The 288,358-nt window shown below is 39.0% G+C and overlaps 2 protein-coding genes and 1 pseudogene across 4 annotated transcripts; 2 read left to right on the top strand and 1 right to left on the bottom strand.

Annotated features, from left to right (window-relative positions):
* The first annotated feature begins 74,824 nt into the window (after positions 1–74,824).
* On the top strand, positions 74,825–111,613 carry PHYHIPL (phytanoyl-CoA 2-hydroxylase interacting protein like). Its single transcript, XM_081104473.1, has 5 exons — positions 74,825–75,195; positions 102,834–103,030; positions 104,159–104,333; positions 108,404–108,521; positions 110,541–111,613. The coding sequence occupies exons 1-5, from the start codon at positions 75,090–75,092 to the stop codon at positions 111,073–111,075; spliced, it is 1,131 nt and encodes a 376-aa protein (XP_080960599.1). The 5' UTR covers positions 74,825–75,089; the 3' UTR covers positions 111,076–111,613.
* On the top strand, positions 100,117–100,699 carry LOC308528715 (securin-like; annotated as a pseudogene). The gene has a single exon. The product of its transcript is annotated as a securin-like (transcript).
* Positions 111,614–111,960: 347 nt separating the features above from the next.
* Positions 111,961–239,030, bottom strand: FAM13C (family with sequence similarity 13 member C). 2 transcript variants are annotated; one of them, XM_081104472.1, is made up of 15 exons: positions 238,792–239,030; positions 238,615–238,653; positions 231,536–231,592; positions 225,525–225,720; positions 189,543–189,661; positions 168,198–168,261; positions 151,038–151,122; positions 132,945–133,155; positions 131,700–131,838; positions 126,322–126,403; positions 124,652–124,857; positions 119,780–119,875; positions 118,055–118,251; positions 116,235–116,336; positions 111,961–113,111 (listed from the first exon to the last, which is right to left on the bottom strand). In XM_081104472.1, exons 4-15 carry the CDS (start codon positions 225,597–225,599, stop codon positions 112,988–112,990), a joined length of 1,500 nt encoding a protein of 499 aa, XP_080960598.1. In that variant the 5' UTR covers positions 225,600–225,720; positions 231,536–231,592; positions 238,615–238,653; positions 238,792–239,030; the 3' UTR covers positions 111,961–112,987. The 2 variants fall into 2 exon arrangements, with proteins under 2 accessions (XP_080960598.1, XP_080960597.1); XM_081104471.1 differs by lacking the exon at positions 238,792–239,030 and having other exon boundaries at positions 238,615–238,777.
* Between the last annotated feature and the right edge of the window lie 49,328 nt (positions 239,031–288,358).

Below are 288,358 nucleotides of genomic sequence, written 5' to 3'. Positions count from 1 at the left end.
ACTAGACTATGGTCTACTTGAGTATAAAGTTAACATTTTATTTATCTTTATATCACCAGTGCCTTGCACAATGGCTTGCCCATAGGAGAGAATAGATATTTGTGGAGTTGATTTACAAAATTCACAGAATGATTAAATAGTTTAAGTGAGTGGGGAATGGGGAATGGGAACATGCCAGGGGATGTTAGTGAATTATATCTGGCACTAAGGCACCTCTTTGTAATTGTTCTTTATTAATAATTGCCCTCCTGTTCGCATCATAGGGAGGAAGGAAGTTTATCTGATTCCTTAACCATAATGGTGTATAATAAAAACTGACAAGTGGGTTCTTTTTATGCTGATCATTTCCACCTTCCCCCTAATTTGGCTAAGAGTCGTGGTTAACAAACAATGGATTTGTTCTCCCTACTCCTTCCTCTATGACTTTTCTTCTGAGCTTCCATGTCCTTTTCTAATGGTTCACTTAACTTGGCTTTTCCTTTCACTTAACTTAGCTTTTATACATCTGTCTATCACTGACTCTCTACCAGCTAGGATGGCTGGGCATTTTTTAAAGAAAAATTTTCAAAGGAAGCTGCCTGTCCTGAATGTGTGATGCTAGAGAGTGGGTTTTGGTAAGTCCTTAAGAACAGTTGTTTATGTTCTTTCAAAGGTTGCCAAGTAATAAGTAGTTGTTTGAAAGTGAAGGGTGAAGTGGTATTTCATCACGCTGTTCTCTGTGGTTCTTGTGATGGCTCAAATCGTAAAACAGTCTGTTTCAACCTTCATAGGGAGAGCTCGTCAGCCTAGCATTACTGAGTGGGCAGAGACACTCGCTTCCCTACTCAGTGCCCAGGGCACTACTCAATCCCAGCCCAGCTGGAACTCTGTGGGTAGGACCTTTGAAACTCTGAGGCTGACTGAAGCTTGTGAGCCAACAAAAGAGTCAAAGGGCCTTTGTACTTCGGCAAGGAAATGTTCCAGTGCTTTTGCACTTTCCTAATGAAGGCTGGCCCAGCAGCCCTGGTGTCCCTGGCACACAGAGGGGGGTTGTAAGAAATAAAGACAACTTGACTCTTTGGGGTCACTCCTCTCTTCCCAGGGACTTTCACGGCAGGCCTTCCAGCTGTTGCTGGGTTTGCTACTCATTTGGACTTCACAGCTTTGGATCCGAGTGGGGGGTGGCGGGGAAGAGCTATCTTGTGTATGCTGCATTTCATCAAACATAACAATGTGTGAACTCTCGCACATGACTTGTCTCATTTCCATTAGTCCCCACCTAGCTTCATCCATTTAGGTCACCTGACCAACGTGCAGGGATTTCAGTTTGCCATTCTGAATTTAATTTGTAAATTACAGGCCTATGGAGGTATCAATTATTTACTGCTGTCGCTATTGCTGGATTAAATTAAAGTACTCCACAGTACGGATTCAGGTCTTAACCCCAGCACCACATAATGCCTCCAGTGGGCTGAGTGAAGGGAGTCTTCCCTCCTGACACAATTCTAGAAAATGTGAGATTTTAGAAAGCTGAGGACCCAAATTCCAAATTCCATTGTGACCTGTTGTGTTATATAGCTGGATATGGAAATTAAGGAAGCAGAATTGCAAACAGCAGGCCTGAACAGAGCTTCAGAATTGGATCCGCAATCCTTGACTTTATAAATAAGCTATTTGAGACCCAGAGTGATTATTGGATGTGAGTTACTGTGTAGGATGATAACGGTGTTCTACTGCTCATCAATCAGAAATCTTCAACTTTGCAGAACCCGTTAGATTAATTATGACATAGCATCTGAACTTACAATGAAAGAATACAATGTAAAAGGTGGTTCCAATACCACTTAGAAACGTTTGCCCTAATCAGATTCCAATTTTAGATCTAGTCCTACCTAAAGTTTCCTATAATTTCTTACATCGGAAGACTCAAAGAGTTATTTTTTATGCAGAGAAAATTGGACTCAAGTAAAAGTTATTTTCATCACTTCATCTAATTATAAAGCTGAGCACAGAACTATGACTACTCAAACATGTTGCAATATAACAAAGACAGTGAAATAACAATGAAGGATGATTCTGACTAGCTGCCAGGGTAAGAAAAGGCGGGAGACATGACTCTCATGACTGGAGGGAAAAAGTAAGGAATTTCTTTTCAGAATGTTTATACACTCTGTTTTGTTAGGTATTTAAAGGTTTTTGTGCTAAATACGACAGTGATTATTCCTTAGCAGCATGTAGCTTATCCAAGCAATAAAGGGTGTTTTTATTGCAACTGATTTCAAGTACTATGGTCTTCCATTGAGAAAAAGAGATAGACTTCCGGCCTGGCCAGGGAATGTGAATTTGAACAAACATTGTCTAGATTCGGGATAACACAAAACCACATCGACATTAAGGAGAGAAAATTTAGGCAAAAACAATACCTTGAGTTTAAAAGTGAAGCAAAAGAGAACTTAGCATGAGTTAGAAGAGCTCTTAAGTCAGTCAACTATTTTGAATTCTTTAAAAAAAGCAAAGAACCCTATTTGGCCTAGAAAAAACAACAACTTGTAACTGCCTCTCAACTTTCAATTACCTCTGGGGAGATTAACTACATTAACTTACCTAGTTTCCTTCTAATACACTGCTGCTGAGAAACTGTTGGTGTACAAGTTCGAGAAACCCGGAAGTAATTTCAAACCACGTATGCAGTTTACAAAACCAAATCATAATCTCTCTAAACCTCAACTTCCTTATCTGTTAAATAGTATAAATAGCAGCAATTTTTAGGGTGGGCCTGAGAGGTAAGTGCAAAAAGATAAACCTCAATCAATAGTTTTTAATTTCTGATGAACAGATTGTTGTCTAAGACACAGCACTGTCAGTATATTTCCATTGTCTCTGGAAGTGACAATAAGTTATTCTCTTATTCATTTAGTTATTCTTGCTGCCCAGAAACCAAACAATTTAGAAAAAAAGGGTATTTCTACTCAAGGTGAGAGTTGGTATTGGTCAAAGATATATTACCTCCCAGAAAATGGAAGAGGTTGAAAAGAGGTGGAGAGAGTCATTTTCAGGCTCCTGTGAGCTAAAATGTGTTGTGCTTGCAGCTAGGCAAATTCCCAGGATTTCAGAAGCAGGCACATATATCAATATATTGTAATGCAAACATAAATGCCAGTGTGTGAGAAGTGAAAGGAATCATTTCAAGAGCATGGACATTTTTTTTTTTTATTGATTTCAGAGAAGAAGGGAGAGGCAGAGAGAGATAGAAACACGAATGATGAGAGAGAATCATTGGATAGCTGCCTCCTGCACACCCCCCACTGGGGATCGAGCCCACAACCTGGGCATGTGCCCTTGACTGGAATCGAACCTGGGACCCTTCAGTCCACAGGCTGTTGCTCTATCCACTGAGCCAAACCAGCTAGGCTGGACATTTTGTTTTAAATTCTTATCTATTGAGCATCCACTATGTATTCAACACACATAGTGTTTAGGTACTGTATATATGCCATTTCACTTTATTCTCACCATTATCCTATGGAAACATATTATCCTCATCCTGTACTTGAGGAAACTAACAGAGAGGTTAACCCGGATGAGTAATGTGTATATTGTAAAGCACAAGTAGGAAGGACAGTTAGGATTCTTTTGCAGTAATCTAGTTGAAAGGAATTGTTGGTTGGTGAGAATAGAGAGAAGTAAATCTTTTGAACAGATTTTATGATGTTGTTTTTGCCCCAATGGCTTATTAAAGAAATCAATTACAGTTGACCTTTGAACAACACAGGGGCTAGGGCACTTCCTCTGAGTAGTTGAATATCCACATATAATTTTTGAATCCTACAAAACTAACTACTAAGAGCCTACTGTTGAATGGAAGCCTTACCAAAAATAGTCGATTAAACACGTATTTTGTATGTTATCTGTATTATATACTGTGTTCCTACAATAAAGTAAGCTAGAGAAAATAAAATGTTATTAAGAATTATAAGGAAAATAAAATACATTTACAGGATTTATCGAAAAAAAATCCCTGTATAAGTGGACTCATGTAATTCAATCCCAGGTAGTTCAAGGGTCATCTGTAATTCAGTTATAGCAACTAAGTGTTCAAACATGTTCTTATGACTCTTCTGGATCATATCTTATACTTTCTCTTTAATAAATGTGATTTATAAATAAATTAAACGCACTTGAATTTAGAGACAATGTCCAGATCCCCATCTAGTCTCTATTTTAAAGATCTTTAGATAGTAATGTTGAGAAATCACCCTTGTGAAGTGTTCACAGTCATGATGGCCAGGACCTACTTTCGGGAATCTGACCAATAAAACAGCCTATGGTTTCAAGCATTATGTTGGCCCTGAAAGAATTCCTGTATTCTCAATAATTTACCCTTTATCATGAACCTATCAAATGAAAATGGCCAATATAGTTTTGTTTTATTTAGCTGTTACTTTCATGCTGCCTCTTTCTTCTCCATGATGAACCATATATACACACAGCTATAAATAAAAACTACCTTTAAAAATATTTTTTTGAACTGCACTTTGAATAAATGCATGACTTATCTGTGACCAGGTAAGTCGTATGTTTGGTGACTGAAAACATTTTCTCCACTAACTGGATGCTAAAGTCTTACATTTTATCATCAGAGAAACTTTGTACATCAAAATGCTCATTACTTTAGATCAGGGTTTCTCAAACTTGACATTCGAATTGACATTTTGGAACAGATAATTATTTGCTGTGGGGTGCTGTCCTGTGCACTGTAGGATGTCTAGCAATATCTCTGGTCTCTCCCCACTAAATGCCACTGGCAATGCCCTCTTCCTTTTTCCAAAATTGTGATAATCAAAATGTCTCCAGACACTGTCAAATGAGGAGGCAAAAATTGCCTCCAATTGAGAATCACAGCCCCAAAGACAAGAGATTATGTTACTCTACTTCCAGTCATAGACAAAATGATTTTGTTTGCTTTTCTATGTGGACAATCTATAAGAATAAGCCTCAATAGATATTTTGTCATCAACATTATTAAAAATAAATTTATCATTTTTAAAGAAAATAATATATGTTCAATTGTAGATAAAAGCAGAAAATACAGAAAAAAATAATAGAAAATAATATGTAATCACTCTTATTTTATATTTCAGGGACAACTTATATTAATTTATGTATTAACCTTGATCACACTCTTTAAAATGAGATTACACTGTACATACTGCTTAGTAACCTGATTATTTTTAAATAATTATCTATCTATAGCATTAATTTTAAATAGCATACCATCATATGGTTTTATGGCTTTACAGTTGTGAATCATTCACTCATTTAATAAACATAGTACACTAAGTGCTAGGGATAAAATAGTGAAGAAGACAAATGGGCAAGACACTGCTCTCATGAAGTTGAAAAGACCAACAAAGAAAATAAATGCAGCAAGAAAGAATAGGCAATGGCCTAAAATCCTCTAGAAAGACAGGTCTTGGCAGCCAGGGGAGGTTGGTCAAGATAGATGAGGATAGAAAAATAAAGAATACCTAGTGTTGAAGACAAGCTGCTATCCTATTGAGCTATGTTTCCCTCCACACATTTATCACTATAATGCTTAATAAATGATTGAATAATTTAAATTTTTACATTAACTTGAACAATCTTCAATCATTTCTCCTCCTTATTGGTAACCTGTTATTCTTTCTCTCTCTATAATTCCCCAAGATGTGAGGCAAATGTTTGATGTCTTATGGCTGTGTTCTTAACAGGTATGGAAACTCTGACCCTAGTGGAATCATTCAATATGTGAAAATGATGATTTTTTTTTAAAGTATTAGAACTCAAATAGATATGATTTCCTAGACTAAAAGCCTTTTTTTTTTTTTACAGTGTTTCTTCTAAGTGTAACAATAGCCCTATCCCTCCTGATTCATATAAATATCCCTACCAGGATAGTCATTTCTCCTCTTGCCAGGTTGTCCCTTGATAGAAGGAACCTTGGAAGAAGAAGCCTGATGGGACTTTTGCCATTCCCCCTGTAAACCTGCAGAAACCAGAGTTGTGGGAATGGTAAGTAAAACTTGCCTGAGTAGGTCACTAAAAGTGACCTGTTTCCCATCTTTTCCCTATTTCTTGGTTCCTGAACCCATGTATTTTACCACTTGAAGATACAGCACTGTATAGTAGTCATTGACTTAGAGCTGGGGTGGGGAACGTCCAGCCTGTGGGCCATAGAAGGCACGCAAAATCATTTGTTCTGGCCTTGCCGAGGCATTAGGGGTGAGCTAATTAAATGTTTGATCAAATATAGCAGGCTAATTTTTAAGCTGATAATTTTGTATGGCCTGCAAATAATGTTATAAATATATCATAATAGTCCTTGGCAGAAAAAAGGTTCACCACCCCTGCTTAAGACTATCTACTGAGTTATTGAAGATAGTGTCCCATCCTTGTTGGGTATCATTTCCAAGCTGATATCATAACAGCTATTCATCACTCTTTCAGGCTGGCAGAGGTGTTACAGTATGAAACAGGACCAGTAATGTGCCTACTGCTGCACTTCCTTTGCTTTAAATAGTCTCTTGCTCTGTGCAATGTTATGTGGTCAATAGATCAAACAATCGTAAGCCTCTAGCTGTCTGAGGAACTAAAGACAAGAAAAGAAAAACTTATACCAAGAAAAATAGTCAACTCTATCAAAATGAAACACATCACTCATATTCAACATTGTACTGTAGATTCCAGTCAATGCAATATGACAAGAAAATGAAATAAAGACATTCAAATTAAGTTGGAAGAATTAAACCACTTGCAGAAGACATTCTTGTCTATGTAAAAAATGCTAAAGAATCTACAAAAATCTCTATCAGAAACAAGAAGTAAGTTTAAAGAACATAGAATGTGCATATAAACATTTACAAATTAAATAAAAACAAATTATAATAAAAATCAACAGCACCATTTTATTTTATTTTTAATATATTTTTATTGATTTCAGGGAGGAAGGGAGAGGAAGAGAGAAATAGAAACATCAATGATAGAGAATCACTGATCCCCTACTGGGGATTGAGCCCACAACCTAGGCATGTGCCCTGAACGGGAACTGAACTGTGACTTCCTAGTTCATAAGTTGACGCTCAACCACTGAGCAACACTGGTTGGGCAACAGCATCATTTTAGTGTAGTGAGTTCTTTTCTCTGTTTTAACATAAATATGAGATCCACTATAACAATCTACATTGTTTTGGATGAGCATGCCTAACATGATCTTATTTCATGGAATAACTCAAATTCTTCTTCCACTCTTTCTATTTCAACTATTTTTACAGTCTTCTAAAATCAATTTGTTCTTTAATTGGCTTGAATGCTTTATTTATTTGTTAGCTCTTGATAAGTAAGCACAAATAAAAGTGATACAACTTGGACTTCACACAATCATAATCACAACTACCAATATAAACTTTAACACTGAACTATTGTGGCAATACTCAGTTATATGTTATTACCAAAATCATATAGAAAAATAATTTTTAAGTATTTTTACAAAAATTATATAGGGATCCTCCATAATAATACATCTGTGGGCTATAATGAGATTTATGGAACTCAGTTCTGAGAAATATTGATGAACACCACTCTTTTGTCAATAAGCCCTATAAAGTCTGGTATGTCTTGTATTGTGTCCTATACATGAAGGCCAAGAATTTTTCAAGCTTTTATAATACAGGGAGTATACTCAGTGAGGACTTAGATCTTTACTAACACAAAGTGGGTACTCATCTGATATTTATGGATTAAATTACACCCAAACTCCTCTTCAGTGGACAGAATGCCTTTGAGGTATATAAAATTCTAAGCTTCAAATTTTCTTTCTGGTTGTAGAAATGGGGACATTTCATATGTGCCATCTAGTTTAAGGAGATACTCAAATTAATATTCTTTAAATACAGTACAAAGCACTGAATGGTTCTGTCTCACTGGAATACAAGTTTTATCTCATTAGATCCTTCGGTAGCCCTATACAGAAGATTGTTGTTATTCCCACTTACAATACTTAGGAAAGCACAGAACCCTGAGGCGTAGAGAGGGTCAGCAATTTGCCTAACATCTCCTGTTTGCTAAGCATCAGAGCTGAGGTTTAAACTCAGGCAGATTTGATTTTTAACCAGAGTGCTAGACCCCCATGATCTATGCTCAGTGATTCCTGAAAACTTCTTGGATATCCTTGATCACATTTGCCTCCTGAGTTCTACAGTTCACCCTCCAGCTGATTAAGTTGCTTGGAATGCTGGTTACACTAAATGAAGAAACTTCATCTTTGGTACATGAAAATCCATAAGGAAATTATCTTATTTCTCAATGGAGGTTTAGTAGGTTTATTTAAATTCTGGAGTTTCATGCATCTATTTTTTAATGATTTGAGTGGGCAGCTGTGGCATACTAGTGATGTGCTAAGAGCACTAACATACTTATGTTAGGAACCTGGCATTTTTAGTAAAGAAAGAGATGATTTTGATTTTTTTTTTTTTAATAATCAAAACTTATCCCTCCCCATTCAAATACCCATTTGGATATAATTTAAGAGTGCACTGTGTGAATATGTTGGTGGTTGCATTGCTAAGGGGAATTCGTTTTAATGGAGAGAACAATAGATTTGGAGTCAGGAATTCTGGTTTCTTTCTGGCTTCTGTCACTAATTAGCTTCTCACTCTGTTTTTCTTTTAGCAAAAGAAAAGAACATCTCTTCTGCTACTTCACTGGGTTTGTGATTAAAATACTAAGTCATTTAGAAATCACTGAAGAATGCAGAAGAATCATTCAAAAAGCAGAAATCACTAAAGAATGCAGAAGATTCTTTTGTTTTATTATAGTACAGAATTTAAACAATGATTGTGTGTGTGTGTGTGTGTGTGTGTGTGTGTTTACAACTTTTAAGATCATACAATAACTAACACTCTTTCTCACTTGTGACTCCTTGATTGGACCAAAGATGGGGAGCATGGCATTGTAAAGCTCTAATTTGGAGTCTAGTATTCCTATATCATTTTCCTCAGACATAGATGATCTCTATAATGCAATTAGAGATTGCCTTTATTTTCAAACTTCCCCTACACTTCTGATTTCCTTCAGGTTTCAGAAGTTGAAATATTCATGCATGTTTGCAGGAATTCAAAATTATTATTGATTCTATACTGGGCTGAGGATTACAAAACAGTCTGAATGAGAGAGAAATAATATCCATAGAGCTTGCGATTAGCCAGTTGTGGCGGGGGGGCGGGGGGGGGGGCGTTTTTCTTAGAGGGAACTTCATCTGGATTAAATAATAGCAGTGTGCAGTTCCCTGAGTCTGGCCCCAGTTTGGAAGTACAGTAACTCTGCACAGAGTTTACATTTAATAAAGATGTTTGTGGCCATTCTTATTTCATGGCCAAATATTTGGATATTTGGGATTAGGAGTGTGTACTTAAAAAATGTCAACTGTTCATTAAGCAGCCCTCAGTAGGAGGTGTAAAAAGATTTTGTTTTTCTACTTATATTAGACCAGTCTTGCTCCTTTGGGAAGTCAGAGGAAAACAGACTAAAGCAAAACAAATAAAGAACAAGTGTAAAAACACCAGCACATGAGCACTGAAAAACCAGAAGCATCAATTTTTTTCCCCCCCTAAACCCACTCTTCCAGGAAACAATCTGATTAAATAGCCGGAAAGCATATTTTCATTAGTTTTCTTTCCCAGCATCAAACTAATTTTATATTTGAAAATTTCTTATAAAAAGATTTAAAGTATTATTACAAAGATAATATGTATTCTCTGTAGAAAAGCTTTATATCTATTGAGAAACAAAAAAAAAATGAAATGGGAAAAAAAAGCAATCAACTTGGTCAACTCATGGGGTTAATTACTATCCTTGCTGAATCAATGAAAATTCAATCAGGTAAGTAATGTGACTGCCCTTCAAAAGTGTCCAGTTGAATACAGAATAGTGAGAGAGAGCCCTCACTGAGAGCTTACTGTGTGCCAGACACTATTCTGACCCCTGTGCCAGTGCCCTCTCAACAATCCCAGGAAGGTACTTTTACCCCCATTATAGAGATTAAAAAACAAACAAACTAATAAAACAAAAACTAGATTCTACAGGCCAGTGATTAATCAGATCAACATCAACATGTGTTTATTAAGCCCTGCTTTGGGAGCTATAAAGCAGATATGAGAAAGATAACGTCTCAATTTTTAAGAAGCATACAACCTTGCTGTATGAAAGTTTATTCTCTTCACCCACAGGGTTTCTGGAAAGTACATAATGCACTGTTTAAAGCAGACCCTTCCCAGTTATTCCACTCCATGGGGACTTGAGTCTTTCATTACTTTTGAACTATTTTACAACCCTGTAAATTATAGGTAACTTAACAGCAGTACAAAAGAATTCTTGTCTATAGATATGCAAATAAATTATGTCCAGTGGAAGTCCAAGACTTCCCTCCTCCATTGTGGAAGCAGCCAGTTTTGGGTCCACTTGCAAATTCATTTAGACATTCCTGACCTATAATCATGTCTGCTCTTTGGATATTCTTTTGAACTGGTTATAACATCTTACCAGTTCTCTCATTATTCAATGAGCTGAATAAAATTGCTGACGTGTTCATTTTATGTTTGTTAAAAAATTATCCTTTAGCATGACCTTAGGCTCTAGAGCAGTGGTTCTCAACCTTGGCTGCACATTAGAATCACCTGGGAATCTTTTTAAAGGCCTCTGAGGATGAGGCTCAGAAATCAGGATTTTAAAAAGATTCCCAGGTGATTCTAATGTGCAGCCAAGGTTGATAACCACTGCTCTAGAGTCAGCCAGGCATAGATCCCAATCCTAGCTTGGCGATTTACCAGCTGTGTAATATCAGGTAAAATCTTAGCCTCTCTATTCATAGTACCTTCCTCATTGAATTTTTGTGGGATATGTGACATGATACTTCTATTCTGAAACTTAGAAGCACTCTACACTTTTTTCCTTTTATTTAAGAACCAGCAGAAACAATGTATAGAAGTACAATCAATGTGACTTTTTTTTTTACACCTCTAAAGTTCTCGATTTAAGTCTTATGATTCAACTACCTATAATAGGTCAAAATATTTTTCAAAGCCATGTAAGTGAAACAGACTCATGACTTTCAAATTCCAGTTAGGCATATTTAATATGCAAAGGTTAATCAGTGAGTAATCTTTGCAATCATGTTTGTAGAGGAAGACACCCATAATAATCAATTTCATACATTTTCTCTCTAAATACGTTTTCATGAATTTCTTCCTTTCAAATGCAATTCTTATCTAGTGCACTACACAGGCTGTCCTCAAAAGATTAGTAATCCTTAATTTTAATTCCACCTAAATCATGAATATTATCAATTCATTCTAAAATTATACTTTGCCTTTTACATTTAAAAATATTTTTAAAAGTCCCCTTTTCTGAAACTGGAATAAATCATTAAATACTTTTTTAAATGGTGAAGTACCAGTTGACAAATGCCATTTATGTAAATAGCCATTAACTGCATTTTGAAATCCCTTTCAAAATCCTTCAGAGATTAAGATCTCTAGATTTTAGAAGCTTTATTACCAATCTTCTTAATTTCTGGAACAAACTTATTCCACCCACCCCTTTTGAACATTCCCCATGGACCTAGTGATTTCTATACTTACATATATACAAGTAGTATTTCCTACATAAGAAATATGAGAGTCTCAATAAGCTCTTGGTAAAAGTAACTTTGGAATGTTGTATACGATATACTTCTCAGAGGTTCATGAAATTAGATTGTTAAAGAGCAAAGAAACCTGTTTCATTTTTTTAAATCCAGTGTTTCCAAAATCCCAGGGCTCACTGCACACAATGCTCCTCTTTCCCATCTCCTTCTGACCACATTCACCATCTTTTATTCATATATATACTAGAGGCCCAGTGCATGAATTTGTGCACCAGTGGGGTCCCTCAGCCTGGCCTGCAGGATCGGGCCAAAACTGGCTCTCTGACATCCCCCAAGGGGTCCGGGATTGCAAGAGGGCACAGGCCAGGCCGAGGGACCCCCACCGGTGCATGATCAGAGCTGGGGAGGGATCGAGGGAGGGCTCCAGGGTGTGTCTGGCCTGTCTCACTCAGTCCCAATTGGCCAGGCCCCAGCAGCAAGCTAACCTACCAGTCAGAGTGTCTGCCCCCTGGTGGTCAGTGCACATCATAGCGACTGGTCAACCAGCTGACTGTCTGCCTCCTGGTGGTCAGTGCATGTCACAGCAAGCAGTTGAGTGGCCTTAGCATATCATTAGTATATTACGCTTTGATTGGTTGAACAGCTGACTGGACGACCAGACACTTTGCATATTAGGCTTTTATTATATAGGATATTACCACAGAGCCCATACAAATGCTGTTTTCCCACTAGACCCACACTAGATCTCAATTCTGGTGCACAATAGAATCCCAATCCCCAGTGTAAAGTGCATCAAGTACCAATATTTAGTTTAAACGCCTCAGGTAATTCATGTTTAGCCAGTGTGAGAACCACTACCCTGACCTCCAAGCTCTACGAAGGTGGGGCCTACATCTGATTTTGCTCACCCTTATTATTCACATAGTAAATTGAAAAATTGTCAAATAAAGACTAAATAAGTGAATTTTTGAAATAAAGGGATAAATGAATGAAAGGGGCAAATAGTGCTCCTTGGGAAACACTGCCTTAGGAAAACATTTGCTGAGCAACCATATTGCTTGGTACACATTATTTTGTAGGTAGGGAGGGCAAGTCCAATTTTGGCATTTTATGAAGAACTCAACCCTTTGGACTTCTTCCTGCTGAGCAGTTCTAGATTAAGCCACTCAGATTTCAGCTCGAAGTCCAGAGCAAAGTATGATTCTATTTATACTCTGTGGTTGTGGGTTGCTGTCAGAGGAGACCTTGGGTGTTTTCTGCAGCCACTGTTGATCTCATTTCTTTAGGGGCTTCCAAACCATGAAGACTCATGTGATGAGTTTCCCCACACCTAAACCCCTTATTTATATTTGAAATTCTTCCCAGGGCCAGCTGAAATCACACCACCACTGGTGTGACTGCTTTCTTTGCTCATTACATCCACACTGCTCTCTTTGAAATAGAATAAATGCAAAACCTTTGTAAATACTATTTGTTATTTCTCTAAAGTTTCCATTCTCAGACCAGTTCCTGAAGGTAATGCTATTATTTTCAGTTTAAGACACTGACACTTGGAAGAGGTGACAGCTTTAAGGAAGTGTGGTATATCTGCAAGGGCACACTGGACTTGAGAACAGGCAGGTAACCTCTGAGAAACTCATATTCAGACCACTTGCCAACGTTGCTCAGAAAAGTCACTCTTCCTTTTGCCTTTTTGGAGTCTTCCTAGTCACTCAGAAGGGACAAACTTCCCCATAAGTAGCTGGGCAAAGCTCTAGTGACCAGGTCCCCTGTCTAGCAGCCTGCAGCCTCCTCTTATTTATTGGCAGGTAGCACTGAAACTAGTCCTTGTGCCGATCTTGGTAAGAACCAGTATAATGTCATCTCTACTCATTTCAACACAGTTTCTTTGCTATTGGACCTAAGAGTTTTATGCAGAAAAAAACCCAACCATTGAAATTAATGTACATTTTTGTCTCCTTTCAGGAGTATCTTTTTAATACAGGGAGTTTGAGATAGCTGGACTTTCATTTCTGAGAATCACACTTTCGTTACACTTTAGTCAAAAGAAACTCATTAATTTTCCCTAGTGGAAAAGTTAGAGGACTGACATACTTATTAGAAGCCAAAGTTTTATTCTAACAGAGGACCCTGTACATCATATGCTGTTTGACTTGACATCCTTTTGTGGGGGGGGTCTGACCCCAATTACTGGCATTTTTGTGTGCTTCAGTGCTGGTGTTTCAGAATAAAAACCAATAATATAGCCCTACGGAGAAGCTTTATGATCTCCCCCAGTGAGTCTGCAGCTCATTTTCTCTTTTTTTCATGGTCACTGAATTGATTTTTCCTTGTTGGTTGTACATGGCATTCAATTACAGTGAATTGCCAGAAACAGATGACAATCAGGTATCAGAGAAACTTTAGAGCTTGAGGGGAAAACACACATTTTTAAACCTTCTTCCTTGAAAACATCCCAACCTTTGGCTTTCTCATCAGGAGAACTTGCCAACAATTTTAGGTTGCTCTATCAAGTAGTTTTGACTTTACCTTTTATGAGAGCATATCAGTTGCCAACATTAAGGGTAATGTATAAGTTGGTTTAATTTTCTATTTAGGGGTACCTCTACAATATAAATGGAGTAATTATTTTTTTCAGGGGTCCTCTGAAATTTATCTTAAAATCACACCCTTAAAAATGAGTTAGCCTTCACCACCACCACCACCAACATAATAATAATAACACAAAAAGAAGCATGGGCCCTGGTTACAGGATCCAACACAAGGGAATGGCAAAGGTTATCCTCTCCCATTCCCCTGCATGGGATCCTGTAACCTTCTTGAAAACCAGTTCAAACTGAAAGAAGAGCCCCAAATTAACTCTAGAAAGAAAGTTGCTAGAAAAAATGGAAATGAAAAATTATCTGACCATTTCTATTTGTGAGCAATTGAAATGCTGGCTGCCAAAGGATACAGAAAGACATAAGTGTAAATAGAGAAAAAGCCAAATCAATTCTTTAAAAAGTTGCAATGGCCCTAACCGGTTTGGTTCAGTAGATAGAGCCTGTGGACTCAAGGGTCCCAGGTTCGATTCCAGTCAAGGGCATGTACCTTGGTTTCGGGCACATCCCCAGTAGGGGGTATGCAGGAGGCAGCTGATCGATGTTTCTCTCTCATTGATGTTTCTAGCTCTTTATCCCTCTCCCTTCCTCTCTGCAAAAAATATTTTTTTAAAAACGTTGCAATGAATAACTCTTGGAAAAAAACAAACAAAAAAACAACTATGTTCAGCGACAGAAATGAAATTATGTGCATTACCTGGCCCAGTAGTGAATTAGATTTACATAGTTAAATAAATTTAATCCTTGAAAACATGGAGATAAATACCGGAAGAACAGATATTTGAAAGTAGTTGCTTTTGGAGAATGGGATTAATGTGGCTGGGGTGGGGAGAAGCTGTCTTTCTTAATATGAGCTACTTAGCACTATTTGACTTCTAAAACATTATACTTGTAAAATTTTAATAAAAATAAATTTTAAACACTTAAAAACACAAGTTTGTATTTCTAGCTAATTTTAGCATAAGCACAAGCTTGACATGCCTTTCCCAATGTTTTTGTGGAGCAATGCTACAGGGGAGATGGCTTCGGTGGGCTTGATGGGATGGAGGGAGAGCCTTAGGATTGGGGTCTGTCTGAAAGGGCTCTGGTCAAATCTTGTTTAATGACCCCTATGGGCACTGATCCAGCCGTAATGAATCAGTAGAGGGAGTTTGATAAATCTCAAGAGATTGAGCTCTGTGTGCTCATCTGGGCTGCTGATTTCTCCTTACCATTACTGACTATTGTCCCAAACATATTTTTCCTTTTAGAAGATGTTCCTCTGGTCTGCTTTGGGCTTGTATTTAAATCCTTGATATATCCTTTCCATGAATATGAAAACAAGAGACTGAGGACTCAGAACACATGTTGAAAAAATGGTCAAGGATTTACCTTGCACAGAAATGCTCTGTCCATCTTACTCATTTTCAGAGCAAAATTTAAAAATAAGTCTGGGTTAATAATTATGTTTTTTTTTATTTGAATAAGTTTCAAAACCTTACATCAGCTGGCTTTTGTAACATGGCTGATTATATGCAGGAATAAATGTTCTGTCATGCCTTACTCATTCAAATATAGCAAAAATGTTTCTGAGACTAGCACCTGGTCATTTGAACTGAGGTATGTGATTTTTTCCAATTTTAAAAATGTGGAATTGTTTACACTCAGGTTAAGAATTAAGAGGGAAACATATTCTAGTTTAGGCTTAGATTAAGAAGGAACATAGTATGTTTGGGGAAGGAAACTAACATTAGTTAAGCATCTACTACGTACTAGGCACTTTACAATACATTTGTTCATTAATCCCTACCAGAAACCCTGCATTATTCTTATTTTATAGATGAGATACAGCTGTCATATGACTTTTTAAAGGACTTTTAGCCAGTAAGTTGTAAAACTGGAATTTTCAATTATAGTTTACATATGAGTTTTAAATGTATAACTCAGTGATGAGACGTCATTAACCTACTTAGTGATCATCCCAATAAAACTCATATCCATCTGACACCATACATAGTTAATAGAACATTATTGACTATGCTGTATTTTACATTGCCATGACTATTTTGTAACTACCAGTTTGTAGTTCTTAATCCCTTCACCTTTTTCAAACCAACCCTCAAATCTGGAAACTGTCAAAATATTCTCTGAATCTATGAGTCTGTTTCTGTTCTGCTTGTTCATTTATTTTGTTTTTTAGATTCAATTGTTGATAGATAAGTATTTATTGCCATTTTATCTTTCTTTTTCTTACTGGTGTGGTGGTGATGAACTCCTTTAGCTTTTTCTTGTTTGGAAAGCTCTTTTTATGTCCTTCAAGGAGTTTGCCAGGCTCTGCTTATGTTTCTCCTCAGTGGAGAGGCCTAGAAACTCTCAAAAGTAACAAGTTTTGACAATCACAGGGTTTCCTCATTTGTTTGCCATCTCTTAGAGATCACTGTCCTCCATTGCCTGATATCCAATATCCTGAAAATTGTTTCCTCATTTTTTTGTTGTTGTTTCAGCCAAGAGGATAAATTCAATTCCTGTTACATTTTCTTAAACAAAATCAGAAGTCTTCTTCATTTTTTTAACCTGAAAATGCTAAATACAAGTGAGGGTAAGAGCACAGAAACTACTTGGGGAAAAACTTCTATAGCGTTTTGGGAAAATAACCCTAATGAGCCTAATTGAACAAATGTTTGTTTCAATGTATTAATAAAAGAAGTTATTATAGGCTTTTAATCCATTATGCAAAAAGGTTCAAGAGTATCTTCAAGAAACATATCATTTACAATCATACTTTATAAGTTCCTTCTCAATGTCATTATTTTTATATATTTTCAATGCAAAATATCATTCCAGTCATAAAACTGTGCAGTTTTAAAATATGTGACTATTTCTCTGCCTCAACTTGGCTGTGCTGATTTATTTACTATGCTTTGGGTAACTTGTATCTAAGGACAATGCAGAAGGCAATCAGGTTTTGAATGCATATATATATATATATATATATATATATATATATATATGATACTCAAGTCTCATCTTTGTAGTATGACGCAAGTGATCATTACTTCTGATGAACTTTAAATAGAATAATCATTTTGATTGCTCTATAACACAGCACAAACATTTTCCCTATCATCCAGACTCCCCAACAAATATCAAATTTCTGCCATTTTAATGAAGAAAATATGAAAAATGTCCAGGGTTTTACATAGTACTGCCAGGTCAATGTGAACCATTTTTCTTTGTCTATGGGCATTAAATGGAAAGAGAAAATAGAGTACTAAAGAATAAAGTTAAGGTGATTAAAATAAAACCTCAAATTTCAGAGTTGACTCATACTTACTCTTTTTTTTTACATTTTACTCTTGTTTTCCTATCTCTTTTGTGCTTTTTTTTTTTTTTTTTTTAGCTTTTAAAAGTTATTTTTTGTGCATCAAATTCTTTTGGAAAGGAATGGGCAATAATGCATTTCATACATGTAACCAGCATCTAATTGGTTATGGTAGGTGGCTGATCTGCTTGGAGGGCAAACACTTCACATCTTCAGTAAGTAGAGAATCAACTAGAGTCTGATGTGATGCTAGAACTGGAAAGACCTCAGCAATTGTCTGGTCCAGGGATGGCAAGCAGCTGTCATGAGGGGAATCATTCCTCTATCCCAAACATACAGCTAATTTATTACAAAATACTCTCCCATTGGGTCAAGTTTCAGTTCACCTATCTCAACTCAATACCCCAGGCAGCCACTACCAATCACTCAAAGTAGGACTGTAAGACCAATCCTATTTGCAATTCAACATCTAGTCCATTCCCTTATTTTTGCAGAAATGGGAACTAATCAGTGGCAGGGCTCAAATTGGGACTCGGCTCCTAAATGAGTACAGTCATTCCAGAATGTTTCCATAGCCCTAGAGAACCAAACATTTTTGTGTGAATACATGATGATAAAGCCGATGTCGTAACATTGCTGACTTGGAAATAAAGATTAAAATAAAGAGACTTTCAACCTGTTCGGCTTATTGTCAGACTGAGCCCAGGTAGGAAATGGAAACTTTTACCCAAAGAACAAAAATATTTCCCACTGATTTAGAAACTAATCCTGTTTGTCAAGCAACCCCAGAGGTCAATGGGGAAAAAAGGAGACATATGTAAGACTTTCAATATAGAATTTTTTTAAAGAATAGCATGAGATTTTTGTTTGTTTGTTATTTGCTTTTGCCTATTCAGCTTATATAGAGCCAGAGAAGAAGAAACTACACGAATAAAAGAGAAACATGCAAATTGGTGTCACCCCACTACGCCCACCAGCCAATCAGGATGAGTATGCAAGTTAACCCAACAAAGATGGCAGTTAATTTGCATATGCAGGCGTGGAGTGAAGACTGAAGGCTCCACCTGAACGAAGACTGAAGACAACTGAAGACTGAAGACAACTGAATACTGAATACTGAAGAGGGTTGGTTTCTCCACTGCGGCCAGAGTGGAGAAGCCTCCAGGCTTGGCTTCTCTGCTGCGGCCAGAGCAAAGGCCTGGGTCCTGGGTGCCAGAGGAAAACTGATTCTGGCAGCCAGGGGAAGAAAGGCCTATTACATGAATCTCTTCGTGCAACAGGCCTCTAGTATCCTATAAAGTAATTTCAGAGTCATTACTTCAAAACCCATCTCCCATATCAGTTTCTGATAGTGTGAAGTTCCTTTAGTAAATATATAGCCAGCCTATCAGTACCCACTGAATGATTATACTAAAAAATGAATTCCTGTAGAGAGAAAGAAATCTTGATTAAGGTGTCAACAGTATCAACAGATGATTTTTTAAGGGCAGTTTGTAATAAAGAGAGGGGAAAAAAGAAAGCACAGAGCAAGAGAAAGGATGTGGAAAAAGGAGGCTGGGGCAACAACTGGTATTTTATTTTTTAACAATATTGAGGATAAGTAAGAATTAATTGAATTGCTCAAGGTCTTCCAGGTGAAATCAAATTTTGATCCTAAATCCCCTGACCTAATTTATATTATATTCTACTGCACTGCACCCATCTCTGGTCATTCCTCAGAGGCCCTGTCCATAACCAAAATTTACCTGATAAAGTTCTAGAGAATTGCTAATGTGACCACCCTGCATCACGTAAGGCTGTCAGTGCCATTTTTCCAACAGCATTATGTCTCTGTGTCACGTTGTTGTAATTCTCCAATATTTCAAACATTTTCATTATTATATTTGTTATAGAGATCTATGATTCATGATCTTTGATGTTATCATTATAATTGTTTTAGAGTGCCATGAACTACACCCATATGACATCAAATTTAATCAATAAATATGTGTGTTCTAACTGCTCCACTGACTGTTTGTTCCTCCATCTGTCTCCCTTTCCTTAGGCCTCCCTATTTCCTGAGAAACTGGAATATTAACATTAGGCCAATTGCCTGGCTGGTGTGGCTCAGTAGTTGAGCTTCGACCCATGAACCAAGAGGTCGCTGGTTCGATTCCCGATTCCCAGTCAGGGCATATGCCTGGGTTGCAGGCTTGATCCCCAATATGAGGTGTGCAGGAGGCAGCCAATCAATGATGTTTCGTTCTCATCAATGTTTTGATCTCCCTATCCCTCTTCCTTCCTCTGTCTAAAAATCAATAAAAACATACTTTAAAAAATTAGGCCAATTAAAAACCCTCTATAATCTCTAAGCGTTCAAGTGAAAGGAAGAGTCTCATATCTCTTACTTTAAACCAAAAACTAGAAATGATCAAGCTTAGTGAGGAAGGCAAGTCAGAAGGTGAGACAGGCTGAAAACTAGGTCTCTTATACTAAACAGTTAGCCAAGTTGTAAATGCAAATGAAAATTTCTTGAGGAAATGAAAAATGCTACTCCAGTGAACACATGAATGATAAGAAATCAAAACACCCTTATTGCTGATATGGAGAGATTTTTAGTGGCCTGGATAGAAGATCACATCAACTACAATATTCCTTGGAGCCAAAGCCTAATTCAGAGCAAGACCCTAACTCTCCTTAGTTCTCTGAAGACTGAGAGAGGTGAGGAAGCTGCAGAAGAAAAGTTGGAAGCTAGCAGAGATCAGTTCGTGAGGTTAAGGAAAGAAGCCATCGCCACAGCATAAAAGTGCAAGGTGAAGCAAGTGCTTATAAAAAAGTTGCAGCACGTTACACAGAAGATCTAGCCAGAATAACTAATGAAGGTGGCGACACTAAACAACAGATGCTCAATGTAGACCCCCAAAAAAGCCTTATATTAGAAGAGGATGCCATCTAGGACTTTCATAGCTAGAAAGAAGTCAATTCCTGGCTTCAAAGGACAGGCTAATTCTCTTGTTGGAGGCTAATGCAGTTGGGGACTTTGAGTTGAAGCCAATGCTCATTTGCCATTCTGAAAAGCCTAGGGCTCTTTAGAATTATGCTGAGTCTACCCTGGCTGTGCTCTATAAATGGAACAACACAGCCTGTATGACAGCACACCTGTTTACAACAAGGTTTACTGAATATTTTAAGCCCACCGTTGAGACATACTGCTCAGAAAAAAACAAGAAAAAAACAAAACAAAACACAAAAACACCAAAAACCGATTCCTTTCAAAATACTGACAATATACCTGGTCACCCAAGAGCTCTGGTGGAGATATACAATGAGATTAACGTTTTCATGCCTGTTAACACAACATCCATTCCGCAGCCCATGGATCAAGGGGCAATTCCCACTTTCAAGTCTTATTATTTAAGAAATACATTTCATAAGGCTATAGTTGTCATTGACAGTGATTCTTCTGATGGATCTGGGCAAAGGACTGAAAACCTCCAGATACAGAAAACCTTCCTATAAAGAAAGGATTCACCATTCTAGTTGTCATCAAGAACATTCATGATTCATGGGAAGAGGACAAAATATCAACATTAACAGGAGTTTGGAGAAAGTTGATTCCAATCCTCCTGGATGACTTTGAAGGGTTTGAAACTTCAGTGGAGAAAGTAACTGCAAATTTGGTAAAAATAGCAAAAGAAGTATAATTAGTAGTGGAGCCTGAAGATGTGACTTAATTGCTGTAATCTCATGATAAAACTATCATGGATGAGGAGTTGCTCTTTACAGAGGAGCAAAGAAAGTGGTTTCTTGAGATGGGATTTACTCCTGGTAAAGATGCTGTGAAGGCTTGAAATGACAACAAAGGATTTAGAATATTAAATGAACTTAGCTGATAAAGTAGCTGCAGGGTCTGAGAGGACTGACTCCAAGTTCCACTGTGAATAAAATGCCATCAAACAGCATTGCATGATACAGAGAAATTGTTTGTGAAAGGAAGAGTCAGTTGATGTGTCAAACTTCAATGTTGTCATATTTTAAGAAATTGCCACAGCCACCAACCTTCAGCAATCACCCTGATCAGTCGGTAGCAGGACCCACCACCAGCAAAAAAGTTAATGACTTGCTGAAGTTTCAGATGATGATTATGGGTGTGTTTTTTTTAACCGATAAAATATTTTTAATTACAGTATGTACGTTGATTTTTAGACATAATACTATTGCACATTTAACCGACTACAGTGCAGTGTAAACATAACTCTTATATGCACTGGGAAACCAAAAAAATATGACTCGCTTTACTACAATATTCCCTTGATTACAGTGGTCTGGAACCAAATCCACAATATTTCTGAGGTATGCCTGTATATTTATTGCTTCTCATATGTATTAACCTTACTTAGTTCTCATAAAAAACTGGAAAAGTCAACTCTTTCATTATGTTCACTTTATGCATAAGAAAAATGAGTCTTACAGAAAGTAAGCAATTTGCCTAAGGACTATTGGCTAGAAAGTGACAGAGAAGAGATTTAAAGCAAAGTCTATCTGATTGCTAGTCAAACTTCTAATCACTACACTAATGTACTCCCAGTTTTACTAGAACCTAATAGAAAAATCTTAGCCTTGTTTTGTATGTTCCTAAGAATTAAGAATGCAATTATGGAACAATCCTATATAATAAAAGGCCATTAACCATAATGGTGTAATGACCAGAATGATCGAGTGACCAGTAACTATGAGGTGCATTGACCACCCCTCGGTCCCTCCCCCCAGCCCACAGGCTCCGATCACCAGATGGCAAACGGAGAACCATGGGGAACCAGGGTGGGTGTTGGCAGCAGGGCAGGACTGGGGACTGGCAAGCGGGTGGAATGGCCGACCTCTTGGTCTCTCCTCCTGGCCTGCAGGCTCTGATAGATCGCCAGATGGCAAACAAGGAACAGGGGAGGGTGCTGGTGGCGGGGCGGGACTGGAGACTGGTGAATGGGCAGAAGATGGCCCTGATCACAGGCTAGGCCTAGGGACCCTGCATGCATGATTTTGTGCGCTGGGCCTCTAGTATATTACAATTCTAAGGAGTTTAAAAAATTTAAAAGGCCATCTTATGTAAGACTGTGAGACACCTAACTGTAGAACTAATGTCCTTGATTAAAATCATGACTTTTTATACTTAATTCTCTGCTCAATGATACAGTTTATTGTTAAATATATTTGTTATAAATCTCAACCTCATATCTGTTTACACACATATCTATTCACACACATAAGTGTAGTTCCAAAAATAGCCCAAAGGTCTCCTCACGGAATTGCTGGGAGCCTCTTTCTGGCTAGTTGAATGGGCAGAGTTCAGCCTGGGAGCTTTTAAAAGGCTGAGGAAAACATGCACCTAAATGTTTCATTGAGGCTAAAGTCTTTTGAATACTGGTGGTGATTTTCTCTAAATGGAAATTCTCAGCAGGTCAGTTGTTAGAAGCCAGAGGAAGTTGGAAGAACCTAAGTGAAATGAAAAGCAGTATTTGGAAATGAAGAGCTGGAATCTGGGGCTCTACTGTTACAAGAATTACTTATCTGAAGGAAATGTCAACAATTTCTTAATCTGAGTAACTATCAATAAAGGAAAGCTTTTGAGAAATGTGCCATTTCTCTGCTCTCATGGACTTAATCACGTCCTACAGGCTCTAGCTTCAAACCATCACATTGGGGATCAGGATTTCAAAATTTGAACTTTAGGGGGATAGAATATTCAGTCTATAGCAGTCCTACCAGTGGTTCTCAACCTTCCTAATGCCACGACCCTTTAATACAGTTCCTCATGTTGTGGTGACCCCCAACCATAAAATTATTTTCATTGCTACTTCATAACTGTAATTTCGCTACTGTTATGAATCATAAATATCTGATATACAGAATGTATCCCCAGGGGTCGCGACCCACAGGTTGAGAACCGCTGCAAGCCTTCCAGCACTGCACTGTCTGGGAAGGCAAGAGAGAATATCCATCGAAGGTTTAGGCAGAGGACATGGCTGTTCCTCTGTTCTGGGCAGTGCTCTGAGGAGGATAAGTCACATGGGAAGGGGAGTGAAGTTACCACCTGGTAAGGCATTACAACCTCTGAAAGTTTGTAAGGGCTATTCCTGTGTCTGGGAGAAATATTAAAACCCTAAATTTCTACTTTAACAGAAATATAAACAGGTAAGTTGAATGATCCAAGTCTCTGTTAATTAAAATAAAATAATTTAATATTAATATCTTGATCATTTGTCCCAAGATACTGATATAGGACTTCAGGTTCCTTGCAAGATTATTCAAAACAGTGATGGAAATGTGTGAAATTAGATAGTGGTGATAATGAATATACTAAAAGCCACAAGTATACACTTTAAAATAATTAAAATGGTAAATTTTATCTTGAAAAAAAATTCCCTCAAAATATTTTCAGAATCCCTAAAACTATGTTTCACAAATGCTTACAAAATCAGTCCAAGACTCCTACTCACTTCTGGCTTCTACTGCATGCCACTGCTTTTTAATTTTTTAAATATATATATATATATATATATATATATATATATATATAATATTTTAAACATGCATAAAAAATGCACAGAATACAATATCCACAATTCAAAATTACATCATTACCAAGAATCAACAAATATTAACAATTTGCCATATTCAGATTTTCATGAGATTTTTTTTCATTATAAATGAAATGTAACACACAGTTAAAGACTTTTTCAATCTCAATTGTCTCTCTCTCCAAGGACAGCAACTCTTCAGAAGCTGTTTTGCTTCCTTTCTGTTAACACATTTAACAATATTTATCGCTCATATTTTTTTCATATATTGTACACAATTTTTACAAGTTTAAATGATAAATGGTATCTTATAGTACACAAAATTTTATTCCATACTGTTTCCAAGATTTTTATTGAAACATGTAAATGTGTTTAATTCACTTTAACTACTGTGTACTATTCTATCATATGTGTATACTACAATTATTTCTCCATCCCTTATTAATGGACATGTAGAGTGTTTCCAGATATTTGTTGTTTCAAACAAGATAGCACTCATCATCATTGTTCATATCACCATATACACATTTCTATGAGTTTCTCAAAGATATATAAATATGAAATAAAATTTACATATTACCAAATTCCTCTCCAAAGAGGTTGTTGCTATTTTCTCACATTCCTCCCCGCCCCTACATTTGGTACATTTGCACTCATTTTGTTTCCCACGTGGATAAGAAATAGCATACATTTCATTAATTATTAGTGAGTTCGGCCATTTTTGTCTTAAGGTCTTTGGCCATTTGTGTTTCTTGCTCTGCAAATTTGTAGTTCATAACTTTTGCCAGTTTTCTGTCTGCTGTCTCTCTTATTAATTTGTGAAAGTTCTTTATATAGCCTGAATTCCACTTCACTGTTGATTATACATCTCTAAGTTTGAGATTACATAAAAAGATTAAATGTACATAATCAAGTTTATCAATCTCTTCTTTATCGTTTCAACCTTTCCATCTGTTTGAAATTCTTTCCTACCTTGTCACAGACACTATTCTACATTTTATTAAGAATTTTAATTTTTTACTTTTAACATTTAGGCATTTGTTCCTCATGATATTTTTTTTGGCAATCGACCTAGTGTTTTTCTCATGTAAACAGACAATTTTCAGAGCAAGTGTTACAAAATAGTGCATTTTTTTCAATTTAACATGTCATTTCTCACATACATCAAGTTCTGTTTCTGCACACTTTTTCTGCTTCATGTGTCTATTCATTTATCCTGAAATCAGTACTGCATTATCTTAAGTACTATAGCTTTATTATTAATAGGTTTTGATATCTGAAAGAGAAAGTCCTCAGTCATAGGTTGGATTCTCAAGGGGGAAGTAAACCCTGAGATAGACATTAGCATGCATGGAGGTTCATTGGGGATTCCTCTTGGGATTAAAATATGTGGAAGAGAAAAGAAGTGGAATTGGGCAGAAGGAGAAGTTGATGCAGTCCCTGTGAAGGTCGCAGCCAACTTCACTGGGACCTCTGGAACTGAGATCATCCAAAAGGGGATGAAGGGCTGGGCCTTGAACCCCAACACTGATCAGTAAACTACTCTGGACAAGGGACATAATCTTGGGTTGGATGGCTCTTTAAACTTCGCTATCCCAAGGCAGTTGACAACTAAATGTCTATCAGCAGCCCTCTCAGCATTTGGGGGCATTGATTCCTTCATTCCCAGAGAGGGACCTGTATGGCACCTCATATCCTCTGATTTTTTTTTTCTAATTCAAAATTATTTCAACCATTCCTGGTTGTTCACTGTCAATATAAATTTTACAATCTTATCATAAAGTTACACAAAAATAAAATAACACCTGTTGGGGTATGTTTAGAATTCAGAATGCTTAAATTATTTGTGAGATGACGTTTATGATACTGAGTTTACCCATTCATTGACCCATAATCTTTCTATTTATTTGTCTTCTTTTCTGTCCTACAAGAGTATTTCATAATATTTTTATAATGGTTGTGTGTATAATTTATTAAATGTATTCCTAGGTATATCAATGTTTTTGTTGTTGTTTCAAATGTGATTTTTATTTTTATTACATTTTTAAAACTGTTTGAAGTGGTGCATAAGAATTCAACTAATTCTTCTATCTTGAACTCATAGCCTGGCAACCTGAATAACCCGTTATTATTTCTGTTTGTCTGTAAATATTCCCTTGGAATTTTTATGTAGAAAAAATACCATCAGTGCTATTTCTTTTTTCTTAGCTAGCTATTGAAAGGAATTTTAGAGATAAAATAGGCAGGTTTAGGGAATAAAGAAGGAATGCATATTGTGAAGGACAGAGGTATCTCTGGCCTGAGTAATTAAAGCAATTATAAGGTAGATCAAAGCAGTCCTGACCTGAGCAGCTTGGAGATGCCAAAATGCTTATCTTACTTGTACAAAGGATAGAGGAACATTTAAAGATAAGGGGAGAGAAACAGAGGGCACCATGTGGGTTTTGGCCTTTGAAACTGATACTATGCAACAAAATAACCCATGAGGAGAGCACGGGGGCCCTAAATTAATGAAAGGTTCAATTAGGAATGGTCAGGTTCAAACAAAGAACTGCGGCATGTATAAACCGGAGACAAAGGGACATGAGGCAGGATTTTTTAATTTATTTTTTCCACAAGAGAGAGTGAGCAGGTTTTTCCCACTTGGGGGTCCTTCCCCAGGAGGTCCCCTGTGGGGACACCTCTTCCCAGATGAAGTTTGTATATGCTTCCAATAAACTTCTACATTTTTATTAAAGAAATCCATTAGTCCATGAATTTACTCTTCATCTTCATTGGACAAGAACCCACGAGAAGTCTATACCCCAAACCTGGCGGTTCACTATGACAATCAAGTGCAACCCTGAATGAATGCAGTAATACTTGTCATTCTTATTCTGTTCTTGACTTTAAAGAGAATGCTAAGTAATGTTAATGAGGTTAAGTTCCCCTTAAATCCTAACTGCTTTCCTAAAATGATTTTTAAAATCAATATGCTAAACATTGTAGAGATATTAGTAAGTTAATACTGATGATGCAGGCACTATTATCTAATTTTACCAATGAGAAAATTGAAGTAAATAACTTGTCCAAGATCACACAGCTAGTAAATGGGAGAGCTGGGATTTGAACACCGATGTCTGTTTTCAGAGTACATGTTCTTAAATGGGACACTTACTGCCTCTCTCGTGTTCTCTAGCAAGCTCACCCAACTTCCTTGACATTATTTCATAGTACTTATTTCTACCTTAATGTTCTTCCCCAACTTTTTTTTTACCCAGAGTCCCAAACCAATGATAAGATGCCTTGCCACTTCCAGACTCAGTTTGATAGAGGGGGCAACCATTTTGACGTCCTACCTGTGAGATTCATGAAAGAATCTCTGTTCCAGCTCTCAGCCTTTGACAGGGGCAGGATGCATTTATGGCCTTTGCCTGGGTATTAAAACCCAACTTCCCAGCCATGAGGATTATATTTGGGAAAAATACCTCATTGGTCAGTAGTCATGGCACTAGCTCATGTTTACTATCCTGTTTTCATGTGTTTTTCCTTTCATTTTTAACTTGTAATATTTTTCTTTTTTATTGCATTTCACATACTTTTTTGTTTTACCCAGAATTTCTATGTATTTGAAACCATGGAGCTGGGAGGGTCTCTCTCAGTGTCATCCCGGTCTCAATGTTACTGGGATTCCCACTGCCTTTTTAAAAATATATATATTTGAGGTTGTTGTTGTTAATACTCATCCAAGGATATTTTCCACTGATTTTCAGGGAGAATGGAAGAGAAGGAAAGACAGAAATATCGATGTGACAGGAACACACCAAACGGTTGCCTCCTGCACGAGCCCAGACCAGGGTCCGGGCTGGGGAGGAGCCTGCAACCTAAGTACATACCCTTGACTGGAATTGAACCTGGGACCCTTCAGTCTGCAGACTGATGCTCTATCCACTGCGCCAAACTGGCTAGGCTAGGGCATGAATTTCGTATCCCAGGACTCTAGTAAGTATTTAAGTTCTTTGGTTTATCTCTTATCTTCCCCCACTGCTTCTTTAGTCTCTTCTAAGCTCTTAGCATTTCCTGGGGCTCTACCTCCAGTCACTTTGTTAACCTGGCTCAGCCACTCCCATTTACTTAATGATACTCAGTTTTGCAGTTACTTGTGAAGCCAGAGGGAGATTCTCTCCTCTGTGTGACACTTAGGTGCTGGTAGAAGGACAAAGCAGGTCCCTAGGCCTAGATGTGGCTCTTTCAGGGTGTTCCTCATTGGAGTAGGCTTTAGCTACTACTCTGTACTCCAACCCACTGCTCCTCTCTTACCAGATTTTTCCTATCTAATGATGAATTGGATATCAGTGGTACTGTCATCTCTTCCACCCATGCTTCTGCTGGCACCTCACCCTCCCACATCCAGAAGACTCAATAGATGCTAATAGGTACTTGAACAGGGACAGGGGTAGGATGGAGAGGACTGCCATTTCACTTTGCATTGTGGACTTGTGCAATTTCATCTCTGGCCCACCAAGGTCTGCTACATACTAAAAACAAAACAATCAAACATGCGATGTGAATTTTAATTTAAGAGAATAAGTTAAAAGTTTTGTTTCATATGAAGCTGCTTTCTTTGCAGCAATGAGATTTCCCATCAGTTCTTCCTTCAGAAAAGAGAAGTAGAATGACTACAAAAATGCTGATTCTAGGTCCTAACTTTATAAGTCTTTAAGTCAGCATTTCAAGACAGAAAGGGTAAGCCTAAATAAGATGTGAATATCCACAATTAAGGAGCTTATCTGAGTGGGGACCAGTTCTACTGATTTGGTAAAGACAAACTTCTTTAATACTTATTTATTTATTTATTTATAATTTGCATTCCTTAAACTCACCTATTTTTGAGGAGGATATGGTTCTGAGTTTTAATACCAGTCTAGATTCATGTAACCATGATCACACGCAGGACAGTTCTACCACTCCCCAATGTCCCTTGTGCTGCCTCTTGCAATCATACCCTTCCCTGAACTATAATCCCCAGCAACCACTGATCTGTTTTATTTCTTGTCACTATAGTTTTGCCTTTTCCAGAATGTCATATAAAACAATCATACAGTAAGTAATTTTTTGAGGCTAGTTTGTTTCACTTAGCAGACTTCATCTGAAATCCATCCATGGGTCAATAGCTTGTTCCTGTTTAATGCTGAGTAATATTTCATTGTATGGGTTTACTATGGTTTGTTTAGCATTCACCTATTGAAGGAAGTTTGTTTTTCTGTGTGTGTATAAATGTAAGGGTTCATTTCTCCAGGGAAAATCCAGGAGTGGGATTGCTGGGTCATGTAGTAAGTGTATGTTTAACTTCAAAAGAAACTGTCAAATCATATATTAGAGTAGCTATGCAAAAAACACTATATGAAAGTTCCTTTGACTCCACATTTTTTTGCCAGAAGTATTAATATTTGTGGGTTTTGTTATTATTTTTAAAACTTAGACATTCCATAATAGGCATGTAGCAGTATGGATAGCAAATAAGCACACAAAAAGATGCTGAACATAGTTAATCATGAATAAAATGCAAATGAAGCTCTTTAAAACTGTTATGAAAGGGGTATTAGGTTTCATAATAAAGAGATAAAAAATATTTCCTTTTGGGAGGTATACAGTGTAGCAATGTTAGCAATAAGACTCTCAATTAGATATAGCCTATGGGTGGAGGAAGAAAGAAAAAAAGAGTCTCAATAAAGATTCTAGAAGAATGCCTGGTCCCAAAATACGAAAAGTCCACAGTGTCCTGAAAGTACACCGGGTATCTCTAATCTGTTGGAAATTGGTTGTAGAATTGATTTTCTAATAATGGATTTTTGACAGTTGTTTTTCTTTTTAATAAAAGGTATTACATTTGCAGTTGGAAAGTGCAATTCTTCTGTGCTGTCTGTAAACTCAATGGTCCCTTCCGTACAGAAACAATATATTACAACAGATAGAGGGAAACTGAGTTATTGGGCATCAGTCCCACCAATGGATTTCATAAAATTGAGACCCTTCAGTGGTTTGCATAGTGTTAGAAACTTGAGGTGAAATTACAGCCATAGACTTAAACTCTTGCTAGAAGCCCTTCCCCCCATAAGTTACCTTCTCTAGAAAGTTCCAAGAGCCTCTGTTCTCTTGGCCTTCTCTAGTTTCCCCTCAGCACTATGGAATTCTGGACCTTTCTTTCCTACTTCCTTCTTCCTAAGACTTGAAGGACTCCCAACTCCAGGCCTCCTGGTCTTTGGGTCTCATCTTGCCCCCTACTCTCCCTAAACTCAGCCCCAGGCTTCTAGCCAGAGACATCTCACTCTTTTAGCCAGGCAGGCTTCCCAGGGTTGCAGGGGCATTTTCTCTGTGGTTCCTCTGAAGGCTCCCAGAGTCCTCCGATTTTGCCTTGCTACACTGATGATCTCTTCTCCTTTTTTTTTTTTTTTGTCAGCCCAAATGACATGTTTATCTATTCTGAGCTTTGGCCTCACTGTTTGCTAAACTCCACAACATATTTGAGTCTTGAGTTACTTTTCTTTTATTTCAGACTGCAGTTAAGTTTTCAGTTAGTTTCTTTCTAACCTATTTTAACCTTCTCATCAGCTCTTTGACCACCTTGGTGCCCATACACACTGTCGATTAATTATTTAAAGGTATTTAAGTCCAATCCTAACTCATGGACGCCACTGTTGAATGAATGATTAGCGCTTTAAGAATGCTTATGTTTTTCATTTGCTTTGTTATAGGGCCATTTCTATGGTACACAGGAAGGTACTTTGGAGTCAATTATTTTTATCTATTCATTCTGGAAATAAGAGATAATATTCTTTGAGAGGAAGTATGGCCTGAGAGAATTTATGACAAGAGCTTGGCACTTCAGGCACAAATTCTAGTCCTTATTCTATTTTGACCCATGACAGGCCCTCAAGAAAGCCATTTAGAAGCATACTTATCTGTTAAGTGAGGATAAACCACCTCACAGGTTTCAGATGAGGAAAACGTTGCTAAATTACTTTCCTAACACATAGTGTTCTGCAGCTCATCCATTGCCAGGGACCTGAGCCAAGAAGTGGGAAAATGGCTCTCCAGATATCATCACATATCCGTCCCTCATAGGTGAGTCAATTCTTTTAGTCAACAGAACTCACGTACAGAACCTAGAAAAAAAATTTTACCAAAAACACAAATGAGTCAATACTTTCAAGCAACTATCAATTGGTGTGTGCAGACAGATTTTTAGATGAGTTTAATCTAATTTTTAGTGAGATGGAAGTTTCCTTTTCCGTGTGTGTGTGTGTGTATGTGTGTGTGTGTGTGTTTAAGTCTTCTAAGTGGAATTTATATAATGGCCTACAAATGTTGGACCTGAGCCCTAAAAACATAAAAGGCTATATTTACATGGGAAAATTACATTGGAGGTCTAAATTGGGTTAGGTCCACAGAATTAATCAACAGTGAAAAATGCCTATTTCTATCAACTTGGCCGCTCCCCTCAGTCATGTTTGTGGAAGCACCTAACTTTTTCTAACGTGTACTTGAGTGTATGCAATAAGTACAATCTCTGCCTACCTCCAGGGTTTTCTTGTTATGTGCCACTGGAACTACAAAGGATTCCAACTCTATCTGTTTAGCACCTCTGGGCACAGCTGAGGCTCTGCTGGAGGTTGATCATTAAGCCCTAGGATCAGACTGCACTTGTTTTAATCTCATTGCTATAGTAGTCACTGACTTGGCAGGTCAGGGAATAACCTCTTTGGTGGTAATCTGCCACGGAAATCCCATATCTCCCATATCAAAGCAAAATCCTCACTTTGTTATGCACTGGTCTCCAGGACACTCTCTTGCCTTCCTCAAATGCCGTTAGCAAGTTGCTATTTGTCCTTCTGCCAGCCATCATCCCTTTCATCTTCCTAATAAGTTTTAATAACTCTTTCAACTCTCTAGTCTAAATGTAATCCATAATTTAAAGATAAAAAATACTCAACACTGCTTCAGATCATAACCTCAAACTCTTGTACATGAGAAAGTGTCATTCATGTTGAGATGGAAGACATGAGTAAAATTAGAGAGGCAAAAGGAAGAGCTGAGAGAGAGGAATACAACTGTCTAAAGGACCAATAATTAGTGAAAGAGAGTCTAGTTCTTTTAAGGAGCTGAAAGACATGCAACATAGCAGGGTAAAGATGACGGAGTAGAATCAAGAGTTTAAAGAGGTAGATAGTGAAGGGAATTGGGAACCTTGGAAGCCACAATAAGGAGTTTGGACTTTATTTCAAAGCTATTGAAGGATTTCCAGCAGGGTTGTAACAAGATAAAAATTTTTATTTTGGGACCATCAAGCTGACTCACATGCAGAATAGCGATTTGAGGGGGATAAAATATGTAGTCAAAGGACCTGTAGGTGTATGTTGTAGAAATCTGGAAAGGACATGATGTTGGCCAGAAGAGAAATGGATGAATTGGGTAGAATTTCAGGAGAGAGAATTGGCAAGTTTGGGTGATAAGTAGAATCACAGGGTGAAAAGAGAAGAATTTGATAAGATTGCTTCCCAAATATGTAGGTTTAGGCAACTGGATGGTGGAGAAATGTGGTTACTTTTATTTTAGAGAAGTTTGAGGCACTGTCAGAAATCCAGGTAGAAATACTCATTTAAAGAGCTATATCTGCCTATTATAGAAGAATGGTTTAGGTTAGAGATGTAGATCCAGAATGTCTCTGTAAATAGATAATATCTGAAATGAGGGGAGTAGATGAGATTACTAATAGAAGGAAGGAGAAGTTGCAAAGGAGGGAGGAAGGGAGAGAAGAAAAAAGAAAGGGAAGGAAGGAGAGAGAGGAAGGGAACAGAGGAAGAGGAGGAGGAGGAGGGAGGGGGGAGAGGTAGGAGGAGGAGGAAGTGGATAAGGAAGAGGGAGAAGGGGGAGGAGGATGAGGAGGAGGTTGCTTATATCTTAGCCTCAGGCAGGAACTTGCAGGAGTTGAAAAGGAAATGAGGCAAGGATGAAAGAAGGTCAAATAGGAGTTTGCTTTACTCAGCAGGCTCCTGCTTAGTATCAATGGGACTACTTTTCCAGAGACCTTAGCTCAGCACTGTATGGGAGAGGGATCATAAAGGAAGAAGAATATATAAATCATGGTTCCTATTTCCCATGAGTTGGTTTGCCCAGTTAACTTTCATGGATTTCCTTCACTTCTGGGTTGCTCCTTGGATAGGTGACCAGTAAGATCTTCATGATATCTTGTGATTCATTGGCCATCAGAAAGCCCCACATTGGAAGGCAAGAGGCACATAGTGGGCATAAGGCAAGGCACTGCAGGTTGGACCCATGTTCAGTAGGGCAGCAATTGGTAAAGTCCAACCAGGGTTGGTTACCATAGCTGTGTCAGGGCTGAAAAAAAGTGGGCAAGAACTTCAGACAAAGGTGAAGCCAAGAAGGCTTAAGTTGGTTCATATAAAGTGTCGATTCACTCTAGAACAGAATGTAGACAACACTAATACTTAGAGGATAGGCAGAGGAAACAAAGTGATAAAGGAGACTGAAAAGATTGAAATGAACTGCTAGAAAGATGAATGTGGGAGGGGCTGAAAGTGGGGAGTGGCAAGTAGTAGGTATGCTACATTCCAGCAAAATGAATGATTCTGCAAGTTCTTCTCTCTTTGTACCATTGCTAATGACGGTCCCTCCTTTTAATGTATCTTTTAATGTATTTCCCCCCCTCAATCTCACTGCTGTCCAGTCTAATCTTGTGATTTAACCCATCTGGCAAGTAATGAATTACTTCTGCACTAAAAAGTATTTTATTATCTTTCTCCATCTAAACCAGAGGTCATTTCCCTGCCTCAGCCCACTTATGGCCCTTACCATACCTTCCTTTTTGGCCCTAGCCTGTTTTGCTCAGAGGATAGAGCATTGGCCTGCAGACTGAAGGGTCCCAAGTTTGATTCCAGTCAAGGGCATATGGTTGGGTTGTGGGCTCGATCCCCAGTGGGGGTTGTGCAGGAGGCAGCCAATCTCTCTCTCTCCTTCTCCCTTCCTCTCTGAAATCAATAAATATATATATATATATATATTTTTAAAAAACACCCACCTTCCTTTTTGGACTATTGCTACTTGTGTATATGTTGTAACCTCCTGGTTATCTTCTCCTTGCTTTGTCAGTCATAGAGAACCTAGGATACTTGTCGATTGTAAATGATCTAAAGGATAAAATCATTATTGAAAAGCTATACTCAGAAGTGAATAATGCAGTTAATATTTCAACTGAATTAAAAAATGAAAATTCTGCCCTAACCAGTTTTGCTCAGTGGATAGAGCGTGGCCTGCGGACTGAAGAGTCCCTGGTTCGATTCCGGTCAAGGGATCGATGTACCTTGGTTGAGGGCACATCCCCAGTTGGGGACTGTGCAGGAGGCAGCTGATTGATGTTTCTCTCTTATCAATGTTTCTGACTCTATCCCTCTCCCTTCCTCTCTGTAAAAAATCAATAAAATATATTTTTTTAAAAAAATGAAAATTCTCAGAAGCCCAGATTCTGAGTAGTTTCTGGGCCAGGAAATGAGAATCAACTGGGCTTCATCCCTTCATCTTCCTCTAACTCATTTTTATCTTTCTCCTTTTGCTTCCTTGTCTACACTTTTCCCACATGCTTACTCATTTCCCATCATTCTTTTTCTTCATTCTTCTTGACTATTTCTCATTCTCTTCATTTCCTTTTTAGCCCATCTGTCATTTCTCCTTCCCCCTTATGCTCCACCTTTTTAAAGGTTATTAAACACGGATTATATAAAAGGCACTTAAAAGGAATCAAATTACTGACCTCAAAGAAAAGAAAAGAAAATCTGAGTAAGTAAATGGAACACACACATCTTAATACAATCGTTTAGTCTGGAATGTGTCTTCCTATTCTTACTATTTTTGCTTCTCCTTCTCACTCCCATTGCTACCCTTATTCTTTTTGTTTTTTAAATCCCCACTCAAGGTTATGTTTTTATTGCTTTATGAGAGAAAGAGAGGGGGAAAAAAACCACGTCGATGTGAGAGAGAAACATCAACTGTTTGCCTCCCATACAAGCCCTGACTGGGGATCAAACCTGAAACCTAGGTATGTGCCCTGACTGGGAATAAAACCCACAACCTTTTTGTGTACAGGAGGACATTCCAACCAACTGAACTACCTGGCCAGGCTCCACCTTATTCTTGCATGAAATACCTAACAACAGCAGCTCGTTTTCAACTAGTCATTTAAGTGTACTATAGCTTTGGGTCTGTGACTTTGGACTTTCATTCATTTGTAGAAGACCAGCTGTACCACTTGCCACTTGGTTAACTGTGGACCAATTAATTACGCCTCAGAATCCTCATCAGAAAACTGAGAATAATAATAGTGTTTCTTTCTTAGCATTATGGTTAGACTTAGAGATAATGTATGTAAAGCACATAGAGTATCTGATACAGAGATACTGCTCAAAAAGAACTATGGTAATAATAATAATCATAATATATTAAGTATTATTGAATCACATTCTGCATTTTATGTTTAAAAACTGAATTTGAAATTAACCCTTTATAGCTATTGAAATAATACACAAGTAAACGAAGTTGCTTATATATCAAATGGCTTTTGATAGGGACAACAGTATGTAGAAGGGTTATCTCATTCTGTGGGAACCAGCATAGAAGCATTTTGCCTGAATATTAAGTGAAAGGCAATATTCCATCTTTCATCCCCTAACCTCACACCTCTCCCTCCCAATGACTAGATAAAGTATGCCTTCTCAATTGAAAAGAAATAATATTTTCTTTATGTTTAAATTTAGTTCCATGTTTTAAAGTTCTTACTCTACACAGGGAAATGGGCTGCTTTCTATTAAGGAATGGGGAACATCCATCCCATAGGTCATATAGGCTGGGGAAATCATTTGGTCTGGCCCTGTCAAGGCATTAGGGGTGAGTTAATTAAGTGTTTGACCAAATGTGGCAGTCTAATATTTAAGTTGATAATTTTGTATGGCCCATGAATGATGATATAAATATCCAAATGACCCTTCATAGAAAAAAAGGTTCCCCACTCCTGTTAAGAAGATCCCATGAAAGGGTCAAGCTAATGTGTGTGTGTGTGTGTGGTTTTTTTTCCAGAATTGCGATCTTAGTATGCTGTTGGCACCAACAGTCCCTATGGTTACACACTCTGTTAGCTAGAGCACTTCCCGCAAGCACGCAGAGGAGTAGGGACCAGAATGGAGGAGGCAGCAGGCAAATGCTCAGCAAGCAATTTTGTCAAGGGAAAGTAATAGGGTAGGAATGATAGATGAAAAAGAATGGTTTGTGAAACAGAGGCAAGCGAAGGCAGGAGGAATAATAACTAGGCTGAAAAGGATTCTGGATATAAAGAAAAAAAATTTACAGCAAAAGAACATAGGGATAATAAGACAGTAATTATTACTAGAAAGATAGATCAAAATGAACTTTTAAGTTCCTAAATTATTATGTGGAGAAGAAAGAATCTTTATTTTGTGAATTTAAAGCATTTAGAATTATTTTACAGCTTCAAATAATTTTTGCATTAAACTTCAGAAGTCAAACTTATTTAATGATACCAACCTTCCCCCTCCCCCCACCCCTACCACCCCAGATCCAGAGAAATATTTCTTCAGCTTTTTGAAATCAAGGGATACTTTTATAAAAATACTAGAGGCCCAGTGCATGGATTCATGCATCGATGGGGTCCCTTGGCCTGGCCTGTGGACATCCCCTGAGGGGTCCCGGATTGCAAGACTGCGGTTCTTAGGTGACAACCCCAGAATCGGGCTCCCTCCTCTCTAGTTCCAGGTGCATCACCCAAGAACCACAGCTGCCAAGTCACTGCAGCTTGGCAGCTCCTGCATTGAGCATCTGCCCCATGGTGGTCAGTGTGTGTCATAGCTACCGGTCAGATGGTTGTAGGGTTGGATGGTCACTTAGGCTTTTATATATATAAATTGCACGCATAATTCTATTAATGCAGAGACATGCTAAAGCCTTAATGTTATTAAGTCACGGGCTCCACTATTCTCTGATAAAATGACTGACATAAAATCTTTTGCCCTCATTTGAATAATGCCTTAATTAAATGAAATCATAGTTTCAGAAAAGAATCATGAGATTCTCAAATGGTAAACAATGAGAAGGACAAAAAGTTATTATTTGGTCCTAAATTCTAAGAAAATATCAAAACCTTCACCCTGCTTATGTTACAATACAAATTAAATATAACATTAACAAAGCTGTCAGATTGATTTGACAACATCTGCCCATGTGTTTTCTCTAAGGGCCAGAATTATGTAAAAGAAAGTGAAAACTGTACATTTCAGCTGACTTACTTTAGTATATTGCCTGTCCAGTCAGAGGCAAGGGGTCTTCAGAAATAAAAAGAGGCAGGGCAGAGAGTAAGGGGGCCAAAGAGTAACTGTGTACTGGGGAGAGATTTACAAACCTATTCTGTATGGGGAAACGAATGATGAATGCAACAGGATCAGAGAATTAAAATCAGGAAATGGCCAAAACATACAATAGACATGATATAAGGGCTCTGTACAGCATAAATATTAAGACTCAAAAGTGAAATTTAAGAAACTGTGAATTGCTAAATGGATGTAGAATCTTAGGTTGGAACCTAGAATAAAAATAGTTCATCAGTGGAAAAGCTGGGGAGATCTGAATAATGTCTATGGTTTATTGGCTAGTGTTGCAGTAATGTTAATTTCTTAATTTCCATAAATATTATGGTTATGCATAAGATTGAGATTGGGAGAAGTTGAGTACTATCTTTGCAACAATTGTATAAATCTAAAAATATTCCAAAATAAAAAAGTTAAAACAATTTTTAAAGAATCCTGAACAGAGGAAATGAAACACCTTGAAAACATCAAATGTGATTTTAGAAAAGTGCTGAGCCATCCTACTTTGAAAGAAAGATTCCACCCAGATTCTCAGTAAATTTACCCTCTTATTTCAACTCCCATACTATCAGTCCTACTTTATATTTAACTTGGTCCCTTTAACCAGGCTTCTTTTCATTCACAAGGAAAGGAAAATGCCAGTTGACCACGCTTAGCCTTTCATATTCTTTAATTAGCTCTTCCATTTCCTGGAGCAAAAGGATTCCTCTTTAGCCTTTCCCATAGACAAAAGTAACCCAGCAATTAATCATTTCCATACTGTTCAAATTTGCTTGAAAATTCAGGTCCTCTTAAGATCCTATCTAATGCGTATTCGGTTTAATTAGGTGGGAAAATATCTATTGTGTTCTATTAAGTGGATGCCTTGGAGTGTGAGCAACAGGGGAAGAAAATACTGCTTTTCCAATGTTTAAGCAATATTAGCTGGCTTAATAAAAACAGATCCGCTGAACATTTTTTATGTAATCCAATACAACAAATGTTAATTGAGAGCCTTTTATGAGCCATGTGCTGTGCTAAATGATGGAAAAAGAAGGCTAAGATTAAATCCCTGACTTTAAATTCCATTTCTGGAAGGACACAAACAGGGAAAGAGGTAATTTCTGTGCATTAAGTGGTATTAGAGGAGTATGTATAAGGTCTTATAGGATTGTATGAGAAAGGCATTGGGACTAGGGCCAAATGCATATTTAATCATTCTTTTGCCCAATGTTTAACACCTATAAAACTGACTAAAATGGTGTTTTTCCCATGGCTTAAAAACCCAAACCAGATGCTTTTCCCCTTCACACAAAGGATCTTTAGATTGTCCTACTCTAGACACAATACATCTATGCCATGACATTTTCTATGAAACACACTTGCATTTTGTTTAACACGCTATTTTCCCAATGGCTCTATTTATCATCTGCTCTATGTTTGTCTAATGAACAAAAAGTGTGAGGCGACAAAATAAACTTCAGTGTAACAATGAAAAGGCAACCATGCATCATCGATTTAGCAGGGGTAAAAAAGGAACAAATGAAAAGAGCATAGAGACTCAGTTGCTTCTGAATACCAGGAAAAGGCATCTGTGTTTCTGAACAAGCTAATAGCACCAACTGTGCCAACTAGCTGGAATCACTGAGAAAAAAGTCATAGACAAAGCTAGCCAGGATTTTAATACCAAAATAAACCCAACAACTATTCAGCTGTAATGAGGTATTTCAACAGAATCCAGTCAAGCAAAAAGCCAACAAAGCAGCTATAAAATTTCACGTGTCCACACACAGTAATTTCTCTTACCACTACCACTAATTCAACCAAGAGAAATATACCAACATCTAGAACTGCTCATGCACCCAAAGTATGTTGTTACGGCCACTTGGCTCCCATAACAAAATAGCACAGACTAGGAGGCTTAAACAGAAATTTATTTCTCACAGTTATAGAGGCTGGGAAGTCCAAGATCAAAGTACCAGCAAGGGGGGTTTCGTTCTGAGGCCTCTTCTCTTGGCTTGCAGGTGGCTGCCATCTTACTGTGTACTCACATGGCCCCTTTGTGAATTGGGGTGGGGAGGCAGCCTCTCTGGTATCTCTTCTTATAATGACACTAATCCTATCAGAGCAGGGCCCTACCCTTAACAACTCATTTAACTTTAGTTATTTCGTTATAGGCTCATCTCCAAATAGAGCAGTGGTTCTCAACCTTCCTAATGCCGTGACCCTTTAATACAGTTCCTCATGTTGTGGTGACCCCCAACCATAACATTATTTTCGTTGCTACTTCATAACTGTAATTTTGCTACTGTTATGAATCATAATGTAAATATCTGATATGCAGGATGTATTTTCATTGTTACAAACTGAACATAATTAAAGCATAGTGATTAATCACAAAAACAATGTGTAATTATATACGTATTTTCCGATGGTCATAGGCGACCCCTATGAAAGGGTCGTTCAACCCCCAAAGGGGTCGCGACCCACAGGTTGAGAACGGCTGAAATAGAGACACACTGGAGGTTAGGGTTTCAACATGTGAATTTTGGGGGAACAAACATTCAGTCTATAACAACTCACAAAAGAAAAGAGAGGTGGGCTGGGGAGTGAAGAATGCAAACCATCAGTTGAAAACTATAAAATTACAGGTTAAAAAGTTAGTCCACGGATACACATCTTCTGAAAGCAATGTCAACTTTAGGAGCATTTTTAGAGATATCAGAGTCTTAGGCATACCTTTCCTGATTGTCAGCATGAATGGAATGTCCTTGGAAACTAGCATATCCCCCATGATAGGAAGTGATATAGTGGTTGGATTAGGGCTAGAAAACAGGCAGTGGATGAAAAGAAGGCACCTCGTAGTAATATTCTGCAGGAAAGTATATTTAAAAATTTGAGAAACAGTAACTTTCTAAACTTGTATTTGAATTACAATAATATGTTGATGACTTTCTGAAAGTAGCTCAGAAAGTATGTTTAAATGTTTTGGAAGCATCAGAAGAGAGACTATGGGGGTGGTGTGTGTGTGTGTGTGTTTGTGTGTGTGTTTGTGTGTGTGTGTGTGCGCGCGCTAGTTCCCCAGTTCTATCCTCAATGTGTCGAGTGCCCTAAGGTAGAACATTTTACCTTCTCTGTGTCTAAGTCTCCATATTTATTCTATAGAATATTACTGCCAAATATTTTCTCATAACTTACCATAGTAAGACAGAGTAACTTTTTTTTTTTTTTTTAATTTGGGGAAAGGAATTCTTAGCACACACACAAACAGATACAGCGCATACATTTGACCAATGCACTGAGCGTCACTAGTCATTAGATTCCTCAATTATAAAACAAGGACATTAAAATAAAATCTGATCTAAGATCCCTGTGAATTTTAAGAGTATGTTTTTTATATGATCTAACTTACAAGTGTAAAAACATACTAGGAGATCTTTATTCTTTTTTTTTTTAATATATTTTATTGATTTTTTACAGAGAGGAAGGGAGAGAGATAGTTAGAAACATCGATGAGAGAGAAACATCGATCAGCTGCCTCCTGCACATCTCCTACTGGGGATATGCCCGCAACCCAGGTACATGCCCTTGACCGGAATCGAACTTGGGACCTTTCAGTCCGCAGGCCGCCGCTCTATCCACTGAGCCAAACCGGTTTTGGCAGATCTTTATTCTTAGATAAAACTTTACACCTATTTTCTTATGATTTTACTTAAAAATACCATTTTTCCTTTGTGTATATTATAGGCTTTATAAATAATTTCCTCTAATTTTATATTTTTCCTCACTATACTCTGTGAGAAGGAATTCAATCTTCATTTTTCAAACAATAGTCCAGAGACATGAAATGAGTTGCTAAAAGTTATATCCCTAGTAAACAGCAGAGACTCAATTCATCCTTTTGACTCTAAATCCTGTATGCTTTCTACTCTCCCTGTTTGTAATACACTTTACTTTACAAGCAACATAAATAACATTTTTCAAGTGGAAAATGAAAAATTGTTCTTCTATCAACCATATTATCACATAAATATTCCATTTATTAAATGCTTATCATATACCTGTGCTGGGCTTTGCGGATATATAACAATTAAATCAGAGCCCTTGCAGGATCCTTCTCAACAAAGCAAATATGAATCTAGAGACATGTTTGTAAAATGAAGTTTCCACCAGTTTAATATTCTCCACGTACCCATCTCACTAATTTTTAGTCTTCCTAAATTCTACCCCTTCCATGTGCTATATAAGATATCATCTTGACATTATTTAGAATACAAATGTGCCTTGACTTAAAGATATGGCAAGAGGTAAATACAAAAGGGGAGGGGTAGTGTTACACACTTATTTTCTGTGTGGGTGCATCTTGGCTCTTAAACATGGGAACTGGCTACTTTGTGCTATTGGACTAATGTAAAATGATGGAGGATAAAGATAAACTCTTTGTTGCATTGGCAGCCATTCAAATAAGAGTTCTAATGATGGTGGGAATTAGAATTCTGATGAAATGGAGCACTTTCATAAATAAGAATAATTCACTGAAGAAAATTCCATACATTACACCGTCTTGAGGTGATGGAAAGATTCCCTGATCTTTGCATGCTAGAGACCTCAAGGTTGAACATGCAGTGTGCTAGTATACTTACTGTACAGGATTTCTGTTGTCTAAGCTACCAGCAGCTGGGAAAATTTAGAAAGGCAGATCTTAAATGATATTTCTCTATATTATTAATAGACAACTGAAAACATAGGAACTTTGAGAAAACAGCTTGGTAGTTAAGAGCTCTAATAATAGACACAAAGATATTCTGAATGATGGGCTGAGAGTGGAGTTGGATTTGGAAGTGGAGGACTTGTTAAACTGTAGGGAAAGTTAACAAGCTGAGGTGTATGGACACTCTCTAAGGTCTGGACTAGGCTGTGACCGTGGCTGTAGGGTTGAAAGGAAGGAATAGCCTAGACTTGAGATAGAGGTCACCAATTAGGCTAGATTACTGGGAAATCTCATACCTCCTCAATTAAATATAACTGGGAATTCTCATACCTCCTCAATTAATAACTCATTAACATGTACTAAGATGGGCCACATTCTGTTCAAATATCTCCACATATCCAAAAGAAGCTTTCTAGGAGGACTTCAGGTAAGACAATTACATTCTTATGTTAAATTGGCAAAAGAAGTCAGAGGAATTGTTGCTTGGGTTTTCTTGAGGTCAAGGCATATTTCAAAAGAAGTATTTCACTTTTGGCCCATGGGATCCTTAACATTAAAATGAACTACTTGGTTTCATTTGTACATAAAGATCACATTTACATTGCTGAACCAGAGCAGAGAAGCATTTCTGTCAAATAATTCTTTCTTTCTTTCTTTCTTTCTTTCTTTCTTTCTTTCTTTCTTTCTTTCTTTCTTTCTTCTTTTTTAGTAAATCTTTATTCTTCAGATTATTACATTTGTTCCTCTTTTCCCCCCCATAACTCCCCTCCACCCAGTTCCCACCCCACCCTCTGCCCTTACCCCCCCCACTGTCCTCATCCCTAGGTGCACAAATTTTGTCTAGTCTCTTCCCGCATCTCCCACACCCCTATCCCCACCAAGAATAGTCAGTCCATTCCCTTTCTATGTCCCTGATTCTATTATAATCACCAGTTCATTCTGTTCATCAGATTATTTATTCACTTGATTCTTAGTTTCACTTGTTGATAGATGCATATTTGTTGTTCATAATTAGTATCTTTACCTTTTTCTTCTTCTTCCTCGTCTTAAAGGATACCTTTCAGTATTTCATATAATACTAGTTTGGTGGTGGTGAACTCCTTTAGCTTTTCCTTATCTGTGAAGCTCTTTATCTGACCTTCAATTCTGAATGATAGCTTTGGTGGATAAAGTACTCTTGGTTGTAGGTTCTTGGTATTCATCACTTTGAATATTTCTTGCCACTCCCTTCTGGCCTGCAAAGTTTCTGTTGAGAAATCAGCTGACAGTCGTATGGGTGCTCCCTTGTAGGTAACTGAGTTTCTTCCTCTTGCTGCTTTTAAGATTCTCTCTTTGTCTTTTGCTCTTGGCATTTTAATTATGATGTGTCTTGGTGTGGTCCTCTTTGGATTCCTTTTGTTTGGGGTTCTCTGTGCTTCCTGGACTTGTAAATCTATTTCTTTCACCAGGTAGGGGAAGTTTTCTGTCATTATTTCTTCAAATAGGTTTTCAATATCTTGGTCTCTCTCTTCTTCTAGCACCCCTATAATTCGAATGTTGGTGCGCTTGAAGCTGTCCCAGAGGCTCCTTACACTATCTTCGTATTTTCGGATTCTTTTTTCATTTTGTTTTTCTGGTTGGGTGTTTTTTGCTTCTTTGCATTTCAAATCTTTGCCTTGATTCTTGCGCTCCTCTGGTCTGCTGTTGGGAGTCTGTATAATATTCGTTATTTCAGTCCGTGTATGCTTAATTTCTAGTTGGTTCTTTATCATAACATCAAGGGTCTCATTAGATTTCTTGAGGATCTCAATAACTTTATCGGCGGCTTCTAGACAGTTCTTGAGAGACCTTAAAAGTGTGGTTCTGAACTCAATATCCTCCATTGACAGTTTTGTCCTGTTTCTTTGTCCCCGCATTTTTTATGCTTTCTTGGTGCACCCCCTACTGGTCTTTGTGCGCAGTCTTGTTGTAGTTAAGCCTTGATTGTTGTAGTTAATACTAGGGGGATTTGACCTCCAGGCCAACTGGCTGTGAGAATCAGCTGTGTCTGCAGTGGGAAAACTTCTGTCCTCTGGGGAGGTGCTAATCTAGCCTTTGCCTGAGGCTATCTGGCAAATGGCTCTGTGCAGGGCTTGGGCGGGGCGGGTCGAACCGGATCAACAGAGCGGGTGGAGGGAGCAGTTATGGCTGCTCTCAGTCCTGTCCCCAGAGGCTCTGCCTCTCAGAGTCCCAGCAACCGCTGCAAACCTCGGAGAGAAAGCTGCCCTCGCGTTCCGACCGATGCCAGACAGTCCCGCTTCTCCTGTTTGAGTCTGAGTCCCCAGAGACTCACCCAGAACTGGAGCTTAGGGCCTGAGCCTCCCTCCCGATTGAAAACGACAACCGCGCCCTCAGCTACCAGCCCGCTCAGAGCGCACCTCCGCACCTTTGTATTTTCCGCACTGCGCCTCCTCTGAGTCTCGTATGCTGTTCTCTTTCCTTCTAGTTGAAGAATTTCCCCTCAGCCAGTCTTCCTGTGGTTCTGGGCAATGTCTGTTCCGTCTTTTAGTTGTATTTGTGAAGTGGTTGTTCAAGGCAGCTAATTCCGGTGTTTACCTATGCCGCCATCTTGGTTTTCTCCCCTAGCCTCTCTGTCAAATAATTCTTAGGTATGAAAGAAAATATATGAAAAGTGCCCTCAATGAAAGGTAAGGGTTACTTTATTAGTATTCACTCTTTGTAATCATTGGTTCATGGCAAAACTAGAAAAAAAAAATGAGGCAGGGGAAAAGAAACTGCTAGTGGCTATTGTGTTTGTTTTGTGTTTTTATAACACATACTACATATCCCTAACTATACTTACACTAGTGGCCCGGTGCACGAAATTTTTGCATGGAGGGGGGTTCCCTCAGCCCAGCCACAGGGATTAGGCCTAAACCAGCAGTCAGACATCCCTCTCTCAATCTGGGACCACTGGCTCATAACCGCTCACCTGCCTGCCTGCCTGATCGCCTCTAACTGCCTCTGTCTGCCTGCCTGATTGCCCCTAACCCCTCTGCCTGCCTGCCTGACCACCCCTAAACTCTCTGACTGCCTGCCTGATGGCCCCTAACTGCCTCTGCCTGCCTGATAGCCCCTAACTGCCCTCCCCTGCTGGCCTGGTCTTGCCCCCAATAGCCCTCCCCTGATGGCCTGATCCCACCCCCAACTACTCTCCCCTGCTGGCCTGATGGCCCCTAACTGCCTCTGCCTGCCTGGTCGCCCCTAATTGCCCTCCCCTGATGGCCTGATCTCACCCCCAACAGCCCTCCCCTGCTGGCCTGATCTATCCCCCTACTGTCCTCCCCTGCCAGCCAATTTGGTTCTGATTGATTGGTTTCTACGCTAGTCAGCATCAAAAGCTCCGCCTTCTAGGCAGCCATTGGCTCCTCACAGTTCACCCAGATTTGGTTCTGATTGGTCGGTTTTTATGCCAGTCAGCATCTCTGGGCCTATCTCCAGGCCTGATCAGAGAGGCAGGGCTGATCAGCACCCCCACAGATGCCTGGAGAGAAACAGAGGTGCAGCTGCTGGCAAAGCTCAGAGAGAAAGAGAGAGGCAACGGCTGATCAACAGGTGCCACAGAGGCTGCGGATCAGGTCCTGCCTCTCTCTCTCTACAGGCCTCTCTCCGGGCCTGATCCGCAGCCCCCTCGGCAGTCAGTGCTGGGTCGCTGCACCCACACGGGGGCAGTCAGTGCTGGGTCGCAACGGCAACAACCCAGCACTGACTGCAGGACTGACTTCTGGTGTTCAGTCGAGCCTTCAGGTGGTCATTACGGACCTTGGGTTTTTATATATATTAGGATAATAAAGACCTTATGTAATTTTTAGCCAGGTTATATAGTCTTATGTTTACCATGGAAATATCTATATTCTGTTCTTAAGGCTATGAAATGCTATTTTATGCCTTGAAGGAGGCAAGTAATGAACAGGCTAGAAATAAATTTTAATTTTCTTAGAATTCATAATTGATGATTTGTTGGATGTCCTCAAACTTCTTTGATAAAAGAAACAGTCTGATTAAGGCAACTCCACCCACATAAAAGACATATGTTTCCTCTCTAAAGAAACATTTAAATTTTTTTCTAGTGTGATTAGCATAAATATAAATAACCCTATTATTTTTAATTTCAGTACATTTATAATTAAACTTTTTGGTTATTAATTGGATTTATCAGAAATTTAAGATTTCTTTGTGCTTATTTGGATTTCTTTTACTGTTTGGACTTACATTTGAAAATATTAAAAGCAAAATGTATTTTGATTTTGCTCTTTACTGTATGTACTTTACTTTGTAAATGTTGAGGTCTTATTTTAGAAACTTGGTAAAATAACCAAGAGTGATATCAATATTTACCATAATTAAGCCATTCTTAGAGAAAGATCCTAAGAATTAGTTACTTAAGTAAATTCTGGAGCAGCCCCTGGAAATAATAAACTAAACTGTTAATGCCATGACCCAGGGAATCTAGCCAAACCTGTGAAGGTGAGCTGTGACCATAGCTTAGTCAGATATTAACTCTTCAGAAGGGTGAATAGGCTCTAGCTTTTATAGGATTCTAGAGGCCCGATGCACAAAATTCATGCAAGGGGCTCAGCCCTCACTGCCTCGACCAGTCCTCGCAGCCCCTTGCAGCCTCGGGCAGCCCTCACAGCCCCAGCTTCAACTGGAAGGTCGTCTGGATGGTCGTTCTGCTGTTTGGTCTAATTAGCAAATTAGCTCTTTATTATATAGGATTTTCTAGACATGAAAAGCAAAATACATGGGTGAATCTCATATAATATTTTAGTTCAACTAATGGAACTTGGGTCTTTCAGTGTTAAAAGTGAGAAGGTCCTAAGCAAACCAGGTGGAGTTGGAAGCCCCACCAATTGTCCTTGCCTTTTCTCCTACCTGGAAAATGAATATACTGGTAATGGACAGAGGTATAACTCTCATTTTAAGACTATACGGACAAAAGCTTTATGCAGATAAAAGTGCAAATAGGTAGGGAAAAACCTAGGTCCCTAATGCCCTATCTGAGCTGCTATATCAGTTTTGAATTGCTCTACATTTCATATTAGATAAGAAAACTTACAGTGGTTTTGTTCAAGTCACTGTAGTAGTATTTCCTGCTGAATGCAGCCAAATGCATTCTGAACTCATGGACACATGCAGTTGAATAGAGATTCAGAGATGCTTTTTAGAAAATATAATGACGAAGTTGAGTCATGATCAATATGTAAAAATTAACAAGGTAAAAAAAAAAAGAAAAAAGCTTTTAGCTTGAAGTAAAGCCACAGCATACACTTTATGGCCTAAATAAAATTCCAGTAGGAAACCAGTAGTCTCTCTGACATGAAGACCAGAGGACAAAGTTCAGGACAGCTACAGCCATTGGACCGTAACCATGTGTGTGAGGTGAGGGAGGAGGAGTACATAATTCAACAAAAGAGAAAGCCAGAAAACATTAAAGTCAGCCAGAGGAAAATGACCTATCAGCACAGGGAAGCAATGATCAAATGACTACTCACTCCTCCTCAGAAACAGTGGAGACTAGAAGATAGTGGAACAAAATTTTTAAAGTGCTGAAAGGAAAAAAACCACTAACCCAAATGCTATATCAAGTGAAAATATCCTTCAAAAATAAAGGTAAAATAATGAAATTTTCAGATAAGGGAAGATAATTCACTCTCAGAAGATCTATATTACAAGAAATTCTCAAGGAAGCTCTCAGAGTGATAAAAAATGGTATTAGATGGAAGCTCAGAACTTGAAGAAATAGAATCTAAAATTGTAAATATATTGGTAAATACAAAAGACTATATCCTCTCTTATTTATTAAAATAAGTGACTGTTTTAAAAATATAATACCATTGTGTTGTAGGGCTTAATTCTGTATATGTAATAGTCAGAGAAAGATAAATATCATATGATCTCACTCATTTGTGGAACATAATGAACAACATAAACTGATGAATAAAAAACAGATTCAGAGACAGAGAAGCATCGATCAGACCATCAAACCTCAGAGGGAGGGCAGGAGAGGGATGGGAAGAGATCAACCAAAGGACTTGTATGCATGCATAGAAGCATAACCAATGGACACAGACACTAGGGGGGGTGAGGACATGAGTGGGGGGGCAGGAGGCAATGGGGGGATAAGGACACATATGTAATACCTTAATCAATAAAGAAAAAAAATAATAAAAAGAATGACCATAGTATAAATCATGGCGAGTTGCAATATATGGGTCTCGACAGGTACAAGGTTTTTACATTTTATATTAAATAATGCTAACTCTAAGCATGCTGTTGTGTACTGTGTTTATTTAGAGATATAGCTAAAAAGTCAATAGATACACTAAAATGGAATTCTAAAAAATTTCAAGCAATCCAAAAGAAAATAGTAAAGGAGGAACAAAGAGAAATAGAACAGAGGGGGGAAGCAAAAGTCAAATAAAATATGAAATCTAAATCTAACCATATAAACAATTATAATAAACTAGAGGCCCAGTGCATGAAATTCATGCATTCGGGGGCGGGGGGTTCCTCAGCCTGGCCTGTGCCCCCTCGCAGTCTGGGACCCCTCAGGGGATGTCCACCTGCCAACTTCGGCCCAATCCCCATTGGGCCTAAGCCAGCAGTCAGACATCCCTCTCGCAGTCTGGGGCTCTCACAGTCCTGGATCCCTCGCTCCTTACCACCTGCCTGCAGCGGAGGCAGGAGAGGCTCCCGCCACCACCGCTGCACTCGCCAGCTGTGAGCCCAGCTTCTGGCTGAGCAGTGCTCCGCCTGTGGGAGAACACTGACTACCAGGGGGCATCTCCTGCGTTGAGTGTCTGCCCCCTGGTGGTCAGTGCACATCATAGCAACTGGTCATTCTGCGGTTCGGTTGATTTGCATATTAGGGTTTTATTATATAGGATGTTAGTCAACTAAATGCTCCAATTAAAATTAGAAATCATCATAAAGGGTTGACCAAAAAAGACCCAAATATATGCTATCTACAAGAATAACCTTTAAAATACAGATACAAATAGGTTGAAAGTAAATTGACAGAAAAGATATATTATGCAAACAATAAATATAAGAAAGTGGGGGACTTGATAACAGATAAAATAAGACTCAAGACAACCAGAGATAAAAAGGAATATTTCATAAAGTTTAACTCATAAGAGAGAAATAAGTCATAAATATGTATATGCCTAATAATCTGGTTTCAAAATATATGAAACACAAATTGAAAGATTTAAAGGAAGACATAGACAATTTCATTATCATAGTTTGAGATATCAACACCTATGTCTCAGCATTTGATAGATGATATAGACCAGTGGTCGGCAAACTGCGGCTCGCGAGCCACATGTGGCTCTTTGGCCCCTTGAGTGTGGCCACGAAGTTTCAATCACACTGTATGTGCATGCCCACACGTGGTATTTTGTGGAAGAGCCACACTCAAGGGGCCGCAGTTTGCCGACCACTGATATAGGCAAAATTCAGTAAAGGCAAATGATGTGAATGGCACTATACATGATCTGGCCTTAAATGATATTCCCAATAACTATAGAATACACATTATTTTCAAGTGTACATGGCATGTTCACCAACAAAGGACATTATTCATACAAAGTATGTTTTCTCACCACAGTGCAACTAAAAAAAAAATCAGTAACCATAAGATATCTAAGGATTTTCTAAACAGAGATAGTAAAGATATAACACAAGCAATATGGACTGAAAAGATAGCAGTATTGAAATGTATGATTAAACACTGTCACATAGAATTATTTTTATCAAAAGAATATAAAACAAAATAATTATTTTAAAAGCCCAAACTCCAAGTTTGGAGTAATAATCAAAGCCTGCAAAGGATATCTAAGACTTTAAAATTAAAAGTGGAAGGAAAAGAAACAAACTATTAAACAGGCTAAATAGCACTTAGGATTAAAATAAACATTTCTAGGACAGGTCAACAGTGGCCATTTCATTCAGAAACCCTTGTAGAGTGTCTACATTGAGTAAAAGGAGCTTTACAACTCTGGTTCCTGTTCAATTTGGGGAACCCGGAGTGCATCAATTCAACTCTTTGTATTTTAGTTTCCTGTTTATTCTTATCAAACTTGGCCACAGCTCTTAGGAGAATTAATGAATTAACAATCTGAAACCATTTCGGGTTATTTGAGAAGATGGTGTTCATTTAGGTTTAATGTCCTTAGAGTAGAAGTGCTACTGGATGTTTAGCGGTTACTGTATGCTTTTCTTCTAGAGCAGAAGTTTGAGAATACAATCTGATCACAGACCCTTCTATTTGGTGGTGCATAAAGCTAACATTTATTTTGAGAAGTCTACCAGTACAAGGGGAAACCCTAAGGATTAAAAAGGCACAGACTTTAATTTTCTCCTGGCTTATAACTTAAAGACTAAGTTATATTTTTGTAGCTGGGCAAGTGGTAGTTCAATTCTCATGTCTACAATGGGTTCCATCCTACCCTGGCCCTATATCTCTTCAAGAATCCTTGTTAGCCAGTCCTTGACCAAAGGCTAGAGAGCATAGAATCCTGATCCAATAAATAATGACATTATAGAGACACACAGTGCTGTGCATAGAAATTAAGCCAAGTTTCCATTTCTCCCTTGGAAAACTTATTTAATTACAAAATTGTAAGTGTGGTTTGAAAATGCTTATTGATTCCTTAATGTACAACCATATTTGGGTGAAATAAATTCATAAGACAGATTTAAGCAAGGTAACTGTGCAGTTTGTCTAAAAACCTGTAATCAGAATTACCTGACTAGATCAAATCTTTCTTTCAATGTTTTCATAGTACCATATTCCTTGAATTTGTTGCAGTTTTTCAGTTGCTTTTATGATTCTTTTAATAATATTTTTCTCCTCTACCAGACTATAAGTTATAAGGGCAGATAATATGTTTGTTTTGTGAACAATTATATTTCTAGCACTTAGCATAGTGACATTCAGTAACTATTCAGTAACTATTTTTTCAGTGTACATTCAGTAACTATTTTTCATAGAAAAATAATGAACAAGTTACAATCTTTCAGCCCCATCCATATTTCCTCATCCATATAATGTAGATAATAAAATACCATTAGCTGGTGTTAAAAAGATTAGATAACATATATTATTGTTCCTTATAAACAGCAAATTGATTTGCAAATCTTATATTTTATTGTTTTTGTGATCCTTAGTCGCCATACCCCTTTGTCTTACCAAGAGTTCTTATCATTTCATTCCTTTCTCTATCTCTCCTTCCTTTGCTATGTCCTCCTCTCTGTATCTCTTTTCACTTACTCTAAAGTAGTAATTCCTAAAAACATGAAGATATTTATGGGTAAAAAATTAAGGTAACAAATTACATTAGAACTTGATACATAGACATATTAATTATAAAATAGAATTGCCAATATAATTATGAAATATCTTTTACTTTTCTTTTTTTTCTTTCTATCTTAAGGCTCTAACTCCTTGGAATGTACATCCAAATTACTGAGTTTTATAGATACTTGAAAGATTTATTTTTTGTGTGACTAAGCTACCAACCTGATATCTAGTTAGTCTTATTTGTTTTGAATTTTTAAGAGAAACTTGTTTTTCAGATTACTTTGATCAAGGTTGATTATATACACACTGTTTATGTGGTTATCTTTTTAAAACAACTTTGAGATATAACTCACATAACATACGATTCACCTATCTAAAGTGTACAATACAATGCATCTTAGTGTATTCAGTGTTGTCCAACCACCACCACAATTTAAATTTACCTAGAAGTGAAATATACATCTTTAAAAAGTACCTTTTTATTATCATCAAAGAAAATAGTAGTGATGCTATCATTTGCCATGCTATACAAGACCTAATACTAAGGAAAAAGTATCTTACGGAAGTTGTACCCTCTCTCATATTTAGTAGGTGTCCACATCTACCTCAACTCAGATTTTTTACATGATTTAGCTTTTTACCCACAGCCCAGAAACACTTTTCATGGATAATCATTTGTATATCTTCCTCCTGATTGACCCAAAGTATCAAAGGGTATTTACTTAAGTATGTAGACAAAATGAAGAATCACATTGTGGAAAAGGTATGTGGCTGAAAATCAAAGATCTGGGTTCGCATCATAATTCTGCAACTCAGTAACAATGTTACCAAGAGTAAATTACTGAACTCTGTGCCTGAGTTCCTTCTCTAAAAAAGGAAGACGAATTAACAACACAGGCCTTGTTAATCTTGTAAAGGTTAAATTTAAATGTTATAAAGTGTATAACAGGATACTTCGCAACATATATTCTACGTACCTGAAAAATACTAGTCATAATTATTTTTATTGCATAATTTCAGTTTGAAAGTAATATAAAGATTTTGTGAAAGGAGTTTAGTAACTGCATTGAATTCTTAATCTCTAGGCTACATAATTTATTATCACCAATTCAACAGAGGTTTAGAACTGGCACGGTAGTGGGTTGTAACACTGGCTGCCTTGACAAGTTATTGTGGGAAACTTGTAAATATTCTGCTTTCAGTGATTTGTTTTCCTTCCTTTCACATACCATTAATAAAAAACTTGGAAGATTTGAGGGGACAGATGAGAAGAAGGTGTCCTTAAAAATGACTATAGATAAGACGCAAGGAACTTGGCTGCTGCCCAGTGTTTCCTATTAGTTAAATGTAAATACCTCCATTTAGCTTTCTCCACTGAGACTTAAATCTCTCTAGTAATAGCGTCTTCTATGCCTATTATCTTTAGGAGAAAAAAAAAATAATTTCTCTCTGTTAAGTTCCTATTAACAGCATAATAGGTCCAGGTATCCAATCACTGAATCTAAGTCAGTGTGTCATGACCTAGCCCCATTTGTTTCAAATTATAATTATGTTTGCCAAGTTTATTCATAAATCTTCCAGGTGTCCAAAGGTCTACACGATGCTCCTGTAAATTTGTTAAGAATTAAAATGCGAATTTAAGCATAGCATCCTTTTAGATTTTATTTTCATTTATTTCATATAACATTGTGCACTGCAGAACTGGCAATAAGCCAAAGTATCTTCCATAATTCTTACAAAATCATTATGTTTTACAAATTTGCTCTCTAGCTGGATTTCCTTGTTTGATAATGGAATAAAAAATTTTAAATAAAATTTATTCTATAGCAATAAACTTTTCAGAGACCTTATCATTGTTTTCATAATAAAAAATATAAAACAATCTGTAATGCCTTGTAACTGGTCCATTGACAGAATTATTGCTTATCTCTTACAATAAAATTTCTCATGTAAGAAAATAACATTTGGCAAAGTCAAAATGCATAATTTTAGGTTTTTTGAGGTATAATCAAAATTTTATACATTTTGACATATATATGTAGCCCATGAAACCATCAACACAATACAAATAATAATAATTGTTTCCAATAGTTTTCTCATGCTCCTCCCTTCCACTCCTCTCCCCACTCTCCCACTGCTGCCTCGTCCCTTGGCCATCACTGATTTGCTTTCTGTCCCTATAAATTTGTTCATAATATAAATGTACTATAAAAATGAAATTAAAAAGTACTCTTTTTCGTCTATTTTCTGTTACTTCGCATAATTATTTTGAAATTCACCTATGTTATTATATATCACAGTTTCTTTATCTTTTAGCCTATTCATAAATACTTGGATTACTTTCAGTTCAGACTATTACAAATAATGTTGCTATGAACATTTGTCATAGGTCTTTGTAGGATCACACCCTATTTTTCCCCCTTAGGAGGAGTAGAGTGGCTGAATCATATGGTATGTGAATGCTTAACTTAAAAAAAAACAATCAGCTGTTTCTCACAATGGTTGTACCATTTTACATTCCCATTGGCCGTGTATCAGAGTTCTAGTATATCCATATACTTTAAAAAAACACACAATTAGTTTTTTAAAAAAATTTTAGCCATTCTCACAGTGGTTTGAATGTGAATTTCCCTAATTCATACTGTTGAGCATCTTTTTAAGTGCTTATTTGACATCTGTATATCATTATTATGTTTTTGGTTTCCCCAGTATTGAGTTTTGAGAGTTATTTATATGTGCTGGATACAAGTCGTGCATTTTAAGTCTTTTCCCCTAGTCTGTGGCTTTCTTTTCATTTGCCTAACAGTGCCTTTTGAAGAGCTGCTGTTTTCTCATTTTGTTAAAGCTCAATTTTTATGGATTGTGTCTTTGGTGTCATGTTGAAGAAATATTTGCCTAACATGAGATCACAAAGATTTTCTCTATTTTCTTTTATAAGTTTTATAGTTTAGGTCTTATATTTAAATTTACGACCCTTTTAAAATTTTTATTGAATTTAGAGAGGGAGGGAGGGAAGAGAGAGAGAGAGAGAGAAAAAAAAACCATTTACTTGTTGTTCCACTTATTTATGCATTCATTGGTTGCTTCTTGTATGTGTCCTGACTGGAGATTGAACCCACAATTTTGGCATACTGGGAAGATAGTCTAATCAACTCAGCTACCTTGGCAGGGCCTGACTTGATTTTTGTATATAGTGCAAGGTACAGATTGAAGTTCCTTTGGAGGAATGGATATAAACTTCTAATTGTCCAGTACCATTTGTTAAAAAGACTTTCTCCACTGAATTACCTTTGAACCATAATCTAAAATCAGTTTTCCCAATGCATGTGTCCCACTTTCTGTTGGAAAAATGAGATAATTGCTTCCAGTCAATCCTTTAGCTCATACATTTTCTGATTTCCCACTTGGTCCTCTTTTCCCTAGGTAAACACAGAAGTTTATTTTGATTGCTGTCCCTTATCACGATACAACAATGGATATGTATTTTTTCCTGGCTGGGAGTGAGAAGAATGAGAAAGAAACAGCAATTTATTTATTGTGGACTCTAATTCTGTCCCCCTTAGGTATTGGTTGTTATTTTATTTAATTATTTGTCTGTATGCAACAATTTGGTGTTTCTTGCCCTTATGTGTATGATTATAGCTGGATGCATCATTCCGTGTCAGTGAGATACAAACTGAGCCATCAAACGCCCTCTTGCACACAGATGACATTTCTTCAGAAAAATAAGACTGATATGGCAGGAGGGCACACATTCCACACACTTTTTTACATGTCTGCTTCCTGAACCAGCCATGGAGGTAAGTCCTCCCATATCAGGACAGGACAAACACATGCACAGAACTGAAAGTCTGCAGACAGAGAAATAGGAAAGGAGGTGCAAAAACTAAGACAAAGGCATAGAGAGGAAGGGGGCTTAGTTAGTAATGTGCCTATTCCCAGAGCAGGTGGCTTTATAGACTGTCTCCTAGAGAATCAGCAGCCCCTGATATATTACTAGTAATACAGTCAACCTTTCACAGGACAATGACAAGATCACGGGTTATTGTAAGACACCACTCAGAGTACTCCTGTGGGTATGTGCACATGTGTGCACGCATGTGCACACACACCCCTGAGTTTCTGAAACAAACATTTAGCTGTAACTCACAAGAAAGCTGCTGAGTCACCTAAGATTAAAATTGTAATATGTAATGACATTAAATTGATAGCGCTGTGTTTTTTTTTTCAGGGCCTTTGCCATATCCCTATACAGTATTCATATTTGAAAAATATTTCTCCCTATATTTAAGTGCCTAGTTGATGAAGAATAAAGAAATAAAGAGAGAACCCTACAGGTGAAACAAATTAAATAATTTATTTAATTCTGATTATATCTCCAAAATGCCTGGTGGAAGGGAAGAGCCTCCATATAAATAATATAACTAACACCTCCTAAGTCATCCACATGTGCACATGAGTCATACTGGCTGTACTTATAAATCAGCCCCCAAATCATTGACTAAGTGTGTTTTCCTTATCTATGTTTTTCATTATCCAAGGTATTTTTGCTCCTTACCACAAAAAGTTGAGAGTTGGTATCAGAATAAAAAATCTTGTATTATCATTACAAAACAATAATGATAATGAGTTTGCCCACTATTTTCATATCTAAACTTGGTCAGGTGATAGTTATATGATTGGAATAACAATGTATGAGATTTGTGTTTAGTACAACTTAGTGCAAAAGGTCTATAATTTTCCTCATATGGAAACATATCACCTAGGAAGCCAGATATACTCAAGACAAGCTAATAATCATAATCTCTAAATAAGAAGAGTATAAAAACAAATCTTAGTTGCAGCTAATGGGTTTCTTAATAGCCTAGAACAAAAGTAAATAGTACATTTGCCATTGTCATTAGTATTTCATGAAACACTACTAAATTGTCCTTTGCTTTATGTTTTGGTTACATATAAAACCTCAAATCAAATTATTCTCACCCATAATTACTTCTCAGTCACTAGATAGTAGAGAAATGTGAAAGAATAGGGACAACTCTATTGGGATCTTGTATACTTAATTATATAGTAAGTATTAAATAAGGATTCACAGTTCTTTAATCATATTTTTAAATATTAGCATTATATGCTTTAGGACAAGTCAATTGTCTCTTTTGGGTCATCCCAAGGGCTTTGTCTACATATGGCCAAATAACCACCTGCTCACACCAGGATGTCATTTAGTTGGCTCTCTTAAACGACCCAAGTAGGTCACTGCACAACTGATTTGTAGGCAGCACATTCAGATAGATTATATATATTGGCCAGTTCCATTATGCTTGCCCATTTTCCAACTGCAACAACTTATGTAATGTGTGAGTAATTAAACCTTGAGGAATAGTAGTTTGGGACACACTTGATCCAAAGTTTAAATTTTTCTATAGAATAAATATATGAACTACCTTAGATATTATTAACTAAACAGAGTCTTGACTGAAAGTGTGTAAGAAATGACAGGCCCACCTTCCTGTTGTTTTGGGGGGTAGAAAAAACACCCTTTGTATATAAAGAGAAAATAGCTATAAATACTTACATTATACCTATCATGTACCAGGTAATTATCTGCATGTTTACATTCATTACATTTATTATTGCACATCTATAAGAAATGGATTCAATTATTATCCTCATTTTATAGAGATGAAAACTAAATCACAGAGAGGTATGTAACTTGTCAAAGTCTCACAGAAGTAATTGGCTGAGATGTAACTGGGATTCTAGGAGTATGACTTCAGAGCCTGTGCCCTGAACCATTAGGCGACAATGCCCCTCCTTTCTTTTGACTCCTTCATATAGTTTTCCTTTTGGAAAGTTTAAACTTCCCTCTGATTTCCAGAGAGACTTTTCACCACTGTTATCCTTTTATCAATGCGGCCTCTTGCACAAAGGTTGGGGTGGGGGGTAGACTAGAAAATAGTTGAGTTGAAAAGAAATGAGTTCAGTGATCAAAAACAATTTTTATGAATTAATGTAGAGAGATAAATTCAGAGTAGGAATAATAAGTTTTGGTAAGTCATAACTGAAAGTTGATGATTAGTTTCTCCAAAGAAAAGGAAACATTATCTTTCTGGATTTGAAAGAAAATAAAATGGGGCAAATTAATGACCTATCTGAGATGGCACAGAAGGCCTAATTAAGCAATGTGGATCTCTAATAACGTCAACTGCTGGCAAATCATGTTTTAAATATAATTCTGAAATGCTACAAATGGCAATTCAAGTGATAGCATTAAGGTAAGGATCAACATTGTGGTAGTCTGTTAAGTTTGCAGTGATGTGCTGATAAAGGTTGAAAAGCCAGCTAGGAGGGAGAAGATGTGTTAACTGATATGTGGAATAAATGCTCCCACTTCAACCAATTTCAACTAGCCACTCAATGTTACTGAACACAAAATTTAGAAGAGATGTTTAACAGCTTTCTGTTCTTCGGTGTTTCCTCAATATAAATACAATAAATGTCAATAACCTCAAGAACATAGATAATAGTAAAGATGTAGCAAAATGATGTTTTCATAACCTTTATATATATTTTCATGTTTATATAATTTAATTTTTGTTGTTAATTAAATTTATTGGGGTGATACTGGTTAATAAAATTATATAGGTTTCAAGTGTACAATTCTATGATACATCATCTGTATATTGTATTGTGTGTTCCAAGTGTCCCTTCCATCCTCACCCCTCTTTTCCTCTTGTGAGCTGATATGAACTAACTACAATAATCTGCCACCAAAAAATGTTTAAATTACTTTGTAGGCTATACTGTCAAAAAACAAAAAGTCCAAATTTCTCAGGCCTGATATAAAGTAACTAAATATAGGACATATAACCCTTCTACTTGAGTTCTAAATCCATCTGTGTTCCCCTTAGTCTTCCAGTTTTCCTCCTCAAACCCCCAAGTCACTCAAACTATGTTCTAGGTTTCTTCTGGTTCCCTCAATCCTGCTATATAAATCTGTCTCTGAGGAGAACAGTTGGTAGCTTCACTGTATCTTGGCAAGTTTACTGATACATTTTAGGTGCTTAAGCCTGGAAGGGAACACACATTCCAAATGACAATTCAATTTTACGCCCATAGATTCATACCATACTCCACATTTCATTAAATAGTTATATACTACTCTATTTTTCTCTTCCTCCAAGAAGTGGCAACTTGAGTCCAAACACCTATTATTGACCATGTCCCCCCACCACCACCCTTGTCTCTGAAGCAAGGAATATCAAGCCATCTTCAGAATGTATGAATTCACAATGAACTATACTAAATTTCTACTTTCTATTTTGTGGAAGATTCTGCCCCATGGTAACCTCTTGAAACTGGTTTTTATTGCCTTCTATCTCCTGTAATCTTTTTTCTTTCTGACTTGCTGATTTTTCCCCCCAACAATCTGAGAAGCTTTATCCTGACTCATAAACCAGAGTCATGCATTCCTCAAGTCCCTCAGTTTCCTCCTTAGCAAGAAAGCTAGTTCCCATGAATACGCTAGAGAGGAAAGCAAAAGCATCACATCCCTGCTAGCAATTTAAACAGAACCCCTAAATTTATGCTAGTGGGTCCCAAGTTGAATTTTCTCCTGAGAAACTATTAGAGTAGTGATTTGATAGGCCTGTTTTCTGGAGATTGAAGGGACTCCTACAAACATTGCCTTAATCTGGCTTGGCCACTTTGCTCCCCTCTCAATAATCTGTGCTAACATTAAAAAATAAATAATTATTATAACTAATTTTACCAGAATATCAACCTCATTTTTCCTTAATAAACAAACAGCTATGTTACATGATACTTACCATTTAATGAATATCTATTAAGTGCCAGGTGCTTTATTTCATTTATCAAATTCTAGTGTAGATCTTATACTAGAGGCCTGATGCATGAAATTCGTGCAAGAGTAGGCCTTCCTTCCCCTGGTTGCCGTCACCATCTTCCCTCTGGCCCTGGCTTCATCTGGAAGGACATCTGGAATTACATGCGGAAGGATATCTGGTCTAATTAGCATATTACCCTTTTATTATTATAGATGCTGTACGTGAAAACTTTATAATTCTAAGTGCTTTCCAATATTAAAATGATACAGCTAGGAATCAACCCCAGGCAGTCAGATTCTAGACATGTTCCCTTAATCCCTTAACTGCTCCATATCACTAGAACAATTCATCATAAAGAAAATAAAACCTTATTTTCCAATAGCATCAACATAAGTAGTTTTTAACTTTTGCATTCTGCTTTTTGTGCCAAAGTCACAATCTTCCACTCGAGATATAAATCTATCTGTATTTATATATACTGATAAAAACACATGTATCTATATATATATAAAAGCCTAAGCAACCAGCCGACCGGCTGACCAGCCAATAGCTCTGACATGCAATGACCACCAGGGGGCAGACGCTCAATACACAGGCATGGAAACATGGGACAGATTGATGAATCTCAGAGGGAAGGAGTAAGGGGAAAAGGTGAGAAGAGGTTAACCAAAGATCTTATATGCATACTAGAGGCCTGGTGCATGTCTCTGGGCCTGGCCTGCAGGGATCTGGCCAAAACTGGCCCAGTGCATGGATTCATGCACCAGTGGGGTCCCTTGGCCTGGCCTGTGGGGACTGGGCCAAAACCGGCTCTCCAACATCCCCGAGGGTGCTGGATTGTGAGAGGGCACAGGCCAGGCCAAGGGACCCCACCAGAGCATGACTCCATGCACCGAGCCTCTAGTATATAAATATAATTACATTATAAATATATATATACACTAATATATTTAACTTTCACAATAATCCTGCAGGGCTAATTTCCCACACTTTAAAAATGAGAAAACTTAGGCAGAGAGTGGTTAAATAAGTTTCTTAGGGCTATCCACCTATAAGTGGTAAATTTCAGATCCAAAACTAAGCTTCACTGATCTCTTTTCACAAAGCACACTGCCTCCTGTGTAAATTCTCATCATCCTAATTAAAGCTTGACAAATAATAGTATCATTGTATCAGTTATCTATTGACAAAATAATCCTACATAACAAACCACCACAAAACCTCAATGAACACCTTTTTTAAAAATACATATTTTTATTGATTTCAGAGAGGGTGGGAGAGAGAGATAGAAACATCAATGATGAGAGAGAATCATTGATGGCTGCCTCCTACACGCCCCCTACTGGGGATTGAGCCCACAACTCAGGCATGTGTCCTTGACCAGAATCGAACCCAGGACCCTTCAGTCCACAGGCTGACACTCTATCCACTGAGCCAAAACAGCTAGGGCTGGACACATTTTTAAAATGTATTTATTTCACATTTCCATGTGGCTCTACTTGGGCTGAGCTTGCTCATGCATCTGTACTTAGCAGTAAGTCAGATAATCCTGACTGGGCTCACTCACATATCTTGGGATTGGCTGACTGTCAAATGATTTAGGATAATATTTGTTGTAATGACAAAAACAATGTTCTAAAGGCAATGGTAGAAATCCAACAGATTGGGGAAAACATGAAGGTCTTTTTCAAGCTTTTACTTGTGTCATGTCTGCTAACAATCCATTGTCAAAGAAAGTCACTTGGCTGGGTCCAGATTCTCAGTGATAGAACGCTACTAGTATAAGGTTGCACAGCAAAGGGTGTGGATATATGAGGGGTGAAGCATTGGGGCCATAATACAACCAATCTCCTGCAGGCATTATCACTGGGGCTCAGTGAAAAAGTCATGGCACTATTCATTTAGTTGTATGTGAGAACTGATTACTAAACTTTCAGGAATTTTGCAAGCCAGTTGTTAAAAACCATGGCTAGCTTCAAATAAGTCCATAGTGAGAGTATTTCTATTACAAAAACTAGTCAAACACTGCAAAATCAGGGCTATCTCTAGTCCGTTTATCAGCACACTGCTGTATGTATCTCAGAACTTTCAATCTAATGTTTCTTCTACATACAGAAACTATCAAATTACTATGTCAAGTTACTTTTCTATTATGCATCACAGAAACAGTAAAGACATTATGATCAGGTTGTTATTTTGTTTTCCTTATTTGCCTTTTATGTCTGCAAAGAGCCTAAAATTAATTGTTCTGAAGATAGATGGCTCATCATTTCTTGAACAGGTACATAAGAACATTAATTAGAATCAAAGAAATTACTTATGAGTCTAATATTCCAATTTTCTTTCTTTTTTTTTTGCATGTTTGTCTTTTATTAGTGTAGATGATTAAGTAGCATAAATTGAACGTATATGAACATGATCCAGCAATTTCACTTTTAGGTATTTGTCCTTCAGAAACAGTTATAGGAGCTTACAAGGTTAAACATTCAAGGATATTTAGTGTATTATTATTATTTTTTATTGCTTAAAGTATTACAAAGAGTATTACATATGTCTCTTTTTTTTCCCCCGCCCTTGACAATCTTCTATTTTTAAGGGTATTTTAATTCTCATTCATTTTGTGTTTCCAGTAAATCTGCTATAGATAATCTCAGAGGCAGCATCAGGTTACAGAATCTATGAATTTTTGTCTGTAGATAGTTGAAGCTATAATTTATGTTGACCTAGAATCAAAAATCATATATGGAGTTCCTTCTATCACTGAAAGGATTTGAGCATAGCTGTGTCTTTTTTCATAAAAATAAAATAAAAATTCATTCTATTTCAAATATAAGCAAGTGTTTCACAAACTCTGACTGATGAAACTGAGGATGCAGGAAATGCAAATCTTTCTATCCTTTTAGTCATTTACCAAGTCTCTAGTATCTCATCACCATCACCATTAAAAAAGAAGAATAACAGGAAAGAAAAGAAAAAAATAGTTGCCTTGTTTCAAGAAATTATATAATACTGGAAAGTGTTGAAAATGACTTGTATTTGTGTTTTTCTTTCCTCAGAAAAGGTAAAGAAAAAGAAAAAAAAAGGCCAAGAAAAGTATGAAGTGATTCTTCCTTTTGTGAGAATTGTAACTATAGTAGTAAATTTTGAAATTGTACCCAATATTTCTTTCTTATTAAGAAATGAAAACACTGAATTTGAGCACATACACATATCTTCTCTCTCTCTCTTTCTCTCCTTATAGTATATAATTTCTTTGTTGTTGTTATAAAATGTAAAAGATTATGCCTTAAGCCAAAGTGTTTTAGTTCAAATATAAGCTACAAGCTCTGTGACTTTATTTCACTTCTCTGTGTTGATTTTCTCCAATCTACAAAATGTGGATACAAATAGCTTCTATCTCATAGGGTTGTTATAAGTATTAAAAGAATTAATGTATGTAAGGAACACAGAACTGCCTATAAATTATTTTAAATGCTGCCTGCTATTATTACATGAATCCAAAATCATTTTCACCCGAAGTAACTTTTTAAAAACTAATCAGTTAGCCCTCACCGGTTTGGCTCAGTGGATAGAGCGTCGGCCTGCAGACTGAAGGGTCCCAGGTTCGATTCTGGTCAAGGGTATGTACCTTGGTTGCAGGCACATCCCCAGTAGGGGGTGTGCAGGAGGCAGCTGATCGATGTTTCTCTCTCATCGATGTTTCTAACTCTCTATCCTTGTCCCTTCCTCTCTGTAAAAAAAAATCAATAAAATATATTTTTTAAAAAACCTAATCAGTTAACTCAGAAAGTATAATAGTATTAGTTGTAATTATTTCAGATATTGCTTTACTTCTCAAGGACTTGTGTGCTACACTCATATAGTTTAGGAATGTGCAGACACCGTCTGAGGAGGGCATCAGCAGCACAGGCTCAGGATAAAGAAAAGGACCTCCCACTTCAGCTTTAAAGGCCAAGTATATTGATATATATATGGAAGTGTACATAATAAAGGCCTTATGAAATCATGTGATATCTGTATCACTTATAATTCCATAATCTCTGAAATTATCCTTATCTCAGATATCTTTTAAAAAATTATATGTATTAGAAATATTTACTTGTATTTTTATCTTTTAATAACTCTAACTTCATATTTCACACTGGGGTGAAGGTTAAAGTGAGAATTGTTATCGCTTGATGGTATATGCCTAGCAAAAGCCCAGGAGACATATGGAAAAAGAGAAGAGTGTATGGTCCTGATATGAATTACTATAAAAGATGACTTCACAATTTTATAATGTACTAAGCTGAGAATCAAAAATGGTTTTATATTCTGCAAGTGTGGAGCTTAATTATACAGAATAGGTAATTGGAAATTTCATGTGTATAAAGACAAGCATCTCTCAACAAAAACACAGAGGTAAAAATTGAAAAGTTATATTCTATAAAATGACTTTATTATGCAGTACTTATAGGACATCAAAAATAGGTATAGACTATTAATGCTATTTACAAATCTGGGAAATCATATGCTGTTATAATATTAGGTAGCATCAATAAAACAGGTCCAGTTTGTTTTTCTAGGCTTTATCTGAATAAGTATATATATATACACATATATATAGTTATATAATGTATTTATATATTGGTACAGAATATAATTTATTCTTATATTTATATTTTAATTATCAGAAATATAACTCATATTTATAGATTAAATAGCTTCAATTTCAACATAATAGTCATAAAATATATTGTAAGAAAACAATAGTCTATCATTTTAATTTAAAAACTAAAATCTATGGTGTGATAGCTCCTCATTCAAAATCAACCAGAGTTAAGTCAATATTTAGAAGCTTAGATTTTCAAATAGCACTGACAGACCAACTTGAGTGATCTTTACAGACAAAAATCAGAAACTAAAGAATACTTTAAATATTAGCCTTTATAATAGTAGGGAGGTGTTCCTTCTATCACTGAAAGGATTTGAGCATAGCTGTATACACAAGTACTTCCAGCATATTAAATGAAATTAAAGTTGTCTATAGAACTGGTCTTATTATTCATTATTGTTAAATGGCCTCTGCACACAAAGCGCTCATCCTCCCTGCTCATCATTAAAAGGACCCAATCTAAAGAGCATATCATGTATGTTAACACTGGGCCATTTAATCAAACAACCTTTTTGCTGAAATATCTATCAAAAAAGGGGGGGGGGATGCTTTTAGGGGTAAGGTAAAGGCTTTTGTGGATCCCTTCACAAGTTAAAACAGTCACTCAGCAGCACTCTGAGTGCAATGCAGGGCCTACAGAAGCAATCGATCCAATGGCACTTTAGTCTACTGTACTTCACAGCACTCAGAACAAGTGTTATTTTCACATGGATTTCCCCGAGCTGAAATGCATGTATCCCTTCTTTGTGCTTACACAGCACATGATTTCTTCTCTCCTACATTGACACATGTTGCCTTACTCTAAGTTCTACTTTTTTTGTGTAAAAAGGTAAAATTCTAATCTTACAAATGTCTTCATAAAATAAATTTTTTTTCCATTTTCCCCTCCTCTACATACCCTTCTTCTAAATCAGTAATTTTCAACTGTTATGCTGCAAGAATTTTTAAAACATGCAATACCTGATTATTTAGCCGGGGCACAGACCTCATTTCCCTTACATTGTCAAAAAAACACAAAAAAAAACACAGCAATAGTCGTTCAGTATGAATGCATCAAAATTATACCTATTTCTTTTGTCAGATCGGCAGAAACTACATTTTTGGTGTGCTGCATAATTTTAGTAATTAGTTTATGTGTGCCATGAGATGAAAAAGGTTGAAAATTACTGTTCTCAATCAATACTGTAAAGCACATGCTTGCTACACAAAATGCTAAGCTGTAAATCAATTGATATCACTATTTAAAAAACAAGTAACATGGAAAAGGAAAGAAGAGTGAATTCTAGAGAACTAGAATAAAGGCACAATGTCATATTTTATATACTTTTAGTCTGTACACTGGCATAGAAAACTACCAGTGTTTCTTTCTTTCTGACCAAAAAATGTTGGTAGAATATACCATGCCATGAAAAGTAAATTATTTGTGTGAATTTGAGGTCTACTCAATGGCCGTAGACTGCTATCTTCTCATGGGTAAATTCAATCGCAGAATAAAGTCTTATACTTCTCTGCTCCTAGTACCACATGGGAAGTACTAAAAATCTTTAAGTTGCATTAATGAAACCAATGGAGTTTACATTTGTTGGAAAAACTTCCCGTTAAAGAAGTCAGTATCCACAGGCCACTATCACCCGCCCCCCCACCCCCCAAAAAAAGAAAAGGTTTTAATTGACCTAGCTTTAGTTTTTTTGTTTTTTTGGTGTGTTTTTTTTTAAGCCTGGAGAGTTGAGGAACAGAGAGCAGACAGTTCTAGTTAAGAGGTCATGGATGAAACTTGAGAGCTTTAAATTATTTTACAATTCAGCTGTATAAACAATTCTACAAGTTTACTCTTTCAATCATTTAGAAGCTATCCTATATAAAAATCATTTAGAAGTTATATATATCCTATATCCTAAAGCCTAAAATGCAAATACACAACGACCAGTCGCTACGACACACACTGACCACCAGGGGGCAGATGCTCAATGCAGGAGCTTCTCCTAGCCCGCAGGCCCTAGGCCAGCCAAGGCAGGTGCCAGCAGGGGCCCCCTGATCAACCCACCAGTCTCCTCCCACAGATCAGCCCTGATCACTGGCCAGGCCTAGGGACCCTACCCATGTATGAATTTCATGCACTGGGCCTCTAGTTTATTATAATAAAAGGCTAATATGCAAATTTCCCCCTTGACTGGGAATCCAACCAGGAGTTCAACTGGGAGTTTGACCAGGGGATGTGGCCAGCTGGCCAACCGCCCATGGCCCCTCCCCCTGGCCAGCCCTGCCCAATCAGACCTGATCGGGTTGGGTCAGCTGGACCCCACCCATGCATGAATTCGTGCACCAGGCCTCTAATTATCTCAATAAAGGCCCTGAAACCTTAGGAGTGAAAAAAAAAAATAGGAGCTTTGAAAAAGAAATTCATATATCCAAATTAAGTCTGCATGTGAGGTGATGGGAAAAACAATCAATCACAGGTTTTGACGCATGAGTATTTTGCTGCTCATCCATAAGAAGGTGAGACCATTAAGTATCATGTGTTCCATTTACTACTACATATTTGCATCCTCTTATGAAGACATGGGATACAGTCATTAAGAGCTGTGCTTTAAGAAACTCTTAGCATGGTTTCAATAAGACACTCAAAAAAAGTACTTTAAAAGTATAAAACAAATTAGATGCTGGGTTTGTTCATGTGACACCACCAGACAAATTACTCAAACTAACTACATACTGATATATTTCCAGAAGTAAAGAGTTGTTTGGTGTTACATATAAAGACATCCTTAAGAGAAATAAGAGGGAAATAGAGAAACTAATAACAGCCTATAATGGTCCCATTTCTATCATGCTACAAAAAAAGAAAGAAAAAGATCCAGAGAGAATGACTGATTCATGGATGTAAGAATGTGACATAATATAAAACAGAAAGCAGACGATGGAATGTAGTGTGTGGCAAGAATGAAATTAAATGTGCCTTAGTCTGTCTTGGAAAGCTAAATTTTGCCAGGAGATGGCTTAGAATTTAACTGGTTCCTTGGAATAGTAGCAACTTGTCTGTAAGCTTACAGTATATATAGTGTCTCTATAAACTTAGTCTATCTTTGACTCTTTTATTAAGGGCCATTTACTCCTCAGTTTTGTGATATATTAAATAGTCAAACTACTCTTTTAAATGAGAAACATTCTTATGGAGGAAAAAGTAAAGTAAATATAGTAACACATAAGAGACCAAAGAAGTCATCTCCCTTATCATCATAGCAGCACCAACTAAATCCTTATAAGGCTGTGAGGCTTGCTGCGTGAATATCTGAAATAAGACTTCTTTATTGCAACTGTCAACACCTTCCACACCAGGATCTGCCCCACAAAATGTGTGAATCTACAGATACTTTGTCATTATATGACACTTATTATAAACAGAAAATCTTATCAAGATTCATGACATATCCTGATTTAAAGGTCTCAAAGACCATAGAGTAATCACATAAAATGTAACTACACTGCAGTAATTATTTCATTTTTATATATTATGCATAATTAGCTTTAATATAATCTATCAATTGTAAAAATAAGACATGCAATCATTTCCTTCAGCTTAGAAATACAAAACTTCACAAAGGTTGTCATGAGAAATAAGAAAGTTACTATAAAGGACTTTACAAATGTGAATAGCCATACACTGTCAAAAATTATCAAAGAACATTATTTAATGTGAATGAACTGGCAATTTATGTAAAAGTACTTATTTGTAAATAAACAGTTTAAATGAGTTGCTTTAGTGTAATCAGATCACACCATTATATTGTGTTTAGTTATGGGCATTACATTCTAAAAGGAAAGTATACAATTTTAGAGCATATTCAGAGGAAAATAATATGCCCTATCGTTTAAGGTAAGCTGTGGTATTTGGGAAGCTGTGGTATTTGTGGTATTTTAAACTGGAGAAAAGATGAATCAGAAGAGACATAATGTTTTGAATCACATATATGGCTGTCATGTGAAGAAGAATTGTTTTCTGTGTCTCTAAGATAAGGGAATAAAATAAAGAAAAAAAAAAGATAAGTGGGGAAACACTGACAGTGGGAGGAAGCTTTTTATTCTATACTAGAGGACCGGTGCACAAAAATTCATGCACTCTGGGGGGTCTCTCAGTCCAGCCTGTACACTCTCATAATCCGAGACTCCTCAGGTAGGGTCCAGTCCCATGGCAGCATGGCTCTGGTTCCCTGGAGCCTGTGGGTAGGGGGAGGGACCAAGAGGCCAGTCCGATGGCTACATGGCTCTGGTTCCCTGGAGCCTGCAGGTGGAAGGAGGGACCCAGAGGCCAGTCCAATGGCAGCATGGCTCTGTTCCCACAGCTCCCTTCCGCCGCCGTGCCGCGGGACCTGGGACTGACTCTCACCACGGGTGGCTGGGACCCAGGACTGACTCCTGCTGTGGGTGGCCAGGACCCAGGACTGACTTCCACTGCACTGGCTGAGACCCTAGCCTGGTGTTCAGTCGTCAGTCCAGACATTTAGGTTGTGACGGACCCTGGCTCTTTATATATTAGGATGATGTTGAGTCTGTAGCTCTCTGTGAATAGAATAAGCTATCTACATACTGATATATTTCCTGAAGTAAAGAGTTGTTTGGGGTCACATATAAAGACATCCTTAAGAGAAATAAGAGAGAAATAGAGAAACTAACTAATGACACCCTATAATGGTCCCATTGGTATCATGCTATTAAAAAAAAGAGAGAAAAAAGATCTAGAGAGAATGACTGATACATGGATGTAAGAATGTGACATAATATAAAACAGAAAACAGGCGATGGAATGTAGTGTGTGGCAAGAATGAAATTAAATGTGCTAGACATATTCACATACAACTTGGTTTAACTACTGTGGAGAAGTTTCACACATAGGAAAGGTAGTGGCTAAAAGAAAACTATCTTCCAATCATTAAAGCACTTAACACTTATATAAATACTAGAGGCCTGGTGCATGAATATGTGCAGCAATGGGGTTGCTTAGCCTGGCCTGCGGGATCGGGCTGAAACCGGCTCTTCAACATCCCCTGAGGGGTCCCGGATTGAGAAAGGGCACAGGCCAGGCCGAAGGACCCTACCAGAGCAAGACTGGGGCCAGGGAGAGTTGCTGGATGTTGGCCAGCCAGGGAGGGACCGCAGGGGTGCTCCAGGGTGTGTCTGGCCTGTCTGGCCCAGTCCCAATCAGCCGGACCCCAGCAGCAAGCTAACCTACTGGTCAGAGCATCTGCCCCCTGGTGGTCATTGCACATCATAGCGACTGGTTGACTGGTCGTCTGTCTGCTCCCTGGTGGTCAGTGCACGTCTTAGCGAGCGGCTGAGTGGCCTTAGCATATCATTAGCATATTACGCTTTGATTGGTTGAACAGCTGACCAGACACTTAGTGTATTAGGCTTTTATTATATAGGATTATACAATGAACATGAATATATATTAAAACAATAAATAATCTAATTTATGTGTTCTATGATGGGGACATTCTTATGAAGAAAAGAAGGTGATCGTTATCTGTCTCCACGGCACTCACTATTTCCACTTTCTAGTTGAAGCCCCTCCTATGAATAGCTACTGTGCTAATTTTTATGATCCCACTCCTCTGGATAAAATTAGTTAACCAGAAGCAGTTCAATTTCTCTGCATTCTAGAATAACAGCAATAACTTAGGGTAGAGAGAGATGTTGGCATGGACAGTGCCTCTCTTGTATCATCACAGAAAACCTAACGGCCACTCAATAATGCACATTGATTTCATCCATACCTACACCTCTCTCTCTCTCTCTCTCTCTCTCTCTCTATATATATATATATATATATATATATATATATATATATATATATATACCTGCATACATATAGTACATACATAGCACTGAATCATCATTCAGATGTTATTGACTGAGTAATCTCTTTAATAAGGCTCTACCCACCCTGAAGTTTTTCTCAATATGGACCTTGGAACAGGCCCAGTTTGGATGGAGTTAGGAAAGTTAAATTCCAATTAAATGCATTCTACTGTCCTAGTCTATGAATACCTTATAATTACTTGTCTGAACTATAATACTCTCCTAAACTCCTGTCTTCCTCCATTCCATTCAGCCTATGAGATATGGGCAGATTAATCTTCCCATATCACTGCAAGTGACATATATCTGCCTACAAAGCTTTAGTAGCTTACCATTAACCACAGAACAAAAATAGTAGCTATTGTAATTTATTGATTACAATGTGTTTTAAAGATTTGATTTTAGTAGCAGTATAGACTTTAAAAGGGAGGTAGAAAGATTATGTACCTGAAAACTTCAATAATCTGGTCAAAACATTGAGAACCTAAGTGTGTTAGTAGTATTTACCAGTATAATTTCAGGGGGAAAATTACACATTCAAGAAATGTTGAAAATTTTTAATTGTTTTGAGGCTAGTTTGATCCACAGAGGAAAAGAAAAAACCAAGTTGGGTGATATTAAGGGACTAAGCGGATACTGCTACTGCTGCCAGTTACTATAATGAGGGAAATTAGAACAGGCAATCAATTTTGGGGAGGAATAGTTTAGTTAGAAATGGTTATGGGGATGTAAATTGTTCATTAATTGAAAATAGGGCAAGGGCTTTGTTTATAGTTGGGGACTTGAGATAGGGATTTGATCATAATGGTGAGAATTTAAACATTAAGAAGACGTTAAAATTCATGGGAATACATGCATTATCAGAGAAAAATGGCTTTAACCAAGGAAGAACATAATGTCAGAGGTTGAACTTTAAATAATACCTACACTCAAGAGGGCAGCTGAGAAGCTAGAGTTGGTAAACATTAAGCACACCTATAGGAAGAGATACAGCAGAGTTCAGTGCTATAGACGTTCAGCAGAAATAAACTGTTGTAATATCAAAGAGGTTGCAGATGATAAAAGGCCTTTATATTTGTGATGTGAAAAATTTCATCAAATCCAAAGATGACATTTGAAGGGTAAGAAACAAAGTGGTGAAGATAGATGACAAATTGCATGAGGATTAAAAGGAAATGGAGGTAATGAATAACTTTTATAGCACGCCATAATTTATAATGGGCACTTTACATACCTTAGAACATTAAGAAAATGGATAGAAACTGTTTGGCTCAAGTAAGATAATTTTTAAAATTAAAGAGATTCGGCAATCTTTAAAGACAGAAAAGGAAAAAAAGACTGATGCAGCTGGAGGAGGTAAAAATAGGAAGCAAATTCTATTCTGCAGTACACCGAATGGAGAGAACATATGAGGGAAGGAAATGTAGCAAGTTTTACAGGACCCACTGAACTAAAAACAACAACAAATTAGAAATAACACTTTGTCTTCACTTTTTTTCCCCAGGAAAGAGAGGTGAGATCATCTTTTGAAATTGAGTGTGGATCAGGGGTTTTCAAAGAGACAAGTCTGCAATAGCCATTCAACTAACAAGCAAGCTGAATTTTGACAGCATGAACTTGTAATGGATCAAGTCATCCTAGGTCTCCACCATCTCCACCATCTCCCATCATGTGATAATAAAGAATTAGGAATGTAGGAATCAAATATTGTGGAGAAATTCAATATTGAGTATTTGCTTATGAGCATGGCAAAAATTTACTACTGAGATAAAATCAAAAACAAACATAATCTGACGTAATTTTAAAGGGCCCCTACACACTAAACCAACAATTAACAGCTTCTTTTCCCTTAGACTGTCAACAAAAAAATCCCCAAAAAACCAAACAAACAAAAAAAAACAGTGACAACAACCAACACAACAATATCATCTGGTGTGAATGAATCAAAATCATACCTTTTTTTGTCAGATCAGCAAAAAAATATAATACCTATTTTGGTGTGCTGCAGAACTTTAGTAATCAGTTTATGTGTGCTATGAGGTAAAAAGGTTGAAAATCACTGCACTAAACTATGGAGATATTCTAAATATGGAAGTTCTTTTAAATTAGCTATATAGGTATTAAAATATTTCCAGAAATTTCTAGTGTAAAATTGACCAGATAAGCTTTCTTAATGGCATTCTTAGTGTCCCATAATAACAATACCCTAACTTTGTGAGGTGCTTTACAGTTTATACAACATTTTCATATGTATTACCTCATTTGGCATTCACAAGTCTCTTGACAATGTCTCGATTTGAAGTCTAACAACTTGCTAAAAAAATCCTATATTAACTCTTTCTTTTCTATTTCTTATGTAATCTAAATCCTCAGCAAAAAGGTGCTTTGGATTGAATAGGTCTTGTGCCCAGAAAGCCACATTAATGTTTCTCAAAACATTACCCCCTGTTCCCATTACAAAAATATTCTGGCCCAAGAACCTAATCATGTGAACTTGCCATTTAAAGACTTTCAATAGTTTCCCATTCCCTTAAAATAAAATCCTTTTAGATGTCTTCATGACTAACCAGTCTAGGCTAGGACCCATCTTGTGCTTCCACAAGTTCTCATAATACCCATCTACTTTTTGTTGTTATTCCTCATCCCCCTGAGGATATTTTTTCCATTGATTTTTTTAGAGAATGTGGAAGGCAGGGAGGGAGGGGGAAGAGAGAAACATCAATGTGAGAGAGAGACATCGATTGGTTGCCGTCCGCACCTGCCCCAGGGGATCAAACCTGCAACCCAGGCACGTCGTGCCCTTGCCCAGAAATCGAACCCGTGACCTTTCAGTGCCTGGACCGACACTCTCACCCTGAGGAACACCAGCCAGGGCTCTTAATACCCATCTTGATTTTGTTTGTTTTTTCAATGTCTGCCTTTCCTAGTAGACCTGAACTCAAAATGTCCTCTATCTAGCATATTGTCCTTGCACATACCAGTAGCAGGTGATTAATACATATTTGTTTGTGGTACAGTTTAATTATAAGCAGGAATGAATAGTTTTCAGCTGTAAATCAATCAATTGATAACCTAGCTCCCTTTGAGATTTGTAAAATTGGTACTAGTATTATGGAAGACGAACTCACTGTTGATTGGGCTGGTGGCATCGATGTCTAGTCCTCCAGAGCCGGGGTTTATAGAACACAGGGACCTCACCAGCAAGAGGCATCTGGTCAGATTGTGTGAGAGTAATATTTACCCTTTCCTGGTGGACACCCCCACCTTACAAAACTACACAGAGGAGATCCATCTTCACTAAAACCTAAGTTCACAACGAGGACACTTCTCTTTAAGAACACAATGATCTTCCACAGACTTAACAACTTGCAGTTGTGGCAAGTTTTCTCTCGGGCTTATTACCTTAACCTGGTCCTTCTGTTTTACCAGCTTCAATTAACTATACACTGAGTGGCCAGATTATTATGACCACCCCATCAGTACTTCGTTTGGGCCACCTTTTGCCTTCAGTATTGCGGCGATTCTTCTTGGCATTGACTCCACAAGACATTGAAAGGTGATGGGAGGAATCTCACACCATGCCTGATGAATAGCACTGTCCAGTTCTGTGAGATTTGATGGTTGTGGAACCAGCTGCCCGATGGCTCTTTTAACTTCGTCCCACAAATGCTCCATTGGGTTGAGATCTGGTGACTGTGGGGGCCACCCAAGCAAGGGAAAGTCTCCCTCGTGTTCTTGAAACCACTCCTGCACAATACGAGCACCGTGGCATGGCACATTGTCTTGCTGGAAGGAGCCATCTCCACTGGGATACGCCATCAACATGATAGGATGAACCTGATCAGCAACGATACTTAGGTATGTTGTGCTATTCAGACGTTTATAATGATCTGGCCCTCTAGCAACTTCAGCGCGAAATTATAGCTAATTTGCCTACAAAAGTCGGGGGATCGTAATAATCTGGCCACTCAGTGTATTTAATTCTGTTCTGACTACATGGATGTGGCTAGAAAAGAGCACACAGCAATCTATATGTAAATTGTTACTTTACGGGTTAAACATTTTTGAAATTGGAAAATCAATAAAAAGGAACCTTAATTTCAAACACAAATACACACCACAAAGGGGAGGGAGGTCACTATTTTTGGATCCTGCGATGGCCACACAACTAAACACTACTCCAAAGAAGCAAATGGTAACAGGGGTCAACACGCTGTGTGACCTGCAACTACTGAATGTTTTAAAGCATTTGTACCTTTACTAAGTGCACTGCACACTCTTAACTGTCGCTGAAAACAATGGGCAGACAAGTTCAGGCTACCTTGCAGAAGCACATTTCCTATTGCAGAGAAGGGAGGGAGGCGGGGAGGGGGACTGGTTCTGTCCCTGAACCGTGCCACCCCGCAAATAACCCACTCATTCCTCACACGGACGAAGCTGACCAGAAAGGCCCGCTGAACAAGCAAGGTTTGGCAGCGAGCAGCCGGGGACCTAGAGCGGGCGAAGGCAGCCCGCTGGTTCCAAAGCGCCCAATACGAAACGTCTGCACTCGCCTTATTTTTCCAGCCCCTGACCACCAACCTGCTCACCCTCACCTCCCCGCGCAGAAACGCCGCAGTGCCAACCTGGGCTCCAGCTGACACTGCGAGGAGGGAAAGGACGCCAGGTCGCCCTCGCCAGGAGCCAGTGCCAGGTGAGCGCGCACGCGGCACCCCGGCCGCCCGCCGTTCCCGCGCGCTCTGCCGTCCGACGCCTCACCCGCGGGGTTACGGGGCCCGTGGCGCGAGGGCAGCCGGGGGCGCGTGCGCGCGGGAGTCCGGGCGCCTCGCGCCGGCAGGTGGGCGCGTCCTCTCGCCAGCGTGCGCGCGCCGCGCCGCGCCTCCTCCCTCACGTTCCGGGCTCTCCGCGTCCCCTCCCCGCCAGGAGCGCGCGCCTCCCGCAGTCACGCCAGGTCCCTCTCGGTCTCCCGGAGGCGCACACTCCCCGCGGAGCTTCTGCCACAGCCGCCGTCTCGGCCGCGGCTCTCTAGCCCCGCGGCTCGAGCCTCGACCCCTCCGCGCCGCGTCGCGGTCCTCTCCTCCCTCCGCCACTCCCCTTCCATTTCCCGCCCTTCGCTGCCACCCGGTCCGCGGAGAGAGCCTGGCTGCGAGGCAGGTGGCTTGAGAAGGGGGTTAGGAAAATGGAGGTGCCGCGCCTGGATCATGCCCTCAACAGCCCCACCAGCCCCTGTGAGGAGGTGATCAAAAACCTCAGCCTGGAGGCCATTCAGCTGTGCGACCGGGACGGTAAGAGCGGCCGGGACCGGAGGGAGAGGGGCCGAGCCCGCGCGCGCCCGGGAGCCGCGGCCAGTCGGGCTCCGCGGACCCTGCCCACTCGGGCGGCAAGGTCTTTTGTTGTCCCCTCGGTGCAAATAAATGCAGGTGGGGGTTCCCCTCAACCCCGCCGCCCTCCCTTCAGACCCCAGAAACAAAGGGACACCGGGGCTGGCGCGTTTGGCACGGGAAGGCGGCGGCGGCGTCCCCGGCCGCGGCGCCCCTCGCTGTCCTCGCCCAACGGCCCCAGCGAGGAGCTGCCCGGCGAGCGCGCCGCTCCCGCCCGGGTCGAACCGCGACTCGGGTCTTTGCCGCAGTCCCGATTCCCTGGGTCTCCTGACACCGAAAGGGAAATGCCCTCTAGAGTCGAGATGTTTGCAGCAACCCCTCCCCACCCCCACCCCACTAGTTGGCATTTTCTGGCCAGAAACTTAACAGTTCCTTTTAAAAACCTCCCATCTTCGGCCATCATCCCCCGTCTCGCCCCCATCCCCAACACACACAATGTAGAGCTATTTTTATCCTCTCCAAATGGGATTGGGACCACAGGGGTTTTTTGTGGGGTTTTGTTGTTGTTTGTTTTCAGTGAAAATGCAGAAAAAGAGTGAGTTTCAGCACCAAGGACAGCCACAAGCTTAGTGTTTTGGGGCTGTCATTCAGAAACGCGAAAAATCTGCCCAGGTGTCAGAATCTTATTAACCATTGTCACCCCCAAAATTTAATATAAAAATAAAAAGTTAAGACAGGAAAAAATCTGTAAAGGAAGTGGACTCGCATATCTGCTGTGATTCAGAATATGTGCCTTGATATTATTATACGGTGCCGGTGCCTTCTATTGTTAAAGTTGACCGGCTCCCAAAGAAGGAAATTGATGGAACGCAGACAGGTCTGAGCGTTACAGAGAAGCTAGTACCGTGTACAGTGTGGGTAGTTCTAGCGCTTCTGTGTTAGTTGGAGTAGTTGCAGAGTCACTGCTATTTCAGTAATGCGGAATAAAACTTCATTTGTAAAGAAGTCATCTGATTAGTAACCACTGGCCAAATATATGTGAGAAAGGAAAAACAATTGTGATAAAGAAAAAAACAATTTATATTGTCAAGATGACCCTGAACACTTTTGGCTGTAAATTAAATTAATGTTTAACTCTTTATAATGTTTAACTGGTGATTTAAACATGTTTTAAGCTCAGGTTATGTAGAGATACTGATGTGCTCACAATAAGGTTGTAAAATTTATCAGTATGTAAGCCAAATAGAGGACATAGGTCTTGTTTCCGAAGTCATTTACATGGTAGTAACTTGGTTAGGTGTTGCTATACAGTACAGTTTAGGTCAACTAAACATTGATTTTCTGTTTATTAATAAGTATAGGACACAGAATAATTGTTCTTTGAAGCCAGAGTCACTTTAAATAATTTCTGAAATAGGTGTAGTATGGATAAATAAATACTCTCGCAAATGCTGCTTATAGTATTTCCTTTATCCTTAGACTATTTTGGTCACCATAATAGGTGCACATACTTATGGCTTCTAAAAGTCATTATTTTGGTATTTCGTATATAAGCTTGCATTATTAGACTATAAAGATTATTTTTAATATACCACATAGGAAGTCATGTGGGTTATAGTTCATGCTTCTGTGAAATGACTTTTTGTAATGTTACCATTGTAAATATTTTATTTCATTTTCATTTACTTCAATGATATACCAAAAACTCATTACTGTAGTAATTGGAAATAGGCAATTCACGGTTGCTCCTCAGAACCCAGTAATCTTAATACTTAATACTGCCTTTACCATATGTTTTAGAGATATTCAGGAAAATAATGTTTTTTTACTTTTTTATGAACTTAACAAAGTTAATAGTGTAGAGTGCAAAAATAATGCTGCATATATTGTGGTCTCTTTTAGAATGGTAGCTATTATATTTTGGTGGTATTTTTTAGTTGTATCAGTTCACAATATTGATTCTGAAAAATGATTAAGTTATGTAACATTTAATTTTGAGGTGGGGTGCTGGCACTAGGCAATATCTATGAGAATTACTACTTATTTACAGACTTTTAGTTGATTAAATATAAATTAAATAGGGTTTCATTTTATAAAATAGCTTATACCTACAAATCTACCTACGCCTCTATTAAAAGGTGTGTAAAGTTAGGAAATAGGTTGCTCAGAGATGTTGTTTAAATGTTTACTTTTTTGCTTTGTGACTATACATGTCAATTCCAAAAATGTTAAGTTGACTTCATAAGAATAATTTAAAAGAGGTACTATAGTTGTTTTATAGAACAATTTAAAAATGTTGCATTAAATTTGTCAACCAGACCTTATTTATCATAATTTTATATTGAGAAATTTTCAGCTAGATAGATGCTGTTTGCTTCCTTCACTTCCAACCTTTCACTTCTTCTCAGGTCTCATCATTTTACTTCTGTAAATATATAACATAGAAAGATTAGGATGTGGCAAAACATTTATGTGCTTAAGTACATAGTAAGTGCTGTTTGTCATAATTTTATGATCATAGAAACACATTTGTCTTATCTGCTCTTTACTTTTCTCACTATTTCACTCTATTGACCTGGCAATAGGAAAAATGGGAGCAACGTGAATTTCTTGGAAGTGGAATAAAACAGAAAAGGAGAACATATTATTATTAAATATACTTTCCTTTTACCCTCTCCACTTGTAGATGTTTTAATTTTATGATGTTTTGCATATTACATCAACTAAGAGCTATAGTTGTGGTAAACATGCTGTATGTCTTATTTTTCCTTGGCTCTCTTTTATATTTTTTTTGTCTGTCACTTGCCTGTTTTCTTATAAATTAACATGTGCATTATTAGTTACAATTCACGATGTTTCTTTATTTCATAGTTTCTCAAAGTATTTAATAGTCTGTGAAATAGTCATATAATTTTTTTTAATGAAGTTAGAGGGTTCTTATACACTCACATATTATCTCATTGTGCTTTTATCCTAGGCATGTGATCTTTGGTTCCTAGTTCATGGTCCCTGCCTGGATGTTACTTGTAGTTCAAAATGATGATTCCTGATAGACTTCTATTGGGAAAGCTAGGTAGATGTGCTGTAGATATAGTAGTTTGCATAATCTCTATTCCAAGTACAAGAGTATTTCTGTTCCTCCTTTCTGCTGTGTTGAAGTATCCTCAAGTTGCATATGTAATATACTTTAATTGTGGCTTTCAAAAAAACTGAAGAGGAAAAAAAGCATTAACTTCTCATATGCAAGCATTAATAATATGAGAAACCATCTCCAGTTTGTTTCTTCATATAGATACTTCAGACTCTAATTTACAGATGATAAGATAAAATAGCCCCTACTCACACATAGAATTCTACATTACTTGTACTTTTCATTGTTTTTATCATGCACATGTATATAGAAGCTTTCTTTTCTTGCTGAAAGGAATGATTTATCCATATGTTGCTTTACATGCATCCTAGCTCCCTGTACTCTTGTGTGACTGATGTGTTGTAAGTATAATAGTAAGGGAGAAAATACAAAAATAATTTGTTGTATAGCATTTAAATCCATCCCCAAGGTTTCCTAGCTTTAACAGTATTATTTCCATGATCTAGGCATTTTATGACTCTCTAGATATGGTTCATGGAGTTTATGATGCTAGTAGTCAGCAAGGGAACATGCTTTAAAAAAATTGTACATACAGACACTGACAGATTTCCCTGTCTTTGTCTCTAACAATAGTTTTGTGGAGGAAATGAAAGGTTTCCTCCTTTTTACATAGTTAAAAAATGATAAATTTCTTTAAATTTGTACATTATTCTATCTATTTAAGTTATAAATCAGCTGGGACTTCCTTCTTTATGCTTATTGACATGTGAATTAAACAAATTTTAACTTTGGAAACGTAAGGTAACATGAAATGCTTAGTAGCATGTTTAGTTTATCTCTGCTGTATTAGGTAATCCTTAGTGACATTTTCTGAAGCGCACATCTAGGAGGAGTTCCCATAACTGTTACCTTTAATAGTACAGGAATGTGAGGTCTCACTGGCATGCATATAGCATAGTGGTAATACCATCTTAGAATCAGAAAGACCTCTACAGAATATTGACCTTTTTATAGATATGTTTGTTATCTTAAGCAAATTACGTAAGCTTTGTTTAGCCTCAAGCTTTCTCATTTTAAATGGATATAATAATGTTGATCCTGTAGGATTGTTAAAATAATTAAATGAATTATTACGTATCTTTTCTCAAGTTTTGACACAAACTAAAGAATAATTATTATTATAAATGGAATATTATTCTCTGCATACATTCCTGAGGTGAACTGCTTTTTATTTTATTTTTTGCCAATGTTTCGATCCTTTTTTTCATTTCAGTTGTATTTTATTTACTTGGTAAATACTTCTTATGTCAATTTAACTTCATGAGTAATAAATGGAAACTGTAAATCTGAATTTTAAAAGGATAGTTACAATATTCTATCCTTTGCTTACATTTTCCTATCCCATCAGACATATCCTTGTCAGCCTTAACCTTGCAAGCTCTTTCCAGCTTCTGCTTCACATCTACTGTTTGCTGCATTTCATGTGCCTTGTGACTTTGATACCTGCTTTGGGTAGGTGTTTGCATCCAAACCGTTCTCTGTTCTCGATTTAACAATTTTTTTCCTTATGATTTTTTCCTAAAGACAGCTCTGCACTACCATATGTGATCTCTGTATTCATTTCTTTGACCCAGATATGACTGTAGAGATACTGTAAATTTTTATTAGTGACTATGAAACAAAACAAAAATAAAATAAAAACGAAAAGAAACAAATTTGAAAACAGCTCTAAGACCATCAGATTATGTTAAACCAATTCACATTCCTAGTAGGGTTTCTAATTCATTCCCAGTGAAGAACAGGAAATTATTAGAGTAAAAGTCACATCAAAGGATATGTGACCAGACTCCCTCCAGTGGTAGAGTGACTGATGTGTCGTGAGTAGTAACACTGGCAACTTCCTTTGTTGCATAGGTAAGCCGGTCACAAATTCTCTCCATAGAACACTATCTAGAAAACCTACAAGTCACTTGTTTGTTTGTGTTTTTTTTTGCTGATATTTCCCCCTCTTTTTATTGTTTACGAATTACTTAAATTCAGTTTACTACTCTAAACCATTTCCCTCATTCTGTAACTGTTTAAAATATTTTATTATTACTAGGCATTAGTTAAATTGTCTTATTTAGCCCTAGCTGGTTTGGCTCAATGGATAGAGCATCGGCCTGTGGACTGAAGGGTCCCAGGTTCGATTCGGGCCAAGGGCATGTACCTGGGTTGCAGGCTCGATCCCCAGTAGGGGGCGTGCAGGAGGCAGCCAATCAATGATTCTCTCTCATCATTGATGTTTCTCTCTCTCTCTCCTCTCCCTTTCTCTCTAAAATCAATAAAAATATATATTTAAAAAAAATAAATTGTCTTATTTATCAGGCTATATTTTATTCAAACATTGGAAAGTAAGGTTAATATTTGGGGAAGATTTCTAGCAACAATGTATAGAAGTGTTGAAGAATCTTGACAAAAAACAGGTAGGCAGCATTGTGTGTTCTCTATATGTAATGACAGTGAGTGGCAATGGTATAAAAGAAATAACAAAATAATTATTAAGACTTTGTGATTGAATTTTCAAGCAAATGGAAACTTATCAGGAGTCATTTTAGAATTTTAAGCCTGGGAAATCAGAAGAGTCACTGACTGGAAAGAAAAAAAGGAGAAATAAAATAATATTAAGACCCCGTGATGACAGTTTTTTTCATCTCAAATTTTAGGTCTCAGTGAACATGCAAATGTGTCCTAAGCCCTTTTCCAGGAGCACTTCCCTCTCTCACAGAAATCATATTTGCAGAACAATAGTACATACTGCCTTCTCATTACTGTTTCAATGTGAATGCCCGTCAAAGAACCCACTTATATTCTTTTTAGACTTCTTTCACTTAATTCCTGTTCTTCAAAGGCAGTTACTCATAGTCCAATGCTAACATTTTTGAGAATCATTACTAGACAAAAACCAACCACTTGATACTTTATAGAAGAGTGTGAACTAGAAATTTTTTTAGTAATCACTGTAAAGGCAGTTTTAGAGTCAGGCGAGTTTTCAGAGGGATTTAGCAGTAATGTTTACATTAAGACATTTTGAATCTAACTGTAAGACTCCCTTGGAAACCTATTAAACATTTAGCAATTTCTATTGTGTTCTGAGGGAAAGAGTTGTAGAACGAGGAAGAGAATTGTTCACAGAACTATACATTCCACTAGTGAGACCAGAACTTAGGTGGAAAAAGGGAGGTTAGGATTTGACTTGAGTTTTAGAGTGCCTCACCTCTTGAAGGAAAGGAGTGAACATATGCTGGGGAACCCCAAAGGTGAAATAAATCTATATTCCAGGTTTGTTAAAAATGGAAACAAGAGCTCTGCATTTTGAAGTTGCCCAACAGATACAGTTAAGCAAAAAGCATCCTACTCTGAATTGTGGTTAGTTTTGTCTGTGATGTTATGACTATTTGGGCCAAGTTTGTGATTCACTTTAAAAGGGCTGCTCTGTGGGGATTATTGCACATATATTACTTGTTGCAGTGGTGTGGCAATTAATGTAAAAAAAATCTCTAGATCTCTTTTTTTATGGCCAGTGGGAATGCTGCTATGTAATAATAGTATGAAAGGCTTAAAGCTTTCCTAGACATATGGTATTAAAGAAAAGGCACAATATTTTTTTCATTATACTTACTTTGATTTTCTTGAAAAATAGTGTCTTATCTTCTGTAAGCCTGAATATTGACGAATGTCTCAAAGTCTTTCCATTTAAAAAGCTGATGATAAATGCAAACAACAATGATAATTTTTGAGCACCTACTGTGTGATAGTTTTTTTTTAATGATTGTACATTTGTATTATAAATAATGATGCAGACTAGGATCAATGAGTTATAGTCCTTGGGCCAAATCTGAAAACCTGTTGCCAGTTTTTGTAAGTAAAATTTCATTGGAGCACAGCCATACCCATTTGTTTACATATTGTCTATGGCTGTTTTCTTGCTACAACAGCAGAGTTGAGTAGCTGTGACAGCAGACCACATAGCCCACAAACCTCAAAATACTTACTATTTGCTTCTTTACAGAAAACAATTGCCAACTCCTAATGTCGAGGATTGAGAAAATAAATTAGTCTCTCTTGATAGGAATAAATATATTGAAAGAAGAGTTTCTGAAGAAAAAAAGTACAATTATTTTGCTTTTATATGTTACCAGGGTTTTGAGATTATGCAGATTGGGCAGAGAGCTGAAGAAAGCTGAAAAGCTTTACCAGGCAATAGGATACCTCTTTTAAAGATGGAGTCAGTTAAAGATGGGTAGCCATCTGTGCCATTGTGTCTGATAGGCAGTAAGAGAAACAAGTCCTAATTATAGCTAGAAATTGTCTTCATATGAATAACTTTAGAAGTAAATATTAGTTATGCATTAGTATTTTCAGGTATAATTATAATTCTAGTAATTGCTATGTTTTAAAGTTGAAAAATTATGATGTAAACTTTCAGAAATATGCATAGTCTTGATGCATATTGCAGAAATTTGTATATATATTTTCCCTTCCAAACCAAATACTCATTGAAAGAGTCAAACAAGATCTTATCTTTCTATCTTTTATCTCGTTTTTGCGGTTTCTAATCTATTATTGACTGATTACTTATAAAAATATAATTAAAATGAATTATTAGAGAAACAAAATTTAAAAGATCCAAAAAGATTCAATCGATATAAAAGTTCCTGTCAAATTCCCAAGAAAGTCTCTAAATGCTTAATCATAACTTTTATATTTATCACATCGCAGACTGGCAAATAGGTTGCAGACCATAATTTGAGTACATTGGCTAAAGACAGTACCATTCTATTCTTATTCAATGATTAATTTTTAGGTACTAAACTTACTCTATTACTATCCTCACTTTATTTCCTTTTGTTATTTTACTTATCTTGTATTTTTACCATTTTTTTATACATGTATTCCAACCATAAGGTATTAAGAACTTGAGGGGGAAGGGGTGCAAGAATGAATATAACTTGGATCCTGCATTCAAAGGATTTGTTGGCATTTAAGAAGACAATATATTTAAATAACTGTAATAATATGTAGTGATAAGTACTATAATAGTGTATAGAAGAGAAAGTGGTTAAGTCTGTCTTGAGTTTCACAGAGGAAAGGAACATTTTTTTCTGGTTATTAACTTAACTACCAAAGAAAATAGAGACAGACTCATAGATAGAAAGCAGACAGACAGTTCTGGTGGGGGGAGAAGTTGTTGGGAGGGGTGATGGGATTGAACAAAAAAGGAAAAATAAGGGAACTCATGGACATGGACAACAGTGTGGTGGTGGTGGAGGTGGAGGTGGAAGAGGGCATAGTGGGGATAAATGGTGTTGGAAAAAATAAAATAAAAATGAAAAATAAAATTTGCCAGAAGTGGGATAAGGCCATTTCTGGTATAGAGCATGTATAAAGGCATAAAATCATGTATGTTCCAGGAATCATGGCATTTAGTATTGCTCAAGGAAAGAAGTGGTCCTTATGAGAAAATAAACTGAAAGGTAATTAGGACTAGCCAGATTATGGCATGAGTTTGGATTTATCTAGTCTGAAATCCCATTAATAGATTTCAAACTTTCTAATTAGTAGAGAGTCTTTAAAAAAAACAACAACACATTTTGCAGAAGTAAAAATAACATTTTATTAGTATACTTTTATCCTGTAATTTCAAACTCCTAGCATTCTTCAGATAAAGTCAATCAGGAATAATGAGAAATTAAAATTGCAGTTATACTTGAAAGTTGCTATTTTATATCAGCCTCAACACATGCTTTATTTTTGTACTAGAGGCCCAGTGCACAATATTTGTTTACTTGGGGGGGAGGGGTCCCTCAGCCCAGCCTGTGCCCTTTTGCAGTCCGGGACCCCTTGGGGGATGCCCGCCTGCCAGATTAGGCCCGCTTCTGGCTGAGGCACACTGACCACCAGGGGGCAGTTCCTGCGTTGAACACCTGCCCCCTGGTGGTCAGTGCGCGTTATGGCAACCGGTCGTTCAGCTGTTCAGTCGATTTGCATATTAGCCTTTTGTTATAGGACTTTATTTTTACTGAATTGTTCCTAGGAAATGCTGGTTCATACAGATAAGTAGTGGCAAATGGTAATGTTTTAAAACTCATTTTACATTCTCACAATACTCTTCAAATAAACTGATACAGATTTAAAGAGAAACAGATATTTTTCAATATATTTTTATTAGTTTCAGAGAGGAAGGGAGAGGGAGAGACATAGGAACATCAATGATGAGAGAATCATTGATCAGCTGCCTCCTGCACACCCCCTACAGGGAATTGAGCCTGCAGCCCTGGGCATGTGCCCTGATGGGAAATCAAACCCTTGACCTCTGGTTCATAGGTTGACACTCATAGTAGAGTAGGTGTATTTTGATAGTAGAGTCAAAGAGTAAGTGTTCCTTTTGGAGGGAGGTAATAGGATGGAGTCATCAGTGAGTTTAGTTTTTCATTGTTGTGGGTTTTGTGTGTTTTTTTGAGAAAATAAGTATTTTGTGATATCCTGAGATATTTGTTGATAACATTAAGAAAAAACTCATGCCGAAACCGGTTTGGCTCAGTGGATAGAGCATCGGCCTGCGGACTGAAAGGTCCCGGGTTCGATTCCGGTCAAGGGCATGTACCTGGGTTGTGGGCACTTCCTCAGTGGGGGATGTGCAGGAGGCAGCTGATCGATGTTTCTCTCTCATCGATGTTTCTAACTCTCTCTCTCTCTCTCTCTCTCTCTCTTCCTCTCTGTAAAAAATCAATAAAATATATTTAAAAAAAATAAAATAAAATAAAAAACTCATAACTTTTTGCTGATCTGTTAAATTTCAGGCAGTGGAATTTATTTTACTTTCATAGTGAATCTTAAAATTTTAAGAATCAATTTACCTACATTCATAGGTTTGGTAACATTGTAACTATATTGTCAAATTGTGTTTCTTCAACATATTAAACATCTGGTTTATCAAATTAGTTTGCCCCTTATCTTTATTTGAAAGATATCTATCAAAGGTTTTTTGATTTAATAAATAAAGTATTTTTGTGTCTTTTGAAGTATTTATATCTTGCTTCAGGATGCACGCCCACCTAAGTTTGGTATAAAAATGAATTTGGAAATTTTATATTCATAACATTATAATTAGTTTAAAAATCTTTAATTTAAGCAATAGTCTGCATGTGATTATCTAAAACTATTTTTAAACACCTTAATATTCAGTCCTTAGTAGTGAACAATTATTACTTCATGAAAGCTGGCAATAGCTTTTACAGGAACTACCCCCCCCCCCCAGATTTTAAAATTTTATTGACTTCCCTTAATATAGTCGTCTCAACACTTCTAACAGTTTAGTTGATGGTATGTAAAAAACTGATTTAGACATTAAAAATTTCTTCTCCGCCCTAACCAGTTTGGCTCAGTGGATAGAGTTTCGGTCTGCGGACTGAAAGGACCCAGGTTCGATTCCGGTCAAGGGCATGTACTTTGGTTGCGGGCACATCCCCAGTGGGAGGTGTGCAGGAGGCAGCTGATGGATGTTTCTAACTCTCTATCCCTCTCCTTTCCTCTCTGTAAAAAAATCAATAAAATTTTTTTTTGAAAAAAAAAATTTCTTCTCCATTGTTTGTCATTTTACCATTCTTGCATTTTGCATTTACCTATTTGAGAAACTTCTACACATGTAATGGAGAGACCTGCCACATTCATATTCTCATTCAGTTAAATTGGAAACATTATGTCAGCATTTGAATTAATCAAGCATAGGTGATGAGTAATTTTGTACTCTCAGCATTTCAGACATGTACCAAGGTTTTATTTCAGTTTTTGGATAACAGTTTTATTAATTTAATATATTTATTGCAATGTCAGGCACACTTTTTTTTTAAACCATGGAACTTGTCAGAGACCATATTTGCAAAACCTTGTATGAACACATATGTAATACCTTAATCAATAAAGAAAATAAAAAACAAAACAAGAAATTTAATGAAAAGTTATCACTTTTTATCAGTACAGTGTAAATTTTACTGATAGATGACTATCAATGAAATTTAGCATTGTATTTTAGCTTTTGTGAGAGCTTCCAGCATATTTATTTCATTTTGAACATAGTTGTCAGTGTAGTCAATATTAGCTGAAAAATCAAGTGGTACTAATTAATAGTAAGACTTTGAGACATCTTGGGCCAAATTAGTCTCGATACATACATGTTAACGTTTCTTAAACGTTTCTTATTGTAACTAGGTAAGTTTTATAGGTAAATTGCCTTTACTGGAAAAAGTAAAACTCTATCCCAAACTTAGAATAACTTCATCACAAATATAATTAGAATAATTAGAGAAATACACAAAATTCATAGAAAGCTCTTCTATTTGATTTGGGCTGAAAGGCCAAATACATGCACCTGAATCTTGCATGAAATGAATTGAACTCTGCTTGCAGGTACAGGTGTACACCTCAAAGATAATTGCAGGTTTGGTTTCAGACCACTACAGTAAAGTGAGTATTGCAGTAAAGTGAGTGGTAAACATTTTGCTGGTGAAGGGTCTTGCCTTCAGTTTCGAAAAAAAAATACATAACATCTGTGAAGCACATTAAAGCCAGTGCAAAAAAATAAAATAAGATGTGCCTGTAATAATGTGTTTGTAAAATTTTATTTGAGCTTATACTTGCTGACTTGAGTTAAACAAACAAACAAACATGAAACATGAACAGAGCCATAACCTTTTTATACATTATGCCATTTCTTGCTCTGAGGTAGCAGGCAAACTTTTGATGTTATCCAAAATCACATAATACAGCACAATATAATATGTGCTATTTGTATTGCAATTTTAAAAATAGTTAAAATAATTTAAAAGGAAGATAAATGATAACGTTTGCTGAACCCTTTAATGAACTCTGTATTTAAAAATATCAATAAATCATTGCTCAGGACCAATTTAAACCACTGATTCTCACCTGCAGGGCTTGTTAAACATAGGTTGTTAGGTTCCACCCCCAGAGTTTCTGATTCATTAGATCTGGGGTGGAGTCAGAGGACTTGAATTTTCTAGCAAATTTCCAGATGATGCCAATATTGGTGATTCAGAGACCACACTTGAAGAAGCACTGCTCTTGGTAGCATGACCAAAGAAATTCTTAGGTAAGAAAGAGATACTACGTATTTGGTTTTAATAAATAGTATTCTGGTAGCCATCTGCGGAATGAACTGGGATAGTGAGCCCAGAAGTTTAACCACTTAAAAGGCGATTATAGATACTAGGATTGTTAAGACAAGGCAGATAAAAATAGGGAGCAGAATTGAACAACATATATCTTAAGTAAAAATTGGTTGACTTTGTGATTAAACTAGAAGTGTGAAATACCAAAAAGGAGTTTTTGTTGATGGCTAAATTTGCTAGATTGGGTATATTTTGACACCAGTAAATAAAGTAGTAATTGTTGGTTGGAGGGAATGTGAAGGAGTGGCATTGATAACAAGCTCTTCCTAAAGTGTTTTGGGGACAAGTTAGGTTTCACACACTTGTGGAATGATTACATGAAAGAGTCCAGAAAGCATGATTAAACTATCTGTGTCCCATAGGGAGAGAGTTTGAGGATAAAGATGAAAATTTGGTAGTCCTTTTCAAGCTATTTTGTTGTTGCTGCTGTTTTTATCAAGTGTTCTTTATCTTTTAGTCAGTATTTCGGATCTTGTCAAATTGTTGAATGAGCTCATTAGAGTGAGTAAATTTGAATTCTTTTTGTGGTGTCTAAAAGCACTTAAAAATTAATTACTTTTGATATAATAATAATTTTGACTTCAGTGTGGTTATTTGGGGAAGTTCACATGGAAGAAATACAGTTGATCCAAGCTCTGTATTTGTTAGATGTATCCCCCTTATTTTGACTGGAAAGAGAATTAAGTATATGATTTTCCATGTTTATTGTGGAAATACACTGGAATAATTTTTTTTTTCTCCTTGGCAACATAATCTGCAGTACATAAATGAACTGCTAGAACTTAAATTAGCAGGAAAAAAATGACACTGTAGCCAAAAGAAAAACTAAAATCTTCACCAAAGCTATTTCTAAAACTTTCATACTGCACATGTATTTCCAAGGTTGTTTGTTGGTTTTTTCTTTGAACCTACTAATTTAAATGTTTACTAGGATATCTATTTAATACTGGCCTAAACATGACATAGTCTTTATTACACTTAATTTTTGTGTATTTTTGCAGATTCTTTGTATTTAAAATTAGATAAACCTTTCATTTTAATAAATACAGTTTTGTGTAACTTTTTCAAAATATGCTAAGTATGAATGTTTGAGATTATTCTTATGTATTTTCTTCTGTTGCAATTCAGTATGTCCAATATTAATTTCCATGGAACTTTTGTTATTTTTAGTGATTTTTTAAAGGAAAGCTTAATGACTAAAAAGCAGTGGTTCTGGAATTTGCTGTTTATACTACTTGTTTTGCTAAATGCTCTACTTATTGAAATTATAATGATAAAATTTATGGTAATAATATTTGACCTTGAAGTAGTGATGTGTTTCAAATACCATTTAGCCACCTCTACTAGAATTTCTATTCTGCACCATGTGTTGTAGAAGTATATCTTCATCTATATAAATATTTCTAAAAACTTATTATAGATCAACATTCACTGAACATTTTCTTCACTGACTTCATAATAATTTGAAGAATGTTCCCCCAGGTTTTTTGTTGTTTTTTGCCTGTAGCATTAATACTTTTTTACAGTTTAAACTTTCTGATTTCAAAGACCACTTAGTTTCATTATCATGTACTAATATTTTCATGAAAATCTTAAATATATTTCTCTGGATACATGCATTATGCTATTTATTTACCACAAGTAATGTGTGTGTGCATTTATGTATTTACTTATTTTTATTTCATTTTAAAATAAAGATGTGCTGTCCTTTAAGAAAATGTGATATAAAATCTAAACTTAACAAAACACATTAATCAGGGAATAAACATTTTTCCTATAGTAGTGTTCTTTGTCATTTCTCTAATGTTTTCATTGTTAAGGACTTGACAAAAAGGCAAAATGGCAGTGAAATGTAATACCAACTAAATTGTCTTAAACAATGGTTTCTTAAATTTTGTCTGAAATTTTTATGAGGGGAAGTATATACTAAACATTGGGAATGCAGATTTAACATTTTTAGCAGCTTCTATTTATAGGCCATGTGAAAGGTAGCTCCATTATAATTGTGCTGACAAATTTCAAAAGCACTGCTGCATTTGTATCATTTCCTTACGAGTTTGCGCATTTCTATCAACATTTCTTTATTTTTTTTTCCTTTGAACACCCAGAACTCTTGTGAAATGTCAAAAACATTGTTTTGAAGTAAATAATGACTCCTAAGAAAGCTAAGTGTGATGATGTAAGAAAAAAGAAAGGAGAAAAAGGATTTCACCCAAAATAGTTTTTGTTAAATTAAAAAGTAGTTTTGCAGCACTGGCTCTCTGGCTAAGTTGGTTAGTGTCAACGCATATACAAAAAAAAAAAAAAAAAAAAAAAAAAAAAGGTTGCAGGTTCAATTCACAACCAGGGTACATATCTAGGTTTCAGGTTCAGTCCCCAGTTGAGGCACATACAAGAGGCAACCGATAAATGTTTCTCACTGGCATTGATGTTTCCCTCCCTTCCTCTCTCTCTGAAATCAATAGAAACATATCCTTGGGTGAGTATTTTTTAAAAATTTGCAAATTTTTGTTTTTGACTAATTTTATTATATTAACAACATAAGGTATCATAATTTATTTTGGCAGCAGAACTTATTTTGCTTTTAAAATAAACTTTATTCTCTTGTATTATCAGTAAGGGTCTGTGAATGGCTTACTTCCATTTGTTGTACTCGATTTTTTATGGGGGAATTATATACTTTGCATTTACAATGTAAGGAAATTCAAAAGTGTTGTGTAAATGCCTTGAGTATATTTTGTATGAATCCATGGTCACATAAGATAATCAATTGGACCATAGAATATAGTAATAGAACTTCCATTAATATTTATTTTGTCTTAAGTTTGATTAGTCTTACCTACATAGGTTAGTACTTGGTACATCAAATAACCATGTAGACTGTATGTACATGGAGTACCCTTGTATAATTAGAGTATGGAATTGAGAAATGAAAAATATTAGTGTTTAGTAGAACGCCTACTGATGTACTTGCCTGCATTCTGATGTACCTGTTTTTTGTGTGTGATATCTTCTCCAATTGTGATTGCCTTAAAACCAAGTATTTAAATAAATTGAATTTAGAGCTGGCCATTTGAATTGCTATATCACAAAATATTAAACCAAGATTATCAAAATAAAAACATATTTGTATACTTTTTAAGTAATAAATATAAATTTAAAGAATTATGTATTTTATCATTCTAAATTTTTATTTTGTCCATAGTCTATAATCTTTAGATTGCTTTGAATAGTATGAACATTTTAATAATATTAACTCTTCCAATCCATGAGCATGAAGTATTTTTCCATTTATTTGATCTTCAATTTCTTTCATTAGAGTTTTATTGGTTTTTACTGTACAGATTTTTCCCATCCTTGGTTAAATTAATTTATACTTATTTCATTCTTTTTGATGCATTTGGAAATGGAATTGCTTTCTTAACTTCTCTTTCTGTTTCTTTTAATTTCTTGTTATTAGTGTATAGAAATACAACAGATTTCTGCATATTTGATTGTGAATCCTGCAAATTTACAGTATTTGTTTATTCAAACAATTTTATGTAGCCTTTAGCATTTTTCTTTGTATAATATCATGCCATCTGCAAATAGTGACAGTTTTACTTCTTTCTTCCAATGTGGGTGTCTTTTATTTTTCTTCTTGCCTAATTACTCTAGTTAGGCTTCCTAGTGCTGTGTTGAATAAAAGTGATGAGAGTAGGCAGTCCTTGCCTTGTTCCTGAGAGATACAGTCAGGGGAGAACTGAAACGCATCCATTGGATTTGTTACCATGGAGTGTATTGTGACATGACAAGAGGACTTCTGTTGGAGTGGTCCAGGCAGAAACTAGACTTGACTGGTTTTAAGAGTGCATAGGAGGTGAAGAAATGGAGATAACACATTTTGGATGATGTTCTCAGAGAAGGATGTATAAGAGTAAGTGTTTTAAAAATGTATGTGTGTGTGTGTGTTTTCTAGATTGTACTATATGCTACTTGAAAGTATGAACTCTAGTGTCTCTAACTCATCTTTGAATCTTCTTGCACTTATGCATTCAGTAATGATTATTGAACATACAGGGTGGGCAAAAAGTAGGTTTACAGTTATAATACAAATAAATAATGCAATAATTAATAAATAATAAAAGAATAAATTGCTTAATGTACTCACAACTGTAAACTGACTTTTGTCAACCCTTGTATGTCAATTAGCCTTCTAATTATGGGAAGAGTTTTATTTTGCTATTAATATTTATTTTGCTACTCTTGGAGGAGATTCTAATACTCAAAATTTATATAGTTACTAATGGAAAATTGCTTTTGCCTTTTCATAACCTTGAGATAAAAAGTAATATATACAACCCTACCTCTTAAAAAACACTATCTCCAATATTTATTTTGTAACTGAGACACTTTTTAGTGTTCAGGTATAGAGAATTTGAAGTGATGAGGGGAGTGGTCTATTTTTATTTAGGAAAATAAATTTCAGTGTGCTGATCAACTTTATAATAATACTCTAAATACAAATAAAGTCTCAGTTTTAAAAAACACATTATGATACAATAGCTTCTCTACTGTTTGCAATTATACTTGCTAGTGAAAACAAACAAAATAATTTGTCAATAACTATTATGTATGTTTTGAAACTCCAATTTTTAAATTTCTGGTGCAGAGAAAAATGTACACCTTTCTTCCTAATTTTTCTTCGTGAAATACAATTGTGGTATCTGTATTTCAAAGAAATGTTTGCTCTTGAAATGTTTTAACTGTTTCTGTGCATACTGATAACTGATTATATTGTCAAGTTATTCTACATTAAATTTTTTTGCATAAAGTCACTGTATTTAGTTACAATAACTATTTGTAAAGTTATTATATTTAGTTACAAAACTTTATTTGCGTAAAGTTTTGTATAAAGTATTGTGCATAGCAATGAAAGGACAAATGTGGAAAAAATAAATTATGGCACATAAATTATATATTATATATCACTATTCAATTTATAGAATAAAATTTAGATAGCTTGAATGTACTTATGATTCATAATAAAATGTTAGAAAAATGGAATGTATAATAATGCTTCCTACTAAATACATTTAATAGCTTTCATCATTCTTACCTTCACTTGAGAAACAGTTCTTTTTAAGCATGCCTACCAGAAAAACAAAGAGATTCAGGTATTATGTCAGCATAAACCTTTCTGAACTTGAACTAAGATAAAATACTCTTTTCACTAAATGTTACCTTCTAGTTGATTACTGAACGAATACTTTTATAAGATTTGTATAAATTTCATTGAAATCAAACTCAGAGGTGCCACTGCCAGTTCTGTGAGTCACCCAAGTCTCCAAGCTAAGATATTTGCTTAAGTAGCTGTCCTTGTTTCTGAATATGTTGGGACTCCATATATGAATTTTTTTCTTATTATAGACATGGATGGATCCAAATTTTGAAGTGTCTGAAGTTATACAGTTTGGGGTGTCCTATTTGGGAAAAAAAAATACAAAATTGGGGGTACAAAATCAAGTACTAGAAACAAGTACAAGTGAAAGGGCCCTTGGAGCTTAAACTTAGTTTCCGGATAAATTCCTCTCTCCTGATATATTGAATATCATTCTCCCCATTTTTAGTGTGAATCACTTGAGTACAAATAATTTAGGCAACCTTTCCTAAGATCAGATAACTAGAAGTGGCAAAGATATGAAAGTCTTGTTTTATTCCAAAGCCCATGCAACATAGACATAGGGTAAAATAGAAGAATCTGACAAAATGTTATAACAGTTCTGAAGAAAGCTATCTGGATACTCTGGAGTCATCAGGATGGGCTTTCAGAGATGTGGCTTGAGATTAACTTTGAAGAATAGATTACATTTTTTAGGAACTTTCAAATAGCTGTCCTAATAGGTGTACGATGATTATCTCATTGTGGTTTTGATATGCATTTCCCTGATGATTTGTAATGTTGAGCACCTTTTCATATACCTGTTGGCCATTTGTATGTCTTCTTTGGAAAAATGTGTATTCAAGTCCTTTGCGCATTTTCAATGGAGTTACTTTTTTTGGTTATTGAGTTATGAGTTCCTTACGTATTTTGTATATTACCCTTTATCAGATATTTTGCTATTGAGTTATGAGTTTCTTATATATTTTTATATCACCCTTTATCAGATATATGGTTTGCAAATACTTTCTCCCAGTCTGTAGATTGCCTTTTCATTTTGTTGATGGTTCCTTTGCGATGTAGAAGGTTTATATTTGAATATAGTCCCACTTGGTTATTTTTGCTTCCGTTGTGTTGGCTTTTGGTGTCTAATTCAAAAAGTCATTGCCAAGACCTATATGTCAAAGAGCTTTTCCATGTGTTTTCTTCTTGGAGTTTTAGGATTAATCATAAAGTTTAAGTTTAATCTATTTTGAGTTGATATTTGTGTATGGTGTAAAACAACAGTTCAATTTCTTTCTTTTGCATATGGTTATCCAGTTTTCCCAGCATCATTTATTAAAGAGACTATCCTTTCTGCATTTATGTGTTCTTCATAACCTTGTGGAAAATTAGTTGACCATATATGCTTGGATTTATTTCTGGGTCCTCTATTCTGTTTATTTGTCTGTGTGTCTGTTTTTATGACAGTGCCATGCTGTTTTGATTACTATCGCTTTCTAATATAATTTGAAATCAGGAAGTGTGGTGTTTCCCACCCTGTTCTTCTCAAGATTGCTTTAGCTATTTAGGGTCTTTTGTTGTTCCATATGAATTTTAGATTGTTTATTCCATTTTTATGAAAAATGCCATTGGAGTTTTGATAGGGATTATGTTGAATCTGTATGTCATTCTGGGTACTATGGACAGTTTAGCAATTTAATTTTTCAAATCCATGATCATGGGATAATTTTCATTTATTTGTATCTTCAATGTCTTTCATAAGTGTTTTATACTTTTCAGTGTACAGATCTTTTAATTCCTTGGTTAAATGTATTCCAAAGTATTTTATTCTTTTTGATGCTATTGTAAATGATACTCTTTTTTATTTTATTTTCAGGTCATTACTAGTGTAAAGAAATGCAACTAGTCTTTGTATGTTGATTTTTTTAATCCTACAACTTTACCAAATTTATTAGTTCAAACAGTTTTTTTGTGTAGTTTTTAGGGATTTCTACATAGAGGACCTTGTCATCTGTAAACAATGGTAATTTTACTTCTTTCTTTCTGAGTTGGATACCTTTTACTTTTCTCTTGTCTGATTGCTCTTCATATCATATGATCCAGCAATCTCTATTTTGGCTATATACACAAAGGAAAGGAAGTCAATATTTTGAAGAGATAGCTGTATTCCATGTTCACTGCAGCATTATTCACAATAGCCAAGTTATGGACACAACCTAAGTGTCTGTCTATGGATAAATGGATAAAGGAATCGTGATATATATATATATATATGTGTGTATATATATGTGTGTATATATAGATATACACACACATATATATATATATATGTGTGTGTATATATATATATATATATATATATATATATATATATATATATACACACACATACACATGTGCAATAGAATATTATTCAGCCTTCAAGGAAGAAATCCTGCCATTAACAACAATATGGATTAACCTGGGGGACATTGTGTGTGCTCTCTCTCCTTCCCCTTTCCTCTCTCTCTCAAAATCAATTTAAATAAATAAATAAATAGGTAATTGGGAATACAGATTATGAAAACAAATGTGATTCAACATTTGCACTTTGGGGGATTTATCCAAATCATAGCTATGTACAAAATTTATATAGAATAGTGGTGACTGGAGTGTTATTATGGGAAGAGATTGGAAACAATATGTCCAGTATTAGGACGGCTAATTAATAGAGTAAATCAAGATTAGAATTATGTGTAGTCATGGAAGAACATTCACAGTATATTAAGAAAAAGATAGGTTACAAAACAGTATGCACAGTATGATAATAGTATAGAGATTACAAGTGATTTTTATTCTCTTTTCTGTATTTTTTCCTAAAAGTTCCAATAGTATTCAGTGTTACCAATGTTGAGATTGTAAATAAAGCATTTTCAAGTTTTGCTGTAGTTACTATTTTGAGTTTTATTACTATCTTACTTAGTTTTTCTTTCATGACTTTAAAAGTATTATAGTATTTTAAAGTTGTTTTTATGAAGAGGAAAGTACTTTTGACTTTGTAATGGAAATTAGAGATACGTTTATTTCAACATATGTATGTATATATATTTATGCATACATATGTAATCTTAATTATAAAATCAACTAGGGGCCTGGTGCACGAAATTCGTGCACTGGGTGTGTGTGGGGGGGGGGTGGGGGGGGAGTGTCCCTCAGCCCAGCCTGCCCCCTCTCACATACTGGGAGCCCTCAGGCATTGACCCCCATCACCCTCCAATCGCAGGATCGGCCCCTTGCCCAGGCCTGACACCTCTGACAGAGGCGTCAGGCCTGGGCAGGGGACCCTCATTTCCCCCCATCACTGGTTCTGCCTCTAGCCCAGGCCTGATGCCTAGGCCAGAGGTGTAGACCCCCATCACCCTCCGATCGCCTGATTGGCCCCTTGCCCAGGCCTGACGCCTCCGCCAGAGGTGTCAGGCTTGGAAAGGGGACCCCCATCTCCCTCTGATCGCTTGCTCCACCCCCCGCCCAAGCCTGACGCCTCTGACCCAGGCTTCAGGCCTGGGCAAGGGGACCATCATATCCCCCCAATCCCCGGCTCCGCCCCCCACCCAGGCCTGATGCCTCAGCCAGAGGAGTTGATCCTCATCACCCTCCGATCACCAATCAACGGATCGGCCCCTTGACCAGGCCTGAGGCCTCTGGCAGAGGTGTCAGGCCTGGGCAGGGGACCCTCAGCTCCCTGCGGTTGCAGGCTCCGCCCCTGCCCAGGCCTAATGCCTCTGGCCTAGGCGTCCGGCCTGGGCAGCGGGGACCTGCAGTGGCAGCGGGGGGCGCCGCGATCGCGCGGGCTCCGCCCCTGCCCCTGCAGGACGCCTCTGGCTGAGGCGTCTGGCCCGGGCAGCGGGGACCCGCAGCTGCAGCGGCCCCGCGATCATGGGCTCCGCTTTAGGCCCAGGCAAGGGACTCCTAGCTCCCGGGACTGCCAGCTTCCACCGTGCCCAGCTGCCATCGCTGGCTCCACCCCTACTTCCTGCTGTCACTGGCCAGGGCGGCAAAGGCGCCTGATTCTCCTATCATGGCTGGGGGGCAGGGCAAAGGCGGCCCCAGGGCCACCTTTGCCCTGCCCCCCAGCTCTTAGCTCCCCCCTGGGTTTCCGATCACTGTCAGTGGCAGGGGGCTTCTTCCTGCTTTCCTTTTCGCCTCCCTGCATTGTGCCTACATATGCAAATTAACCGCCATCTTGTTGGCAGTTAACTGCCAATCTTAGTTGGCAGTTAATTTGCATATAGTCCTGATTAGCCAATGAAAAGGGTATCGCCGTACGCCAATTACCATTTTTCTCTTTTATTAGTGTAGATTCTCCTAGCTGTAGTTTGGTAGTATTTTTTTAAATCACTCAATTTTAGGAAGAAAAAAAGATATTATATAAGAAAATTGTTCCTGGTTGTTTTTAGGTGAAGTGAATCTAACCTCTGCAATTTTTTTCTTAGGACAGCTTAAGTCTTATTATTAAAACTAATTACCTTTATTACCTTTTAAAAACACTCTCTTACTTTATTCAAACTGAGTTATTTATGCTTTTTAAGTAATGTAACTAAGTTTTAGATTGGTTTCTATTATTAGCACTTGTAGGGAAGATATTATGAGGAAAAATATTACTAGTTCTTTTCACAACAAAACTGGTGGGGCTAAGGGACAATGGTGCAAAAAAATATGCCAAACTTTCAACATAATTTTAAGATTGAGAATATAGAACTTTCAAATTACCTCTAAGTTAAAAAAAATTCGGAAATATTTCCCAAACTCCTGCTCAAAGTCCAATTCTAGAGCAAGTAGAAAGAGAAGGAAGGATCCAGGGAGACTGCAGGAATGAGAAAAGAGGAGACTGGAGGGTCTAAGATTGAACTATTAGAGAATCTGAGTAAAGGGTATGGGAGCTCTTGCAAATTTTCTATAAGACTGAACTTATATTAAAAGTATTATCAAGAAATTAAAAGGTGAATTAGGTAGTAAGTAAATGATACAAAAATGGCAAAATATTGATAGTTGTTAAATATGGGCGATAGGCACATGAGTATTCATTATGTTATATTCTATACTTGGTGTATTCTTACAAACTTCCATAATAGACTTTTTAAAGAGAGTGAATCTGCAGTGATCATTTTATAGATAATATAAATGTATTTATTAAACACTGTTCCTTTTTTTTTTTTAAAATATATTTTATTGATTTTTTACAGAGAGGAAGAGAGAGAGATAGAGAGTCAGAAACATCGATGAGAGAGAAACATCGACCAGCCGCCTCCTGCACATCCCCCACCGGGGTTGTGCCCGCAACCCAGGTACATGCCCTTGACCGGAATCGAACCGGGGACCCTTCAGTCCGCAGGCCGATGCTCTATCCACTGAGCCAAACCGGTTTCGGCCACTGTTCCTTTTATGACACTTAAAATCAAAACATGTTGAAATAAACTAATGGCAAGGTATTTTATATTCATAGATTAGAAGACAATGGTCAAATGGCTATACCACTCAAACTGATCTATAGGTTAAACTCAATCCCTACCAAAATTTCACCTGTCTTCTTTGCAGAAATTGACAAACTGATCCTAAATTTAAGGTAGAAATTCAAGGGACCCATAATAGCCAAAATAATCTTGAAAAAGAGCAAAATTGGAGTACATCATACTTTCCAATTTTGAAACATACTGCATTGCCTCTACGGTAATCAAGACAGTGTAGTAATTGAATATGGGATGAGATATAGATCATTGGAACAGAATTGAGAGTGTAGAAAAGTGTAGAAATAAACCTTACATTTATAGCCAACTGATTTTTTTTGCAAGAGTGCCAAGTCAGTTAAATAAGGAAAGAATAAATTTCAATAAATGATGCTAGGGCAACTGCATATCCGCATGAAAAAGAATGAAATGGGTGTCTATTTCACACCAAATACAAAAATTAACTAAGAATGACCAAAAACCTAAATATGAGGGGTAAAACTATAAAGTTCTTAGATTAGAAGAAAATTTAGGTGTAAATATTTGGGGTCTAAGATTAGGCAATGGTCTCTTAGATATGACACCAAAAGTACAAGCAACAAAAGAAGATAGATAATAATACCTGGGGATGAGGATGTGGTGAAGTTAGAACTCTCATACAATGCTGGTTGGAATGTAAAATGGTATAGCCAATTTAGAAAACAGTCTGACAGTTCCTCAGTCAGTTAAACATAGAGACACCATATGAACCAGCAATTTTACTCTTAGTTATATGCCCAAGAGAAACGAAGATATTTGTCCACACAAAAACTTATACATGAATGTTCATTGCAACATTATTTATAATAACCAAAAAGTAGACACAAACCAAATGTTCATCAGCTGATAAGTAGATAAACAATAGATGGTATATTCATACAGTGGAATATTATTCAGCAGTAAGAATAAATGAAGTGCTTATGGATGAAACTTGAAAATATGCTAGGTGAAAATATACTAAAAGTGGAAGAGGGCAGTCATGAAGAACAGCATATTAGTATATGATCCATTTATATGAAATGTCCAAATAGGCAAATATAGAGAGACAATTAGTCATTGCCTGGGGCTGAGGAAAGGGGATAAGTAAGGGTTGGGATATGATGGTTAAGGTGTGGCGTTTCTTGGGAGTATAATAGAGTTCAATAATTGATTGTGGAGATGGATGTACAACTCTGAATCTACTAAAAGCCATTTATTTAATTGTATACTTTAAATTAGTGATTATATGGTATGTGGATTATATTTCAATAAAGCAGTTATTTTAAAAATCTGGTCATTCTTTTGTAAAGCATTTTAAATTTTGTGAGAGAACAGTCATACATACCAAATATGTCAGTATAATCTGTCAATGTTTCCAGCTTGCATTTCAATAACTGCTGTTAGAAAAATACTTTTGAAATGTCCGAAAAGCAATTTTCATATTTTGGACAAATATGAGTCATTTACTTTTTATTCAGTATTACCAGCACTATAGCCATAGATATTAGAATAAGTTGGCATGTAAAATAGAAAAATGTAGCTAGAATTTACCCTTAATATGAAGTCTTACTAAGAAAGGAAAGCTACATTGGGAAGTACACTTGATTGTGCAGATCTAAGATAGTACTGGTTGGTTACTGAATATTAGTGTCACGCAGATCACTGTTGTTTCACCAATTTTATAGAGAAAAATCATTGTCTTCTGTCACTTATCTCACATTTCAGTTAAATAATGATTTTCAGAGTGTGAGGAAGAAGAATGTTACATGTAATTTAGGACTAATTTAAGTTCAGTTCTTTACCTCTTCTGCCCCAGTAAGAAAGCTGCATAGAGAATAATCTGGTGGCTTTGTAAAGAACTGTGGTCTATGAGCGGTTACGTCATGGGCGATTTGGCTATTGATCCTACCTTAATCCAGAATGGCTACTGTGATCCCTGTGGATAAGAAAAATGGGGAAGCAGGCCCCCATGTGGCTCCTAAGAACTGGCTGAAGCTGGCGTTGGGGCCTTTCAAATTTGGGATAATTCAGGTTTCAACACCACATGTTGGCAAAATGCTTGATGCTTCACCAGCCTTACCTAGAGTTCCCAGAAGCCTTTGAGAACTGTCAACAGAGCTACAGGAAAGTCAGTAAAGACTAATGGCCCTCTCAAACAGAAACAGACAACTTTCTCTGCTAAAACGGTGACCAAGACTATTTATTAAAGCAAAATGCTCTGCTCCTGCATCAGATGACACCTATTGAGAAATAGAAACATTCTCTCCCTTCAGTCCTTTAGATTTTGAGAGTTTCGACCTGCCTGAAGAACACCAGATTGCATAGCCACCTGCCCCCCTTGAATGGAGTACCTCAAAAATTGAAAAGTGTTAACACCTTGCCCCCCTTCACCTCTAAAGATGCCCTCTCACTGGGGGAGTCTAATCCGTTGCAGTCTCCCTCAAGCATTCTGTGGACTGTGAATGTTGAGTTGCCACCTGTTTGCCATGACTTAGAGATTTAAGTTTCTTAGTGATTTATAGTTTGTTTGTATGTCTTAATAGTTTAACAGATTCTTCTTTTACAAAAAAGAACTGGGACTATGATAAGAAACTTGAAAATGAAGATTCTTGATATAACAAATCCTTTATATAAGTTTGAGCTTTATATTGTTCTGAATGTGGAAATGAGCAAAAGTTTCCACATTTCAATAATTTATATCTCAAGTTTTAATAATAAGTACAAATGAATAAAAAAAGTATTCTAGGAAATAATCAAGTATTTGTTATTTTAAGGTTGAATAAGATAACAATAGGGTAAGTATAAGTGGCAAAAGGTAGTGGTTTTTCTTTATTTTATTGATTTTTTTTACAGAGAGGAAGGGAGAGGGGATAGAGAGTTAGAAACATCGATAAGAGAGAAACATCAATCAGCTGCCTCCTGCACACCCCCTACTGGGGATGTGCCCGCAACCAAGGTACATGCCCTTGACCTGAATCGAACCTGGGACCCTTCAGTCTGCAGGCCGATGCTCAATCCACTGAGCCAAACTGGTTAGGGCAAAAAGGTAGTGTTTTATATAGTGTTAATATTTCAGAGTACTTTTATTAAATTGCATCAAATGCAAAATAGCTTTACTTTTCTCTATAGGATCTTAAATAACAATTTTTTCACTCAGTTGTGAAATTATATGGACAGTCATAATCCAAACAACTTCTACAGATATTTCTATCATTACAGTCCAGAAAGATTTTCATTAGTGTTGCTTATATTTTAAACATAATTACAATCAGGATAACAGGTTTAAATATAGGCTTTTCTGAATAGAGCAAAAATTACTAACATTTGAGTATTTATTGTCTTTCCCTTTCCCAAGGCCATTAAAAACATTTCGCTTGCAATCTTCCCTTCCTTTGACTTTTGAATGACTTTAAGGCAAAAGCAATTTGGAAATTCTTGAGGTCATGTGGGGAGGGATGAAAAAGATGGGGGAGTAATTTTTCTGTGAGTTTTACTGGAGATGGAATCTGGTAAAACTGCAGTGTGAGGGATGTACATAGAAGAAATAAGGATTTTTAAAAGTATTGTTCGAAAAATGATTTTTTTTCAAAAAAGTTATTTTGAAATTAGTTTCCATTGTCATTGGGTACCTCTCGTTACAACACAGCTTGAAATGAGACAACATGTGTCAAAGATTTAATAATACTGGGAATTGTCAAAAGTTTTATATCAGTAATTGAAATGGGAGTGTGGGGGCACACTTTTATTTATGTTGGCTTGGGGGAAGGGAACATGGGAAGGATGAGTGGAGTAAAATTTGATTCAGGGTGTTGTTCCAATATATAAAACAAACTTGGCAAATCTGTTTCCATCATACTTTTAGCCAAATTGATAGCATTTGCTCTAAGCGGAAATGTAGGATGCAGTCATTAAAGTGACCAGATGTCAGATCAGTTCAGGATTTTAATATCAATCAAGATAGCAGTTTTTTCTTTCCTAGCTTTATCTGTCCTTTTAGCACTCAAAATTAAATTTATCAAGCTACAACAAATGAAGTCCTAGAGTAATTCTTGACAGTAACTTGCAAGGGAATGGTCTTTAATATTACTTGTATATGTAGTATAAATATTACATGCTATTCTGTATATAAATTTCCAAAAGGGAAAAGGAGAAGCAATTTTTATAGACTGCCACTGGTACCTCATAGATTTTTTTTAAAGAAACATTTTTTTGACTGGACTCTTCATATCAACATTTCTGACTTCATCTAGCTTAAAACACCTGATATTTAATTTAGAACAGAATTCATTAGTCATATAGGAATAATGGTCTCTTGGGGCTTTTCAGATGGAAACTACCATGTAAGGCTAATCTTTTATAGACTAGAAAGATAGATTACCACTGTTTTTATTTTCATTCTGTGAAAGCAGAAATTGGAAAAGTAAATTGAAAATGTAGAGTTGGTAAAGACTAATTAGTTATGCTTTTTATTGGTAATATGACCTTTTACTGTCATTAACACTCAGATTACTTCATGAGCAAAAATGAAATCTCAAAGTTAGTAATTAGATAGTTGAATTCAGAAATATGTACACAGCTTGCAAACTGTAAAGATCCATTGGTTGGAAACTACCTATCTGTGCATTGTTTTCTTGCAGGGAACAAATCACAAGACAGTGGCATAGCTGAGATGGAAGAACTTCCAGTACCACATAACATCAAAATCAGCAACATTACATGTGACTCATTCAAGATTTCATGGGAAATGGATTCCAAATCAAAGGACCGTATTACACACTATTTCATTGACCTCAACAAGAAAGAGAACAAGAATTCCAATAAATTTAAACACAAGGTAAAATCCTAATACGCTTATATTAGCATCTTAAAAACTTTCTAAGTATGAGGACATTTTCAAAGAAGGAATAATGTTCTATTAATTACTTATATATAATGCATTTAACATTGGGAAAAATAAAAATTACATCTCATTTAAAAAACCTATCCATGAAATTTTGTAAGAAAATGGAATGCCAAGTATATTGTTAAAATATAATTTTTCTCAAAAAAAGGTAAAATCATAACTCACACAGACATAAAAAATGAACATATGTTAAAGATTTTATTTCACTTATTGATGAGGTGTAACAACCAGTTCAAAGAGTAATCCAAAGAAAAGACAATCAGGATATTGAAATAAATGTGTAAAGTAGAGACAAAACTGTTTGGGGTTGGAGGAGGAAGCAAAGGCAGGAGGGGAGGGTTGTGTGTACTCCCACCCCACTTAACAGAATTCATTTGCATGTATTTAGACAAGAATAACTGAATTGTTATAAGCTATCTAAAAATTACAGAGTGGTAAAATATCTTCCACAGAATCAGAAGAAGATAGCCAGAAGGGTGTGAGATAGGTGATATATAGTTTTTTATTGAAGCACACATTTTTCCCTATGTTAACTGCCAAAAGAGGAATGTGAGAGAGCTTATAAACTTTAGGGTGTTTGTTAAAATACTTTAGGGCTAAAAATTGTTTTATGTAGTCTTTGTTTTATGGTTTGAGAATGAAAATTATCCTTTAGTTGTTTCAGAAATGTAACACTTCTCTGATATTCTCATATTACCTACTTAACACATATCTTTTCTGTTACATATCTCCCTTCATAAGTAACTACAAAAAGAATAATAATTACCTGGTTGAAGTATTTTTTCTTATGTTTCAGTAATTTTACTGATGATGGTCTGGTTTTTTATACTGATACTAAGTTTAATTTGACAAATCTTTTGAAAGAACTGTCTTATTTTGTCTGGAAATTTTGCATTTTACTAGATATAGTTATACATACTAACTATAAGTGAGGATTATACTGCAGATAATGTGATAGAACAAGAGAAGTCATTATATTTACTGTGTTCCAATTCTGATTATGCTTCCTTTGCCCCTGCCTCCCTCCCTCCCTCCTCCTTCCCTCCTTCCCTTCCCTAGGATGTTCCAACAAAATTAGTGGCAAAAGCTGTTCCCTTGCCAATGACTGTCCGTGGACATTGGTTTCTGAGCCCAAGAACGGAGTATACGGTAGCAGTGCAGACTGCCTCAAAACAAGTTGATGGTGATTATGTTGTGTCTGAATGGAGTGAAATTATAGAATTCTGCACAGCAGGTAAGAGAAGAAGAAAAAATGTTTAATAATTCCTATAAAGCTAATTATAGAAAAATTTATTTTTTTGTAATTATAAGGTGATATGTATCGCGTAGATTGTTGCTGCATTGCCAGTAATATTGTATAACAGAACAAGCCGTGTTGTATTGATTGGAAGGAGCTGAGATTCTTAACAAAAGCTGGATAATGGCATTAAATGACTTCTTTGCTACGTACATAGTTTGATTTTTCAAAGTAAAAGCTTTGCAATAAAAATGGATGCAGTTTGAAAATACACTCAGCATATTTTGTGGAAGAACATTGTTTTTCTTCCTTTTACTTCTTTTTTTCCATAAGTATTGAAAGGAAGAAGCAGCAAGAAACATCCTTCTCTCATTTAGGGGAAAAGAGGCAGATCTCAATGACTGTACTTAATGAGAAACATTACTGGATTTTTTTCACTTGAGTGCTGAAAATCTCTCTCTAACCTAGTATCTTGTGTGTGTGTGACATGTACTCCTTTACTTCATTAGAAAATACCTTATGGCTGGCATGGCTCAGGGTTAGAGTGTCAGCCTGCAAACCAAAGGGTCCCTGGTTCGATTCTGGTCAAGGGTATGTACCTGGGTTGCAGGTTGCTTGCCTGGTTGGGGCAAGTGTGGGAGGCAACCAGTTGATGTGGCTCTCTCACATCGATGTTTCTCTCTCTCCCTCTCTTCCACTCTCTAAAATCAGTGGAAAAAATATCTTCTCCAATGAGGATTAACACACAAAAAGAAAATGCCTTATAGCTATTTGGCATTGAGATATCTGATGTGGAGAGACCATCCCCTTTGATCTTGAACTTAACCTTAATATTCTTATTATATTGGAGATGTTACCAATCATCTTATTCATTCGTTTATTCATTCAATCAAGAAACATATTTATTGAGCATTTAAATGTGTTGAAGGGATACATCTGTCATCCTCCCCTTTTGTCTATCAAAATGGTGCTTTGTTTCCTCTCTGTCTAGGTCAGTGGTTCTCAACCTTGGCTGCACATTAGAATCACCTGAGAATCTTTTTAAAATTCTGATTTCTGGGCCTCATCCTCCAGAAATTCTGTTTCTTTGTTATGGGGTGAGGCCATAACATTAGTAACAAAGAAACAGAATTTCCTAATGTTCAAACAAGGTTGAGAAACCACTGGTCTAGGTCAGTGGTCGGCAAATTGCATCTGGCAAGCCACATGCGGCTCTGTGGCCCCTTGAGTGTGGCTCTTCCACAAAATACCATGTGTGGGCGCGCATGTACAGTGCGATTGAAACTTCATGGCCCATGCGCAGAAATCGGTATGATATAGCAAGTGGTTGAGTGGCCTTAGCATATCATTAGCATATTATGCTTTGATTGGTTGAACGGCCAACCGGACACTTAGCATATTAGGCTTTTATTATATAGGATGTGCTTAGCTACTGCTTAATCTCAATATCTTCTGTTTTTTCTTAATCTAAAACTGAGTATAAAACTTCAGTAGGTATGCTGAATGGATGGAATTTAATTCTGTGTTATTTTGATTTTACCTTTAACCCTTTTTATGAGAAAGTTGCTAAGTATTGTGACATTCTTGGTTGCTAAGGATTTCAATGTTTTAGAGCAAGGAAAATATCTCTCTGGTACCATATTTCTTCCCATCTAAGATGTCATTGATTGTAAGAAAAAAATACTGCCAATTAAACTATGAAATTGTGTTTTCTTAGCACATTTGTCACACTCAGGTCAGACATACTAAAATGTTTTTTAAAATACATACTAGAATAGATGAAATATGGCATTGATCATAGACCAATAATCAGTAAGGAAGTAGCTGAAGATTTCTATATTGTATTAATAGTGAGTAAAGAATTTTCATTGACATAACTTTTACCTGTATTTGATGTCATGTTGAAATTAATATAGCCCCTCAATTTCTTTCCTGAATTAAAATTCCTATTTGGAATCTACCTTGTGTTTACTTATAGCATTTCTGTCCACTTACTTTAATTGTGCCTTCCCAGGGAGATTTAAGTAAGATACAGTAAGACACACACACATTCTCTTTGACAATGTTTGAATTCATGCTATTTTCCATAAGACTAAATTTATCATAGTATTTGTCCATTAAAAAGAGCTGTAGGTCAGCTGGTGTTGCTCAGTGGTTGAGCATCAACTCATGCACCAGGAGGTTGCTGGTTTGTTTCCCAGTCAGGGCACATGCCCAGTTGCCAGCTCGATCCCCAGCAGGAGGCATGGAGGAGGCAGCTGATCCATGTTGATGTGTTTCTATCTCATCGCTGTTTCTATCTCTCTCTCCTTTTCTTTCCGCTCTCTCTAAAAGCAATAAAAACATACATTTTTTAAAAAGAGCTATAATTTACCATTTGACATTAGGGAAAGGTGTGAAATATTTATCTTACGGAAACCCTTTGGCATTTCTAGTTCAGAAACATATATATATCATCTATCAATTGATACACACATTTATTCTATAATCTATTTAACTATATGTCTGCTTTATTTCTATGTATATGAAGGAAAACCTTATGTCTTTTGTTTAGAGTGATCTCCTTGTTGCTCTTATATTGAACTAAGTCCCATAATTCTTCTATAGAAGTTATAGGGTAAATTAATAAGGAAAATGCCAGCTTTTAAATGTGCCACAAAACTTTTCTCTATTTTGCATCTTTATTTCCATGAGTAAAATGTAAGAGGAACTTAAACTGTTTAAAGCTTGTTTCAATTTATTAAAATAATTCAGAGACTATTTCACCTATCTAAGCTTTATCTAGAACCTCGACTGTAAATTTTGAGAGGGCTGTTTTGTATAAATAATCTTTTAATCTGGACATTTCATTCACTCAACATTTATTGAGCACATACTGTGTGCTATGCACTGTGCAAAGTATTGGAAGTAAAACAATACCACAGACTAATCTACTTCTAGCCGCCTGTGACAGATAAAACCCTGTGTTTACCCCATAATAAGTCATAGTTGTCTGTATATTTATCTCCTCCTTTAGACTCTGTGTTCTTTGAGAGGAAGAATACATTTTTATCGTTTAACCTGATCATCTAATTTTGCATGGTACTTTGTACATCTTATGTTCTAACCTAAATAAATGTTTGTTGATCCAGTGAGTAAACAAACCATGAGCAATTCAAGTAGGCTGCTTTTATTTGTAATCTTTGTAGATGAAAACTTCTGCTCACCTTCTGGTACGGGAGTTTGACAGTAATCCTCAATTTCAAAACAGAAAGTTGGTGAAAAGATCAGGTTATTTTGAGAGATGATTTAGACTTTCATAGAGTCCTGTATACTCGAAATTAAAAGCCAACCAGATCTAACCTCTAAAATACTAACTGCATAAACATTTGGCAAATCATTAAACTCATAAGCCACAATTTCTGCATCATTAAAATCACCATATTTAATCTACCTTGCCAGCCTTATAGATTTAGGGAGTAAATTAAATGAGTATTATTTCGACTCCCTTACATTCTATTTGCTGTTTATTTCAGATTATAAGCTTTTTAAATTCAACTTATCAGCTGATTGAAGAAAAGCTTTCATGGTACTGAGTGACATTACTTGAGTTATGCAGAGTCTGTATCCCTTAATATTTTGTTTTAGGATCTTTCATTTCAAAGCATGAAAAAATGCAAGAGTATTCTAAAAAACAACCATAAACCATAACAAAAATATTTTTGTAGAAAGAAAAATGTGCCACACAAAGACAGTATTTTCATTCTTAAATGTAATTTCCTGTTTTCTAAGATGAATTTCCTAAAGGTGACAATGGTAACAATCTTCAATTTATTAAGTACAGTTGGTACTTATGGTAATATTTTTTTCTCTAATCATCATTTATCCCCTCTATGCCCTCTTCCATCTTCACCAACCCTCTCCCCCCCCCGCACAATCATCACACTGTTGTCCATGTCCATGAGTTCAGTTTTTTTCTTTTTTTTGCTCACTTCCTCCATCCCCCCAACAGCGCCCCCACCAGAACTGTCGCCTGCTACCTATGAATCTGTAACATTTTAATAACAGACCTTTTTTGTTATTTTCAGACTATTCAAAAGTTCATCTAACACAACTTTTGGAGAAGGCTGAAGTGATTGCAGGACGGATGCTAAAATTTTCTGTGTTTTATCGTAACCAGCACAAAGAATACTTTGACTATATTCGGTAAGGATCAAATTTAGCTTTATTAAATTGTATTCAAAATTCTAGGCTTAGGTTTACCTTGAGTCTAGTTCTGGGAAATAGCAATTTTAGTTTTCTTTTCAAAATAGTGAATTATACTCTGATTTTATTTCCCAGAATAATTAAGTAGAAAAAGTTAGATCATAGGATTTTTTCCACTTCATTTAGATTCCTTTCCATAATCATTCGTAATACCAATTCCTGTCTATTTGAGTAAAAGATCTTAAACCTCCAGGATTTATATTGATGATCATTTCATGTACACACTCCTCTAATTCTCAATAACTCAGTGCCTCTGTCTCATATCAACTACTAAATCTTCACCTCTTCTGTGGATCTCTTTAAGATGTTAAAAATGAGAGAACAAAAGAGTGATTATTTCCTGAAATATGGTGAGTCAGGTGGGATTTTTAGATTTCTGCCTAGGTGGAAAGCTATTATCTGTTTTCTTAAATTATTCATGAGGATGGTTTCCTTTTTTAAATTGTTGGTTTGAGAGGGAGATCCACTTATTTATGGATTCATTAGTTGATCTTGTATGAGCCCTGACTGGGGATCGAATCCGCACCTTGGCATATCTGGACTATGCTCTAAACAACTGAGCTACCCGGCCAGGGCTCTTTTGTTTACTTTTGAATTACAGAGTTTGGCCAGTATTTCTAAGATAGCCTATGTTTAGTCTTGGGAGCAGTTTCCAAGAATTCAAAAGAATTTTAAGCAATGGGTAATTTCAATACTTACAGCCCTTTTATATTTGTATGAGAAAATTTCAGGAGAGTAAATAGGCAGATGTGTTTTGTAAGTGAGACTACGTCTTTTAAAATAAATCCTATATATAGGTTCTAAAACTTTTAATTTATAATTAAAAATTATAGTAATCCCTATGTTATTTCTAAAAGCCTTGGTTTCATGTTAAACTCTAAAGCATTCTCAAATTGACAAGATTGTTTATGAAAAATTAGGAAACTTTGTTTCATACTAGCTTCATTTTTCTTAAATCAAGATCATGGTTTCAGATTTAGATCAGCTCCAAGTTGTGAAAAATGAAAAAAATAAAGATCATAGAGAGAGAAACTAATTTAGGTGGCCTTATTGTTCAAATGAAGTACTCTGCAATATCATATATGTTTATATATTTTGATGTCAAATCATTTCTGCCTTATTATATGTTTGAATATTTTATGAATACCAAGTTTAGTTCATGACTCTTTTAGCCGGTAAATTTTCTACCCTTAAGTCTATAGAACTCATGGTGGATGCCATTCACTTAATTTAGAGAGTACAAAATGAGAGATACAACAAAATTATACCTGTCAGCTGTTGGATAGAAATGACCATATATACTCACCAAGAAAGGTATTTCTTTTATTTGTTAAGCATAAAATTTTGGGGGGAAAAGATCCACTATTGCCATTTTCTGTAATAGAAATAAACACATCTTTGGTGTTAGGTTTAGATTCCGGGGGTACTTACTGCCAGTGTCTATTTCAGATGGCCACTGGGGGTCAGTATTCCTCTGATTGTCTGTCCTTTGGGCCCTGACCTTCTGTTTTCAGGTCCTTGAATACTTTTAAAATTAGCTTCATCTGTTTCCAAAAATTCTTCCAAGAAAAAAAAAGGCAGAGCATGGAATATGCAGAGTTATTATATACGTAGTTATTCCAATATGCTAGTATTAAAAATGTATTTACTAATAGGGAATTTTTTGCTGGATTTTTCCATGACAGTTATAAATTCATGTAAATTCATTTGTTTTTTTCTGAGCAGGAAATTTATTATGTTAAAGACCTCCAAGGTTTGCAACAGAACATTCTTACCTATGGTCAAGGCTAGAACTTAGCCATCTATAGGTAAGGTAAAAAATGCATTCTGCTTGATGTGATATAGGACAAACATTTGGGCTCTTGACAGGTGACTTTTAGGCCTATCACCATTCAAATCTATAAATCAGGAGCTTTCCCACTACTGTACCAAGCATTAACCGTTTCTTCTCTCTTGCAGAGAACATCATGGGGATGCTATGCAGCCCTCTGTCAAGGATAACAGTGGCAGCCATGGCTCTCCTATCAGTGGAAAATTAGAAGGCATCTTCTTCAGCTGCAGCACTGAATTCAATACTGGGAAGCCACCCCAGGATTCACCTTACGGAAGATACAGGTTTGAGATTGCAGCAGAAAAACTTTTTAACCCCAATACTAACTTATACTTTGGGGACTTCTACTGTATGTACACTGCTTATCATTATGTGATTCTTGTTATTGCCCCTGTGGGATCACCAGGAGATGAATTTTGTAAGCAGCGTCTTCCTCAACTAAATTCCAAGGATAATAAGTTTTTGACCTGCACAGAAGAAGATGGGGTGCTGGTTTACCACCATGCCCAGGATGTCATTTTAGAAGTCATTTACACTGACCCTGTGGATCTTTCTCTGGGCACCGTGGCAGAAATCACTGGTCATCAGCTCATGAGTTTGTCTACTGCAAATGCAAAGAAAGATCCCAGCTGCAAAACCTGTAATATCAGTGTTGGACGTTAATGCCCACTGTTCTTACTCTTATTCAGTCCCTTTCTTTCCCTTAGAAGCATTGATCCTCTGTTGTCCATTTTCATTACCAGATGTTTTCCACTGAAGCATGCATTTGCCGCTATCACCAAAAGCAAACTTCCACTTTTCAAATTTCATTCAGAGCCGTTTTAGTGTTTCCTATTCCCTACCCTTCCCATGACTTTCTCTGATGAAATATCCTGTTCTCCTTCTGACACTTTATTATCTAGATGCTGCAATGTTTTTATTTTTCCTTTATGCCAAACTTAACAAAACAGTTATATAGACCGCTTTAGCAAAATACAAAAATAATGGCTTATAAATGGTGTTTAAATATGCATTCATTTTTATCTACTGAAAAAATATTGGGATAACTCCAAACCGCATGAAAAGGTGTAATTGCAGCATGAGTTAAATATTGAAGTCTAGAATTGTCAGCACTTCCAACTTGTTGTTTGACAGTGTTATTTATGTTATTTATATTCGCTAACAGGAAACAATTACTGTTTCAACATAATAAATATAATAGAAAAATATTTTATTTGTATTGTATAAAATATTTACAATCATATAGAATATATAGTTACATTTTAATAGCAATTGTACACATGTCATGAAACCATTTCCTTTATCAAAGATGTAGTTTGTAAACCTCAAACAGTTGTGTATCTATCCTGTGACAAGTAGATGACTTTAATTAAATTATGAAGGACATTATTCTGATTCATAAAAGTTACAAAATACCAGGTAAATACAGAGAAAACAATTAAGACTCTGAAATAGTCAATATTCTTCCCACCCAAACTATGTGAATTTGTTCAACATCATGCTTAAACATTACAGAAAATAGAAATACAAACATGATTGGTACAAGAGAAAACGACAACTTTTTACTTATTTTTACAAAAGCAAAAACACAACAATATCAAGTTGACGAAACAAATAAAATATTCTGGCTTTTTTTCCAAGGTGTCATAGCAAACAATTTTCAAATCTTTCATTTTATAGAGAATGAAGAAAGCTCTTTGACTTGACTTTACAAAGTATAGACCTTGGAACATTAAGAAAAATGCATATTCCCAATGAAAAAATAGTTATATAATCTTAGTTATAGTAAACAAAAAGATTAGCAATCATAGCTATAATCACATTAGATATATACTGCAGACACTTACCTATCCAAAATACCTATTTTCAAATTTTAATACAATATTTTATTTTAATATAAACATCTGTCAGTTATAGACAAAGATAATTCACAAAGTACATGCTATCAGAATGAACTTTGGTAATCAGAAATGTAAAATTTCAATTAACATAAAATAATGTGCTATTTTTATATAGAAATAAAAAATTAGCAGTGACACATTCTATTATATTTTAGGGTACTAAAAGCCTAAGCAGACAAAGGGGACTAGGTAGATTTTTTTTATCACTTAAAAATCTATTAGAAGTTTCAAATAAATTACTTTCTTACTATCTATATTCCTTCCTACCAAAAAAGAAGTTTCTTTTCCTCCTCTTATTGAGTTTTTAATAAAATCATACTTTTTCCATCAGCATAAGCAGTCTTTGGACACTAAATAGACTTCCCTGAACCAACGGGTGTTTAGATTTGATAAAATATTAGATGTTTTCTGAAAATATTATACTGAACAAGTTTTCTCCTTGGCATAGAGGAAGTTGACTTTTATTTTTCTAATTATACTGTTACATATTGTATTTCCCCCCACTTAAATCTCTCATCATTTTTAATTACACTTGCCATCCCTTCTTAAAAATAGCTATTACTACCACTAAAGTGCTTCAGTTTTCGTTATGTCAAGACTACTTACTCAGCAAGAATGGGAGAGGAAAATAAACTTTATCTTGGATGAAAATGATCACAAACATTTCTTAAACCTCAAATAGTTTTGGCCACATCTTGCTTGCTGATTAGGACCTCTAGTAGTCTCAGTTTGGCTTTTATGTGCTTATATTCATAGTACTCATCTGCCATGGGTATCCTATCTTCCTTTTGTGGACTTCTGCAAAACAGAAAATACCATCTATTAGTTCACAATGAAGCAAGTCATTACAAATCCTTTCATAATTCTTGAGAAAGTATGGGGTAACAGTTTCCACTTGGTTTTTGCATTATGTCTTTTTTTTACCTTCCCTTTTACCTTCATTCACTCCCTCTTCCATGTATTATTTAAGAGTAACCTTTGAGAACTTCAATGTCATAGGTATCTGGCAAATACACAGTATAGTCCAACACACAGACATATCAATAGGGCAGGTGAAAGGGCTGAGGGGAAAAAACACCAGAACAAGGCATTCCTTGTCTAGTCATCCTCCCATTGTCCATGCCACAGGTCCATGCCTATACAGAGTGTTCCACCTTTACAGTGATAATGGTTAAAAAATATCAAGTGAAAACACTACAGAAATCATAGCAACAAAAATAGTTTATAAATGTATGGTAATATAGGGAAAAAAGCTCAATGACTATCTTACAAACATTAAATATTTCCAAGTTTTCTTGAAATTATAATACCTGTTTCTGCAAAAGTATAGTAGAATCACTGAGTTCTGTAAGAAATTTATGAGTGTACATTTCAGTGGTTCTCTTAGCAAACTATACTAAGACTAGACATGATAATGCATAGATTTGTATACATATGCATTCTAACTAGTACATGTTCTTGCCATGTACTTTGAACAACAATTGGGAAACATATGCAGTTAAAACCATTTGCCTTCCCACAAAAATGTTGCCAGGACATGTTCCCTAAAATGCAATAATTGCTTCAGGATCTCAGAAGACTCTTGCTTGATAAGATGGCCAATTGCTTTTAAGACATTTTTATCCATTACTTTGAAATACAATGGATAGATAACATGTGAAGTCACCACAACTGCTACTTAATATGCTGAATATAGAAAACAAATACTCTCCAATATTACTATGACTGAAAATGGGCAAATAGCAAATATTTAATGTTTTACCTATACCCCCTTCTATTTTCTCAGTACTGATAAAGATATATTTATATCTCAACAAATAAAAAAGCTAATCCCTAAAAGGTAGTTATCTACTTGTATTGCACCACTATACAGTGTTCTGCAATTTCCAGTACAGAACTCAGACTAGTACTCAAATCTATAGACAGGGTTCCTTTTAAATGTCAAAATTATGTACCATAATTCCTTTGCCTCCATTCTGTATTATAGGCCAAATTTATCATGACTGGGTGTCTAAATGCTGCCTTAATTTGTGTGTGTGTGTGTGTGTGTGTGTGTGTGTGTGTATATATATATATATATATATATATATATATATATGTGAATAAATTATCTATTTTATAGGAAAACAGGAATAATCCATTCTGTGACCTTCCCTGGTTCTGTATACTCCATTTTGGCTAATAAATAAGAGTGCATTGGCCCAAATGAAAAATTTTGCTAGTATTTCCTGAAGCAGTTTTACCATTACATAAAAAAATGCTTGAAGTGTTTATTAGCATAGTTCCTGGCTCATAATTGTTAATAATGTAAAATCAACATATAATGTCTCATGCATGGTAAATATTACAAGAACATTTATATTAGCTTAAAATTTTTAGTAATCCATGGTTATGTTACCTTATGGATAGTTAGGCCTTTCCAATAAAATGTCTTATGAAAACAAGTTTAAGATACATATTTTGTAGCCATGCAATAATTTGTATTATATCACCACTTTTGCATTTAGTTGAAATGTATTACCACAAGAGGGCATACAACCTCAGTCAAACAGGATTATCTGAAATGGATTCAGGACTAACAGGTTCAGGAGAATACTGTATGTGGAACATAACTAACTTCCCTGTATATCAGAGGTTATGCCAAGTACCATTGCAGATCCACTAGGCAAGACTACTAGTACAAAAAGTTCTCAAACTCTTTATAGTAGACTCCTTGGTTCAAATAGGTAAAAATATAAATGTAAAAGTTGTATGGAAATTTTATAAAAGGAAAAATGGAAATTGCAAAAACAAGAAATTATGTTTTATAGTCTAAGTTTTTAACGAATATTCTCACTAGATTAGTTAGCATCAGCAAAAAGTAAGTTACTTGGACTTGTACCAATCAATTGGAAAGGAAGATTCCAAGCAGAAAACTAGGTTGGTTACATCTGTATTTGCTAAATGCATAAAGTTTCTGACTTAATAGGTCCAGTTTTAGTGAACAGCCCTGAAGAACTGAAATGGAAACGCGGCTAAGAGGTGAGTAGACTTACACTTTTCCAAGATGCTTTAGAAAATAGCCTCTCTCCGTCAGGGCAACCCTCATTCTGCTGAAATGAAAGTTCAGGAAAGGCGGATGTGTAGATGGAGAGGACTACCAAGGAGCCAGTGCAGCACTGACTCCCACCTCTGCCACCTAAATAACTTTGTGACTTTGGGAAAATTATACCCTTTATTATTTAGGACTGATGACCCCTATGATAGCTATGGCTTCCCAAAATATTCCAGGAAGTGCAGTCATTTCATCATGTAAACAGGCTCAAGATAGTTAAGTGATTTGTCACTGTCTCTTCCAGAAGTAGATCAGTAACCCATGTGTATAATTTTGTTGACTATACACCAAAATTTAGAGGAAATTAATGGAGTACATAATGAGACACTTGGGACAACACAGAAAAAGAGAAGACAAATAGAGGATATAGCTAAATATTTTTGAAGGGGCAGAAAGAATCCTGACTAAAATCCTGAAATAAAAGAATTAAGGGCAGATCCTAAAGTTTAGGAGCGATATTTAAAGGAAAGGAAGAATTATTTAATAAATTAGAGAATAACTTGTAGAACAAATAAGTTATTTGGGCTGAAAAATCAGATTTTTTTAAAGGTTTAGGTAAATTCAATAGTTATTATTTAAAGTTAGGGATTTTTGGAGTTCATCCTTTATTTTTAAACTCTGATGTCATACTTGATAGTTACAGCCTTCCATAAAACATACCTAATAATGGATTATCAGAATGTTGCATTAGACAAATCCTGGGACTAAGTCATTATGGGAATTGTATATATCTTGCGTAGAGTCACTGTTCCTTAAAAACTTTTAGTTCATTCTTAACAATAGTTCCCCAGGAAATATTAACTTAAAATATTCCTCTGCAAACTTACCTTCCTGTTTGTTTAAAAAATTGTTCTTCAAATTCTCTTAAGGCTTTCCGAAGTCTCTTCTTGTCAGCCCTAGTTTCTCGGAGATGGTCAAGAAGTACAGGCCTATATCAAATAAAATATATATTTGCCATAACTGAGCTCTGGCATAATTGAGAGATCATGAGTAGATTTATCTATTTAGCAAAAGCATATAATGATACAGAAATGTTCTGCCTAAAAGGGTATCTTTGAATCAGTATGGCACATGTAGAGCTGACCATAGGGGAGCACAAAAATGGAGGAAAGTACTTAATGAAAACAATGTCATGGGAAAGGAGAGAGGACAAGGACAAATAGGAGGTAAGCAGACTGAGTCCATTTAAAAAGTGGTGAAGGTAAAGGGCATATCAGTCAATGTGGAAGAAACAAGACATTTTGAAGGAATACTCATCAGTATTTGGTGATAGACTGAAGAGGAAACCATTTTAAAGAAAACTGTATCCTTAACTAGAGTATGGGGAGAAGAGCAAAACCCTTGAGAATGAAATCAAGATCCCCAAAAAAGCTACATTGCAAATTCCACCCATTTCATTCTAAGACAAGAGAGAAAGTCATATACTTTAGAGAAGGAAATTGTATTTGGTGAACTTGTGTGTGGTTTCAGAACTCAGAGCTCTGAACTCCGGGCATTTTGATTTAAAAAAAATTCATTGCATTCAAAAAAAAAGTCTACCACCCCAAATAAGAATAGCTGCTTTAGAACAACTAACCAACCAATCAACAAATAAAGGAAAGGAGGGAGAAAGGAAAAGATGAAAGGAAGGGAGGGAGAAAGAAAGACTGATTTTCTGCTTCCAAACAGGTCACTCATCTGTGAGCTGAAATTCATGTACCAAATGCTTCTACAAGCACACTAAAGTCTCAATTAATACTTTAGTCCTTAATCTCACCTCATATATTTGCAGGGATTATATCCCTATCTTGGAGCATACAGTTACCACATTATAATACACATTAAAGAAAATCTCATAATCTGGCTAGTAATATACAAACCAAAGGAAGGTCAAATGATCAAGAGGAATGCCCTCTACTGAATGATGATAATGACACCACTAATGAAAAACCAAATAGATCCTGACTGAGGGGCCATTAGGAGACAAAGGGAGGATTATTTAACTTAAGGTCAAGGGGATTCCCAATCTGGAGAAATCATCTTTTGTAAATGAAGTGGACTATGATAAAGGTTTTAACAACTATTGACTCAAGATCTCAATTCCTTTTCGTCCAGTATTTTCAAAGGGCAAGAATTAGACTGGTGCCAGGCCCCGGGGAAAAGATGTGCAACTGTAGCAAACAACCTGAGCATTTATGGCATCTTTAGGGAGCCTTGGTTCCGCATGGCATTGTCTTCTCACTTCTCCAGTTAAGAAGACAACCAGATTATGCTTTGAAGGCCACTCTCTGATGGCGTTTTTTAAAGTCTAGCCCTGACCGGTTTGGCTCAGTGGATAGAGCATCAGCCTGCTGACTGAAGGGTCCCAGGTTCGATTCTGGTCAAGGGCATGTACCTTGGTTGCAGGCACATCCCCAGTAGGGAGTGTGCAGGAGGCAGCTGATGGATGTTTCTCTCTCATCGATGTTTCTAACTCTCTATCCCTCTCCCTTCCTCTCTGTAAAAAAATCAATAAAATATATATATATAAAAATAAAGTCTAATAGCGCTTCTGAATTTCATATATATATATATATATATATATATATATATATATATATATATATTACCACAGACCAGAAGGCATTAAAAGGTGACCCATTCATTCATTTTTAGGATTCACACTCACATGGTGGCTTCATGTAAATTGGACATGGAGAGGGCTGGTGGTTTGATTTCTTTCTTTTCATCTGGTAGCAGGACCCTTACAGGTTCAGTCTCAGAGTAGGTGAGGTGATCACCACCAGGAAGGTAAGATGCTGGATTTGGCAAAGAAAACTGTTGGCTTCTTTGTGTACAGTCTTCATCAGAGTCCTCTTCCTCCTGCTTATTGTGGGCAGAGTTAAATGAAGTCACAAAATGCTAAGTGCCTCTTGAGCAGTGGTTCTCAACCTTCCTAATGCCGCGACCCAGACCCTTTAATACAGTTCCTCATGTTGTGGTGACCCCCAATTTCATTGTTACAAATTCAACGTAATTAAAGCATAGTGATTAATCACAAAAACAATATGTAATTATATATGTGTTTTCCGATGGTCTTAGGCGACTCCTGTGAAAGGGTCGTTCGACCCCAAAAGGGGTGGCGACCCACAGGTTGAGGACTGCTGCTCCTGAGGAAGCAAAAACAGGATGGGGAACCATAGATAAACACCATGAAAACAGTAGATAACCCTTATGCCTACTGAGAACCAAAAAGGAAAAACCAAGAGGAACTCTTCCTCAGTTGCATCAAAAAATTTACAGAAGTTAATGAGCAAAGAAATACCAATGCTGGGCTAAAATGCTCACCAAGTTCATCTCTGTTTGTTGGGCCAATGAAGGCATAAGCATCCAAGACATGCAACAATCTGGGGTGCATTGCCTAGTAGTCCCTCCCTTTTATCCAGACCTTCTGGGCCACAGCTTCATACGTTATATGGGTCAGGATGGCAAAACACTTCCTGTCATCCAGAAATACTTAAATCAGATCTTAGTGTGGGCCATATAAAATACAGAGGATACTCAGAAAATTGACAAATTCAGGAAGAGTTCTATGAAAGCCAAAGCAAAATGAAGTTATTCATTCCTTAAGCTGTTCCGGTAATGCTTATCACAACCAAATGACTTTTTTGCGGAAAAAGTTCTGAAAATCATACCCCATTTTAAATTATATTTACTTAATGAGAAAATTCCAAAGATTATGAATCACTATTGTCGCCTTTAAAACTGTGGAAGTATAAATGTACTCAAGTATATTTAAATTTATATTTGTTAATATTTCCTTTTATATTGACCAAGTGACTGTTTGAATATTGATGGAGTAGGGTTTGTGGTGCTTTTCTAGTTCTGTATTCCCATAAATCATTCTTTATTAAAAGTAGTCTAACTCAATTTCAGTAGTCATATTTTCTATTGAAATAATCTACTTATATCTTTACAGTGATGGTCAGATGATACCAAAAACAGATGTTGCATTATATCAAGTAACACTGCCAATTATCTTGTTAAAGTTAACTAACATAACTTTATAACAGAATAGAAAGGCTGTCTAGCTGTGTTGTAAATTAGACAATGCCAAACTGAAATCCAAGGTTTGTTCTCCTCACCCAAGCAATGGAACAAATGTTAGCACTGACTTCCAATATTACAGTTGCCATAGATTCCTGTTTCATAATAGTTTTAATCATCAGCCACTATTAAGTAGAGTATCGGGGTGGAGGGAGACCACTCTCCTAGTTTTTGAAAATAACTGGCCTTTTTAGCAGCATATACTGCCAAGAAGGCTCCTTTATAACTTCCATAGTGCTGCCTCCCTAACCAAACATCACTCCAAAGCACAAGTACAGGTCTGGTTAATGCAAGCGTCCTGACTCACAATTGTTGGAATCAGGGAAGGCGTTGACAAGATTTGCTTGATAATCCGGCATCGATCATAAAGAGGCTTTATGAGGTTCTTGTCTTGCTTAGTTACCTGGAAAAAAAACAACAACACATGAAATTAATTACTGTTCCTTTCTCACATAGGAATTAAATTGATATTTTTAGCAGGCAAAAAAAGTTCTGAATCCTCAAAGTAACGGATTATAAAATATAATGCAACAGTAATTAGAAAAGGGGAAGTCATTTATAAGATACTGTATAAAGCACATGCCAATTTTCTTCTAGGAAAAGTTTCTTAAAGGATAGGTCCTAGTTTAGAAAGATGTTTTTAAAGCTTTTTGAAGGAATCTTCAATGTGTAAGTGGTAAGGAGTCTGTTCTTTAATTATTTTTTCATTCTTAAAAAACCAATGGGTGATCAAGACCTATTGATTTTTCTTCTGAAATGTTTTGTATCTGGACCTTTGTGATTATATTCACAAACATTTACCTCAGGTCTTCATCACTATATGCTTAGATTATATACTAACTTACTGGCTAGCTCTGACATCAAAACTATTTTGGATAAGCAATTAACTTCTCTGAATCCTCAATTTTCTACCTATACAAGGAGGTTAGAGTTTCAAAGCTCTTTCCAAATAAAAAATTCCATGTCTTGTTCCACTAATGCATTCTATTACCCCTCTGCTATATGACCCATCTCTCAGCACTATTTTCAACAGATTACAGGTACACTGTGCATAGAAGTTTAAATAGCTTCCTATTTACCTATGTATCCACCTTCCTACCTCTTCCATCTAAAGTGACCAGACTTCTCTGTTTGCTTTGCTTTCCTCCCTGTTGTATCCTATGTTAATTCACGACATATCTACCACAACCACCCTTTCATTCTGGACCAATGGTTCTCCTTTGGCACATAGTGGGAGGGGAATGATAGAAATTGCCCATAGCCCATAGGTATCTTATCAACATACAAGACATATAAGGGGAAGAAGTAAAGGTCTGAATTTTCAAAGGGGGTGGTTTTTTAGATGCATTAAAAAAAACTACTGTATATATGAAACTTTCTTTTTCATAAACTTAATGGTAATCTCACACAAAAACCCAAACTGAGACATGTAACTTAAAGGAAAAAGAGGCAACTGACCAAATTGGAGATATTTGCAAACAGATTTACTGTCAAAAATATATAAAGAACTCATAAAACTCAACATCAAACAATCCAATTAAAACATGACAGAGGACCTGAACAGACACTTCTTCCAAGAAGACAAATGGCTAGTAGATACATGAAAAGATGCTCAAATTCACTAGCTATTAGGGAAATGCAAATCAAAACTACAATGATACCACTTCATACCTGTTAGAATGGCTATTATCAATAAGACAAGTAATAAGTGTTGGGGAGGTTATGGAGAAAACGGAACCCTCATTCACTGGTGGTGGCAATGTAAACTGGTACAATCCAGCAATCCCTCTTCTCGGTATCTACCTGAAAAACTTGAAAATATTTATTCCCAAAGATATATGGATATATTATGTCCATTACAGCATTATTCGTGGTGGCCAAGATATGGATACAACCAAAGTGTCCTTAGATAGAGGATTGGATAAAGAAGATATGGTACATATATACAATGGAATACTACTCAGCCATAAGAAAAGATGAAATACTGTCATCTGTGACAACATGAATGGACCTTGATAATATTATTCTAAGTGAAATAAGTCAGAAAAAGCTGAGAACCATGTAATTTCACTCATATGTGGGATACAAAACTAAAATGCAGGCACAGACAACAGTATGGTGGTTACCAGAGCAAAGGGGGTGGAAGGGTAGAAGAGAGTACAGGAGGCAAAATATATGGTAACAGAAGATTATTTGACTTTGGTGGGCACACAAGGCAATATACAGATCATGTATCATAGAAATCTGTACTTGAAACCTATATGATCTTATTAACCCTAATAAATTAAATGTAAAAAATAATGAAATGTATTAAAGGGGGAAAAAGTGGGACCTAATGAGATAATTTCAAATGCTAAAGAGCTAATTGAGCCAGAAATAATACTAGCTACTTTGAAAATTTACAGTCCTCCCTTTGATTGTGTTGTGGCTTCTGGACTCCCTCTTAGGACACACATTATAGCTGAAATAGCCACTTCATGGTTTACTATGTTAAAGCTCTCTCAGGAGCAATACTGAGGCTTTAGATAGGCCTACATGCTAGTGCAGATGCTCTCTAAAGGACCGAACTTTAGCCTACCACAGAGATACTTGGTTTATTTGAAGGGGCTTCTGACATTAAATTGTTCAAAAGATACTTTATTGTAAATAATGAAAATAAATTGCCACTTAAACAAAGATGACATTTGAAGAACTCTTCGATTATTCTTTGATCTTCAGACTCTCATTGCATGTCCCTGTTTTACTTTGATGCCTCAGTAGGATAACCAACCATCCCAGTTTGCCCAGGACTGAGGTGTTCTGTAGGATATGGAATTTTCAGTGTTAAAACCAGCACAATCCATGGAAACCTGGGGTGGTTGGTCAACCTGTTCCTCAAAGATCTTAAAATTAACATGTCCAGAACAGACCTCTCGAGTTCGTCACTCCCACTCCCAATGAACCATCACCAACTTGGAAGCTTCCTTTTCTTCACTTTCTCCCACCCAGTAATTCAGCATGTCCTTTGATTTTATGTTCCAAATATACTCTGAATATATCTATTTCTTACCATCTCCAAGGTTACCATGTTAATCCAAGCCACCTGTTTTATTCTCCCTTTTCCACTCTTTCCCCCTATGATTTATTCTCCATGCAGCAATCAGTAAGATCTTTTAAATGTAAATCACACCAAATCACTTTTCCGCTTATAACCACTCAACAGCTTCCCAATACTTTCTACACCTGAAAGGTCCTGTGTGATGGGCCTGGGTCTATCTTTAACTTCATCTCATGCCAGCCTGTGCTCTAGCCTTCAGACTCGAGATTTGCAAGTAGACAAAGCTCTTCCTTCAAGGCCTTTATACTTGCAGCTCAATCTATCTAGAATGTTCTTTGCTGCTCTCTTAGCTTAATTCTTCTTTATTAAATGTCACCTATTGGTCTTCTTTACCACTCTTATTAAAGTAGAACGCATACCTATTATTTCCTATTATGTCATCTGTTTAATTTGCTCAGTACATATCAAAATCTTTAATGACTTTGAGTTGTTTATTTGTTGTTGCATCCAAACTCCCAGAAGAACATGAGCTCCATGAAGGCAGTGAACCTACCGTGGCTTCTATATCTTGTTTATTTTTTATATCCAGCATGTATCAAAGTTCACAATACATAGTAGGCACTCAAATCTTTCTGCAATGAACGACTGCCCACAAGTCACCTAGTATCTCCCTTTATTGTCACAATAATATGAGTAGGTATTACCTGTATTTTATAGAGGAGCAAGTTGTATCTCAGATAATTAGTTCACTTGCCAAGTATACACGGTTAGAAATGTCCCATTCAAGTGCTGAGTCCTGCTCTATATTGTCCCAATCCCAAGTCATCCCTCAGTGCCTTAGTCAACTGACTAGAGCATAGAATTAGGACTTTGGTATTGACTAAGCTGCCTTTAAAAGTGTGGTCAGGGTAACTATAAAATACAGGAAATTCCATCAGAGGCACTGAAGAAAGGAGACTCACAGATGTGTTATCCTCTTACTGGCTAGCATACAAGTCTAGAATCTGCAGGAGAGAGGATAAGTTAGCTGAGTGGGTGAAACCTATTCACTTGTCACAACATATATTGGTAATTTTTTAAGTCTAAAACTACTTCATAAATATAAGGTGGCCTTGGGCCCATTTCCACTTATAGATCACATGTCCCAATGTAAAGGACTAGTCCAGGTGCACATGATAAACATTAGGATTTGGCTTATGTTGCCATATTATGATTAAGACCAGATAATTTACAATAGAGCAGGTAAAGGCAGCACTCTCCTCAAGAAGACTTCCTTCCAAAATTAAATATGCTAGTTTGGTCATTCATCTGTCCATTCACTCAGGGAATATTTACTCAATACCTACGTATCATGAACAACAGACAGCCCTTCTACCCAAGAAGTTTAAACTACAGTGTAAGAGACAAAATGGCATAAAGCACGATTAGAGCGGTGATAGGCTAGCTACAACTCCTAATAAATGAAAGGGAGCCACACCACACTTAGAGTTGACACAGGAAGGATCATAAGGAAAGTTCCTTGGCATAAGTGAAGTGTAGCATAGATATGCAAGATGAGGCGAGATTAAGCAGGTAAATGATAACTGCCATGTTTTTTTTATAAAATATAATACATCTTTTTTGTTGAGCTCCAGGCTCATATATCCAAATACCTAATTGCCAACTGTATTTGGATGTCACATAGATTTCAAAACTAAGATGTCTAAAGCTGAAGACATCAGACATCTTACCTAACACTCCTCTAAAAACCCTACTTCTCTAGTCTTCTGTAAAATTCTACCTCATGCCTGCTTTGTTATTTTTTAATGGAATATGGAAAAATGGGATTATGATCCTAGTTTTGGGTTTATTTACTAATTTATTGGGGGAAACTGGGGTGGGGGGTGCGGAGAAAGGGATATGATAGACACTGTGTCTGCCATTTGCTTCCCATTAACAGGCAGTGCTATAACCTGGAATCATGTGGCGACACCCACAGGTCATGGCCAATGACGCTAGGAACTCATCCGACTGAAATTTCAGAGCCATTCTCCCAGGGATGTGTATGTGGTGCCAGAATGCTCTGATACTTTGGTCAAAACCACAATCCAAGTGGTCAAAACCACTGTGCAGTGTTGGTCCCATGAAGATGTGGCGAGGTACCTTAGAATCATCCTCAGAGGGAAGCTGCTCTCTCTTCTCCAAGCAAGTCAACACGGCATCTGGAGTCTCTTCTCCCGAGGAGCTTGGCTCAGGGCCCACAGCTTCTGGCCTCCCTTCTCTGGGGACTGTGGGTTGCCCACAGGACAGGTTTCTAGGTAGGCCTTTGGGAGCAGCTCCTTGTTCCTCCGACAGCTTCAATTTTAGTTCTAAGAGAAATGCCAGGAGTTACCATGAGCAAGGTAACTGGCCCTTATAAGAGCACAGACACTTTGAGGAATTCCCACTCCTTATGCCAAGTCAGCAGAAATGAAGAGTGCTGACAATGGCTTTCCATAGGGCAAGGGCAGTCTTGATACCAGGACTAACAGCATTAGCTCCCAGTGACGTGAACGCAGAGGGACCTCATGGAGGCTGGGATCTCATGGAGGTGAAGGATCATGTGTGGGAGCAACTCAGTGGTTTACATGTTAAAGTAGGAGTTCTGAAGGTAGACCAGTGGTACCTGGCCCCAAAGTTTTCACCTGTTACCTACTGTAGCAGCTGAAATTCTACACTTGTAGATTCATTTACTTGGGTTTTGAAAGTTTTGCAGTGATTAGGAGCCCCTGTGGAAACTCAAGTACTTTTAGAAGGCATTACACATGCGAATGTCAGAGGACATGCAAGAGGGATGGGAAAGGGGATGTGCAAGTGCCAGCCCCCACTTCGGAGATGTCATAGTTTGTCTAATGCCAGCTCTTACAATCCAGGAACCACCGCTATTGCCATATGGCTTTATATACACCTACATAATTTAAAAAGCCACCTGGGACTTATCAGGGAATTACATTTCAGAATATGTTAGGGGACTGGTTGTTTGAGCGAGGCTATTTAGATTGATTTCTCAATTACATAGCGCATTTTCTTTGTTTGATGTTTGCTTTTAGTGAGACACTGACGTGGTGTTTAAACACTGCATATTTTATAAATCTGCTACATCATTACAGTTTAACACCACTGAATTATTATGCCCTTTCAATTCTTTAATCACCATACTTCTAGAAATGTGGAAACTCTCCCATGTTTCTAAGTACTAAGTGAATGTGGAGAGAGGAAGAAAATAAATTATTGGTAAATAACTACAGTCCTTTAAAATGGATTTAGACTTAATTAACACTCACACCACCATCTCCAGAGAAAGAACAACACTGGATTATGAGGCAAGAGAACTGAGTTTTACGCTTAGCTCACCACTTCCCAGCTACATAAACTGTGGGCATAAATGCCCTCATCTGCACAAGGTGGTATGTGAAGTAAATGACTGCTGAGACCTCTTCTGGTTCTAACATCCAAGAATCCAATAACCCAGGGAAGTTAATGCTCCACATACTGAAATGTGCCTGGCACTGAAGCGCATCATTCCACTTGGGAGTCTGGAGTTCCTCAGCCTACTTATAAAAGATTTATTAAATGGGCCCAAACAACGAAGGAGACCCAGATCCCTTCATTTTCAAAACGGGGCCTCCAATCTCAGTGGGAGACAAGGTTAAAGGGGGCACAGTTGAAATAGAATTTAAAAAATGCCCTAGAGTACATTTGTCGTTACTTTACCTGCTGCTTTTCTCAGAAAGCACATTGTCATTATTTTAACTGCTTCTTTTCTCAGAAAAGAGACCCTTGGCTGGTTTTACCTTTGAGTTGTTTGCGACCTTTAGCCAAATCATTCATCCATTTCAGGACTTCGGGATTAGAAGTCTTGTCACCATGTGAAGGCTACCAAGGGAGGAGAAAATGGGGATGGGAAGGAAGGAAAGAGAGAGAAAAAAAGAAAAGCAAATTTTTAAAACAGCTAAACACACAAAGACAGTTCCAGAACAAAACCTATAAAGCTGGGAGATGAATTCCGGCATTAAAAACTCCAGGTGATGAAGTTGCTTCCTCCACACCTTCATTCTTGTCATGGACATTGTTTCTAAACATGCTGGTTACCCAGCGTTTTCACAACCTCCTAACCCAGTGGTTCTTAACCTTCCTAATGCCGTTTCCCAGACCCTTTAATACAGTTCCTCATGCTGTGGTGACCCCCAATTTCATTGTTACAAATTGAACATAATTAAAGCATAGTGATTAATCACAAAAACAATATGTAATTATATATGTGTTTTCCGATGGTCTTAGGAGACCCCTGTGAAAGGGTCGTTCGACCCCCAAAGTGGTCGCGACCCACAGGTTGAGAACCGCTGTCCTAACCACACCAATGCCCCTGCAGTCTAACCCTCAGTCCCCTTGTGGGCCACTCCCCCCCCCACACACATTGCCACGACTTTGTTTGTATCGATGTGGATGACTGCACTGATACAAACCAGCGTTACTTACTTCCTTGTGCTCACATCCATGACTTATGACCACAACCTGCCTGGAGAATACTGGAATATTTAGCTCCTATCAGTCATATCCTCCAAGCTGAACAAAGGAGACCCCAGGTTCTCTAAAACCTGACAGTAGTCTGGGAAGTCAGTATGTCACCCAGACTTCCAATCCTCCCACTGTTTATAGACTCAGTAACTGGGCTAATGTTAACATTAAGCTTAATCATATGTGTGTGACCTTGAGAAAAGTATTTAGTCTCTCTGTCCCTCAGTTTCATCCATCAAATGAGAATTATAATAGGGATGATGTGAGGTATAAATTAGTTAATATATGCAAAACACTGAAAAACATCCCAGGCATACACTAAACACTATAGATGTATTAGTTAGAATTACAAATATTATTATTATTACTAACAGGGATGGTAGGTAGCAGTGCTACTACCAGACCTTCAAAGAAACACTAAATACATCTTCACCAACAAACAAATATGTAGGGGTATGTTTGTCCTACCAAGTAACTAATCATACTAGGGTGTGGCAATAACAATATATGTTTTATTTTAGATGGCTCTGTTAATATAAATCATTCACCTTGATTTCTGAATTTCTTCGCAGAGCATAAAAGTGGATTTTCTACAGAAAAGAGAAAGTAGGAGATAAGAAGAGCCAAACATACATAGCCTCCATCCCCAAAGATCAGTAAGAAACTTTCTTAAAAGAGTTGAGGCCACCCTGTTAACTGAAATGCAGGCTCAACAAGATTAATAGTTACTTTGAATTGAGGAATATACAGAGAAATATTGAGTAATGTTCATGATAACATAATCATAAACATCATAATAATAGTCAGAAACACTGCTTGCGGTCAAGTCTAGGGGCTCTGCCATGTTTCTTTATGGATCCACTAAATCCATGTAACAGAGTTTTTGGTGAGGCAGAGGCCTAGGGAGATGACTGTGTTCCTCTCAACTTCAAAGGGAAAAACTGCTGTGTGACAGGATCATCAAATGTGTAAGGGATTCATTAGATTAATTGTGAAACATAAGACATGCTTCTAATACTCCTAGAATGATGTAAAAACCATACTTTCTAAATCAGGATGGAAAAGATGATTGAAGGAGATTAACAGTGATTATTTTTCCCAGGGAAGTTCGGAAGGGATACTATGGTTTCCAAAAGGGAAGTCCAGGTTTCAGGACCATGGACAGTGAGATGGGGGCACACCTCCAAAATACAGAACTTAGCTTGGTCCTATCCATGGTTGGCTAGAATGATGCCCTGTGCTACTTCCTTGATAATACAGTCCAGGGCTTTGGCTTTGGAATGTATATCAAGTCCAAATCCCATTATATGGACAATCAGTGTACATTTTGTTTCTCTAAATCCTCACAGAATTCTCCACTCTGATCTGAAGAATCAGAGTCTTTGAAACTTGTTTTTTTTCACTGGATATGCTCCACATAGTTAATGCCATCTTTTGAAATACTGTTAAAAACAAAATTTTCTGACAAAATATTTTAAAGGCTGAAATTTTCTGAAATGAATTTTTTATTTCCCTGCTCTTGGGGGATATTTCAAAAGAGGTTAAATCAAGCTCACAAGGGTAGCAGCTTTCAAATCACATGGAAAGTTTTCATACACAGGCTTTGAATCTTTAAGCCTTCTAATTTTTGAACTGAATAATTCCAGTTTAATAGACCCCCAAAAGCCATACACTCAGATACTACATTGTAGGTTTTGTTCAGGGAAATAAAAATGGGGTTCCAGTGTTATATACCGAGGATACCACTGGGCCAGAATTGTGGTCTGCTAAAGGCAGTTCAGAAGACAGTTTAGAAAGATTTCTGGATTAGGGATGAAAATACCTGAATTGATGTCTGGCTAGATCAAGTCTTTGCTGTGTGATCCTGGAATAGTCACTTCCCTTCTCTGGGCCTCAGTTTCTCAATGGTCAAGTAAGAAATAAGACTGCCTGAACTCTTCTCATTCTAACTTCTTTAATTACAGTGAAAGTGGACATCCTTTTCTAGATCTATGAGTCTAACAATAGTTAAATGTAAAATCGGTTGTAGGGAACAAGCATGGTTTTGGATAGGAATGTAAGGTGGTCATACTTGACAGAGAGGAGAAGATGTACTGTATGTTATACCAGGGCCTCAGACTTGCAAGCACAGAGGCCTGGCAGGAACTCAGATTCAAAAATTAGCACTGGGTGCTATTAATTCCGTAGTCAGGATGCCAGAAGGAAAGCCTTACACACAGCAACCAATTAAAGCCCGCTGACATGTCCAGTCTCTCAGCACAGCACTGCACCCTGACAGGAAGGCCGAGGAGAAGCCCTGTTTCCTGAGACAATGGCAGGTTCTGATGACCCCACAGACTGACACACACTGAAGCAAGGGTGAGCAAGAAGCCTTCCAGCCCAACGGTGCCGGATCCGTCCATGTGCATGTGTGAGTGTTTCCCTGTGTGGGCCTGTGTCTGCTCTGGCGCCAAAGCTCCTCTAGTCAAAGGCAGGAGGCGCTAGGAGACATTCTCTTCTAAAACAGGCAGGTGCTAGGTGGCCATTATAGTTGAGAAAAAGTAACAGGGTCTGTGACTGCATGTAGAAATGTCCAGCAGAGATCTAATGTGTCCACTTCTGCCTGTTCCAACATCACTTAAATAGATTCAAAAGTGGATACTATCTAGGACCACTGACTCCCTTTGTGCTAAACACTGTAACAAGTTTATGTGCGTACTTCTTCTCTTAATGCTCACAAACTTCTGAAGTCATTAGTGATATTAACTCCGCTTTACAGATGGATAAACTGAGACTCAGAAAAGCAAAGAAACAAGTCCAAAGTTACAAAGTTGCTAAGTGTCTGTGCTGGATTCAAATCCAGACCAGTCTGATTCACGAACTGCTGAGTAGGAATTATTAACAGAGCCTGGGAATGGAGCCCCCTACTTGTCACTCAACAGTTCCCAACGTGAGGGCATCACAGATCCAATAACACTCCAGGAACAAACAGGGAACGTCAGCTTCTCTCAGGAAACCTGGAGCTTTCCAAACGTGGATATTATGAATTTGGCTTCTACTCCTCCATTGTAAAACCTACTCAAACTCAGTCTACCACCCAAGCCTGAGCTGACAGAGCAGAACTACATTACAAGTTATAAGTCTTCACTGGGCCTCACTGCCTTACCTGTATACTCCCAATGTGTAGAGCACCCTCCTGCTCTATAAAGGACAATACATAGCTGTGACTCCCTGGCTTCAGAGAAGGGAATAATTTTTAGTACCCCAACTTAGGCTGTCCTGACAATCAGATTTTCTCCACTTTGCAAAGCTAAAAACCATTCCTTTAGTAAATTTAAAGCCACTGTGGGAAATACAAGACAGAATAGGAGAGTGGCACATCACCCACTCTCACCTTCCTCCCCAGAACTTATCCTATACTCACAGAGGCCTGCGGATTACCCCGTACCAAATGCTTAGTGAGCCTTTCAATATTTCAAGATGTATTAGACGTTATTCTCTGTTCTCTTTTATTCTAATAACTAGCTGATCTGGGCCCTCTGCCAAAGACCCAATAACTTTGTGCATTTCTACATGAACATGAATTTTCTCTATGACATGGTCACCATTAGAGAAAATAAATAAAACTAGCATTGCTCAGGCCAGTGTGGTTCAGTTGGAGCGTCCCATACACCAAAAGGTCACAGGTTCGATTCTTGGTCAGGGCACATACCTAGGATGCTGGTTCAATCCTCAGTCAGGCTGTGTACAGGAGGCAACTGATCAATGTTCCTCTCTCTCTTTCTATTTCCCTCTCCCTTCCTCTCTCTCTAAAATCAATTTTAGAAAAACATATCCTCAGGTGAGGATTAAAAAAATAAAACTATCATTGGCTACCAAGACATGTACCTCTGACTCTACTGTTTCTTACGTAAGAAAACAATGATTGGACGAGGAGAGATAAAACAAAGATCTTTTATATACATAGATCACGGACACGAATAATAGGGTGGTGAAGACCTAGTGGTTTGGGTAGGGGCTGGGCAGAGGGAGTAAAAGCGGAGGGGAGGGGGGTGGGTAGGAGACATCTGTAATACTGTCAACAATAAAATAAAAAATGATTAAGCTTTTTTTTAAAAAAAAAAATGATTGCTACACTGCAGCACCAGCAGGCAGCCAGCGTCTCTCTGCCAGGAAAGGACGGATCAGGGTGTTCTTATGAGTGGCCTGAACAGATGTCACTTGAGAGGCTCTCATCCGTCAACCAGGTAGTACTCTAATGTCAAAGAAAACTCTCCCTCATTCTGTCCACAATTAGAGATTCTGTCCTTTAGGTCACTGATAGGTTCTTAACAAAATGCAAATGAAAAAAGGTTAAAGGAAAAATAAAAACATAATTTAAAAGCTTTTAAAATTTTAATTCCTAGGAACACTAGTGATAGTAAGGTTCCTTGAGGGGAAAAGGGGGGATCAGTGTTTGAAAATAGCATTATAATTAATTAGTAGATAACAACCGATGGCAGAATGTGAAAACAAGACAGACCCAAGATGGGAACTCCATTTAGGATGGGTCCTGGGTTGGCCAATGAAAAGAGAGCTGTCCCTCATACAGAATGGTACTGAAAAGGAAGGACAGAAAAGCCAACGCATCTCTTCACATAACCCATGCTCTTATTTTAAACCCCATAGTCCTTACCCGGTATTTCTTTTCTTGTTCAAATTTTTCTTCAAATTTCCGAATTTTCCTCTTGAGGCTCTGGATGTGCTTGGTGAGCTGGGCAATGGTCTGGGGCTCCTTGCCACCACTACAGCTGCACCGTGAAGAACTTCGGGGCCTGCAGTGATCACAGGGAGGGGGAGAATAATCAAAACCAATGGTCTTCCAGTAAATACCGCTGCTGATCTACAAACCACGCTTCCTGGATTACCAGAGAAGTCCAGAAGGCAGTTCATTTTTTGATGAGTCTGCCATGGCATCTGCTCATCAATGGAGGCCTCTGATCACAGCACTCCATTATGGGAAAATGTCACCAGGGATTTAAACGTACAATGTCAGAATATTAGCCCTGGAAATGCATTTCCTAAAGCTTGGAGGAGACTGATCTAAAATTAAGAAGAGACAGCCCTATTGTAGCATTATCTTCAACAGAGTGCATGAGCCACGCCTACCAACATTTTCAGGGAAGATTTAGGTGCGTAGCTAACATTTCTTGACATAACAGAGCCTTTGTGAATCGGATGAAAGGAATGGGCCTCCTCTTCAGAAAATGCATCCAACCTCTCACATGACACACATAATAACAGTAATTCACTAACTCCCTCAAGTCTATCAATATACAGTCCATGGCCCCAGGTTTGAATAAATTCATGAATAGCAACAGAAGTTATTAAGGAGATACTAGAGATTTTCTGCAGGTATTTTAGCCAAGGGAATCTCATTTTAGCTCTGAATCAAAATTATTTGTGGAACTTAAATGAAAAAGGAAAGAACACGCAGTTCCACACTTTTTCTTGGGGCTGGGCAGCTATTTTAAGCTCCCACTTAAGGAGAAATTGGGGTGGACAACTAAACATTGCTACAGTCCATCCACGGAAGCCACTGGTGGATGTGGAAAGAATACTGAACTCATGAAGACTGATATTCCTGATATTTGCACATACATATACATACCTAGGACTCTAGTCATTTCACCAAAAATGTTCAAATGGGCAAGCCCTGGGGTGGCCTGTATATCATGACCATTTCCTCCTGAGGTAATAAGGCCTGAAATAGCATTCCCAGCTGGAAAGTACACAGATATTTGCCATTTACTGTTCAGGTCTCACAGCTGCATTTGGTAGGCACGTTTGCACTATTTCAGACACACTTCATTTGATTTGTACATGTAGTATTTAAAAAACTGCATGAAATGAAGACAAGAACAAAACAAGGTTTGCTCACATCATAAACTGCTGAGTGCTGGGTGGAGAAGGGGCTGATTCAGGGTCTAAGTTGAATCTCTGGCTTTGGCTGAAGATGGAGCATCGCGGTGACAGCAGTGGGTTGTCACCATCAGTGATGTGACAGAGCAGCCGGCTGGTCCCCATAGGCTGGAGGTCTTCCGGTGCACTGTCCGCTCCATTCTGCCCATCTCTGTGGACTGGCGCAGGGTCTGAGGACACAAGGTAAGTCAAGACTCAGAAGGGAGAGAGGGCTTGAGACTGTCATATTCCTAACTAAGGGTCATCAACAGCCATTATGTCGTGCTTCTTTGTTATTTCTTCCTTCTGGGGATATGAAGGCTTTCAAAACACTGTCCTGTTTGTTCTCACAGAGCCATGATAAAAACAATTGTGTACAAAGCCACCAGTTACAACAAGATGGAAACACAAATTATTTCAGTATGAGTAATAGAATCAGCGTAGCCCAAACTACGAACATCCTCTATTTCATATTATCTATAATAATAAAGGCATAATATGCTAATTAGACCAGATGACCTTCCGGACGAAGCTGGGGCTATGAGGGAAGCCCGAATACCAGGTGCCTGCCAGTGGCCGGAGGGAAGCCCGGGTCCAGAGGGAAGCCAGTGCCAGTAGCTGGGTGAAGGAAGGCCTACTCTTGCACGAATTTCATGCATCGGGCCTCTAGTTTGTATTATCTTGAAGGATGAATTACAAAATGTTTAGTGAAAGAAAAAACAACAACAATAAAATGAAGCTGGAACAAAAGATGATAGATTAGGAGGAAGAAAACAGGTAACACAATTGCCAGTGAAGGAAGAGAGAGAAGACAAAAAAAAGGAAGAGAGGAGTCCCCAGACAGAAATGTATTCCAGCAGTCATTAAAATGATGGAGAACTCTGCTTATCAACATGGACTAATGTTCAAAATATGCTAACATGAAAAACACAGATTCCAAAACAAAACAGGAATATATATATATATATATATATATATATATATATATATATATATTTGGGTGTAGAAATAAATGCACTGAAAGATCAAAGAAGCTACACAGCACCTACAAAGTGTGGTGAAATTCTAATGATTCTGTTTCTTCAAAATTTTAGGAAACATTTCATTTTGGATAAAAACAAAACCAAGAACAAAACCTTCTCCAAACACTCTCTGTGCTTAGACAGCCCCGTGCCTGAATTCTCACTGTAATTATTCATTCCCTTTTTAAATGAGCTCATTAGCTCCCCACCCAAGGGTCGGTCTAGATGTGGAAGTCAGGGCAAGCAAAATGAGGAACATTAGGACATGAGTCTCTCCCTCACAGGGCTCTGTACAGAGTTATTCAGGAAGCAACCCAAAACCAGCTCTTTCTCAGTTATACCCAGCAAATCAGTCAGGACAACCCAAGGCTTTCTCTTACTCTTACTACCCCAAAGAAAGAGGAAAACCAAGATTATCTGGGTGATAACCAGAATCTGAAAATACTGATAATCCACTTTTCCAAAATAAACACTGATCACAATTTGGTACCAGGTGAATCTTAGCCAGGTTTAGGACGACTTGTGTTCTGTGGAGCCTGAAATGCAATTTGCTTTGTGTCAGCATCAAAGGTCTGATTAGGTTCTTGTGTGTGTTTCCAGTTGGTGTCTTCCCTGTTGGACTGCAGACCATAAGGGTGATTGACACCTCCTAGTGTGCCTTTGAAGCTCACTGACAGCACTTCTGTCAGTGGCTGAGGCTGGTCAGAACTGGATAGGATGAAGGCTGGGGAAGAGTTGGAGGTAGATGGATGCCAAGGCCCAGACCCACAGGCAAGGAGTGCTGCTGTGACTGACACAGCTCACCACAGGCAACACTCTTGCTAAGAATAATTTACTCAAAAACAGTGTGGTTCTGGCAGGAGCCCTAAGGAATTACTAATCAATAAATCACAGCATACACTAACAATCACCTTCAAAACCCAGGAGGCATATGGGTTCCTTTCCCAAATCCTTTTCTTAAACCAACAGGCTTAAACCATCTAAAAAGAAATAGATTTTATTCATATTACCTGTTTCTGTAGTATCTTTTGATGATAATGACGGGGAAGAAAATAATCTTTAGCAAGTACCTGGAACTGGCATGTTTTCATTGAAATGGGAAAGGTCTGAGGCCTTCAACCCTTCAGCTCAGCTGTGACCACCCAACCCCTGCCTCTCCCCAACCCCCTACCTCCCCCCTCCTCTCCCCCTCCCCCCCCCCCCCCCCCCCCGTTAAAACTCACAAGAGTCTCTTGGTACTGTTTTCTAATGCCACATGGGGGTACTTGGGTTGCCAGCCATATGACTGAGGTGGAGGCAAGAAAAGAGCTCAGCTACTAAAACCCAGATTCCCAAGATGTAACTTCATAGAATCACAGATTACTATGAATGGCTCTTTTAACTGCACTGCAATAGTAGCTGTAAACCTCCACTTACATGGCATCTGCCTCCTCAGGGTGCGCAAACAATTTACCAGTGCTGCCTAATTAGCATCCTGATCCTCAGGCCCCTACCTCACCACAGACAGAAGCAGTGAGCCAGAAAGGTCTCAAAGTGACCAGTTGAAAACCAACAGAGTCAAAAACTCGTCATTTGGAATCATCTCAGGCCTTTGTCAAAACTTCCCATTGGAGCTGAGAAAGCTTGATGAAATCAGCTGGTGCATGTTCACGTGTGCGCTTGCGCAGACAGAATCACTGCGCTCCTCGTTCCGGAGAGGCCAGAGCAGATGCAGAGCCAGCCATCGCTGCTGCCATCTGGGAGCAGAGCCCAGGCCACCACGGAGACTCGTCCCCAACAGAAGCTGATGGCAGTATTAACTCGGGTGGCTGCTGACGGTTCCCTGGGGGCACATGAATTTTCCTTCCCAAGGAAGGGCCAGCTTGGCCAGGGCCCGTGGTGTGATGCAGGGTGGTTTAGAGGGAGGGGCCGGGGAACCAGGAGTCACGGTGTGTCTTGCTCTCTCACGGGGCTCCAGCGGGGTCACCGACCTCCTTCGGTGTCCTGGTTCAGCCCCGTACAGGGCTGTAATAGAAAAGGAGGCCTGCTTTGCACCAGTATCTGGCCTATAGTTAACAGTACTGTATTGTACATTTTAAAAGTTGTTAAAAATGTAGATGCCATGTATGTGTTCTTACAACAATAAAAAAATGCTTTTTCTTCTTTTTCCTGCTTTGTATTTTCTAAAATTTCTGTAACAAAAAGTCAATTTTATAGGGAGGAAAAAATAATAAAATATTAAAATTTTTTAAAAGGTAAATAAGCCTTCTTGAGAAAAGAAGTGAGAAACCACCGCAGAGGGGGCACAATAGAGGGCAAGGATAGTTTGAATCCCATGTCTACGACTTGTTGAGAGACTTCACAAATAATGGACCTTTTTGAACCTCAATTTTTATACCTGTAAAATTAGGAGAATAATGGCATCTGCCTCAAAAGACTGAGAATGAAATGAAACTATCTTCCACAAATTTTTGCTATATCACATAAGTCGTTTTACTATATATATATATATATATATATATATATATATATATACACACACACATATATACACATACATATATAGTAAAAAATACATGTTATATACATATAAAGTTATATATTTATTATGTATTTTAGATAGATTAATTTCAAACTACAGATTTTTAAAATTTCAGCTTCATCCTAGGTCACAATGGCCAAGAAATCATGAATTTGATGTGCTAGTTACATTATATTCTACCAATACACATTAAAATAAATTCCTATCAAAACTAATAATGTTCACCCATGCATCCTTTGTATACCTATGTTTTTGGTGAAACATTGAAATAGGGCACAGAAACTGCTAAAAAAATATGTGACCATAAGAACTATCATTTTAATAATATCATCAAAGTAAGAAAACTGAATATTACCTTCTCTTATTGAACAACAACTATGCCCTGTAGGAGTCTCTATGGGATTAATATTTGAAATGAGAACCAACATGCCCCTCAGCATACTGTCCTTCTACCAGTTCTTATTTATAAATTAGAGGCCTGGTGCACAAAATTCATGCACTCGGGAGGGGGTTGTCCCTCAGCCTGGCCTGCGCCATCTCAGGGTCCAGGAGCCCTCGGAGGATGTCCAACTGACAGTTTAGGGGAGCGGGCCTAAACTGTCAGTCAGACATCCTTAGCACTGCCACAGAGGCTGGAGAGGCTCCCCACCACCGCTGCTGCACTCGCCAGTGGTAAGCCCGGCTCAGGGCTTCTGGTTCAGCAGCGCTCCCCTTGTGGGAGCGCACTGACCAACATAAGCATCTGCCCCCAGGTCGTCAGTGCATGTCATAGCAACCGATTGTTCTGCCATTGGGTCGATTTGCATATTGGCCCTTTATTATATAGGATAAGAATAATAATCATATATACTATTTATGAAGTGACTCTCTATGTCCTCCAACTTCTCATAAGAGTTTTTGCATGTATTTAATTTTCATAACAGCCACATGAGACTGGTAGTAATACGATCTCCATTCTAAATGCAATAGGGAAAGTGGTGTGACTGTGGTAAGTTCATTCAGGAAGGGTTTGACTAGTGCCCGTGGTAGAAGACTCCATACCTCTAACCCTGGGAGCCAAGGAGTGTGTCTGACAGCTCACTCACTGAGCCATTGGGAACATAGAGAAGTAATTATCATTAGTGTGAAGGCCAAGAGACCACTTCTGATCTGGCTGCAACCCCAGGCAGAAGCAGATGCTGTATTACAGCTGTTAAATGAGTTAGTCATACTTAAAAAAATCTCTTTCTAATGTACATTTTTAAAGCCTTTCAATATTTAAGTAAACCTCTATCTGCAACCCCTTGAGATGGATTGTTGAGATCTGAGTAATAAATTAGTCATTGTCTTGTGGATTTGTTAATTTGTACTCTTGGGTTTGCTCATCATGGTGCTCACAAGTAGCATTCAGGTACTTTCCAAAATGTCAAACACCAACCTTTGCTGGTTTTAAAAGCCAAATGAGCCCAAAGCATGACTCTAATGAGGATCCAGCATCAGAGTTCCCAGCCAGCCTCACACAGAGCGCCACCAAGACAAAACACAAAATAACCCAAAACATCTGATGGAAACACAAGAGGTTGGTTTTGGGGTATGTTGAACTTGAGTGCCTAAAGGCAGTAGGGGTTAAATACAGGGTCATTAGAGAGAACACAGGTAAGCCTGAAGTCACCCCAATAAGTAACCCTGGGGAAACTGATGAGCTCTTTTGCTCAGAGGCCACTGAGAGAGGAGAAGTGCCATCTCCAAGGTCAGGGTGGACAGATGAGGAGGGGGTTCCGGGTTAGTGAGGCTGACCAAGTAGAGTGGTGGGAGGCTGGCACTTCAAGCAGGCTCCTGTGTGCCAGCAGAAACATCATGGAGCTAGAGGCCTGGGAAATTTGCCACCCTGAAAGCAGGGCTGGGCTTTACAACACGCACCCTGTAGGTAGATTCCAAGAGGCAGTTTTCCACCATGGACAAAAGCATAGGCTATGCACTCAGAAACACCTAGACTGAAACCCCAGTTTTACCATTTACCTAGGACACATTACTCAATCTTTTTCAAACACAGTTTTCCCATCTGTATAAAGGGAATTCATTCATTCAACAAATGCTTATTGGCCATCTGCTATATGCCAACTCCTGTTTGAGGTGAGAATGACAACATCTACCTCATAAATTATTGGATTAAAAAAAAGGGCATCTCAAGTGCTTAGGACAGTGCCTAAGGGAAGGGCGCATAAATGATCCATCAATAAATGTTCATTGTTCTTTTGTACTTAATGGTGGTATCTTTTATATAGTTAGAACTCAGGAGGGGAGCCTGCCAGGGGAGGGAAAGATGAGTTCATTTCTGGATGCTTTGAGTTAAGCATTTGGGGTTAACCAGTTGGAGGTGCCCAGTAGGCCCTGGATATGTGTGGGTATGGAGCACAGGAGACAGAGCCTTACTGGGTTCAAGGTCAGAACACACTTCCCCAAAACCCATTTTTAGAGTGGGGTGAGGCAGTGGGCCTCATTTTCATTTTGAAGGAGCCAATGTACTGATTTCAATTAAAATGAACAGGCAATAGATTAGGGAACTGGGTTAGTTGAGCAATGAGAAATTCCAAAATCCTTCCTAAAAACCAGAAAGCTGAATGGACCAAGAAGCTTTGGCTCAGATTTAAACTTATTCCTTGCCTCTGCATTTCTGGTTACAATCTTGTAATTAAATTTCCATCAGTAAACACAGATCCAGGTTTTGTTTTTTTTGAGCAGTTCTGAAGGTAAGTTTAATCCAACCGCTCCTGTTTCCTAGAGAATTATAGGAGAATAATTTTGGAATTTTTTTTTCTTGAGTCACTATTACACCTAACATACAACACTTTTTACCAAGTAAACATAACATTTAAATCTTAGAAATGCATAAATACATAAACCTTGAGGGCATATTGTAACTGATTACTTTCACAATCCAGTAGTAACTTACATACACTTTGATAAAAGACTTTCAAAGTTTTTTTTTAGTATTTTCATTGCCTCAGTGGTAAAAATAAGGATAAATAACCTCCAAAGGCCCAAACAAAGGAAAATCACATTGTTATTTGCATAGCATATTGTTTACAATATTGTTTTGGAAGGTGTCAACAGTTTGAACTCACACAAGTTTTGCAGGATGATAACAATATGCAATAACTAAGTATCTAGATACAATTCAATAATTATCTTAACTATGCTTAAATTTCACACCATAATCAGCTTAGCATAGGGAACTCCCAAAGGAAAAAGCAAGGAGGCAGTGACGACCCCTGGATGGCATGGAGACAGAGGAAGGCAGAGGCCAGGGCGTGGGTGAGGAAGAGCATCAGCCAGAAAGCTGTGGAGTGAGAACGAGGAGGAGAACAGAGACACCATGGTGGTGGGGGTGGCCGGAGAAAGGTGAGGCAGGGTGACAGAGCCGAGTCTGCTCTGAGGAAACATGCAGTGGAACTGACTTCCAGCCTGTAGAAGACTGGTCTTCAGATGTTCGTGACTTCTACCCTAAATCAGAACCGTACTGCGGGCTGCGGAAACATGACTCACGCTGAGGGCAGGTGGGAACACTCCTGTCCCAGCGGGATGGGGAAGAAATCCATCCTTCGCATTATTCTGTAGAACATCTCAGGCAGGGATAATTCATATTTTTAGTGGCAATTTCTATACTGCACCAAACCAAATGCCCAACTTGGGGAGGAAACGAAGAAACAATCTTGTAGACAAACCTACCAAGCTACTAGCTGAATCTTTTCCATTTCCTCTGATTAGTCAAGACTTATTCCTTTGCCTCTATGCACACTGTCAAAGAATGACTGAGAATTAAGCAAGGGAGTGGCCTATGAACAGTGTCTGATCTCTAAAAACATCTTTTTTTGCTCCCTGTTACACAGAAGTGGAGCCACATGCTCAGTCTACAGAGCTCTGCCTGGGCTGCGAGGCCAGGAAAAGAGTGCACATCACCACTGACAGTGTCCGAGATTCGGACCGCCCTCTTGGGGAACAGAAAGCTGGGTGTTGTGATGCTGATCACTGTTCAGCCTAAAGGACCCCGGGTCTTCTAGTTGACTCGTGCACACTGATCACCTCAGTGGGTCCAAGTAATAAAAATGTGCTTTTAAGATAACAAGAGCCATTTTCAAAGGAAAGTTTTCATTTATGAGCTGATGTACTTTGCAGAAGGAAACTGCAATATACAAAACAAACAGGAAGTCTGCTGAAGGAAATTCCAACTTTCCATGGGGGCTGGATCTATACTGGGCTCCCACACCAGTCAGATGAGAGCAGTCAAAAAAAATTGGATCCCTGCCCCACACAGACAGAGCCACAGAAAAGTTAAGATTCTTGGGGAACTGAAGAGACAGGAGAGGTTGTCCACCGTGAACCAGCAGGGCGGGGCTGGGGGCATGGCCAGAGGATCTAGGTATGGTCAGACACCGAGGATCTAGGCGTGCCATCTGGTCACACCCAGATTGTACTCTTCATAAGTGTGGAAGGAAGAATGACCAGCAAGAAAGGTTTAAAATGACTCTAATATATGGGAAATTATGTGCAGGGAAATTGGGTATGTGAGAATTCTCTGTACTGTCTGCACAATTTTTAAAAATCATAAAACTGATCTTAAAAATAAAATCTACTAATATTTTAAAAATGACTATAAGCCTGTTTGTTATGCTTGGGCTGACATGCCACTTGCTCACTGTTGTTATGTCCTGGGCCAGGCAAGCCTTGTCACTCAGAATCCTCCTGTGTAAAGGGTTGTAGTGAGGAAAATGGAAAAATGTGTGTTACCATAGTCCTTGCCTGCCTTAAAAACCGAATTTAAAAAAAAAAATTTAAATAATCATGTAGAAGTTTCAGCTGTAGAACTGATGTTTTCCTTCCCTCCAAGGCAATTACAGAAACAGCTCCAGAGAATTATATTGTCATCTATGAATTTTGAAATCACTTAAAAATACTTTGTTTGGAAAACAAGTGGTTAACACATTGCGTACCGCATAGAAATCTCTAAGACATACGCCAGGGATCAGATGTTTTTGGGCAAACTGCATGTTACTTAAATCATAATGCACTTTAGGTGTTGTTTTTCAATAATTATAACATTTTTATTTACAAAAACAATTAAACAATTAAAGTTCCTAGTACTTTTTTAACGTATGGTACTGCGTAAAACATTTTCCTCTATGAAGAGGGACCAAACAAAATTTACATAAGTATCTAGATCCGCTCCTTTTTCCATGGGTGTGAAAACGAGAACACTCATGAGCAGTCCTTAACAGATGGCGCGTGAAACACGAGAAAACTCCTGAGCGGACGAAATGTGTTTAATATGAAGTTCCCTCTTTCAGAGACTACGAAGCATCAGAGAAAAAAATTATTAACAGTAAAGATCTTTCCAGCCAAGTTATGTCATAGTTTTATCACAGGATAGATTTTATGGTAATAAATGTAGTTTCAACTGTAATAGAGGTAATTATTCAGCCATCACCTGTATAGATCATTGCTGTTAGAAATACCTTTTGCTTAAGGGAGACAGTATAATGTCAATCATATGCAAACTCTGGAGGGGACCTAGGGAATGAAGAGTATTAATAGCATATAGACACCTTGAAAGTAGTTGGAAATTATGATAGAGTAGATATTTAAAGACAAATGTAAGCAGTATCAACTGGAGGAAAGGCAACCTAAGCTCTGACTATTGCAAAAATGCCCAGCTTTTAAAATAATGAAAGCTGACATTTATTGAGCATTTACCATGGGGGATATGCTAAGAGCCTCATACACATTTAACTACATCATTCTCACAACAGTCCTAAGAAGTAGATACTATCCTTTTCCCATTTTAAAGAAAAGGAAACTGAAGCAGAGAGAGATCAAATAACCTTTCCAAGATCACCCAACCTGTACATCAAATTCTACAAAGATCTGTTTCTGAACAAGGCAGAACCAAAAAATATAATTTACTTGAGCTTTCAAGAAATCTATGACATGGGGGAAAAAGGAGACATATGTACTACTATTTGTAATACTTTAAACAATAAAATTAAATTAAAAAAAGAAATCTATTGCAGTTTTCCATATCAGACGTTGTTTAAAAACAAAATCAAATGATGATTGGGCTAAATGTTCTGCAATGGATACAAAATCTACTTAACAATATGCAGCAAAGCACAGGGATGAATTCGTATCTTTATGTTGAACAGGTCAGTACTAACACTTGCAAATGGATCCTGGAATAATCTTATTTTTACATTTCAGAAATGACATGAAAGAGGAAGTTGAGCCATGAGTTTGAGTCTGTAGATGATGTTGATATTTTTCAAAGAGTAGAATGCTAAGAAACCACAGAAAAAGTCCACAGACCATGAGGAGGCTTAACAATACAGATAACCTACACTGTGGGCCAGCAGGCAACCTAGCTGCAGAAAACGAATCTATGTGCTCTTAAAAAACAATAAGCACTAAACTATTAATGTGATAGAAAATAGGATTTTTTTTGGAGATCTTATGGAATATACAGATATAACAAAAAAGTCAAGAAAATAGTGAAAATCTCTAGGAAGAGTTTGGAAAAAATCCAACAAACATAATTACTTTGTAATCTTATATAATAAAGAGGTAATATGCAAATTAACCCTCACGCCCTCAGAAGATGGCTGCCTATGACCAGGCTGGCAGAGGGGTTAGTGTGGGATGACCAAATGACTGAATAAGCAGGCTGTGTGGGGCAACCAGGTCGGCAGGGGGATTAGTGAGGGACGACCAAACGACTGAGCAGCAGGCTGCGTGGGGTGACTAGGCCAGTGGGGGGACAGTGAGGGATGACCAGGCCAGCAGAGGGGGGCAATTGGAGGCGACCAGGCTGGCGGGGGGGGGGGAGCAGTAAGGGGTGACCAGGCTGACGGGGGGGGGTAGTTAGGAGTGACCAGGCCAGCAGGAAGAGGGCAGTGGGGGGGGGCAGTTAGGGGCAACCAGGCCAGCAGGGGGGAGAGTTAGGGGAAATTAGGCTGGCATGCAGAGGCAGTGAGGGGCAATCAGGCTGGCAGGGGAGGTGGGGGCAGTTAGGGGTGACCAGGCAGGCAGGCAGGTGAGCAATTAGGAGCCAGCAGACCAGGATTGTGAGAGGGATGTCCGACTGCCGTTTAGGCCTGATCCCTGGGATCAGTCAGACATCCCCCAAGGGGTCTCGGGTTAGAGAGGGTGCAGACTGGGCTGATGACCGCCACCCCCCCCTGCACAAATTTTGTGCACCAGGCCTCTAGTTCTTTTATAAAACATCCCAAGCCAATATTGTTTTTTAGGTATCCATTTCTTGTTATGAAGATCATTGTAGTTTCACATAAAATTTTTAAGAAATAAATCCCTTGTAAACTTTGCCCAATTTCCCCCAATAGTAAAAGTGTAATACCTGTGCCCATATGCACAAATAAGATTCTGTTTAACTCCACCTGGAATACATGGTGCAGGTCGGGTAAATGCATATCAGAAAGGCATAGGGGCCTAGAGATAGTTTAGACCAGAGAAACTGAAATTACAATGGTACAGAGGGGCTGTAACAGGTTAACCAACTACAAATCTAGGTCTCTTTTGTCTGACAAAACAAAATCAGGGATGGATAAAGAAAAAATAAATTCCCAAACATGTGAGATATGTAGAGAATGCATAGGCTGACTACAGGCTTTTCAAATTCTAGAATATCAGAACTATGGGGACTTAACATTTAGGCTGGATGGCAAAGATCATAGTGTAAAGCACCTAGACCAGAAGTTCTCAACCTTGGCTGCACATTAGAATCACCTGGGAATCTTTTTAAAATCTTGATTTCTGGGCCTCATCCTCCAGAAATTCTGTTTCTTTGTTACGAATGTTGTGGCCTCATCCCATAACAAAGAAACAGAATTTCCGGAGGATGAGGCCCAGAAATCAGGATTTTAAAAAGATTCCCAGGTGATTCTAATGTACAGCCAAGGTTGAGAACCACTGACTTAGACTATGGAGTCCGAATGAGGAAGGCCCCATTCATTGCCTTTCCTCCCAACCCCTACACTCGGCAGCTGTGGGACCAGCAAGTTGCATTAACTCTTCAAGTTTACTTGCTCATCGTGCATTTGGGGATAATAATGGCACCTACCTCATAGAATTTTTAGCTAACGCTGATGTTATTAATTTAAAATCTTTTAAAGTAGTTTCTAAGCCTTGAAACTATTGAGATTTTAGACCAGATAGTTCTCTGCTGGAGCAGTGGGGGTGGTGAGGGGTCCTGTGCCTTGTAGGATGTTCAGTAGCATCCCTGACCTCTGCCCACTGGATGCCAATAGCACCCACCCTCCAACTGTGACACCAAAAGTGTATCTACAGATTGTCAAACATCCCCAAGAATATTGGGGGGAAATCAGCGCTGGTCAATGTTTTGAAAACCACTGCTTTTAAAGAAACCAATTTAAGACATAAAGATGAAAGACTAGTTTCCACAGTGCAAGCCGTATTTTAGTTAAAGCAATCAGTAGTACATATCCTATCTAATAAAAGAGAAACATGGTAATTGGCGTACGACTGCTACCCTTCCCATTGGCTAATCAGGGCGATATGCAAATTAACTGCCAGCCAAGATGGCGGCCGCCAGCCAGGCAGCTTGAAACTAACATGAGGCTTGCTTGCTTCAGTGACAGAGGACTCCAACGTTCCCTGCCTGCCGCTGCAGGCCTCTGAGCTGTCAGTTTGAAACATAGTTACAAAAATAGAAGCTAAACAAAACCCCAGAAACCAGCTTTCAGCTAGCCGGGATCTCAGACCTGGAGTTGATACAGAGTTTCGATTGTAGAACCTAAACAAACCAGATACCTGCTTTCAGGAGCGGAAGCCTAAGAGCTGGAGCCTCAGAGCTAAAGCTGGCTCAGAATAAAAATTAAAAAAAAGAAAAAAAGGAGCAGTTGGGAGCTTCAGTCACAGCCTGAAAACAGCCCTCAGCCCCTCACCCAGACTGGCCAGGCACCCCAATGGGGACCCCCACCCTGAAGGGTGTGTGACCAGCTGCAAACAGCCATCATCCCCTCATCCAGGCTGGCCAGGCACCCCAGTGGGGACCCCCACCCTGATCCGGGACACCCTTCAGGGCAAACCAGCCAGCCCCCACCCATGCACCAGGCCTCTAGTCTGTATAGTAAAAGGGTAATATGCCTCCCAGCACCGGGATCAGCGGAGCCGCGAGGTCTCCCAGCACCAGGATCAGCATGACAGGGGGCAGCGCCCAAACCCCCTGATCGCCCTGTGGCTCTGTGTGTGACAGGGGGCGGTGCCACAACCTCCCTATCCGCCCTGCTCTGTTCCTGACAGGGGAAGGCGCCCCAACCCCCTGATCAGCCCTGCTCTGTGCCTGATAGGGGGGAGCTCCCCAACCTCCTGATCGCCCTGCGGCTCTGTGTGTGACAGGGTGCGGCGCCCCAACCCCCCCACCCCACGGGCCCTGCTCTGTGTGTGACAGAGTAGAGTCATAACCTCCCTACTGGCCCTGCCCTGAGTGTGAGAGTGGCGGCGTCCCAACCCGCTGATCTGCCCTGCTCTGTGGGTGATAAAGGGTGGTGCCCCAACCCCCCCACCCCACGGGCCCTGCTCTGTGTGTGATGGGGTAGAGCCATAACCTCCCCATTGGCCCTGTCCTGAGTGTGACAGTGGCGGCGCCCCAACCCCCTGATCGGCCCTGCTCTGTGCATGACAGGGGGCAGCGCCCCAACCCCCTGATTGGCCCTGCTCTGTGCATGACAGGGGGTGGCGCCGCAACCTCCCCATCGACCCTGCCTTGAGTGTGACAGGGGGTGGTGCCCCAACCCCCCAATCGGCCCTACCCTGAGCATGACTGAGGGTGGCATCGCAACCTCCCAATCTGCCATGCTCTGTGCATGACAGGGGGCGGCGCCCCAATTCCCCAATTGGCCCTGCTCTGAGCCCGACCATGGGCTGCACCTAGGGATTAGGCCTGCCCTCTGCCACCCGGGAGCAGGCCTAAGCCAGCAGGTCGTTATCTCCTGAGGGGTCCCAGACTGCGAGAGGGCACAGGCCGGGCTGAGGGACCCCCCCTCCCCCCCGAGTGCACAAATTTTTGTGCACCAGGCCTCTAGTTGAAAGTATAAAAAGGCTCAAGGAAGATTTAGAAATCTCTCTCTCTCTCTCTCTCTCTCTCTCTCTCTCACACACACACACACACACACACACACACACACACACCCATAATGAATAAAGTTTCTCAAAGATATTTGGAATTCTGTGCACTGCTGAGGTTGAAGTAATAGAGACCACCTCTTACTGACTTTCAAAGACTGTCTGAGGCTGCTGCCAGGCCCAATAAAACATCAAACTATGGGGATGATCAGCCTCACCTATTGGGATGCCTGAGATGCTCCCCTGTTCCAGAAATCCAATTATAAACTGCACCTGCAGCTAGAGCACATTCACAGCACCCTTAGAGGACCACCATGTTCTAGAAAGTGCTCCTGAATCTTCCTGCACAGAAGATTCACCAGGGGAGCTCTTCAAACCTCATCTTTATATTTTAATTTTTTTAGTTTAAGAGGGTGAGCTCAGACATTTGTAAGTTTAATAAGTACTTCCAAGTAATTGGGAAGTTCTGGTCAAGTGGACAGTGTCTTAAAATGTGAAAGAGAAGGGCCTCTTTGGCTCTGTTCTGCCTCAGCTTCAACATTAGGAAGACACCTATAGACCTGGCAGGATCCTTTATGGGAATAATTATAGAGTCTAAATTGATAGACTACGTTAGTGGTTCTCTAATGATCAACATCAACAACAAGGCTCCTGCCCAAATGGAAAGTTCCACTTGAAAAATTAAAATTTTATAATAAAAATTAATTAGGTACTTCTATTTCTAGTAGTAAGTCTTCAGTGAACTTGTGATAGCTTTTGCTATAAAATCTGTGCCATCAGTCACCTGTGGCCAGACAGAACTGGGGTTACTCTGCTTAGTCATGTGAAGCATCAAACAGTCCTCATGCATACTTAAAAAGACAATCCTCATTCCATTTTTCATTTACATCAGAATAGATGCTTGCTAATGCCACAGAGGAAACATCTGCTTCAGCTGTAAGAGGCTGTTCATTCAGTTAGAGGAATTTTGAGCCCAAATGTTGTATGTGACTTGCAACCTACAAGTGGGGTGGCTAGCTGTCCTGGATTGCCTGGGACTGAGGATTTCCCAGCACGTAGAACTTTTAGTGCAAAAAAAAAAAGTCCTGGACAAAGAAGACTTTTGGTTACACTGTGGACAGTTCCAAAGATGCCTTGTAGCTGGTTCCCTATCACTTTTCTTTAAGGGCCTCTACACCCCTCAAATCTGTGTCTGTCCCCATCCTTTGTCCAGGTCCCCATCCCATGAATTTCTGGCCAGCAGACTTGGGTACCTAAACACCTTTCTCCTCCTGATATAAATGGACTAAGCTGACTGGTCACAGACCCTAAGTTATATGTCCTGTGGTCTGTAAGCCTCTTCCCGTTGATGACATGGATGACACTGAGGTGAGGCAGAGGCAAAGAAACCCTGAGAGAACCTGCCCTTCTCTCTCAAAATTCAAAATACTGTCACTTGAATAGTGGTTCCCAATATTAGGGAGTAAGTTTATGAACTGTAAAGAGTCCAAGCCTGTCAGGGATGAGGACTGAGGACCCATGTTTGAAAAACCTCCCAGTCATCATGATGTGCAGGAAGGTTCAGGCACACTATCCAGAACCCAGTGCCTCCCAAGGCTGCGAGGACTGTGCTCTGACTGCAAGTGTTGTGTTTAGTTGGATTTCTAGAACAGGGAGCATTTCAGATAATTTACTAAGGGGGACTGACCTTTGCAACCTATAAATCCAATTAAAAGTCAATATTTTGATCTCAAGATATAGAGACTACTATACTTTGCTCAGACCATCATTTCAGATGCCTACTTCAAAGGTTAAGTTTTACTTAAATCATGCCCTAATTAATTCTAAAGTAAGTTTGAAATCTACTTAAGTAACATCAATTTATATTTATGAATGTTTGTTTTTAATGGTTAATTAATAGTATATTTATAGCAAGGAATTCCTGTAAATATCACTTGGATTTTGTCTCTGTCACTAATTATTGATATTAACAATTATTACTTGAATATTCATATGCATGTAAATCTCAGGGCTAGATGCTAGACTTTTAGATAAAATTTTAAGTGACTATAATCTTTTATAGACTTATGGCTATCTGTGCTAATTTTATGCAATCACACTCTCAATCAGGAATTTATATACACATACAAACAACTAAAGTTTCAAAGATCACTCTAGCTATCCATTCACAGGCCCCAAATTAAGAACTGATCTACTATGGGAAAAATTTTTTTCCTTTTGAAAAAAGGATTATAAAATGTATGGCCTTCCTGTGCGTCTTGGAAACCAAAAAAGACCAAACCACCCCATAACTTGAAAGTCTCTTCCAAACACCTGTCACTCATTTTATATCAAAGGGCTTCACTTTAAAATTAGAGAAAAACAATGTGTCAAAGTATTGCAAGGTCCAATACAGGGGATGGAGTTTCTTCACTTTCCCCACATCAACTTCCATGCAGTTAGTTCATGGAGACTCCTTATGCATAAGCTTAACAAAGATGAGAAACATCAGGATGGGTCTGATCTTTGAAAAACCCATGCTGCTGCCCACTGCACATGGAGAGAGGGAAGGAGGGAAGGAGGGAAAGAGGGAAGGAGGGAAAGAGGGAGGGGGAGAGGGGGAGAGGAAATCTTTTTCATAGACTCTCTTAGAAGGACTCAGATTTCTCGGATTAACCTACATTTTGGAAAATCCAACATCCAACCCACAAGCCTCATCTGTGAGGAGCCCTCTGCCCATTTCTGCAATTTTACACTTAACATGGAATATATTGACAGGTCCTTTGTATGAGCAATTCTGATGTAAATTCAGTATGTATTCCCCTTTGACAAGGAGTGCTAATAAGCTTGTTCAAAATCCAGTTCATCTAGAATGAGAAAATGCAAAACTACTAGTATTCTTGAACTTTTGAAAAAATAACACACCTATACACACACAAAACTCATGATTAAAAATACACATATAATGGAGGGAAGGGGGCATCCATAATACTCTCAACAATAAAAATTAAAAATACATATATCCGTATCTTATTAAACACTCTTTCCCAGACACTTGTGTACAATACAAAACATCATCAGGTAACTCAAAAGTTAATCTGTATTTGGCTTGAGTCTTCTCTACAGTTTTGAATGCTGTTTGTTGGGGTTGGTGAAAGAAGAAGGGCATTGTCTAACAATCTGAATAAAATCCCTGACTGGATTGACACTGGCTCCTGCCCAATTTTATTTGCATCTTATCCAAACACAATGGCCAACAGAGCAGGGGAGCCTCACTAGGCAACAAGGACAGCCAGCTGACCACCTGCACCCGTGGGGAAAACACTACTTGCTGGCAGGATTCTCCCAGGCCTCAGTGTCCTTATTATACTGAGTAGTTTTATTTCATGGGTCAGTTTAAGAATTTAACATAATAGATATAAAATGCTCAGACCAGTGCCTGGATCATAGAAAATCTTCAGTAATAATAGTAGCTACCAATCAATAGCTATTAACCACTGTTACTAATAAACATTCCAAAACTGGAGAAGAGTATTTTGCCTGTTTATACCACGTGGGCCTGTTTTAAACAGTAATGTCTTGAATGTATTATCAGTAATGGTTCTAAAATAGATCACTTTGTAAATCTCTCCCTTCAATTCCTGGAGATAGGGGTCATCTCATGAAGCAAGCTCACCTACTTCTACCATCAATCCAGACACCACTCTGCAAACCTGACCCATTTGTGCTCTCATTTCTACTCATATAAGTTAGTGTTTCTCTCCTACATCTTCCTGGGAGTATTAATTTGTCTCCTGCTTGTTAGCCACCCTGCCATCCCCTAGATTAAAACTAGAGGAACTAACAGACAAATAAGATCCAACGTTGAGACTTCTCAACACAGAAATTAATGCTAAAGAAATGAGACAGAACAAGACAATATGGGACCAGAATGAGTGTATCACTCTCCTCCACTTTCCCTGTATTGACGGACCATCTTACGAGCAATATAGAAGAAAGGAAGCAGCAATGTTGAAATTCCCCCATCCCTCAACACCTCAAAAATGTCATGAGTCTCAAAACTCAGGAGTTGCAAGCAAGATTATCTAAGTCCAGCAATACAAAATAAGGACTTGTTTGCCACAGGATACCACAAAGGAAAATGAAGTCTAGAAGTTGTGATGGGTGTTTTTTCCCTGACACGCCCCCCCCCCAATTTATGTAAGTCTGACTCTTGGCCCCCAGCTGAAGAGAAGGTTCTATGTCAGCACACATCTTAATTCCTCTTGCTCCCCCTCAGCTCCCCTGGGGGTAACTCAAGCACCTCTTCAGCTTTCATGTTGCACCAGACACCCTTTCCCACAGGGGTTTAGGATGAAGCAGCGAAAGCTAAACTATCCTGAGAGTACAAATGAGGACCTCCCCCCGCCCAGCCTCTTACCTGCAGCATCTGCCCCTTCAGCAGGCACACTCTGGGTGGACGCTGGGGCTGGGTCCTTGACTCCATGCACCTGAACAGCTTCTTCCTGGTTTGTCAAAAATGCAGAGCACAGATCAGTTTCGAGGGCTTGGAGCTTCAGCAAGGAATTCTGCCAGCAAAAGCAGAACATCGGGCTAGCTAAGTAGATGGCTAACGCACAACAGTGGGTCTGCAGCTCTTGCAAACAGCTTTTTCCAGAGCGTGCCAGGACGAGGGTTGTGGGCACAGCTGCTTCAGGCTGAGGTGGTTGTGCCAGGATCAGCTGTGCATTAGTCCTCATGCAGCCTCAGTTTCTGCCTCATTTAAAACCTAATGTACGTGGGTTATCAGGGACACATGGGACTAGTGATTTCGTCAGCAAGAGACGCTGCAGCCAGAGAGCCAATCTGAGAAGGTGTCTGCTTCCCGGGTGCTGGAGGCTTTATGTTCTGCAAGTGTTTCATTCATTGTGCTGACATCAGGAGCAGATGACATTGGCCCCTCCCAGGCTACCATTCACAAAAGCCAGCATCCCTACACTGCAGACTGCAGCAGACCGCAGTGCACGAAGAGTTACTGCTGCAGAGGCCACCTGGCATCTGGGAGCTGCTTTGGGGCTTCCTTATCTACATTTGTATGTGGGAGTCGTGTGCTTGTGAGTGTGTGTGTGTGTTTTCTGAAGTTACTTCTCTCACATGGAATGTTTGCAGTGGCCTTTGATCAAGAACAGAATAGGTGGAGTGAGGAAAATTATCTTAGTCATTTAGTGTGGGCCAAGGAGAAGCAATTTATCTTTCATAGCTCCCAGCACAAGCTCTCCCATGGTTCTTAAAAAGAACAAAGTCATAGAGACTGACGCACATATCCTGCCATGATGCAGATGCCCAGCAAATTAATTCCAACCAGGTGAAAGTGAGTCACGCCTGAGTCCCTAGCAAGGCACTACTCCCCCGCAGCTGGGAAGCTCTGCAGGCCTCAACAGCTCCTCCACCCACCAGGCTCCTGGCAGGAGCAGCTACCTGGAGTGGAGCCACTGGTCCTTTCTTTACTATAACCCCCCAACACACACACACACACACACACACACACACACACACACACACACACACACTCTGACTCGCACCCCACCATCCACATATCCTATTTCCCACACACCCTCACATCTGCCTCACCTCCATACCCTATTCCTACACATACCCATCCCCAGCCTATACATACCTTTACCTCCATCTGCCTACTCAACACAAATATTCTAACCCCCAAATACCTCACATCCACTCCACATACATACTCATTCCTTCTCACAGTCATCCCTTCTATCCCCTATTCCACACACATACACACTACCTACCACACACCCTCATCCCTAACCTCCACTCTCACACCCTATTTCACACACACATCCTTTCCCCCCAAACACACCTTCATATTTTGCACCACATAAAGACCTACCTCCAACATCTCTTCACACTCCCTCCCCTCCATACAACACCCACTTCCCCCACACACATACCCCAATTCCTTCTATTACTGTGAGTCAATATGAACCTACAGCAGTGTTAAAGCTGCTTACTGAGGAACATCTTAAATCTAATGTCTCTTGGCCATTTTGAAGGTGGCAGGTACCTAAGCAAGCTCAGGGTCCCCTCTCTGCCTGCTCAGAGATGGGGCGAGACCTGGCACAAACCCTCTCTGTGCTCAGGGGCTGCTGCCTGAAGGCCCACAGCTCGGATGAAGCATCTAACTGAGACCAGGCCATTTTTCACTGCTTCCCCCTCCTTTCTGGGATGTTTTCCCAACAGCTAAGTATGGAAGCAAGAGCCCAAGGTTGCTGACAGGACATACAGCAGGAGCAAGGGCACCAAGTTTCTGGAAAGATTTAGTAACCAAACATCTGGGAGGCAAAAACAAAACAAAATCAGTTCCAGGCTAGCTAGCTCCCTACTGGAGGACCTTGGATATCAGAGTGACCTATAAAAACAGAGCAAAACTATTCAGAAAATTAAGAAATAATGCCCTGAGAATGTAAAATGGTGTAGCTGGTACAGAAAAAAAAAAACAACCACACAGTATAGTGGTTCCTCAAAAAATTAAAAATAGAATTATTACATGATCCAGCAATTCCACTGCTGGCTATATACCCAAAAAGTATTAAAAGCAGAGACTCAAACAGACATGTGTACACCCCTATTTATAGCAACATTATTCACAATAGCCAAGAGATATATTATAGACTGAGTTATGTCTCTCCTAAGTTCATATGCTGAAGCTCTAACCCCCAAGTGACTGCATTTGTAGATGGGGCCTTTAAAGAGGGAAATAAGGTAAAATGAGGTCCTAAGGGTTCAATATGACTGGGGTTCTTGTTGGAGAGTTTGGGGGGGAGGAGAGAGAAAGAGAGAGAGAGAGGGAGGGAGAGAGAGAGACACACACACACACACCAGGAAAGCACAGGCACAGAAGAAAGACCATATTAGGACACAATGAGGAGGTAGCATACAGTTTCAGATTGGAAAGATGAATAAAATTCTGGAGATAGATGGTGGTGATGGGTACACAACAAGGTGAATTACCTAAGACCACTGAACTATATGGTTAAAATGGGCTGATGGGTGTGGCTCAGTAGTTGAGCATCAGCCTATGAACCAGGTCATAGTTCGATTCCCAGTTGGAGCACATGCCCAAGTTGTGGGCTGGATCCTTAGCAGGGGGCATGCAGGAGGCAGCCAATAGATGATTCTCTCTCATTAATGATGTTTATATCTTTCTCTCCCTTTCTCTCTCTGAAATCAATAAAATCATATTTTAAAAAGTTAAAATGGTGTGTGTGTGTGTGTGTGTGTGTGTGTGTGTGTGTGTGTGAAAAAAAGAAGGGAAGAAAGAAAGAAAGGAGAAAGGCCAGTCCCTCCCTACAATCAGAAGGAGGATGTGGAACAAACTGAGCCAACTGAGCCGCCTCTCATAAGCTCCAGTTGCTCCTGTATACAAAGCAGACGAGGACATGACCTTCACACAGAGCCAGAGGCCCTGTCAGTTCTCCTACATACTATGCATCTGACTGTGGGCAAGCACCTTGGTTATTCTAAGCCTTATTTCTTCATCTGTAAAAAGATGTAATAACAATAGTGACAACAGCACCTGCTCTAAGAATTAAATGAAGGCAAGCATGGAGAACACTTTGCACAACACCAGCGTGTGGCAAACTCTCAAGGACTGGACACGGTGGTTATTATACATATCTCCAAACCCCAGAAGTGCTGGGCAGAGCCAAACTCTGCTCCAACTCTAAGGCCTTGACTCATCCCTTTACCTCCCAGGGCCTCACTTTCTGCATCTGTCTAGTAAGGAGCCAAGACTAGGTGACTTCTAAATATCCTTCCAGCTTTAAAGCAGAGAAAGACAGATGTGCACCTATCCTGAAGATCTGGCACAGAATCAGTGCTTAGGCAGTGTTTGTGGAACTGAACCAACTATTCATGCAACACAAACAGCAAGTAATTCACGGCATAGCAGTATGGCAGCTCACATTCAGAAGATTCTAAACTCCCACAGAGCGTGAGAAATAATGTGGAGACCCCATGATGGCTAAAAGTAGTAATGGGCTGTTCTCACCCATCTTCCTTCCCCACCCCCACCCCCTGTACTCATATGGAAGCAGAAATGAGACTCTAAGCTTCAAAGGAGATGTTTACGTAGCTGGTTTATTCCTCTGAGATACTAAATAGGAGTAAGCTTAAAAGAATGGGGAAGGGGAAAAAAAGTTAACTAGAACAGGAGAGAGAAGATGAGGGTCTCGAGGGATAAGGCTCCACATAGAAGGCTAAACATTAACTGTGGTAAAGTGAGGACAGGATGGCAGAATGAAAGAAACTCTGCAGACCACCTGTTACTGATGATCTCCTTCACCACACCTATGACCTATGAGCTAAGAACAACCTGATGTTTCTCAGCACACAGAGGGTGGGGACTCGAACACTCTGTGTGGGATGGGGTCATAAAGGGATATCCCAGGACGGGGGCAATCCTATGAGCAATCCATGCCACTGTCACATACATGTCCTGCTAGTGGGTGAGGAAGTCATGCCATCAGAGCTGAACCACAAAGAGCCACCGGTGAGAAGGCCCATGGGCAGTGTGTACCATGCAGGCAAGGGCCATGCCCCCTGCAGATGTCATACCAGTACACCGCTCCCTGGCTCTGGCAGCTTCCAAAATACAGAGAGCTGCACTAGGCTGTGGAGTATGAAACTGATGTCAGCCCCTTCCCTGTGGGACTTACAGTCTAGTGGGGAGACAGTTAATATTACAGGCAAATGAATCAAATGATAAGCACAGTTATTAGTGTCATAAGGCTATGCAGGAAAGAAACAATAAACCCAGGGAAAGGCAAGTAAGCAGCTCCAAGATCAAGCCTGACTTAGCTACTTTTCATGCACGAATATGGTTTCCCCCTACAGAAAAACAAAGGGCAGTGAATCCCTGTGGTCCTAATGCTACCTCATTCTAGCCCTTCTCTTCCTAGGACCTCCACTCCCTGTGAGGCTATCGCCAGCCCATCCCTGGGGGCCACCCTGCTACTGCTTTTCCAGATTGAGTGGCAATGTCTCTCTGAATGGGTTTCTAGGATCTGCAGGGAAATTGAGCAAAGGTTGATGGAGCCTAGTCTCAAGAGCAACAAGTATCTCTGCTTCCCCAATGCTCCCATCTGGTTACGAAAGAAGCCAGAGAGCAGTCCATATAACCTAGGTGTGGTTTTCTAAAAGCTACTTTTTCCCTTTTACATAATGGAAAATATGCTGCTTGTTTTAGAAAATACTCCACTCATTTTCTCTCCTCTACAATTACCAGGTCCCGCTTTAATTGGGTTGAAATGGAGAACACCCACACAGGCTGATGGTTAAATGCTATTTTTGGGTGCCCTGGTCTGCAATTCACCAGTTGCAGAGCAGGGTCAACTTCTCATTTCTATGAAGAGGTTAGTGGCCCTCTCCCATCCCTTTATCTATCCAAGAACTGTATACAGATTCTCTATGGTGATAGGAAGCAAACTCAAATTGGGAATCTGCTCAAATTTGGGAATACAACGTGGTCTCTGAATATCTCCGTGTCTATGTACCACTTTTCTTCCCCGAGTTTTTATGTTTTCTGTGCATATTCCCCTAACACACACACACACACACACACACACACACACACACACACACCCTTCCTTTCAACCTCCTCCCTGCCCCAACCTCCCCAAGACCAATTCAGCTGTCATTGCTTCACAGTCAAATTTCCATCAAATTCTAGAGCCAGTTCTGATTACCTTATCTAAACAGGGCCCCCAATTTCTTTGTTGCTGCCTTGTTTATTTCCTTCCTAATGTTCACTATAATACGTCACTTTTATTTGCCTACTTGTTTATTGGCTCTTTCCAGCTCCAGAAGGGCTGGAACCATGCCTCCATTGTGCACTGCTGGACCCAGCACAATGAGTAGGACAGGAGGCAACCAATTAAAGAGACTGCCACTGTGTATCCGTTTGTTTTCCTGGACCCTTTAGGCAGTACAGTACTTGGGAGGCTCTTCTGAATATCCAAATTCAAGACCCCTGCTGCCGTGGTTTGGGAATTTAAAAACTTATAAATCACTGGGGAGTTTGTTAAAGATGTGCACTCCCAGCCAGGAATCACCCCAGAGACTTGGATTCTGTGGTTTGGGGCAGGGTCATTTAGGTGCAGGAAGTCCAAGGTCTGCACTTTTGAGAAATATTTCGCTAATCCCTAGGGCCTTGACCCACTCGAAATATTGCCTTGCTTGACTGCTTAGCTCCCCACCTTTCCCAGGGACAATAGTGAGAGAGTGGCTCTAGGGCAGCCGTGGGCAAACTACGGCCCGTGGGCCAGATCCAGCCTGTTTGAAATGAGTAACACTAAAAAAAAAAAAAAAAAAAAGACCATACCCTTTTATGTAATGATGTTTACTTTGAATTTATATTAGTTCACCCAAACACTCCATCCATGCTTTTGTTCCGGCCCTCCGGTCCAGTTTAAGAACCCATTGTGGCCCTCGAGTCAAAAAGTTTGCCCACCCCTGCTCTAGGGTCTAGCCTAGGGCTGACCTGTGGCAGGGCCACAAACAAGTCCCAGCCTGGAGGTCAGAGCTCTCCTAGCATAATTAAGCCTGACCTTGTAGCCCTCCCTAATTCCTTCCTAAGTAGTTAATGGGCTGAGGGAGGTGCAGCAAGTGTTGTGAAAAAATAACATTTGTATACATGTTAATCTACCCTTGTTTTAATCCTATATAATAAAAGAGAAACATGTAAATTGACCATCCCTCCACTATGCTTACCAGCCAATCAGGAGTATGCAAATTAACCCAATAAAAAGTGAGGGTTAATTTGCATACACAGGTGCAGGGCGGAGAGCAAAGTGGGAGAGCTGGTGGAGAGTGGAGAGGCTTGGGGAAATTGGCTCCCTAAGCCACCAGACAAAGAGCATAGAGGGAGAGCTGGTGGCTTGGAGGACTTGGCAGAGTGGGAGGCCATGGGACAGAGACAGAGCAGGAAGGGAAAACCAAGATCATGGGGAGCACCAGGAATTCTGGGAACAGTAGTTCTGGTGGCAGCCCCAGGACCGGGAGCAGAAGCCCAGAGCTCAGGGAGCACCAGGAATGCTGGGAATCGTAGTTCTGGTGGCAGACGGATCTCCTAGACACTAGAGCAAAGTGAGCCTGGAGCAAGTTACTGTTGCAGTGGGGGATGGAGGGAAAACAAAGGTGAGAGACATAAGTAAAATCAGAGTGTCTAGAAAAAATTAAAGGGAAGATATCCTAAAACTTCCAGGAAATCTCCACCAATGAAGCAAAGAAAAAACAATGCCTCTATTATTCTGTGAGCAACAAACCAAACTGAGTTGGGGTCTCAGACAATTCGCTCTTATGATTACAAAAACAGAGAGAAACTCCCAGATTGGAGAGGGCTCCCCTGAGGGCTCCCAGATTGGAGAGGGTGCAGGTCGGGCTGAGGGAGCCCCACACCCACCAATGCATGAATGTCATGCACCAGGCCTATAAGTCAGACTATAAAATAAAGCATTGACTTGAAGGCTGGGTTTTTGTGTCCTCATCCAGGCATGAGAGATGAGCCCCAGCTGTATTCTCTTATCTGTTTTTTCTTCAATCCTTCACCACCCCTGCTCAGGTTCACCCTTGGCCTTGCAGCACAAATAGCTTTTCCCTGACCCTCAGCTTTCTGACATCCTCATTTGCCTCCTGCCTCAATCTCTCCTTAGGCGCTGGAGTTGCATATGTCCCAGCATGCTTTGCAGCCAATTCTAACTGAAGGATGACATACCTGGCTCAGCCCATCCCAGTTTCCTCTGTGTGGGATGGTTCTGTAATACCCAAAGGAGAAACTCAATGTAAAAGAACCAGCTATCACTTCAAGTAGCCTCTGTTGACAAGAAGACCCAAGTCCTAATGTAGTGCTAGCAGCACTTACACAAAAGCAATACCACCACACACTATAACCAAAACCAAATTATTTCAACCTGGGAAGCGGGATTCCTATGCTTAGCTCGACTTCATCGTGATATCCTCAGTCAGTTTGCTTTATTAAATAAACAACAAAAGCAGGATGTTTGAGAGAAAATAATAGTTTTGTGAACTAAAAAATATTTAATTCAGGACTGTTTCTAGAGAAGACCTTGATTTTCTAAGAGTAGAATGTGTCCCATTCAACTCATAGAATGGGCTTTAATTGTTTCTCTTTGCAGTTTTAGTACTTAAACTATCCAAAAGCATAGGTAGTAAGATGGACAAACCCCTAACAAACCATTTTTTTCCAGAACATCAATTATATCCTACAGGCTAAGTGCACTAATCTAGTCTGTGTTGTAGCGCATATAATTATTATTTGTAGCTACTTAAGTTCCAATTTTTTTAGCCCTATTATTCTGCTTGAAAACTACATTTAATAAAATGTTGGTACATTAGAGGGTCCACTGGGGCTTTTAATCCCAACTCTACCATTGGCTCATTTTGGATTGATTTGGGGAAAACCATCCAAGTATGCTGGCATGTAGGCCCTTTTTTCCTCTCATGAGACTACTTTAAGTTCTAAAATTGAATGGATATTAGAAATTAATAACCATCCCACTGGAAAATGAAATAAAGTACCTACCTATGCCTTTAAAGATGGCAGGTCACACTGGAAAGCATTAGCCATTCTCTCAAATACTAGTATTTTTGTTAGAAAGAAAATTAAGCTTTTGCTTGCCTTAAAATCTGAGTGTTACAGCTCTAAGAAAACCAACAGTGTCCTGAAAAGGGTAAGAGATACCAACACGAGCAAGGCCAGGCTCTGGGATGAGAGCTAATGTGTGTCACTCACTATAAATCCCTGAAAAGCAGGATGATAAATTTAATTCTTCTATTGCAGTCCCCACACACCCCACCCCAGCACCAAACCTGGAGTTGGATACACAGTTGCTTCTCAGTAAATAATGTTGAAAGAAAAAATATTTAAAAAATCAGTTTTCAGGCAAAATTTTGGTCTTATGACTGGCAGAAATATTTTTTAAAAGCTGGCAGGGGTTGGGGGTGCAGAATCCTATATAATAAAAGCCTAAAATGCTAAGTGTGCAGTTGTCCACTCAACCAATCAAAGAATAATATGCTAATGATATGCTAAGGCCACTAAACCACTCGCTATCATGTGCACTGACCACCAGGGGGCAGATGCTCTGACCAGTAGGTTAGCTTGCTGCTGGGGTCCGGCCGGTCAGGACTGAATGAGATAGGCCGGGCATGCCCTGGAGCCCTCCCATGGTCCTTCCTCAGCTGGCCAAACTTCTGCGACCCTCTCCGGCCCCAATCGTGCACTGGTGGGGTCCCTCGGCCTGGCCTGCGCCCCCTCACAATCCAGGACACCTCGGGGGATGTCAGAGAGTCAGTTGGTTTCGACCCGATCCCACTCAATGCAGGATCTGCCCCCTGGTGGTCAGTGCACTCCCACAGGGGGAGCGCCACTCAGCCAGAAGCTGGGCTCATGGCTGGCGAGTGCAATGGTGGTGGCAGGAGCCTCTCCTGCTCCCATGGCAGTGCTAAGGGGATGCAGGCCTAAGCTGTCAGTTGGACATCCCCTGAGGGCCAGACTGCCAGAGGGCACAGGCCAGACTGAGGTACCCGCCCCCCCCCCCCCGCAAGTGTACGAATTTTGTGCACTGGGCCTCTAATCTACACTAATAAAAGAGAAATCTGCAAATTGACCGTACCTTCGCGATGCCCACCAGCCAAGCAGGAGTATGCAAATTAACCCAACAAAGATGGTAATTAATTTGCATATGCAGGCGCCAGGCCGGGGGGGGGGGGGACGCACACATCGTCGCCACAGCGACGACGCAGGCGTTCTACACTGCCCCAGCCGCTCTGGGCCTCTGGGCAGCGTGGGAAGGCGGGAAGGCGGCTCTGGCAGGAGTGAAGGCAGTGCTGGCAGCCAGGGAAAGGAAGGCCCATTCTTGCACGAATCTTCGTGCATTGGGCCTCTAGTATATTACATAAGCTGTCAGCTTCCTATTTTGCCAAGTGACAACATGTGGGAAAATAAACAAAACAAAAAAACCCCATTTAATTACACAATGACACTTTAAAGAACATTCTCTAAATTAAAGAATTTTTAGTAGACATTAGCTTCATGGAAAACTCACTACATGGTTCTTTTCTCCTTTAACTACAACACAGGCTGACTCCTGGGAGCCACTGAACTAGATACAGCTGCTTCCAGCCTTCCATGAGGGGGGCAGGAAATTAGTAGTGTGAAGAAGATTAAAAGAATAGGGTGAAGAAGATTAACTGACAGAGTGAGAGACAAGGAAAAGAAATGAGATGCCATATAAGAAAGAGCAGAGGCCAACAGGACAAAGCTACAGTGGAGTGTGGGACCCGGGGAAGGCTGGTAGGCAAAGGCAAACACAGGTGGGTCAGCGTTGGTTAAGTCTTGCCACAACTTCTCTGTCCAGCCCAACACCTCTCAAGTTTCTCCAAGTTAATTCTCAGACAAGGAAAAATATGGGCAGCTGCTGACATGGCTTGCGCCTTTTCTGCCAATACCACTCTAAGGATTCTGTAGACAATGAGGTCTACAGACCTGACTCCCCTGGAAACAAGAAGCCAGACTGGATAGTTGCCTCTGAATGATGGGCCAGAATAAACCAGGCCTGGAAACAGCTCAGAGTTTCTTTGCTGTGCAGTTCATTCAATTGGAAATTAAAACTAGGGTTCACACCATCACCATATTGGCCAAGGGATGTCCTCACGAACAGTGACAAGAAAACTTGGCTTAAACTAAATGAGTCATAGGACACCATTTCAGCTTCCAGCTGAGTAAGAAATAGTAGTAGGGAAGTAGGTGACATTATCTCAGCTCAGAAAACCACACCAGAAAAAATGCCAAATGGCATCCTACAGTGGTCCAGCAGACAGGAAAATTACCTTGGATATTTTGTTTCCAGAGACCAGTATTATGCAGCCCAGCATTCATTCATCCACCTTCTGATAACAGCACTCCCAGAACCAAAATGGGAAGTGTGGTCTATGTCTAGCCAATCTAGCCAAACCCCAAGGTCATGGTGACTGGGTCAAAAAAGGGCTACACTCCCCAAGCCAGGAAAATGAGACTTACCTATGGAACTTTTCAAAGCTTAAAAAGAAGGACTTCCACTGTAGAGTAGGCAGAATCCTAAAGATATTCCCCAAGATACCTATACCCAGGTATTCAATCAAACATTAGTAGGTGCTGCCATGAAGGGATTTTGCAAATATAATTGAAGTTTTAACTCAATTGACCAAGGATACAGAGATAATTTGGGTGGGCCTGACCCAATCAGGTAAACCCTTTAAAAGCAGAGAGTTCCTTTCAGTTGTTGGAAACTAGATATCATCTGAGAGATTCAGCGCACTGAAGGATTTAGTGTTGCTGGCCCAAAGGAGGAAGGATCCATGTGAGGAAGAATACGGGCAACCTAGAAGCTGAGAGATGCCTCCAGCTGACGACCAACAAGGAAATGGGGATCACACTCCTACAACTTCAAGGAAATACATTCAGGCAACAACCTGAACGGGCTTGGACATGGATTCTTCTCCCAAACCTCCAGATAACAGTCCATTGCAGCCAATGCCTTAATTTCAGTCTTGTGCGACCTTGAACAAAGACTGCAATGGAGTTTGCCCAAGTTTATGACCTATATTACTGTGAACTGATAAATGGGTGTTTGTAGCTTCTAAACTTTTTTGGTAATTTGTTACACAGTGATAGAAAACTAATACACACTGGAATTACCAACTGTAAGAATAATGTGTCCCTAGAGAGAGGTTGACCTAAAGATAAAGTCCATATAGGGAGGCAGAATCAAGATGGCATCTATAAAAATCTTTAATCCCTGGATCTAGCCATGCATGGAGCCTATTCCAATCCTAACGTTTCAGCTGTGTGAATCAACAATATCCTGTCATTTATTAAAGCCAGGGTGACTTCACGTTCAGTCACAAGGAAAAAAAAATCCCTGAAGCAGGGAAAAAAAGAATCCTCAATCAATCCTAAACTAAGGCCCAACCATATAGCCTGGGTTTGCATTTCAATAGAAAAATACAGCTGCCTACTCTATAAAAACAATGCCTTTCAGCATACTCAGGACTATCAAAGGACTAAAAAAAGCTCTTGCTGGACCTTCTTTTTTTTTTCCCCCTCAAAAAAAAAAATTAAAAATTTTTTTTAGGGAGAAACATATTCTTGAACCAAACAGCAAGTATCATCTTGAAATGTGATATGGCCTGATGCCAAAATATATGCTAAAACCATGCCTGGTTATAAAAAGACAATCAAATCCTTCACATGGAGACACACATAGACACATGCATATAGGCTCAAAAGGGGGCACCAGAAATATGTAAATTGGTCTACTTTAAATAAAATTAAATTTTAAAGGATTCTTCATAAACTTTAAAGAAGAAGGTATTTTTAATGTTAAGGCTAATGTTGAGCTATTTTGACCAGCATATTTCAAAAAATAAGGGTAACAGTAGCATGTGAAGGAAAATAAATTTTTCATATTGATGTTAGGTAAATAATATCTTTCATAGTCACCTAAATAAAAACAGATGTCCCCTTCATAGAATAAGAACCATGATAAAAAAAAAAATGTTTAACTTGTTATTGATGTTAGGTCATTATTGAGCATTTGTTGGTTTAACTGGTTACCAAGGAAAATGGTGTTTCTATGCCAACTTTTCTCTTGAGGGAGCAATGGAACTAGAATTTTCTCTAACTTCAGCAACCATTTCCTTTTCCTACTCCCCACCTCCCAGAATTAGAAAGGTGGTAGCAGGGTGGGAAGGATGGGTTAGCATTACCCTTTTGACTCTCACTGCTAAGTCCATCAATTTCTTCTCCCCTATAAAAGGCAATGTCTTCTTCTCCTATTCCCTGACCTGGATGCATATGATGCAGTGACTTCCATTTAGGTTGGTTTCTTCCTTTCCATCAGTGGCCCTTCCTATATTCAGTTACTTCAACATCAGGCTGATAAACATACTAATATCTGGCCCCATAATTCCTCAGTCCCTTCAATTATAACACCATTTCCACTTAATTATGGCTGGCCATTTCAGCAGGTTGACAAAAACTTCCAGGATCTCAAACCTTCTAAGAACAACCTCTATCTGTTCTCTCTCTCCTTCTCAACTCTGAAAGTAACCTTATTCTATCCTCTTAATTATGGTAAAGTTCTAGATTTCTCTGTTCTAATGATTAATCATTCCACTTAGAGTCTTAGTTAGTGAGAACCATACATCTCCATAGTTTGATTCTGGGGGCACACACACACACACACACACAAAAAAAAACAAAAAAAAAAAACAAAAAAAAGTATTTCCTTCAATTACCACTTAACACTTAGCTACTTTGAAATCCTCACATTAGAGCTAGACTTATCCTGAGCAAAAGACTGGTGTAGCTTTTGTTTATTTTCCCATTACAAAGTTGAGTATCTGCTTCATTGTTCTTGACATACCTTAGGTAAACTTATTAAGCCATTGCAAACTTTTAAAAATATATTTATAAACTGACAACTTAGGCCTAAAGAGGATAAACTGTAGATTGGTCTATGTCAGCATAAGACAGTTTCATAGCCAGCAAGCCTCAAAAGGAAATGAAAGAAGAAATCCATAGAAGAGCAACCAAAACCACATTTGTCTTTTAGGGCCAGCTGCCTTGTGGCTGACCTTACCTCTAGAATCGTTACAATTCCAGGTAAAATGTGAATGGAAACAAACTCTTATTCACACAGCAGAAACTTTCTTTATACAAAGGTTAAGTGCAGAATACCTTCAAAATATATCTATCAGTTAAGAAAATAAAATATATTTCCTGAGCACATAAGTCATGGACATTTTTTTAAGGTGCCCATTTCCTTCTATAGGATGATGACATGAGTTGAGCAAGTATAATGGCAGAACTAGACAGAAGGTCCAAATTGATCCAAAGTTTCAGTCTGTTTCTTAGGAGGACTCTACTGTTTCAGGCCCTCAATCAGCTTCAATTCTTCACCTAGGATCACATAGCCCTCCCTCCTCCTCTCATAAGATTGATAAGAATGTCAAGCACATGTGTCACTTTTATAGTACTATTTAGTATTCACTCCCCAAAACTGGCCTCAGGTGCCTGCCCTTGAGGAGGCCTTATCCCAGAGTAACCCTAGGGCAACTCACCTCATTCCATCCCTGATGGAAACATATGACTAAATTCTATAAGCAATGGGAAAATGGGGGTGAGGGGTTCAATAACTGTTCAAACTGAAATTCAAAACTACCTGCCCCAATTTTACAAATGAAAAACTAAAGGAGCTGATAATGGTGCTTTATGAAATGCAGTCTGGGAAGTAGAAAAAAGTATTTGGACAAGTTTTCTCAGGATATGGAAGACCCATTAATTTTCTTTATACATCTGTTATTTTTCTTATTTGGAACTGAAACTAGGAATGGGATCTATTAGGATGTGGAAAGGGAAAACAATGTTTTTCTTTCATTTTTTCCTTCAATAACTTTTTGATCTATCGAATGCTTACCAATTACATGGACTTGGGGAAATAACTAAAACCAAGGATTAAGGTGAGTGAGACATTGACAGATCTCAAGTCTAGAATATTTTTCAATCAGGATATAGGAGACACCACAAATAAAATCTCCTGATACCTCAGAGGCAGAATCTGACAGCTCAAGTCAATGGCAGTTATTCAGAAACCAACTCCTATAGCATAGTCCCAAAGATACCAAAACTCATCAAATAGAGATACAAGTTCTATTAAGGTACCCAAGGTCAAAAACTGGGAGCTTGAGACTAGCAGAAGAAACATGAGACTGGCAGAAATCAAATCTATACACGAGCCAAGTAAAAACAAGAAGTGAGTTTTTTAGTTCACTGGGAAAATATGGGGGACACAGACAAAGTCAGATGCTCATATGTAGATATGCTACACCATGAATCAATCTTTGTGGGTATAGGAGACCTTGGGGTTAAATACCAGCTCTGGAACCAAACTAAGCTGAGCTCTATCTATTATTCAGAAGGCAGAAGTGAAATAGAGTGAAATTTTGGAAAAATATAAGGCACATATGTAGGATTTCAATTCATTATTATTTAGGGTCTGGAAAATATTTTGGGACCATGCTTCATGAAAGGCTCAAGAAACTCTTTTGGCTTTAGACTTGCAAGTTGGAGTGGAGAAGGAGAGCAAATATGGAACTGGTGGGTTTCTTTTAGAGAAATGGAAGTCTGGGGGTGGGAGTAAAGAAATAAAGAACAATGAAGAGAGCTAACATAAAAAAATAATTCTACCTTACGTTTCCATTTAGAGATGGAAGGAATACTCCGATAAAAAGTCAGCTGTGCAAGGAGACCAAAAAACAGTTAATGAAAAAAAACACAAAACTATGATCAGTAACAACTGATCATAATTGTCAAAAATTGGAAACAACCATACAAGGGGTTACAACAAGGAGAATAAAAACTAAAAGTACATGCCGAACACTTATAATTCTCACAAACTTAATACTGAGTAAATAAAACCAGACACAAAAGAGTACACAGAGTCTGTTTCTAAAAAGCTCAAAAATAAACAAAACAAACCAATGTCAGTAGGAAGAGCAGTTATCCTGATAGGAGAGTAGTGAATGGGAGAAAGTACAAAAGGCCGTCTGGGATGCTAATATGTTCTATTTCATGATCTAGGGACTTGTTACATACTTTGTGAGAATTCATCCAGCTGTGACTTACAGTATACACACTTCTATGTCTTTTCTATTTCCATTAAAAATATTAAAGCATGTTTCCCACCTGTATCCTTTAGGACTCGGATGCCTAAAGAAATGTTATTATGGGGTTCTTTCATAAAAGAGTGGTTTCCGTAGGTTTGGGAAATGGTGGGAAAGATGCAGTTAAATACATTTCTACTGTATAGGAGGTCTCCATCAATAAGTCTGAACACACGGTCTGGACCCACTCATGATGCCTTCCACAAGCTTTTCTAAGGTTTCCTCCTGTCCCCAAATTTCAGTCACAACAGAAACTTCATGAAAGGATGAGGGCCTGCACACACAATTTACCCCGATTGGAACAAAGCCACTCTGAGCACACACTCACTGTTATCGATCTGTCTGGATCAGCATCACCCCTTTTCCATGGAAGAGTGCACATTTAAAACATGGCACTGACTGTTCCTTTGGCTGCATGTCTCCATTTAGCATTCTTGTACCCATGGAATGCCAGAGCAATGAGCTGGCACATACCATGTAATTTGCAAATACAATAGTGAAGCAATACAGAAAAGCCTATTTTCAAATAGAGCTTTTTGCAATTATCAAGTAATCTCATGGGTTTCCAACTCACAAACCAGTTTCTCCCAAATATTGGGAACCTATCACAAGTTGACTCTTACAACCACTTCATTTTTCTAGTCATTTGTGTCAAAGCAAAGCATCATTTCTTCACAACCAGCACTTTGCTTGTTCACAGTGGGGCAAAAAGCTGTGTTCACTGATTCATATTCTTGCCTCTTTCTCTTAGATTCTTAAATTCTTTTCCACTCTTGCTACCATGAATGAGATTGTGGAATTTGAAGGCTGTCTCCAGGCACAAAGAAATAACAAGCAGTGTTCTGTATTGTTATCTTTAGGAGATTTCCACAACTTTAGTAATTTATTTAACTTGATTCAATCAGGCAGCTGGTTTACCTTTAGCTATTCATTTCAGCTAAGTTCTACAGTTTAAAAGTATCACCTAAAGTCAGTCCATTACTTTTTTCCTCTTTGGAAGGGGAAGAGAGATGCATCTTTAAATGACAAATGAAAAATTTGCCTGAAGCCCATCATTTCTCTTCCTGGCATCTGAACATCAAGTCTTTTCATTATTTTTGTTATGATCCTAATCAGATATACCACCCACTGCTCCTTAATTATACAATGAGGACAAGAACAACTAGGCAGTATTACACACCAATGTCATAAGTCAAGGCATTCATAACAGAGATCCCACTTTTATTATATTGATTTCCAACAGAAGAATTAAATTATACATTTCAAAGAAAATCTAGAACAAGCTTATTAACACTGCGATATCCAGTTTGGTGAGAAACCATTTGGGTTGGAAAAGATGGCTTCATTGTCTCAAAACACACTAAGGCTGTGTTGCAAGCACCACACTAACTCATGTTCCATGGATAAATAGCAAGCGTGATTGATTATATTTGAGACCGCAAAAGCTGTTAGAATAAAGAGAGATATGAAATCAAATTAAGAGAAAAATTTTACAAATGTAACTGCCAGCCATGGCTATCCAATCCTGAAGCAAAGTTGAAAAGAGTGTAATGAAATGACTGCTGGGCTTGGTTCAGGTCCAAGACACAGTGAGCAGCCCTACAAATAATATTTTAAATGTGTCTGCTCCAGAGCAAGGAATAACATTACCCAAAGAAGGACAAAGGAAACAAGTTCGCTTAAGAGCAAAAATACTTAAAAGTTTTTATCAGAGAGAATTCCTAGGCCTAGGAAAAACAGTAATAGCTTTCATAATTGGCTAATTCATGTTTCTGCAACCAACGATCGCACCTACCTCATTTAAGTCCCGCTGAGTTTCAAAAGCATCCTTTGGTAAAATGGCAGCCCTCTGGTCTATTCTATAAAATACAAAGAAGAATTATTTCAATTTAAAAGAAACCTTTCAACAGGGCACATTTAAAGCTGGTGGCTACAGATCTGTCTATATCCGTTAGAAACCTTCAGTGGTACCCCACTGCCCATAGAAAAAATTCCAGACTCCTTATAATGGTCTGCAACACATTACAGTGTTTGAATCCTGCCAGCCTCCCTGGCTCCACCTCCTATCATGCTCATCCTTGTCCCCTATACTCCAACCTCTCTGGCCGTCTGTTTCTTTAACACATAATGCTAGTTCCCTGTTCAAACCTTCACCCTTCCTGTCCCAGAAGGTCCTTCCCACAGATCTTCATAGAGGGACTCTTCTCAGCATGGAATGTGATCTGATACAGTTGTTAAAAAATGACACATTTTGTTCACTGAAAACAGCTTTTGGAAATTTTGGCCTCTCAGCTATCACAATAAATGGTATAGCAATTGCTGGGTAATATGGTGAAGCTGGCTTTTGCCACTATAGAGTTAACAATAGAAGAAAAAGAACTTGAAACAGACAAATCTACTCTATCGTTTTTGTGGGATTTTTTTTGTTTGTTTGGGTTTTGTTTTTTAGCTTAAAAATAAAAAAATAAAAAAACTCCACAACTGGTAGATGCTCAACTCCAACTCATGATTCATCAAATGCTATGGTCCAATGGCATCTATTTTATAACATTCAAGTTTTTCTGCAGCAGTTTGCAGACTATTATATAATAACCTTAGTAAATGACAGTTCTTATCCACATTAAAAAGCCTGCTATCTTAATGAATGAAAGATTTACTCAGTGTTAAGTCATTTATAAAAAGATTTATTTGGGGACATAATTATTTACAGTTGTTGTTGTTCTGCCTGAAGAAAGCATACATGTCCTCTAAATGATTTCTAAAAGTCAGGATGCACATTTAGAAATCCCACGAGCCTCACTTTGAAATAGTCTTAAGAATGCAGGGTTCTTTCAGTCCACAGGCATTGCTAACTGTGCAAACAATTCATTTCTAATGAGAAAGGTAAAGAGATGGTCAAACAAAATTGTATAGGTCATGCTGATGTCTCCCATGTCTGCACAAGCCAGTAAGTCCCTCCCAAGTATAGTAGAAGGCTAAGGGTCCCAACCAGGAGCTCGGAGAGAGAGCGTTCAAGTGAGAAAAGCAAGGATGTAAGGAAGAAGACCTCTGGCACACCCATCCTATGCCCATCAAGTCTCTGAGCCACAAACACAGTGATTTCAGGGCTTCAGAAAATACAAAGTAGTCTTTCCTGAAAAATGGGGGAAACCCTCCTAGGGATAGGGATTAACTTATTCTACCCTGTAATATCTAAAACGCTGCATGGCTCATAATTTCTTTGTAATTTACAGTGGTTCTCAAATTGTGTTTCTATAAATTATGGTAGCACCAAAAAAATGGAAGTGTTGTTCTTTAATGGAAACAATATTTATGTTTTTTTAAAATATATTTTTATTGATTTCGGAGAGGAAGGGAGAGGGAGAGAGAGATGGAAACATCAATGATGAGAACCAACAATCAGCTGCCTCCTACACACCCCACACTGGGGATGGAGCCCGCAACCTGGGCATATATCCTGACCAGGAATCGAATGGTGACTTCCTGGTTCATAAGTTGATGCTCAACCACTGAGTCATGCTGGCTGGGCAATATTTATGTTTTCAAGCAGAAATTTTTCTAGGTTGTTGGTGCCAACAGATGGTAAAATAAATGCACAAGTAGTGAACATTAATGGGAGAAAGCAGATATAGACTTGGTTTTAAAAATATAGTATGGCCTGGCCAGAGTGGTTCAGTTAGTTTTGCATCATCCTGTGCAATGAAAGGTTGCCAGTTTGATTCCTGATCAAGACATATATCTGGGTTGCTGGTAACGGATTGATGTTTTTCTCTCTCAGATCAATGTTTTTTCTCTCACTCTCTATTTCTCTTGCTTCCCCTCTCTAAGCATGTCCTTGGATGAAGCTTAAAAATAAATAAAATTAAAATATAATATTCATTGTTGAGATGCACAGACTAGCCTACAAGTAATATACTCACATGATCTTCCAAAAAAATTCTCATAACCTCCAGATCAAGCTTGAGAATTGTGGTCTAAGTATAAAAGGTGCTTTAATTTATTAATCATTGGAGTATCTCCTAAGTGCCTGGTACATTGTTGAGGACTAATAATCGATAAGCTGCATTTATGCCTTTAGGAGTCTTACGATTAGTGGAATCTTAAGCAGAGCACAAAACTAACATTCAGCCTTGATGCTATTTCAGTAAATCAGGGATCAGCACATAGGAGCTGGTGTTTGAATGGTGGAGAGGAACTGGAGAGGTAGAGACAGGTCAGAGATACGTTTCCAAAGATAAAATAATCAAGACATCCTAGGTGGGGATTCAAACTATAAAGTACAAGAAACTGAGTAATCAAAATTATTCCAAAGTCTTGAGCCTGTGTGACAAGAAAAATGACATGTGGTTTTCCTAATGGAGATATGAAAGCATGTAATTTTGGTGAGGAGCAGGCATAAAGACAGGTAATTCATGAGTTTAGATTTAGATATTCAAAGCTTGAGGTGAGGCTAAAATAGGGAACTGAAAATACCTAACCAAGGCTCACCCTAGAATGGGGCGCTCTACAGTGTGTTCAGCAGAGTGAGAGTGGTGACCGTCACAGCGATGAGCAATCACAGGTTCTACATCGGTTTTTCCCTATTGTGCGGCCAGAGCTCAGCATCGTGACTGCCACATGGTCTTTCGGATGGATGGATAAATGAAGAAACAGAAGAACCAGATCTCAGAATGACTTCTCCATCTACCACTTAGGAGGGATGTGTACCCACGGGCAAGATATTAACATCTCTAAGCCTCATTTTCCTCATCTGTAAAGTGAAGATAATAATAACTCCTACTCATGGGGCAATTCATCATGGGAAGGACAGTTCATGAATAATGTTTGTTACTACTGTTAGCTACATTAAAGTAACACGTGCATTCTACAATCATATATAAAATACCATAATAATGATAACTATACATTTTATTAGTAACAGTAATGGAAGCCTATGAATGAATACGCTGAAAGAGATAAAAGCTGGGACATCCTTCCTCAAGACCACTAACCAGGTTTCTGAAAGTGGCCAGTTATGGGACAGAAGAAAGAAGAGCCATGAAGAAAATGGACACATCACTAAGGAGGTAAAAAGCTAAACAGGATGGCACTCTAAATGCTGAAGAGAAAGAAGTTACGGGAAAGAAGAGTGTCAAGAAGAACCGAACAATTCACCATCCCTCACCATGCCAGGCTGTGACTGCCAGGCAGTTTACCTATCTTATTTTGTTTCATCCTCATGGTAATATGAGATTAGGCTTATAATACCCCTAACTCTGTGCCAGGTACCACTGAAGGTGTTGGGAATAAAACAGCGAATAAAAAAAAGTTTCTGCCCTCATGGAATGTATATTTTTGTAGCAGGAGAAAGAACCCCCAAAAATAAACCAGTGATCTTTGGTGCACCAGATGCTAATATGGAGAAAAAGAAGGAAAGACAAGTAGAACAGCACGCATAGAAGGACTGTCCAAGCTCACACTGCTAGAAAATCTCCGTGTAGAAATAAGAGAGTATGGACTACAAAAGACAAAGGTCATGGCAGAAGAGGAAACAGAAACAAAAGCTTCTCACTGAAGAAGTTCAGCAACGACAAGCGAACTGAAACAGTAGCTAGGTATCTCAAATTCCTTTCTTTTAAGATCTTTAAAGATACTGCCTGGGCCATTTACAATCCTGGCTAGAAGCTGGCCTCAACTCAAAACTGGATCACAGTGTTTCAACCCCCTCCAATTCTCTTTCCTCCCTTTGCCCAAAACAACAACGAAAATAGATCAAATACGTCTCTATCAAATGCATGCTTCTGGAGAGGGCAATGGTGAGTAGGGCAGTCAGAGGTCTCTGCCAACTTCAATACATCCCTGCACCCAGCCCAAAGTCCGGCAATGGGAAATGTAGTGTGGACTCCTGAGCCCGATTATGGCTCTCAATACTGATCAGAATGCAATGCCTTCAAACAACTCCACCATCACCACCATTATTGTTACCACCACCATTATCACCCCACCATCACCATCCCCATCACCACCCCACTGCTGTCCCACTGTGCCACCACACCACTGCTGCCAGCACCATGATGTAATTCAAAATAAAAGCACTTCTCAGCAGAGAAATACAAAACTGAATTGTTTGCTGATATTAAAAGAGCTTCCGGCTGGATTCTGTGACTGAAAAATTATGGCTAGCTGACTGAGGTGCAACTTTTCTAAAAACCTTCGGTGTTCCCACATTGCTAGAGCCCTAAAGCATGTGCTGAGCCAGCCTGCAGGGTTAGCCTGCAGTGGCCTTCCTCCAGGAGGTGGACTGGAATTCAAAATAGCACAACGCACAAAGCATGGAAACATTTTTCTTGGCCCAAGAATAATGTCAAACCACAGATGTGATAATTTGTGAAGAAGTAGTATTTAGCATAGGATTTTTGATTTATAGCAACATTTCAACTATCCATAATTAAGTCGGCAGATGAGAGTGTTCCCTAAGTCGGTGAAAGGCTTCCCCAACTGCTTGTGGAAGACATCTGAGTTATCTAACACTTTCCTCTCCCTCAAACCCAAGAGCTTTTTTTATTACCAAGTCCTTTAATTTCTTATCCCAAATAACCTTTGCATCTGTCCTCTCCCCACCACCTTAGGCCAAGTCACCATCATCTATCCTCTGGACTGCCTCCCTGAGTCTCCCTACTTCTCTACCCTCCCCACATCATCCCATACAACAACCATGCCACTACCTTTCTGTACTACACTTACAATAAAGACTAAAATTCTTAAAGTAAATTATGACATCCTGAAGGTTTAGCATTTGTTCACATCTTCAACCTCAGTTCCCATCAGTCTCCCTCTCTGCTCCCGCTACACTGCATTCCTTCAGTTCTGTGGACACACCGTGCCCCTTTCCACCTCAGGCCTTTGTATATGCTCTTCCTGTGCCCTCAATGCTCTCCCCTCTCCACTTTCCCTCCTAATGACCCCGTTCATCCCTTAGATACCTATCAGCCAATCAGGTTTCCCTTTTATATGTCTTACTGTATTCTGGTCCTCTACATCTGCTGTGTGCCATCTCTTAGTCTCTAAATATGTATTTGTATAATCATTTGATTTGTCTCTTTCTCATGAGTCTTGCTTAACATTTATTCTAGGGCTAATTCTTGTATCTGGCACATAGTAGGAACTCACATGTGGGCAGCTACCAATTCTGATATATGCCTGAATACGTACAATGATCATGATAAAACTCATGCTCCCTCCTCCAAGTGTAGCATGCCAACAGGACTGACAGGAGGGATGGCTCTCATTCCTACAAGTAGATGCATTTCTTCCACAAGGAGGCCTGCTGAGGATTACCAAGTGTCTTTGCAACCCACACTTAGAAAACCTGGACAGAAAGAGTAAGAGGAGAGTATCCAACACACTTTTCAGCGTGCTTCATAGAGTGAGAACCTGAAAGCCAGACAGCGCCTCCCGTGAGCCACATTATAAGAGTTCTAGATAATCTACTATCGTAAATTGAGCCTCTATATTAGAAAGTCTGCATTAGAAAGCAACACAGGAAACACTAATGTATACCCGGATGACTGTCAGGAGGCTGTATGACTATGGTTTCCTGAAACTCTTTTGAAAACAAAAGGTATATCCCAAGAGGACAACCCTCTGAACAAAACATTCTTTATGAACAAACAATAGCTCTATATGCAGACACAGACAAGAGGCCAATTAATTCCAGTAATATTATTAGTAACAATAACAATCCTCAATGCCAGTAAATTATAAAGTTTCTTTCTCTAGAGAGTTTAAGCTGTATTAAAGGCATTCTCTTACTGGTTTTCCCCCAAATTTCTATGCTAAAGGAATGAGATTAAATATTGGGCAGGCAACTTCAAAAATAAAGAAACCAAGGCACAGAGTTTAAAATAACTCTCAAAGAGAGCACTAGCAGAAAACAGAACTAGAAGTCAAATGTTCACGAACTGACTTTCCGACCCAATGCATGTACTTGTACAGGTCAATGAACTCCCTTAGAGGGGACTTGGGTGTCATGGACAGAGGCAGAACATTGATCCTTAATACAAGCCCCCCCAGTAGCTAGAGCCCAAGCCCCACCCTCACCTCCCACCTTATACTTCTCTGAAGATTAGAATCAACCTGTTTTATTAAAAACAGGTTCCTAGGCCCCACACTCACTGAAACAGTTTCCAGAGGAGTAGTCTGGTAACATATTTAACAAGCGTCCCAGGAGATCCCTAATTGGGAAATATTAGCCCAAAGGTCTAGGTCACTGATGGCGAACCTATGATACGCATGTCAGAGGTGACACGCGAACTCATTTTTTTTGGTTGATTTTTCTTTGTTAAATGGCATTTAAATATATAAAATAAATATCAAAAATATAAGTCTTTGTTTTACTATGGTTACAAATATCAAAAAATTTCTATATGTGACACGGCACCAGAGTTAAGTTAGGGTTTTTCAAAATGCTGACACGCCGAGCTCAAAAGGTTCACCATCACTGGTCTAGGTGCAACAACCTGGGAAGGGACCAATGGCTAAAAAACACAGGTGAGGGACTTCTGTGAGGACAGAGTAACCTGGGTGTTTCTGGCCTGGCCTTTCAGGGGACACATTTCAGAAAAGGAAAGTGCTGTGTCCTTGGGGACACTATGAGAAACTCCAAACATAAAGCAGCCCAGTTGCATTGAAATAAATACCTCTCCTCACCTTGGTGGGCTGGGAACGGAGCCCAGAAACAGTCAGAACCACTCCAATGCCCAGAGAATGGGTGAGCTAGCACGTCAGACAACGAGACCAGTGTCAGAATCGGCAGAGGGAAGGAGGAGAAGGAGACATATGTATAGTTCAAAATACCCCGTGAACCAGGAAGGAAGAGTTTGGGAAGGGATGCCGAGGACAGGGAATTCAGTGGGAGCTGAGATCCCAATAATACTTTTTGATCAATAATAATTATAGCAGCACCTGGCCTGCTGAGCAGGAAATAAAAGCACTTTGCTCATATCATCTCATTTACTGCATTCATTTAATAAGTGATTATTAGACACCTGCTCCCTGTGCCAGGCAGGACTGAGCCCAGGAAGCCCAGTGGTCGTAGCAGGTGCTGCAGCTCTGCGGACAATTCTGCTCACTCACATTATCCCTCTCAAGCACCTGCCAAGTCTCTTCACTTTCAACCTCAAGGATTTTGTGAGGCAGAGCTGGCTCCCTCCACCTGGAAGTGTGGGAGAGCTACCTCCCCCAGGGGCAACAGAAGGAGGAATGTATGGATAAACACTGCAGCCCCCAATTTTCAGAGGGATACATCTGAGAACTTTCTACAAAGTTCCTGAGAGAGGCCTCAGAGCACTAATTCCAGTCACCGGGAGTGTTCAGTTACACACCTGCTGTCAGCTCTTCCTCCTCCTGTGTTCCTGCTTCCTGGGGTCACCTCCCTGTACCCAAGGCCTCCTATGAGGCTCTCTTGTCTGTAAGAAAGTGAGCAATGTAACTAAGGAGACATAATCCCTGTCTCTCCGGAGTTTACAGTCAGGGACAGAGAAAAAAATAACACGCAAATGAAGGATTAGTTCAGGTGCAGTTGCAGCGATAACACAAATGAAGAACTGGTTCAGGTGCAGACACAGTGAAGGGTATAAGGGTTCACAAGTAATTGGGGTGGGGTGGCTAACTTGAATGATATGAATATTTGATGAATATTAAAGACTTATGGCACTGGGCACTGTGATATTACATCTGACACTCGGCCTCCCCACACTAACTTTTAAAGTCATAAACCAGGATAGCTCAACAAACAAGAGAACTTTCAAAAAGCACAGAGGACTTGGGTAGGCATTAATATTAAGCCTAAATGCTATGTGTTCCTCGTAAAAGTTTTCCTTCTTTCCCAAAAGGGAAAAGTCATGAGTCATCTATCTTCACCTGTCACATTCCTGCCTCCTTCATTGCCACCATCTCCTCCCACCAGGGGGATGCTTTCGCCTGCAAGATGTCTCCCCACAACACATGATACTTAGAGTGGTCTTTAAAATATGTAATCTGAGCATGCCATTCCCATTAAAACCTCCAATGGCTTCTCTTTGAACTTAAAATCCGAAATCCACACCCTGGCTACCAGGCCCTGTGCAGCCCGGACACTGCCGACCTTTCTGACACACATTCTCTCCGCAGTGCAGTATACTCCAGCCTGACAGACCTTGGTCTGTGTCCTGAACAAGCGGCACCTCTGTGCCTATTCCCAGAGTACATATGTTAGAATTCCCATTATTATTTATTTAGAAGCAAACAACGAGTGCTATACATGCTTCAACACAAAGCTGTCCTTACCAATATGGTCTTGGCACAAGATCAATAAAACCTGGGTCAGTGTCTATCTGAGGGGCAAGGGAGGGTTAATGATCAGAGAGGCAAATCCACAGAATAAAACACTCAAACAAAAAAGAGTTATCTAGGACAGAAATTCTGGTTTTAAGCATCATCTCACCCTATAAAAGTCACCTTTAATATTTGCTTTCTGATCCCAACTGATTCAAACCATAAAAGCCACAGGTACCACTGAAAATGCCTTGTTTCCTTCAGTTAACAAAAATTAAAAATAAATCCATTCTCTCTTAACACTCTCCCAATATTCCTGTTTACCTCAAATTGAGATAATAGTTCAAAAAAAAAACACAACAGAAAATAAAATTACATCATATGATTACAGAGATTTTAACAAATATATTAGGGTTCCATAGCCTGAATAGTATACTATTTTTTACTTATAATAATTTCTTAATTTACAAATTTAATATGGGCTCAATGGGGGAAATTTTGGAAATCAAAAAGAATCTTTTTTAAATCACCCACTGTCATCCCACCTGAAAGTAACCACCAATAAAATGTTGATTTGTGTCTCTCCAGTATATGTTTCTGTACATAATTATACAGTAAGCAAAAATAGAATCACACTCCAGCTGGGTGGCTCAGTTGGTTGGAGCGTCATCTCATGCACCAAAAGGTTGTGGGTTCAATTCCTGGTCATGGTACATATAGGGATAGCCGATGGATATATTCCACTCCCCTCTCCTCCCCTCCCCTCTCCCATTCTCTCCATCTCTCCTCTCCTCTTCTTCTCTCCCCTTCCTCTCCCCCTAAAGTTAATAAAAATATCCTCAGGTGAGGATTATTGTTTAAAAATGGAATCACATAATACCATAATGTAACTAAATTTTTCCCCATGTATAGATCATGAACATGTACCTATGTTAATACTCTCCTAACACATAGTTTTAGTAATCCATCATGCAGACTGGCATTTCTCAAGGGGGGGGGGGTTGGTACACCCCCTAGAAATTTAGAAAATTTAGAGACTATCTGATTGGCTCAGAGGCTGGGGGTGTCTACTAGCATTTAGTGGACTAGAGTCAAAGCTGCCAGACCCCTAAGATATGTGGGGCAGTCCCACACAAGGAATTGCTCCACATCCCACACGATTTCCAAGTATCCTCTGGGAATGTTAGAACCAGAGGCACTTTAGCCACAGCACAGTCTGAACCAGAAAACTATGAGGGCTGGTGGATGAAACAGAAATATCTAGAATACACAAGTAGAGAGGAGGGAATTGGAATGACTCATCTCAAAGGTTCCATCCTGAGCCAACTATTCTATGGTTTCACCACATACGGAAATTCCGACACAATTTTCTACCTAGTTCTCTCAAAGTTATCAATTATCCATTATATTCCTATCTTCTTCCATTATCAAATAACTGGAAAATTTCTATCCTAAGTTTTGTGTTGGTAAACATTTCAATTACAATGCCTAGACAGCTTTTCCCCTTAAGCACAAACCAAGAAAACTATTATGGATGTACTTAAAAATATTTTTAGACAATCAACATGGTGGCAGAGTAGGTGGAAGTTACACTCACCTGCTCCCAGGACTAAACCAGAATTACAAGTAAATTATAGAACAATGAACATGAATTATCAAAAGAAGACTAGCTGAACAGAAATCTTATAACAAGGATTTATAGAACAAGTGACATTGAGATTGGTAGGAAGGGTACAGACATGAAATGGGCTGACCCCACATTGACATGCATCAGTTGAAAATCTGGAGGGATCTCAGTTGCAAAGGTCCCCTCTGAGGAGCAAGAGGCCTCAATTCTATGCCATCACCCCAGCCCACAGTATCAGTCAGGAAGAGGAGCCCATACAATCTGGCTGTAAAAATCAGCTGAGATTTCATCCACCATGGACATGGGAGTCTGCTAGAAATACAGGCACCCTCTTTTTTTTCTCCCTACTTTTTATTTATTTATTTTTAACTCTAGAGAGAAAACAGCACTTTTTATTTATTTATTTAGAGCAGGTAAGCCATTCTTTGTTTGTTTTTCTCCCATTGACTTCTCCCCGGCCACCCCACCCCCAGCACATGCCCACAACCCCCATTACCTGCCCCAATCTGTGTCCACTGGTTATGCTCATATGCATGCATACAAGCCCTTTGGTTGATCTCTTACCCCCTCATCCCCCGCCTTCCCTCATAGGTTGGACAGTCTGTTCGATGCTTCTATGGCTTCACTGGTGAATTTTACCAAACATTCCAAGAAGAACTAACCCTCATCCTTCTCAAACTACTCCAAAAAAGTCAAGAGGAAGGAAGATTCCCAAACTCATTTTAGGAGGCCAGAATTATCCTATTTCCAAATATCAGATAAAGACACTACAAAGGAAGAAAATTATAGGCCAATATCCCTGGTTAACATAGAGGCAAAAATCCTCAACAAAACACACATTAGCAAATCAAATTCAGCAATGCATTAAAAACATCATACACCATATCAAGTGGGATATATTCCTGGGATAGATGGTTGGTACAATACCTGCAAATCAATTAATGTGATATACCATATACACAGAATGAAAAATAAAAATCATGTGATCATATCAATAGATGCAGAAAAAGCATTTGACAAATCCAGCACCCATTTATGAGAAAAACTGTCAGCAAAGTGGAAATAGAGGGAACACACCTCAACATAATAAAAGCCATATATATGAAAAACCCATAGCTAACAACATACTCAACAAGGAAACACTAAAATCACTTACCTTAAGATCAGGAACAAAACAGGGGTGTCCACTTTCACCACACTTATTCAAAACTAGAGGCCTGGTGCATGAATTCATGCACCAGTGGGGTCCCTCGGCCTGGCCTGAGGGATCAGGCTGAAACCCGCTCTCCGACATCCCCCAAGGGGTCCTGGATTGCAAGAGGGTGCAGGTCAGGCTAAGGGACCCCACTGGTGCACAATCGGGCCAGGGAGGGATGCGGGAGGTTGTCCAGCCAGGGAGGGACCACCGGAGGGCTCTAGGGCATGTCTGGCCCTTCTCACTCAGTCCTGATGGGCCAGACTCCAGCAGCAAGCTAACCTACCGGTCAGAGCGTCTGCCCCTTGGTGGTCAGAGAATATCATAGCGACTGGTCGACCGGTCGACTATCTGCCCCTGATGGTCAGTGCATGTCATAGCGACTGGTTGACCAGTTAACTGTCTGCCCCCTGGTAGTCAGTGCACATCATAGCAAGTGGTTGAGTGGCCTTAGCATATTATTAGCATATTAACTAAGTTGGAGGTATCATGCTACTTGGTATCAATTTATACTACAAGACTATAATACTCAAACATCATGGTACTGGCATAAAAACAGACCTATAAATCAATGGAACAGGACAGAAATCCCAGAAATAAACCCACACCTATATGGTCAATTAATATTTGACAAAGAGGCAAAAATATAAGAATGGTGTAAAGACAGTCTATTCAATAAACGGTGCTGGGAAAATTGGAGATACAGGTAAAAAAAATTAGACCACATTCTTATGTTATATACAAAAATAAACTCAAAATTAATTAAAGACTAAAATATAAGACTCAAAACCATAAAACTCCTAGAAGAAAACATTGGCAGTAAAATCTCAGACATTTCTCTTAGCAATATTTTTTCTGATATATGTTCTCAGGCAAGGGAAACAAAAAAAAATTTAAATGGGACTACATCAAACCAAAAAGTCTTTGCAAAAGAAACCATCAACAAAAACAACAAAAAACAACCTACAGAATATGAAAAGACATTCACCAATCATACATTTGGTAAGGTGTAAATTTTCCAAATTTAAAAGAACTCATACAACTCAACACCAACAAAAACAAACCATCCAATTAAAAAGTTGGCAGGAGACCTGAATAGACCTTCTCCAAAGAGGACATACAGATGGCCAATAGACATATGAAAAGATGCTCAACGTCACTAGTCATCAGAGAAATGCAAATTTAAAACACAAATATCACCTCACATCTGTTAGAATGGCTATCATCAAAAAACTAGAGGCCCGATGCACAAAATTCGTGCCAGGGGCTCAGCCCTCGCAGCTCTGGCTTCGCCCAGAAGGTTCTCTGAAAGATCATCCGGAAGGACTTCCAGAAGGTCATTCGGCTGTCCAATCTAATTAGCATATTACATTTTTATTGTTATAAATGCCCAAATGACAAGTGTTGGCAAGTATGTGGAGAAAAGGGAACCCTTGTATACCACTGGTGGAATCCAGACTGGTGCAGCCACCGCGGAAACCTCAAAAAATTAAAAATAGAACTGCCTTATGACCCAGCAATTCCACTTCTGGATTTATATCCAAAGAAACCAAAACACTAATTTGAAAGAATATATACACTCCTATGCTCACTGCAGTGTTATTTACGACATCCAAAATATGGAAGCAACTCAGGTGCCCATCAATAGCCAAGTGGATAAAAAAGTGGTGGTATATACTATATACAATGGAATATTACTCAGCCATAAAAAAGAATGAAATCTTACCAATTGTAACAACATGGACCTAGGGGGTATTATGCCAAGTGAAATAATTCAGTAAGAGAAAAACAAATACCATATAATTTCACTATATATGGAAAATAAAGAACAAAATAAATGAACAAACAAAACTGAAACATACTCATAGATACAGAAAACAGACTGATGGTTGCCAGAGGGGAGAGGGGTTAGGGAACTGGTTGAAAAAGGTGAAGTGATTAAGAAGCACAACTTGGTATTTACAAAAGTCATGGGGATGTAAAGTACAGCATAGATAGACAATATAGTTAATAATATTGTAATAACTATGAATGGTGCCAAATGGATTCTGGAAATATAGGGGAAATACTATGTAAAGTATATGACTGTCTAACCACTATGCTGTATACCTGAAACTAATACAAAATATTTTAAAAATAAAAATATCACTATTTCAAAAAATATATTTTAAATGATTCTTACTACAGTATCCAGAAATATAAATCCAAGAAGTAACCAAAGTACTCAATAATTTGGAATTAGTTAAATAAATCATGTTATAGTCACAGAATGGAATATTTCACAGCCATCAATATTTGATACTATTTCAGAATATGGCAAAACTCAATAATTATATGAAATAAAAAAGTTATGCAGAAATGTGTTTAAATCTAGCACTAAAGATAAAAGAAAAAAGAGAGAGGAAGGGTTGGAGCTGTGTCACTATATATGATGTGTGTGTGTGTGCAGTATTTAACATAAGTCTTGGAAAGGAACAGCCTGTTGATGAATACTACGACAGAAGCACTGGAGTAGTCACTGCCTCCTTGAGAAGATAAAGAGTAGGTTAAAGGAACAGCTTCATTCCCATGTTTTCAGGAACACTGACAATTTAACTAGCTGGTTAAAATTCTAAATTAGATTTTAAGTTTATACACATTCTACCAGATGTTTATACACATTCTATCTCCTATCATTATTACTGAAATTTCTCTCTTAAATCTATTCCAAATTAGGCCAAGAAGCTTTCCAAGATGTTGAGATATCAAGAACAAAGTTTTTTGTTCAATCCTCTAGAAATGTTTTTTCCATAACATGGCTGTCATGACACTAAAGTTTGTAAAACATGTTTCCTGTAGAAAATTATATGTTATGCCATTTGTTGAGTATATAAGGATAGACAAGACTTCCCCATCTAGTGGGAGGGAGGACGAATAAACAGATGAATATGATAACAATGTGGTGAATGTAGTGAGAAGGAGCTGTTTAGGGAAGTGTCAATGTCCAGCATTGGGCTTGGAAAGAGGAGACAAAGGGGGCTTTAAAAAAAAAAAAAAAAAAAGAAATTGTTACCCAGCAGTCCTGGCTCAGGACTCAGCACTGACCTCTGCACCAGGAGGTCAAGGCATTGATATTTTCTCATCATTGATATTTCTCTCTCTCTCCCTCTCCCTTCCTCTCTGAAATCAATAAAAATATATTTAAAAAATATTTTATGTTAGAGTATTTGTATGGCAAGTCAAATTTGTTCACCTTAGCCATAAATGAATTTACCAGCCTTGTGATAATTAACCCACTTGTCTATTATTCCGCTCAGAATGCATTCTGGCCCAGCTTTATGCTCTGGAATCTGCTTGAAATAAATAGTGCTTCTAACAGATTCAGTGCATCAGGAAGCCCCTTTCAGGCACAATTCTTTTTCATGCCCACATTAAAACAATTAACATAAAAATGTACGCTACAGTGGGAACAGAGGTTATATCTGGGTGATAAGATTATAAGAAATTTTTATGTCCTTGAAGTTTTCTGTATTTTCCAATGTAACCATGTTTAATTTATTTTATTATTGTTTTTTTAAAATGAGAGAATGTCTGAGTTTCCCTTTTATCTGTATGCTTAATCACTGTCCAATGAAAGTACTAAAAATTTATCAAGTGACCAAGGTCAGACTCCAAAAATAAAAAGAGGGTTTCATTCCCAGAATAACCAAGTGTGGGCTCTTTTCCCATCACAGTTTAAGGATTTGGTGTGGGATTCTTTGTGCTCTACATCAGAGAGGGGGAAACATTTCTATATGTGACTGCAAGAGCTTGTATAATTAAGCTAAAGTCTTTCCATGTCTAATCCTTTAAACATCTAGAATGTTGAGCATTTCCAGTTTAAGGGCCAGAAAGGGCCTTAGAAATCATCTGACCCAAACTGCTGTTAGAGGAGGGGACTTGGGGATTTAAGTGAAGCGACCCAGGTCATCTGATAGACATATGATAAGACCCTGCACTTCTTGATCTGAATGTTCTTTCCATTCGCCAGACTGTTTCTGCACCCTTGGAGGTGAAAACAGGATAGGGGGTGAAGCCAGCCTCGCTATATGGCTCTCTTCCTATGTAGTATACACAAAGCAAGCTATTTTAGGACCCACTCATTACATAGCTGCACATCAGGGAGTCTTAAAACATTGTCAAGACAAGCTATTTTGTTATCTCTACCTCATCCCCTGCTCTTCCCCTCCCCCACTCTCACCTCTTCTCCTCCCCCTCCCCCCCCCCCCAAAAAAAGAAAAGAAACCTACTAGTAAGAGCACACTAATGAGAAAGATCATGCTGGCAACAGGCAGAGCTCCTGCTCTGGTTCAGTCCAAGAAGGCAGACCTTGTTTTCTGTGTTATTAAAAATCTCTGGGTACTCAATCTATTCCTCATTATTTCTCTTTTTAGCAGAACTCATTAAGACTCTGCTTATTTCTATGAAAAACATTTAAATAAGAAACAATTAGCTATTAAAACACACACAAGTCATCTATCTCAAAAACAAAAGATGAAAGGATTTATCCCCCATGGAAAAGTTGCTGCCAACAAAACTTCCTCTTTCCATAGAGCAACAAAGCTTTTCCTTTCATCTGGAATGTCACAAAAATAGTCAAAGCCATCAAAGGCCATTTTCCTTACTGATACCCCCCTCTTCAACCCCCAATAACTGGGGACTTTGAGATGAAGAGGTCAATAAACTTCAATTTGCAATGTAACCACCGCCTTAATTAGTAGTAACAACGCTATAGAATACTCCTATTAATACAGAGGAGGTTTTAACAATATTAAAGGTTTAATGCTGTCATAAATTTTAATGCAATATTTTAAACACAAGTGAGTTAATCACTCTCAAATGTAAATTTACTTAGCTGGGTAAGAAGTCCCTGACTTCATTAGTTTTCTCTTATACTCATAAATTTCCTTTGTCATATCTGAGGGTTCACAGTATTGGCACTGGCTTTAGCTATAAAAATCAATCAAACTGCTACATATTCATTAAGTGACTGCTCTAAACAGAGTGATGGTGCTTATCTTGGTTCTATTACAAAGGGAGTGAGGGCTTCAGCAAATGACAGCCACAATGGGTGTCAAAGTAGAAAATGAGAAGGTTTTATTAAATGATTACTAAGGTTTCACTCTTGTTCTAACTAAATGCCATGCTATAATTTTACATGTTTTGAGAAGCTCCAGGTACTGAGGAGCATGCCAGAGGAGTGTAATATGCAGCCTCTCCACTCAGATGCCCTGAAAATCCAAGTTGAAATATACATGCACCATCTTGGGAAAGGAGGCATTAAGATAGTATCAGCCATCACCTTATTGGGGTTTAGCTCCAATCAGCTGGAGTCCCCAGGATGAGCAGCTGCTGGGAAGAAACGGATTGAAGTGGGCATTATAAATCAAATACCTGTAGGAGTTCAGGCAAAGAGCATAAAGAAATGGGGAGATATGGGTGGAAATGGTGTAAATAGAGTGCAGCTTCTCAGCTTCAGCTAATGGTTGCTTTGTAGGAATGGAGGCTCTGGGTCATCCCATCTTCAGATTTTTAAAAGAATGCCAAAGATCTGTAAAACCCGATTATAAAATACTTTACAAGCCAAATATATTTCCACCCTAGATATACCAACAGGACACCAAATTTGAGACCTCTGAGATGGGGCACTGTACTGCCAAGGAAGGTAACATAGGGATGAGAAGGGAATGGCAAGTAGGAGGGATGAAAAGAAAGAGGACAGAGGGGGCCACATTGATATATGAGGTTGGCTGTTGGAATTCAGAATAGGAAGCAGACTTAGAGGAGGAGGAACTGACAGTCATTCCAAACCTTTTGGGGAACATGAATACCATAGGAGATTCTGATAAATACTTTAAGAGTTTTTCTCTGAAAAAAGTAAAACAGTAGGTAGAATAATGGTCCCCCAAAGTTTTCCATGTCCTCATCCCTTGCCCTCTTCCTACATTACCTTACATGACAAAAGAAGTTTTACAGCTCTGGCCAGTTTGCTAAGTGGTTACAGCGTCAGCCTGCAGACTGAAGGGTCTAAGGTTCGATGTCTAGTCAAGGGCACGTACCTCGGTTGCAGGTTTCCCAGCCCCGGAGGGGTACGTACGTGAAGGCATGTTTCTCTCTCTCTCTCTCTCTCTGCCCCCCCACCCCCACTCTCTCTAGAAATCATTAGGGAAAAAAATATCCTCAGGTAAGGACTTTTTAAAAAGTAGTTTTACAAATATGGTTAAGTAAGGACCTTGAGATGGGGAGATTACCATGGATTATCTGAGTCGGCCCAATCACATGAGTCATTAAAATCAGAAAATCTTTCCCAGGCATACTCAGAGAGATTCTATGTTGCTAGCTTTAAAAATGGAGAAGAATCCATGAACCAAGAAATGCAGGCAGCCTTTAGAAACTGGAAAAGGCAAAGAAATGGTCTAATTCTCCCCTAGTGCCTGCAGAAAAAATGCAGACCTGCTGACCCCTTGAGTTTTCAAGTCCAGTGAGACCCATGTTGGATGTCGATCCTATAAAACTGTAAGATTATACATGTGTGTTGTTTTAAGCCACAGGTTTGTGCTTATTTTATTACAGTAGCTTCTGAAAACCAATACAGTACACACACTCTCTCAAACTTTTGCAAAAATATTCATAATCCTCCCTGAAGCTCATCCATAGACAAAGATAAAGGCTCCTTGTGCTAGAAAGAGCTTAAGATACAAAGGCTCTAAGAAGGTATGAAGCTATTTCTCCTTGGCAGGCATGGAAAGATCAATGCCCACAGCATAGCACAATCAGTTCCAAAATCTCACTTCTACAAGGATGGATTCATTCTCTCAAAACAATGCCTTCAAGTCTCACTTAAATGACACGAGACATTCGTCACTCCCCTGACTGCTCCTCGCTACAGAAAGATGTTTCTTCCCTTTCTCAAATTGTTTATTGCCAATAACATTCACTCCCCATCTTCAAGAAGATGGCATTTTACACCTGCTGAGATTTAGCCGGGCTTCTTTCCTCACTCTGAGCCAGGCCTAAGTCTTATGTGTCCTGTTACAGTATCATGTTTCTATCAAGATCTTATTGGGCATGATATGTCTGAACCTGACCATAGGCTGACGTAAAACGGAAGGTGAAGGTTATCAGGAATGTGAGCTACCTGACTCAAAGTTGTTTTTAGCCTCAGATCTCATTTCACCAGTTCATCAAGTTTCACAATCCCTGTCATATTTTGAGATGTTTTTAAGTACCATTAGAATATCCCCGGGTGATGCCACCACGGTTGTGACAAATAACTAGTCTGAAGGTTACCAGCCCAGTTTAAATACTGAATCTACCAGTGGCAGGCAAACTCATTAGTCAACAGAGCCAAATATCAGCAGTGCAACGACTGAAATTTCTTTTGAGAGCAAAATTTTTTAAACTTAAACGATATAGGTAGGTACATTGTTATTAACTTAATTAGGGTACTCCTAAGGCTTAGGATGAGCCACACTCAAGGGGCCAAAGAGCTGCATGTGGCTCGCGAGCCGCAGTTTGCCGACCACGGTACTAGCCCAACAGGGCTCCTGATCTACAACTTGACCCCAGACCTTGGGATGCCAAACCTGGGGCACGGAATTCCTGGAATACAGCTAGACCCCGTGAAAGTACAGCATGGAAGTTAAAGAGGAAAAAACAGACAAGAGCAACAAGGTCTTTAAGGTCTTGTGGACGTTTACTTAGGTATAGAGGAAGAGAGACCAGATCTGTCTTTGCAAGAAGTAGCCAATCTGTTGGGAAGACAAGCCAGACTTAATGAGGAAGGCTGCCCGATAACCTTATATCTGGTTCCTTTCCCTGGCATGCGGCGGAGCTCTGTAACTTCCTAAATTTTATACAAAACTATTGTGTGTGTGCATCTCTTTTTCTGAAGAAAGTTGCCACACATCTTTGCGAATCTGAATAAAACTATAATTCCCTATCCCCAAAGTAAGAGTTACTTCCCTCTGTGTTTCCTTATCAGGGGGGTCCTAATTCAATACTCTTAGTCTTACTCATCATATGTGAATGATACCCATCACATAATCCTATTAAATATCTGACTTGCCCTCTGATAAGAGTGATAATAGTAATATCACTATTTACCTCCCTCACTGTATATGGAATATAAAGTGTGGGGGTTTTTTCATTAACTTTTTTTAAAATATTTTATTTATTTTTTACAGAGAGGAAGGAAGAGGGATAGAGAGTTAGAAACATCGATGGGAAACATCGATCTGCTGCCTCCTGCACACCTCCCACTGGGGATGTGCCCGCAACCAAGGCACATGCCCCTGACTATAATCGAACCTGGGACCCTCAGTCCGCAGGCCCACGCCCTATCCACTGAGCCAAACCAATTAGGGCTCATTAACTTTTTTTGTTGTTATTTATCCTCACCAGAGGATACTTTTTCCTTTTATGTTTAAAGAGAGCAAAAGGGATTGGGGGGAAGAGGGGGAGAGCAGGGAAGAGGAAGAGGAGGAGGAGGAGGAGAGAGAAACATCGATTGGCTGCCTCCCACACTCACTACAACCAGGGCCAGGGATTGAACTTGCAACACAGGTATGTGCCCTTGACCAGGAAATCAAACCTTCAATCCTTTGGTGAGCAGGCCAATGCTCTAAACACTTAGAAACACCAGCCAGGACTAAAGTAATTTTAAGGTTACTAAAAATCAAGAATCTTTGAGAAGATTAATTGCTAATACTATTTTCCCCCATCAGCTTCTGTGGAATATCCACTCCAGAGGGCTATCATAATTCTACACATAAATAAAAATTATTTAGTGAGGTTTTTTGCCTTTTATTATTATTATTATTTTTTTTTTTTTACTTTTTTTGAAATATGTATGTGAATATAGTTGGCCTTATTCAGGCTGAGAGAGGCAGTCACCAGTCTGGTCGGGGGAGACAGGATTACTGCTTAAACTGGTCCTAGTCAGCCCAAAACAGCTCTATTGCAATAATGCCTTAAATAGGACAGAGAATGTGCTCGTCAGTGGAAAAACGACAAGGTTGAGTCTTACCTGGCCTGAGGTCAAGTAAGAATAAACAGACAAGAGATGGCGACTTGTGAAGAGGGTGATGAAAGGTGCCTGTGAATCCAACTGGATACTGGATCATCTTACTTTTGGGACCCCCTCTAACTCTTTGGGGTTCTATGATTCTAAATTTAGTATGCTGGATATTTAAAAGCACAATCACATTGCACAATCTTCTCTGTTATTGTTGATTCATTTAGAGTCTGAAACCTTAGAAAAAAAATTTCTAAAGGTCATGCTCAGAAGCACAGAACTCCCTTTCCACTGAGTCAGGGCTATGATTACACCGTACACAAGATCCTACAAAGACAGCTGACACAACTAGTGGTTGAATTCTTTCTTCTGTTTATTTCCAGAAGAGACGTTCCATAGACAGCTGCAATGCCAGGCTCCCATCAGAATGTGGTGCCAACCTTGCTGCAGACAGCTTTCTACCCACATCCTTGCCCTCGACCCACGGCTGTCTCCAGCAGGTCTAGCAGAAGTACCGGTGCCTAAGGACACCACTCGGATCAGCACAGAAGCCACACCTGCTATGCCATAATTAGACATTTATAGGTTCAAATTCTGGTTCATCTTTTTTCACTTGTGCAACATCAGGCCAATACCTTAATTTGACTATATGATGTAACATGTGGAAAGCAATTGGCTTGCCATCTATACTGTCATCTCTATCAATATCACAGAGGAAAACCTAATCATTGTTTCTCTCCAAGGGCAGGACTAGCTCCACTCCTCTCTGAGCCTTAAGGCTGGTAATCTTCAAACTGAAGACAGAGAAAGGAGGTTATTTACATTTCTCTTAAACTCAGAATGAGTGATACTCCTAGGTCCCCTAAGCAGCTTTTACAGACCATAAGAAATTGCCAACAAAAGCCAGGAAGCCTAGGTTCTACCGCAGGGGTGGCAAGCATACAGGAAGGAACCCCAGGCACAGGGGAACCCCCGACACCAAAGGGCCCACCTTGGTTGAAGCCACACCGTTTCTTGGCCCCTGAATGTGTGGTTTTGTGGACTCTCATGAGCTGGCGTTCCTGCTCTCCCCCGACACTCCGACGGGCTGGGGGCTGCATGCTCTGTCTCCTGTAAGAAGAAACAGCAGAAGTAGATGAGCTTTCAGCAGCCATCCGTTTCACAGCATTCCTAGGCGGGCATAGGTCTCTGGGCAGCAAAGCAGCAATACACAACACACGCCACCAAATTATAGTGGGGGCAGGGGGTTAGTGAGTGACCTCAAATTTAAAAAGCCTCTTTCTATCAGTAAGTTGCTGCAAGATAACAGAAGAAAAATGTAATAAAATAGCCTCATTTCAAAAGATATAGTCATACCACATTAAAATGACATTATAAAAGCATATTTAATCAATAAGTCTGAAAATATAATTTCTAGAATAGTACTTATAGGATAGGATCATTTTTGCAAAAACAAAACATATGTATGAATGTTCACACACACACACACTCACACACACACACACTATTGCCATTAGCTATACTGCATCCAAAGGAATTGCTACATTGGTCATCCTATTATGCAATCTTCTAATTAATTTAGGAAAGAAACCATAATGCTAAATCCTCTAGAGAATATCATAAAGACACCCAAGCTAATATGAATCTGGATTCAACATAAGGACACACAAACCAAAAAAGAAAAATTTGTATATGTTTAGCAGGTGAACCACTATAGTCTTTGAGCCATGTCAAATCTCTGACAAATTTCCCTTAGGATAAAGTAGCCTCTCTTTACCTAATAAGTGAAATAACAAAGCCAAAATCAGTGAGAAATTCAGAGTCTGATAGCTATGATCCTGCAGTCAAAATATTCAAGTGACACCATGAATCTAGGTCTGACAGTGCAATATACTGTGTGGCCCTACAGACCAGTGGTTCTCAACCTTCCTAATGACGCCCTTTAATACAGTTCCTCATGTTGTGGTGACCCCCAACCATAAAATTATTTTCATTGCTACTTCATATCTGTAATTTTGCTACTGTAAACAATATGTAATTATATATGTGTTTTCCGATGGTCTTAGGTGACCCCTGTGAAAGGGTCGTTTGACCCCCAAAGGGGTCTCGACCCACAGGTTGAGAACTGCGGCTCTAGGCCAAGCTCTATTAGGGTTGTGGGTGAGTCAGTTAGTAGTGCCAGTATGTCAGGTATCTCAGAAGTCATTTTCTGAAATACTAGAATAATTTGGTGGAGCTATTTGCCAAATAGTCATCACAAGCTTCTAAAACAAAATTCCATTTGCCTTCCTATAAGAGGGCTAAATTGGGGTTGTGGGGAGCAGAGATGAGAAAAAGCAATGAGGTAGGCCTGCCAAGATCCTTTCTTTTTTTTTTTTTTTTTTAAATATTTTTTATTGATTTTTTACAGAGAGGAAGGTAGAGGGATAGAGAGTTAGAAACATCGATGAGAGAGAAACATCGACCAGCCGCCTCCTGCACATCCCCCACTGGGGACGTGCCCGCAACCCAGGCACATGCCCCCGACCGGAATCGAACCCGGGACCCTCCAGTCCGCAGGCCGACACTCCATCCACTGAGCCAAACCGGTCTTGGCCAAGATCCTTTCTTTAATTCCATTTTTCTAAAGCCCTAGCTTCAGGCAAGAGGACATTTCACATGAAAGGGTTCCATTAGTAGACACCAGCTCCCTAGACTTCGCAGCTGCTATGAAAATTTCTACAGCTAGTCAAATACTGGCCACATTGCCCTAAACAACAGTTTAAGTGAAATAAGTTGTGCTTGCTACTTGCTAAGGAGAACTCAGTTTCCTTGTTTGTAAAATGGGGATGCTCCAAGCTCACAAGGTCATTGAACAAGACCTTATTCAACCCCTTTCAGTGCCTGCCAACTGGAGGCATATAATCTATGGGAGCTCTTAATGATAATATTCCTTTTATAAAAATCCCCTTGAAGCACAGTATTCTGCAACAGTGTTAAGAACGAGTTCAGCAAATGCAAACCTATTTTTGTGGTGGAATGCTTATTTCAAGTTTCTATACAAACAATGATAATATTTTAAACATCATATTTAGAAGCCTCAATACATGAAGGCCTAAAGAAATAACCCTTTTAATATCTAAAATGTTTTAGGAAAATAATTACCATTTTATTAAAACTTTATCCTTTAAGGGAAGAGTAGGTGTTTTGCTGTTTGCTTTTGTTTGTCTTTATTTTCAAGAACAGTATTTTATCTAATGGTTCTCAAACTTCCTAATGCCTTGACCCTTTAATACAGTTCCTCATGTTGTGGTGACCCCCAATTTCATTGTTACAAATTGAACATAATTAAAGCATAGTGATTAATCACAAAAACAATATGTAATTATATATGTGTTTCCTGATGGTTTTAGGCGACCCCTGTGAAAGGGTCGTTCGACCTCAAAGGGTCTCAACCCACAGGTTGAGAACCGCTGATCTAATCTTTTGAACTCTCAAAGGGTTTAAAAGGGTAAGAGGCCACAAACTCCTGGATTTCCCTGGATTTTACAATTTATTTTAGAGAAAGTGCTGCCTAATCTGCTCAGGCTGTGATCTCAAAGCATTGCAGAAACAGAACATTTCTCTAGCATGGGTGGATAAGGAGTATTTTCGGACAGCTGACAAGCAAGTCCCTGATTCAAATGGAGGAAATAAATGGCATTGTCAGCAATGCTTCTTCTGCCCACCTAGAATTTAAAACTTAGACATGGTATGGAGAGGTGGGGAAGTAGTAGTAAGGAGTTGGTATAAGTCATCCTGAATACCAATCAACAGAGTAGACCAAGCATGTCAAACTTGCGGGCCAAATGTGGCTCACAACGAATATTTTTGCAGCCCAGTCAATATAACGGTATGTAAGAAACATTTTAATAAAAATTTCATAACTTTTTTGTAATATTGTTATACATAATTATTAATAAGGAACTACAACATTAACTAATGACTAATTACTAAAATCATATTGCATTCATTTCCCTTACGCGCCTTACACGCCGGAGCACCATTCCTCTCTACTAAGACCAGCAGTGAATATTTTAGCAGCCAATTGCCACGCCATTAGTCTTGGACTGACTTGTTTGGTGTTCACAACAGGAAATATTTCACTTTTAGAGAACAAGAAAAATAGGTTTATTTGTGTTACGCTTATTAATTTGTGCAGTTATTCAGTGTCTGGTAACTTAATGTTCAAGAAAAAATATTAATCTTTATTAAAATTTTCTATTACTTTATGTTAACAATTACTCATTTATTTCAGCCCTTTGTATTCAGCATGTCTCTATCAAAATAAACCTACATTTCTATGAAAATTGAAGCTTTTGGGGTTTTTTGTGGCCCACATAAACTTAAACCTTGTTTATTTGGCCCATCTTAGCCTTTGAGTTTGACATGCTTAGAGTGGACCCTGATGCAAAATATAGGCTTAACTGTAATGCTGCCCATTCCATTGAAAAAAATATCAGGTCAACCCCCTAAGTGCTGACCTCCAAACTCCCCTGAGATCAGAGCCCAAGTTCAGCCCATTTCAGAAAATGCCAAATGGTTTCATCCTTCCAAAGCCCCCATGAATTTGAAAGTTCTTTTGTTCATAAGAAAAAGAATAAATATTTTCAGTGTAGTCAATTATCTCTTCATGGATTAGTCCTATGTCAATTAATAGCCCCAGCAAAGCTCACTTGGGAGTCAGCCTTCAGATGATTCTACCTTGGAGGCTACAAATCTTCCAGCTGAGGCTCCAGACAGCATGGAACAGAGACAAGACCTACCTATTGTCCCTAAGTCAGTGGTCAGCAAACTCATTAGTCAGACGTAGCCAGACACATGAGAAAGCAGGACTCACCCTCTTGGTGAGCTCCCATCTCTGTTCCAGTTGGACTCTACCACCTGGCCAGTGACAAGGTTAACGAGGACTGCCAAAGTAAGTCCTTATGGTACATAAGGTACTTGTGGATGATTGAGAGTTAACATTCTCCCCATTTCCCACCCCAGGTGACAACATCTGGACAAGATATAAAGAAAATATCGGATTACCTTTGCCCATTTAAGCTTCATTACACCTGTGTTTGGAATCTGCTGTAACACGCAGCTCAGAAATTCTAGAACATTAAAGCAGAGTGTTTGTCTTGAAATACTTAAGATACTTTTACTTAAAAAGAAGCCACCTACGACATACCAAGGATGTTAATAGTTAAGGGGGTTCTATAGTGAATGACATATTCCTGCCCCCAAAGAACTTTTAAATTCTAGTGTTTTTCAAAGACTAAAGTGTAAGAGGAAAGACTCTAACTTGCTTACTTCTGTGTTAATGCATCCAATGGGCAGACTCAAGCTAACCAAGGGGAATGGGGAAAGGAGAAGCCAAAATCTTCTCCTCCAGGCTGTCCTCCTGCGACTTGGCCAGGTGCAGTGTGGATGGGCATCTGCTCCCAGCCATCCTCCTCTCCCTTTGACTCAGCTCCCCTCTGTCCCAAGTCCAGCCTCAGTGATTTGCTGCTTCTCTGCTGCATGCAGGGACAATCAAATTGACTAAGCTCCAAGATATTTCATGAGAAAGCTGTCCATAAAACAAATGTTATTTAGGTTATTTTCTGATTCATAAGAGGAGGCTAAGAAAGAAGCTGCCTATTATGTTGAGAGGCTCAAAACCCCAGCTGAGATAAGGACATATTAACTGCCCCTAAGCAGAAACTGTGAAATATATTTTGTCCTTGTTAGGATTTCAGTGAGTTCAGCTGACTCTTGTAGAACTTGAGAGAACCTAGTTCTGATCCAACAGCACAGCCACTACTACTTACAGGTTCCCCATTTCGTACAAATGCAAGACCCAGAGAAAGAAACCGTTCCATCCTAATCCCAGTCCGTGCCCATCTTCTCTAGCTTGCCCAAGTCATAATGTTACCCTTAGGCCTCAAGGACAAATGCATCCTCTAAAACTTGCTTCCAAAATGTGGTCAACCAAAACATTAATTTTTTTCATCTTCTCGCCTTGAGTTTTATCTGGGTCCATTCTATTCCAAAACTAATAAAATGTTTTCTTCAACTGCTGGCTCAAATTTTTAATTAAATGGTTTTGTAACTAATCACTCCACTGCTAATAACAATACCTTGTATTTATGAGAGCATGTTCTCCCCAAGAGCTCTAACTACTACATGATTAATACTGCTGATATCTCCATAGTTTAGAAAATCATAGGTATTCAGCGCTTAGATCAAACAAGGAAAAGTTTTATAAATCTATTCCTAGATCACCCTAAGAATAGATAGGGTGTTTGTTACAGACAAACGCTTTTCGCCTTAGACCTGCATTTGTCTGTAAAAGTGGCTTCAAGTCCTTTTGAATTTGGGAATTTTAAAGGCCTCTCAACTCCTGATTAAAAGAACTACTGGATTATCACATTCACTTAATAATTGGAAGAAAGGAGGACCAGGATGAGCTGATTTAAATTTCTCTTTAAAATTGTATGGCCCTAGCTGGTTTGGCTCAGTGGATAGAGCGTCAGCTGTGGACTGACGGGTCCCAGGTTTGATTCTGGTCAAGGGCACATACCTGGGTTGCAGGCTCGATCCCCAGTGGGGTGGCGAGCAGGAGGCAGCCAATCAATGATTTTTCTCAACACTGATGTTTCTATCTCTCTTCCTATCCCTTCCTCTCTGAAATCAATACAAAAATTTTTTTTAAAATGTGTCTGATTATTACAGACAAACCTTGAAATATCGTGGGTTCAGTTCCAGACCACTACAAAAAGCAACTTGTAACCTTTTTGCTGGTGGAGGGTCCTGCCTTCAATTTGCAAAAAAAACATAACATCTGTGAAGTGCAATAGAGCTAATAAGAACAATATAACGAGGAATGCCTGTATTTAAAATATTTTGACCCTTTATGAAATAGGAGACTGAGAGAACTGTTTCTTCAGACATATGTTTTAAAGAATGTCTCCCTACCTTGGTCACCATTTCAACACAGAAATAAAATAAATCATGGAGGAAGACTGGTATTGGTTCAAAATCCACAAAGCAGGATCTCCTCTGATCCTGTTTCCTTATCTGTGATACAGAGATATCCCCCAGTTTACTGCTTACAGTTGTGATCATTCCTAGTAGGAAACAGACATTCAAATTATGTTGTCTATCTTACCCACTTTCCAAATCAAATAACATTCACTGACTGCCTGATCAACACCAGCCACTAAACTAGGCACTTTATCTAAACTACAAGGTGGGTTCCACTCTTTACCAAGTTTTCCCCAATGGTGATGAACAAGTGCAGACAAGACAGGTGACTTACCGAGGCCAAAAAGATTGTCTTTTATGCAAGACATGCCCTCCTGAAGACCTTGCAAGATCTGACTGAGATTTGTGTAATTTAAGACTATTCCCATGACAAGGAATTGGGGATGTCTGTTCACTAGCTAAAGTGGAAATGTTTCGATAAATAAACACAGCTTTTTATTCAGTACACCCAAAGGCCTTAGGAATTATGCAAATCTTGATAAATTTGGGGGAACTTCAATAATTCAAATCATTTGCATGCAAATCTTAATACTTTATATTCAATATTTAATTCAAACTTACATAATAGGGAGTCACACTGTACCACTTGAGTGAGCCAGAGAACTCGGATCCTAAGTCCAAACCTTAAAATTCAGAGTCCTTTGAACTATGTTTCAACATCTCAAGTTTACTACTGTCAAATAGCAAAACTACAAATTCAGTAATGAGTCTGATTCCCCTTATTCAAGGGAATACAATCCGAGGATTGGGGGAAGTACAGTGCTCTTCCCAAGTGGAGAGATTCGGGGATTTCTAGAGTCTCTCACACCCAGTTTTCCACCTGGAAATATCGGGAAAAACAGACTCAAAGAGCTCAGAACGAAAAATAAGCGGAGCTCCATCCAAAAGAAGCTTACCGGAGATCCCGGAGATCCCAGAGGGCGGCCCAAGAGGCAGCGAACCAAAAGGCTCCAAGGCCACCTTCACCTGCATTGAGGAGCCGTCCCAGAATCCTCAGCAGCTGTCTCTGGGTCCCATCTCAGTGCCAAACAGTCAAATGACAAAACTAAACAATTCAGTGATGAGTCTGATGTCCGTTATTCAAGGGAAAACAATCCATGGATTGGGGGCGTGCAGGCCCACACAAGCAGGGAGGTGCTCTTCCCGAAGGATGTCAGGCAAGAGCGAGTTTTACTTAGGAGTGGTAACACGGAAGCAGGGCTTGACTGGCTGGGGGTCAGGGATTTCCTTTTAAGGCTAGCCGGTCCTAGTCTCCAGGGGAAGGTAAACCAGCTAAAGCTGAGCTGGAGGATTGTGATTGGTTAAGTTTCCTTGACAGGTGTTTCCAGTAAGAGTGGGCTGACTGGTTTAGACTGATGATGTGGGCTGGGCCACTGGGGCAGCCTCCATTTGCTGAGTCCCAATATACAAATTAACGTTATCACTATAGAGCTGAGAAGAATCCTATGCAAATCAGCATGAACACAGTCACATTTAACAAAATGTAACAGCTGGAGTGGGTGGTATTCAAGTGTACAATCAACAGAGCACATAATAAGGTATAAAAGAGAGTCATGAGGTATGTGGGTTCTTAATGGTATTTATTTTTTCCCCTCTATAGCAGAGGTTCTCAACCTGTGGGTTACGATCCCTTTGGGGGTCGAAAGACCCTTTCACAGGGGTCGCTTAAGACCATCGGAAAACACATATATAATTACATATTGTTTTTGTGATTAATCACTATGCTTTAATTATGTTCATTTTGTAACAATGAAATTGGGGGTCACCACAACATGACGAACTGTATTAAAGGGTCACGGCATTAGGAAGGTTGAGAACCACTGCTCTATAGCATTTGGATAAAGATACAGAGACTCTGCAGTAAGAGAGATTCACAATGAAAGGAAGGTCTTCCTTTAATGAGCTTGCACAAACTTGGGATTGGAGGCAGGTGGGGAGTGGAAGAATTAACCAGCTTTGAGAGAGGCAAGATCAGCCGCTCTGGGTGTTGTGACTATGCAAACTCTATGCAAACTCTATCTCCCTGTGCCTCACTCCAAGAATTCTCACATTTCTACTTCTGCCCCACTGAGGACTCAGGACTTGCACAAGCCTCCAAATCTACCACTCACTCCAATTGTAATGTGTCGCTAAGTCTACAGAAGGTCCCAAACAGGACAAAGCTTGTAGGAAAGCAGAAGGCAGATTCTGGTCATGATCACTTTGCTCTACTCCCTAAAGCACTGGTATCCCAAAATGCCATGCCCAGACCTTGAAAAGTGTTTCCCTCACCTTTGAACCAGCCTGCTCCCTCAAGGTGTGTGGAGCTTCTGACATAATCATAACTGGGGATTCTGGAACAGGCCACCCCTTCAGTTCTATGGATTTCTGACTACATTCATTCATCACTCAAACATGTGGCCCCCATTGGGTGCTACATTCTATGCTCTTCCTAGTTCCTGCCCTCAGGGAGCTCACACTTCTAGTCCTGGCAATGGTGGTGGTGCTACTGTGGTGGTGGTGGCGGGGGGGGGGAGGGGGGGGTGACATAGGCAGCTACAGTATAGTCTGACCAGTTTACAACATGAGAAAGCTAAGTGTGAGATGCTGAGATGCTCTGGAAACATACAGGAATGATGCCAAACTCAGTTTGTAGGAGAAATATCCCCGAACTGGGAAGATAATGCTCTATAGTAAATGGTATTTAAGGGGAGATGATTTAAAATATACCAGTAAATACATATTTAATTTATATTAAAAATCACAGAAATTGGCACTTCTGATTCTTAAAATTATAGTAATCTTTTCAGAAGTTGAAATAAGTCACTAGCTTCTGTAATAAGCTTGACAGGCCATTTGGCTGAGAAGGGAGTAGAGACTTGACAAGATGCTCTGGGAACATATAGGAATGATGCCAAACTCAGTTCCAAGGCAAGCATGTGAAGTCAGAACATGGCATGTTCAAGGAACTCAAGTGACTGACTGTGTTTGGGGTTAGAATCAAACATAGCTGGGGACGGTGACCAACAGGACAGGCCAGTCACAGGCAGAGGCCAGATCATACAAGCCCTGAAAGTCTTAAAAAAGTGTGGGCTTTATTCCGAAGGCAATGGCAAGTCACTGAATATTCTCCAGTTTAGATTCGCACTGAAGAAAGATCATCGGGGCCTGTGAGGCAAATAGATTAGAAGGTGAAGAGGGAACGTGAAAGGAGAGAGGGCAGTTAGATCATTAGAACACCCTAAGCAAGTGGTGACTGGCATTACAGAGGTGTTACAAGGGAGAAAACTGATTTAAAAGATATTAAAGAGGTAGAAACAATAGGCCTGGTGATTGACAGGATATGGTTGAATTGAGAAAGAGAAATGAAGATGATGCCAACTCCTTAGCTTGGAAAATGGGATGAATGATATTGCTGCTCCTGAGATGGAGTCAGGAAGAGAAAGAGTATTCAGGAAGAGTTGAGTATTAATGCCCATAAGGTATGCAAGCAGGTAATGATAGGTGAGCTGGAGTCCCAGAAGCAGAGCAGGGCTGGGAATATTTGAAAATGAGCATGAAGTTGACTAAACTACAAGTGGTATAACACAATTCAGAGAAAGCAGAGAAAACCTGGAAGAGAATGCTTATGTTGTTAAATCAAAAATGAAGCTGCAACATAGTATATATAGCGAGAGCTCATGCACAGAGGTGAAAGAGAAGACCAAATATGTGTGCATAATTATGTACTTATTTTTTTTGTAGCACGTGTTGTTATAAACTGCTGTATTGCTTAAATTGTTTAAGTATGTGTTGCTTGTATAATTTAAAGCAAGAATGCTTCATTTTAAAACATTTAAGACACACGCAGATAGGAAGGAGATTACAAAGAAGACCAAGAAAGAGAGATGGGAAGAAAATGCAAAGAGAAAGCTTACTGCCTGACCCTACTTATATCTTAATGAATGGGATGCTAAAGGATTTTAACTTAGGGTAAAACAATAAAAGAAACATTAAATATTGTATAAATTCACTCAACTCTATGACTTCTGTCTGAAGATGTTACAGTGTTCTTTAAAATAGGTGCCACTGCCCGGCCAGCGTGGCTCATTGGTTGAGTGTCAACCTATGAACCAAGAGCTCGCGGTTCAATTCCCAGTAAGGACACATGCCCAGGTTTCGGGCTCCATCCCCAGTGTGAGGCATGCAGGAAGCAGCCGATCAATGACTCTCTCATCAATGATGTTTCTATCTTTCTCTCCCTCTCCCTTCCTCTCTGAAATCAATAAAAATAAATAAAATTAAATAAATTAAATAAAATAAAATAAAATAGGTGCCAGTTTCTTACAGTCTGCTTATGTTAAATATTAATAAAGATATATAATATTCTTTATATGAAAAAAAGGATTAAGCAAAAAAAACAAAAACAAAAAACTCATAGACAACAATAATGGTGATTACCAGAGTGAAAGGTGGGTGGGGAAGGTAGGAGAAGGTAAAAGAGGGGATAAATGGTGATGGCAGGAGACTTAACTTGGGGTGGTGAACACTCAATACAATATACAGATGATGTATTATAGAATTTTACACCTGAAGCCTATATAATTTTATTAACTAATGTCATCTCCAATAAAAATAAAAATGCTAAACAAAAGGAAAAAAAAGATACATAATTTTCAGCAAGGAATCAAAAATCATGACCGCCCAGTGGGCGTGGCTCAGTGGTTGAGTGTCAACATGTAAACCAGGAGGTCATGGTTCGATTCCTGTTCAGGGCACATGCCCAGTTTGTGGGCTCAATCCCCAGTGTGGGGTGTACAGGAGGCAGCCGACCAATGTTTCTCTCTTTTCATTGATGTTTCTCTCACTCTCTCCCTCTCCATTCTCTTCTCTGAAATCAATATATATATATATATACATATATATATAATGACAAAATGGGATAACTGGAACAGAGAGTCAACACCTCCTATAAATATGGCAACACAAGCCTAAGCCTTCCGACTAGTGCTTGGTCATATCCACAGAGCAGAGGCATGGAGGAAAGGCAAAAGGGCACCTTCATCAAGTCTGTACTCCCTTCTCAGCCAAATGGCCTGTCAAGCTTATTGCAGAAGCTAGTGACTTATTTTGACTTTTAAAAGATTACTGTAATTTTAAAAATCAGAAGTACTAATTTCTGTGATTTTTAATATAAATTAAATATTTATGTATATTTTAAATCATCTCTCTTTAAATACCATTAATTCTACAGCATTATCTTCCCAGGAAAAACCAGCTTTTATTACCCTTTTCACTGAGAAAGTGAACAGTCTGTTGCTATGGAATGTCTACCATGTTATTTTCTGAAATTATTAAACTATGTCTGTTATTCTTTACTTTCAAATATCCCTCAATGTTTCATTTCACAAGCTCCTTGTTTATTTTATTTAGTTTAGTAAGAATCAAATTATTCTTCTATTCCCAAGGCAGTCATGAGAAAAATCCAAAATTACCATCATAACAATTATCCTCGTTCCTGGAGCTTCTCCGCTAATGTAAAGCACAAGGAGAATTAGAGATCCTCAAACTCAAAGAAAGTGCCACAACTAATGAGCAGTTGGGCAAATTCTAGTTATTGACAAACTGTGGTTCCTTGATGGCAACTTACTAAAATATTTACTGAATAGTTTCTACAGTGCCAGGGATAGTTCTAGCTGTGGGACTATTGTGACAAGCAAAGCAGATTATCACTTCAGGAAGAAGAAGAGGAGGAGGAGTGGGAGGGGGAGGAGAAGAAGGAAGTTCAAGGTTTTTGCTAAGTCAACACAGATTCCTCCCCATTTCTGACCTTCTATAATAATAATGGATGATCAAATCTACAAAACTAAGAGCACCACAGGATGCAAAATATATTCTTAGGATTTCCCTTTGCACCCTGACTTCATTCCAGTGCAATTTCCTGATTCCAGGAATGCCTACCTTACTCCCATCTTATTTATATCCTATCTTAGTCAGGTCAGCCTGCTATAACACAAATACCATAAACTGGCTTAAACAATAGAAATTTATTTCTTGCAGTTCTGGTCACTAGGAAATCCAAGATCAGGGGCCAGCCAATTCAGTTCCCAGTGAGGACCCTCATCCTGGTTTACAGATATATGCCTTCTTGCCATATGACCGAGAGAGAAAAGCAGCACACTCTCTCTTGGCTCTTCTCATAAGGGCAATAACCCACCTCCCAAAGGCCCCATCTCCAAATCCCATCACATTGGGGATTAGAGTTTCAACATATGAATTTGGGGGGGAATGCAAACATGCATGGATCCTGGGTGGTCCCCCTCAAATCTCCTCTGATGACTTGAGGCCACAGAGAAACAGTCCTGTCTCTCTCTGGAGTCTCCTCTCATTCTCTATGTGTTTAATTCTGGACAGTCTTGTTTTACAGTATACACAGAATCTGTGTGCTTGGCTTGAGTGCCCCAAGTTAAAATGTGAGCACTTTGCCCGACCTGGTTTGGCTCAGTGGATAGAGCATCAGCCTGCAGACTGAAGGGTCCTGGGTTCGATTCCGGCTAGGGGCACACGCCCGGGTTTCTGGCTCATTCCCCAGTGGGGGTATTGACATTTCTTTCTCTCTCTCCCTCTCCCTTCCTCTCTGAAATCAATAAAAATATATATTAAAAAAATGTGAGCACTCCAAGGGAGGATATCTTTGTCTCGCATTTTTTTAACTTTTTTCAAAGTGCTTCAGCACCTTAAAAAATATAGGGTGTCCCAACAAAATGTATACACATACTTTAAATAATTATAAATTCAGTGTTTATTAAAATATATTTCATTTTCAAAATTGAGCTATCAGTTGTTAAAGAGTGTATACATTTTGGGGGGACACCCTGTATTTATTGATTCATTCCATCGGTCATAATGCGTCCACTGAGCACCAGTGCCTGGTCCTAAGGAGTAGTCTTTTGTGGATTTGAGAAACTTAAACACACACACACACACACACACACACTTCCACAGCATAGAAACTCTAAAGATAGAAAGTAATTTAAGGAAAATGCCAGTTTGAATTTCTGGAAATTAGTTGGACTGAAAAGCCAGTTTCTCATTGCTTACACACTCATTTCTGTAACTGGAATGAGGCTGAGAGAGTTTGGCCTAGGGAAGGGCCTTGAACAGCTGTTTCACTGATTTCATAAGAAATGGCCAAATAGAAACAGCAGCTTGCATTTGCGGTAGGTAAACTTTTCATATTGCTTTCCCATCCATTAGCATAACTTATCGAGTATGTTTCTTCAATGAAGGCATATAAGTACTTGAAAAGAATCAGAGAAGAGCTTTAAGTGTTTCTCCTCTCTACATGATTATTATGTCTAACAATTTTTTATAGATGGTCATGTAAAATTCAACCCAGACCTTTTCTTACAAATTCTGAATAAATGAAAGCTTTAGGTCTTGCTATGGAATAAGAACTCCATCCAAGTGCTGAACAAAACACAGCATTAGAAAAGGGTGTTACAGCTTTCAACACCGGGCTGTAAACATGTTCCTGTATTAACAGGGGATATGTGTCATTCATTCTGTTGAGCCAGTCATGGAGGATTTTAAGAAAGTCTAAGAGTTCTCACAATATGAGGAACAGTTAACATACAGGAGAATCAAATCATTCCAACATTCTGCTTTTAAAGACCGTACAAGTATCAGATCTCTCCCATCTTCAAAACATATGATTCTGTTTTTGGTTTTTATTTTTTCTTTTGAGGGAGGTTATAGAAGGCAGTGGGAAAAGGAGGGGACATAATATTATCTCAGAAATGCCTAGATAAATTTTGATTTAACATAAACTTATTTTAAAAAGCATTTTATAACTTGAATTGAACTAAATTGAGGTGGAAATAAAATACTATATATTGCACTATCTCAAATGAAAAATAAATAAACAGCAGTAAGAAAGTAAAGTCTGGCAAGAAAATTATTGTAAGATATTTAAAGAGAATAGACATACAAAAAACAGTGGTATCTTGTGAATGCTTAACATTCATTTGTTTTATGGCTTCTCATCTATTTTATTAAAGCCAAGTCTTTGATGTGAGGTGCCCTTGGTAATATCCCAGATACTAGACTTTGGAGCATGTTCCACAAAGGTGCAAATAGTAGCTCCCTCTTAAAAGATCTCCATCAACAATATTAGCACAAACCAGAACCCTCTCCAGAGGCTATGCCCTATCTTATCAAAGGCCACACAAATAACTTCTATGTCTAATTTCCCAATTAACAGTGATTAGGACTATTTACCTCTAAGTCTTTTATCAGACTCTTCAGCTACAAGTAAAGTATGTAAAGTTTTTGCTTCAAAGGGGGTCTCTATTTAGAAAGAATGTTTCCGTCTATACAATAAGACCAAATGACACATGTGGACTGAATTGAATATTCCAAATAAAGGTAATCCACAAAAACGTTGTTATGTTGACATAGATTTATTAGACCCAAATACTAATTGCAGCACCACTCATGCTGGGGAAGTTTTTAATTTGGAAATCCAACAATTATCTGGAATATAGAAAGAACTTACCACCCAGAACATAGCAACTCAAAAGCATCTTGACCTCAACAGATATCTAGCATCTCAAAACAAAATGCCACAGCTCCCTGCTCTAAACTAATTTACATAGACCTTCAAGATACAGGAAACTGGTATGGGAGACAGGATTTCTTCCACCAAGCAAATCATGATGAGAATAACTGAAGAAAGCCTATAGGAAGTGTTTCTGCACATCAGAAAGTTAAAATACTTACCAGCTCTCCATTGCCTGCACTGTGCTTCTGACATGGGCTCAAGTCCGCAGGGTTAGGAATGGCAGGCACTAGGCCCTGTGCCAGGGACATGCAAGCCCACCAGATGCATGTGAACTGAAAGCTCCGCCTGGACTCATTCTTCATAAAATCACATGGAGAGTCTCCATAAAAATTCGTCGAATAATGAGTTATTAGCATCTGTAGTTTCTCAGGACATCAAATTTAAGTGAAGATTTAGGGGGAAAATATTATCCTTTAAAATAAATATATTAATAAACTACAGAATTCTAAAGACTTTTTAAGATGACATGCATATACCAGTCAGGATTTTAAGCTTCAAACAATTAAAAACAAACTCTAGCCCAGCCAGTGTTGCTCAGTGGTTGAGCATTGACACATGAACCAGGAGGTGTCCAGTTTGATTACTGGTCAGGGCACATGCCCGGGTTGTGGGCTCGATCCCCAGTAGGAGGCATGCTGGAAGCAGCCGATGGATGTTTCTCTCTTATCGATGTTTCTATATCTCTATCCCTCTCCCTTACTCACTCTCTCTAAAAAAAAAAAAAAAAAAAAAAAAAAAAAAAAAAAATCAATGAAAACATTTAAACACCAACTCTAATTTAAGCAAATGAATCTACTAGAAAACTTATAAAATAACCCAAAGCTCTGGAGAACCAGGCATGGGGCTATGAGGCCAAACTTATGCTCAGAACTGGTCCAACATGGATATTTATGCCACCACTGAACATTCTGCATCTTATTATTTTGCTTTTCAAGGAAAAAATTAGATGCTGCTGCTTATCAAACTCTATCACAACATTGCTTGCAAGGAGCACCCTGATTTCAGCAATATTAAGATACTGGGAATACGTGAATCTTAGGAAGATGGAAAGCCATGATTCTGCAGTGCGCGTCAGTCACACCACATTCTCACAATGGGCACCATCACAACCACCACACACAGCCCAGGTCTCCTCTCTTTCTGCATCCACTCCCACCCCAGGTTGTGGCCATGTCCTAGCTGAAAGGGAGGCTGAAAAAGTTGGCATTTCAGCTTGTACAGTGGAAACGAAAAGATTCTGCTTTTTTCCCTCCATGGAAAATTCTCCAAATACAACAACAGAGTTCAGATGTTGGGCAGCCAAAATAGAATGACAAATATCCCGTATACAAGAAGATTTCAAAAAAACTCCCTCTTATGGTAAAAGTTGAGTTGCCTTTGCAGTTAAGACTAGAAACTTCAAAAAATGTTTGAGAAGCACCAGAAGAGGAAAACTCCCTAGGATGGAATCCAAGGCCCTTACAATCCAGCCCCTGTAAACTGTTTCAGTCTAGTTTCCATCACCTCACCCTCTGCACACCCTACAGTTCAGGGATGACACATTAGGTGGCAGCCCTTCAACTGCCATTATCACTCATGTCTTCACTCACTGTGTGTGCCCTCAGAAGACCTGTCCCTACCCCACAGTTTTTCTCTACTTTAATTAAAACTCCCAATGCACAACTTGGACCAGAAGTCACCTCTCCTGTGAACTCTTCCATATAGCCCCATCTTTGTGTTCCCTTAGCATCTATATATATTTCCATCATTGAAGGATCAGGTGCCCACTCAATATCTGAACAAAGAGCTGAATTTATTGCTTGCCAAGCAAGGGAGAGCTGCACTTGAACAAACATTCTCCCTAAGCAAAACAGAAAGAGACTATCTCATACAGGGTTTGGAAACTCTTCAAGTTCAGGGCCTGGGAGACTTCAAAAGCTGGAATGTTCAGGTATTACCTGACCTATAGGTGCAGAAGAAAAGCTGGCGTGAGAGTGTGGTTGAGTGGCTGACTTGCAGAAGCGTGCACACTCGAATTATGCTGCTGCCTGCTTTCTGGGGACTGTTGTCACTGACCCGCCAGCTTACAGAAGCATGGGTGACTGCCACATTTGATCAACTTAAATAGGTACAAAACAGGTTCTGATGGATACTGGTAACCATGGTCACAAAACAAATAAGTCTTTTCCTAGAAGTATAGGAACTTATCATTCTCAACATTATGACAATACTAGAGGCCCGGTGCATGAATTCATGCACAGGTGGGGTCCCTTGGCCTGGCCAGTGATCGGGGATGGCCGGCCCGGGGCAGAGACTGTGGGAGACTGGCTGTGGAAGCACACTGACCACCAAGGGACAGCTCCTGCATTGAGCGTCTGCCCCCTGGTGGTCAGTGCACATCACAGCAACTGGTCGACTGGTTGTAATGGTCGCTTAAGCTTATATATATATATATATATATATATATATATATATATAATATATATATAATATATATATATATATATGTATTAGGATATAATAACCATACTAATTAGCTAACATTCTAATATTTATTGAGCTCCTACTAAGTTCCAGGTATTACAGTAAGTACTTTACAAGGATATCTCATTTAAAACCTGGAACAGCCTTGACCGGTTTGGCTCAGTGGATGGAGCGTCGGCCTGAAGACCCAAGGGTCCCAGGTTCGGTTCCAGTCAAGGGCATGTACCTTGGTTGCGGCACATACCCAATGGGCTGTGTGCAGAAGGCAGTTGATCGATGTTTCTCTCTCATCAATGTTTCTAACTCTCTATCCCGCTCCCTTCCTCTGTAAAAAATCAATAATATATATATATATTTTTTTAAATAAATAAAAATAAAACCTGGAACAACTTTATGGAGGAGGGGGATACTATTATCCATGATTTCACAAATGTGTAGATAGCCTTAGGGGCCTCACTGGGATCCAAGTACAAACAGAATGACAACAGAGGCTGCCTGCGCACGATAAGGTGGTGGTTCCTGTTGCTGTCTCCCCAGTGATAATACACTCACCCAAGCACACACACCTCTGTCAAAGGGAAGTCAGAGCGGATAACACAGCAACAGACCTGTCTTGCTGCAACTGCCATCTGAAGTTTTACCCTGAGTGTCTGCCCTGTTCCTGTCCCCAGGTCCCCAACTCTGAGCCCCACTGCAGTAAGTGGATCCCACTCGTAACACTCTGTACCCACAGGTCTCTGCCCTGCCAGTCTGCTTAGGGCCCCACCTCCTCTCACCCGGCTATTGCTCTTTCGGAGCAGGGAGGAGCCAGCCTGCGCACAGTCCGACTTCAGGAAGCCCCTTGCATTAGTTTCCTAGGGCTGCTGTAACAAACTATCATAACTTGGTAGCTTAAAACAGCAGAAGTTTACTAGTATTCTCTCCCAGTTGTGTGGGCCATGAGTTCAAAATCAAAATGTTAGCAGGGCCACACTCTCTCCAACAGCTCTAGGGGAGAATCCTTGCTTGCCTTCTCCAGATCCAGAAGGTTCCTGGCGCTCCTTGGCAGCATAACTCCAATCTCTGCCTGTGCCTTCACATGCCTTTCTTCCCTGCGTGTCCCTCTGTGTCCTCTCTTCTTCTTACAAGGATTCAGGTCATTGGCTTTTGGGTCCAACCTATATGCAGGATGTTCCCTATGAATTCTTACCTCAATAACACCTGCAATGACTGTATTGCCAAATAAGGTCACACTTTCCACTGACAAGAGGGAAAATAGAAGCCCCATCTGGCACACTCAGTCCAGCATCACTGATGAAACTGAGCCTTGTTTGGCAAATCAAGCAAAAATTGATAGACAGTTTTGCCCAGGAAGGGATCATTGGTGAAACTGACAGTTTGGGAAGTGAAAGAAAAGGCCAGGTTGGTGAGTGTGGGCCGGGCTATGTTTGAAATAGAATGTAGGTCCTATAATTGCTAAAACTAAAAAATATGACATTAAAATCAACCATTTTGAAATAAGGAGACAGATGATAATTTGTATGTGTGTTAAGACACGTTCCTTAGTCTTGTTTGCAATGGAAAAAACTCCTTCTAAAGAATACAACATTAAAAGGCTTTGAGTTAAATCACATTTAACAACTGGCTCACAAGTAAGAAAAAGCCAAAATAAGCTAACTTCAAAAGTACCATAGTCAACAACAACAAAAATGTGTTCAGAGTTATGGCATTGCAATCAGACACTGTAATAAATTCTAGATGTGTCATTTCATAAATTGTAACCAAATAATGGAAATGTCATAGACAGGAAAATAAAATAATGCTAAAGTACAGTTGCAGCTGCTGCATTTTCTGATTTTTAAAAACCTTTAAAAATAACCTTTGTGAAGGTTTTCATTATTTTGTGATTAGGATTTTATATCCACTGCCCAGAGATTAGATCCCTGCCTTTTCCAGTGTGAACTCCCTGCTTCCGACTTATCCTGATGCCCACTTTGAGCACACCGCAGTCTCTGCATTGAGTTTTTTACCTATTGTGCTTGGGCCCCTCACCTGTCACTAAGTCCTGGAGACCAAAGATGCATCTGCTACAACAGAATTCACCAGATTCCTGCCCTATATGTGGCCAGGGATGGCTCTAACCTCCAGACCCCGATTCTTCCAGACTCTTCGTCAAAGAGAAAAAAAAAAAAAGGAGACATATGTAGTACTCTTTGTAATACTTTAACCAGCGGTTCTCAACCTGTGGGTCGCGAACAATGAAAATACATCCTGCATATCAGATATTTACATTACAATTCGTAACAGTAGCAAAATTACAGTTATGAAGTAGCAACAAAAATAATTTTATGGTTGGGGGTCACCACAACATGAGGAACTGTATTAAAGGGTTGCAGCATTAGGAAGGTTGAGAACCACTGCAAAAAAGAACAAACAATGAACCAATACCCTGAGTTCCCATGCTGTTTTTTAACATAAGGCGGAAGTGCAATAATTAGAAATTTAATTTATTTTTTCTCTCTATTTCTATCTCGATGTTTCACATCAGGTAGAAAAGGTTACAACTGTCAACGTTTTTTTAAAGTAACCACCAAAAAAAATATATAAAATTTTTCAAAGAGCCTTAAATTATGAGTATTAGCCTACTTTTTATTTAGAGCTGAATTAATTCAGTCTTTTGATCAATCCTTTTGTCTTGAAGACAGAGTGATACCTGGGTCTTCAGAGTGCCAGCTCTCCAGGTTTCAAAATCAAATGTCAGTTTCAACTCAGCAGAGCCAACAACAGGAGAGAAACTGACAAGAGGGACCAGGTGGGAGGGAATGATGCCCTCCAGTGGATCCATAAGCACAACATGCAATGATTTCCTCCTGGCGTTTTTTTTTTTAATCTTATAGATCATACCTTCAGTACTGTCAATGTTTCTAGAATAAAACACACTAAAAGACAGCCACTTACCTCCATCACACTGGCAGATGGATTGAGAGCTTTATACCTTAACAGTATCCCTTTCCTTATTTAATGTTAGTTACAGCTGAAAAGCCTAAAAATCTAAGGTTGGGTGACCTTTCCTCGTGGAAATTTCCCTGTCACACAGCAACATCAGGAAGCCAAGCAATCATAACACTGCAGTTCAGCATGTTAAGGAACACTGTAAAGAAGAGGAGCGGAACATCTTTGTTCCTTCAGGAAAGCCCCTAATTGTGGCTACCATTTATTAAGTAGTAAAGCAATAGGGGGGCTCAGCTACTAAAAAAAAAAAAAAGATTATAACAAAACCAAGCACTGGGCTTTGTTGTTCGGGAATGCAACGTTCCATCATGACCCAAAGACCATCAGTTACCTGGAGTCAAGTGCATAATAAAATAATACTTCAAATAGTAAAGCCATCCTTGCATGTGACACTAGCGTAAGCCTAGAGCAGTAATTTTCAAGGCAGCAATCCTGTCTGTCGGCTTATCTCCACTAGGATTAATGTTCAAAACACAAGGCTATTGTTCTGTCTGTGTCTTATATCTGTTATGTTGTTTTTGATCATTTGAACACAGAAACAGGCTCATCAAAATCAGCCTTTCTATTGACTTGATGACGGCCAGCCCTCACGGCAAGCAGGGTCTACTGGGATAAATGGTTTGCAAACTTTGAGGGCAGATTTTCAAAAGTTTTTACACTTCCATTCAATTTTTAAGGCTTTGTCATCCCAAGAGAATGGGCTGCTTTTCCGGAGTGTTTCATGCTACTGAACACTAAAAATGTAAAATAAATACTGCAATAAGCCTTCTAGACCTAGAGAAACTGCGGACTTCTCTTCCTATGCCTTCTTCAATGATCCTAGAAGAATCAAACTTAAAAAAAAAAAAATTCCAGTGCTCTCAGGCTACGTGGGCACAACCTCTACCTTCGAGGAGAAGGTGAGGGAAGTTAAATGTTCATGCCATTCATTCTTGATATGGTCGCCAGATTTAGTAAATAAAAACACATGATGTCCAGTTAAAACTGCATTTCAGTTAAGCAAGGAATAATTTGTGCTTGCACAACACTCCCATTCCTGTTCAAAGCAGTATCTACATGGGACATATTTATACTACAAAATTACTCGTTGTTTATCTGAAATTTAAATTTAACTGGGCATCCTATACTTTATCTGAGCAGCTACATCTCTTGCAAAAAAATTGGAGCCCAAAATTGCAGGCTTGAAGTTGATATGTTATGTCTCAGTCCCAAAGTGATATTTAATCATGTTTGAAAAAGTTTAGATTGGCAATCCTTAGTTACCCAAAATGTCAGTTCATTCTGTTTCTGCTATCCAGACTTCCCAAACAGCTTCCCTTCCAAGCTTCCAAACAGGCTAAGTCCCTGCTAAGCTGTTCTCTTTGCCTAAAGAACACCTTACTCTTGGATAAATATCATCAAGTACATGAGGATGTAAATTTGCATATCTGTGTATAGGCAGAACCCAGCTCCCACATCTGAAAATATCCAATTTGACAAATCCACTTTCTACAGAAGTATTATTTTTTTTATCAACTTAAAAAATGCCTCTTAATGATAGCCTCACAAGTTTAGCTAGCATAACCCAAAGTCACTACAATCTTCTAGCAAGTGTAAGACCAGAGTTATTCCTAAATAAAATAACATAATTAAAGCACTCTGAGGTTTCATTTGGCAATGGAGAAGAAATCAATAACTAACCCTATTTCTTTTTTCCTGATAATAATGAAACAGGGGTTTAACTGAAGGAATGCTTACATAAAACTTCAATTCCCGTTCAAAACAATAATGTAATGGTATGTTTATACATTGCTGAAACTTAATTAGCCTAATTGATTTTCTTTTTTCTTCTTTAAGTCCTTGACATCAATAACATTAATACTTCAGTATTGTGAAGGGCTAGAAGAGAAAAAAAAACAATTTACTTATTGCTTAGGTTAAATGCTGGTTTGGGTAGGAGATGTGGAAGTCATTAGTGCTGTTGGCCAGTATTTCATTCCTCCCCTTAGGACACCTTGTAGAAGTATACTTCCTGGTCCCTTGTATAATGGGGTTGTAGTTATAGGGGAAGCACATGACCAGCTCTGGCCAATGAGTAGAGGATGAAAATACTGTGTGTTGCTTCAGGACTGAAGCTTCTAATGATTAGTGCAAACACCGCCAGAGCTCTTTTCTCTGACTCAGAAAACAGCAGAATTCAAGATTGTAACTGCTAGGTTAGCGTGGTTTCTTAATTGCCCACTGCGAACCAACACTTCCTGGTGACCGTGATGGATATGTGACATCATGAAATGTACTTCAGTGGGTTTAAACTACTAAGGTTGGGGTTACTGTTATTGCAGCAGTTATGGCCTAACTTGGGACATGCAATTATTAAGATTTAAGTGTATATCCAGCCAAATGAATCTATAAAGTGTTCTAGGCATTATTTTTAGCTCCCTGAAAATGTTTAAGGTTACATCATTTTCACTTTTAATTCTCATCAAACTCTGAAGTAGATACAATTATCTCTGCTTTATAGATAGGAAAACTGACCCTTACAGAGCTTGGAGGTAGATGCTTGGAGTCATACAGAAAGTAAGGGGCTCAGAAGGAATTTGAACCCATATCTATCTGGACCCACAAACCATGCTTTTCACCACTTTACTTTACCTCCATTCAACTATTAGCTCTGGGATTTATTAAAGAAAACTTCTGCCTAGTAGAGCGAGCAAGTCTTGGAACCCCAAGGGGCAGCAGGTCCTAATAGGGACAAAGTTGTCCCAGGGCTGTTACTATTCTCTCCATGCATTATTAAGTCTAGACTATGGGCTAAATTCATAAGGTTATATAGTTAGAAACTGTGTTTGGAACTATGCAGGGAAAATTGGCAATTGTTTAAATCAGAATTTATTAATCTATGCAAAAGATGCAGAGGAAGAGGAAAAACAAGACAATTCCCATCCTATGTGGAGGCCATCTACATCTCGTCAAATATTCCAGTCTGCCTGCAAGTAGAGATCAGTCCTTGCCAGCTTCCACAGATTCTCACAACAACCAATAACACTGATACCTTCTTGTCCATTTTTTTGGAGAATTTTTCTGTAACTCCCATTATAGGTGGAATATCAACTAGATCATGTATCCCCAAGTATTACAATGCCAAAGTTTCAAATTTCCCATTACTTGTAAACTTGTCTCAAACCAATTAGGGTTGTTTTGAACCCCAAATCCCTCAGAGTGACAATTTTTTTTCTAACTTTTGAGATTTACTGCCCAGGCAAATGACTTATATCACTTTATTATAAGATTCTGTCAGGTCATTAGTTAAGCTGAATGTTTGTTTATTTTTTTTTAAAGTAATAAAGTGATGTTATACACATTCCATGTTCCTTCCTAAAATATCTTTCTTCATCAATTTATTCATTTATGAATAGGCTGGTTGTTAATTCCAAGAGAGGCTTCAGAATCTGATAGATCATGAGAAATCAGTAAACTTAAATATTAACTCAGAGGACTTCATTTTCAAGGTCCACAAATTTCTCAGAGCTCTGTCCCCTTGAATCTCAACCATTTTACTCTTGGAGGAGTAAAGGGGGAACTTGGAAAACAAACCCAGAGGGACCACCTTTCTTCCTGACCAGTAACAATTCTTCCAAAAAATCCAGACCTAAACAGGAATTGAAGTAAAATCTCTACACTAGAGCTGCAAAAATCAGGCAGGAGAAATAATGGAACACATACTGATGTGTCAAAAACAATTACCTAAGACCAATTGCTAGACTCACAGTGACTTCATGCTCTTGACACACTGCAAGAAGCAAACCCTTAAAGGCATATTCAGAATTTGAAAGTCTTCCTCTAACTGACAAGAAAGTGAAATTCTATTTGAAGTTCACTTTAGCTTTACAATGCTCTCAATTTCAAAGTCCTTCAGCTGTCCTGATTTCCTTGCTTTTACCATTTGCACTTATTCAGTAGTTCACTAATATATTCAGAAAAAAATGTACAAAAAGTAGGTCTGTAGTTGGAAAAAAACTTTAGGTCCTTTTGGGGGGAAAAATTACCCAGAATTAACTATTGTCTTTCTTCTACTTCAGAGTCTAACTAAGTAAAAATAAATACTGTTCTTATATAAATAGGAACCTTCTAAAAACAGAAATATAGTAAACACTTCATAGTTAGGATATTTTGCCTGAAATGTGTTTAGGAGGTTTTTATTTCTACAGAAAAATAAAAATGTAAATTTCACAATCAGACCTGAATTCCTTTCTAGCCTCTTAACACGTCCACTGGAGCCAGTGGAAGAAACCTAATACTGATGTACACCAGACTGAACAGCTGGTCTCCCCAAGGACTTGGGTTAGCAGCATGATCACAGCACACAACTCCCTGCAGAAAAGCCCTCTATATAGCCTCCTACTTTTTGTCTTCTGCTAAAATAGCACCAGAAGGAAGGACAGAAGGAAGAAACATAGCCTGATGCCAGCTGCTAGGCAGTGAAGATGGTAAGGCTTGATCTGCCAGTGCTAACTAGGAGGTCCAGTGCAGAACGCTGGTTCTGTTAGTCAAGTCAGTCATCCCCAAATCAGGTTGTTAGGGATTAATACTACAACAATACAGTCAAAAATTATTACAACATATATAATCTATTACCTTTTTTAAGCAGAATATGTTATTTTAATCAGTAGAGGAATATCAATAAATATGGATTTTTAAAATGTAATAGTGGGTTCATACATTTTTCAATTTTGCAATCAGAAAAGTGTGAATACAAAAACTTAATGTGAGGCAAGCAGTTTTGGGAAAAGGTAGTAGTTGTACTAAGAACAAGACTAATCAAGAGTGGTGGTCCCACACATTAAACAGAAAGTATGTGTACATATTTTCCAAGATGAAGAATTATTCAAATATTCTAAAGCAGAGAGAGGAAACCTCTATAGCTCACTGTTAATCATAATGAGATATGATAAAGCACACATACATTTTATTATATTAGTTTTAGGTGAGCTACATAATGATTCAATATGTATATATATATTGTAAAATGATCACCACAATAGTTCTAGATAACAACCATCACCACTCACAGTTACAAATTTTTTTCTTGTGAAAAGAACTTTGAAGATCTACTCTCTTAGCAACTTTCAAATATACAATATAGTATTATTAACCCTATAGGCACCATGCTGTATGTTACATCCTCAGTTCTTATTTTATATCTGAAAGTTCATACCTTTCAACCATCTTCACTCATTTCACCCACCCCTTATATATTGTGCTATTTTTTACAAAATATTACGACATATATAATCTATTCTCTTCAATCAGTTCTCTTCCCTAGAAAAAGTGTTTTCTGTCCAATAAAACATTCCACACAATAGCAAACTCTTATCACTGGATTCTGCTTTGATAAGGAGTTTCTGTTTAGTACTAATTCACAAGTCTTGTTTTAACTTCATATTCATCATATCAATGAACTCTAGTATTAGCATCAATAAAACCTGACTTTTCAGGAGATAGGTCATTAAATGGCCCTTATCCAGGTCATTTTTTTGCAAAGCCTGTTGTCTCAAGAAGAGGGGGATAAATCAGCAGAAAGGGAAACTGCAACTGCTCCTGTTAAAATAAACATACTCCTTATTCCAAACCAGTTAACTTCTTTGAGGATATTCTTTTTGGTTCCTAGACTTTTATTGGACCAGCAAATATACTTAAAGCCCTCCTCTTTTAAATCATTCATAGTGGGTGCAAAACTGAAATTAGTCATCCATGTGCAGGCAAAAACCTCAGATTCTGCTACTTTCCTTATGGTTCCTGCTCAGAGATGTGGGCAAGATCAAAATAATAATAATAACAATAAACCCTGGCCAGTGTGCTCAGGGGTTAGAGTATCATCAGCCTGCACACCAAAGAATTGTGGGTTGGATTCCCGGTCAAGGTCATGTACCTGGTTTGCAGGTTTGATCCCCAGCCCTGGTTGAGGCCTGTGTGGGAGGCAACCAAATTGATGTGTTTCTCTCACATTGATGTTTCCCTCTCTCTTTCTCTCTCTTACTCCTCCTCCCTCTTCTCACCTTCCTCCATCCCTCCCTTCCTTCCACTCTCTCTAAAAATCAATAGAAAAATATCCTCGGGTGAGGATTAACAGCAAAAAATTGCTGAAGGTGTAATTTGAATCTGACTCTCCAGAAGTGAAATTTCTGGTTCTAACTTTGGGCTGATCAGAAAACTAAGAAAGACAGAAACTTCAATGGTTACTCTCTGGCCCCTTCTCATTTGCTTCTATCCTCATTCCCAGCCTGGTTAGAATCAGACTGAAGCTCCACTCTGGGGTTCCGAACACAAATTATGTGACAAGAGAAACCAGAAATGGCAATAGCTAAACTCTCACCATGATGCCCTTCAGCTTCATAGAGGGTTGTTTTAAGTTTATAATGACTGTGCCCATAGATTCTTTTTTAAAAAAAAATATACTTTATTGATTTTTTACAGATAGGAAGGGAGAGGGATAGAGAGTTAGAAACATCGATGAGAGAAAAACACCGATCAGCTGCCTCCTGCACACTCTCTACTGGGGATGTGCCCTCAACCAAGGTACATGCCCTTGACCGGAATCAAACCTGGGACCGTTCAGTTTGCAGGCCGACGCTCTATGCACTGAGCCAAACCAGTTAGGGCATACCCACAGATTCTTCACAGGTGTTGGGGTCCAGCCCCAGCAGGTCCAGGGGTTCCCAAAGGTGTTGACGGAGTCGGCGAAGAAGGAATGACATGGAGACAACGTTCAGTTGATCAGCATAGCTAGGTTCTGTCTTTATTGTCCTGTTACATCTGTATTTATACCAGTTGATTTTAATCCTATCCATTCTATTCCAAAGGTTAGGGCATTTGTTATCTCCACTCCAAGGTCACTACTCTATTGTTCTGTTAAACTACAAGGAAGTAACTGAAGGAGATTATCCTAAATAAAGATTATGTAGCTTCAGCGTGATTGTTCATAGTTAAAGTGATTAACTACCAGCCTGTCCAGGGGTGGGCAAACTTTTTGACTCAAGGGCCACAATGGGTTCTTAAACTGGACTCAGAAGAAGGGGCTGCGGCCGTGTTTCCCGACGTTGCCATGTTAACACTGCTGCTGGTGAAGGAGCAGAGGGGAGAGCAAGAGAACCCTCCGCTCTTTCGGCTCCGCGGGCCGGATAGAACAGCCGAACAGGCCAGATCCGGCCCGCGGGCCACGGCTGCACCTGGCACTTAGTTAAGGGGTTTTACTGATTTATTCCCTTCCTTAGTCCTGTTAATCCCTAACTCCAGGGAAAAATCCCCACCTGGGGAAACAACCTTTCTTGGAGAGGTGACCTTGGTTAAAACACATAGTGCTAAGAAGGGGAGCATACATATTAAGAACAGTATGCCATGTACGCCAGGTCCCTTGAAACATATGCTGTGCAGATGTTTCTTTCCTGCAGCGGCTGTGTCAAGCAGCAAGGATGGACCAGTTTCTGGCACACAGGTGCTTTGGGGAATGCTAATCTCATAACAAACCAGCTAGAACTGTGTCTGAGTGATGGCAAGAAGTGTCAGGCAGAACCTGTAGCATAAGCTCAAGTTCTCCCGAAAAATCCAACTTCACAAACAGAACCACTCTATCACAGTGTGTGGTAAACCTACTTCATGTGACATTTACCCTGTGATCAAAACTTATATGAAACAGATCTATCAATTTCTACCAGTCTTTTGTGGAGCTTTCCTGCTGATATTAAGCAAAAACCCTGTAGCGTTATCAGTGATAATTGGTATTATTATCTAAAATGTTGACTTGGCCAGAGCCTCACTTCTTTCATTTGAATCTAGCATCATTCAGGCCAGTGGTTTTCAATCAGGGATGCACATCAGACTTACCTACAGAGTTTAATAAAAATGCAGATGTCTAGGACCTACAACAGACTTAATCTTTTTACTTATTAGTTGTTTGCATATTCTCTTAGGATTATTAGGTTATATCTCAAGATTTTTCATCTGTAAAAATTATATTTATCCATTTTGGTAAAATCCAAAATAAATTTCCTGATTCCTTTTAAAACAGGCTTATTCATAACCCTTTGAGACATTTAATTTGAGGGGAATGACATTATTATCTGGTTTTGCACGTCACATTGTGCATTATTCTTATTATGATCGCTCATCAGGCTTTCACATTTGAAAATTATTAGCAGTAAATTAACCACAACCACACTCAATGTCTCTCATCTACGCATGTCTGTTTTCCGCAGATGCCTGCCTGATGTTTCTACCATCCGACTCAGGCCAGAATTTGTGACTTCAACCAAGAAGAATACTCTCAAGAGTCCCATAGTAAAGGCCCAGATACTTAACCAATGTTTCAAAGAACACTCTGGGCACAGGCATTTGATGATACCAACGGGCTGAGTCAGGATTTACAGAACTTGAGTCATGAAGCAGATGGCTTCATGCTACTGCTAACTCAAGATCCAGCTGAACAAGAATTAATTACATAGGATGGGAAAGACTGAGAAGGAAAATTTACTGTAGTTATCTGTTGGGAATGTTGTTATAATGCTCCATTTACTGAATTTATAAGAAAGACCTTTCTCTTTGTACTTCAACTTTCTATAACCCATAAATTTAGTATGTCCTTGTATTAACTATATTTTATTATTTTCTATATTCTTGATGTTCTGGCATCTGGAGCCAGGCTGACTCACGGACTGGGAAGAGACTGCCTCTCCCAGGACTGGCTGATTCTCAGTGCTAGGAAGCATAGCAGATGACTTGCCCAGGAGCTGGCCTTTCATATGCAAACTAGTGGCCCGGTGCATGAATTTGTGCACATTGAAAGGAAATTAATTAGAAGAAATATTTTAATATCGTTACTCACCCTTTCTCTATAATAGAAGTGTCAACCAAATTCACGATCGACTATGACAGATCAAAACACACACATGTGATTGGTGCCAGTGAGCGCTTTATATGTATCGCACGTGCATGAGTCAACTTAGCCTTTTATAGATATAAAATAAACTTGCTTAATTAGACCTGCTTTCTGATTTAGCTAAACTTTTTCCAGCCCAGTGAAGCACCCTAACTTCTCTTTCAGGTAATTGTCAGCAACACAGCACTAAATATCAACATGAAGCAGATTATTATTGTAGATCACATAGGGAGAACAAAGGGTAAAATATTTAACTGCAGCAGTGTTTGACTGTATTTTGCACAGTGAGAAAACCTTAAGTCATTTTCAAGGTCAACCATTTCTTACTTCTTTTCAGTCGGGTCAAGTTTCTAAGCTAATGAAAAGAAAATAGGATTCAACCGAGTCTTCTATCTACCTACTCCAGGACTTCTGTGAGGATCAAATGAGATGAGGCACATGAAAATGCTTCACAGACATTTGGTTAAAGTATAAAATGTTTGTAACTGGCTGTAAAGCAAGTCGTGTTCCTGGGCTGAAGAAAGTCCATGGAGGCTAGTTGCTAGGGAGAGGACACCAGGCATTGCTATGTGACATCATTACCTGGAGCCCACAGTGACTGTTTCCAGGCTGGGCTGGGCTGTGGGCCACATTTTGCACCATGGGGTCTTGGCAGCACTGGCTGTCATTTGGTGGGGTGTCGCTCTGGGGTGGTGGCCAGGCCTGTGTCCCACTTGGGGAAAGCCAAGTGTTGGTTTGTTGGTGCCAGGTCCAAGGTGCCGGCCAGTGCACGTCATGGCAGCTCCTGCATTGAGTGTCTGCCCCCCTGGTGGTCAGTGCACGTCATAGCAACCAGTCGGACAGTAGGAGGGACACTTAGCATATTAGCCTTTTATATATATAGATTCACCAACCCAGAGCCCATACTCAGAACCACCTTCTTTTTCTGGCTCATACACTCCAGGGCGCAATACTCCTCTGCCTTAATCATCCCAGAGCCAGGTACCAGACTAAAGATACCCCTGTAACTCAGAGTCCACGGAATTATTCAAACTAGCCAATCCTAAACTTGCTCACCCTGCTTGCCTTGCCAATGGAAACCACAATAAAGGCTCCGGTTCTTACTTCCCCCTCCCCTCTCCTGTCTCCTGCCCAACCCTGGTGCTTCCCTGTATGGTCCTGCATGGCATGGCATGCCCCCACTCCTCCTGAGAACTGATAGTGGGAATCGTTTCAAATGGTAGTCATCTTCTGATCTGTCAGCCTCACCACACCTGAATAATAATAAAACCTATATTTTAAAACTATTCTGTTTATGTAAACTAAACTAAACATTTTAAAAATGGTATATGTATCACACTGACCCTCAGAGTTCAGAAATTCATATGGAGTGAACTTCCTTCCCACGGGAATAGGGTTATTTGCATATCCTATCTAATAATAGACAAACATGGTAATTGGCTGTACCTTCGCTACACCTCCCATTGGCTAATCAGCACGATATGCAAATTAACCACCAACAAAACTCGGCCAGAGCGAAGGCCTGGGTCCTGGGTGCCGGAGGCAAACTGGAGCCAGCAGCTAGGGGAAAGGAAGGCCTGTTGCACGAGGCCTTCGTGGAACAGGCCTCTAGTATTCAATAATAATCTGTTTTCCTTTTTACCAGAGTAACTAGAAAAATGTGATATGCAACCACATCTTGCCTAAATGTCACAGTATTGAGAATGATGCTTACAGAATCAGATAGAACAAGCCTTTTCCTTTTTATCCCACCTGAGGATATGTTCGTTGATTTTAGAGAGGAGCTAATGTGGCTTTACTTATGGAGCCCATGCCTGAAAAGTTCTCCTAGGATAATTGGCTTACTATCTAGCTTACAGTTCAATCGAGCTTACAGGCCAGGAACTGAAGGTTATTTGGGGGACCCCAAGAGGAGAATTACGCAGATGTATAGGTACTGCAGGTGAAATATGGTGGAGTTTCTTGAACTTGGTTTCCTTTGCCTTGGGATAGCAAATAATAGAGGTAGTAGAAGTGCAATCTGAGATTCCTTATGAAAACTTACAGAGAGAGAGAAGTTAATTTTGTAATTATTCAATACTATATGGCTCTAGATTTTGCAAAGCATACTTGAGAAGACGTACATGGTAAATTAACACGCTTACTATGTCTATGTAAATAATCAGGTCAAACCTAATGAGACTAGCCTTATTTTGTGATCAAGAATATCTTATTATGATCACAAGGGAGAAGGTAGGGGACAGTGGGAGGATGTAAGGAAAAATTATAAATTACTGAAATTTAGTGGCTGTCCTGGCTAGCTCATCCATCTGGACAATCTCTGCTTTTGTTCATCTATAACGAGGCTATTTTGCAAGGCTATACAGATAAAAATAGACCTGTAAATAATGATAGCAATGCAAATAATTCCTCTCCACAGAAATGCAAATTGTGTCCAAGAAAAAGTAATTGATTATCACCCTATGGATATGGCAAGTGTTGCCAATTTTTAATCCATTTTTAAATTCATTTTAGCATTTCTTGTGAGACAATAATTATGTAATACTTAGCATCTCTTTTTTTAAATATGTATTAATTTTTAGAGAGAGAAAACGGGAGAGGGAGAGAGAGAAAATAACATCGACTGGCTGCCTCCTTGCATGGCCCCCACTGGGGATGGATCCTGGGCATGTGCCCAGACTGGGGAATCAAACCAGTGACCCCTTGGTGCATGGGCCATTGTTCAACCATCTGAGCCACACCAGCCAGGGCCTTTGCATCTCTTTTTTTTTTTTAATTTTATTGATTTTTTTACAGAGAGGAAGGGAGAGAGATAGAGAGTTAGAAACATCGACGAGAGAGGAACATCGATCAGCTGCCTCCTGAACATCTCCTACTGGGGATGTGCCTGCAACCCAGGTACATGCCCTTGACCAGAATCGAACCTGGGACCTTTCAGTCCGCAAGCCGATGCTCTATCCACTGAGCCAAACCGGTTTCGGCTGCATCTCTTTTGAACTGGCTGTAATATCATATTGATTTCCTTTCTAACTAATGATTTAAATAAAATCTATGACATGTCTGTATGTGATATCTGTATGAGTCTTAATTATACCCTCTTTTAAAATGTAACTTTTCACCAATGAATAAAGATATGCTTACATTTTATTTAAAAAATGACACCAATCACATATATACCTCCCTTAGCAGTTTTGAGTCATTCAACAGATTATATTGACTAACTGAGGGCTAGAGATCCAAAGACAGACAAGGACTGAGTCACTGACCTCACAGAGTTTATGTCCTAATAGAGGTAATGTTCCCTCAAAGGACACTTGTCTAGCATTAGTGACCAACATCACAAAGCTTTAAGCAGAGGAAAAACAAACTTACAAAATCCTCTCTAAGTAATCCTTTCTAAATAAGTAATTACTGCTTAGCAACACAATATATCACCAAAAGGAAAAAAAATCTAGAGGGAAATCACAGGTTTTATATAAAAACTAGAGGCCCAGTGCATGAAATTCATGCATGGGGGGGGGGGGAGGGGGTGGTCCCCTCAGCCCAGCTTGCACCCTCTCCAATCCGGGATCCCTCGCAATCCTGGACTGCTGGCTCCTTACCGCTCACCTGCCTGCCAGCCTGATCGCCCCTTACTGCTTCCCCTTCCAGCCTGATCACCCCTAACTGCTTCTGTCTGCCAGCCTGATCGCCCCTCACTGCCCCCCCCTGCCAGCCTGATCGCCCCTCACTGCCCCCCCTGCCAGCCTGGTCACCCCTAACTGCCCCCCTGCCAGCATGATCACCCCTGACTGCCTCTGCCTGCCGGCCTGATTTCCCGCAACTGCCCGCCCCTGCTGGCCTGGTTGCCCCCAATTGCCCCCCCTGCCGGCCTAGTCGCCCCACGCAGCCTGCTGTTCGGTTGTTTGGTCGTCCCTCACTGCCCCCCCTGCCGACCTGGTCACCCCATGTAGCCTGCTGCTCAGTTGTTTGGTCATCCCTCACTAACCCCCCTGCTGGCCTGGTTTCCCCACGCAACCTGTTCGGTCATCCATTCGGTTGCGATGGCCACTTAGGCTTTTATATAGATAGATTACAGTGTGAGTAACATGAGATAGGTAAAGCTCTAGACTCACAATTGGAAGATCTGGGTACCTTTGTTAGAAATACTGTGCTTTTATAGAAAATACATTCTGCTCAAGTTATTCCAAATCCGATTAAGCACATGTAATTCCTTTGAACCTTAGTTATTTATTTGTACAAGATAATAATACCAATTCCATGGGATTGTAGTAAAACATGGTACATGCCTGGAACACAGTAAATGCTCAAATAAGTGTTAGTTGATTTTATTAATATAATTATTTACATAAACTCAATACTCAACACATGTTAATTATCTTTCCCCAAAGAAAACAGGAAGAATGAGTCATGTTTCAAATTTTTCTCAGATATGGAATACTTAAAATTATATTATCGTAGTTCTTTTAGTCAGGGGGTGAGGGGGAATCTCATTGTGAAGATAGAGATGTTAGGACTGAACTGGAAATTTTACCTAAAGTCCAGGATTCCAATATTGTATTATAAGTGATGTTGTATTATACAAGGACAGCTCTCTCCTGCAATCTGTCCATATAGCCAACAAATTGGGAATGCCCCATTAGTACCTTATTGCAAGTGATGACTGTGTAATTTCTATGAGGCCAGACTATAGGATGACATAAGAAAGGGGCACTTCTAAAACAGATGGCTGGTCACCAAAGGCCAACAATGTCACAGGTGATTCTTTGCAGGAGATTCAAAGTCAAAAAGCTTCCCTATATTCAGACTCTGCAGGAAGCTCTTTGGATACCTATATCCTTCCCAGCACCGTACTCCTCCTAATCACACAAGTGCTGGGTGCATTCAGTAATAGGCAGGGTCTCAAGTTTACTATAACTTAAATGGTATGTCACACTCATCTCTTTCTGCAACTCAAGTCAGCTTAAAATAATCACAACTTGTTTCATGAATGCAGAAGGTATTTCATCTCACTGCAAAATTAACTGACAAAATAAGAAGTCATAATACCAAGGAAGAAATAAGATAAAAATCACAGGCCAAATAAGAAAACTACAAGTTCAAACAAACTGCCAAGCCAAAGTTTTTCTAACAGGAAGGTCACCTGCTGCCCATTTACTAACAGGACTAGATTTAAAGTCATAATTAACCTTTTACACTTAGAGCCTGGCACATTATTTTGAGAGTTAACAGCTAAGCGTTAACAAAAAGCAAAGTTAACATTAATGGAGCATCTATGTACCAAAAACTGTGTTAGGTGCATTATAAGTAAAATCTCAATGTTGGAACCATTAACCTCCTAGTAAGATTAACGTAGATTATATTTGTGTAATCCCTTTTGAAAGCATCATAAATTATTTGAGGATCCTTTTTAAGATTTAAAAAAATCACATTTTTTGCTATATCCCTCTACAACTAGAAAAATCTCATTTTGTAGATAGAGATGTTAGGACTGAACTGGAAATATATATATACTAGAGGCCTGGTGCACGAAATTCGTGCATGGGGGGATGGGGGGGTCCCTCAGCCCAGCCTGCCCCTCTCAGTCCGGGAGCCCTCAGTGGATGTCCTACTGACGGCCACAGTCTGGCAGCAGAGGCTCGGAGCAGGCGTCCTGTGTGTGTGTGTGTGTGTGTGTGTGTGTGTGTCTGTGTATGTGTCTGCTGGGGGCCTGCCCCCAGCCACACCGTGGAGGCTTGGAGCAGGCGCCCCTCTGTGTTGATCTCTCAGGCTCCTGGCCTCCACTGCGTGTTTTTCTCTCCCTTGAGCTGTGGCCAGGGTGGGGTGCTGCCTGCAGGCTGCGCTTTCCTGCTCATGGATCACCAGATCACTTCAGAGACTGGGGGCAGGCCCTGCTGGGTGATGCCTGTTGGGAAATTTCCTGCTCTGGGATCGCCATGGGGGGGTTGAGGTCCCTCAACCCGGCCTGCACCCTCTCCAATCCATGACATCCCTCTCACAATCTGGGACTGCTGGCTCCTAACCACTCGCCTGTTTGCCTGCCTGATCACCCCTAACCACCTCTGCCTGCTGGCCTGATTGCCCCTTAACTGCTCCCCGCTGCCAGCCTGATCACCCCCTAACTGCTCTCCCCTGCTGGCCTGACCGCCCCCTAACTGCTCTCCCCTGCCAGCCTGATCGCCCCTAACCACCTCTCTGCCACCATGGCTTTATCCAGATGGATGTCCAGAAGATGTCTGAAGATGTCCAGTCTAATTAGCATATTACCCTTTTATTAGTGTGTGTGTGTGTGTGTGTGTATTAAACTTATTACCCAAATCAAGTTGGAAACATGTTTCATTCATTCATTTAAATATTTATTGACCTTGAAGAACCAGACACCACATGCACACACAAACAGGCACACACTTGAGTGTTTATTCAAGGCTGGAAACTGCAACCTAAGGAGAATAGCTCCAGGTAAACATGGGACTTTTGATTTGTTGAGAAGAATCTCGAAGTTTGGGACAAGAAATACATGCCCTAGAACAGTGGTCGGCAAACTGGCCCCTTGAGTGTGGCTCTTCCACAAAATACCACGTGCGGGCGCACGCGTACAGTGTGATTGAAACTTTGAGGCCCATGCCACGGGGCCAAAGAGCCACATGTGGCTCGTGAGCAGTGGTTTGCCAAACACTGCCCTAGAAGAAAAAAAGATAGTAAGATATCCTCCTCTACCCTCCTCCCCCCCACAAAGAGTAAGGGAGCTTCTCTAAGTCAGTGTCACAATCCAGTATTTAAGAATATACATTTGAATGGGCACTAAATTATTAGCCTGCCCAGAACACTCCACTATTAACCAACAAGAGCACTCATGTGTTTAAGGCCGGTGGTATGCGCAATAACAAGTCATGCTGATCACCTTCTGCCAAAGAATGAACTCAAAACCATTTGCCAGAATTGTGCCCTCACCGGAGAAGCGCCCGACCTGGCAAAGGCCTGAGGAGTAGACACACTACCTGACTTTCTCCATGGCTCTTCCCATTCTCTGCTTTGAAGATAGACTTGGGCTTCCTGGACTTGAAGTTGCCCATGCTGGGTCGCAGCACACCGTCCACCAGCACGGTCTGCTCTACATGCTGTGGCTCCCGGGAGGGCGCAGGCTCCTCTAGGAGAGTCCTGGCGTCGGGGTAATTTTCTTTATTGTCTTCATCTCTAAAACAGAAAAGACCCAATTTAGGAAGCACCACAAGAAATAATAACTGCTGCAGGAAAGAGGAGCTGGCCATACTCATTGCTGCCCTATTTATATGGACCTAGCAACATTTTTGTGTCCACCTAGCCAGTTTCACAGGAATAAAGTTTAAGAAATGTGAATTTCACTCTTTAGATTACTCCACATTCCCTTCTAATCTTTGCTAATGAATACAGACCTTTAAACTTTGTACATACTATCGTGATTTCTTTAAATCTTTTGCTTCAAGATGCTTTCATACATATAATATTTTCTCTTATAATAATAATGTATTCAGATTAGATAATATCACCCCAACTTTAGATTAAGACTCTAAAACTCAGAGATTAAATAAAGTGCCATACGGCTAATTCACCTAGACCTGGAGTGGTCAGGTAGGTCTCCTATCTCCCATGCACGTGTTCTTGGTTCAGGCATGATGCTTGCTCCTCACTAACAAGTCTACAACCATCTCCCTATAACTTTCAGACACATTTAGAAATTTAAAAGATCTATTTTAATAGGATGCATGCTACCCAGTTAAAATATAAGACAAGGTTCAAATTTTGCCCAGCCAAGCCGTCTGAGTAACATCTTTAAGGCAAAGTCAAAGATCCCATTGCCTGGCTTCTATCCGTTGGACTTACTGGAGACGATCAAATGGGCTAGTGTTTCCTTTGTACATTCAGTGCGGGGGTGGAACTTTTAATTTTCACTCACCAATCAAATTCAATATAATATCATCGCACAGTTTCAATTTCCTCAAAAACAGTGGACATAATAACACTTTTTTTTTGAAATATATTTTATTGATTTTTTACAGAGAGGAAGGGAGAAGAATAGAGAGTTAGAAACATCAATGAGAGAGAAACATCGATCAGCTGCTGCACACACTGGGTATGTGCCCGCAACCAAGGTACATGCCCTTGACCAGAATCGAACCTGGGACCCTTGAGTTCACAGGCTGACGCTCTATCCACTGAGCCAAACTGGTTAGGGCAATAACACTCTTAATTGAAATCACATCCCTCGTAAATCTAGGTGCATTTTGTTTTCTTATTTTCCTAAAAATTCAGCAAATACCATGGACAAAACCAAATGGGGCATTTCTTTATACGATCAATATCATCACCCTTAACCCATTGGCAATCATTTGTGTACTAGATCAGGAGTGGCCACGTGGTGTTTCCCAAGCACCTATGTAAGAGATTTTGGCAACATTAGCTAGGAAGCAATTCCTTGTGACTCAAGGGCACATAAAGCCAAGAGACAAGACCAGCAAAGGAAGGGTTTCTATGTCCACTGCTCAAAATGTCATTTCACAAATAAAAGGAATTAAATTTGCTAAATTTATTGGGAGGCTAACTTTTTCCAGTTAGCTTCTGGGAAAAGATCAGAGCAAACATCAGGATAGGAGGTCTGGAGCATGATCAGGATGCAGGTGGGCAAGGTGTGGAAATAAAACCATGTGAACAGTTAGACTAAAGCCTCAGGACAAGCTTAGTGCTATCTGGTGAAGGAGAACCAAACAAATGAAATAATTTTTCAATATTTCATTGGAACCTAGGTTCTCTTGATGGGGAATATAACACATTGGGGGGGAGGGGGGGAGCAATCTGAATCTGTGTCAGTAACCTAATGTACATTCGTGATAGCCTATAATGAAGTCACTGCCCCTTTCTTAACAATCTGGTCTAGCAAGGCCTGTTTTCCTAATTACTCCCGATTTACAAAGGGGCCATAAACAAAGAATGTAACAGTTCAGCTGGAGGGGAGGTCACTGACACCACCCAGACCAGGGATTTAGATACAATCTATTAGGTTTGATCAAGCAATTAAATTGATACCCTTCCCCCAGAACTGGTTTTTCAGGTCATTTCACTATGGACATTCCCTTTGCTGAAGACCACTTTTTACTTGCGGTGACCACATTCCATTCTCTCCCCTCTGGGTATGCATAAAGAAGTCTCTGCCCAGAAAAATCCCGCCAAATCCTTTAAAAGCCGCTGACTCCCCTCACTGGCTGCTGGAGCCCTCCAGGCTCAACCACCTGATGTGCGGATGATCGAATAAATTCGTAATCCCTCACCACTCTGGCCTCGTGCATTCCCCCTTCAACGACCTAACACTAACTTCCCCATTTTAACTGACTCAGGAGGGGCTGTGGAAGCCCACCAAAATGCCTGGTAGTCAGGAAACAGATAGAAAACAAAGAAACTGAAGGGCATAAAGGGAAAGCTTCCTCCATATTCACTCACTCAGGGATTTGGAGAACTGACCCCCTGAGTTCACTGTACTAGTACATCTGAAAGTAAATGGGTTTATCCTGGATCTCCGAGTACTCCCTGTGTATTTTTTGGTCACCTGGTAAATTCTGTAACACTAACTTAATTCATTCCGGAAGGCTGTTTTGAGAAGCGATTTTGTTTGAAAACCAAATCGTTTTTTCCCATTAGAAATTATGTAAATTGAATTAATTCATTCCAGACCCCTAAATGATTCCATTTTAACCTCTCTTATATACAGTGCATATCTAATGTACTGTTTAATCTATCAGCAAACACTTCTTTTCTTAAATTTATCGAACCACTCCCTACTAGCCTTAAAGAAATCACTTTCAGCACTCATTCCAGGGGTTTCTTTTAGGAAGTCCTTATGTGGCCTCTTTGCTGTCACTGGCTAACTGCTTTTCATTTATCTGAATCAAAAACAGTTTACCTACCCCTTCAATTGCCTGTGATTGTTTCTTTCACAACATTAGCATTCTTGATGGCCTCTTTATGTTTTAAAATTGTGCTAATCCTGCATTTCCCTAGCAACAAAAGCAAAGAAACAAAAATATTTACAGCATAATTTCCTGAGATGTTAGCAGTAAACTGACTATACTAGTGCATTCTCTCCTTTCTTTGTGGCCTGAGAGATGCTTTTTGTCATACTGATCTGTCAGCATGAAAGGGTTGTAAGTTGGAAAACCAAAGCTTGTTCAACAATTGAGACATTTTTTACGTGAACAACTTGGTGGAGAACCAAATTGTTTGAGATGGGAGATATTCAAGAACCCAGGTTTGACTGTAGCTGGAAAAAAAAATCAATGCCAGTGAGACTAGTTAATATTTTCCCTTAAGATCATTTATAACTAAAAAAAAAAAAAAAAAAAAAAAATTAAGTCACTAATGAGTTTGGAAACCAGTATCGAAACCTGATTTGGAACTACACTTATTCACTTGAAATGCATTTTTCTCTGAGACAGGGCAAATATGTGACCCTAACATATGCCACTTTGGCATGTTGATTATTTCAAACTGAAGACAATCAAGGCCCAACAGACTCCAAAAGAGCTTTTTACCTTCCCCTTAACTGCCTACAAGAATTTATATCGAGGGGCTGTACCAGGAGTGAGCTAATACCAAAGATAACTTTTTCTATCAGAATGACTTATCTGCATGCCCTAGCACATCTGTTTACTAAAGATCTACTCTTCTCATCTTCTTGGGAATCATCTTCCTCCCCTTTGAGGCCCCTGAAACCTATCCTCTACTCCTTAGCTGAGCTTAGTATATAAAGCCTCAATTACCTAACTGCCAAAGAATCTCGTATCTTTGGGGTTCCCATAGGTACAAAATTCATTTTTTTCTCCTGTTAATGTCATGCCAATTTAATTATTAGACCAGCCAAAGACCCTAGAAAGGAAGAAGTGAAACGTGTTTCTCCCCGACATCTCACTAGAAACTAATTATCATTCTCACACTCTACACTCCTAGATGAGAAACAAAAAGAAGGACAGCTGCCATTATGGTAACTTAAATGTTCCTCATTCAAGGAGGATTCTGGAACACTCAAGAATAAGAAAAAAAAAATGACTTTTCAAATCTAAATTGACTCTTTCAATAGATACCTTCCTAAAATAATACCAGAACTTTGTTTTTATATCATATTTTCAAGATGCCCAAAATTTATTAATCTCATTTTCCCCATTGACTTGAAAATCAAGGAAAAGTGGGTAAGGGGAGTAAAGAGCATTTTTCCTTTCCTTACACAAATATAAAGCCTAAATACAAAAGTCATCTTTAGAAACATATTTATTTTTTGTTTTGTTTTTGTTGTGTTAATCCTCACATCCCAGGATATTTTTTCCCCATTGATTTTTAGAGAGAGTGGAAGGAAGGAAGGGAGGAGGGAAAAGAGAGGGAGAGAGAAACATTGATGTGAGAGAGACATAGCGATTGGTTGCCTCCTACACACACCCCTACTGGGATCGAACCTGCAACCCAGGTATGTGCCCTTGACCGGGAATGGAACCTGCTATCCTTTGGTTCTTGGGCCAATGCTCTAACCACTGAATAACACTGGCCAGGGCTAGAAATATATTTTTAACCTATTACTGGTTCCTCACAATCCAAAAAAACCCAAAACACCAGAAAAGTACAGGTTATGTAATTTATGCCACTACTTAATGGGATCACTCATAACTTAGAATGATCATGATGTTAAAAAAGAACAAGAGTCTTAAGGATCGCGCCCCCCTCCCCACTTATTAGTTGAAGCCTGTGCCATCCCACTTCACTTCCCTGACCCTCATCCATAAGGAGGATGTCACCTCTATCTTACAGAGATAATACCGTCTCTGTAAGATGCCTACCACAAAAGCTGGCTCAAGGCCATAACCCAATAAATGGGAGCTATTGTTACAAGACTTGTAAGTAATTATTTGCAAAGAACAAGCTAAGGCCTCTTTTTTAGTCTTCCCAAACCTCCAGGATAAATTCCAAACTCCTTAGCAAGGTACACAAACCCTTTGAAATTGGGCCTTTGTTTATATCTGGAGCTTCATTTCTTATCACTCCTGGCCTCCTCACTCCCCACCCAGCTCTAAGGATTCCTGCCATCCTGAAGTATTTGTTGTTCCTTTAACTTGAACAATTTTCTCTATACTCTTTTGGTTTTCTGATAACTTGCTACCCCTGCTTGGTGGCATCATCTTTTTCTTGGCTTTATATCCCACACACACTTGAAAAAAAAAAATTCATGTGCCATTTGTCATTTTCTTTAGGAATCCCAGAAACCTCTCTGGCCTATTTGATCTTTCTAAGTGAATCCTGTTTACCTCTGTTAAAATAGGACTTAAAGTGGCATCTCTATATTCTTGCCTATCTCCTCCAATGGACTGGAGCAGGGATTGATTTGTCTTTCTCTATCCCATATCTTGAATGGTTTCTGGAACACAAAACAGGTCTTCAATAAATGTATGTTATCCAAGTGGACTTCACAGTCAGACAGACTAAGTCCAAATTCTGCCTCATAGTGGCTATGCTATCTTGGGTGAGCTTTATCCCTCTGAGCCTCAGTTTCTCCATCTACAGTATGAGAAGGAAAATATCAGCCTCCTTTCAGCTGTTCAGATTACATAATAAAATGTACATGAAAGTGCTTCAACCACTTTCATGGTTTTGCCATTAGATCATGAACACCTTGATAACCAACACTGTAACCTAGATACCCAATGAACCTTTGGTGAATAAATCTACTTAGGGTTTATGACGGGAACATTGAGATGAGTGAATCAATGTTGAACTCAATAGTCATTGATTTAGTATTCCCCATATAAAAGGCACTGTCTTGGATACTAAGGGAGGGGTATTCAAAAGTGGATACAATAAAACTTCCTTCAAACGCTAATAATCTATTAGAAGGAAGACACAAGAACAAATTATTAGAATTCAAAGAAGAGACTACAGACACCAGACCCAGATGGTTTCTGTCCCTCCTGATTAAGAACTAAGCAATGGTGGGTCATACCTGAGACTGGAGCAATCAGTCTGGTCTTCATGAAGAGAGACTGCGTCTTCCTCACACCTGGGTGAAGAAACAAAACCACATCAGATACAACTGTCTGCTGCAGTAGAAGCAGCAATAGCCTAGAACTATCTTAAGATAGCATAGTAAACTAAAAAATAAAATAATCCTCAGCTCTCTCTCCCAAACAGCTCAGATTCCCAACATGTCTACCAGGGAATGATATTAATTATGTCATTTCAGGTGAGCTTAAAAGCTCAGAACCAGAGGGAAGCTCTTTTTTTCCCCCTCCACTGCTCCGCTTCACCTAAGCTAACAAGATCTTAGCAAGGACTTAGGGTTGACAGCTCTTGAGAGGACACCTGACATTAAGACTGATGGCTTGAGCCGAAACCGGTTTGGCTCAGTGGATAGAGCGTCGGCTTGCGGACTGAAAGGTCCCAGGTTTGATTCCGGTCAAGGGCATGTACCTGGGTTGCGGGCACAACCCCAGTAGGAGATGTGCGGGAGGCGGCTGATCAATGTTTCTCTCTCATCGATGTTTCTAACTCTCTATCTCTCTACCTTTCTCTCTGTAAAATATCAATAAAATATATTTAAAAAAAAAAAAAGACTGATGGCTTGAAAGAGACTCCACTACATGCCTTTTTGCCTTTCCTCTGACTAAGACAGTCCCAAAACACATCTACTACCCCTTCCTTTTTTTTTTTTAATATATTTTATTGATTTTTTACAGAGAGGAAGGGAGAGGGATAGAGAGTTAGAAACATCGATGAGAGAGAAACATCGATCAGCTGCCTCTTCACACCCCCTCCTGGGGATGTGCCCGCAACCAAGGTACATGCCCTTGACCGGAATCAAACCCGGGACCCTTCAGTACGCAGGCTGACGCTCTATCCACTGAGCCAAACCGGTTAGGGCATACCCCTTCCTTTTTATAAACCTTCTGTAATAACCTTGTGAAAAAGTCTTGGCTATTTCATATTGAAAAACCTACAGTGTTCCACACTGCCTAAGGGAATCTGGAGTAGACCCATTCTGTCACTAGTGTAGGAGGGAGGCTTTGTTCCTGTTCTCAGCCATTCCCACCCCACCTCACTCCATCACACGCCAGCCTGAAATGCTTTTTTCATCGTCAACTCCTACTCATCCTTCACTGCCCAAGTCAAGTCTCACGAACTGTGAACCTTCCCAGCCAAGTTCATTCACACGCCACATTCCTACTTTAACCTTAATACGTAAATGTTTACTCTTCATTATAAGGTTTTGGTAACCAACTATATCTTGCCTCATACTGCTGTGTAGTTCTTTTGTACCTCTGAGATCTCTTTAATTCCATGAGAAGAAATAACCATAATTTCTCTTTCTAGATAGGCTGCCACAGTGCTGACAGTGCTACCCCAGAGTAGACCCTCAGTGAGTGCTTGAATCCAGTCATTGACATTGGCCTCTCAGCTACTCTGATCCCTGAAATAACTTAGCAAGCATGTGTTGAACATTTATTGACTTCCAGGTACTACATTAGGCATTGGACCTGTGCTTCTCAAACTCTTTAGAATTCAGGACTGACCAGTTTGTTTTCTACTTCCAATCCACTGTGGATAGATACTTTTGTAAAAATGTCACAGGAATGTCAAATTCCTATAAGCATTATTAAATGCTTACTCCCTATCTCCCTACTGTTCTTGCATCAGACAAGTTACAACAAGTTACAAACAATTTGGAACCCACACTTTGAGTAGCACTACTTCTAAAGGACACAAAGTTGAAAAAGACTTGGGCCCTGCTTGAGAGATTCATTATGTAATGAGTAGGCAAAAATATCCCTACGCACATAAATATAACCATAATATGGTATTTATACTATATAAAATCATTTAAAAAATTTTAAAATTCTTTACCAGCAATGGTTTAGAACAAATTGCTAAAGTGTCATCTTCTTCCCTTATTATCCCTTTTAAATTATGGTTTTGTACAGAATTAAACAAAGGCCACCTACAGACTATCCTCTCTACCTGCTGAAATATTTTGCTCCTACTGGCAGTTAAAAAAATGTCAGTTGATTTAACAAAATGCTCTTCTTAATTAAATGAACTAAATGTCCCTGCTTTCTCTTCTTTTTGACTGTCAATGACCCACTCTGTCCATCTCATGGAAAACAAGTTAAATTCCTAAGTATTGCCTCGTTCTTCTCCATCATCTAAGCCAGTGATGACGAACCTTTTGAGCTCAGTGTGCCAGCATTTTGAAAAACCCTAACTTAACTCTGGTGCCGTGTCACATATAGAAATTTTCTGATATTTGCAACCATAGTAAAACAAAGACATATTTTTGATATTTATTTTATATATTTAAATGCTATTTAACAAAGAAAAATCAACCAAAATAATGAGTTCGCATGTCAGAGGTTCGCCATCACTGATCTAAGCTCTGTAATGCGAATAAAAATGTTTCCCAATAAAACTTACCTAGCTAAGTAGAAAAATCAATGAAGAACAGAAATCTAGAATTGTTGCTTCCAAAGAATTAGGGTTCAACCAGAGATTCAACCCTAGAGCTCAACAATACCTATTGTTTGGGAATTTGGCAAGAACTTATTCCGCCCCCCCCCCTCCCCCATTAGATGTGTTAACCTTTCTTCTCAAAGTACAATTAGTTAAAAATGGAAACTCAGCACCAGCACATCCAAAGCTGCAGATGCTTTCTGAGATATGAGGCCAGACCTAATTAGCTGATCCCATTCTAAGGCCTACTGAACCACTTAAGTTGCCACTCAAGGAAACACAATTCCTTGCTCACAGCAATGCAACAGATCTCCCTACTGGATTACATGGCACACACACAAACTCTTGTAGTTCATTTGGGTTTTCATTTGCTTTGATGGAGACTGTCAAGTTCTACTTAATTAACATCTCCTTTCTGATTGTTCTACTGATTCCTTGCCCAGCAGCCACTGCAATGTACAATACTAACCCAATTATAAAACTGGGTTCTATGGTGGAAACTCATATCCAGATATCCCCACTCCTGGAAGAAAGTCAATTCTGACCAAGTGCCTAACTGGTCTTTTACATTAGAGCTCAATACAGGAAATTAAAGATCAATCTCTTTAATAATCTCCTTCTTCAATATTCACAATTAGGTATCTTCCTGTATAATGTTTTTAAAACTGTAAGTTGTAAATTAGTATGTCGTAAATTACATAGCAGCTACCAGCAGTTTGCTGTTATTGTTAGAGAAACAGAATAGAAAATGTCACTATAGTAAGAGTTAAATATTTTTTTCACGAAACTTGTTTGAATAAATCTTGTATATATGTGGGTGCTGGATTGCAATATAAAATGTTTTTCTTACTGTTTTTTGTAGTAAAAAAAAAAAAAAAGTGAGCAGCACTTCTATTAAATGACTTCCTTTGAGATATCAACTAGATTTTTAAGTCCCAGAGTTCTTGATTTGTGGTTGCCTAGACAATACTTGGATAATTTGTCCTTTCAATTATTCTTTGTGAAATGCCCAGGGTTGTTACCTTTTTCTCTGTTCAGACTTTTACTCCCTTTATCAACCTCAAACAAGAAAAAGCATATGGTTCTTCGCAGCTCACTTTCCCTTTTACATTATCTCAATGAAGGCTGACAATGCTGTACCATAAAAATTACCTTCACACAAGAGGCTAAGGACTTGCCCAGGGTTCCAGTGTGCACAGTAGGGACTGCTCCACCCCCCTGAGCCCACCAAATCCTCTCTTCAGTCTACATTCCCAGAGGCTCACAAGAGGGAGAATAACTTGTTACTTAGGATAATGGTGGTGAAAGAAGTGCCCCCTAAAAGGATCTCTTGTTTGACTTGTGGTAAATAAGAAGAGAGGCCTCAGGTTGGTTATTAGATAAAATGTAGTCGTGCCAGGAACGGGACTGTCACTCACCTTGAAGTACCATGTACCTGAAGGCAAAGTTGCAGAGGTACAGCCTAAAATCCTGTGGGATTCCTCAGTGTGTCCCCAGCACCACTCGCATTAGCACCACCTGGAGTGCCTGGTTGAAAGAGCAGACTCTGGTCTCACCCCCACACCAACCCCCCACATCACCCTCAGATCAACTCTCTGAGGGTGGGATCCAGGAATGTGTATTTTAAAAACAGATTGCCCTTCCCTCTCCCTAACCATTATGCTTCTAAAAAGTTTAACAAAGGCCTAACGGTTTACAACCCCAGACCAGCGCTGAGCTGACTCCAACACAATCACCCATTCTAGGTTTCCACTTTGGGATAAATCCTGGAAATCCTGGGAAGTTGAATTTTTCACAAGCCCCAACCCCCTTCCACAGTTGATATGGATGATTAGTTGGTTTAGAAAAGCATTTTTTTAGATGATAACTAATTCATTGATAACTAAATCAGAATTCATTGCTGGCCAGGCTTCATTTCAAATAGCAGGTCCGCCAGGAAACCTAGGAAATGACCATGGAAAAAGAACAGATGAAAGAGCACTGCAGATACCAAGGGAAGGCCAAGGCCATTCTGATCTTGGAAGATTGGGTAGAAAAAGAAAGTGACTTGGTCCACAGCTGCACAGACAATGCCAGGCCTGGGAAAAACTGAGAAGAGAATAAAATCTGTCTTTGAGTCCCTCCCAATTCCCCTTCCCTTTGACACTGATAACCCACCCTCCCGCCAAACTGGCCAAGCAGAACCCTAGTAGGTTAGACTATCTGATAACATAATTTATATTCAAGTAACAATGACAACTTGAAACTACCTCCCAGGGGCACAGACTTTTTAATTTCCATTTTAATAAGTGTCACCATCAGAGGCCTTAAACCAAAAGAAATCATCTGTAGGTGGAATTTCAGGCACCGAAGAAAACAAATGAGTGTGGGTAGAAAGAAGTAGGAGTGGGTTGGGGACAGGAGGAAGAAGAATTTATCTTGTATCCCAAACAACATATAAGAAAGGCAAGCACCCCAGGGTGGGAATGGCTGGCGGGAGGGGGGGAGGGGGGGAGGTATCAATTGGGGAAAAAGGAGACATATGTAAAACTTTAGACAATAAATTTTAAAAAATTAAAAAATAAAAGAAAGACAAGCACCTCCTCTATGGATGCCAAGACCATACCCCAACATTTACTGAGCACCCGCTATGTCTGTGTCTCAGGACAGTGCATCCTGGCCCTGCTGGCTTTGGGGTCTTGCCCAAAGAACCAAGGAAAATGGTTTGTACTACTGAGGGGAGGAGAAAACATTACATTAAACAACCACTAGTTTTAAACGACCCTAGTCCATGCTGTGTTGCACCTATGAAGCTTTTGGTATGTTTTAAATATGCTCCTTAGATTTTTAGATCAGCCAGATGGCATTCTAATTGTCACTCAGTGCTTTTTTAAAAAAATAAACCAGTATTCCTTCTCTGAAAACAACAACAGAAACTTATGCAATCAGAATTCCTTGGGGAGTGGCCAAAGACAAGGTACCAGACTTTCCCCAGCATTTAACTATAAAACCTTTACACACACACACACACACACACACACACACACACAATTGTCCATGTGAAATCTGGAACTAAGGGTTTCCATTTTGAAGCTATTAGGCCTGTGGCTGACTCTGGGGATGTGGCCACACAGGGCTTAGGAGAATCAGGCCCAGAAAGCACCTGGTGCTTGTAAACACAGCAGAGGGAGGAGAGTAGTACCTGTGGACCTGAACCAGGAAGTCCCCACCTCATCATTGGCCAGCAGACTCTGGCAGGCATCTTCCCCAACTTCCAGGCTTTTAGAAAGTGCAAAGTTGCACATGATTACCAAGCAATCTCATTAACAAGTTATAAGTCACAATGAGTATATTATATTGCATCTTCTAAATAAAGCCAACCCTGGGGGGGTGGGCGTGGGGTTAAAAATAACTCCACTTAAGTGAGCCCAACACTAAAGCTGGACACTAAGAGAGTAGCAATTCCAGAGAAACAAAAGAATGAGGGAAATAAGAGGGCCTCAGAAGTCCTGTAGAATCTTACCTTCCATCACCAAGTTATGACAGTAGTAAGACTTGATACTCACAAACTATCTACTCCCACATTTTTTTGCCTGTTAGGGACCTTTAGCAAACAGCTCCCAAGTTACTGGGCTTTCTCTATTAAACTTGCAGCATTTTCTTGTAGTTGAGTATAACACTTTATACACCCTTTTTTCCTAAAAAGCTGTGACAATGACTCCTACCAAAAAGTCCCAGAAGTAAACATCATGAGTTAGCCTAGATAAAAATTGTTAAATAAACTATAAATATTCCTTACATATATGTATATATGTAAATTACATATAAATTACATGTGGTGTTAGCATAATATGCTCTCAATTCTTAACATATATGTACAGTATTAGGAAAACATTCAGGAAGAGATGACAAAAATTTACATCATGAACTATAAATACTTAATAAAAAAATTCTGTGCCTGCTGGCCTTGAGTAAAATATTGCACTCCTTCATTCCATGTTTCAATGGTTCGAGCCTTCCCAATGAACACTAACCATAGGACAAAATGACTCTTTACTCCTATAGTCAGGTCTTTGAGGTCAGTAGACAAAAATGACAAAGGGCATGCAAGAAAAGTTTACTCTACTGTGTCTTAAGAATCTGTAGACAAGAGAGGGTTAGGATAAGTTTAGCCTGTTTATCACATGCTGGAATTCAACTCAAGTCATTTATATCCGTCTTCTATTTGCTGTAAATATATACAGTGTATTCCATGAAAACTGACACCAATACTGGCAAAATACAACAGAGCTTCCTTAATGACATGTCAAATAGGTTTCTTTTTTATCTGAGCTCCAAGAACACATATCTTGGTGCATTGAGCTCCAGCAAGCATCAGCTTGTTTTAATATCTCTCCCACAGCTGCTAAAACGCTGACTTCAACCTGTAAAAGATTTCTGGGCCCCATCAGTCAGCAAGTCTCCTGGTCCTTCCAGCCCCAGATTATAGGAAACAATGTATCTGATACGAAGAGTGACTGGGGACAGTAGAGGGTACGTTCGTGATAGTTGCTTCCAGAGAAAGGCATGCAAGTCTTGTTTTAGGAAAGAATCACTTACTCTGTTACAGCGGAGCTGCTGAAGGAATTATCCTGAAGGCTGAAACAGAAACAAGAAAACATCAGCCAAGTCCAGCGGGGGAGCCGCCTCCCTGGTCGCTCTCCGGGAGTTAGAGCACATACACAAACATGGCATTGCAAGGCAAATCTCAGGGCTCGCCCGGCACGCCAGCTCTACCTTGGGCTGCTGTCTGCACATGCTCGTAACGACACCCCCAGCAGGGGCCCAGCCTCACTGCGAACCACAAAGCCTGGCAGCCCCCGAGGCTGCGGGCACAGCGCTGGGTGGGGCGGGGTGCGCGATGGAGCGGGACTCCGGGCCACCGGATGCCCGCAGGGAGCACCTGGAGAGTTAGAGCGCGACCCCAACCTTGTCAGCCCCGCGCCGAGTTTAATCCAAGCCTCTCGGTGCCAGCCACCCCCGGAGCTGGCAATAGGAAAGCCCAACTGTTTCTGCCTAGTGCCGAAACCCGCGGGGAACTTGCCTTCTTGCAGACGGCTCTTACCAATTTTACAGAGCTACCCCCTCTAGAGATGGAAGCTCGCAGAGATTCATCCATCGTTCAGAAAAAGCCGGGAGGGAACGAGCAGGGGGAGGGGACGAGAAGAAGGAGGGGAGATGGCTGCTGTTTTTGTTTTACTAGTAGTGTGTGTGTGTGTGTGTGTGTGTGTGTGTGTGTGTGTGTGTTGTTTTACATGTATTGCCCAGGAAAAAGAAGAAGGAGGGTTCGCAGCATCACACCCGATCTGCCTGCACTCTTGTTATTTCAGTCCCTGAGAGGAAGCACCTAGCCCCGGAGGACAGAGCTGTGAATGAGCCCACGAAGGGCGAGAGGAGAATTTATTCCAGGCATTAGCGGGTGACTGAGAGGGACCGTGCAAGAGGTGGGGCTTCCCACGCCCGGAGCAGCCCTCGGAGCTCCGCTCCCAAGCACCTTTACAAAAGATGAAAAATAGCATCCACAGAAGCTATCCCCTTTAAACAAAGGCAGCCCAGTTGAGTGAAAGGAAGGCTGTGAGCCGCCACTGGCTTCCCCCTGGGGATGTTTGTCCTGCCCTCTTTCCTTTGTTCATTTCTCCTGCCAGCTTGACCTTGATAGGGAATGAACAGTCATCTGTGAAAGACGCTGATTTTGAATTAGGAAGACCCCTTCCCCCACTTTTTAAACGTTCCACTCCCAGAAGCAGCTGAGATGGTGGATTTTAGTCCAAACTGTATAGGCAGATGAGTTTTAATTTATAACAATAACAAATACCATCAAATTTTTACTTTCAGAGACTTAGAAAATTACCCCAAACTTGGTAATAAGAGAGAAAGCATGAATTTTCAGTATCACACTGAGACACTGTTTCAGAGGCCCACCCCAAGGACCCCTTTATTCTCTGAGAAAATGTACTTGTGTTTGACTTTGCTATTCACGGTTGGTTAGGTCCCAAACACTGTGGAGTTATGTGTCCACTTGCACCTTTTGTCCAATCTGTACGGAGGAAAAGAGCCTCAATGGTATGGTTTTATTGCCCTGTACAACTTTAACCAATTTTGCATCTAACCTACCAATCTGATACTAAAGTTCTTTCCAAACACTGGTAAAAATTCAGATCCTCAAAATGCTCCTGGAACCAAGGGCATCACCATCTTACAGGTTCTCTCATTAATACATGAGTAGATCTCTGATGTGTACCTACATTTGTATGAAAGTCATGTTCTCAGCTGTTTAAACTTATACTTTCAAAATTGAGTTTTCAAAGAAAAGCAGGTTTAAGGTCCTTTGCAATTTTACTTTTCTCTCTTGGAATCTTTTAAAAAACAGCTAAAAACCTAAATGGTCTTAGACCTGAACTCTATTAACTACATAAGTTTAGAAACATTTATCCCCTGAATGATTAAAAATACTATAGACAGCCGCCAGCCTCCTCTGAGCTAAGGTTCAAGAATGTATGTGTGTTCATTATTTAGCCATAACCGAGGTCTATTCTTCCTATTTTCCTGAAGCTGATAAAAGGTAAGTCTATATTCAGTCTTCTTGGCTTTAAAGATTCAAAGGTAGCCAGTTTTCAGAAATTCTTTTTACTCATTGTCTATAGTACTGATTCCAAATGTCCTAATGCAGAGAAAGATCATACTTTTCTCATTTAAGCGTTTCCCGTGGCCCATCTGGAATGGAAAATGGCTTTTAAATTTGAAACAGGACTTAGACAAGTATATAAAAAAAATGTGGGCCCTTAGACTATAACATGAAATAACTACATAAAATAAATGCAGCCCTGGCCTGCCAGGGAGCTCACTTGGTTAGAGTGTCATCCCCATATGCCAAGGTTGCAGATTTGATCTCTGATCAGGGCACATACAAGAAGCAAGCAATGAATGCATCAATAAGTAGAACAACAAATCTCTCCCTCGCTCTCTCTCATTAATCAATAAAAAATAAAATAATACCTTGGCCAGTGTCGCTCAGTGGTTTAGTGTCAGCCTATGAACCAGGAGGTCACGGTTTGATTCCCTGTCAGCGCACATGCCTGGGTTGTGGGCTCCATCCCCAGTTGGGGACATGCAGGAGGGAGCTAATCAATAATTCTCTCGCATCATGTTTCTCTCTCTCTCCCTCTCCCATCCACTCTGAAATCAAGACAAATATATTAAAAAATAAAATAAAATAATAAATGAGGTATTCAATAATGTCCATAGAAAAGAAATAAGAATTCTCAGCAGCTCATGGCTGGTATAAAACAAAAGTAGAGTTTAGGTAGTATTCATATTCAATGAAAATAATTTGTTGATATAGCTCACCTTTTTAAAAAAAATGTCCCAGGAAAACAGTTATTTCGCAGTATGCAAAAAATAATCAACCATTTAATTTTATTTCTTCATCAGCTCTTCTGACATTATTTGTTTTCATATTAAATCAGGTTTAGACATTATTTTCATAGTGTCCAAGGCCTTCTTTTATTTTGTTTTTATAATTTGAACTATGCAACTTGGAACAGAACAGAACTGATGAATGAATAATAATACAACATCTGGCTATTTTAAAGACACTGTATAACTAAACAGCAGTTCAAGGTGAGTTCAAAAAGAAAAGCAGAGAAACCAATATTGGAGTTCTGGAAGAAGTAAGTTCTAGACCAGTGTTCCCCAAAGTGTCTTCAGTAAAAATTCTAGTCTCCCAGATGATCCAAGAAAAGAAAAAGGAAAAAGAGTTACATGGTCAAAATAAGTTTTTGAAAGGATGTATCTTATAAATTCACATTGCACATTAGGCAACAAAGAAATGTCTTTTGTTGTTTTTTAATCAATATTTCTCAAACTCATTGAAGACCAAACATTTTGTTAAATATGTTAACATTATGTTGACCTGGGAATTTTGAGAAAAGAGTTCCTAAGTATATCAGAGGAAAAATACAAAACAGATTAACTGTTATACTTATTCATTGAACAAATGAATGAAAAGATGATGCCATATGCTTGTCACTCACTAGTCGACAGCTATGAATCAGACAGACACAGGCCTGTCGTCATAATGTTTTGGAGTAATTGTGAATGTATGTATATATGTGTGCAAATATATAATACATAATCAGTATATATTACACATAACCCTATTTTGAAATTACAAGTAGAATTAGGGGAAAATGAAAGTAATAGATTTAAATATGGTTAATTCACTTACATGTCAAATGTTATAATGTTTTACTTTATCAGTGCTCCTAAAACCAAACTAAATTTCAGATTTAATATGAATAGTCTCTTTATTGTAATTGAAAACTTTTTTATTCTAATTTATTGAATTGCCTTATGTAAAATCTAAACCAATAATGTAGTGGTCAAGAAGGAAATTTATAGAGTTGCCAGGGTTTAAGACCCACCACTTTCTAGTAGTTTGAACTCCGATAACCACTCCATGCCCAAGTTTTCTCTTTTGTTAAGTGGAGATAATAATAACCTATGCCATGGATTCTAATGAAGAGTAAATGACATGACTAAAAACAACAACAACAAAAGGTCAATAAATGCTATTATCATCACTTTCATTGTTATAATAATAAACTAGAGGCCCGGTGCACAAAATTCTTGCGCAGGTAGGGTCCCTAAGCCTGGCCAGCGATCAGGGCCGATTGGGGCCTTCTGGCTGCTGGCCAGGGCCTTCTTTCCAGCTGCTGGCCAGGGCCTCCCCTCCCTGGCTGCCAGCTGCCGGCTGCCGGCTAGGGCCTTCCTTCATTCCACCCCTTGGTGATCCCAGCACATCATAGGGAGCAACTGAATTCCTGGTCTCCCAGTTGAACTCCTGAGGGGATAATTTGCATATTAGGCATATATATATATATATATATATATATATATATATATATATATATTAGAGGCCCGGTGCACAAAAATTTGTGCACTCGGTGGGGAGGGGGAGCCTGTGCCCTCTCGCAGTCTGGGACCCCTCGGGAGATAACAACCTGGTGGCTTAGGCCTGCTCCCAGGTGGCAGAGGGCAGGCCCGACCCCTAGGTGCAGTCCCTGGTTGGGCTCAGAGCAGAACCAATAGGGGAGTTGGGGCGCCGCCCCCTGTCATACACAGAGCAGGGCGATCGGGAGGTTGTGATTCCACCCTCAGTCATGCTCAGGGTAGGGCCGATTGGGGGATTGGGGCACCATCCCCTGTCACACTCAAGGCAGGGTCGATGGGGAGGTTGCGGCGCCACGCCCTGTCATGCACAGAGCAGGGCCAATCAGGGGGTTGGGGCATTTCCCCCTGTCACTCACAGAGCAGGGCCCATCAGGGGGGTTGGGGCTCTGCCCCCTGTCACGCACAGAGCAGGGCCCATCAGGGGTTTGGGGCACTGCCCTCTATCACCCACACAGCAGGGCCGATCAGGGGGTTGAGGTGCTGCCACTCTCACACTCAGGGCAGGGCTGATGGGGAGGTTATGGCTCTACCCCGTCACACACAGAGCAGGACCCGTGGGGTGGGGCGGGGGGGTTGGGGAGCCACACCCTGTCACACACAGAGCCACAGGGCGATCAGGGGGTTTGGGCGCTGCCCCGTCACGCTGATCCCGGTGCCGGGAGGCATATTACCCTTTTACTATATAGGGTAGAGGCCTGGTGCATGGGTGGGTGCCGGCTGGTTTGCCCTGAAGGGTGTCCTGGATCAGGGTGGGGGTCCCCACTGGGGTGCCTGGGTGAGGGGATGATGGCTGTTTGCAGCTGGTCACACACCCTTCAGGGTGGGGGTCCCCACTGGGGTGCCTGGCCAGTCTGGGTGAGGGGCTGAGGGCTGTTTTCAGGCTGGGGGTGCCTGAAGCTTCCAACCGCTCCTTTTTTTCTATTTTTTTCTTTTTATTCTGGGCCAGCTTTAGCTTTGAGGCTTGGCTCCAGCTCTTAGGCCTCCGCTGCTGAAAGTAGGTTTCTGGCCTTTGCTTACAATGTTGCAATCCTGCTGGCTGAAGCCCGGCAGGTTTCTGGGGTTTTGTTTAGCTTCTATGTTTGTTACATAGTTGCTTGCAGCTCAGAGGCCTGCAGCGGCAGGCGGGGAACTTTGGAGTCCTCCGTCACTGAAGCAAGCAAGCCTCATGTTAGTTTCAAGCTGCCTGGCTGCTGGCCGCCATCTTGGCTGACAGTTAATTTGCATATTGCCCTGATTAGCCAATGGGAAGGGTAGTTAGTGGTTGTATGCCAATTACCATGTTTCTCTTTTATTAGATAGGATATATATAGATAAGAAGGTATAAACATAAAATTGGAAACAGGATGAACAAACTGCTGTGCTTGGCTAATACACTTACAGATGATATTTTCTTTCTATTTCCCATAATGGTTTAGTATTTAAATAAATAACAATAAAAATAAAAACTTTACTTAATGTAGATGGGCTGTTCTTAAAATAAAATGAGCTCTACCCAGAATGGCTTTGTGCTCACTTTACAACTCTTTGATTTAAAATACTCACACATCCCTGGAGGAACATTCAATTCTGAGAAATCACTTTCTACAAGACACTGTGGCAAGGAGCCAGAATCTTTACAATGCCAGGAAGTCAACAGAGGCCTGCTCTACTGGCATGGACACAGTGACTTGAACCTTCCTGCCAGGACCCTTGGGAATGAGCAGGCTTCCCTGTAGAAAAAGAGAACTTTTGCCTAGAAATATAATTTTCCATAAAGAAAACTATCCCCAACTCTGCCCTCCAATCCTTTCCCTCACTAGCTCCAATACCTGACTCCATAACTAGATAGGCCTCATTATTGGAGTGGTCAATATTGAGCTCCTGAAGACTCAAAGATGCCCAGGGAAGCAAAGTTGTGATGAAGGACTGGTTATGATATTGGTCTCTAATCATGCATCCTTCCCTAATTAATGCTAGTGTATAGCAAATCTACTTCTGTCTGACAATCTTTTTGAAACATCTGACCATAAAATGCAGATACAATATAAATTGAGTGAAATTTTAATTTTTGCAAAAGACTCAGGATTTCATGAAGTCAATGGGAGTGATGTTGGAGAGCAGCTTGAATCACATACAAAACCAGTGACAAGTAAGGTTTTGGTGATAACAAACAAAGAATAAAAAAACTGACAAGGAGCCCTAACCGGTTTGGCTCAGTGGATAGAGCTTTGGCCTGCAGATTGAAAGGTCTCAGGTTCGATTCCAGTCAAGGGCATGTACCTTGGTTGCGGGCACATCTGCAGTAGGGGGTGTGCAGGAGGCAGCTGATCGATGTTTCTCTCTCATGGATGTTTCTAACTCTCTATCCCTCTCTCTTCCTCTCTGTAAAAAATCAATAAAATATACATTAAAAAAAACTGACAAGGATAGTGATATGTCACTTCTATGGTAAAGGGAATGAATTAAATATCAAAGGATTAAAAGTGGACCTTGGAAAAATTTATGAAGCCCTTAATTTCATTTATTGTTAATCCTCACCTGAGGATATTTTTTTCTATTGATTTTTAGGGAAAGTAAACTGGAGGAAAGGGGCAGGGGGGGAGGGGAGAGTGGGGAGGGAGAGAGGGAGAGAGAGAGAGAGAGAGAGAGAGAGAGAGAGAGAGAGAGAGAGAGAGAGAGACATCCATGTGAGGAAGACACATCCATTGGTTCCTCATGCACACACCCCAGCTGGGCCAGGAATCAACCTGCAACCCAGGTACAGAATTTAGTTATGTTGCAGAATTTACCAGGCGACCAGAAAACACACAACGGGTACTCAGAAGATTCAGGAAAAACCCTTTATTTGCAGATGTACTAGTAAGGTGACTCAGGGGAGTTGGCTTCCAAAGCCTGAGCACCAAATGTGGAGGCTCTTTCCCATTTATCCCCTTGTTTTCTTTGTCTCCCAAATATAGACCAGGCTTCCAGACTTTTTGTGGGTTTTGCAGTCCCTCTGTGGGCTGGGATGGGGGAAGTGAGATTACACTCAAAGGCCTGGCCTGGGTGGTGCCAGTTACCTCCCCTCTGGCTAAACTGTTAAATTCTTGGTTTATGGCTCTTGTAAACTGGAAGTATTTAGGAAAACAGATTATTGCCTCAGGAAGGGGCAGTGACTTAATTATAGGCTAACAAGAATGTGCATTAGGATACTGGTTACTGGCACAGATTCAGATTGCTAGCCCCCAACTGTCTTATATTACCCTTCACATGCCCTTGAAGGGGAATCAAACCTGAGACCCTTTGATGCATGGGCCAACACACTAACCACTGAGCACACCAGCCAAGGCTGAAGCCCTTAATTTTTAAATGTTACCTTTTTATTATTATGCAGTGAGTAGCCAATGTAAGATGAAAGTTATCATTTTTAGCTAAACTTTTTTCAGAAAAATTATACATATATCCCTTGCAATGAGCGTGATTTACTTTTTATTATATCTAAGAATTAACTCACTATTACAATTATATCCATAATATAAATTAAGAACATTTTTTTAAAAAGAACATTTTTATAATGTCCTTACTATTTATCATGATCTACCAGGTCCTATGTGTTCTGGCCTTAGAGACAACTCTGAACTTATCTCCAGCCACACAGGTCTCCCTGCTGTTGTTGCAACAGGTGAACCTGATCCATCCCTAGGACTGTTGCACTTGGTCTTCCCTTTGCTGGGAACACCACCCCCACGCCTGCTCGCATGTGCTTCCTCTAGGAAAACTTTCCTGCTTACACTCCCTAAATTAGCAGCTCCCATCACTTTATTCTACTTGATTTTCTTTGTGGAACCTGTCACTACGTGATATTTAAAAGTTGTTTGTCTATTTGTGTTACAATTGCCTCTCTTAATAGAATGGGTGCTCTTTGAGGCCTGTATCCTCAGGGCTGAAATATTCAGTATATTTGTGGAATGAAATGAATGAGTGAATATTTAATTCCATTTTTTTTCAAGGTGAAGCTCTATTCCTCTCTTATTTTTTCTATTTATTTCAAAACACTAGCTTCTGTTTTAAGTGGTTCAGGTGGGCTTTTTCCAAGATAGCTTATCTTCAGGTAATGAGGCTTATCAGTATTAGACACGCCTTCCTTTGCTTTGCAAGGGTAACAAACAAATATGCTATTATACCAACATGGCTGATAGTCCTGGCTGCCTAGGACACTGTCTCTGAGGTGTGGTCCAATCTAGTCAGAGAGAGCACTGGGATTAACTGGTTAGCAATGTTTGCTATGGCACTGAAATAGGAATTTTAGGGGAATATAGGCAGGTTTAGGGAATTTTTAGAATTGGGGGTTCATGGAAAAAAACACAGGGCTACAGACTAGGAGAAGTTACATTTCCATAAGCCAGTGGTTCTCAACCTTCCTAATGCCACGACCCTATAATACAGTTCCTCATGTTGTGGTGACCCCCAACCATAAAATTATTTCCATTGCTACTTCATAACTGTAATTTTGCTACTGTTATGAATCGTAATGTAAATATCTGACATGCAGGATGTATTTTCATTGTTAAAAATTGAACATAATTAAAGCATAGTGATTAATCACAAAAACAATATATAATATACATGTGTTTTCTGATGGTCTTAGGCGACCCCTGTGAAAGGGTCGTTCAACCCCCAAAGGGGTCGCAACCCACAGGTTGGCGACCCACAGGTTGAGAACCGCTGCCATAAGACAAGAGAACTGGGAGAAGGGACATTTCCAAGGGAGCAGCAACAGTTACATTTACATAAGACAGGGAATTGGGAGTAGCCAAAAGGTCTATATTTGCAAAACAAAAAAGGAGGAAGAAAACCCAGAAGGAATAGGAGCACAATGAGGAAGGAGGGCCTTGGGAGTGACTATAGTAACCAATTCAAAAGGGAATACTGACCAATCAGAAGGGATGTCAGGACAGAGGGACTTGTAGCCTTTATAAACCTTGGAAACAGGAAGTTGGTGGGACTCTTTCCCCATCCCCAGTTGGGAGTCTGTACTTGTTCTTCAATAAATCTCCACGTTTGCTATACCATCTTCAGTCCGTGGATTCATTCTTTGACTCTGGTGGACAAAGAATCCAGGAACCATTCTAACCAGGGGAACACCTCGTGTTCCAGTCCAAAAATCACGTATCCGCACAGGGTGGGGGCATGGAAGCAGAATTATTGAGCTAGAGTACCCTACTTAAATAAAAATTTTCTTGGGGGAAAAAACCCACATTTCATTGTCAACATTACATTTTGAATTAATTTACAGATAACTGAATACATCTTCCTATTGATTCAATTCTTAGGAACGTCAGGAGTTATCTGGTCCAATTCTTTTTTAATACCTAAACTTGTGCCAAGAGAAACCCTAACTGCCAATTAAACCCTTCAAAGACCAGAAATTCACACCTCACTCTACTAATTCTTGAAAGAAAAAAAAATCCACTTGAGCCCTCCCCTGCCTCTTCTTACTCCACTGGTGGCTGAATGCCCCCTAAGAATTATCTCACTTGCCCTAGCCCAGTGGTCGGCAAACTCATTAGTCAACAGAGCCAAATATCAATAGTACAATGATTGAAATTTCTTTTGAGAGCCAAATTTTTTAAACTTAAACTATATAGGTAGGTACATTGTTATTAACTTAATTAGGGTACTCCTAAACTGGCCTTTGCTAAAAACGTCCTTAATCTGATTGAGGTACGTTCGCTGAGGTCGACCCCTTCCAACTCTCCCATCCACACTCGTCTTGTATACTTGTTTTGTCTATCTTTTGTCACCCTCGTGCGATTTGCGGATGTGACTAGCACTAACCACTGCACAATGAGACTGCTTACTGACTGGCTCACTTGACTCGTGCATGAATCACGCACGCCTCCCCTGTGCTGCGTATTCCGCGGCCTGCCTGTACGCACCGCGTCTCCCGTCTCCTGTCACCCGACCGACCGACACCCCTCACTTCTTCTAATGCCACTTCTTCAAAATAGACCCGCCAAGGCCGAAAACCGACTTCTGCACATGGGCCATGAAGTTTCAATCGCACTGTATGTGCGCGCCCGCACATGGTATTTTGTGGAAGAGCCACACTCAAGGGGCCAAAGAGCCACATGTGGCTCGCGAGCCACGGTTTGCCGACCACTGCCCTAGCCAGTTTGGCTCACTGGATAGAGCATCAATCTGTGGACTAAAGAGCCCCAGGTTCGATTCCGGTCAAGGGCACATGCCCAGGTTGCCGGCTCAATCCCCAGTGGTGAGCATGCAGGAGGCAGCTAATCAATGATTCTCTCATCATTGATGTTTCTATCTCTCTCTCCCTCTCTCTTCCTCTCTGAAATCAATAAAAAATATACTTAAAAAAAAAAAAAGAATTATCTAACTCATTTTCTGGTCTCCTGGCCTAATAGTGCATTCATTCCTGTACTAGATGTCACATGGCATAACTTAGAGGCCTTTTAGCATCCTGCTTGATCATGTAGCACTGGGTAAAGTGTGATAAGTCCTCTTAAAGTGCAGCTGCCAAACTATTGCTTCAGGTGTGGTCTGTTCAGTGAAGAGTGAAACGGGATTTGTACCTCCTTTTTTTTTAACATTATATATACTCTTGGAGGTGACCCAAGATCACTGTGAGTGGTTTTGGCAATTACAGCACACTGGAGATTCAGATTGTTGGAGTCAACTGCTATTCCAAGAGTCATATCTGTGCCATCCAGCAGGAGAACAATTAGTTTATTAAACCTAAGTCCCAGCTTTGCATATATTCAATGAAATTCTATATTCTTTTATCTGATATTTTATGCTATTAAATCCAACTTTTCAGACCTTTTAGAATATATATTTTAACAAATATTATGTTGGCTGTCATATCTAGTTTCGTAGAATAGATGCTCTGTGGATAGTCCTCAAAACTTGAAGCATACTATATATATATACATTTATTCAATTCACAGGTTATTTGCTTATATAATCAGGGAAGTGTATTAATTAACTAAAGGCCTGGTGCACAAAATTCATGCACTGGGGGTAGAGGGGGGTCCCTCAGCCTGGCCTGTGCCCTCTCAGTCTGGGATCCCTCTCGCAGTCCAGGATCCCTCGCTCCTGACAGCCCGCCTGCTTGCTGCTCCTTACTGCTTGGCTTGCTGCGTCTACCCCTGGTGGGGAAGAACCGTGGGAGGGCTCCAGGGCATGTCTGGCCCAGCTCACTCAGTCCCAGTCGGCCAGACCCCAGCAGCAAGCTAACCAACCAGTCAGAGTGTCAGCCCCCTGGTGGTCAGTGCACATCATAGCAACTGGTCAACTGATTGACTGTCTGCCCCCTGGTGTCAGTGCACATCATTGTGAGTGGTTGAGCGGCCTTAGCATATCATTAGCATATTATGCTTTGATTGGTTGAACAGCCGACCAGATGACCGGACACTTAGCATTTTAGGCTTTTATTTTATAGGATTATTTAATATAGTAAAACCTAAACTACTTCAAATTATTTTACTTTAGCATTGGGAAGTGGGAAGAGAAGAAATGAGAAAAAAAGGTTTGGGCAAATATTTGGGGTGGGGCTAGGGAGAAAGGTAGCAAATTGAGGGACCCAGGGTTATGAGGTAGCAATATAAAGGCACAAATCAATTAAAGGTGGGAGTGACATTTCTATCCTGTTCAGCACCTTCTCCTTCCAGCAAAGGTACAGAAGGTCTAGTCAAATACAAATTGCAATTAAATGAGTCATCCAGTTGAAGAAGAACAGCCTCACACACAAGCAGGAAGCAGCCAAGATACCTGGGCCCACTTAGGAAAGCCTCTTCTGTTCTATGAAGAGTAAAGGGTATTTTTCTCCCCATAATTCCTCTTATACCTTCAAAAATCATTTTAAGTGTTTGTTCTTCCTCCTGTGATTCCATTTACTACTTCTCTGTTTTTAAATCTTGATAGCATTCAATTTACACATGCTGTCAGGGCTTTGGCCCATGCAAATCAGTCTGCATTTCAACTGGTTACTTACATACATAAATGCCTTTGCTGACAACATGATATTCTGAATCTCTTTAAAATTCTCTCCCATGGACATTGTTCTTGTTACTTACTGTCTTGATGACTTAAAACAACCATTTTATTTTGTGAGTTAGGAATTCTGGAAAAGTTGATGTCTGATCCATGTGGTAGCAGCTGGGTCAGGTGGGACTAGAGAACCACCTTCCAAGCTATGGCATCTTCAGTCACATAGCCAATAACTCAATGTTCCTGACCTCTCTCTCCACCTGGCATCTCATCATTCAGGGCCTCTCTACGTGGCTTGAACCTCTCGCAGCATAGTGATCTCAGGGTAATCTATCTTCTTACATGGGAGCTGACTTCCAAGAGACCAAGGCAGAAGCTTCCAGTTCACTTAAGGTTTGGCTTACGTGGCATAACATTAGTTCTGCCATACTTTATTGGCCAAAATAGATACAAGTCAGCTCCGATTCAAGGGCAGGATAATAGACCCACTTTTAATGGGAGGGGTATCGAAAAAATTTGTGATCCTCTTTACTCTGCCACAGATATTTACTTTGGTGCATCTAGGAATAATAATTGTTGGTTTCCTTATCCTTAGAGTCATGATAGAAGATAGTTACACTTTTCATTTCAACGGAGCATTAATCTATACTTCTGGGTTACCTATATGTGTGTGCGCGTGTATATATATCATATATAATTATATATTCTATACATGTGTGTACATACAGAAGATATAGCTAAGAACAGAGGGAGGCAAACTCTGGCCAGTGTTATTCAGTGGTTAGAGTGTCAACCCTCGCATGGAAGGGTCATGGGTTTGATTCCTGGTCAAGGGCACATACCTGGGTTGCAGGTTCCATCCTGGCCCCAACTGGGGCCCGTGTGGGAGGCAACCAATGTCTCTCTCATATTAATGTTTCTCTCTCTCTCCCCCCACCTTCTCCCTCCTTTTCACTCTCTCTAAAGAAGCAATGGAAAAAATATCCTTGGGTGAGGATTAAAAAAAGGAGAGGCAAGATTTTTGGTATTCTCTAGGAACAAAAGTCTAGCTACTTAATTTAACTAATTCAAGCAACACTCCTCAACAGTTGTTTCAACACCCTGACATGACATGATTAACTGTGAGGTGTGTCGCAACTTGCAAGTCATTTGTCAAATATTGACATTTGTGAATAGTTCAATTTCTAAATAATAAATTTGAGCCATTCCAAGTTTTTTCCTACAACAGCATCATTCTCTCACATGTATTCCTAACTGCAATCTCCAATGGAGATTAAGGGGTGGAGTTGCTGCAGCTCTTTCCCTGGGAACTGCTCATAACCCTGGCACACCGATGGGAAAATTCCACACCCCAGCCATCATCCATCCTGTATGACTTGGAGGAGAAAAAAAAAAAAAGAAAGAAAGAAAAGAAAAATCAAGAACTCCTAGCTTAGAGCATGTTGCTAATGGAGCCAGGACTAGTTAGCTAGATGAAAGCTGGATAAAATCCAAATATGAAGCACTTTTGAAGTTTATTTTGTTCAGTATCAATAGAGAAAAATCTTGTAGTGCTGTCCTTCCTTTTCTCTTCTGCCTTGAGCTTCTCTCTTCTGCCTTTCTCTCTTCTTCCCCCAGCCCTTCCCCAGTGGGCTCACAAATGAAGGGTAACAAAACTTAGTAAAATATTTATCAGCCACCAATCATGCTGGAAAAATAACTCAAAAGTCATCCGTTGCTAAGCTTGGACAAGGAATACTGTTTACTGAGACTGAAAAGAGCAGATGTATTTATAGTTCCAAAAGCATAATGCCTCACTCCGCAACTATTTCTAGTTACAAAGTGCATATTAGTATAAAAGTTTCCCTTATCGCCTCCTTGAGACGATGACTTAGCTCCATTTTTCGATGGACCTTGTGAGCTGTCCTGTGTAGGTGGTTTATACACATCCAGAGAGAGCCGAATGCCCTTAGCTCAGAGACAGTCAGGGCTGCTGTGATTCTATATTTGGTGTCAATCCCTCCATGCGAGATTCAACTCCTATCACTGCTGGGCCTGCTGTCTCTGAGCTTGACTTTGCCCAGAAATGACTAACTTCTTATTGGTCCTCAAGAAATCATTAAAAAGTAATTGATGACATTGTAACTTTCAACCAAAATAGTAAATACCAAGTCCTAGAACTAATAGGACATGCATTACTACTACTAAACTCATCAAAAATGGTCAATTTAGAGAGAAAAAAAATAGGATATCCAGAATCAGTTTTCAAAGAAAGATAAATTATAACATGTATATCACCCATTAGATCTTTTCATCTAATAACTAAAATGCTGAAATCTGAAAAGCCTAGAGAGCAGCACAATACAAGAAAAAGTACAGGCGGGGAATTCTGGAGCCTTGAAGCGGCCTCAGTTCTACCATTAACACATTTGACCTCGTGTGGTGAGTGGCCTTAAAATTCTGTATTTGGGGGAAATGTATAAATAAAGTTGCATGGCCTATTTTTATAAAAAAAAGAATGGAGGGAAAGAAAGAGGGAGGGTGGAAAGGAGGGAGAGAAGGAAGAAAAAAAGAAAGAAAAAAGAGAAAATCTATATGTAGGGGAAAACATAGAAGTTAAAACTCTATCTTGGCAGTGATCACATCAACATAATAAATGACTAATTAAAGTGGTAAAGGACTGGCGAATGGTTAAGAATTTGAGTTAATGGTATTACAATACTAATAAACATAGATTGGCTCATTTTATAGAATGTTGACTTATGAGTTTTACTTATGAATTTCTAAGAAGCCCCAATCACCCATTTAGAAAATTGCTTTCTATTTTTGGAAATAGAATGGGACTGTCTCATACTGTTTGCCTCAGTTTGCCACTGAAAGTGACTTGAATTTCTGCTACATTATGGGTAAATTGGCTTCTGTGGGCTAGCCTGCCTACCTATGACTCTACCAATCATGAAGTTTATCTGGGAGGAAGTCAATGGGACTAAAATGACATTTCCCTCCCACCCAACCCCCATTATAATCACTGAAGGTCTGGGAGTACAAGTAGAGGAAAACTAGTGGGTCAGGGAGAAGGCTCAGAAGGAGAACACTAAAGATGATCAAAGGAAGTGAGGAAAGAAATGACAGACAAAACATCTGTGAATATTAAGAGCTAACAGGGGTGTCTGGATTTCCAGTCAGGTCCTGGGATTCTCCCCACTGCATGGCTCCTACGTTATTTCATGACCTAAGGATCCCTTGTCTTATCTGTTTGTTATCCACCCTCTTTCTACCATCATGAGAAATAACACAGTGGAGGAAGGCTCACTTCACACTCTCTAAGCTCTAGAGTGAACACCGCCACAGTGGATCATCTGCTCATAAGAACAGTGTTACAGCCCGAAGTCTGGCTGGTACCACTGAGTGGGCAGGAATGCTTTGTTGTGCTGCAGATTGTCAAGAATTGGGTTGGGAATTTTATGTTCACACTCCTCAGATTGATGGAGACTATGCCACAGGGCTATAGGAAGCTGGTACCACATTTTCCAGCCTCCTTATCACACTGTCTTGAGCTCTCATCACTCACTCAGCAGCTCCTGTCTTTGGCCTCTAGCCCAGGCTAGGTTTTAACTCAAGGATTTTAGCTTTTTTTTTTTTTTTTTAACTTTTCCAACAAACACAAAAGTAGAGAGACTAATATTATAAAACCATATGCCTATCACCCAGCTTCACCAATTATCAGTATTCAGCCATATTTATTTTTTTGTCAAACATTGACTCCCCCCAAATATCATCAAAATGGCCTTTTGATAAGACAAAGCTGAGTTTATTCTTACCTGATAAGGGAGAATACTACCTTGCCAGAATCTTAAGTAAAGATGGAAAAGTTGGGATGTTTATGAAATCGTGGAGTCTGGTTTAAGGCGGGTCACTCGATGGGAAGGGAGTATGATTAGGAATAAGAAAGGGCAATGATATAATAAGTTATGATCCATTGCTATAGCAAGATGAAGACTTTGAGGTGAAGGGTCCAAAGAGTCTTGGGGGCATAAACAGTGACCTGATGCTATCTGTTGAGGAGTTGAATAGTTTGATGTTCATTTTGATGGGCTTTATGGGAAGTTCCTGAAACAATAAATGTATTTGCCACTTTCACTCCCTGCACAAGGGTATCCTGGAGTAGTGAAATCAAATTGTTGAAGGCAGTGCAGTAATATAGTTATGTTGGTAAAAAGGCTGGGTAGTAAAGTCATATTAAAACACACAGTAAGTTCTGTGGGTGTATATCTTTTGAGTCATCTAGCCCCTGCTCACTTTTATTATTGTTATTTGCTAGAGTATTTTAAAGTATTGCTTACTTTTTAAAGTTGTCAAATGGTATCCAGCTCACATACTCAGGCTGTAATTAGGTAAAGTCTCTAATCAACAAAACCCTCATATACACACAATTTAAAATAAATCAGTTGTTCTGTTCTTAGCTTTACCAGGAAAGCCAAGGAAATAACTCTCATGCTAAGCATTCACTATCACACTCTGGAATAAAAAGTGACCAGCACGATTCAAAATTTCAAAGAGCTTTAAACAGCAACAACAGCCAGTTTAAACCATGATAACAGAAGAGAGAATCGGCAAGTAAGTACACATTCAATGTGGGCTTTGTGGGGAAAGTGCTGGGTGAAGTCAGCTCCTTTCTAGTAAATTAAGCCATTCTTCTGAAGGAAAAAACAGCCTGAAGAAAATGTATCATGACTTTGTACATCTATTCCTTTACAGTTCTGGTGAAAACATAGGAATAGTTAGGCTACAAACATAACCAAACTCGTTTTAAATGCAGGGCAAGGAGGGGCTGTGCAGAAGGAAAACGCTGTCTCTGGGTTTCTGAGAAAAGCCTGCCTTGGTGGAAAAATCCCCACCTTTGGAGCCAGATCTGGATGGGAATCTTGAAGAAATTGCTTAATACCTAATACCTTAATGTTTTTAATTTTTAAATTCTATTATAAACAATCTTGCAAGCTTTTAAGGCTGGCATCTAGAATTTATTGGGTTTTTAAAAATATATATATTTTATTGATTTCAGAGAGGGAGAGGGGGAGAGAGATAAAAATATCAATGATGAGAGGGAATCATTGATTGTCTGCCTCCTGCATGCCCCTTACTGGGGATTGAACCCACAAACCAGGCATACGCCCCAACCAGGAATCGAACCATGACCTCCTGGTTCATAGGTGGACGCTCAATCGCTGAGCAACACTGGCTGGGCTAGAATTTATTGTTTGTTTTAATTATAATTTCTGCCTTTGAGGAGACTGTTAGAGGCCAAGAGTAGGAGGGAAGTGCAGGAGGTTCTGTTGAGCTTCTAGGGCCCCAATGCCATAGTTTGACTGTATTCTGTGCATCTGTCAAGACTTCTGAGTGGAATCTTGGTCTGACTAGAGCCATGCTTCAGGAGTATGAATGTGACAGCCAGTGCCACCCTTAGAATTAGGCAAGAAGAGACTCTGTGCTGGGTCCATGCCTTAAAGTACTGTTAGTGAACACATGGTGACATGTGGGTCCTTGGGGACCTGGCACTCAGCAATGACTGAATATGAGCAACAGTTAACATAAACATTTCCTGCCTCTGATACCGCTCCAAGCCCAGGACAACACTCCTCCACATTTCTTGCCTAATATTCTCAAAAAGAAAAGTAACTGTGTCTATGTACCCTGGTAATTTGCGTGTCTTTCCATAGACATTATTCCAGAGTACTGGGAGGATTTGAATGACAGGATAGCTTGAGTAGGAGAAAAGACGCATTAGTTAACTTGTCAATCCTTCCTCCTAAATGTACTAGACTTGCATAACAAAGTACGTATTTCTCAGTAGTGCTGAGCAATCATTTTTGCCTCTTCTTTCCTGGTTGTAATTCCAAAGACACTTACAAATTAGTAAAGTATTGGCAGCTAAGGAATATTGTACAGTATGAAACTATTTATGTAACTTAAATATGTATCAGGCTGAACCATATAACATTGTCCTTTTTTTGGTAGTTTAACCATGAATCAGACACACATACATATTCACACCCCTATATCTAAAGACATACATGGTTGAGACATGATAGCAATTCTTTCTTTAACTGTATGAATATAAAATTGCTTTAAAATAGGGTAAAAGAACTAAGTCTTATAGATTTATATAATGAAATTACACTATTTTGTAATACTTATTACGATCATATTTTACTATACACAACCCTAATCCTATGTTTGAACATGATATGCAAATCCGTGACTTTGATATGCTATGTAAAGTTTATAATTATTTCCAAATAAAAATAATTGCTTTTAGCATTTTTTATAATCCCACTTGCTATTGTTTTAGGAGAATGAAATTTCTCTGAAATGAAATTAATTAAAACTATCTTAGGCCCGGCTAGTGTGACTCAGTTGTTGAGCATTGACCTATGACCAAGAGGTCACAGTTTGATTCCCTCTCGGGGCACATGCCCAGGTTGCAGGCTCAGTACTCAGTGTGCAGTGCGCAGGAGGCAGCCAATCAATAATCCTCTCTCATCACTGATGTTTCCATGTTTCTCTCCCTCTCCCTTCCTCTCCTAAATCAATAAAAAACATTTTTTAATTATCTTAAACCCTCAATGACTAAAAATGACTAAGACATTGCTGAGAATAGACCACAAATTATTTGCAAATCTTGATTATAACAATATAAGCATTTATTTTGCTGAAGACCAGAAACACAACTTTTATGAAATAAACATAAAATAATTTATAATTTATGCACGTCTTAATTTTACTCCTCTTCCAAACATCACTAGCTCATTCAAAGAGCAGCCATATATGCAAAAATAATTAAGTTCAATCATCTTTGGCATTTTGCTAGATTTAATTCTATTAAAACTGTAAGTTAAAGGATATTCTTGATTCGTTATTATGAAGATATATTTGCCACAGTGCAAAGACAGAATGAATTTACTTATTTGTTAATAACTTGCTTTATTAATTTTAAATATCTGTATTCTTGCTCCAGTTCCCACTGATGTTAGAAGCAGGACTGTTTCCAGCAATATCTTTAATCATTAATCACAGTTAATCATTGGCACTCATGATGTTTCAAGTAGACTGAAGAGAATACATATTTAAAGGTGATTAGACAATAGAAGAGACTCTTACAAGAGTCTTCAATTGAAAAACCCAGAGGCCAGGAAGGTATAAGTCAGTGAAGCAGATGAGAAGAAGATAACACGGGTGTGATGACTGTGATGAACTTGACAGAGTTCATGCTCTGTCTGGAGGAGACACCTATTGCTCAGCTGCAGCCCCTTGTTGCCAGCAGAGAATGTGGGTCAAAGATTACCAGATCTTATGCTTTTTTTTAAAGTTAGGAATATGAACATTTTAATATAAAATTTCAGTTGGAAATTATTTTTTAATTGAACAGATCAAACAAAATGTTTCTACGGCTGGATTTAACTAATGAACTACTTACCATTTTGCAACAAGGTCATGAACTAAGAGTTGCCTTGTGTTCTTTAGCCATTTCTCATTTGTTTCCCTCACTGCTGAGTAGGTTTTCTCCCCTCCTCCTCCTCTTCCTCTTCTTCCCACCTTTCCCCTCCTCCTCCTCCTGGCCTCTTTCTTCCTCTCCCTCTCCTGCCCTTCATTCCCCTACCTTTCTAGTCAGTCTCTTTATCTGACTTTCTTCATTTTTCTGTTCCCATTGTGAAATATGGCTGCCACACACATTTCAGTTACAATTAGAAACTAACTGGCTAAGGAGAGAAAAGGCTCTGGACGCCATCTATGTATGAAGAGGGAGAGGACTTCCTAGAGCATGATAGCAAATCAACTGATCCATGATTAAACTGCTTTGAGAAGGAATATTTGGAATAAAAAAAATCATAAGAATATTTTGCACCCAAATGACCAAATATTTTCTACTTCTCAAGTTTACTACTTTATACCAAAGTTACCAAACCTATCAACGTCATATACTCTTGCACTGGCATAACAAAAGCCAATTTGGAATAGTAATAATACTTATTATTCATACATGTATGTAACAGAAGGCATAATTTAATTATAATTATTGCATATACTCAGACCTGATGATCATTATCTGAGAAGATGTACTCTCTATGTCCATACCTGGCAGAGTTGAGTACATTTAGGGCTAGATACTGTGTGCAAACACATTTACTCTCACACAAAGGCAATGTGATAAAAAGCATATGAGGCAGAGAAACAAAAGTACGAAGAGAATCATCATAAAGAACCCAGCAAAAGAACTGGCAAGCTAAATGCCATTGGTCTTAAAGGGTAGCCACAAAAGACTGAACAGGATAGGAAAGTTGCATTTTGCTTAATGTTCCAACAATTGACTTTTCCAGATCTATTTCCCCAATTTCTTTTCAGATACTTCATTTAATTGTTTGTAGCAGGTACATTTCTTTGCTCTAAGCAGCTATTTATAGGAGATAAGGCATTGCTAGAAGAGGTCAATGGAGGAACAGGGGAGACATACGTAATACTTTCAACAATAAAGATTTAAAATAAAATAAAATGTCAAATAATATTTAAGACAGCAATATTTAAACATAAAATATACAATTTATGGAATTACTCATCAGAAATTATAGTGACATGTTGAAATGCCCTGCTTTAAATTAAAAAATGTGTGGAAAGTAGGGCATCAGTGTCTCCCTAAACTTCTCCAGTAAATCATTTTTCAGTCTCCCTTATCCCCTTCAGTAAATCAAGAGGTATTCCCATATATCTGATATAAATCCACCTTGCTGCAAGTTTACAAAGATTTCTTATGTATGTCCTCTCATAGCTTATAATACACCGTTGGTGGGTGTGTTCTAAGAATTATATAATCAGCAAATTTTATAGCTGCAAAGTCCTCAGACATCTAACCCCCATGGTTTATAGACGAGGAGCCCAAGATCCAAAGACATAAATTGACTTACCCAGGGTCAAAAAGCTAATAACTGGCAGAGCCTGGGCTTGAATTCAGAACTCCTTAGCTTTAGTACTTTCCTACTCTTTCACAGAATATTCTAGTAAGATGGATAGACCCTTGTGATGGTTAATTTTATGTGTTTACTTGATTGGGCCACAGGATGCCCTGATATTTGGCCAAACAATATTCCAATTATTTTTGAGAGAATGTTTTTGGATGAGATTAATATTCAAATTGGTGGACTTGAACATTAGATTAAATTAGCATTTTAATTGGTAGTGTAAGTAGAGGCCCTCCATAACGTGGGTGGGCCTCATTCAATCAGTTGAAGGTCTAAATAAAACAAAAAGTCACATCCTCTCACAGGTAAGAGAGAATTCCCTATCCAACTTCCTTCAGACTTTATCTATAACATGAGCTCTGCCTGCCTGATTCCTGCTCCACCAGCACACCTGCAGATTTTGGATTTATCAGCCTCCATGATCACGTGAGCCAATTCCTTATAATAAATCCCTTTACATGTATATACATATATACAGATCACATGTGTGTTTATCTGTATGTATATTTCCTATTGGTTCTGCTTCAATGGAAAACCATGACTAAACCAACCCTTTTCCCCTAAATGTTTCTGAATAGGTCTATTTTCCTAACAAAGAGTCATTTCCATGATTTATCTTCTTCCTTTTTCTAAATTTTCACATGGCAAATTGGACAGTAGGATGTTGTTTCACAGTGAACCTTACAAGCCAACTCTAATTGGCTGACTTCCCCCTGCTTATGATAAGGCAACGGTCACCTCCTGGACATACCGTGGCTGCCACCTTCACTAAAGTCCCCAAGATGGAAGGCGTGAGTTAAATTCTCAGGCCTCCATGGCCCTCATCTCCTTCATGCCAATCACCCTGGTCCTTCAGGACACAAATGTCACACAGTGGCTTCCTAAGCTGCTAAGGGGACTAATGGCACTGTCCAGAAACATGGGGGAGTGAAATCCCTCCAGAGTAAAACTGACCTGTGGGAAATGGGGCATGGGAGGGAGCCAGACAGATCCATCTGCCCTCCTTTTCCACTTCCATGGACAATGTGGAGGTGCATGTTCTCGCAGCCCTTTAGAGAGCCCTCATGCTCAGTCAGCATGCCTCCTGAATGACCTGCTGTTTCTCTTTGTGGTTCACTGGGACATGGTAGCCAGCATGGAAATGTATTGCATCACATATCTCCACATCTTTCTTCCTTTTGTGTGTGTGTGTGTGCAGAGTGTGGGGTTTTTGGCCCCTACTGAGGATTGAGCCTGCAACCCAGGCATGTGCCGTGGCTGGGAATTGAACCAGCGGCCTCTCAGTGCCCCAACCAACTAAGCCACACCAGCCAGGGCTTCACATCATTCTTTTTTACTTACTTCCCTTCTTCCTCACCCTTGCCACCCGGCTCATAGCTCCCAAATCAAATTTCAGTACTTTAACCCTTGCCTTAGGCTCTGTTTTCTTTCTTTTTTATATTAAAGAAAAAGTATTTACCTTTTCATTTTAAATTGCAACAAACTTACTTCTAGAGAATAATTCTCTCTATCCTGCTTATTTAGGTTGTCATGTTAGTTCTAAGCTTTTAAATCTTTGTGGCTTTATATATAAAATATGAACCACTCAAACTACAAATTTTCAATTAGCCTACCACCCCTCCTCTGGGGATCCCAAAATCTGATGATGCTCAAGTCCCTTACATAAAATGATGTAGTATTTGCATATAACCTATGCACATCCTCTCCTATACTTTAAGTCATCTCTAGATTACTAATACAACATATATACTATGTAAATATTTGTTAGATGGTATTGTTTAGGAAAGAAGGACCAGAAAAAATGTCTGTGTATGTTCAGTATAAACAATTATCATAGGTCTAAATACCTAATGTATATCAGCAACAACATAAACATTGTTTTTTAAAAAATATTTTTATGTGTTGTTGCTTAAATTCTCAGATGTGGAACATGTGGGTATGAAAGGCCAACTCTATTGCATATTAAATCTGAAGGATCTAAAGATTTTTCAGTGTTTTGAGCAGCATTGCCACCATTTATCATGAGATACCGAACATGGGAAGCTGGGTAGCTGACCATCGTGGGATAGTTTGAGATCTCTTTAACCAAAACAACATGTGATGTATCTCCTTCTCTTAAAGTGACAAGTTGAGGATTATAGTTGGTTAAGTCCCAGCTAGCCAAAGTTTTCCTATTATGGGTTGAATGTTGGTGTCCAACCCACCCCAAATTCATATGTTGAAGCCTGAATACCCAATGTGATGGTATTTGGAGGTGAGGCCTTTGGAAGTAACCAGGTTTAGAAGAGGTCATGAGGGTGGGGTCTTTGTGATGGCATTAATACCCTTATAAGAAGAGAACAGAGAGCTTGCCCTTTCTCCACCATGTGAAGACAGAAAGAAGATGGTTGTCTGCAAGCCAGGAAAATGGAATCTGCCAGCATCTTGATCTTGGACTTCCAAGCCTCCAGACTGGTGAGAAATAAATGTTGTTTAAGCCACCCAGTCTATGATATCTTGTTATAGCAGCCCAAGTAGACTAATACAGGCATAACTCATGGTATTGCTCTTCCCTTTACTGCGTTTCACAGATAATGTGTTTTCATCAACACTGAGGCAGGACCCTCCACCAATTAAAAGATAACAATTTGCTGAAGGCTTAGATGATGGTTAGCATTTTTTAGCAATAAAGTATTTTTTCATTAAGGCAGGTACATTGTTTTTTAGACATAATGCTAATGCATGCTTAATAGACTACAGTATAGTATAAACATAACATTTATATGCAATAGAACACCAAAAAATTCATGTGACTCACTTTATTGTGATATTCACTTTTTTGCAGTGATCTGGAACTGAACCCGTACATTCTCCAAGGTATGCCTGTACATCACCACTGATAACTTACATGGATTCAACCTTGTCCCTGTTTCTCTCTAAACCACTCTACAAAAACAGAATCAGTGGTGTGAGAGCAAGAAAAGCAAATGATCAACGAAGTGTTCAGAGTAAAGTTGAAATGCAATAATTCTATCTGAAATATTCTCTAAACACAAACCATTAGAGAAATAAACTTCCTCTGAAACTCAGAATTGCTGATGTTGACCTTGGCCTCTCCAGATATCGTAGGACGTCAGAGCTGAAGGCCCTGGACTGAATCCCATGGAAACAGAATTTAATAGCTTCATCCAAAGTCATAGTTAGGGCATATTCTGGTCAGCAAAAGGAACAAAAATATCACCTGCAGCTCCTTAATTATATTTTCTCCAAGACTTCATTTAAATTTGTTTAGTGTATTATGCAAAGGAAAAAAATATCTAAAAATCCCAGCTTTTCATAAAGCCAGGGATCATAGAAGTCAAACCACGGATTCAGCCACTTACATCACCAATAATAGAGATTCTATAATTAGAGATTAGCCAGCTGCAATCATTTCTGATGTTCAGACAGCTGGATCAAGCTGATTTCATCTCTGTTGTGTCAAACTAGAATGTCCTACTTTTTCCTTTTAAAAAGCAATCAGCAAAAATAGTGTGACTCAGAAACACAGAGAATCTCTTTCCCCTACCAAAATCTGTAACAAAGTAAATTTTTTTTTGTACCTATAAATTCATTTTTTTTTCTAGTTTAAAACATCTCTCAGCTAAAGCACTTTTATTGCCATGTAGCTGCTGGGTCAGATGCCTAAAAAAAAAATATTTCATCTAGATTTAAAATTGATGGTATAAGGAATGGCTGCTCTAAACTAAGTCATATGTTCAGTTCCACACACAAAAAATCACTTGGCTTATTTTCTCATCACCAGACAATTGAAAAACCCTGAGATTAATAACCACGGCAAGAGCAGTGACAATGATGACATTAATACTTTCATCATTAATGAAAAAGTAAGCCTTCTGGGCCGGATGTTCCTTCCTCCTAATTCTAATCCATTGGGAGCTCCCACCCAGTCTGCACTCTGTGCTTCAAAATCCTTTTTTCCAGTAACAACTGGACCTGCTGATGCTATTTTTGCCACTATTCTCACCATTTTCTGGCTTGTGAAATGGGCTTTACACTTTAATGTAGATGACAAAGTAAGAACGTAGCAAAAAAGCATCGCTCAATGTTGTTTGCTTCCAAGATTGCATCAAAACACCAAAGAGCTTCCACAATTTAGCAATTTCCCTATTTCACAGTTGTTAGAATCAGAGTTTTTAAGAATAGCCAATACCATTCTAAGGATATCCAGAAATATTCATAAGGAATACAGGGTGGGGGACAATAGTAAGTTTACAGCTGTTCATACAGAAAATAATATAATAATTAACAAATAGCAATACAAGAATAAACTGTGTTTCCCATTCTCACAAATGTAAACCTATATTTTGTCCCACCCTCTATTGTTTCCTTCCTTATTAAACTTTCAATAAAATATTCACCAGTTGACCACCTCCAAAAATAAAGCAAAGACTAAATATACCCCATGACACAGATATTAGAAGAAAAAGAATTAGCCAAATTAATAACCCAAATTATTTAAACAGGTGACGAAATAAATGTGTAACCTTTGAGAACATGGGTTCTATTGGATGGCCTACTATTTTTAAAGGCTCTTTCACACAAGAGCAAATATTCCAATTATGTACATAATATGGCTTTATGCTCCCTCTTCCTCCAGTAAGATATCTCATGTTGCTGCTAAGACTGCATCCAGGACCTGATTCAAATGATACTGAATTAAATATTAGAGTAAGGAGCATGTTCCTTATCATACAAGCTAGTGCTTTCCAAACTTTGTCAAAGCCAGGAGTTCCATTTATTGAATTTTTCCCACAAATCTCATATTTTGAAAGGTTTGTCAATTCAACAACTTACTTATTAAATAATACAATTTTCCCATTTTATTTATTTTTGTTGTTGTTGTTAATCCTCACTCCAGGATATTTTCTCCATTCATTTTTAGAGAGAGTAGAGGGGAGGGGGAGAGACACAGAGAGAGAAATATTAATGTAAGAGAGATACATCTATTGGTTGATGCACCCTGACAGGGGCCCGGATTGAGCCTGCAACAGAGGCACGTGCCCTTGACCGGATTCCAACCCGCAACCCTTCAGTCTGTGGGTCGGCATTCTAACCACTGTAGCAAACTGGCCAAGGCTCCCATTTTTAGTAATCAAAGACACGTTTATTGTCACTCAAGGCAGGAGATGGGGTAGCTCTATTTAAATGACCTGGACTAAGAATGGGAAAGAGTTCAGTGAGTTGCTTGCTGGGCAAACAAAGACACATTCACCACATACCCAGACTTCCCTTATTTCCTACAAAATCCCTGCTCTGCTCTAGGCTCACCCACTATTCCCTCTTTCTTGTCCAAGCATGCCTTATCTTTGTTCCCTCAGTAAGGTATCTGTACTATGGACATAAGATCCTGCTTACTCCCCTTTCCCACACTGTGTGCATTTTAAGATCAATTCTGTTGCCTTACTTACATCTTATCCCTAGAGTTGTGCACAGTACCTGACACAGTATGGTACTCCTAATATTTTATTGACTAAATAAACAAGTAAATGAATGAATGAGCAAATGTACACTATAAAAATTCACTGCTGTTGCTTAAAACGATAAATGTTCCACAGGACTCTAAAGCAGGTCTGAAAGTGGGCAAGATCTAAAAGATGAGCTATATACTGCAACACTCGAACATTGAGCCCTAATGGGACAGAGTATTGAATTTGTGGCTTTTGTAGCTAAGAGTATACTGATATTTGTTTCCAGGTACTCCTCCTACAATTTTCCACTTTAAAAATATCTTTTACTTCTTAGCCAACAATGATACAGTACTTAATAGGCCACATTTTGCTTTTTATGCCCATTATTCCATTTGATTATTATTGATTCTCTTTTATAGGTCTAGAAATGAAGGCTCCTTTGCCCAAGGTCTCTGAGTTAATAAACACAAGATGGAGTTTAACCTTATGTCTGCCTTTTCCACAGACCACAAAATATACTTTATGCACCAACTACTTTATTATTATTGCTATGTAATTATAAAACTGGGCAAAGCAAGAGGACACAATGCAAGAAATGGTCCACAGAAAACTGCAGAGTAACTCATACACCCAGATGTGAAATGGTGCCACCAGCACTGGTCACTCTAGGATGACTTCCATAAACAAAATGCATATATAGTGTAAGCTTGATTATATGAGGGAAAAGTACAAATACACACATGGAGCTAAAAATACAACAAAAGGTTAAGCACAATACAGTTATAGATCATTTTAACATCAACTTTATTGTTCAAAATTTCCTGTTTTCCATATTTTTGAACAAATGTTTTATCTATATAATCAGAACATGCTGTTTGAAAAAAAAATAAGATATACATTTGAATAAATGGATAGCTCTGTGAAAAAACTCAGTATCTGAGAAGTTAGCACAGAAGCTCGCCTGCTTATCTTAGTGATCTAATCAGGAATAAATAAGAAAAACACAAACCAGACTAACGTCCTTCACCTTTGCCTACCACCAACAGATGACACTAGTTCTTGCTGGTCTCTTTGGACTTAAAAATAAATGGATTTACACATAATCTTCAGAATTAACCAGTTAGTAAGTAGAGACTCCAAATACGATAAGTGCCACAAATAAATGAAAAGTTCTTTTTTTTTTATTAAATCTTTATTGTTCAGATAATTACATTTGTTCCTCTTTTTTCCCCCCCATAACTCCCCTCCTCCCAGTTCCCGCCCCACCCTCCGCCCTCACTCCCCACCCACTGTCCTCATCTATAGGTGCACGATTTTTGTCCAGTCTCTTCCCGCATCTCCCACACTCCTTTCCCCCCCAAGAATAGTCAGTCCATTCCCTTTCTATGTCCCTGATTCTATTATAATCACTAGTTCATTCTGTTCATCAGATTATTTATTCACTTGATTCTTAGATTCACTTGTTGATAGATGCATGTTTGTTGTTCATAATTTGTATCTTTACCTTTTTCTTCTTCTTCCTCTTCTTAAAGGATACCTTTCAGCATTTCATATAATACTGGTTTGGTGGTGATGAACTCCTTTAGCTTTTCCTTTTCCTTATCTGTGAAGCTCTTTATCTGACCTTCAATTCTGAATGATAGCTTTGGTGGATAAAGTACTCTTGGTTGTAGGTTCTTGGTATTCATCACTTTGAATATTTCTTGCCACTCCCTTCTGGCCTGCAAAGTTTCTGTTGAGAAATCAGCTGACAGTCGTATGGGTATTCCCTTGCAGGTAACTGAGTTTCTTTCTCTTGCTGCTCTTAAGAGTCTCTCTTTGTCTTTTGCTCCTGGCATTTTAATGATGATGTGTCTTGGTGTGGTCCTCTTTGGATTCCTTTTGTTTGGGGTTCTCTGTGCTTCCTGGACCTGTAAGTCTATTTCTTTCACCAGGTGGGGGAAGTTTTCTGTCATTATTTCTTCAAATAGGTTTTCAATATCTTGCCCTCTCTCATCTTCTGGCAACCCTATAATTCTGATGTTGGTACGCTTGAAGCTGTCCCAGAGGCTCCTTACACTATCTTCGTATTTTCGGATTCTTTTTTCATTTTGCTTTTCCGGTTGGGTGTTTTTTGCTTCCTCGCATTTCAAATCTTTGACTTGATTCTTGCACTCCTCTGGTCTGCTGTTGGGAGTCTGTATAATATTCTTTATTTCAGTCCGTGTATGCTTAATTTCTAGTTGGTTCCTTATCACAACATCGAGGGGCTCATTAGATTTGTTGAGGATCTCATTAAGTTTATCTGCGGCTTCTAGACAGTTCTTGAGAGACCTTAAAAGTGTGGTTTTGAACTCTATATCCTCCATTTCTGTCATTTCTGTCCTGTTTCTTTGTCTTGGCATTTTTTATGCTTTCTTGGTGCACCGCCTTGTGGTCTTTGTGGGCATTCTTTTTGTAGTTAAGCCTTGATTGTTGTAGGTATTACTGGAGGGGATTTGGCCTCCAGGCCAACTGGCTGTGAGAATCAGAGAACTTGTGTCCTCTGGGGAGGTGCTAATCTAGCCTTTGCCTGAGGCTATCCCGCAAATGCCTCTGTGCAGGGCTTGGGCGGGGGGGGGGGGGGGGGCGGGTTGCACGGGATCAACAGGGCGGGCGGAGCTAGCAATTATGGCTGCTCTCAGTCCCGTCCCCAGAGGCTCTGCCTCTCAGAGTCCCAGCAACCGCAGCAAACCTCGGAGAGAAAGCTGCCCTCGAGTTCCGACCGATGCCAGACAGTCCTGCTTCTCCCGTTTGAGTCTAGGTCCCTAGAGACTCACCCAGAACTGGCGCTCAGAGCCTGAGGCTCCCTCCCGATTGAAACAGACAACCGCGCCCTCAGCCGCCAGCCCGCTCCGCATGCACCTCTGCACCTTTGTATTTTCCGCACTGCGCCTCCTCTGAGTCTCGTATGCTGTTCTCTTTCCTTCTAGTTGAAGAATTTCCCCCCAGCCAGCCTTCCTATGGTTCTGGGTGATGTCCGTTCCGTCTTTTAGTTGTATTTTTGAAGTGGTTGTGCACGGAGGCAAACTCAGGTGTTTACCTATGCCGCCATCTTGGTTCTCCCTGGGAAGTTCTTTTAAAGAATATTGACTTTTAACAAAATAAACTGTTAAATGGAGTGGATCCAGGGACATGAAAGCATGAACAGAGTGTGGAACCTCAGAGGGAAGGCTGGGGAGGGTGGGTGGGTGGGAGGTAATCAACCAAGGACCATGTATGCACATATGCATAACCCATGGACACAGACAATGGGGCAGTGAGGGCCTGGGATGAGGGGTGGGGACGGGCTGGAGGGGGGTCTATGGGAGAAAAAAAGGATGGAACATATGTAATACTTTCAACAATAAGAAATTATTTTAAAAAAAGAGTACTGACTTTTATGAACAAAAACAGTAATCATAACATTATTTATAAGAGCAAAAGATCTGAGTTTACCTAAATATCTAAAAATGGGATAATGATGAAATATATAAAAGACAATCTATATTATAGATTATTACATGCCCATGAGCTATATTTATAAAAAATTTCAATGACTTAGGGAAATTATCAAGATGTGATGTTATTTTTAAAAGCCAGGATGCAGAATTATATATATGCATAAACTCAATTACATAAATATATTATATACAGAAAAGAAATTTACAGCTGACAGTGTCTCTGCATGGGAGAAAAATGAGGTAAATTTCATTTTGTATGAATATTTTTTCTGTATTTTATAATTTATTTATTGAACATTTATCAGAAGGAAAAAATTAAATTCATCTCCCTCTGTTTATCTCTCTGTCTCTGTCTCTCTCACACACATACACACACCACACACACACACACACACAACTCTGAAGGGGGAAATCCAAAATTTAAATAAAAATAGATTTAAAATAGAAGCAGATAATATACTAATGACCAAATAAACCCTTGGATGAGCCAAATCAAATGATTCCTCTATAAACAGTCATATCCTTGCCTGACCTTGGTTTTTATCTGCACAAAGGACCCAGAATCCCAGGGTTAGAGATAGATGTCAGATACAAGATCTCTATCATCCAGGCCAATCAAAATGCTGACCTCATGTCTTTTTACCCAGGACTTACTGCTTTTTCAAGGAACAGATTTCTCCAAACAGCAATATTCAGAGCTCTAGTGCAGCATGAAAAAAAAGTTAAACAAGATGCCCTAGCTGGTTTGGCTCAATGGATAGAGCGTCGGCCTGCGGACTGAAGGGTCCCAGGTTCGATTCTGGACAAGGGCACATGCCTGGGTTGTGGGCTTGATCCCCAGGAGGGGGCGTGCAGGATGAAGCCAATCAGTGGTTCTCTCTCATCATTGACGTTTCTATCTCTCTCTGCCTCTTCCTTCCTCTTTAAAATCAAGAAAAAAAAATATATATATTTTTTAAAAGTTTAAAAAGTTACCTTGAAATCCCTGTTAAAAACAAGAATGGAGCCCTAACTGGTTTGGCTCAGTGGATAGAGCGTTGGCCTGCAGACTGAAGGGTCCCAGGTTTGATTCCGGTCAACAGCATGTACCTTGGTTGCAGGCCCATCCCCAGTAGGGGGTGTGCAGGAGGCAGCTGATTGATGTTTCTAATTCTCTATCTCTCTCTCTTCCTGTCTGTAAAAAATCAATAAAAATATTTTTAAAAAAGAATGGAATTGTTGAATCACATTTATGATTTATGAATTATGGTTCCTAATTTATGAATGTGAGTTTCATGGCACATGCGTAATCATTACGTACTTTCCAAATGTACTTACTTTTTGCAAGTACTCACAGCTTTTTTAAGTAGCAGAGCTTGACTTGAACTGTCAGGATTTTAATTCAATTCTATGCTCCTTTCACTAGAGCATGATGTTATCCCTCAAAAATAGTCCTAATGCCTCCAACTAGAAATACATTTACCTCATTCCTCTTTGGAAAGAGAACATTGTCATGAACAATTTCCCTAAGATCCTTAAGATAATTATATCAGTGTTATAGAGTTATTGATGCTTCTACTACCATGCATCAATACGGGAGACTGCAGCACAATTTTATGAAAGCAGTTTTATTGGAAGATGAATGGATTGCATATCCATCAGATATTTTGCTTGTTCTATCAAATGTTTGAGTCTTAAATGGTATTAAACTTGGAAATCATGCTCCTTGTATTAGGCAGGACTTTTGACACAGACCCAATTTATCTGGCTTAAGCTAAAAGGAATTAATAACTTCACCATGGAATTATCAGAAGAGGTGCAGGTGGGCTTCAGAAACAACTGGAACCAAGGCCTTGACCACAATCAGTACTCCCTTCCTCTCTCATCTCTGCTTCTTAGAATATTAACCTTCATTCTCTCAAACCAGCTTCTTTCCCTCAGCCTAAATCCTTACCCTTGGCAACTACAGAATCAGAAAGATCCCACCTATGACCTCATTTAACCTTAATTACTTCCTTAGAGGCTTCATCTCCAAATACAGCCACACTGGAGGTTAGGATTTCAACATATAAATTTGGGGGAGTTGGCACAAATGTCCAGTCCATAACAGGGAGGGTCAGGAATTTTGTAATGAAGAAAGTTGCTACTTCCAGAATAAGGTAACAAGGCTTGACAAAACAATAGTGCTTGCTGTCAAGACCTGGGCTGAAGTTCTTTGAGGTAAATGTGGAAATGTATATTTTAACAACCAAACCAAATGGAGCAGGGCTCACTGTCTCTTATGAAAAATGTAGAGACTGGCCGAAACCGGTTTGGCTCAGTGGATAGAGCGTCGGCCTGCGGACTGAAAGGTCCCAGGTTCGATTCCGGTCAAGGGCATGTACCTGGGTTGCCGGCACATCGCCAGTGGGAAATGTGCAGGAGGCAGCTGATCGATGTTTCTCTCTCATCGATGTTTCTAACTCTCTATCTCTCTCCCTTCCTCTCTGTAAAAAATCAATAAAATATATTTAAAAAAAAATGTAGAGACTGACAAACATATATCATATAGCTTCTGAGCCGAGAAAGGATCTTTACATTAGCCAAGCAGCCACTCAAAAGGTTGTATTGCTTATTTAGAATACACAAGAAAAGGTAGTGAAGCCTTCAAATTCCACACTACAGAGTATAGCCAACATAGTGTTAGCCTAGAACACATTTAAGACATCAGATACCTACCTGTACAATTAAAATGATAACTTTTAGGAAAACCAGAGAATATTTAAATTATGCATTCTGACATATCCTCCAAAATAAACCAGTCTCAAAATATAATATAACATAACTGAAGAGTTAAAACTTGCCATATAGAAGTATTGGCTAGAAAACAGTTAAATGCTAGAGTAAGTCTCATCCTCCCAAAACTATATCTTTGATATTAAAATATTTTATCTGAATCCCTTCTTTTTCTGGGCAGTAATTACAGAGCCAGGTTGGTTATTTATTAGGAGCACAGCTGGTTCATGATGATAAAATCATGACTCTGCATATCAAAGAACATTTATCTTTCTACACTCTTGGAGGAGACATGTGTCTCTATCACAGGCAAAGTAGTTTCAGGTCTACGTCAAGCTTTGAATTAAAAGGAACAATGGACAGAACACTCTCCTGAAGTGAAAATTGCTATGTGATTAATCAAAATAACAATCAACCCTGACACTTACAGTCACATTAAGTTTACATGTATCCAAAAAAAGGGGGGGGAGGATTTATTTAAGCTAATCAACAGAGCCCATACATAACTGGTATCTGTGCACAGACTCAGAAGCAAGATAAAAAGTGGATAAAAGCACTAAACCTGCTTCCATTAGTCCTACAACAATTCTCACCCAGGTGGTGATGAGTAAAACAGCATTTATTTGCTCCTTGATTAGAATCCTTACCCCCCAAAGCCCAAACTTGCAATCAAGAAAGAACATATTTTAGATAAACTGTGTAATAAGGTAATAAATCTTTCATTTTTACAGAATAAAGGATGTCCTTTCAAAACGTGAAATATACTATTACTTTACAGCTTGAGCAATATATTGTGTTCTTTTTAAGAAAAAGAAATGTGCATTTGGCCCCTAATGTTGACTCTTGGGTGTGAGTCATGAACCAGCCCACTCTGCACACATATTTTAATTAAATTATATAAACAACTACAGCCTCTCCCCCTCAATCCCTCACAGTGCTTTTGGTGATGAAAGAAGCACCTCCATTTTGCATTTGTGAAGGGGTGTGTGTGTGTGTGTGTGTGTGTGTGTGTGTGTGTGTGTGATTTACAGCACAGCTTTCTCTAAGTAAATTCTCAAAATCATTTCACTGAATCTCCATTCTTCTATCCTTTGCTATCTTTTATGTAGGTGAAGAATTCAAAACTCATGACCAATTCTTGAATATTTTCTTTGAAAATTTGCATATTGGTGGTTGGTCATCTAACACCTTTTTGTTTTCTGATTCTACCACTTCTGGATATCTCAGTGTGAGTTTCCCAGTTAGCATTCTGCCACAAGGACATTAACACAATTGCCAATATGGGCACTGAGCACCCCTGCATATCCCTGGTTAATCAGGATATCATACAGATAATCCAGACTGTAATTATTGGGGGCTTATTTAATATTATCTTTTTACTTTGTTGAAATAAATACAAAGTTTTTTTAAATTCTCATACAAAATATATGGAATGTCTAGATTATGTGCCCTGACATAGTTTGAGAAACATTGGAACAGACCATATTCTGGGTCTAGTAAAATGAGACTTTGCCATTGTATTGGTAAAAGTGAATTCACTGGCAAGACATCTTCCATGGCATTTTATTTGGATTGTAAGATTTTCTGTTTGTCTGCTAGTTTGCTTAACTTATCAATGAAAGAGCTGGTTAGCAAGCAGTTTCAGATTCTCAAAGGTTGGAGTACTGAGTTTGATTTGTGAGACAGAAACTAAACACTTTCTGCCAAGTAGCCACTGAGATCTTAGCTTGACATATCCAGTACCCGCTCCTCATGGCAACTATGCTTCCAAACATGGTTCTTCCTACATCATTTAAAAACCTGAGGGTGTTTTAAGGTGATAAGAAATGTATTTAATTTTGACTTAAAGAAAAGGATTAGATGGACTTCTCAGGTCACTGTGAACCGGCCACACTTTTCAAAACAGACATTTGGATGACAACCACGTTTCCTGTGATACAATGAAGATGGTCCTATTTTAAGTTCAAAGAAAACACTGATAGAAAGGGTAAGAATAAACTTTCCACTGAAGCCTCAGATGCAGAGTTTTAAACAGGCTTTGAATAGCAGTAGGTCACAACAGAGTTTTAAAGTTTTGGTTCACCACACTTCTCTCAGCCCCTGGTCTGAGAATAAGTAATGGACTCTGGGACAGCTGGACTACACATTAAAATACTGTGCTTATTTTTTCTGGGGAAAAATTAATTATGCTGAGGATGGAGATAAGTAGAGAGGGTAACTTGACACAATAGATGGTCATCAAAATTAGACATGCAGATCACAGTAGTCCCACTTACAGTATGACTTGTGTGGTGGACATACCCTGAAAATTCTGCAAAGTGGTGGCCCTGGAAGGGGAACGCACTGAAATTTTTCCCTAAGCTACCATGTACACCACCATCATCAGTTTATAGGTATATTTTGTGAAAAATTTTTAATTTAAAGTAATGCATTTGATTTTAAAAGAATGTTACTACACTGGATCTTTGATTCTTAAGGTTTCTTGTGGAGAGAGAAATACTGCCTGGTCTGGTATCATCCTTACTAAGGACATTGATCATCAGTAAAAGAAATTAAAATGAAGAAAGAACTATCGACACAATCAATTGCTGTGTGTTTGTCTTTCATTTCAATAAGCTAGTTTGTGTTTAATAATAAGCATCTGCTTTGATTGTTTCTATAAGCTATGAATTTTCTGATTCTAAATTAATTCTTCTAATCAATATATATACAATTTATTTGATATGATTTTTTATTGGCCAGGAAGAAAAAAAGAGGGAAATTCCCATTAAGAAGCTATTATAGTTTATGTATTACACTTTTTATTTTACATACGTTTTTTCTCATTTAATTCTCATTGCAAGCTTATAGAGTTGCCATTTTCATACTCTTTTTTACAGTTGAGACAAGAGAGAATGAAAACAAGAATAAAACAAAAGCAAGCAAGCAAAAGAGAGAGAAACTAGAATCATTTACTTCTCTTATAATATTGCATCCAGAAGATTATATTAATTTTAAAACATTTTGTCCAAATTTTTATAAATGATAAATTCTACATTAAAGATGGAATCATTGAAACAAATAAATAAATATTAAGAGAATGTTTTCTAGAGAGTCATTCTTCTTGTTCTTTTTAATTCTAGGTGGGACCCATAAGAGCACCGCTCATCCTAAAATTCAGGTCCCAGAGAAAAATAACTCTGCTATAGGAAATATATAGTAAATAAATGCTAAATGCTCTTATGAAATAATAAGAAAAGAAAAAAAAGGACTAATAGTCCAGAGAAAGATGGCAAATGGTATTAGTAAGAGGGGATCTGTGAAGGTAGGGTGAACAGAGAGAAGAGTTTCTAATTTCTCTCATTTCTAGTATAAGTCTTCTCTGTGGCTACTACCTCTTATGACCAGACTCCTTGTCAGCCACGATAAGAAAATTAATCATGAAAAAATATATGATCAACTTTTAATAATTAAGAAAGAATGAGAGGTTAGCATGAGTAATATTAAAATACTACGGCAAATAAGAGAGAAAAAAGAAAAAGGAATAAAATACAGGTTAAAATAAAAATGAAAAGGCCGCCAAACCGGTTTGCTCAGTGGATAGAGCGTCCGCTTGCGGACTCAAGGGTCCCAGGTTTGATTCTGGTCAAGGGCATGTACCTTGGCTGTGGGCACATCCCCAGTGGGGGGTGTGCAGGAGGCAGCTGATCGATCTCTCTCATTGATGTTTTTAACTCTCTGTCCCTCTCTCTTCCTCTCTGTAAAAAATCAATAAAATATATTTTAAAAAAATGAAAAGGCCAACAAAGATGAAAGATTAACAGTCAAAAATAATAAAAGAAAATAAATGACATTTAAAACAAAGTATAAAGGGCCAGAGGTCAATGAGATTAAAGTCTAAAAATCTAAAAGCAAAAGAGATAAAAGATAAAAACCCCTGAAATAAAATTTTAGATAAAACCCATATAAATATAGGAGATTAACGATTAAGAGCAAGAATTGGGAGATAAAAAGGCAAAAGTAAAAAATATATTTTAAAAATCAATATAGAGAGGATTAAAGAAAATTGTGTGCAAAGGCCTGAAAATGAAAAGTTGAACATTATAATCATCATCGAAAAGAAATGGTAGAGCAGGAGAGTAGACCCCAATAGAAAGAGGTGTAGAACCTATTAACAGCTCTGGGTCTGAGTCTTTTTCTCCTCATAAGGATCTTCCCTTTAAGTGAGGTGTTCCTTGCAGGTAGGGCACAAACGGGGTAGAGAGCAACCTTATACATATATTCCTTGAGTCTCCCGAAGGCATAAATCTCTAGCAGACTGACCTCTAGACATTGGTAAGGCAAGCCCCACAGGGAAGTTTCAGTTCCAACAGATAAGGGCTGGCAGAGAAATGGCCAAAGTCGATAAAATAAGAAGTCTCCAAAACCATCCTTGAGAAAAGGCAAATTAAGACAATTTACAAAAAGGCATTTTTACACAGAGATGAACAAACATGGAACTCATAGCTCAAAGAATTTAAATAGTTGTCAAAAAGACTTGTAAGACATAAAGTTGGCAGAATATCGTAGGAAAGAATTTGCAGACATGCCCAGGTACTGGTTCTAGCTCTGACACTACTAGCTAGCTATGTGACCCTAAGTAAAGCATTTTATGTTCTTGCATCTTACCTTGCTTATGCATCTCTAAGAAGAACAAAAAGGGTTGGATCTAATATTCTCTAAAACTAACATTTGAGGATGATATTAAGAAAATGAGTTTTTGTCATACACTGAATATTTGGCTGCATGGGTCCTGGATCTAGGTCTGTAAACACAGATTGATAATATAATGCTTGGAAGGGCTGAAAGGTAAATGAGAGAAATGACAAAGAACCAGGCATAAGGCAGCAAGGCCTGTGAACAACTGGAAACGCAAGTCTTCTTTCAAGGTCAAAGTACTTCTCAGCTATACATAGTGGTGGTCATGTTGAAATGTAGGCACCAAATCTTTCAAGTTTTCTAGAAAAGTCAGAAATTTTTAAATGTGAAATCTCCAGATTTTTATATAACATCAACTTATTTAAAATTTTTAAAAGATCTTGGATGAACACTGATTACAAATTACAATGATGTGTAATACCTCAATTATTACATCTGCCTCAAAGGTCAGCTCAGGTCTAAGCTTGACAGGCCCAAAGCAGAAGTGAATTTATGCAAGCTTCATTTCTCAAATCATTAGACTTATTCCTCTAAAGTCAGTAGTAATGCCTCCTCTGCCATTTCTGACTTTAATAATTTGGGTCTTATCTCTTTATTTCTTAGTCACTCTAACTAAAAGACTTGTCAATTTATTGATCTTTTCAAAAACTAACTTTTTATTTCATTTATTTTTATTGTTTTTCTATTCTCTATTTTATTTATAATCTTTATTATTTTTTCCTTTTGCTTGCTTTGGGTTCAATTATATCTGCTTTTTCTAGTTCTTTAAAAAGATGAAACATTAGATTGATTTAAGATATTTCTTCTTGTTTAATATAAGTGTTTACAACTATAAATTTCTCTCTAAGAACTGCTTTAGCTGCATCCTATAATTTTTGTTGTGCTTTCATTTTCATTTACCTCAAAGTATTTTCCAATTTGTTTTGTGATTTCTTCTCTGATTCATTGGCTATTTAAGAATGTGTTACTTAATTTCCACATATCTATGAATTCCCCAAATGTACTTCAGTTATAGATTAAAACAAGACAAACATGCCCACTTCAGTGCTTGTTTCCAATACTGACTGTAAATACTAGTGTTTTGTAATAAGGCAAGAAAAAGATATAAAGTGTGGAAAGGAAGAAGTAAAATTGTTCCCATTTGCAGCTGAATATGAATGTTTCCAGAGATAATCCCAGGGAATTTACAAAACAACTAAGAGAACTGATGTATGAATTCAGCAAGGTCACAGGTTATAAGGGTATATAAAAAACTCAATTGTTTTCTTAATAGATATCATCAAACAATCGAAAAGTAAAATTATGACAATTCTTTTGAAATCAGCAATAACAAACAAGCTAAAACTTTAGAAATAAGCCTAATAAAACTTGGCTAGTACATCTTTGCTGAAAGTTGTAAAACGCTGTGCTGAAATTAAAGAAGACCTAAAAAAGTGAGAATTTACCAGAGTCATGGATTGAAAAACTCAGATCAAACTAATAGATTCTCAATCACAATTCCAAACAAAAGTTTAGCAGGATTTGGGGGGATAAAAATCTTAACTACATAAAATGGAAACCTAGATACACAGGGACTTAGAGGGATATGTCAGACTGTAAACTTCTTATGGTTTTGGATGACTTTGTTCTTTGATTCTTTTGTTTTTCAGTTTTCTAATATATGCATGTGTTAACCTTAAAAAAATGTTATTTTAAAAACCTAAAAACAATGGTCAAGAAAATTGTAAAATTTATATGGAAATACAATGGACTTGGAAGAAAATAATGGGTGAAAAATATAGATCAGTAGAAAAATATATAGAATTAAGATATTACAGGTAGCCCAAAGTGTGGAACATGCAGGAAAAAAAGAGACACAAGAGATTAACAGAAAGTGTGCAACATAAATGTAATTGTAATCCTAGAAACAGAAAATTAAGCAATGAGGCAAGGGCAATATTTGAAGATATAATCAAGAGAAATTTCCAATTGATAAAGAACATCAAGTTAGTTTCAAAGCACACTGCTAACTACAAGCAAGATAAATATATCCAACTATATTCAAATGAAAAACACACCATGTAAAAAAAATTTAAAAAGTAAACATTGCAGAGACCCAAGGAAAGAGAAAGATTACCTTTTGAAAGACCAACTATAACTATTTTAGCCTATATATTGATAGAAACAGTGAAAGGTAGAAGACTAAAATAAAGTTTCCAAGAAATTGAGTGAAAATAACTGTAAATCTAGAATTCTCTAGCCAGTGAAAATATCCTTCAGGGAGAAAGGCAAAAATAAAGATTATTTAAAATAAATAGTTTTGTTTGTTTATCTTTAACAGCTTCATTGAGGTGTGTGTGTGTGTGTGTGTGTGTGCGTGTGTGCATATGTGTGTATAGAGTCTGATTACAATGAATATTTTCTCTTTATCTTTGGTTTTTAGAAATTTGAGAAGTATGTACTTAGTTTTATATTGATTTCAGAGAGAAAGGGAGAAAGAGAGAGAGAAACATCAATAATGAGAGAGAATCACTGATCGGCTGCTTCCTGCACGTCCTCAACTGGTGACTGAGCCCACAATCCTGGGCATGTGCCCCTGACCGGAACCAAACCCGGGACTCTTCAGTCCTCAGGCTGCCGACTAGGGCTTTGTTTGAAGACTCACTGAACTTCTTGGATCTATCAGTCAATATTTTTAAATACATTTAATCATTATTTAATCATTATTTCTTTACATATTTTTCTTCCTCAATTTCTTTATACTCTTTCTGGAACTCCAATTACCTGTATATGATATTCCTTGATATTATCCCACATATTACAATAGTTGTCTTCTTTAAAAAAAGTTGAATAGTTTTTACTGCTCTGTCTTCAAGTTCAGAGATTTTTTTATGCTCTTGTTAACCCAGCTAGTGAATTTTTCATTTTTTATTTTATTTTTCAGTTCTATAATTTTTATTTGCTTCTTATAGTTTGCATTTTTCAGTCGAGATTCTTCACTTGTCTTCCTTTTGCTTTGCACCCTTAAACATGCTTACAATTGCTATTTTAAGGACCTTGGGGCTAATTCCAACAAGTGTAGCATGTCTGGTTCTACTACCTATCTTCTCTTCTGATTCTGTGTCACATTTTCAGGATCTTTGTGTATAAAGTAATGTCTTATTGTATGGGAGGCACTGTAGATTCTATCCTGTCAGAAGTCTCTATGAGTTGGGGAGTAATGTCAGAAAGATAGCAAAATAGAAATATGCAGGCCTTTCCCCCGATGGAAACACCAATGTTACTATCACATACAGGCCAAATTATATTTTTGAGACCTTCTGCTACCAAGTAAGAGGTTGTAGCACACCAAGTGAGCACAAAGCCAAGAAGAGCTGCATCAAAGTGTTTAGAAAAGTCCACTGCACTTGTTCTCCAGAGCCCCATACATGCACAACGTGATGTGACTGAGATTAAAGCTCCCAGCTTCTCCCTCAGGAGGGAATGAGAGGAGTGAAAAGGGAGCCCAGTATTCTGGCTTTTGAAGGAATTCCGAAGGGACTGGTTTCTGAATATCCTGACTTAGAAGGCTGAAGGGAATGATAATATACTTTGGGACTGCTGAGAACAAAAATGAGCATTATCACTTGCTACATCACCAGAAATTTTACAATACCACAGAAAGACACAAGGGGGAGCAAGAGATTACAGGCTTGTATTAGGGTTCTCCAGAGAAACAGAAATATATATATATATATATATATTTAGAAATTGTTTCAAGATATATAGGGTCAGATGGCAGACTGGAGACCCAGGATAGCTGAGGGTGTTATTCCAGTCTGAAGGTCAGCAGTCTGGAGACGCAAGAAGAGCTAATGTTTCAATCTGAATCCAAGGGGAGTAAAAAAGCCATGTCCCAATTTGAAGGCAGTCAGGCCAGAGAAATTCTCTTTTATTAGATAGAGGGAAGGTCAGGTTTCTTGTTCTATTCATGCTTTCAACTTAATGTATGAGGCCCACACACATTAGAGAAATCAATTACTTTACTCAGTTTACTGACTTAAATGTTAATTTCCCTCAAAAACATTTAGAGTAATATTTGATCATATATCAATGCACTCCATGGCCCAGTCAAGTTGATATTACAATGTTATTCAGAAGAAATAAGGAAACATCTTGAACTGGGAAATTATAAACACAAGCCCAGAGAGAACACATGCCTGAAAAAGTTTACAAGGCTCCAGAATCTCTAGCTGGACTGATTGATAAGCCAGTCCATAAAGATTGGAATTAGTAGCTATTTTTTCAAATGCCCAAATCTCAACAAAGATAACAAAGCATATAAAGAAACATGGCTCAATCAAAGGATCAAAATAAATCTCCAGAAACCAACTCTGAAGGAACAGAGATTTATGAATTACTTGACAAAGAATGAAAAAGAATCATCTTTAAGATGCTCAATGAGCCAAAAGAACATAGAAAGTTAAACCAAATTATGAAATAGTTCGTGAACAAAATAAGAGTATCAACAAAAAGATACAAGCTATTAAAAAGAACCAAACAGAAATTCTGAAGCTGAGGAATACAATTACTGTATTTTAAAGTTCACTAAAGAATTTCAACAAAAGACTCAATCTCTAAGAAGAAAAATATAGAAAACTTTAAGGCAAGTCATTTGTATTATAGAGTACAAGGGGCAGAAAGAAAAAAAAAAGAATAAAGTAAAGTAAGAGAGCCTAAGGGACTTAACAAGATATCATCAAGAAAAGCAATATATACTTTGTGGGAGTCATAGAATGAGAAGAAATACAGACAAAAAGGCAGAGAGAAATATGCAGAAATAATGGCCCCAAACTTCTTAAATTTGAGGAAGAAAATGGACAAACTCAACAAGTTCAACATACTCCAACTAGGATAAACCCAAAGAAATGCACAAGACACATTATAATCAAACATTCAAATGTCACACACAAAGGGAGAATGGTGAAAGCTGCAGGAGAAAAGTGACTCACACATATACAAGATTATAAACAGATTTCTCATAAGTCTGGCAGGCCAGAGGGAGAGGGATGATATATTTAGAATACTAAAAGAAACTTCCAACCAAGAATACTATATTAGGCAAAACCATACTTCAAAAATGAAGGAGAAATTAAGACTCTGAGATAAAAGCTTAGGGAGGTCATCATCACTAGACATACCCTACCAGAAATGCTAAAGAGAGTCCTTCCAGTTGAAACAAAAGGATGTTAGATAATAAAAGTAAACCATATGAAAATATAAAGCTCTCTGCTAAAGACAAATATTAGACAAATATAAAATCATGTATTATTGTAATATTGGTGCATGAATCACTCTTAATTATGATATACTAGAGGTCTGATTCACAAAATTCATGCAAGAGTAGGCCTTCCTTCCTCCCGCTGCAGGCCCCGGCTTCCCTCTGGCACCTGGGACCTGGGCTTCCCTCCAGCTGCCAGTAGGTACCTGGGACCCAGGCTTCCCTCACAGCCCCGGCTTCGTCCAGAAGGATGTCTGGTCTAATTAGCATATTATGCTTTTATTATTATAGATAATTAAAAGTCAAAAACATAAAAAATAACTATAAATCTATGTTACACAATAAAAAAAAAAAGATGTAATTTGTAACATCCATAATATAAAGTGAGAGAAGCAGAGATGTAAAGGCATAGTTTTGGATGTGATTGAAATTAAGTTATTATTAGTTTAAAATAGTTTGTTATAACATTATCACATTTTATATATCTCCACAGTATCTACAAAAGAAAATGTCTTGAAGAAACACTGAAGGAAATGAGAAAGGAATCAAAGCATGTTCACTACAATAAGAGAGAGAGAGAGAAAAGAAAAAAAATCAACAAAATACAAAAGAAAGAAGTGAGAGAGCAAAAAGAGAAGTAAAATATCTACAAGACACACAAAAACAACAAAATGGCAATAGTAAGTCCTTGCCTATCAAAGAGTACTTAAAATATAAATATATTGCCAGAACCGTTTGGCTCAGTGGATAGAGCATCGGCCTGCGGACTCAAGGGTCCCGGGTTCGATTCCGGTCAAGGGCATGTATCTTGGTTGTGGGCACATCCCCAGTTGGGGGCGTGCAGGAGGCAGCTGATCGATGTTTCTCTCTCATCGATGTTTCTGGCTCTCTATCCCTCTCCCTTCCTCTCTGTAAAAAATCAATAAAATATATATTTTTTTAAATAATAAATAAATATCTTAAACTCTCAAATAAAAAGACATAGATTGATTGAAAAATGATTTTAAAAAAACAAGATCCTTGGTTATCTACAAGAGATTCAATTTAGATCTCAGAACATACATAGGCTGAAAGTGAAAAGATAGAAAAAGATATTCCATGCAAATGGTAACCAAAGAGAGCAAAACTGACCATATAAAAATAGACGAAATAATCTTTAAGTAAAAAATGATCACAAGAGGCAAAAGGTATTACATAATGACTAATGAAATATCATAGGAAAGGGGGTGGAGGGTGAGGGGAGGTGTGAAGAGATTAACCAGATAACTTATATGCATATGTGCATAACCCACGGACATAGACAGTAGTGTTGTGGAGGCCTGGAGAGGGAGTGGGAGAAGGGGGAGTTGGTCAATAGGGGGAAAGGGAAATTTATAATAGTTTCAACAATAAAGATAAATTAAAACAATCAAACAAAAAACCTGCCTGGGGATCTGAGAAAGTTTCTTAGAGAAAGTGAAGAACAAAGAATTTCAGTAGATGATGTGAGAGGAAGCAGTTTAAACTTTGCAGGAGGAAAAAGAAACAACCTGAACCAGAAGTTATGACATTTTCTGATTGGCTATTTTAGCAATGTCTGAAGGACTGGTGGGAATATAGGTTAGAAAAGCAAGCTTAAATCTCACTGGAGAGCCTTGAATATTGTGCTAAAGTTTGAGTTTTATGTTCAAACTTTTAGCCTATGGGAGCCCCTGAAAGTTTTTCAGTGGGGACTCAGTAAGATCAGAGCAGAAAAAAAAAAAAAAGAAAGGACCAGAGCAGTGATTTTAGAGTATAAAGTAGAAGACTAGAGAAATAAATGGAAAAGAGAAATAAGGCAACTTTAGTTAGACATTTTTTCTTGAAGAAGCACTTTAGGCACTTAGGTCTAGAAATGATAGAAAAACAGGTGGAAAGCTGTTTGTACTGGAAATTATTATATCTCTCTTTTCATCCTGCTGGAAAGGGCTTGCCTGTTGTTCATCTTCATTGTGAGAGCTACAGCCTGATATTACTGATGTCTACCTCCCTAGATCCCTTTGCCCCAACAGGAATTAAAACTTGTAGGTCTGTGTGTCTGAAAAGTGTGCTACCTTCAAGTAAAAAAATCAAATGAAAAACCACCAATTTTCAAGAAGTAGCCCTTTTTTGCAATAAGAAAAAAATAGAGGATTACGTTCTCCCACTCTGCTTTGTTTATGGGAATTAAGTTGGATTTGGTGTACAGAATAAATCTATCTCAATAAAATTCAAGTGTCACACAGAAGATAAATAGCATTTGCTTTTAAATGGAATTGCTTTTCATTTTGGCATCAGGGTGATTGGGCATCAAGGCATGTGTGCTTCTATCTTCCCACAGAGAGTCATCCTAAAGGTATATTTCAACTAAGGAGCTCTTCTGTAAAGAAGGACCTTGGGGTTAGATCTACAAAATTACTTCTAAGCCATTTCAAGTGTTTGAAATGTCTTTCAATTATACTCATTCAGATTGATTTGGTAATCCACAGGCAATAATTGTTTTGGGTAATACACCACAATTTTAAAAAATAATCACTATACCTAGGACAATCTGAAAAAAGCTAATGGGATGTTATTTAATTTATGAGAAAATTCAGACTCTCACATCCCTGAACATTATATGAACACTGTCTGAGTAGATTATGAAATTTAAAAGGTCCCTTAGGGAAAATATGACTGGACAAATATATAAAAAACCTAACGGTTGGGATATTTAACCTTCAATTCAAATTCATTCTGTAGACAATACTATTAACTGGGAAGGCATTAGCTATAAGGAGGACCCCCAAAAAATCAGACCACATACAATATGAAATATCAGATGTATCAGTGAAAGGTTCTCATTATCATTATTATTAGCACTTTCCTATTGTATGCATAGCCATGTTGGGAAAATGTCAAAGAATGATATTTTAAGATAGGTGAAAATTACATGAAATTCAAACTTCAGTGTCTATAAATAATATTTATGGACCAAATATTTACAGCCACAGCCACATTCTTTCATATTTGTATTATATATGACTACTTTCTTACTACAGTGGCAGAGTTGTAGAATTGTACCAGACTTTGTAGCCCAAAAATTCTGAAATATTCTCTCTTTGGCCCTTACAGTAAAAGTCTGCCAAATCCTGCTGTAGAACAAGTGTCAATTGTTCATGGAACTCTTTTCATTGCTCTCAGGCTGGACTAGTTAGAACCCTCATCTGTAAAGGACAGAAACCCAACTCAAATATGGTTTCAGCAAACGGGAGGATTTACTGGATCATATAGCTTAGGAGTAGATTTGATAACAGGCATGTCCAGACTCAAGGATGGGCACCTGTCCTAATCAGGAACAACCAGTGATCTTTCCTGTGACTGATGTTCAGATCCTGAGAGAGAGATACTGATCAAGCTCTCCTGGTGTTGGTGTTGCTCCCCTGGAGTGCCTTAGGCTTGTAGCTCTCCCCAAGTGGTGACAAAGATGGCCACCAGGCACTTTAAATTACCAATGGGAAGAGCTCACCTGTCTTCTAGTGGTTGTAGCAGAAGTCCAAGGCTAACTCTAACGGTTGTCGATTGAGAGCAGTCCAGCATACCATCAAGCAAAGCATATGGACTGAGTATGAGGATGGGTATTTATGCAAAGAAAAATAGAGGATGAGAAATATCTACCAAGCAGGCAAAATCAGCAGATGGTCACTATAATAAGAAAGGAAGGCATTCGTTCTTCCTTTTTTTATAAGTAAGAATACCTAATCTCAAAAAAGTTAACAGACTTATTCAAAATTACCCAGATGGAAAATACAATCTGTCTAACTCTTGGTCGATACTCTCTACCAAATCCTATGCCTTCCCAAATAGTAGCATTCAGGTGCCAAGTGTGCATATATCAGCTTAATGGAAGTTTTGAGTCTTCCATAAATTCGGTTTCTCTGATATTATGTATTGGTAAGTATCTCTTGTCAACTACTCAGTCCTATATGCAAAACTAATCAAATTAACTTCAACCATTTAGCAAGGCCCAAGGGAGAGGGGCTTAGAGAACAGATAAGTTTGGTGCAAGGGAGGGAACCAGGGAATAGGGAAATTTTCAGAGCAGAAGATGTTACCCTGGAATAGAGCCACAATATCCCATCATCAGAACCCAAGAAATAATTGTTTAGGGGGGAGATGAATGGAGAGAGGAGGCAAGGAGAGGGGAGGGGAGAAGAAGGGAGGAGAAGGGTAAACACACACTGGAAAGGGCCTTGAGAAGAGCTGCTAGAAGACAATTTCTGCCTATTTCACAATTTTGCCCCAACAGGATCCTGGCACACTCCCCAGGTGTAAATTGGTCTTGATCCAGAGCATAAACTAGGAGTGGAATCAATATGCTAGACATTCCCACTTGCATTAGGCAAGCAATGAGATGATTTCTTGATAGCTAGGTTTCTGAGGATAATAAAAGCGCTCGGCTCAGCAAGGGTGACTCACTTGGTGAGTCAGTGTTTTAATGCTGTCTTTTTATAAGTCATCACTCAAATCAAGCTTCAGTGATTAGGCCCCATCTCAGCCCAGCTCAGGAAGAATCTTCCAGCTCAACTCTCTGGCCACCTGCCAAGTTAATTCTTTACTTGGGAGAAGGTACTTGGCATTTGAATACATGGAACGTGACAATCTTGGGTGCTACAACCAAAAGAAATTAAAAAATGTCCTCTCTGCAGTTTTGTATTCAGTTCCCAGATGAGTGAAATGCCTTAGCACCTTCACTGTGAATTCAATCTAATTCCCAAACATTGAAAACAGCAGGGATGTAACAAAGCAGACATTTAGCTGAACAGTGAGCTGAATTCTGGTTTGCACAGAAAACATGAACTAGACGTTAAATAAATGTCAGTATTCATCAAGCCCCTTTCCATTTCCAGACTGGAGAGTTTCAACTCCCTATAAATTTCTTAGGAGTAAAAGTATAACCATAAGCACAGTTTTTATTAATTCGGCTCCTCCACTTGTTGTCTCATTTCATTCTGAGCTCTGACATTTCTGGAAAGGATGTAATTTTTTAAATTTAAGAAAAATGTTTCAACGCCTATTAGACAAAGGTAAGTCTGGTACATCAGCACTGTAAATAGGTAAATCATGCTACTGACCCTTATATCTTCTGCCACAACAGCTGCTTGTACTGTATCAATTGCTCCAGACTGATGGAGGAATTAGACTTCCTGAGAAAAAGAAATGTAATCAACATGAATTCTTATTATTTGTTGGGAGGAAAAATCATCTTTCCTGTTCATTTTCTACTTACGCTCTTTCCTCTTAAGCTTAATAGTGGTGCACCCCAGGCAGGTTAGAGAAAATGGCTCTTTTAAAGACTGAGTGGGCTGTGATGAAACCAGCCAGGAGCAGACTAATAAGAGAAAATGTGAGCCAAAGACTCCGGTAAGATGGAGGGAGAGCAGAGGCTGCTGACAGCACAAACAGGGCTTCCAGGATCCATTTTGCTCCACAGGAGCAATGTCATTGGAAAAAAGAATTTGCTCAAGGCCTCAGGCTAGCATTTTGGGTTCAAAAAATGGTAACTGGCAGACTGCGCAGTTGCTCTTGCCTGCCCATCTCTTTTTCCCGTAACAGAAAACATGGCTCTCCTCCCCTTCTCTCAGTCCATGTGGATCACCTACGCTGACCGCAGCTTTTGCCCCACTCCTCACTACTCAATTTTGACATTCAATCAGACTGACTATTAACATAATCTATTCCTTTAACTTCAGCGGTTGATTCAGGGTTGGGTGTACAGCCCAGGGTGGTCCAATGAGGGCCCAAGAGCTTCCGTGCATCTGTTGGGGGAGATCCAATGGCAGATTGGAAATTGGGTGCAGCAATCATTATCACTTTCAAGGAAGAATCTGCCACAGAATGAGACCAATATAGGGAACACTAGACCTGAGTGACAGTTACACAGATACCAGCATCCTTTGAGCACCTGAATCAAACCTGGTTCCCCTTGAACTTCCTAGTTATATAAGCCAATAAATCACTCCCTTTTAAATCTTATCTGAGCTGAGATTTTGTTGATATTTTTTGTTACTTGCAGCTGACCTGATTTACACAAGTTATTTATATATTCATTTTCATCCTGGATTAGAATAGGAAGCAGACAAAAGGAAAAAGAAGTAAGAGGATAAGGAGAGATTCTGCATTGGTGTGAAATAACAGGTATTCTTCAAATAAATCTCATACTTGGAAAACCAAGATAAGACATTTATTTGTTTGTTTGCTTGTTTGTTTGTTTGTTTTTGCAGCAAGCTGTTTCTTTCCCTTGCAGCTGTTGCAGGAGGATTGTTATCTCAAGAGAATTTTCTTCTGTACATCTTATTAGTTATCCCGTCATCTAGGGCAGCGGTTGCTAACTTTTCGGACCTCACAGACCTATTTGCATTATGACAATCTAATCTTCAAAATACTCTGTAGATTGTAAATGACACCTGGCTTAAGACTGAGTCATAGCATTGGGAAAGCTTATAATGAGTAATCACAATCTGTTATAATATGGCTCTAAATCTTATTTTTAAAAGCCTCTCATCTATAGTTATTCTTTCCAGAAATAACTATTATCAAGTTTCTCCTATGTATGAACACAGCAAAGAAGTTCTATTAGCATGAGATTTAGATAAAAAAAATTTAAATATTGATGCTTTTCTAAGTAGTCTATATTTGTTGTTGCTGTTATTTAAAAAGGAGAGGAAAGTGACCAGTTTTGAATAGAAACCAATATTTCCTTGGAATCTTGTTCTTTTCCAAGAGCTATGAGTCACAAAGCGAATGAGCTTATGAGTCACTATGCCTAACACA

The sequence above is a fragment of the Myotis nattereri genome, assembly GCF_964212035.1.
Source record: "Myotis nattereri genome assembly, chromosome: 13".
NCBI classification, from domain to species: Eukaryota; Metazoa; Chordata; class Mammalia; order Chiroptera; family Vespertilionidae; genus Myotis; species Myotis nattereri.
The sequence above is the reverse complement of the archived record's forward strand: the minus strand, read 5'-3'. Positions and strand labels throughout refer to the sequence as shown.

Excerpts from the sequence above, each read along its gene's own strand:
- PHYHIPL (XM_081104473.1), top strand. The coding sequence starts at position 75,090 with ATGGAGGTGCCGCGCCTGGATCATGCCCTCAACAGCCCCACCAGCCCC. Across the intron at positions 103,031-104,158 it reads CCAATAAATTTAAACACAAG|GATGTTCCAACAAAATTAGT; the intron begins GTAAAATCCTAA and ends TCCCTTCCCTAG. Across the intron at positions 104,334-108,403 it reads TATAGAATTCTGCACAGCAG|ACTATTCAAAAGTTCATCTA; the intron begins GTAAGAGAAGAA and ends TGTTATTTTCAG.
- FAM13C (XM_081104471.1), bottom strand. The coding sequence starts at position 238,676 with ATGTTTTCTTGTTTCTGTTTCAGCCTTCAGGATAATTCCTTCAGCAGC. Across the intron at positions 151,123-168,197 it reads CTCAGCGGGACTTAAATGAG|GAAGAAGCTGTTCAGGTGCA; the intron begins GTAGGTGCGATC and ends TTGACAAACCAG. Across the intron at positions 118,252-119,779 it reads CTTCCCTGATTCCAACAATT|CAGGAGGAAGAGGACTCTGA; the intron begins GTGAGTCAGGAC and ends GCCCACAATAAG.